The sequence below is a fragment of the Carcharhinus amblyrhynchos genome, chromosome 3, assembly GCF_965287045.1.
Source record: "Carcharhinus amblyrhynchos chromosome 3, sCarAmb.v2.hapA, whole genome shotgun sequence".
NCBI classification, from domain to species: Eukaryota; Metazoa; Chordata; class Chondrichthyes; order Carcharhiniformes; family Carcharhinidae; genus Carcharhinus; species Carcharhinus amblyrhynchos.
Window position 1 is genome coordinate 98,183,259 of NC_137326.1, and position 288,358 is coordinate 98,471,616.

The window sequence follows — 288,358 nt, forward strand, 5'->3', positions numbered from 1 at the left end:
TCTCTGCAACCTAGCAATGACTGTAACACTACATTCTGCTCTCTCCTGTATGTACAGTAGGCTTTGTCTGTAGAGAATCATGGAATCCTACTGTGCAGAAGCATTTACTCTAGCTAGCCCCTCTGACACTAAGGGGCAATTAAGCATGGCCAATGCACCTAACCTGCACATCTTTGGACTGTGGGAGAAAACGGGAGCAGCCAGAGGAAACCCACCCAGACATAAAGAGAATGTGCAAACTGCACACAGTGACCCAAGACAGGATTTGAACCCGAGACCCTGGTGCTGTGAATCAGCAGTGCTAACCACTGCTACCGTGTATATCATGCAAGAAACAATACTTTTCACTGTATATCAATGCATGTGACAATAATAAATCAAAAGGCTCATGGTCCAGCATCAGGGGATGATTCTGCTGAGCAGTTATTATAATTATATGCAAAAGAATGGACATGAGGTACCTGATCATCAGAGACAGGAATGAGTCATACCATTGGTGTGAGGAGAAGATGATTGAAAACTGGTCTTATGATGATATGATTTTCTACTCCTGCTCACCAGGAACAGAAAATCCAGCCAATGTCTCAAATCCAGCCATTCAAAAAGTGGAATTGCCCAAAGACCAAACATTTTTCTCTCTGGTGTTACTCTTGGATCAGAGTAAGTGTGGGAATCAAGAGGCCATTGTCAGGCTGATCCCAGATAACAGAATCAGCACAATCTGTGCACACACGGGTCCTGAGATCTTTGCATTCGCCAGGCTCCTCCATTCTCCAGACACAAAGCAGCCTGTTACAGAGGCGGGAAAATTGCAATAGTGACATTCCCTGCAGATTTCAGGTAAGAGGACCACAAATCACCCGTTTCTCTCCATTCCAGTTAATACAATCAAAGAGACTGCTCTTTTCAAACGAGAATCACTTCACTGTAAGATTAATAGTTTTTTAAAAAAATTTGCACACTCAAATTTTTAATAACCTTTGATGTTTCTGCCATAACGATTGAGAGGACTAGTGAAACGCAAGCACTGCCCACACTGTGACCTGTTTTTATTTTTATAACATTAATGACAAGTACAGAGACACTCTGAATGAAGGAGTTGGTTTCAGAGAAATCCAAAATACATCACCATCTCTGTCCTGAGGTTTCCTGATTTGAGACGTTTTACCCGTATTCTTTAAATGGAGAGAAAATGCAGAATGCTGTGGAACAGAGGGATCTATTTGTCCTTGTGCATGGATCATAAAATTTGCAGGAGCAGCCGGTGATTAGGTAGGCAAATTGAATGTTGGCCTTCATTGCAAAGGGACTGGAATATAAAAGTAAGTAATTGCTTTTACTATTCTGTGCTTTGGTAAGACCACAGCAAAAGTATTGTCACAGTTTTGATTTCCTTATGTAAAGAAGGATGTACCGGCATTGGAAGCAGTTCAGAGAAAGTTCACTAGGCTGATTCCTGGGATGAAAATGATTGGCTTATGCGGAAAGTTTGAGCAGGTTGGACACATTGGAGTTTAGAAGAATGAGAGGTACTGAATCATAAGAGTCTGAGGGGACTTGATAGGATAGATGCTAAGCAGATGTTTATGCTCAAAGGGGGAAATCTAGACACAGTTTAAAAGTATGGGATTTCCAATTTAAGACAGTGATGAAGAGGAATTTCTTGTCTCAGAGAGTCATTAATCTTTGGAACTGTCTTACACAAGAGCAATGGAGGCTGGATTATTGAGTACATTCAAGGCTGAGTTAAGCTTTTCATCCACAAAGCTTAATGGAGGTCAGGCAGGAAAGCGGAACTAAGGCCACAGTCAGATTGGCCATGATCTTCCTGAATGGCAAAGCAGGGTTGAGGGGCTAAATGTCCTACTCATGCTCCTATTCTTTATATTTTTTAATTAACCTTGGTCAATAAGCCTTAATTTAAAAAAAAAATCAGTTTGCAAATTTTCAATTGACTTCACCAACAGGAAGAAAGTTTTGAAATTCCAATATTTTTTGCATTTCTGTCACCACACCTTGGACAGCATGGTAGCACAGTGGTGAGCTGTGCTACTCCACAGCTCTAGGGATCTAGGTTTGATTCCTGGCTCGGGTCACTGTCTGTGTGGTGTTTGCACAATCTCCTCGTGTCTGCATGGGTTTCCTCTGGGTACTCCAGTTTCCTCCCATGGTCCGAAGACGTGCAGGTTAGGTTGATTGGCCATGCTAAGAAATTGCCCCTTAGTTTCCAGGGATGCGTACGTTAGAGGGATGAGTGGGTATGATATGGGGGTAGGGCCTGGGTGGGATTGTGTTTAGTGCAGACTGGCTGGACTGAAGGGCCTCTTTCTGCACTGTAGGGTTCGATGATTCTATGCCCAGGATGAATTCAGTACTCCAGGTGCAGTCCAACCAAAGTTTTGTGAAAATCATATAATCCTTATAGTGCAAAAGGAGGACATCGCCCATCGAGTCCGCACTGATCACATTCCCACCCAGGCTCTAATCCCCGTAACTCCACGTATTTACTCTGCTAATCCCCCTGACACTAAGGGGCAATTTAGCATGGCCAATCAACCTAACCCACACATCACTGGACTGTGAGATGTAGTGTAATTTTCATCCCTTCTGATCCAGCCGCCTTGAGATAATTATTAAAAGATCATTAGGATTTTAACATAATTTTTGTCCCTGTCTACTAATTGTTACTGATTTCTGTACATAAGCATCTCAATCCCTCTCCATTTTTGTAAAGTGTTCTAATATGTCTTTCTTAGGTCCAAAGTGGATGAGTTCACATTTTCCCACATTGAACTCTCTCTGTCATGGTGTTGCCTGCCTTAATCATCTATGTCCCACCAATGTAACAAATGGACCTGCTTATGGGAGGCAAGGTGGATGCTCCATTTTCTGTTTAAAAAAAGTCAAGAAAATTGATAATTGAAGAAAGATTAAATTTAAAGCTAAACTGACATTTTAAGTGAGTCAGTGATTGGTCTGTGTCCAGTCTTTATTCGATCAAGGTTACCATTAAATGTAGGACTTCCAATAGTTTTCAGAACACTATCAGCAGCTAAAGTGTCTAAATCATATCACGGCAAACTGAAAGAAAACTGGTAATTCTGCGCACAATAGTCACTAGCTGGAACCAATATTTCATATTACACAGGCTCCATCTAGTGTCTGTTATATGTAGAATATTTAGGTTTCCTTCATATGCATAAATACTAAAATTACAAAGGTTAAAAATTTTAAAAAGCCCAATAGCAGCCATGGCGATTGTGGTGGATAATTCACTCCTGCCCATTGAAAATAATTCGGGAAGCGAGCAAATGTTGTGCTACCTGCTTATTGCCCCAATAATAGTACATTGAATTACTGTTAATCCTTGCAGTTTCAATGCATCTTCCTTTGTGTTGGATTCCATCAAGCCCATGATGGCGCATTCAATGGATGTGCTTTGCAGAAGACTGCTATCCTGGCAAAACCATGTGCCCACTCTGCCTACTTCTCTACAGGGACAACAAATTCTCCTCTCTTGGCATAAGTTCCTCTGTGATCTCCTGGAAACCTTGATGGACGAAAAAATGCAATGGGTTAAATTTTCAGCCTGGAAGAATCCACCAGCACAAAACACCAAGAATATAGTCACCTTGACACCCATTGACAGCACTTCTTTGTGGCTACAGGCCTGGTTCCAATAGGTATATGATGCTGATGGACACAGCAGCCAAACACAGGATTCCTGGCTGTGTGAAAGTCAAAGTGCCCCTTAAAAAACTAGGTGAGTAAGGGTCATCCATCTGAGCACCCTTCTCTTCCTCCTGTGAACAGTCTGGCTTCTCTGTTTCATTTGCCTTTGATGTTGCAGCCCCAGGGGAACAGTAACTGTAGCCCCCATTACTTGGAAGAAAGTGGTGCCTCTCAAGATGTTTCATAATTATACTAGTTCTTCCAAACAGCCAGCATCATTTTCTCCTGAAAGGAAGAACTTCTCATAATTCCTCCAATAATACTTCTGCTAACTCAATAGCTGAAAATAGATAGTCAAAAGCACCTCACCTGCAACTTGAATGGTGATGCCTTTAAATCCATTTATTTTGGATAGAATAGAAATAGAATCTTTTTTATAGAATCCCCACAGTACAGAAGAAGACCATTTGAGCCTGCGCTGACAACAATCCCTATTCTTGCCCCTATCTTCGCAACTCCCATATTTACCCTATTAGACCCCTGAAACTAAGGAGAAATTTAATATAGCCAATCAACCTAACCCATACATCTTTGGACTGTGAGATGTAGTGTAATTTTCACCTCTTCTGAACCAGCCCCTTGAGATAATTGTTAGATCATTAGGATTTTAACATGATTTTTGTCCCTGTCTACTAGCTTTCACAGATTTCTGTACATAAACATCTTGGGGCAATTTAGCATAGCCAACCCTCACATCTTTGGATTCTGGGAGGAAACGGGAGTGCTTGGAGGAAACACATGTAAACACAGGGAGAATGTGCAAGCTCCACATAGACAGTGACCTGAGGCTAGAATTGAACCCAGGTCCCTGGCACTGTGAAGCAGCAGTGCTAACCACTGCACCACTGTGCTGCCCAGTAGGTTGTTAGCTGTGCCTGTTTAAGAGAAGGTGAACTGAAGTGGTGAGGTCCAAAATTGTTCAGGTGTCAAATCAACATTACACTCTGGTTGTCACAATTTGCGTAATCTGCCTGCTTCCAGCTTATGCACACGATCCTAATGCTAATGTTATCTACAACATGGTGAATGGCACGGGCCACCCTTTTTTATTATTCTTTCACAGGATGTGGCATCACTGGTTATCAGCCAGCATTCATTGCCCATCCCTAATTGCCTATGACAAGGTGATGGTGAAATGCCTTCTTGAACCTCTACAGTCTCTTGGGTGTAGGTGTATCCGGAATGTGTTAGGAAGGGAGGACCAGCATTTCAACTCAGCAACATTGAAGGAATGGCAAAATAGTTCCAAGTCAGGATGTGTGGCTTGGAGGGGAACTTGCATGTGTCTGTTGTCTTCGTCCTACGAGGCTGGAGAGATGGGTTTTTCATCTGCCAGAAACTAGTGGGACTATAGAGCTGAATTTTATGGCCCAAATCTTTGAGGCTCTTAAAACTTCCCAAATGAATTGGTAATATTGGAGTTACCCCATTTCAGTAAAAACTTTAATTTGATTATCAAAGAGAATGAAAAAAACATTCTGACAGACAAGAAAGTTTAGCATTGAAATGTCGCTAAAATATAAAGCAAGTCTTGCTGGGTATCTCATGTTACACTCCCAATCTGTAACTGGTGTTTCCTATAGCTACCAAATATTATATATTATATAAATATATAACAAGTTTCATCTTCGCTCAGCTGGTAGCATTCTTGTCTCCAAACTGAATGTCACCCCATCACATGACATACTGGGAGTACTGCATTTTTGGAAGTGCCACTTCTTGTTAGAGATAATAAAAGCACGTCACTGTCTGCCAGTTCTGGTAGTTCACATGGACATAATACATCGAATCACATTATTTCAAAGAGATTAATGAATACTTGTAATGTTCAAATATTACTTTCCTCGCAAAACCATCACACAACAATGGTCTGATCATTGGTCTTGCTGTTTAAGATTTTGCTGCGTGCAAAGTGGCTGCGATATTTAATGTAATTCAGAGCGAGTTATGTTTCAAGGAATTCAGATAAAGTGCCAAATAAATGCAAGTCTTTCTTTCCTTCCCAGAACTGCCAACACTGGGGTGGGATGATGGGGCGTGTGGCAGGGAGTGAAATTGATGATACCTATTAACCACACAGATTACATCAAAATAGTTGCCATATTAAGCACAAATGCTCGTTACATACAAAGAGTGATATTTGATAAGCAGGCCCTTTGACAATAGGAAGCTCATTGGGCCCAATTCTCTCATCCTGACGTGTATGTTTTTCACAGGACTTTGCACATGTGTTCCTGTGCATCTCCCACAGCCGGAGAGCAGACGCAGTCGGCACCACGCTGGAAAGTGGCGGGAAGAGCAGTAAGTAATTCAAATGTATCTTTAATCCATTTTAAATGTCATTATCGGGCCTGGGACTGAATTCACCAGGCTCAATAGCATCTCCCACCCCACCAGGTGTATGTCACTCTGGTGGGGTTTAGAGTAGCTCCCCACTTGCAGGGAACTAGCAGGAGGCCCCACTGGAGTGAAGTGGGGGGGGTGCAATTGAGGGCCCCCCCCACGGTGTCAGGTGGCAGGGGGATTGTGTCCCATGGGCATGGGCACCCTGGCAGTGCCACCCTGTGCCCCTGGCACTGCCCAAGGTGCAAACTGCCCATGCCCGGGGGCACCTTGGCACTGCCACTGGGCATCGGGCAATGTCAAGGGGGCAGGGTCAGGGGGGTGAGGCCAGGGGTGGGGCCTATTGTGGGCAGGGCCTATCAGTGATCGGTGGGAGAATTAGGCCCATTGGATGGAACTTTACAACTCCTGCCACCAGTGGGATCTTCTGGGAGTAAAACTATAACCAATCACTTGCTATACCAATGTATATCACTGAGTCATTGAACAGTCAGCAGGAATGAGAACGTTGGCTGACTTTTTACTAAAATTATTTTCCCTTCCTTAGTCTGGGATAGATATATGGATAAAAGCAAATTACTGCAGATACTGGAATCTGAAACCAAAAGAGAAAATGCTGGAAAATCTCAGCAGGTCTGGCAGCATCTGTAAGGAGAGAAAAGAGCTGATGTTTTGAGTCCAGATGACCCTTTGGCAAAACTGAAAGGCATAGAAAGTGGGAGATATATATACTGTAGGGGGAGAGAATGAAAGATAAGTCATAGCCACGGAAACCAGGGAAACCAGCTAATAGCTGTCCACAGAGGGAATAAAGTGTGTGAGTGGCCAAACAGCAGAGAAACTAAAAAGATGTTGGGGACGGAGGGGAGGAAAATGAATGGGACAGAAGTAAGATTTAGAAAAGGAGAAGCAAAGGGGGAGAAAACATAAGGGAACGGGTGTAAACTAAGGGAAAAATGTTGGGGGGGGAAATGAAGAAAGTCAATAAAAAAAGGTAGAGAACAGTAAAAAAATTAAATAAAATAGAATGAAAACAAGGCGGTCGTGATGAGGCAGAGCAAATCATCTGAAGTTGTGAAATTCGATGTTGAGACCAGAAGGCTGTTAAGTGCCTAGCTGGAAGATGAGATGCTGTTTCTCCAGTTTGCATTGAGCTTCACTGGAACATTGCAGCAGGCCAAGGACAGACATGTGGGCTTGGGAGCAGGATCGTGTGTTAAAATGGCAAGCAACCGGAAGGTCAGGATCCTAATTGTGCACAGATTGAAGGAGCTCAGCAAAGCGATCACCCAGTCTAAGTTTGGTTTCTCCAATACAGAGGTCACCACATTGGGAGCAATGAATGCAATACATCAAATTGAAAGAAGTGCAAATGAAACGCTGCTTACCATGGAATGAGTGGTTTGGACCTTGGATGGTGAGGATAGAAGAGGTAAAGGGATAGGTGTTACACCTTCTGCAATTGCATGGGAAGGTGCCATGAGTGATGGGAGAGGTGTTGGATATAGTGGAGGAGGGGACTTGGTTATCCCAGAGGGAACAGTCTCTGTGGAATGCTGACAGAGGAAGTGAAGGGAAGATATGTTTGGTGGTGGCATCACGCTGGAGTTGGTGAAAATGGCAGAGGATTATGTTTTGCATGCGGAGGCTGGTGGGGTGAAATGTGAAAAAAAGGAGGACTTTATCTTTGTTTTGGGAGGGAGAGGAGGGGGTGGGGGGTCGTAGCGCGGGAGATGGACTGCACGCTGCTGAGGGCCCTGTCAACAACTATAGATAGGAATCTACAGTTGAGAAAAAAGGAGTACGTATTAGAAGCAGCACTTGGAAGGTGGCGTCATCGGAACAAATGCGACAGAGGCAAAGGAACTGAGAGAAGGGGATGGAATCCTTACAGCATGTAGGGTGTGAAGAACTGTAGTCCAGATAGCTGTGGGAGTCAGTGGACTTGTAGTGGATATTGCCAGATAGACTATTACCAGAAATGGAGACAGAAAGGTCAAGGAAGGGAAGGGAAGTGTCTCAGATGAACCAAGTGAAGGTGATGGAGAGGTGGAAAGTGGAAGCGAAGTTGATGAATTTTTCGAGGTCCGGATGAGAGAATGAAGCGGCACCAAAATAGTCATAATTATATGGAATTGTGGCCTGCATTTGAACAATTGACTTAGCAAAGATCTGTGATCTTTGGGTAAAATTTAATAGCCTTTCTTGAGGTGAGTTTGATGGCAGGGGGCATTAAATCAGAGAACGGGTAGCACCTCTATTGTGATTAAATCTGTGACAGAAAGTTTTATTGACAGCCTTTCCATCTGGCCTGAAAGTGAGACCCTCAAGTAAGTGACCCTTAGTTAGTGCCAACAAAAGGGCCTCATCCTGCCAGTGATAGTATTCACCCAATAGCAGGCTGGAAACCACATAGGGTGCCCAAAAGGCAAGCCCTGTCAGAGTTGTTTGTGGACTTCTGGGATGGGTGGGGGGTTCCTTGTTGCCAAGTACTCAATGCCTGATTGAGGGAGCCAGCATTGAGAAGTGGGTCCACTGAGAAGCAAGCCTCTGTCCTTGCTGTCTCTGATTTGCTAGCAGCTCTCAGGGGTCGGAAATTTAACCCCAGGGTCCTTGACCCTAGGGAAAGCCCATCACTATCTTGTTACATGTTGGACTGACACTTAATTCAGTTGCCATGCTGAATATAGGAGACATGGGACTCTCCTTGGCTCTCCAGCTGATGGGCAGGAACCACTGTTGTCTCACTAAATTACGCTCTTTGTCTTTGATATAATACTACACCATAAACCATAAACATTCACAAAGTTCTAGAGCAAATAGAAAGTTTCACCAAAATGTAATTTTGAGTTTTACACAAATACTTGGTTACAATATGCTCAGGACCGTTAACATTTAAAAGAGAAATCTGAATGTCCAGTGATATAACCAATAGAACTGCACCACAAAATGTAGTAGTTCTAAACAAAATTTTTATTGCATCTAAAACAAATTAAAAAAGCAAATACAATTAAGTTAACACTAGAGCTTATAACCACAAATGCTATGTGCTTAGTTATACTTTTTGTTTCCTACAAGAATGCGTTATATTTCCAATTTATTTAAAGATAAAGTTGCCTTATTCCCAGATGACCACAGGCAGACTGGTGATTTTAATCTGAGGATTACCACACCTCAAGTCAGGGGCAAAGTTGAGAAGATGGGCCTTCATGAATGACCTCAGTTGGTACTTGCTCTGAATACTTCTCAATTGTGGATGCCTCGGTCCCTTGTTCCAGTTGCTGTCTCAAAACTTCCAAGTGAATTCTCTCGGTTTTGCCACAAGACTCTGTGAGGACCACTATAGTTTTTTTTTCCATTAGTTTTAAACTAGGATAAATCTTCCAATTTCTGTTCCATCACAAAATTCAAACTGAGATTAAACCTCACCTGCATTATGTTTAGTGAATAATGAAGCTAGCAGTTTCTCATCTTAAACTGCAGACCTAACTATTCTGGATGGTTTTCTCTCAATGAATTGTGAACTGCACAGGTCTAAACTGCAACTAAAAAACTCTCAGAAAATGTCCAGGTAAAATGAAACAAGAGAATCTCCCTAAGCTCCACCCATTCAAAGAATACCTACAATGCAGAAGGGGGCCATTTGATACATCAAATCTGCACCAACTGTCTGACAGAGCATCCCATCCAGGCCTTATTCTCATAACCCCAAGTACTTAAAGTGCAATTTAGTATGGCCAATCCACCTAACCTGCATATCTTTGGACTGCGGAAGGAAAGCAGAGCACCCAGAGGAAACCTACACAGTCATGGAGAGAATGTGCGAACTCCATATAGACAGGCACTAAAGGCCGGAATCAAACCCAGGTCCTTAGAGCTGTGAGGCAACGGCGCTAGTCACCCATCTCTATGGTGATATGCCACACTCTAGAATGTCTGCAAACAGATCTTTGAGTTAACCATCCTTCATTTAAAATTCCTTCTTTGATCTTAAGGAACAAATGGATCTTACAGCCCTTCAGGGTTTACTGAATGTTTTAAACTAATTTGCCTCAAAAAACAAAAAACATTTCCCTGGATTGCCCATACTGAAAATACTGCGAATGCTGAAAACCTGGGAAGTAAAAGCAGCAAATACTGGAAACACTCAGCAGGTCCAGCAGCATCTTTGGAGAGAGAAATAAAGATAATTTTGCAATTAAAATTGAACAAAGTTAGAAATGTGATAGATTTTGTGCAGATGAAGGAGGGAAGAGTGGGAAGAAGAACACAAGGGAGTGTTTGTGAAAAGGTGGAGATTGAATGACAGTTTCCCAGGACAAGGAAGTAGTCAATATCAGGTAGGGTTACTTCTCTGTCATTTAAGATGATTTTCTGTAGACAAAACTTCCAATGTTCAAATCTTTGCAAGCTGCAGAGGATCAATTTGTCATAGCATATCGTCTCATCAGTATTCTATTTCCAGAAGCACACGTTTCCAGATCCATATGATTAAAAATCAAGTTTCAACTCATACATTTTAAAAGTGTTGTGTAGTTCATGCTTCATGGTGGCAGGAGCTATAATATTCCACGCCAGTTTAAAGAAGCTAATTTAATTAAAGAAACTGATAAATAATCCTGAAATAGATGTCATTCAAACAACCTGCAATGTATTACATTTAAAAGGTCAGGGCCATGTTGACTTAAGAAGTTAAAAGCTAGAAAAGTAAGATAATAAAAAAAAACTACAGATGAAACTGCACAAGGTATAGTAAAATTATAGGTAGTCCCCAACTTTATAATGAATAGCACTTACCATGATAATAAATTGACATCCCATTTTGACTTTACAACATTGGTTTTGACTTTACATGCTGTGCCAGCTCGTTTATGCATGTGCACAGACATTCTGCACCACCCATCTGTAGGGGTCATAGAGTCATAGAGGTTTATAGCATGGAAACAGGCCCTTTGGCCCTTGTCTATGTCGCCTCCTTTTTTTAACCACTAAGCTAGTCCCAATTGCCTGCATTTGACCCATATCCTTCTATACCCATCTTACCCATGTGACTGTCTAAACACTTTTTAAAAGACAAAATTGTACGTGCCTCTGCTACTACTGGCAGCTTGCTCCAGCCACTCACCACCCTCTGAGTGAAACAATTGCCCCTTTGGATCCTTTTGTATCTCCTTCCTCTCACCTTAAAGCTATGCACCCTAGTTTTGGATCCCCCTACTTTGGGAAAAGATATTGACTATCGAACTGATCTCTATGAGATCACCCCTAAGCCTCCAATGCTACAGAGGAAAGAGTTCCAGTTTATCCAGCCTCTCCTTATAATTCAAGCCATCAAGTTCCATTAGCTCCTAGTAAATCTTCTCTGCATTCTTTATAGTTTAATAATATCCTGTCTATAATAGAGACCAGAACTGCAGATATTCCAAGGCCGGCCTTACAAATGTCTTATACAACTTCACAAGATGTCTGGACTCCTGTATTCAATGTTCTGACCAATGAAACCAAGCATGCCGAATGTCTTCTTCACCAATCTGTTCACCTGCGACTCCATTTTCAAGGAGCTATGAACCTTTACCCCTTGATCTCTTTGTTCTATAACTCTCCCCAAGGCCTACCATTAACTGAGTACAACTGGATAGACCAAAATGTCTTCATAAGGATGGAAGTAAGTGGTTTACTCTGATAAATCTTTTTGACAAAACTATCACAATTTTATTGCATTTATATGCTTATGTTGTATTAATATGCTCTCAGACTCACAGGCATTCAAGGTTAAATAGGCAACTGACAGTGATTGAATGGCTTCATTATATCCTTCACAGTAACCAAGGAACTTGTGCTAAGGCATGCAGGTATTAACAATTACCTCAGTGACTGGACAGGAACCAATTGTGTTGTAAGTTAAAGGATTGCCCATACTCATATTTCATGATGCAGCTACCTACAACAAACACATGGGAAACTGTCCAGGGCAAGCCAGCATTACTGTGTGATGAGGACTATGTTGTGTTTAAGTCTTTGAAGAGCTGGTAACCTACGCAATGGTTACAGTATACTGGATACATTTATATGACAGCTGTAGCATCAATGTTAAATGATCTTGCTTTGCATCAATGGTGCAGTTAAAGCGTAAGTGTAGCCTGAAACTCAAGTCAAGAACTAACATGACATCTCAGTTCTCAAATCAGATATTAGCTTTTTTTTAACGTCAGTTTGAGACCCAAACTTCACTTGCCGCTCCACTAGTTTCACATGAAAAATGTGACATAAAATTAGCATAAAATTATTTATTTTCTGGTGCAATCAGCCCTCTCTTGACAACAAAAACAAAATGAAAACCAAACTAATGAAGTAATTGCTATCTTTCAACAGTGCTAATTGTAAAATGTTCACAAATGTGCACAATTTAGTTGTGTTATATAAATTAAGAGTGGCCCATTGTCAATGCAAATCTGTTACCGAAATTAGAAAAAATATGTATTTAAAGCAATTTGCAAGCCAGCACGTGTTTCTCGAAAATCCCAACTACATCAAATGGGAACCATGTTCTTTTTAATTCTTTCGTGGGACATGGGCGTCACTGGCTGGTCAGCATTTATTGCCCAACCCTTGCTGCCCTTGAGAAGGTTGTGGTGAGGTGCCGGCTTGAATCACTGCTGTCCATGTTCTGTGGGTTAACCCATAATGCCGTTAGGAGGGGAATTCCAGGATTTTGACACAGCAACTGCGAAGGAATGGTGATATATTTCCAAGTCAGGATGGTGAGTGACTTGGAGAGGAACTTGCAGATAGTGGTGCTCCCATGTATCTGCTGCCCTTGTCATTCCAGATGGAAATGGCCATGGGTTTGGAAGGCACTGTCTAAGGATCTTTGGTGAATTGCTGCAGTGCAGCTTGTAGATAGTACACACTGCTACTTCTGAGTGTCGGTGGTGGAGGGATTGAATGTTTGTAGATGTGTGCCAATCATGCAAACTGTTTTGTCCTGGGTGGTGTTAAATTTCTTGAGTATTGTTGGAGCTGCATCCAACTAGGCAAGTGTGGAGTATTCCATCATACTCCTGACTTGTGCCTTGTAGATGATGGACAGGCTTTGGGGAGTCAGGAGGTGAGTTACTCGCTGAAGTATTCCTAACCTCTGAATCTTTATCACCGCCTGTCATATTTTGTCATTCTTAAATGTTTTATTTGTTGTCAATATGTACTTTTTAGATACTTTTCCTCTATTATACAATGGTCGTTTAACAATATCAGAAAAATACAATAGGACGGCAGCACAATGGCACAATGGTTAGCACAGATAGGCCTGTGTGAGATGCTCTTTCAGAGAGTCAGTGCAAACTCGTTAGGACGAATGACCTCCTTCTGCACAGTAGGGTCAGGCAGCATTAGTGGAGAGAAAAATAGAATTAATGTTTCAGGTCTGTGAATTTTCTTCAGAACCCCTTGATCTGCTGTTCTAGCTTCATCGAAGATACACCCTCAATATCATGTTCCTCTATGTGCACACTCTCAACCTAGGTCTTAATTAGCCTTAACTCATTCTGTTTCCAAGTTGTCCTTGAAGAAAGTTTCATTTCACCCTCTGCCTCATCTGGATTGTGATGAGCGGTTACATTAGGCTGAATTTTACGTGCCCTGGTGGATGTGCTTCCTATGGGGAGGGCAGATCAAATGGGTGGGCTCATCCCCATAATACAGCAGCCCACAATCGAGTGTTAATTAGCTTGATATCGTAGAACATGGAACGTAGAACATTACAGCACAGTACAGGCCCTTCAGCCCTCGATGTTGCGCCAACCTGTGAAACCAATCTAAAGCCCATCTAACCTACAGATATCATCCATACGTTTATCCAATGACCATTTAATGCCCTTAATGTTAGTGAGTCCACTCCTGTTGCAGGCAGGGCATTCCACGCCCTTACTACTCCTCTGAGTAAAGAACCTACCTCTGACATCTGTCCTATATCTATCACTCCTCAATTTAAAGCTATGTCCCCTCGTGCTAGCCATCGCCATCCGAGGAAAAAGGCTCTCACTGTCCAGTCCACCTAATCCTCTGATCATCTTGTATGCCTCTATTAAGTGACCTCTTAACCTTCTTCTCTCTAATGAAAACAGCCCCAAGTCCCTCAGCTTTTCCTCATAAGAGCTTCCCACCATATCAGGCAACATCTTGGTAAATCTCCTCTGCACCCTTTCCAATGCTTCCACCTCCTTCCTATAATGCAGCGACCAGAACTATAAGCAATACTCCAAGTGCGGTCGCACCAGAGTTTTGTGCAGCTGCAACATTACCTCACGTCTCTGAAACTCAATCCCTTTACCAATAAAAGCTAACACACCATACGCCTTCTTAACAACCCCCTCAATGTGGCTGCCAACTTTCAGGGATCTATGCACATGGACACTGAGATCTCTCTACTCATCCACATTACCAAGTATCTTACCATTAGCCCAGTACTCTGTATTCCTGTTACTCCTTCCAAAGTGAATCACCTCACTCTTTTCCACATTCAAACCCATTGAGCCTAATTATATGATGCCCAGGCCATAATATATTTGATGTGGCCAGCAGGGTGAAAGTGGAAAGCCTGATTTTTAACCTGAAATGGTTTAAGGGTAGCAAGGAAAGGTGGTTGCACTTCGGGGGCTGTCTTTTGCATATCGTGAGGTGGCTCCCTTTAGACTGAACCTCCCCCTTGTGTTTCAACTTGTTCCCTATCTTAATGAGTGATGGAGCTGCTAGTCAACCTGATTGGTTGGCAGCTCCAGAAGGTGGAAGCCCCAATGAGGAGTGAAAGTCTTTCTCAGCCCTTGTTAATGAACCCTGCAGTGTTTTCTGGTGGCTGAGCTGCTCGATGCATTGTTGGTCAGCTTTATATTGATGTGGTTTTTGTGAAGGGGGAATGGCTGGATTATTCTGCCCATTAACTCTGTTTTTGTCTCCACAGATGCTGCCTGACCTCCTGAGAATTCCCAATGTGTCTATTTTCTTTCGTATTTCAACATCTGCAATATTTTGCTCCTGAATGTTCAACAGAGATGTTTTTGATCAGTTACCAATGGCCTAGCACATTTATTTATCCACTGAGTAGGGAAGCGATGCAAACCAGGAAAGTTTCAGTTTCAATCATGTGTCAGTTGATCTTAGGCAGAACAACACTGAGGATGCTATCATTGTTTCAGCACACTTGAGTTAAGGAAGGATTCAAATTTCTGATTTCTATCCGGTGACCACTACTAAAATGTATGCTTTTGTGAACAGATGAGGACAGGATCAGGCTTGCTTGTGAATGTTCCCTGCTGAGGCTCAAGTCTAAATAAAGGCTGCATAGATGAGGCGCTGCAGAATGATCCTCACGTAATTACAACCCCACAGTAAAATCCTGTGTTTGCATTAGTGCCTTTTCCATAGAAAATGTCACAAGGAGAAGACAAACAAAAAGAGGCAGTGAGTGTTTGCATGATGAAGATTAGAAGAAATGGTCAGAAATTTGGTCAAAACAGTGCACTTTGATTACGTTTTTAAAGGATTGCAGGGAGTTGGAAATTGGGAGAAGTTCCAGAAAGTCGGATTGAGTTAGCTGAAAGCTTTGCCACCAATAGTGAAGGACAAAGGGAGGAATGGGTGCACAGGAGGCAAGACTTAAAGAACATAAGAACTAGGAGCAGGAATAGGCCATTTGGTCCTTGCCATTCAATAAGATCATGGCTGATCTTTTCACGGACTCAGCTCCATTTACCCGCCCGCTCACCATAACCCTTAATTCCTTTACTGTTCAAAAATTTATCTTTCCTTGCCTTAAAAACATTCAATGAGGTAGCCTCAACTGCTCAATTGGGCAGGGAATTCCATAGATTCACAACCCTTTGGGTGAACAAGTACCTCCTCAACTCAGTCCTAATTGATGATTACAAGAAGGCATAAGATTGGATAAGATTATGAAAGCTACAAAGGATGAGGCCATGGAAGCAGATGTGAACAAAAGATTATGGAGGGAGTTTACCAATCCCACCCACCACAGGAATCTTAGTGGGTGGGGTGGGGGGTGGGGGCACCATGCAAAGGTCCATTTTTTGGGCTAGAAAATCCCACCCCAGAATTTTGATGAAGTGGGGAAATGGAAGCAAAGTTAGGTCATCAACTGGTCCTTGGTGTCAGATAAGATGTGAGTGGTGGATTTGGCAAGTTTGAAATATATGAAAGATGGACAGTTGGAAGGTAGGCAAATGGGGCATTGAAGAACTTGAGCCTAAAGATGACCCAGCCATGGAGAAGTATTTCGGTGGCGTAGGGTTGGGAATAAATCTTGCTATATCACGAAAATGAAAGCGAGCACCTTTGCTAATCAATAGAATATGAAGTCTGAAGCTCATCTTTGAGTTGAATGGAAGATTGCACGCAACCTCAATATCAAGCTGAGAAAGAGAATCAGTTAGTGTGTGAATAGCACTATCAGCATCAGAGATTTTTGAAAAGGACCAGAAAAATTATTTTTTTTAAACATCTGCTTATGTAATATCAATGAGAGAAACAATTGTAAGTGTAGCTTTTTCACTGAAATTCACAACAACAACTTGTTTTTATACATCACCTTTGCATAAAATGTTCCAATGCACGGCACATGCACATTATAAAGAAAAACTTGGCACTAGGTCACAAAAAGTAATATTAGGACAGACGGTCAAAAGCTGGGTTTTAAGGAACATCTTAAGAGATGAGGGCGAAGAAAAGAGTTTAGTGAGGGAATTCCATTACTTAGGGCCTAGGCAGGTGAAGGTGTGGCTACCAATTGGATGAGCGCAGATGTATCAGAGAGTTAAAGTTAACTTATGAGTCACAAGTAAGGCTTACATTAATACTGCAATGAAGCTACTGTCTAACTCCCTTAGCTGCTACACTCAGGTGTCTATTCAGTTCAATACACCTAACCAGCACATCTTTCAAGCTGTGGGAGGAAACTGGAGCACCCGGAGGAAACCCACGTGGACACGGGGAGAGGTGGAGACTCCACACAGACAGTGATGTAAGATTGGAAGAGGTTACACAGATAGGGTGGTGCATGAAAAAGTTTGAAAGCAAGGCTGAGAAGTTTCGAATTGAGGTATTGCTTAACCAGGATCCAATCTAAATTAGCTAAGAAAGAGGTGATCAGTGAATGGGACCTACTGCCACTAAACATATGGGCAGAAGTGTTTTGGATGACCTCAAATTTACCGATGGTAAAATATGGGAGACTGGCCAGGAATGTGTTGCAATAGTCAAGTCTAGAAGTAACAATGGCATGGATGAAATTTCCTGTAGCTGATGAGCTGGTCTAAAATAGTTATTTATTAATCACAAGTAGACTTACATTAACACTGCAATGAAGTTACTGTAAAAATCCTTAAGTTGCCACAATCCGGTGCCTGTTTGGGTACATTGAGGGAGAATTTAGCATGACCAATTCACATGACCTTCACATCTTTGGACTGTGGGAAGAAATTGGAGCACCTGGAGGAAATCCACACAGACACAGGGAGAATGTGCAAACTCCACACAGTCACTGACCCAAGCTGGGAATTGAACCTGGATCCCTGGCACTGAGAGGCATCAGTGCTAATCATTGTGTGTGACTGGATGATATTACAAAATTTGAAATGCATAGTCTTAATGATGGAGCAAATATGCAGTCAGAAGGTCATCTTGGGGTCAAAATATGACACCAATTTTGCAAACAGTCTCGTTCAACCCTAAGCATTTGCCAGGGAAAGAAATGGAGATGGTAACCAGGGAATGGAATCTGTGGCAGGTACCAAAGACAATGGCTAGATTTCTCTGACCTCACCCGCTGCTGAGATTCTCTGGTCCTGCTGCTGTGAATGGAGGTTCGGCTGAGTGCCAAATTCTCCATTCTCACTGGCAGCGATAGTGGTGAATACAAGGTGGGAGAATCCAGCCTAATGGCTTCAGCCTTCATGATATTTAATAGGAGGAAATTTCTGCACATCCAATAATGGTTATTAGCATGCTGTTTGACAATTTAATGATCTGGAGATGCCGGTGTTGGACTAGGGTAAGCACAATAAGAAGTCTCACAACACCAGGTTAAAGTCCAACAGATTTATTTGGTAGCACAAGCCACAAGCTTTCAGAGCGCTGATGAAGGGGAAGCACTCCAAAAGATTGTGACTTGTGTTACCAAATAAACTTGTTGGACTTTAACCTGATTTTGTGAGACTTCTTACTGACAATTTAACAACAGTGAAGGAGTTGAGAAGTGTGATGTTGAGATAGAACTGGGTGCCATCAGAGTACATGTGGAAACTGATATTGTGTTGTTGGATAACTTGCCAGGTAGCATACTGTGAAAACCAGGAAGGGTCCAAGGATGGGTCAAGGGGTAATGAATTATGTATGAGTAGGAGGAGAAGCCATTTCTGGAGAAGGTTAGATATATAGGGAAGAGGAGTCCCACAAACCAACTGGAAGACAATGAAGAGGTGTTGGAGGAAGATAGGGTGATCAACTGTGTCAAAGACAGCAGAAAGGTTGAGTAGGTTTGTCAGATAGGATGTCATTTGTGACTTTGATAAAAGCCTTTTCACTATTGGAGCAGGAGCAGAAATAAATTGGAGAGATTCAAGCAGAGGTTTCCGAGAAAGATGGACATGGATCTGGGAGATGGCAACACCTTCACGAACTTTGGAGAGGAAATAGAAGTTGAGGCAATAGTTTGCAAGAATGGTGGAATTAAGGGTTGGCTTTGTGCAACTGGGTGATGTACTGCAATTTTAAAGGTATGAGAGCCAGTACCTGAAAAGAGAAAACTAATAATAGTATCAATTAATGTGGGGACCAGCAAGGGAAATTCGGTGGTTAGCATTTTATTGGAGGTAGGGTGGAAGAAGCAGGAGGTGCACCTCATGGACAAGATAGGTTCAGAGTAGAAACCAGGAGAGTAACCAGAGAAAGACTAACATTTAATAATGTTCACCAAAATGTTTCCTGGACTGGCAGGATTGTCATATAAGGAAATATTGGATTGATTAGATTGACTGTGCTGCATTCATTGGAATTCAGAAGAATGAGAGGGGATCTAATTGAAAAATATAAAATTTTTACAGGGCTGTACAGATTGGATGCAGGGATGTTGCTTCCATGAGCTGGAGGTTCTGAAGCGTGGGGAAACAGTCTCAGTATACGGTTAGGTCTTGTAGAACAGAGATGAGAACAAATTTCTTCAGAGTGGTGAACTCATGGAATTCTCTGCCACAGTAGGCTGTGGAGATTAAGTCACTGGATATACTTAAGAAGGAAATAGATAGATTCCTAGACTCTAAATGTGTCAAGGGTTATGCAGAGAGTGCTGGCGCATGGCATTGAGATGATTAATCAGTTACGATCCTGTTGAATGGTGGAGCAGGCTCACAGGACTGAATGGCCTATTTCTCTTACTTGCTATGTTTCTAATAATGGGAAACAAGGTAATGGCAAAAACATTGAAGAGGTATTTTAGGTTGTATTTGTTATAGAAGACTTTAAAAAATCCCAAATATACTTCACAACCAAGACACAACTTGACTCATAAAAATACTAGACAATACAAAGCAAAGGCCAAACTTTCCGGCCATTCATGCCGGCAACTCCAGCAGGTACTGAAAAGTTGGAACCTTGCTTGCTTAAATTCAACTCGAAATTCTCCCAATGGTAGGTTAATGGCAGGTCGGTTCTCCTGCTGTTAGCAGCTTGAGCACCATTTTGCATTCATTTGCATCTCATGCATGCTCATTAAAACAGCTGCTTGCCAAAATCCCCTCAGACTTTTTGATTTTTTTGTTACGTTGACGTCAACCCCATTTGAAAAAAGAGTGATGTGCACAAGGTGAAGCTTAGTTCACTCAAGACTTCAAAATGAGTACAACATACATGGCCTACCTACCATAGTGCTGCACAGCTCCTGTTGTGCTGAATGTTATTCTGCTGGGACAAGCCAATTTTTGTCCTCCATGCCATGCTGTCGGACATATGGATACTTCACTGTAATGGACCGAAGTTCAACTGGGGGTGTGGCATGTGAGCTGAAGGGGAGTTGATGAAGACAAGGGAGGCAATGTGGAAGGAGGGTTGTGCAAGGCATGGGGAGAGGGAAGCGTGAGGGTGCATGATCACAGGCAGAGGTGTGAGAAAGTGAATGGGGATGATGAACAATGGAAGATAGGGAAAAGGCCAAGGGTAGGGAAGCAGGACCCCAACTAGACTGCATGAAATGCTCACAAATAAGGGGTTCAAAGGAATACCACATCATTTAAAGGAAGGTATGCATGCAGACCCCAGATGGGTTGGTGGAAAGCTACATGGAACATGGAGGCCTCATTAATGATGGGCTTGAGGGAAGGGTGGGAATGTCCACCACAACAATGACTGGTTCCAGAATGTCTGCAAGCCTGGTTGCTCTGGGATAAGGGCTAAAAATAGTGTTGATGGTTCCAGTGCATTGCCCTCAGATTCATCTGGAGAGATGTACAACATTGTTCACAGCTCCAGATGCTTCCTTTTAGAGCAGACCACTGGACTTCTGAGATGCAATTCAGATACCTGGACTGCTCAGGTCTAATACGTGCCTAAGAGGGTTTCCTGCATAATCACAGTTTGCTGTGCTCTTCACAACCTGGCTATGCCAAGAGAGTTGCTGTTTGAGTACAAAATGCCATGATGATAGTTTGATAGTGGAAGGAGCTGAGAGAGGACTTATTCTGGCTGAGTGGATGAGATGGTTCCTGCACTGTGTGATACTTTTAGCATGGTTTCCAGTCACACTATCTGTTGGAGAACAGCCTTCCAGGCCAGAGAGATGCGGCTGGTGTGTTTCCTGGAGCCCTCTCTTGTCTAAAGTACACTCTCTGCACCTGAACTCCTTGAATCAAGGCCTCAAGGATATGGTGTTTGAATAACAGACTTCTTCTTGGAGGCTTTTGCCTAGGATTCTGGAAATCCTTCACAGTCTCATGAAGATTAGTGGGCTGGTGATGGTGATATGAGTGTGCTGGATTTAGCGTTCACGTTTGGGTCCTGAACCTTGAAGCCTGCTAGCTGATGGTGACTAGATGAATTAGCTCCCGGCCCTCCAGCTGATTTGGAGAGTTGCTTGCTCATACATTATTAGTGATTAATGAGGCTGCAAGCACAGATTTGGGCACAAGTTCCTGCCATTCCAGCCAACGGGAATAATACCACAGGAACTGTCTACCACTGCATTTAGAAAAAGAAATGAAGGATTTCATTCAAAGAAACAGTCTGCTTCTGATGATCTCAACAACAACAACTCGTATCATATAGCAGCTTTAACATAAAACACCCCAACGCTTCAAGGGAGCATTCGGAGGCAAAAATGGGCACTTGCGTCAATGAAGCTGATATTCAGGCAGATCCATCTAAAAGTTTGGTCAAAGAGATTGGTTTAAGGCGTACTCTTGTGGACAAATATTCTCCAGGAAAATGTGGTCATAATACAGTGGCTGAGTTTGGTGATGCCAAAATTGTAGAGGCCACACTACCCACATTTGTATTACCCCTTGCCTGTGACATCACACAGTTCAGGTTTCACCAAACTCATTAGCAAAGGCTAAAATGTAAGGTGTAACAGCATTTGGTAATTTACAGGCTTAGTGCATTTAAGTGTTAACACAAGCTTCCGAGTGTCTCACTCTACCCTATTCTTGTTTTGTGCAAATTGTACTTGATTTATTAAAATACGCCATGCAATTTCACACAGACTAGAAGTGGATGGTAATGTGTTTTGGTTTCTGACCTCCAAAATGTTTAAAAACTAAACCTTGAAACTACATTTTAACAATTTGTTTAGAGGACATTGCAGGAATATTTGTTAAACATTTCTGGCGGTATTCTAAGTGGTGTAATATGTTAAAGATCAATGTGCAAAAGAATGAAAATTATGTAAATCAACTATCATAAAGGCTGAACCTTCATAATGGAAATGAGTTACTGGATAAAAGGCATATTTAAATGACATTACTGGTGGGGGAGAAGGAACCATATCTATTATCCTCATTGTGCAAGAACTGGGGGTGGTGGTGGATGGGGTTAGGGAGGGTCAGGTGTGGGGATATATCCAGAAGTTGCTGCAGCAGTATGATTAAAAGGATTGCTGCCATCACTGGGCCCTGCTGCACCGTCGATCCCTTAGTCAGAGGGGTCAAGATGGCTGATGAGGATGACGGTACCCTGTTTGGGGTGGCACCATCATCCTCCTCAGTGATTGCTTCAGCCATAGGAATGCAATCCAGCTGGCTGGAGGGGAGCACCATTTGGGCACCTGGCATTCAGTCCAAATATCTCTGCATTAGCAGCGCGACTGAGCAGGTCATGCATACAGAGTGTGGCATGCATTGTGTGCACGCTAGTGCATTGTTCCTGCAGATACTCCTAGCATTGCTGCATATGGCTCTCCATCACATTGGTCACCCTCTCAATAGAGCAGCTCATGTCATAGAGCCATACAGGTTCACAGCATGGACACAGGCCCTTCGGCCCAACTTGTCCATGTCACCTTTTTTTTAACCCCTAAGCTAATCCCAGTTGCCCACATTTGGCCCATATCCCTCTATACCCATTTTGTCCATGTAGCTATCTAAATGTTTTTCAAAAGACAGCATTTTACCCACCTCTGCTACTACCTCTGGCAGCTTGTTCCAGACACTCACCGCCCTCTGTGTGAACAAATTGCCTCTCTGGACACTTTTATATCTCTCCCCTTTCACCTTAAACCTATGGCCTCTAGTTTTAGACTCCCCAACTTTTGGGAAAAGATATTGACTATCTAGCTGATCTATGCCCCTCATTATTTCATAGACCTCTATAAGATCATCTTTCAGCCTCCTGTGCTCCAAAGAAAAAAGTCCCAGTCTACCAAACCTCTCCTTATGACCCAAACCATCAAGTCCCAGTAGCATCCTAGTAAATCTTTTCTGCACTCTTTCTAGTTTAATAATATCCTTTCTATAATAGAGTGACCAGAAATGCAGACAATATTCTAAGTGCGGCCTTACCAATATCTTGTATAACTTCAACAAGACATCCCAGCTCCTGTATTCAATGTTCTGACCAATGAAAACAAGCATGCCAAATGCCTTCTTCACCACTCTGTCCACCTGTGACTCCACTTCCAAGGAGCTATGAACATGTACTCCAAGATCTCTTTGTTCTGTAACTCTTCCCAACGCTCTAGCATTAACACAGTATGTCCTGCCCTGGTTCAAACTACCAAAATGCATCACCTCGCATTGTCTAAATTAAACTCCATCTGCCATTCATTAGCCCTCTGGCCCAATTGATCAAGATCCTGTTGCAGTCTGAGATAACTTTCTTCACTGTCCACTATGCCACCAATCTTGGTGTCATCTGCGAATTTACTTACCATGCCTCCTATATTTTCATCCAAATCATTAATATAAATGACAAATAACAGTGGACCCAGCACTGATCCCTGAGGCACACCACTGGTCACAGGCCTTCAGTTTGAAAAACAACCCTCTACAACCACCCTTTGGCGTCTGTCAAGAGCCCAATTTTGTATCCATTTAGGTGCCTCACTCTGGATCCCATGAGATTTAGCCTTATGCAACAATGTGCTATGTGGTACTTTGTCAAAGGCCTTGTTAAAGTCCATGTAGACAACATCAATGGCGTTGCCCTCATCTACCTTCTTGGTTACCCCTTCAAAAAACTCAATCAAATTTGTGAGACATGATTTTCCAACCACAAAGCCATGCTGACTGTCCCTAATCAGTCCTTGCATCTCTAAATGCCTGTAGATCCTGTCTCTCAAAATACATTCCAACATCTTACCCACCACAGATTTGAGGCTCACTGCCCTGTAGTTCCCAATCTTTTCCCTGCAACCCTTTTAAAACAAAGGCACAACATTTGTCACTCTCCAATTTTCAGGCACCTTACCTGTGACGATCGATGATTCAGATATCTTGACTCAGGGACCAGCATTTTCCTCCTAGCCTCCAATAATGTCCTGGGATACACTTCATCAGGTCCTGGGGATTTATCTATCTTGATGCGTTTTAAGACTTCCAGCACCTCTTTCTCTGTAATATGCACACTCCTCAAGACATCACTATTTATTTCCCCAAGTTTCCTAATATCCATGCCTTTCTCAATAGTAAATACTGATGAGAAATATTCATTTAGAATCTCACCCATCTCTTGTGAATCCGCACATAGATGACCTTGTTGATCCTAAGAGGCCCTACTTTCTCCCTTGTTACTCTTTTGCCCTTTATGTATTTGTAGAAGCTCTTTGGATTCTCCTTTGTCTTATCTGCCAAAACAATCTCATGTCCCCTCCTGGCCCTCCTGATTTCTCTCTTAACTCAACTCATAAAACCCCTGTACTCTTCAAGGTATTCATTTGACCTCAGCTGCCTATGATGTCACATGTCTCTTTCTTCTTCTTGACCAGGGCCTCAATATCCCAAGTCATCTAGGTTCCCTACTTCTGCCAGCCTTGCCCTTCAGGCTAAGAGGAATGTGTTTCCTCTGAACCCTGGTTAACACACGTTTGAAAGCCTTCCACTTATCAGACGTCCCTTTACCTTCCCACAGACTACCCCAATTAACTTTTGAAAGTTCCTGCCTAATACCATCAAAATTGGCCTTGCCCCAATTTAGAATTTTAACTTTTGGGCCAGACCTATCGTTCTCCATAGCTATCTTAAAACTAATAGAAGTATGGTCACTGGTCCCAAAGTGATCCGTCCCTAATACTTCTGCCACCTGCCCTTCCTTATTTCCCAAGAGGAAGCCAAGTTTTGCCCCCTCTCTCGTTGGGCCATCCATATACTGAATGAGAAATTCCACCTTGTGTTCAAAGCCCTGAGCTAGGGTCTTTTATACAAGTTGGATTATCTTCTCAATGCTTTGTTCATTTCGCCACAGTCTCTTGGGGAACTCAGACATGTTGGTACATAACTGCAGGTCTAAGTAAAGCTTTCCATGACTCCCGATGTTCTGCATCTTTGCCCAGCTGAGCAGAATTGTGTCCGTCCTCCAACTTCCAAGGGGAACTGCCCACAGTTGCTTTTCCTCCTGTCAGGACCTCATCGAAGCCCATGAGGTTGGCCTCTTGGAGTATGAACTCCCTGAGTGAGATAATGATTTCCTGCTCCATCTGAACTGGGATCTTATCCACTGTTCCCAGAGGGCTGGTCTGTTAAGCGCCTTCCTGACTTTTGACCAAGAGAAGGCGTTCGACAGGATGGAGCATGAGTATCTGCTTGGAACTCTGCAGGCATTTGGGTTTGGGATGCATTTTGTCAGCTGGATCCGATTACTGTACTCTGCAGTAAAGTGTCTGATTAATGTTAACAGGTCCCTGACGGTACTCCTTTGCTTTGGGAGAGGAGTACGACAGGGTTGCCCCTTGTCCAGCCAACTGTATTTGACTTGCATGGAGCCATTCCTACGCCGTTTGCAGAGGAGTTGTTGGGTTTGGCTCTGCGCGGCCTGGACGTAGGTGTGGTCCTGCTGGCTTACGCCGATGATGTGCTCCTCATGTTCACGGACCCAGCTGACCTGCGGAGGATCCGGGAGTGCCAGGCAGTTAACTCTACCGTGTCCTCTGCCAGGATCAACTGGGCCAAGTGCTCTAGACTCCTGGTCAGTCCGTGGGAGATGGACCCCCTTCCAGAGGAGCTCAGGTCTTTCACCTAGAGCAGGACCAACCTCCTCTTCTTGGGAGTCCAACTCTGCCCAGCCAAGGAATCCTGGCCAGCAAACTAGCAGGAGTTGGAGACCAAAGTCACCACCCACCTGAATCGCTGGACAGGACTGCTCTGGATGCTGTCTTAGAGGGTGCAAGTTCTCATTGTAAACCAGCTGATTGCCTCCAATCTGTGGTACCGGCTAGTCACTTTGACCCCTCCCCCTGGCTTTGTCACCAATATCCAGAAAATCCTCGTGCAGTTCTTCTGGGACAACTGACTGCACTGGGTCTCTGCATCTCCCACTGGGGAAGGCAGTCAAGATCTGGTGTGTCTCTGTACATAGGTGGCAATCATCCATCTCCAGATCCTGCAGCGATACCTTTATGTTGAGCTTCCTCCACAATGGTGTGCCCTGGTGACATATTTCTTCTTCCAGTTGCACGGCCCGAATTATGATGTGCAGCTCTTGCATATAAATCTGGGGCATGTCCTGACCTCCTTGCAGGCGTTGCCCATCTTTTACCAGGACCTCCTCACAGTTTGGAACACAGTCGACTCGCGATGCAGCTCTCCCCCATCAGGAGTAGCAGCTCTCGTGTGAGAGCCACTGCTTAGGAATCCGCTCCTCCAGCCATATAATTTCAGGTGGCTGGTGGAGAGGAGGGCTATGGGCGTCGGGGTAACCAGGATTGGGGAAATGCTGGATGGCGGAGGAATGCGCTGGATGAGCCCCCACATGCTGTCTCAGTGTGCGGGGGTGGCTGTCTGGCACGCGGCCAAAGCCATCCGAGACCTTACGACGGTTGTGCTTGGCCCCGGGTGCACACGCAGTCCCGAGGCGGCGCAGGTGTGCAGTGGGATCCCACCCGAGAATTCCCCTGCTTGGACGGAATTCCACATTGACTCAAACCACCGCCCCCCCCCCCCCCAGGTCAGGTGCTCCACAGCATATGCCGCCTCATGGAAATTTCCTCCATGCCTTTTTCCACTGTATGGAGGTGTTTCCTGTACAGGTTGCTGCTGCACACCTTCTACTACCCTGTCCTCACCCGTCACCCGGATACATCTTGGCAGGCCTTGTTGCCACCGACAACTGTAAAGTTTTTCCATTTCAGGAGCTCCCAAGCTTGTCCCTTCTGTGGCCTTGTGGAATCCGTGGACCATGTCTACGTTTTACGTCTTAGGTTGTACACCCTTTTTGTTTTTCTCAAAAACCTTTTATTGATGTTTCGTTTGCACTTCAGTCCCACGCTCCTGATCTACGGGCACCAGGTGTGGAGAGGGGTGGGTCGGGAGGATGACCTCCTCATGAGCCTGCTCCTGAGCCTGGCGAGGCGCGCCATCAACAGGTCCAGGAAGCAGGCAATTAACGGGATCGTCCATCCTGGTTGTCTGTCCCTCTACGCGGCTATATTTGCAGCCAGGTGTCCCTGGAGAAGGAGCATGCAGTGTTCACGGGCGCAGTTGATGCCTTCCACACCCGTAAGGCACCACAGGGGCTGGGGTGTATTATCGATCCTGATACTCACCTTTTGATTTAATGTTTTAAGTTTGATTTGATTTTTGTTCTGGCTGTTCCCCCTCTTTTTGGGGGGCTGCCCCTTTTATTTTGTCCTTAAGTTAATTTGAGTTAGTTTATTTGGTTGGTATGGAAAGAAATCCCTGATTAAGGTAATGATTGCCTGCTCCATCTGATCCGGGACCTTATCCACCATTCCCAGAGGGCTGGTCTGTTGAGCGCCTTCCTGTCCCTTGACCAGGAGAAGGAGCTCGACTGAGTGGATTACGAGGATCTGCTCGGAACTCTGCAGGCATTTGGTTTGGGACACACTTTGTCGCCTGAATCCAATTACTATACTTTGCCACAGAGTGTCTCATTAAAGTTAACAGATCCCTGATGGCACCTCTTCACTTTGGGAGAGGAGTGCAGCAGGGCTGTCCCTTGTCCGGCCAACTGTATTCAATTTGCGTGGAGCCATTCCTGCACATCTTGTAGAGGAAGTTGTCGAGTTTTGACTTGCGTTGCATCTGAGTGGTCCTGTCGACTTACACTAATGGCGTGCTGCTTATGTTCACAGACCCGGCTGACATGTGGAGGATGCGAGTGTGAGTGCACTCCGCCGTGTTCTCTGCCAGGATCAACTGGGCCAAGTGCTCCAGACTCCTGGTCAGTTGTGACAGATAGACCCCCTCCCAGAGGAGCTCAGGTCTTTCACCTGGAGCAGCCTCCCCTACTTGGGAGTCCATCTTTGCCTGGCTGAGGAATCCTGGCCGGCGAACCGGCAGAAGTTGGAGACCAAAGTCACCGCTTACCTGGGTCACTGCACAGGACTGCTCTGAATGCTGTCTTACAGGGCACGAGTTCTCTTCGTAAACCAGCTGGTTGCCTCCATGCTGTGGTACCGGCTGGTCACTTTAACCCTTCCCCCTGACTTTGTCACAAACATCTAGAGACCCCTTGTCCAGTTCTTCTGGAACAATAGACTGCACTGGGTTCCTGTTGAATTTCTGCATCTCCTGCTCAGGGAGGGCAGTCAGGCACTGTTCCGCCTCCAGACTCTGCAGAGATACCTTTACGTTGAGCCTCCTCCACGATGGTGTGCCCTGGTGACGTATTTCTTCTGCCAGGTGCATGGCCTGAATTATGGTGTGCAGCTCCTGGACATAAATCTGGAGGGTCCTTGGAACACCTTGTAGGTGTTGCCCGTCTTTTACCAGGACCTTCTCAAAGTCTGGAACACGGTTGCCTCACGATGCAGCTCTCCCCCATCAGGAGTAGCGGTTATCGTGTGAGAGCCACCGCTCAGGAATCCGCTCCTCCAGCAGTATAACTTCTGGTGGCTGGTGGAGAGGAAGGCTATGGATGCCAGAGTGACCAGGATCAGGAACGTGCTGGGTAGCGGAGGAATGGGCTGATGACACTCCACAAGTTCGTTGAATGCGTGGGGGTGGGTGTCTGGTGTGCAGACAATGCCTTCCAAGACATTAGAACGGTTGTGCTCGGGCCTGAGGGCACACATGGTCTCGAGGAGGCACAACTGTGCAGTGAGATCCCAGTGGAGCGTACCCTTGCTCAGACAGAATTTCACATTAGCCCCAAGCCTAGACCCTCCCCTTCCCCTACCCACCCTGGGCCAGGTGCCCCAAAGCTTGAGCCACCTTATGGGAGTGCCCTTGTGCCCCTTGTTACTGCGCGGAGGCATTTTCTGTATGGGCTGCTGCTGCACACCTTCTATTACCACTTCCTTGACTGTCACCAAGACACACCGTGGTGGGCCCTTTGCCATTTGGTGGTGGAGGTCTGCAGTGGCGGTTCTTCTATGGAGGGATCCTCAGCCACTGTCTTGAGGACCTGAGGTGGAAGGTGGTGCATAGAGCAGTTCCATACAACAGAAGGTTAAATTGCCCTTCTTGAAACCTTGCGGAGTCCATGACCACATTCAATGTTATAGGCTGCACCCGCTTTTCAATTTCCCCGGAAACCTTTTGTTGATGTTTTGTTTGCACTTCAGTCCCAGCCTCCCGACCTATGGACATCCAGTGCGGAGGGGGACGGGGAAAGAGGAGGACCTCCTCGTGAACCGGCTCCTGGGTCTGGCAAAGCTTGCCATCTACAAATTCAGGCAGTGGGCGACCAAGGGGACCATTCAACCCGACTGTCTACCCCTCTACCGTGGCTATATTCGCAGCTGAATGTCCCTGAAAAGGGAACATATGATGTCTGAGGGTACTGTTAATGTCTGGGAGTGGGGTGCAGTTATTGACCGCTTCAATCACATCTTCGTTTGATGTTTTAAGTTTCTTTTCCACATTGTCTTATGTTTTGGGTGGTTCCCTTCTTTTTTGGGAGTTGCCCCTTTTAATTTGTTCCTTTGTTAATTTGAGTTAGTTTACCTGGTTAGCCAAAAATATTGGTAATGCTTGCCTGCCCAATAAGAGAGTCTGGCCTGAATATAAATGTGAGGTCTATTGGCACTCCTAAGTCTGACTTTGTATCTGAAGCACGTTAGGAGTGGAATAGAGTTTGTAAATAAAGGGAATGTGGTGGAGGGTCACTGGCCCCTGAAGAATTATTTCACTTACCTTCCCCCTGTTCACTTGCACTGTACTCATGATGCAGTGCCATGTAATCAAATGTGAGGATCCATGAAATGACTATACCTGAGTTGCTGGACAATGAGCTTGGAAGGTGTGACTGTGTTTATTCTGATGACAGTGCTTGCCCTGATGTAGGCACAGGAAGTTGATCTTTCTCCTATATGTTAGAACCTTGATATGATCCAGGAGATAGAGTATGATCTTTAGAGTTCAGAAGGCTCCACTTCAAAAGACTAATGTGCTAAAAAAGTACTTTAGAACAGGGTCATCTTCTTCAGTAAAGCTGAATCCTTGGCACACTGTTGGACAGGATGGAGGGTGCTCCATGACATTCATTTAAGAATTGCTGAAGAACCTCCAGGCTGCTGTCAGAGCAGTGAGGAGCAGTCCTGTATGGTTTGCCAAATCTAAGCCTCTCTTCCTCAATTTCCTTTAGCAAATGACACTAATGGCTGCCTTTAATGTGTTTATATGGAGTCCAAACTTAAATCAGTCCCACTTCATTCCTAAATCTGAGGCCATTAATTAGACCCTCAACCCACCTTTCAATCAGTTAGCAGCATTCCTTCACAAAAGTGTGGGGAGGTGGGGCGATCTTATCATTTTGCCCCACCAAAATGGTGGGGAGAGCTGGTAAGATCACAAGAGAGCCAACAAATTGGGTTTGTGTCCAATTTCTTGCCTCTCAAGATCTTACTGGCATCAGATGTCCAGTAAGATCAGCAATGAGCATGAAGCTGATTATATTGGAGGGGGTTGGGGATTGGCCGAGGAGCCCCTTGGTAATGGGGGTGGGGTTCGTGGTTTCAGCCATGAAGGCCAGCTATAGCTAAGGAGAGGTAGTGACAGATTGCTGTGCTCTCGGAGCACAAAAATCTGCACTTGCACAATTGCTGCTTTCAGCTGGCTTTCAGATGATTTAGGCGCTACCCACTCCCCCTGCTGGTGGAATACAAGTTTGTTAAGGCTTCTTTGCCGAAATTTGGAAAGATTTGATTTTTAAGTCACCTAAAAAAACTGAGAATTTCTCCTGTTTTCATGCTTGTTCGAGACTTAGAATTTTTTTGGTAGACTGTGACTACCTGGGACATGGAAAGAGTCCTACTGTCAGTTTCCTGGCCCAGGAAGGAACATCGTGCTCTTTGTGTTTGCATTCAGAGTAGAAAAAGCAAATTATGTACCAGAAATAGAAGGTACCCAAAGGCCCCTTAAGAGTGAGTAAGATAAAATGATAGCAGGAAAGTATTGGAGAAACTTGAAGGACTAAAAGTTGACAAATCACCAATATATGGAGACCTACATCTTTGCTTTATAAAAGACATAGCTGCAGAGAAAGTGAATACACAGGTTTGATTATGATTTTCCAAAATTCCCTGGATTTTATAATGGTCCCAGTGAATTGGGAGTTAGCCAATATAACACTGCTGATATGGCCTGGATGGGAGGAGTGGGTAGTTTGATGATATCTGTTACTCCGTGGGTTGCATTATTAGGTTATAAGTTTGATTCATGCACCAATTCATGCCAATCTTCACTACTGTTATCCAGAATAAAAGAGACTTTACCCAGACGTTTTTCAATAAACAAAACTTATCAGTTTATTATAAAATCAGGTGTTTTTTTAATTGAAAGGTAAAGCCTATTGATGTACAGAATCACACAATAAATACAAATAAAGGAATTCTGCCAAATGTTAATGTTTCAAGGGAAAAAGAAAGATGGTGGAGTTGTTTAAATGGTTATATAGTTGTTCTCTATAATTCTTGAAACAATTGGTGATTCTTGCTCAAGGAACACTTACAGGTTCCACTACGTAGAGTATTTAGGACCATCTTACATTCACCTCCAGCTGTGGATTGGCTCTGGATTGCAAAAAGTTGCTGGCTTCTTTTCAGTTGGTCCTTCTTCCACTCAAAGCAAAACCAAAACAAATTTTTGATGAGTTTTCCAGGATTTTTTTTTCAGAGCCATATACTATAATGTGACCCCTTTTGTACACAGTCCAGCAGGGTCAAGAAATTTCCAGTTCTTGAAAACTGCAGGAGCAGAGAGAGAGCTAAGGTTTTACCTGTTAAAAACCTGTTTAAAATAAGTTTAAAGCACTTAGTTCTTTGTAGAACTGTTTAAAGCATTTATTTATTGTATTTACTGCTTTAAGAATTCTGAGGGAGTGGTTAGCAGGCAGTTGTGGGCCATCAGCTTTAAATATCAACTGACCACACGGTGAAGCCTTCCATTGTTTGTTGGAGCAGACGAGTGAAGGAGCAGAGAGAGAGCTAAGGTTTTACCTGTTAAAAACCTGTTTAAAATAAGTTTAAAGCACTTAGTTCTTTGTAGAACTGTTTAAAGCATTTATTTATTGTATTTACTGCTTTAAGAATTCTGAGGGAGTGGTTAGCAGGCAGTTGTGGGACATCAGCTTTAAATCAGCGCCAGGTTTAAAAGGAGGCCTGGTGTAGACAGCGGGCAGCGGAGTGAGTGGGAAGCAGAGTGAGCTACTAGGGCTTAATATCAAAAAGGGCTGGAGGGAAAAAAGGCCAGGTGAGTTCGTTTGAAAAACAAAAAGAAACAAAAAAAATTTTTTTCAATTCTACTACAGTGAATAATGGAGGGGCATGTGATGTGTGGTTTCTGTATGATGTGGGAACTGGTGGACCCCAGGGTCCATCCCAGTGACCATGTCTGCAGTAAGTGCAGGTTGCTGGAGGAGCTCCAGCTCAGGGTAAATGAGCTGGCCTCTGAGCTACAGACACTGAGGCTCATCAGGGGGAGAGAGGGTGCCATTGTCAATGGGGCGCAAGTGACATCCACCCCCCCTAGACTGGCTAACTCTAAGGGTCAGGGACAAGAGGGGGCTGCTGGGAGGAGGAAGGGGGGTGGGGAGCGGAGGCCTCAGCCTCTTAATCTGCATAACAGGTTTGAGGTTCTTGCTTCCAGTCTGGACGAGAACGAGGCAGGTGAGGTTGGTGAGCAAACTGCACACGGTACAGTGATGCAGCAGGACATAGGCAAAGAGAGGGGGAAAAGGAACGTAGTAGTGATTGGGGATAGTAGGGTGAAGGGTATTGACACTGTCCTTTGTCACAATGACAAAGTGCACAGAAGGGTGTGTTGTCTGCCTGGTGCTCGGGTACGGGATGTCGCAGCTGGGCTGCAGAGGAACCTGGAGTGGGAGGGTGAGAATCCGGTCGTTGTGGTACATGTGGGTGCCGGCGACGTAAGCAAAATGCAGACTGAGGATCTGGGGAGGGAGTATGAAAAGCTGGGAATGGAATTAAAAAGTAGAACCGACAAGGTGGTTATCTCTGGGCTACTGCCTGAACCGTGTGCAGATGGGCGTAGGGTTGACAGGATTAAGGAAGTGAATGGGTGGCTCAGGGATTGGTGTGGGAGGAATGGGTTTGAATTTATGGGGCATTGGCACCAGTATTGGAGTAGGTGGGACCTGTTTGGGCGGGATGGGGTTGGTCTGAACCGTGCTGGGACCAGAGTGCTGGCGAATCGAGTAAAGAGGACTGTAGACAGGGCTTTAAACTAATTAGTGGGGGGGAGGGTGCGAGGGTAGGTGATGTTACGAGGTCTAAAGTTAAGGAGAGGGTACAGGTAAGGGAAGAGGCCGAGGATATCCCAATAATAGAGGGAGTAGGGGGTGTGAGTATAGTTGGTGGCGTTGCGGCAAATAGGGTCCAGGTGAAGGCTGGGATGAAAACGCTTTATCTGAATGCATGAAGCATTCGGAATAAAATGGATGAGCTGGTGGCGCAGATCGACACAAATGGGTACGATCTGGTGGCCATTACAGAGACGTGGCTGCAAGGTGACAGGGACTGGGAGCTGAATGTACAGGGCTATCAAGTGTTTAGGAAGGATAGACAGGAGGGAAAAGGGGGGGTGCGTAGCTCTGCTGATTAAGGATAGCATCACGGTGGTAGCAAGGGATGATATTGGAGCCAAGGAGCAGAGGGTGGAATCGTTGTGGGTGGAGATGAGGAACAGCAAAGGGAGGAAGACGCTGGTGGGTGTCGTCTATAGGCCCCCGAATAATGATCTGGAGGTGGGGCGGGCTGTTAACGCGCAAATAAGTGCAGCGTGCAGGAATGGGACGGCCGTAGTTATGGGGGATTTCAATCTGCATATTGATTGGTCGACCCATGTTGGACGCGGGGGGCTCGAGGAAGAGTTCTTGGAATGCTGCCGGGATAGTTTGCTCGAACAGTGTGTGTTGGAGCCGATGAGGGAGTGAGCTATCTTGGATCTGGTGCTATGTAATGAGGCAGGTAGAATTAGGGACCTTGTGGTGAAGGATCCTCTTGGGGAGAGTGATCATTGTATGGTGGAGTTTCTGGTGCAGATGGAGGAGGAGAAAGTGGGTTCCCGGACACGCGTCCTTTGTTTGAATAGAGTGGAGTACGGTAGGATGAGAGAAGAATTGGCGAATGTGGACTGGGGGAGCGCGTTGGAGGGAGGGTCTGTTGAGGAGCAGTGGAGGATCTTTAAGGAGATCTTTCTTGGTGCTCAGCGGAAATTTATTCCGATGGTCAAAAAGGATATCAGGAGGAGAGGTAATAAGCCGTGGATAACGAAGGAGGTGAAGGAAAGTGTTAAACTAAAAGCGGAGGAATTTAGAGTAGCTAAGAGTAGTGGGCGAGAAGAGGATTGGGAGAGGTTTAAATATCAACAAAGATTGACAAAGAAGTTGATAAAGAAGGGTAGGAGAAACTATGAAGCTGGGCTAGCACTTAATATAAAAAAGGATAGCAAGAGTTTTTATAAATATATAAAAAGGAAGAGGCTGGCTAGGGTGAATGTTGGTCCTTTAGAGGATGAGAAAGGGGACCTAGTGGTAGGGGATGGGGATATGGCTAAGGTATTGAATAACTTTTTTGTTTCTGTCTTCACGGAGGACGTGAATAATTTGCCGGGTGTTAGCGATGGAAAGGTGGTAGGACTGGAGGGTCTCAATGACATTACTGTTACTAGAGAGGCGGTGCTCGACAGACTGGAGGGGCTGATTGTGGACAAGTCCCCAGGACCGGATGGAATGCATCCAAGGGTTCTGAAAGAAATGGCGGAGGTGATAGTGGATGCCTTGGTGGTTATTTTCCAAACGTCGCTGGATTCCGGGGAAGTGCCGGATGATTGGAAAACGGCTAATGTTACGCCGTTGTTTAAGAAGGGTGCCAGGCAAAAGGCGGGGAATTATAGGCCGGTTAGTTTAACGTCTGTTGTAGGTAAAATGTTAGAATCTGTCATTAAGGAGGAAATTGCGAGGCATCTTGAAGGGAATTGCTTGATAGAGCAGACGCAGCACGGTTTCGTTAAAGGGAAGTCGTGTCTGACAAATTTACTGGAGTTCTATGAGGAGGTGTCTAGGGCGGTGGATAAAGGAGAGCTGGTGGATGTGGTCTTTCTAGATTTTCAGAAGGCGTTTGACAAAGTGCCTCACAAGAGATTATTGCAGAAGGTTGAGGGACATGGAGTTGGGGGTAGGGTGTTAGCGTGGATAGAGGATTGGTTGTCAAATAGGAGGCAGAGAGTGAGGGTCAACGGGTGCTATTCGGATTGGCGGATGGCGACTAGTGGAGTGCCCCAGGGGTCGGTGCTGGGGCCTCAGCTTTTTACCATTTATATAGATGATCTGGAGGAGGGAACCGAGTGTAGAGTGTCGAAATTTGCTGATGACACCAAGATTGGAGGAACGGCAAATTGTGCGGAGCGTGTGGAGAGTCTACAGAAGGATCTAGATAGGCTGGGCGAATGGGCCAGGAAATGGCGAATGGAATTTAATGTTGGCAAGTGCGAGGTGGTCCACTTTGGTAGGAAGAATGGTAGGAAGGGCTATTACTTACGAGGCGAAAAACTGCCACAGGCGACTGTGCAGAGGGACCTCGGGGTCCTTGTGCATGAGTCGCAAAAACCCAGCTTGCAGGTGCAGCAGGTGGTCAGGAAGGCAAATGGGATGCTGGCCTTCATAGCGAGGGGGATTGAATATAAAAGTAGGGAGGTCTTGCTGCAGCTGTATAGGGCATTGGTGAGGCCGCAGCTGGAGTACTGTGTGCAGTTTTGGGCGCCGCACCTGCGCAAAGATATTTTGGCCTTGGAGGGAGTGCAGAGGAGGTTTACTAGGCTGATACCGGAGTTGAGGGGGTTGAGCTATGAGGAGAGGCTGAATAAACTGGGCTTGTACTCGTTAGAGTTTAGAAGAATGAGGGGAGATCTCATTGAGACGTATAAGATGATGAATGGGATGGATAGGATAGAGGTGGAAAGACTCTTCCCGCTCAAAAAAGACAGTAGGGCTAGGGGGCGCAGCCTCAAGATAAAAGGGGGGCGGTTTAGAACGGAGTTGAGGAGGAACTTCTTCACTCAAAGGGTGGTGAATCTCTGGAATTCTCTGCCCGTTGAAGTGGTGGAGGCTGCCTCGCTAAATATTTTTAAGACGCGGGTTGATGGGTTTTTGATAGGAGAGGGGATTAAGGGTTATGGGGAGAGGGCGGGAAAGTGGAACTGAGCAGCGACAGATCAGCCATGATCTTATTGAAAGGCGGGGCAGGCTCGAAGGGCTGGATGGCCTACTCCTGCTCCTATTTCTTATGTTCTTATGTTCTTATTTCACAGTAACTTCATTGCAGTGTTAACGTAAGCCTTACTTATGACTAATAAATAAACTTTTCTTTCACTTTAGGAATAGCAATCTGAGTCCTGTTTTAAACGTTTAAGGGAACATGTAATTCAAAACACAAATTCTTACAGAACATAATTAGCTTTTGAAGACGAACCAATTTCTGTGATTAAAATGTTTGTGACGCTTATACTAAAGAAAGTTGGGAACTACAGGTTAGGTAGCCTTAAATTAACCATCAGGAAAATGCTGGAATTTATTATTTTTACAAATGCACCATAGAAAGCATTCTTTCTGGCTGTATCACAGCTTGGTATGGCTCCTGCTCTGCCCAATACCACAAGAAACTACAAAAGTTCATGAAAGCCCAATACATGACGCAATCCAGCCTCCCATCCATTGACTCTGTCTACACTTCCCGCTGTTTTGGGAAAGCAGCCAGCATAATTAAGGACCCCATGCACCCGGGCATTCTCTCTTCCACCTTCGTCCTTTGGGAAAAAGATACAAAAGTCTGAGGTCTCGTAACAACCGACTCAAGAACAGCTTCTTCCCTGCTGCTATCAGACTTTTGAATGGATTTACCCTGCATTAAGTTGATCTTTCTCTACACCCTAGTTATGACTGTAACACTACATTCTGCACTGTCTCATTTTGATCTCTATGAATGGAATGTGTTGTCAGTATAGCACGTAAGAAACAATACTTTTCATTGTATGTTAATACATGTGACAATAATAAATCAAATCAAATCAAACAAGGTGGTAAATAGAACATCATGTGTAGTTATTCTCCCTGGTCACAAGAATAGTCACTGAGAAATCAACTGAGGAGAAATTATATTGCCTAGCGAATGGTAAGAATATGGAACTCAAAATCACCAAGGAAAGTTTAGGCTAATATTGTTGTATTTAAAGGGAAGCTGACTAAGCTTGTGAGGAAAAAGGGAGTTGATGATTATGCTGATATGAGTTAAATGAACAAGAATGAGTGGAGGCTTAGACTGTGAAGGCGGAACTATTTCTGTGCTGTATGTATGTATACTTCTGTTCGCTATAATAACTATAACCCAGGGCTATAGTTAGTTGGTAAATATTAGGAAATAATTGCTTTCTATTAAAATTGAAAGCAAAGACTAAAACAATGGCTGGAACTTTACCACATCACCCACCATGGAATCAGGCTGGGCGAGGGTTGGACAACGGAAATCTTTGCTGACCTGGGGATGGAATTTTCAGACTCGTCCGAGCAAGGCTGTAAAATCCTGCCCACTGCGTCTTGATCAGGGAACTGCTCTGCATTGACAATGCTGCATTAGTCACCTGCACGGCAACTCATGTGTCAGCTACAAGGACATATGAACTGTCTCTCCCAGGCCTGTAATTTGTTCTCCTTCTCCCTGACTATATGCATCAAGAGAACCATGGTCATGGGATAAGGTATTGCACCTCTGCCCTAATCACACTAAATAACACCCCTCTGAAAGTGGTTAGCAAAACCTGTTACCTTGGGCCCATGGTGACAGATAAATCTGTCCCTTGATGCAAAGCTCAAACATAAATAAGGAAAGCAGCTACTACCTTCACCTGGCTCCATGAAGCATGAAATAACAATAAGTTAATGCTTAAGACAAAGCTGATGGTTTAAAGCGTGTGTTCTCAGCACCTTGCTGTGTGACTGTGAAACATGGGAAGCTTGCAAATACCAGGAAAAAACGTTCAATATCTTCCACCTTCACTGTCTGTGACATAATGGACATATCCTGCCAAGCAGAAGTCATGAATATGCAGTCCTGATGAAATTAGAGCCCCCAAAATGTTTTGGCACTAATCGGTGGATCAAGTATTTTCGTAGAATAGAAGACATCACATATCAAAGAACCTTTTGTATGGTGAGGTAGCCAGAGCCAGACAGCCAGTTGGGCCGTCAGTTTCTGTTCCAAGAAAACTTACAAACTTGACATGAAGCCCCTGAATCAATCATAGAATCATAGAACCCTACACTGCAGAAAAAGGCCCTTCAGCCCATCGAGTCTGCACCAAACACAATCCCACCCAGATCCTACCCTTATATCCCTACATATTATATCCACTAATCCCTGTAAATTACACATCCCTGGACACTAAGGGGCAATTTCTTAGCATAGCCAATCAACCTAACCCACACATCTTTGGACTGTGGGAGGAAACTAGAGCACCCAGATGAAACCCACGCAGACACAAGGAGAATGTGCAAACTCCACACAGACAATGACCCGAGCCAGGAATCGAACTCAGGACCCTGGAGTTGTGAATTAGCAGTGCTAACCACTGTGCTACTGTGCCACCCACAACATGAAAAGAAACATTGAGTTTCACACCTGGGAATCACTAGCTTGCAAAAGAAGGAAATGGAAACAGCTCAGCCTTATCTTATATTCATTAAAGTCAAAGTTTATTTATTTATTTATTGGTCACAAGTAGGCTTACATTCGCACTGAAATGAACTTGCTGTGAAAATCTCCTAGTTGCCACCTCCAGCACCTGTCTGGGTACGTTGAGGGAGAATTTAGCATAGCTAATTCACCTAACCCACACATCTTTGGACTGGGAGGAAATATGGGGAGAATGTGCAAACTCCAGTGACCCAAGCTGGAAATCGAACTTGAGCCCTTAGTGCTGTGAGGCAGCAGTGCCAACCACTGTGCCAATGTGCTGCCCTGTTCAATTACATTGAAACAGATGTATTTATTCTGCAGTGGAAAAAAATGTAATGCATCAAAATAGGAATATGGCCTGTTCAGCCTGCTCTGCCATTTAGTGTGACCGTGAGCTTCAACTCCACTTTACCCCCATTCACCATATCCCTTGGAATTCCAGATTCATAGATCTTTATCCTAAGATTATGTCCCCTGTGCTTCGGCACCCTGACCAGTGGAAACAACACCTCATCATGTATGGTTCAAGAACACACCTCACCACCACCTTCTCTAGAGCAATTAGGGATAGACAATAAATGCTGGATTAGACGGCGAAGCCCCTTGAATGAATAAGACATACAGATCACTTCTCATTCTTCTCCAGAACCAGTTTACTGGGCCTCTCTATAAACTAAAAAAGCTGAATCTTTGAAGCATTCCCTTGGTGAATGAATGAATGAATGGATGGGATGATGCTGCTACCCGGCGTTCTGGCAAGCGCATGCGCATACGCTGCCGAGGTCGCTCAGCATCCGGGGACGTGGAGCTGGGGCCCGGGTCACGTGACGCCTGTTATTCCGCCATCTTGTCGCCGAGGAGAGTGGAAGCGCTGAGTGAGTCTGGGACAAACCTTCGTACTCGCCATTTATCGCAGGTAAGGGACTGACACTTGACAGCCCCCTCCCTTCTGAAAGCATTGTTTCCACCATGGGACCCAGCTCCCGGGGCCAACCCGAGCTGCTCCTCCTTCCGCCTCCTCACCTTCCTCCCTCCTCCCTCCCCCTCACCCCGGCCGACCCTGTCCTCACAGCTCAGGGAGGAGGGAGGGAGGAAGGAGGGGAGCCGTCACCAGCAAGCACATGGCGCAGCCCAGCCCGAGAGCCCGACTGCTGAACTGGCCTAGGCCTCTCACCCAAAGGCAGGCTGCGCTCCCACCCCACCGTCGCAACGGTCAAACCCTCACATGAACAGAGCGGCCTCCTAGAGCAGGCTTTAGTAACTGAAGATGCTTGCGGGCAGCAGTGAGCTGTGTTACTGATGCTACCCTGACTCCTCGCCCACTTGCCGTTGGCAATAAATTGAGGCTACAGCTCTGGGCTGGGTTCAATCCCAGTTACTCTCCGAGTTCCAGTGATGTTCGGGATTAATATTTAGTGTTGGGGAAAGTCTTCCAGGTGATGTCCGCCAAGTGCGGTTGTTAGGATTGATATTTCTGCCTTATCAGGAGCGTTTGGGACAACCGTGATCTGTTGTAATTTGAGGGCACGGAATCTATCTGCGTGTTTTAAATTTTCACACTGATCATATGGTTGGTTCCAATGTCTATTTGGAAGATGAGGAAATGGAATTCATAATTTTAAGAGTAACTTCCCGATGTCAAATATGACCTCTTCCGCTTACTAAATTTTCTACATAATCCAAATCAAGTTTTTCATTTTGACATTATTGTTGCGTTTTCACGTTACTCATTTCTCCAAGCACTGATGTCACAATTGTTACCAGTCATCAAATTGTTTGTGTTGATGTAATGGTAATTCCAAGATGCTTATTTAAACTTCTTCAATATGTTGGTGTAATTTCATTGCTGGACTCCTGACGTATTACGTGACATTGGTTTTCAGTAGGTGTCATTAACTGTCTCAGAATGTTGTTGAATGAACTTTAGTTATGTGGATATTTTCACTAAACTTATTTCTATGCGTTGGATGTTTTGAATTACCTGATGGCATGATCTCTGTAGAAGTAGAGCACAAACATTAAACAATTTCATTCCCTTTGTTGCCTGACATGTTTGTGACATGTTTACAGATGCAAATGCTTGAGATTTTGGAAATTGTGCTTATGTGTAAACATGTAAAGCATTGTAACATGTAATTTTCATTAAATTTATGTAGTAAAATGTTTGTTCTTAAAATGGATTTGATTGTTAGCAGTTCTTAAAAGTGATTGTACATTGGCAAAATAATTGTGGAGTGTAACTATGTTGAGACTCCTTTATTGTTTTTTGAAAGTTTATTTTTCTGCTTAGTCCTTACTTTCTAGATGCTTTAACTGAATTTCTCACCCTGACCAGTACTATATATCAGTTAAAATAATGGAATGGTTTTTTATAACAGCTGGTAACTCTTAACTCAAGATTATTTTACTAATGTGTTGTGATTCCTTGTTACTTTGTTTATGTTTTCTTGCAGGCAATCTGGACCTCATCCATTGCTGAAGTTTTAATTGAAATTGTGAATGGGGTAATGGGGCTATGGGCAGCAGAATTCATTCATGATTCTAGTGAAATAGAACTGCATAATTTCACAGGAGGCTCTGTGCTAAATGCATGATTTGAGGCTGCTTTGTATAGCTTTAAAACACACCAGTGTACAAACTCGATGCTATAAAATTTATTTTGATCAATTAAAGAAAGTTTGAATTCATGTAGCACTTCATCACATCCTTGGGACGTCGTAAAGTACTTCAGAGTTAGTGAATTGTTTTGAAATATAGCCATTAATTAATTTTCTGTGCTCTAAAGAATGCAATCACAGCTTCTTTAATCACTCCATATAACTGAAGTCTTTAATTTCTACTATAATTCTAGTGAATCTCTGTTCCCTCCAAGCGTATGATTTACTTGAGTTTGTTAGGACTTGGTTTTTTTTGAGTGAGGTAATCTTGGTTAGTATCAAATTACACTTTAAATTGCATTTCATCTTGCAGTGCCATTAAATCTTTATAAAAGGTTAAACAGCCATTTAAACAATATTCATAAGCATGCAATGTATGGTAATTTCCCTTAAAATCATAACACGTACCTTCATACCTTTCCTCCAATACCCTGTCTGTATTATTTCTTTTCAGAGCCTATGGCTGGAATTTTACCAGCATTCCACTCGAGGCTCATAAGATCATGCCTGAGGCCAACGGAGTATGTCGTTCATGAGATCTGCCCATGCCGATTTCAGGGCAGGCATGCTGGTAAAATCAGGGCCTGTGTGTCATTGGGGATCTGAGATCTACTTTTTGCCTGTTGCAATAGCAGCTTGTATGTCTGTGTATAATTGAATAGCACCCTTAACAAATAAAACATCCCAAGACATTTCACTGGAGCATTATAAAGCAACATTTGACACTTGAGCCAATAAGCTAGTATTAGAGACAGATGACCAAAAGCTTGATTGGATAGATACGTTGTAAACGGTCATGATTTACCAATAGGCAAACCTGTATTCATTTTTCTGTGCCTCACGGTTCTGCACTTCCCTCTTCAGTTGCTTGCAGAAGTCTCCCATTTTAAATTTTAACATGTCTAACGTCATTCTCTTTCTCCCTCTTTATGTATATCCATATAATCTTTCTTCAGTCATATCCTTCAGCAGGTTTTCATATCTTTTAAAATATGGCTAATCCATACATGTTGCCTTTTATTGATATTCACTATTGATCTTTCCTCCTCCACCACCACCATCTGAGAGCTGCGTCATTGATCTCGTGTCCTCTCCGACTGACCTACTCCATCATTCTTCAGAATCACCTTTCACTCTCCATTGTTTAGGTGTCTGCATTTCTCAAAATGTGTTTCAGCCTCAAGACACTCTAATTTACAGTTTGATAATTTTCTTGTGATCTCAACTCATCCTTACACTGAGCTTGTTTGGATAATGCATTATTTGCAGTTGCTCCTTTAGCTCTGATTTCACTGTTTGATCAAATTTGAATCTGGTGTGGTTGGTAATGGGGTGAGACAAAGCTTTCAAATGTCACACTAACAAAGAATGAATGATATTTGTGATATTAATGAGGACCATTTCAGTGTTCTGGCAGGACTAGGAACCTGATTAGAGGAATTAAAGATGTGGAATTGTGGAAAAATTAATCTGGATTCGATAGGTTCCAGCATTTTAACAGGAAAGGGAATTTGACAAATGAATGTTTGCTAGGGAACAGGGTCAAGGATGGGTTTATTTTTTTGAGCAGTGGGTTGATGGTGGGTTTGAAGCAGGAGGGTGGGGAGTTGGTGGAATGCTAATGCAAAAAAAACTTGTGGCTAGAGAACTCTTAATAGTTTTAGTTTAGCTGGGATCTAGAAAAAAATCTTGAGGTCAGCTGTTTGCTGGAAATAGGGTGTTGTGCAAGAGGTGAGCAGAAAGGATAAGTCTGGACAAAGCCAGATGGACAATGAATTATTACAAATTAGAATTTAAAAAAATGCAAGTCATGGCTTAGGTGGGGCAGTAAGGAACATTATGGGAGGCTAGGTGAAAGGAGAAGTGGGAAAGACAACTGAATGGATTGATCTCTCTTTTTCTAACAATTGTCCGTGACATTCTCCCATTTGTAATTGACTTCGTTTCTTCCCTGGATCTTTAACTAGTCTTTCTCGCCATCAGTGCCATAGAATATACGTTTTAATCTATTATAGGCGCCATAAGATGCTTCTTCTGGGTAAAGGCTTGAGTTAATCATCTTTCTTGGACAGCATTGTTGCCTGCACCTAATTTTGAGAAAACAATGGTGAGAGTCAGAATTTTGACCCAATGGCAGTAAAAGAATGAAATAGTTTCAAGTCTGAATGGTATGTGTGGTAGCGCAGTGGTTAGCCCTGCTTCCCCACAGCGCCAGGGATCCAGGTTTGATTCCTGGCTTGAGTCACTGTGGAATTTGCATTTTCTCCTGTGTCTGCGTGGGTTTTCTATGGGTGCTGTTCCTCCACATTCTGAAAGACGTGCTGGTTAGGTGCATTGAGCCAAACAGATTGACCCTGAATGCGGGGACTAGGGGAATTTCATAGTAACTTTATTGCAGTAGTAATGTAAGCCTTACTTGTGACTAATAAATAAACTTTGTCTTGGAGGGGAGGCCTAAGGGTAGTGGTGGTATTCCTACATGTCTGTTGCCCTTGTCCTTTTTGTTGGTAGAGGTAACAAGTTTGGAAGATGGTGTGGGAGGTGTCTTGTCAGGTTGCTATGGTATGTCATGTAGATGATGTGTGCTAGTAGTGGAGGGAATGAATGTTTTAGATGGTGGATAAGGTACCAATGAAGCAAGTTGCTTTGTCCTGGATGATGTTGAACTTTGAGTTGGAGCTGTACTCACCCAGGCAAATTTGGTCGGTCAGGAGAACTCCCACTTTCTGAGAATTCCCACTTGCTCTTGGAAGCACAGTTTTTATTTAGTACTCTTAAGTACATTGGTGAACCCCAGGATGTTGATCATGGGAGAATTCAGCAGTGTTAATATCATTGAAGCCTGGAGACAATAGTTAGATCCTCTCTTGTTGGAAATGGTAATTGCTTTGAAAAATGTGAGAATTTTAAAATTGAGCTGTCACTTAACTGGGAGCCAGTGTAGATCAGTCAACACAGATGGTTGATGAATGGGACTTGATGCATGTAAGGACACAGATGGCAATGTTTTGGATGACCTCAAGTTTACGGAGGTAATGCTGTAGAAGATCAGCTAGGAATAAGTAGAAATAGTCAAGTTCAAAGGTAAGAACTGCTTGAATGAGAGATTTGTAGCTGATAAGTTGAAATAGGGGTAGCCAGTTCATGGTACAGAGGTGGAAACAAATGGTTTTATTGAGGCACAAATTTGTGGACAGAAGCTCATCTTGAGGTCAGATGTAACACCAAGGTTGCAATTGGAATGGTTCAGCCCTAGTTGGCAGGAAGAAGGGTTAATCAAACACAATAATTTTGGTTTCCCAAAGATCTGATCATTGAGTAATGGATGTCAGATGACCTGTCAGATAATTTGGCAACGGTAGAGGAGGCGAGGAGATGTGATGAGATGGAATTAAGTGTTGTAATTGTACGTGGAAACTAAGGCTGTGTTTTTGGATCATGACACCAAGGGCAACATGTACGTGAGAAATAGTAGAGGGCCAAAAATGGATCTTTGGATGCACCAGTGATAATTGTGTAGGAACAGGATGAGAAGCTATGGCATTCTGGCTGCAATTAGAGAAGAATGGTACAGAGTACAATTAGAGAAGCATGGAACAAATTGAGCTCAGTTCCACACAGTTGGACAATGGCAAGGCAGTGGAGGAAGATTGTTCAGTCAACTGCCATAGGCTGTAGGCAGGCCTAGAAGGATGGGGAACAATTATTTGTTTGTCATAGTCTCATAGGAAAATGTCACTTATAATTTCCAGTGTCAGATTGGAAGATTCAAAACACAGCCCCAACAAAGACGGGCACAAATTTACAGGGTGGCAACACATTAAAGGATATTAAAGGGGAAAGAGAGAATGGGAATGAGGTGGTAACTTGCAGTTTCAGTGAGATCAGGGATTGTTTTTTGATGGCATGTTTAAAGGACAAACTTAGACCATCGCAAGAGAATCTCATTCTTCTTGACCTGTTTGCAGTCTTTCAGAGTTGACCATACCATCCTTTCCAATAACCATGCCGCTGTCGCCGCCCCCCGCCCGCCCATTGTTTTTCCAGCTGCTCTAGCACCTCTGGTGTTTCAAGGATCTATCTGTTGTCTTGTCATATTTACTAAGTGAGAGGTGAGATGGGGGTGTGACGTGGCATTGTGTTGGGTGAAAGTGATCTTTGATTTCCAGTCTGATTCTGGAATACTGAGCAATAAGAAGTGGAGTGGATGGTGCTTTCTCTGACCCTGTTAAATCTGGCTGTGTGGGGGTCAAACCAGTTCCATGATCATCTGCTTGAGAGATTTTCATTAGCTTGGATGGTAGTCGTGTTACATTGTGGCATTTTCATGGCTGGATTGCATTTAATGTCACTTAACGTCGGAGACATTTGATTAATGTAAATGAGCATCAAAGTACAAGTCTGCAAGCATTGCCTATCCCCAGTCAAAAAATGAGTATGTGGATCTGTAAGTTTTCACTTTTTGTATTCTAATAGACCTTTGCTTTTCCAGTTTTGTTTTCTCCAATAAAGAACCTTATAGTCTTAGTATTCTCCAATGTATCATAATATTGATATATGGTTTGAATTTGTCTTGTTTCTTATACTGTCACAGATTTCCAGTCAACTATTTGTGTTAATTATATTACCTTCCATTGCTGCAAATTCTTTTCTCAAGTTCCGCTTGGATTTTTCCAGCAGCAGGGAAAGGCCTGTATGAGCCTGCAAAATGAATTTCATGTGATGGTCTGCACCAATAATGAACTTGCTGTTTTCAAGAGGTGGCAAATTAGATGCAACTTGAATTTAATAGCCATCATCCTTTTCTCCTTCAAGATGCTTAAGTCTTGGACAAAACTTTGATCACTTGTTCTAATGTCTCCTTTGATATGGTGTTAGTGTTTATGTGCCTTTGCTCCTGAGAAGCTGCTTGATGCCTTTTATTTTATTCAGGGTGCTACATAAATGAGAGTTGTTTTCTATTCGATTTGTATCCAAAACATCTACGCTTCTGGTCACCTTACTACCGGAAGGACGTGGAGTCTCTGGAAAGGGTGCAGAGGAGGTTTACCAGGATGTTGCCTGGCATGGGGGGACTGGGTTACGAGGAGAGGTTGAAGAAACTGGGACTATTCTCCTTGGAAAGACGGAGATTGAGAGGGGACATGATAGAAGTATGTAAGATACTGAAGGGAATAGATAGAGTTAATAGTGAGAGACTGCTTCCTAGACTGGGTACGAACACGAGAGGTCATCATTTAAGGGTGAGGGGGGAGAGGTATAATTTGGAGGTGAGAAGAAGGTTCTTTACGCAGAGAGTTGTGGGGGTCTGGAACGCGTTACCGAGTAGGGTGGTGGAGGCAGGAACGTTGGACTCGTTTAAGATGCAGTTAGATAGGCACATGAGTGAAACGAGAATGGAGGGAGATGGTAGGGGCTATTAAATAGGGTTAAACCTCAGGAGACACTGGAAAGGCAGGCTGTAAGATTAATATTTTTGTCTTTATTCCACAGGTGGCGGTCCACCTCGTGTCAAACGAGGGGCATGCACATGGCGGGTCGTGTGTGGGCTACTCTTGGAAGTTCCAGGAGTGGCCTAGTACTTCATGTCGGTGTGTGTGCTTGATCCTGGACCGGTAGACGGGCGCCGCAACAGCTCAGTGACTAGCACTGCTGGCTGTGCAGACACATGGATTTGGGCCTGTGTCTGTGGGAGTTTGCGCATTCTCCCTGTGGTTGCGTGGGTTTCCTCCGGGCGCTCCGGTTTCCTCCCACACCCCAAAGATGTGCTCTTAGGCTAATCGGTTTTTACCAAATTGACACTATTTCTTCCCTGAATCTGACTGAGTAGGGTTCCATTCGTAGACATGCAGGGTAGAATAGGTGTAGGGTGATGCGGCGGCGCGGGCTCGTTGGGCCGAAGGGCCTGTTTCCCGTGCTGGGTTGTTCTTTGTTCTTTGCTTGTGGCTTCTCTTATTGACACCGTGATATTCTGACTCCCTGAAGGATCCGTCCTTGTTTTCCACACTCTGCCCCGTCCCATTCCTCATACTACTTTTGTCCTTTGATGTTATTCATTTACATGGGGCCACCTTCCAAGTTTCTGCTATTCCATTCCTTCTGTGCTGTCAAACAACTAGTCTGACATCCGTTTTTGATTGGATGTGACTTTCTCTAGCTCAGCTTTTGGGTGATGGTAGTTATTCTCTTTACCCAATGAAAATTTATCCATTTCTCAGTTACTATCCTGGACAGTTTGTCACCTCAGTATCGTTTTCAAGTTTGGCAGAGCCTCCTTCTATCCTGCAATGGCTGCTCATCTATCATTTGTCTTCTCGAAACTATTGACTTCTGGGCTCATATCACTTCAGTTTTTAAATTAACGTCTTCATGCTTAAATTGCCTCATATTCTTAACCTTCTATTTCTATGTATTCCCCTCCAGAACTCTACTCTTTTTATGCATCCTTTCAGCCTCTCCTTTGGTCAGCAGTATTTCAATCATTTGGCCTGTGCTATTAAATTCTCTTGTGTCAGCTGTGGTTCAGTTGGTAGCACCAAGTTCAAGTCCTGCTCCAAGGCTTGATCACAAACTTTGCACCTGATATTCTCGTACAGTTCTGAGGGAGTGGGCACTATTGGAGATGTTGTCTTTCAGATGGAACATTAAACTGAATCTGCCTGTTTGAGTGGATATAAAAGATTCCATAGTACTATTTTGAAGAAGAACAGGGGAGTTATCTCTCAACCAGCATCATGAAAACAGATTACCTGGCCATTGTTGCATTGCTGTTTGTGGAAGCTTACTGTGTGCTAAGTGGCTGCTGCACTTCCCACGTTACAACAGTGATTACACTTAAAGTATTTCAGTGACTCCTTTCCAGACCTTCAGCTGTTATGAAAAGTAGGATATAAATGCAAATTTTTCTTCATAAACCTCTCCAATGTTCCACCTCTTTCTCATCTTAAGAACCTCTGGAAAAATCATCCCTCAATTGTGGTTTAACGAAGCACTAAAATTTTTAGATAAACACGTGGTGCAAGTTTGATCAATTTAAACTTCCTCCGTATTGTAAATTGGAGACGAGAATGGTATCAGATGCAAGCTCTGTGTTGTAAATTTTTTTAAAAAGTACTGCACTTATTTTCTGGAATTTTCAGGAGCATTCAGCTGTTGTATAAAATGGTATTATTGATCACTAAGTGACGTAACCATGTGCAGCTCTACTTAATTTTATGCAATGTACTTGACCCAGCAAAGTATCTTGGGATAAAAGATGATACCTAGTATATTAGGTTATGCTGGTCAGGAACATTGCTTATCATGATTATATTATTATTTGTAATTGCACAAACCATGTTAAATGCCATCTTGTACAATATAACTTTCTTATATTGGTTTACTTTGCAGGGTTACTTGGATCACTTTGCAGGATATCATTTCAGTAGCAAATGTTTTTTGCCCAGCAAAACTGATTCTTTAATGTGGTGTTGATAAATAAATTAACATTTAATGGGTGTGTAATTATTCTTTAACTCTTGCATTGCAGCAAGATGTTGTTTTCCTTATTATTTCTGTTTGAGCTGACAATTGCTAAATAACATTCATTACACCAAACCATCCCTAACACACAGCCTTGCAATATCCCAAAGTATTTTGGAAACAATTCAATATTTTTGAACGGTGCTCTCTGTTGTAATATAACAACAGTATTTACAGTTGTGGAAATTTGTCAGCATATGCAGGGCTAGTGAAATTGTAGATTCCCTATTAATTCAGTCATGTCGTATTCAAATCAAAATTGTCTCGTAATTTAAGCAATTTTGATGAAACAGCTCAGTAGAATACAACACATTGGCGAAATATTAAAGTTACTATTATAATTTTGATTGAAACTTGAGCAGTATGCAAAGTTGGCTGTTTTCAGTACTCTTAATAGTGTTGACCGTAAATTCAACATAAAATAATCCCAGAGCACTTCATAGGGGATTTATAAAATGAAGTATGACATTCAGCCATACAAGGAAATATTAGTGCAGGTGACCTTTTAAAAGCTTGGTCAAAGAGTTGGCAGGTGTTATAAAGAAGAAATATGGGATGGGGACATAAAGGGTGTAGGGAGGGAATTCTATAGCTGATGTCCTGGCCATCTGAAGGCACCAGTGGTGGAGAGGTTAAGGGAGGTGACAACCTAGTAATATTGCTAGACAATTAATCCACAAACTCAGCTAATGCTCTGGGGACCTGGGTTCAAATTCTGCCACAGCAGATGGTGGAATTTGAATTCAATTTAAAAAAAAATCTGGAGCTAAGAATTTACTGATGACTATGAAACATCGTTGATTGTTGGAAGTACCCACAAGGTTCACCAAGGTCCTTTCGGGAAGGAGACTAGCATCCTTACCGGCTCTGGCCTACATGTGATTCTAGAACCACGGCAATGTGGTTGACTCTGAATTACCTTCCAAGGGCAACTAGGGATGGGCAACAAATGCTGGTCAGTCAGCAATTACCATGTCCTGCAAATGAATTTAAAAAAAGAGATTGAAATCAGGGATGCGAAAGAAGCCAGAATTAGATAGGCACAGATGACTTGGAATGTTGTTGGGCTGGAGGAAGTTATTTAGATAGGAGCAGTGAGATCATGGACAGAGGTGTTAAGCAAATAATAGAATTTTAAAATCAAGACATTGCTTGACTGGGAGGCAATACAGGTCAGTGAACACGAGAATGATAGGCAAATGGGATTTTGTGCGACTTGGGACATGGGGAACAGACTTTTGGATAACCTAAAGTTTACAGAGGCAGTGTGAGATATCAGAAGTGTTTGGAATACTAAGTTCTAGAGATAACAAAGGCCAGAATAAGGGTTTCTGGAGCAGGTGGGGTAATGTCAGGTGATGTTATGGAAATGGAAAAAGGCATGCTTAGTGATGGCACACTTAAGTGGTCAGAAGCTAATCTCAGGCTTAGTACATGTTGCACCTGCCTGATTAATTTTATAATTGTCATGGAGAGGATTCGAGATGGTAGCAAGGTTCAGAGTTTGTTCATTTTAATTGGAAGAAAGTTCCATTGGGATAATAAACATGATTCCTTTGGTCACTGGGCCCATTGGGCCTCTTCCTCAGAGCCAGTTCCATTTCCAGCAAGTGTTGCTCAGCAATCAGGACATAATAACGACAATAATGAATAATAGCTATCTTCTTGATCGGAATATCTTGGACCCAATGAAGTAGGCATTGCTTCGTGTACTTCTGGGGAATGGATCATGTTAAGTATCAGAAGGGGAAGTCTGAGGAAGCAATTATTAGAATATTAAGGTTAGATTTCTTTATTGCAAATGACAAGGAACAAACCAGAATAAAATTATTACATTGGTGGAGGGCTAAGGAAAAGACAGGCGGAAATTTCAGAGATGCTGGCTGTAATCTTCCACACCTAATGTGATAGTAGTGAACAGGACAATTGCAAATGTTCACACCCTTGTTCAAAAGAGGATGCATGGAGAAACCCAGCAACTACAGGTTAATCAGTTTAACTTTGGTGATGGAAAAACTTTTAGAAACTAGATAAATTGACATTAATAATTGTCAGGCAAAACTGTTACATAACGATGGGCTGCCTTTAAAGAAGAGATGGTTTGTGTACATTTGAGGTACATTCCCATTAGTAGGACAAATAAGGCAATCAAAGCCAGATCTCCCTGGATGTTGAAAGCAATGAAGAGTAAAATTTAAGCAGAAAAGGAATGGGGGATATGACACTTATCAAGTTGATATTACAAGTGAATATAGAAAGTTCAGACAGGTGGTGAAAATTAAATTAGAAGCAAAAAGACAATGAGAATAAACTATAACAAGTAACAAAAGGGGGATCCAGAAGTTTGATGGTTAGTAGGAGGAATGGGATTGATTAGGAACCAGGAAAGCAATCTCAGATGGAGGCAGAGGACTTGACTGAGGTGGTAAATGATCACTTTGTGTTTGCCTTTTGCAGCATTGTCTTATCTTCCCTACCTCCTGCTTCACCGCAACTTCCCTGACAAAGTTGCAGTGAAGCAGGAGGTAGATACGTTGTATGGGTTAAATTGATAAAGGTACTGGAAACATGGGCAGTACATCATATACCATAAACATTGGATAAACCACATCCAAAGATGCTGAGGAAAGGAAAGGTGGAAATCGTGGAGGTACTGGCCATAATCTTCCAAACCTAATGTGATAGTAGTGGACTGGACAGTTGCAAATGTTCACACCTTTGTTTGAAAAGAATGCATTGAAAAGCCTAGCAACTGGTCAATCAGTTTAACCTTGGTGATAGGAAAATTTTAAACTATAATCCAGGACAAAATTAACAAGTCGTTTGGACTTTTGTGGATTAATTAAATAAAGCTAGCATTGACCTGTTAAAAACAAATTGTGCTTAAGTAACCTGTTTGGGTTTTTTGATGTGGTAAGAGGATTAAGGTATGTATGACTTACAAAAGATGTTTCGAGTCTTGATGACCCTTCATCAGAGCTCTGACAAAGGGTCATCTAGACTCAATATTGGCTCTATTCTCTCCCCCACAGATGCTGTCAGATCTGCTGATGTTCTATTTTTGTTCCAGCATCTGCAGTATTTTGCTTTTATTTTGTTACGCGGGGAGCTTGGAGAAGCTGGGATTATTCTTGGAGTGATTGAGAGGATATTTGATAAAGATGCTCAAAATGCTGAGAGGCCAAAAATGAATTGGATAAGCACCTAAAGATCAAGAAGTTGCAGGCTTATGGGAAAAGAGTTGGGGAGACAGAGCAGAGAGTAGGACACAGTGATTTGCTCTTGCAGGGAGCTGGCACAAACTTGACAGGCCGAATGGCCTTCTGTAACCATTATATGGTTCTGTGTTTTAAAAGCTCACCTCTGGTGGTTGTAATAGACTGGTTAGCTGCTTTGTTGGCTGTTGATACCTGTATGAAGTCATGACTGCCAGGTACACCCCCCCCCCCCAAGTATTGCACTGAGTTTAAATTATTAAAGTATAAACAGCACGCAAACTGATGCTTGTGTGCTGTTGCACCCGTTACTTTTCTCATCAAGTTTTATTTTGTAGTGCCTCCTCCAGTCAGAAATGTTACTTTCTGTGGTAGAAGTATTAACTCTATTTCGATTAACAATCTTCAGTTGTTAGTGTGAGCTCTGCCTCAGCCAGAATATAGCAGCTGCTTTACAAAATGAAGAGTGCAAATCATTCATGCTTTTTATGCTAGTTCTTTTGATTTATTTATTAGTATCACAAATAGACTTACATGAACACTGCAATGAAGTTACTGTGAAAATCTCCTGGTTGCGGCACTCCAGTGCCTGTTTGGGTACACAGAGGGAGAATTTAGCATAGCCAATACATTTAACCAGCACGTCTCTTGGACTGTGGGAGTAAACCAGAGCAGCCAGAGGAAACCCATGCAGGCGTGGGGAAAAGATACAGACACTGCACAGACCGTGACCCAAGTCAGGAATCAAACCCAATCCCTGGCGCTGTGAGGCAGCACTGCTAACCACTGTGTCGCCCACACCCACGGGCAGTAACGCCATCTCAAACATTTGAAGGATTTTGGAATTTCTACTCACCAGTAACACTCTGCTTCCCCATGTCATACTTTTGTAAACACAGTAAGAAGTCTCACAACACCAGGTTAAAGTCCAACAAGTTTATTTGATAGTAAACCCACAAGCTTTTGAGGTTTGCCCCTTCGTCAGATGAGTGGGGAGTTCTGGTCTCAAACAGAGCATATAAAGGCACACACAGTTTACAGAATACTGATTAGAATGTGAGTCTTTTCAGCTAATCAATTCTTAAAGGTGCAGACAATGTGAGTGGAGATAGCATTAAGCATAGGTCAAAGAGATGTGCATTGTCTCCAGATAGAACAGTAAATGAGATGTTGCAAGTCATGGAGGCTACAGATAGTGCAACATGAACCCAAGATCCTGGTTGAGGCTATCCTCGTGTGTGGAATTTGGCTATCAGTTTCTGCTCAGCGACAGTTCTGACGCACCACAGCGAAAAACTGCACTGACTTCCTCAGAAGACAGACACGGGACATAGTGAACAGAGTACCCTTCATCGTCCAATGCTTTCTCGGAGCGGAGAAGCTACGACATCATCTTCAGAGTTAAGGCCATCCCCACACCCCCACTTCTTGCCTTCAAACAACCACACAACCTCAAAGAGACCATTGTCCTCAGCAAATTACCCAGCCTTCAGGAGAACAGTGACCACGACGTCTCAAACCGGGCCACAGCACCCTCTGCAAGACATGCTGGATCATCGACATGGATGCTATCATCTCGTGAGAACACCATCCACCAGGTACATGGCACATACCCTTGCAACTCGGCCAACATTGTCTACCTGATGTGCTACAAGAAAGGATGTTCCAAGGCGTGGTACATTGGGGAGACCATGCAGACACTACGACAATGGATGAATGAACACTGCTCAACAATCACCAAGCAAGACTGTTCCCTTCCTGTTGGTGAGCACTTCACTGGTCACGGGCGTTCGGTTTCCGATCTTTGGGTAAACGTTCTCCAAGGCGGCCTTCACAACATAAGACAGCGCAGAGTCACTGAGCAGAAACTGATAGCCAAGTTCTGCACACATGAGGATGGCCTCACCCAGGATCTTGGGTTCATGTCACACTATCTGTAACCCCCATGACTTGCCTGGGCTTGCAACATCTCACTTACTGTCCTGTCTGGAGACAATACATATCTCTTTAACCTATGCTTAATGCTATCTCCACTCACATTGTCTGCACCTTTTAAGAATTGATTAGTTGTAAAGACTTGCATTCTAATCAGTATCCTGTAAACTGTGTGTGCCTTTTATATGCTCTGTTTGAGACCAGAATTCTCCACTCACCTGACAAAGGGGCAAACCCGAAAGCTTGTGGGTTTACTATCAAATAAGCTTGTTGGACTTTAGCCTGGTGCCGTGTGACTTCTTACTGTGTTTACCCCAGTCCAACGCCGGCATCTCCACGTTATACTTTTGTTAGCCATGGTGGATTCTCCTGTTCTTTCAGCAAGGAGTCCATGGAAACTGCCTCCTTGCCTTAATCACACTTGATATGGAGTGGTACCCTTCAAGCAGTATAAACAAATGTTTAAATTTTTTCATCAATTGGGGGACATGACAATTATCCTTTGTGGGCTATAGTGTACCATAGTAAGCCATAATACTGTAATCTCACACTTGCCTTTAGTTTGCTAACGAGTATTTTTCATTGATGCTCATCTAAGATGCTGTATGTTTTCCACTACGGTGGGAGAATCTATAGGTGCTTTGCTTGCCCTTGGATTATTCTGTTGAACAGTATTGTGATCAGGCTTTAAGTCCAAAAAGTATTTGTGCAGCAGTGCTGTGCTATGCTATTGTTGAGTCAGATCTCCATTATCGTATTGTAACTGTCCTCATTTGCAAGATCCTTATTTATTTTATTTTTTATGATTTTAAGGTATCCTTTACTTCCGCTCACTAAACTGATAATCCTTATAGTGTACATGCACACTTGCTATCATTTTCTGTATTTGCATGATCGCTCTATGTACAATAACCTATAGTTTGTATATTTTCTTCTGTACCAAATTAACCATTTATGATTCCAGCACATCACGTCTTCCTGGCCATTCTGAGGGTAAAACATGGTGTCCTGCATCCTCTCCATCATTAGAACAATGCCTACCTCAACCTTCTTGTGGAAGTGTTTGTCTCTACATCTGCCTGAGCTCATCAGTTGCTGAGCCCCTGATCCATACCTATGTTATGTCAAACTATTGCAGCCCATTCCTAGCTAATCTCCCACCTTGTACCCTTTGTAAACTTCAACTCATTCAAAGTTCCATTTTTTGTATCCTAACTTGCACCAAGTTCCATTCACCCATTCCCCTCTACTTGTTGACCTATGTTAGCTTCTGGTCTATCAACTTTAAAATTCTCATTCTTGTTTTGAAATTCCTTCATAACCTCACTCCTTCCTATTCCTCCATCTCTGCAACCCTCCAAAATCTCTGCAATCCTCCAGTTCAAGCCTCTGCATTCTCACTTTTCTTCACTTCACTGATGGCTGTATCTTTAACCTGCTCATGCCCTAAACCTTGCATTTTCCTACTTAACACTACTCCTCAGGCCTCCTTTAAGACATTCCTTAAAGCTTACCTCTTTGATCACCTTTCCTAAATAGCTATTTGTGGTTTGAATTTTATTTCATTATTGCTCCTGTGAAACACCAGGTATTTTACTATGTGTTCTACATAAATACAAGTTTTTAAAATTTGCTTGCTCCCACACTCACAACAATACTTAGTTTCTCCATTCAGCCATTTGGCACTGGTTCAGATGGAGCTATCTTCACAGCTTTCCCTTGCCCTAGAATTTAACTGAATTATCAAAGAATGTGACAACCTCCCTCTCTTTTCTAGCTATGGAATAGAATGTTTAACCAGCTTCTCCCTAATTTTTGCAGCAATTTTCTCTGAGAAATTCCAAGTTTGCTGTCACGGAGGTTTTCCTTTTTCCTCCTCAATCATTTTCAAAGCTTCATTCTATTCTTTGCTGTGTCAGTGCTTCCAATAGTAAACCTAGATTTCTGAAACAAGATCAAAATTAATGCACTGTTCCGTGTCTGTGTACCTCTGATCTTTTCAGTTGATGAAGAAACCTCATACTAAGAGCCTGAACTATCTGGTTTAGGCTGAGTTGTTTTATTATGAGAACTATACTTACATGGTATTAAGCTGAATCAAGATTACTTGATGCTAATTGGAATTTAACAGTGTTGTCTTAGTCAAATAAATTGAGATTCTCAATCCATTTAACTGAATCTTTTTGATGAGCTATGTTTCTTGGCATTCACAAAGCCCAGGATGCTCTGGGAGTTTGAGTGAATCATATGGCTTCTCATATTCTTCACATCCTGAAGTTATCTTGAAGCACAAAGCTGTCAGTCAATCCATCCTCAGGTAATAGCGTATGTGATAACTTGTGTTTGTATTAGCACAATTAAAGTCGGAAACTCATCAAAATGCTTCACTGGGTTGGAGTAAGAAAAAATGTTCAAAAATAATGTGCTTTATAAAGGAATTGCAGTTCATGTTTGCAGTTGCTTGATGGGTTGTGTTTGTGACAAAAGTGCTTTCATATTTTTAGTTGTGAACTAGCATCATAGATAAAATTAAACTAAAAGCCAATGAAAATACAGCAAAAATAATTTTTGATTTGCCTCTTAACTCAGTTTTTCTATTAAAATAATTTACTGTGATCTTTTACCTGTGAATTACAGAGAAAGGAAAACAGGAGACATATCTCTAGAAGAGAATAGAGTAGAGATTCTGAAGGAGGTACTAAAGGATTCAGCACATAAACATTAAAGACGGACTGAGCTCCTTTGCACATCTCCAAGAAAAACCAACAAGTGCTTCACTTAAGTTACTTTTTGGTGAGTATAATTGTTCTGTTGTTCCAGAGAGGGTAAATGAGAACTTTGGAGAAGGTTGAGGAGAATTATGCATAAAGAATTATTTTTGGCTCACGCTGGTTCATCCATTTCAAGTTTCCCCTCATCTTGACACCTGGTTTGATGAAAATGAGTCCAGAGCTTGCTTCTTCCCTACTTAATCTAAAAGTCTATTTCAATATTTGCTGTTTGGGGAAGAACTTCCTGATATTGATCCTGGATTTACCTTTTACTATTTTGGATTTTTATTATTCCTCTCCTTGTAATTTAATGTAAAATAATCCGGATGCAACTTTTTCATTTATTAACTAAATACTTAAATAGCATCACTGAGATGCTATCTTTTGATGTTGGACACTTCTAGGTTTCCCCAGGCATTTTTCTCAACTTTGACCTTTAATGCTAGAGATCAACCCTGCAGCTGTTTTCTGCTTTGCCACAAATGCTTGCATAATATTATCTTTTGTTAGGAAATTATTATAGAAGTCATTGGGTTGAAGGAACTTCGATACGATCTATCTGCAGTTTCACTTAGTTTCTGAGGCAGCATACTAAATTAAAAACATTACTAAAATTTGCATCTTTTAGCTGATGTGGGGATGCTGGTGTTGGACTGGGATAAACACAATAAGAAGTCTCACAACCTTCTTACCGTCTTCTAGCTGACCCAGGGAATATTTTGTTAGCAGCCAAGTGTGTTCTTTTGTTGGCTTGATATTTATTAACATACAGAGGAAATTAACTGACTATAGGAATAAGCATAAGTCTTCTTCAAGAGGCTATCAGTCTGTCATGTAGTCAGGGTTTCCCAAACCTTTTGAACCGCAGAATCCCTAGTGACCTTCCAAGTGTGTCAAGGACCCCCAAGCATTCTCATTGTTCGGCAAAATAGGTGTGAACACATCAAAGATAAACAAGACTTTTCTAGCCAAGTCTATCCATATATTAGGAAGAGGCACAGAGTCACAAATACATTCACCAGCTCCGTGGCCCTCTCGCATTACCCCAGTCAAGCCACCCGCCCCCCCCCCCCATGACCTCTTAACCCCTGGAAATAATATCCACTTCAGGAATGGGTATTCTTAAAAAGTTCTCCTTTTTTCAAAAAAAATGACGTCTTTTGTCATTATTAATGGAAGGAGCGATGTTTGAAAGCTGATACTCTTAGGACACAATGCATCTCTCTCTCCCTTCCTTTAAACATAGGGAGGAAAGAAGCAAAAATAGCTGAATCCCATGCCATCCCTATGCTTTCTCTTAATGCTGCATAATTCTGTTACAATGCTAAGAGCCATAGCACTTCTAAGTTATTTTATATTGTAAATATTGTACTGTACTTCTATCAGTATGCTTTTATAAATATTTATTTGTAACAGATGTATTTTAGACAGCCACTCTGTTAATTGAGAGCTGTCATAGTTGTATCATATACTAACTATTTGTTTAACTCTGGCTTTGCAAAAGTTCAGGCCAAACTTGCTAGTTCAAATGTATCTAAGAGCTACTTTTGTTTTGAGATGCAATGAATTATTCCTGAAATACAATGACACATCTATCATCTTGCAAACAAAATTCTATGAATATTAATACTTAACTAATAAAATAATAAAATTTGGTGCATAAATATTTCATTTTGTTCCCTTCACCTATCCCCATATCTTATTTTTTTTGCCTTATTTAGGAATTTATCCACTCCTCTCAAGTGGTTATGGATTGTTCCACTACTGTTTCCATTTGATCATACCATTTCCCAACATCAACTGTGAAATAAAATTTTTCAATTCAGAATCATAAAACACCTTTTAGAATCTTTGGGGAGGAGTATTAGCCAGGATACCTGGTGACATTTCCTGCACTTTAAGTAGTGCCTTAATGATTTTATCCACCTGAACTGCCAAAGCCGGCAAAGGATTTAACGTTTCAAAAACACCAACCACTTCCAAAAACACTACCAACCAGAATTTTTCCTTATGATATTGTGCTGTAGACAAATTGGATTTGTGCAATTTTCTGACCCAGAAGCAAAAGTACTTTCAGCCAAACAGTGGGCTTTTTTTAAAAATAATTGTTAATTTTTTTTTACCAGTGAATTGGGAGGAAAATAAGAAGAAAAATGGCAGCTGAAACACAGACCCTTAACTTTGGACCTGAGTGGTGAGAAATCTCCAATTATTTTATCAATGTCTTTTGAGTTTTTTTAATACCTACTGAAAATGTAGGTGTTAGCCAGGTGCATGTCAGTCGCAAAACAGAGTTTCTTTTTGTGATGAAAAAGAGTCTTATTTATTCAAAATGCAACATCTAATTTGTTCAGATTGACAGTGTTGATGGAATTTGAGGATTTAATGTTTTGAGATTGTCTACCCTTTAGAGAGCATCTGAGTGACTGGGTTTCACTGGCCAAGCAGTGGAATCAAAAGTCCAAGAATGTCTATTATTTTGGAGGTGTAGAAGCAAAATAACTTTGTAGATTCTCTAGAAAGAACAACATCATGCTTAAGTTCTGCTCATCCAATTTACTGATGGGTTCAATATTTCACATCATGCTTTTTTTTTGAAAAATTGACTTTCAAAGTGATATAACTTACGCTGTAATGCCAGGCCTGTAATTAGCATTGTACTAACTTACCACTGTAACTGATCAACCTGAAACTGACAGTGTGACTAAGCTGAGTGGGTGCCCTTTGATGCTCAAGATGATCATCAGTGGCTAGGAGTTTGATGTCGCTCTCTGGTAGTCTAATAGACCTGTCATTTTATAACACCATAATAAAGTTAATCTCGTCAGTTCCCTTTTGGTCTTCTACCCAGCCCCTTATTCCGTGCTTCCATCATCATATGTCATGGGTATTTTCCAAACTTTGTAAACTTTTCCAAGACCTTTTGGAACATGGGCTTTTTAAATATCCTTTCAGTTTATATAGTCAGAAAAGCATGGCCTTGATTATTTGCATAATCAGCATTAACTGGGCACTAATGTCATTTCATAAGTCCAGCGTGTTAGCAAGTACAACTCAAAAAATCAATACCTGTTAAAAAGGTATTTAAACATTTTGATCCAAAAAGGGATGCAGCATTAATTGTTGCTATGCAGCTGAAACGGTAAACTTCAGTTTAGCAAAGACATGATAGAAGATTTTAGAACACAACTTATGCTGAAGAGTAAAGCAAGCTTTAGATTTGTGCAACGCTGAAAGCGTCAGCCCTTCAAAAAGCAATAGCTTATGTTCATCAATTCCAATGACAGAAATTAGCTAGTTATTAGTTTGTCATGTCTGACAAATTTATTGGAGTTCTATGAGGATGTGCCTAGGGCGGTGGATAGAGGAGAGCCGGTGGATGTGGTCTTTGTTGATTTTCAGAGAGTGTTTGACAAGGTACCTCACAAGAGGTTATTGCAGAAGGTAAGGGGGCATGGAGTTGGGGGTAGGGTGTTAGCGTGGATAGAGGATTGGTTGTCAAATAGGAGGCAGAGAGTGGGGGTTAATGGGTGCTATTCGGATTGGCGGTTGGTGACTAGTGGAGTGCCCCAGGGGTCGGTGCTGGGGCCTCAGCTATTTACCATTTATATAGATGATCTGGAGGAGGGAACCGAGTGTATGGTGTCGAAATTTGCTGATGACACCAGGATTGGTGGAACGGCAAATTGCGTGGAGGGTGTGGAGAGTCTGCAGAAGGATCTAGATAGGCTGGGTGAATGGGCCAGGAACTGGCAAATGGAATTTAATGTTGGCAAGTGCAAGGTGGTCCACTTTGGTAGGAATAATGGTAAGAAGGACTATTACTTACGTGGCGAAAAACTGCAGCAGGTGATAGTGCAGAGGGACCTCGGGGTCCTTGTGCATGCATCGCAAAAGCCCAGCCTGCAGGTGCAGCAGGTGGTTAGGAAGGCTAATGGGATGCTGGCCTTCATAGCGAGGGGGATTGAATATAAAAGTAGGGAGGTCTTGCTGCAGCTGTATAGGGCATTGGTGAGGCCGCAGCTGGAGTACTGTGTGCAGTTTTGGTCGCCGCACTTACGCAAAGATATTTTGGCCTTGGAGGGAGTGCAGAGGAGGTTTACTAGGCTGATGCCGGAGTTGAGGGGGTTGAGCTATGAGGAGAGGCTGAATAAACTGGGCTTGTACTCGTTAGAGTTTAGAAGAATGAGGGGAGATCTCATTGAGACGTATAAGATGATGAATGGGATGGATAGGATAGAGGTGGAGAGACTCTTCCCGCTGAGAAAGGACAGTAGGACTAGGGGGCACAGCCTCAAGATAAAGGGGGGGCGGTTTAGAACGGAGTTGAGGAGGAATTTCTTCACTCAAAGGGTGGTGAATCTCTGGAATTCTCTGCCCGTTGAAGTGGTGGAGGCTGCCTCGCTCAATATTTTTAAGACGCGGGTTGATGGGTTTTTGATAAGCGAGGGGATTAAGGGTTATGGGGAGAGGGTGGGAATGTGGAACTGAGCCACGACAGATCAGCCATGATCTTATTGAATGGCGGGGCAGGCTCGAAGGGCTAGATGGCCTACTCCTGCTCCTATTTCTTATGTTCTTATTCATACATTGAGTGAGTGCGGAAGAAATGCAAAGTATCTTGCATTATTTTAGTTTAGCTCATGCCTTTAAATTGGGCATGAGATAAATTCAGTGATTCCTAATTCCTAATGTGCTTAATAGTCAGTTTTAATTGTGGCTCGCCTTGCCATTGTGACTCACTTTCTATCCAGTGGCTGTGATTTGCATTACTCCAGACATGCAAAGAATGCAATGTAGTTATGTTTTTGCTTTGTTTGTAACTTGATAAAGAACTTGAAAATGTTTCACATTTTGTCCACTTGGATATGCTATGAAAGAGATTTTAACTGGGGATTTCAATTCTATTGATTTTGTAGTTAGCAATGACTTGAGGGCTCTTGATACTGACCCCTACCATCGAGAGATATAGCATTTTCAGTGGTGAGAGACTTGCTCTTACTATGCAAATTAATTTGTAGCGTTCTTTTATGGAGCTTCTCAAGTGTAAAGCTACAGTTATGTCATCAGGTGGCAACTGGGAAATGAAAAGCGTTAAAATCAAATCATTTTTAAAGATGAAACGAATTAAAGATTGAGGTGAAGCGAAAATATTTTTTTAAAAGTTAGATTTAATGGAGACGTTTAACAATTCTACAAATAGAAAATTATCTCTTTAGGGCCAGATTGTTCAGCAATAATTATTGCTCAGATTGCTATTAAAAGTCCAGTTATACCTGATTTAAAAAAAATATTTTTTGGTACGTGAGCATTACTGACAAGACCATTTGTTGCTCATCCCCAGTTCCTCTTGTGAACTGCTGCCAATCCATCTGGTGTATGTGTACCTACTGTGCTGTACGGAAGGGAATGCCAAGATTTGATCCAGTGATAGTGAAAGAAAGGTGATACAATTCCAAGTCGAGATGATGTGTAGCTTGGAGGGGAATATCAGGTGGTAGAGTTGGCATGCATCTGCTGCCCTTTATCTTTCTAGGTACTAGAGGTTTTAGTTTTGGACGGAACTGTGATCTGTGGTTGCAGTGAATCTTGTGTATGGTGTACATAGCTGCCATTGTCTGGTTGTGGAAAGGGTGAAAGTTTAAAATGGTAGATGGTGTGCCAATTATATCAGCACACCATCTACCATTAACCATAGTCTTCAGAATTCCCTATTCACACATATATAAGCAGATAAGGACTGGTACTTTGCTTTTTGAAAAGGAATTTGTGTGCAAATTGTGGTTAATTAGCTTGATGGGAATGAGAAGGCTGATCTGGATAATGCTGTTGATGTGGTGTATGTGGACTGCCAAAAGATATTTGATAAAGTGCTGCACAAAGGACTTGTGTGTGAAGTTATAAAAGGGACAGTGGCAATATGGAAAAATTGGTGCGAGTGGTGGTTAATGGATGTATTTCAGACTCCAGTGAATGTTTGTCATGTGAACAGTTTTGGTTCCTTATCTAAAGAAAGATAAACTGGCATTGGAGGCATTCTAGAAAAGGTTCACTTGGTTGACCCTAGTAATGGAGGAATTTTCTTATGAGGAGAGGTTCAGTTGGCTGGGCCTGTACTTATTGCAGTTTAGAAAAATGAGAGGTGACTTCATTGAGACATATAGTATTTGCACGGGGCTTGACATGGTAGACACTGAGAGGTTGTCTCCCCTTGTGGGAGAATCCAGGTTCAGAGTGCATAATCTGAGTAAGAAGTCACCTATTTAGGACAGAGACTGCTCTGAGAGCAGTAAATCTATGGAATTCTTTACTGCAGGAAGCTGCAGAGGTGGGTTGTTAGGTATGTTCAAGGCTGACATAGACATATTTTTAATAAATAAGAGGGGTTATGGGGATAAGGCAGGAAAGTAAAGATTATCTGCCCAGTAATGTTCTCATTGAATGTGGAGCAGACGTGATGGGCCAAATGGCCTACTTCTGCTCCTATGTCTTATGGTCGAATGGAGTTTCCAAACAGTTTGTTTTGGGACTCCTGCTTTTCTTGATTTAATGACCAAGACTTTGATGTAAAGGACACATTTTGAATTTGTAATGATACAAAACTTGGAAGCATTGTGAACTGTGAGGAAGACATTGTCGAACTTCAAAAGGAAAAAGAGAGGTTGATGGAATCCACAGACAAGAAACAAATGAAATGTAATATAGAGATATGTGAAGTGATTCATTTTGACAGAATGCAGAGAGATGATGTATAATAAAGGATAAAATTCTAAAGGGGGTGCAGGAACAGAGGAACTTGGGTATATATGTACATAAATCATTGAATGTGGCAAGACAGGTTAGGGCACAGAGCATACAAGCCAGGAGTTATGTCAGACTTGTGCAGAACATGGCTTCTGCCTTAATTGGAGTACTGTGCCCAATTTTGGGCATCATGTCTCAGGAAAGATGTGACGCCATTAGAGTGGCATTAATGCAGAAAAGGTTCAGGATAATGGTCCCAGGGATGAGGAACTTCAATTATACGAACAAATTCAAGAAGTTGGAAGCATTTTCCTTGGAGAAGAGAAGGTTGAGAGGATAGAGATGTTCAAAGTCATGAGTGATCTGGACAGAGTAGGTAGTGAAAAATTGTTCCTATTGGTGGAAGTATCAAGCACAACAGGACACAAATTTATGGTACAGCCAAAAGAAGCAGCAAATGAGCTAAATGTTTTTCATACAGAGTTATTAGAATCTGGAATCTATTTGAGAGCATGGTGGAGGGAGGCTCAATTGAGACTTTGAAGAGTGAATTGGATTGTTACCTTAGAAAGAAGAATGTGCAGAGCTATGGGGAGAAAGTGGTGAATTGCCTTAGGTGAATGCTGCTGAAAGCTGACGTGGACACACCGGACTGAATGACCTGTGCTGCAACTATTCTGTGATTTGTATAGCAAAATATAGGAAGTTCTCACATGTCAACTAATTTGCTTTTAGTTGTATGTGTGTATGGGGAGGTTCCAATCAGTGTATGAAGAATGTTCATGGATCATAGAAAACTTTCAGTGGGTAGTAAATGATTCTTTTGAGTTGTAATTAATTGTGTAAATCTTGAATTTGTAGATATCTTTAGACTGCAGTGACAAAATATTTACTTCTCTGGTGTCATGCAATTTCAGTCAAAGACTATACATTATTGTGAGTTAAAATTTTAATATTGCATTGTGACCAAATCAGGGATGTTAAAGAATGTTCTCTTTTCTTGCAGGCTCCGTGCATTGTCAAGTGGTGGGAGTATTACCTCACCTCCTCTCTCGCCAGCATTGCCAAAGTATAAGTTAGCGGATTACCGTTATGGAAGAGAAGAAATGCTAGCACTTTATGTAAAGGATCTCAAGGTATATCTTGGCAAGATCTAGGAGATTGCATGGTGGCTGTTAGGATTGAAATAATTGAACAGATCCTTCTGATAGAATTGATTGGAAACATTCCCAATTATTTTTGTGACTTGAGAATTTTGGTGACTCTGCATTTAATGGCAGCCCAGAAATGAGAATATGATCAGGGAGCAGACGTAGGCCATTTAGTCCCTCAAATCTGCTCTGCTGATGGCTGATCTGATCGTATCTCAAATCTGCATCCTGCCTACTTCTGATAACCTATCGCTGCCTTGCAAACCAAAAATCTATCCACCCCTACCTTCTGCTTCCACTGCCTTTTCAGGAAGAGTTTGAAAGATTCTCGAACCTCTGAGAGAAATAAATGTCACCTCATCTCCATTTTAAATGAGCGACCTCATTTTTAAACGGTGACACAGGTTCTAGATTCTTCCACAAGAGGAAAATCCTCTCCACATCCACCCTGTCAAGACCCCTCAGGATTTTATTTGTTTTAATTAAGTTGACTCTTATTCCCTTAAACTCCAGCAAGACTAGCCTAACCTGTCCAACCTTCCCTTATAAGGCATCCCCACCCGCCCCAACTATTAGTCTTTAAACAGTTTCCAATGCTTATACATCCATCCTGAAATAAGCTGTCCAGCATTGTACACAATACTCCAGATGCGATTTCACTAGTGCTCACTATAATTGAAGCATAACCTGCCTACTTTTGTACTCTGTTTCCCTCAGGATAAATGATAACATTCTGTTAGCTTTCCTAATTATTTGCTATAACTGCATATTAACCTTGTGTGATTCATGCACAAAAACATCCAGGTCTCTCTGCATCAGAGTTTTGAAATCACTCATCATTTAGAAAATATGCTTCCCTTTTATTCTCGTGTCAAAATTGACCATTTCACACTTTCTCAGTTGTACTCCGTTTGCCAGATTTTTGCTCACTGTTAATCTGTGGTTTTTTGTAGTTTCCTTATGTCCTCTTTACAACTTATTTTTCTACTTTACTCTGTGTTAGCAGCAAATTTGGCAACCACCCCATCCAACTCATTTATATGAATTGTAGTCAGTTGAGGTACCAACACAGATACCTGTGGCACACCATTTGTTTAACCAGCTAAGCTTCTGTTCATGCCAATATGTCACCACTATACCATGGACTATTTTTCCGCAGTGACCTTTGATGTGGTACTTTATCAAATGCCCTTTGGAAATTTAAGTATAGTGCATTCGTCGGTTCCTTTTTATCCACAGCATATGATACTTCCTCAAAGAACTTAGTAAGTTAGCTGAGTGTAATTTTCCTCTCATAAAACCTTGTTGACTTTGCCTGATAACTTTGAGCTGAATCAGGTTCCCTGCTATTGCTTGTTTAATATTAGCTTCCAACATTTTCCCTACTGCAGATATTAAGCTAACTAACCTGCAGGTTCCTCCTTTCCATTTCCCTCCTAGGGGAATCTAGGGAGTTTTGGAAAATTGCGACCATTGTATCTACTGTGTCACCAGCCACTTTTTTAAGGTGCTGGGATGAAGTCCATCTGGCCCAGGGATTTGTCAGCGCTCAGCTCAAAACAGTTTACTTAGTACTATTTTCCTGTGTTAGTCCCTCCCTTCCACTTCCTGATTTATAGCTGTTGGGATGCTATGTGTATCCTTCATAGTGAAGGCTGATGCAAAATACCTGTTCCAATCATCTATGTTAGAGACTAGATCAGAAACCCCAAAGTATGTTATGAAGTTAGACTAGACACCGACTATTATTAGATTTTGGCATTAGTGTGAGGCTAAGGTGTTTCACTCCTTCAGTGATACAGAGCTTTTAGTTTTATCTTCCTTTTATAAGCTGTAGTCTCATCTGTTGACTTACTGTTAGACTTGTACTCAATTCCTTCCTGTCATGGTCTGTTCATCATTTCCCATAATAATGTCTTTCTCTTTTGCCTTGTCTCTGCTGTTTGATTTTTCACATCTTCCCAAGTTTGATCCCTTGCCCCCACTACTTGGCTAAAAACTCTCTCTACTTCAGGGCACGCAACTCAGCCATTTGGACTCATGCTCTTCGCTGTAGAGAATAATGTCAATCCCTCTGACTATACTGTCTCCTACTGCCATTACGTTTTGAGCAACTCCTCCCATTCAAACGAGTGGCTTCCTGTACCACATTGCCGTGGCCAGTTAGTTCATCCACTTTGTGGCCTCTACTTGCATCCAGATAAGCTTTAAAAAAAACCTCAAGCTCATTGGGTAATTGCAAAGATTGAAGCTTTTGCATTCCTGTCCTCTGTGTCCTCTTAACTGCCTCACTTGTTGTCCCTGACTACTGACCAAATCAGAAGACCCTAACCTAAAGGGTGTGACTGCCTCCCCTCCTTGATGTGCCACATTGTCTGCAACTCTGTCTCTAGCTCAATAACTCTGAGCAAAAGTTCCTGCAGATGCAAAATACTTGTTGCAGATGTGCTTGCCCTGGGTCACACCAGTATCCACATTCAGTATTCAAACTCCCACATTCTGTAAACACAACACATCACCAACTCTGCTTTCTGCAATGTATGTTAATTAGTAATTGCTAATTAATTTATAATTAAGCATACACCTCCCAATGAGTTTAGGCATTGCCAGTTAGCTTTACAATACTTATAAAAAATGCAGTACTTAGAATTCTGATAAAGCTTACAGTTCTAATAATACCTGTTACTAATTTACCTGCTCCTTCTGCTGCACCAACATAGCAATCAAATACTGGAGGCTGAAAAAGAATAGAAGAAAAATAGCAACTCTCATGTGCCCTTCACTGAACTCCCCAGACAGCGCACTTCTTGCAATAAACTTTACCTTTTCTCTAATGTGCTGAATTCCCACTTTTAACCAGATTCCCAAATGTACTCTAGTCAGTCTCATTCAGACCAAAGTGTCCCCTCACTGACCACGCTCCACGTTACTGAGGAGAAATTACAATACTGTGGAATATCTGATCATATGTTCTTCAGGAGGAGTATTTTGCTTCCCTTTTGGCCCCTTGAAAAGGATGAGAATTAAGTAATTGCTTTGAATATAAATAATAAAGAGGGTGCTAGTGTTTTTGCTTAAAACTGCAAGAAAGAAAATTGAAGAATTCTTGACCTCTTTGATACAAGTTGGCTAACAATATTAGACCAGATTTGTGCTGTAGGTTCATATATTTGGAAAAGGTAAGATCCCAAAGTCTAAATCAGGGCCAAAGCCTAAATTCTCTCTTCCTCCTCTCATCCCCCACACCCCCCAGATTCCATTTTTGCAGTAAATTTACATGTGTTCCAGGATCCACTTATCTGGTGAGTCATTTAAGAATTTTGATTAGATATGGAATAATGAACTTGTTCACTGGTTGCATTCTTCCCATGCTGCTAGTTGATTGGTAAAAACAATTACAAAGATGTTTAGTTTTTTTAAAAAAGTTTTATGAATGTTTTATATACAAAAGACATGTAGAATAATACTAAATCACTGCTAAAATAGAGAAATTTGATTGCAAATGTTTTGTGTCTCTGCCAGTTAGCTTCACTTTTTAAAATCTATGCGTTGATACACAATAAGTAGATGTATTCGCTCAAATCTTTTGTTTTGTCTGCAATCCTTTGTATGTGACAGAAATTTCGGAGTACTGTTACTATTCCACTCTGACTACTTGAATTCTATTCTGTAATTTAGATTCCAGTCGATCTAACTGATAAGGAGTTTCTTCCCATTTTACAAGAGGAACCCCTGCCACCTTTAGCACTCGTACCTTTTACAGAAGAAGAGCAGGTGAGTGACTATAATGGTGTAATAAATAGATATTCTTGTTTTGAAGGGAAGGGACTGTTGTTGCTTATATATTCTCTCATTCAACTTGGGAGTCTTTCAAACACTTTATACTGTTCATAGAACTTGTAAGGACATTTAATTTACCAGATCCATTATTATTCCACATTTATCTGGGTTATGTTAATCACACAAATATTAAGTAACCCGTTGGATCTGTTTATATAAGTGAACAGAATAGAGGAAAGAAATGATGAGCACAAAGCTGCATATAGCAATATTGCATATTGAAATCTGGCAGACCTACTTATAGCAAAGAAGTAAATCTTTTCTAGGATATGTCTTCACTATTCTTTTATGGTTATTTCAACTCAAATAGAATCATAGAATCTTACAGTGCAGAAGGAGTCCATTTGGCCATTCAAGTCTTCACTGACCACAATCCCACCTAGGTCCTATCCCCATAACCCCATGCACCCTAGCTAGTCCCCTTGACACTAAGGGACAATTTAGCATGCCCAATCCATCTAACTTGCACATCTTTGGACAGTGGGGGAGCACCCAGAGGAAACTGTGCAGACACTGCTAGAATGTACAGTGATTCAAGCCAGGAATCGAACCTGGGTCTGTGGCGCTGTGAGGCAGCAGTGCTAACCAATGTGCCAGTGTAACCAAGTAACTTGGCAGAAATCAGAATCTATAAATTTATTTCCTATCTAACCATAATCACTGTTTGAATGTTATATTTAACATCTATTTGTAACCTTGTCAAAATAAAATTTGTGCACATTTTACAGTGAATTGTATCCCATTCCTCTGTAAAAGTGCTCAGAATTAGCATCCAGAATTAATCTATGTTTGTTAAATGCAATTTGAGAGAAAAAAAGATTTCTTGGGAGTTACCTCAGATTTATTTCGCCTGGATGAATTATAGCTTTAGGCTGGTGGTTGTATCACTTACCAGAATTAAAATCTGCTCTTTAGTAATGAATGAATGTGAATGACTGTGTTGCTACTCATAAGACTCGGAAAAAGTAATTAAACCTTGGCAGTTTTTTGGATGGTAGTTTCTATATGTAAATTATTTTTGAGATTGCTGTGTCATTAATTGGTTTACTTTTATTCTTTGTTTAAACCCATCAGAGAAATTTTTCAATGTCTGTGAATAGTACAGCAGTCCTAAGGTTAATGGGACGAGGTGGAGGAACGGTGGTTGGAGTGCCAAGAGGTCGAAGTTCCTCAAGAGGTCGAGGTAAGCTTATGTTTAAAGTTCTCCATGTTTAGGTGTGTCACTTGATGGACTTAACAATTTAAAGAGATCAGTGCCAGTGTGTAATAATAAAAGGAGAAAGTGCTGACAATCTTTAACCGGGCCATAGCATCTGTGGGAGGAGAAACAGGGTTAATATTTTGAGTTGGCTATGAATCATTAGAACTGTAAGATTCACATTCAGTTTGAAGCATTAACTCTCCACATTTGCTGTCATTGATTATTTCCAACACTTTAGATGCTGGAAATCTGAAATATAAAAACAGTATTTTGCTTTAATTTAATTGCTTTAGAGCGTAGTAATAATCTCAGTAAGAAAGGAAATGACCACGTGTATTTCCATTAAAAGTCTTTGGGAGTAATGTAAAACTTTTTTTGTTTTTCTACTTTGATACCCAGTATTGACATCAAGTACTCCCAGGTCAGGTACAGCATGGGCCAGATGCAAAGTAAAGGACCATGTTCAACATTTTTATGGGCCAGGACTATAAGAGGTAGACATATTTTATTTCCTGCTGAGTGGAATATGGTATTTATTCAAAATGTGAATAAGCAGCCAAATCTGGGCTACTTTGCTATGAATTTCTAATAGTGTAAACATTGACGTGAGAAAGCACATGGAATTCAATAGCAGCCTTCAAAAGAGAACTTATTAAAAATGTTGCAGGGAGATGGCGAGAAAGTGGTGAGGCCATACCTAGAATACTTCGTACAGTTTTGTCTCCTTATGTGAAAAACATATATTTATATTAGAAGCAGTTCAGAAATGGTTCACCTTGATTGAGATGAGCAAGAAACATTAAACAAACTGGGCCTATATGCATTGGAATTTAGAAGAATCATATTAAAACACAAGATCCTGAAGGGATTGGTAGGCTAGATTCTTGGAAACTGTTTCCATTCATGGGGAGGCAGAACTTGGAGCCACAATTTAAGAATAAGAGGTCTCTCTTTTAAAACTGGGGTGAGAATTTATTTTCTGAGGGTTTTAGCACATGTAATTTTCTTCCCCAGAATGCAGAGGAGACTCAGTCATTGCATTTATTCAATCCGAGGTTGAGACAGATTTTTGATAAAGGAAGTCAAGGAAGCCGGATTTGCCATACCGCCAAATTTCAGTAGAACACAAGTACCATGAACAGTTCATGCTACACCACTGTATCATTACCAATCTTAAATATTTGGTTTTCATATTTGGCCTTCACATTTACTGAAAGGATAGCCACCCTAATTGGACAAAGTGTTTTACACTGTAAGCAACTTTTCTTCCTTAAATTGGAAGCGTCAACTGGTCTTGTATACTTGTACAGCTGTATTTATAGTGTTGTACCTATTATTGAAAACTGAGGCTGAACCAGATTATTTGCAACTTTGTTGTTGTTTATGACCCTAAGATGAACTTCTGACCATAACCACGCCATTACTAAGACCACTTATTTCCACCTGTGGGATATTGCCCAACTGAGTCCTGGCGTGGATCATCTGCTGCTGAGGAGGTCATCCATACCTTTTTTGCCTTCAGACTTGACTGTTTCAATGCATTCCTGGCTGGCCTCCCAAATTCTATCCTTTAATATAAGCTCAAGCAAAATTCTGCCCATGGTGTAACTCTTACCAAGAGCCCCATCAGTTGTAAACTTGCTGACCTACATTGGCTTTTGGTTAAGCAACATTTTGATTTAAAAATAAATGTTCCCCACTATCTGTGTAACCACCTCCAGCCCATTACCTTTGAGATATCAGCTTTCTTCTAATTCTAATCCCTTGCACATCCTTGATTTTAATCAGTCGATGATTGGTGGCTGTGCCTTCAGCTGCCAAGGCCTTAAGCTCAGAATCATATAATCCCTGTCATGCAGAAGGAGGCTGTTCAGCCCATTGAGTCTGCACGGATTCTGTGACAGCGTGTCTAACCCAAGCCCTATCCCCATAACCCAGCACATTTACCATAGCTAATCCATGTAGCTTTTAATTCATTCATGGGACATGGGCATCACTGGCTGGCTGGCCAGCAATTATCACAACTTTGGATTGTGGGAGAAAACCAGAGTACCTGGAGGAAACTCTTCAGACATTGGGTTTGCAAACCCCACACAGTCGCTTAAGGCTGGAATTGAACCCAGGTCCCTGGCCCTGTAAGGCAGCAGTACAAACCACTGGGCCACAATGCCACCTCTCAGGACTGTTCTACACATCTTTCTTTTTAAAATGCTTATGTAAACTTGCTTTTTTGACCAGTTTTGGGTCTTCTGTCCTAATGTCATTCTGTGTAGCTCATTGTCAGTTTTTTATCATGCTCCTCTGAGGTTCTTTGGTCTGCTTTTATTACATTAAAGGATTGTATAAGTTATAGTGTTGATTCTCTTTAATCCATGTCAACAAAGGATATGTCTTATTTTGGTACGATAGTTCTTGCTGCCATTAATCTTATTCATTGTTAATTTAGTGCTGCTTCTGAATTTCTTTTTATTCATTCATGAGATATGGGTATTGTTGCCTAGGCCACATTTATTGCCCATCCCAAACAGTCCTTATTTAGAGGGCATTTCTAAGAGTCAACTACAACGCTGTGGTCATGGAGTCACATGTAGGCCAGACCAGATAAGGACAGTAATGAGCCAGATGGGTTTTTACAACAATCATCAATGATTTCATGGCCATCATCTTTAGACTTTGTAATCCCAGATTTGCCATTTGCTGTGGTGGGATTCAAAATACTATCCTCTTAGAAAACATGACTCACAAAATGAAACCTGGGCCCCAGAACATTGCCTAAGATCTTTAGAATACCAGCCCAGTGACAGTACCACTTGGTAGAAAGCTCTGGTTGCCATCAGATATTTTCAGTTTCACATTGCATGCTATCTGAATGTTTTAAAGGGGTTATGAGTGAAGTGCTGTTTAAAAAAAAAATTCAGTAGTTTCCAATATTTACCTCAGCAAAATACATTCTGGGTCCATAGGCTTCCCTCTCATTACTGCATTTAATTTTGCATCACCATTTAATGTCCCCAACTTCACTGCATGAGGAAACATCTCTATATCAAATTTATCAATTCAGACACAACCAGGGTACTCTAAGTTGAATGTATGCATATCTGCCACTCACCTTTTTTTTTCCATATACTCTAAAATAGCTCATCTCTGTCTTGTCTATAAAATTGTAAGAAGAAGAGGAAGCAGGGGAGTACGAGGATTGAGCGGCTTAGACTGATTTTTAATTAATATTGCTGAGCTTTGAGCAGGCAACTTTAGTTTTTATGATTGCTGCTAAGCTGACTTTATGGTCTGTTAAGTGTTGCATTTTATTTTCCACATTTTCTCTGATCAGTGCATGCTATTTTACTATTCTTACCCTTAGTGTTACAACTGAATCATCTTTTCAGCAGCATATTATTTTCATTAACAGTTTTGCACTGTCCCCTCATATCAGACTGCTTGTACTGCAAGGTTGGTTCCATAATCTTACTCATCCTTTTCTATCAAAACCAAAATGCAAGGTTAGGCCTGATTACTTGTGGTATCCTAAGGTACCTTGGTTGTAACTGAATTGGTAAATTTGATATAGAGATGTTCCCTCATGCAGCGAAGTTGGGAACATTAAGGGTGATAGAATTAAATGCAGTATTGAGAAGAAAGTCTATGGATAAATGAGTGACAACCAGTGAAGATGGTGATGTTCAGCAATCTTTGTCAAAGCCAAAACTAAAATGCAAGGTTAGGCCAGATTATTTGTGGTATCCTAGGGTACCTTGATTGTATCTGAATCGATAAACTTGATATAAAGATGTTTCTTCATGCAGTAGAAGCTCAGGACGTTAAGGGTGATGCAAGGTTAAATGCAGTAATGAGGAAAGCTTTGACAAAGGGTTATCTAGACTCGGGGTTTTGCCGTTAACTTCTAATATAAACAAGTGAAGAGGGGCAGCACAGTGGCATAGTGAGTAGCACTGCTGCCTCAGCGCCAGAGACGCACGTTCAATTCCAGCCTTGGTTCACTGTCTGTGTGGAGTTTGCATATTTTCCCCTTGTCTGTGTGGGTTTTCTCCAAGTGGTCCAGTTTCCTCCCACAGTCCAAAGATGTGTGGGTTAGGTTAATTGACTATGCTAAATTGACCCTAGTGTCAAGGGATTAGCAGGGTAAATATGTGGAGTTATGGGAATAGGGCCTGGGTGGGATTGTGGTCGGTGCAGACGAATAGCCTCCTGCACTGTAGTGATTCCATGTTTCTAAGAAGTTACTCAATTAAACACATACCTACACCAGCTGTTAATTTAATGTTATTACAATGAGACTGCTGTTTGAGGGTTATTCCTGCCTAGTTAATGCTCTGTAACTGCAAAGCTGTAAAACATCTTTTTATTGAGGTCTTCCAGCTCATTGAGGTTAATCCACATCCAATAAACTACTTTGAAAACTCTGCTCACCTACTGACAGCTGTGACAAATTGCATTGCAACAGCTGTGATGTCCTACAACATCCTAAAACAATCAGAACATTCTAAATCAAGCAACCCAAAGTGTCCTTCAAACAAAATCAATTTACCCAATTTCCCATGTCAATGCATATTTTAAAAAAATGATGTGCACTTTGGCAACAACTAATTTGTTATTCCTTGGGCCATTCCCTAGCTATCTGTCGAATTTCATTGAAATCTGTCCACCTCTACTTTTCAAATGATTTCATAATCACTGCAGTCTTATGACATTACAGCACTGATTCTCTAGCTTGCTTATGAGAGTTATATTCTCATAATTTGGCATCTTGTAAGTACAGTCAGTAAGCAGCAGAGTAGTCAATGCTCTGAGGACCTCTAGTGGTCTATATAACCTAGAAAATAAACAGAGGGGAAGAAAATGTTCTAGGAAGCATTTCTAGATAAAATGTCCCAGTGTATTTATTGTTTTTTTTAACATCGTGATTGCAGGTGCAAAAAGGATTTTTATGTTTCCGACTTGATTAATCTTTCTGTAGAATGTGGGCCTTGATGAAAGGCTCAACTGAAATTCTCTTTTATCTCCATTGGGTTCTTTTACCTGTTGTATCACTGGCCAAAACTAGAGTGTTGCTTTTTGTATGGAACCTTTTATGTGAATTGGTGAAATTGGCCCATAAGAATCATAGACTATGTCCTACTGCCTTCCATTTTTTAATAATATTGGTAGAAATAGTTTATGAAATGCTTTGTCTAGCTGGCAGACTGAGGATGCTCGGGTCAAGTTCAGACAATCTGTTAGGCTGACACTGACCCCTTGGACTTGGCCAAACTTTAATTTGAAAGCATCTACAAAATGAATACTAATCAATAAATATATTTTTACCAAAATACCCTTAAAAACTTAGTCTGATGGAGCTAGTCTCCAGTTCAATTGCTTTGTCTAATAAGCAAGATTTTATCCTTTCTGAACTGATAATGGTCATTGGCTCCTTCCTTTTGTCGTTATAGTTTACGACAACAGTATAAAGCTTTGACTTGAATAGTCTAGATAGTACAAAGGTGTGTGGGTTAGGTTGATTGGCCATGCTAAAATTGCCCCATGGTGTCCTGAGATGTGTAGGTTAAAGGGATTAGTAGGTAAATGTGTCGGGCTATGGGGGTAGGGCCTGGGTGGGATTGTGGTTGGTGCAGACTCAATGGGCCAAATGGCCTCTGTCTGCACTATAGGGTTTCTGTGATTTCTATGATGACCCTAACAGGTTTTATCTACTGCATGTAGGAATCAAATATGCATAAATAATACAGGCTAATCGCATGTACTGTCCATTCTGAACCTCTGCATTGCAAGTACACATGAAATTGATGGAATAGCAGTGAATTCTGCAAAACTTGTGGCAAGGAAGAGCTTGGGAGCATCCTTTCACTAAAAGATGGCAATGTGCATGCACCATTGTATTGTAAACTTTTTTCCCATGGACAATTTTTAAAAAGATGTAGCTTTGACTCCAGACTTGTTCTTGGGCTAAATATTTGGAGCTGTCCAGAGGTAACAAAGTCAAAGGAGGCTAAGAAGCTATTAAACTTCACTTTTAATTCTCCAGAACAATTTAAATGTATTCAAGCTGTTAATGGAGAATTGTTGTGATAGTGTACTTGTGGGTACATTTTGAACGCTTTGATTTTTCTGGTTGACTCTGCTTTACTTGAAATTAGATTATTTGAGAGTTAAGAATCTTTTTGTCTTTTTTATTCTATAGGTGAGACATATTATCAGGGTCTGGAACACTAATTTTAACTTTGCATAGCATCAACAGAAACAACTCAAATTTATCTGGAAAGAGAATCTCAAAGTACTTCATTTGTTGCTGGCTGTTGGGAATGTATGACAAGTCAGAAAGTGATACTTCAAGAAGTGAAGGGACCAAAATATCATTTCAGAAAAATCATTTGTAGGCATAAAGGGGTGTCTGGAGTAAGAGAGCATAAGGTTTTCTGGCTATAGGAGCTCAAGTGAGTTGAAAGACAAGAAGAATTTATGGATCACGATGAAGGTTTTAAACTAAGGAGTTGGGCTAGTTCAGTGAAGAATGATGGATAAATAAGACTGGACTGGTAATGAGTGACTCCATATTGGTTGAAGGGACAAGTCTAAGGTAGTTTTTTGTGTTTTAGTTATTGTGTGTTATCCCCTCTCTTGCTGCAGTGTTATTAGAGGATGGAACTCAAAAATACACAAGTAATGGTTTTACTCAGACTTTATATAGATGCACCAAAAACATTTGAACTTTTATATTCAATGTCTTGTGATAAAATTACATTCCATTGGCATTTAAATGGCCATGTCCACTTTAGAGACTGCTCTGAACATGCACCCCAGATCCTGCTTTTCCACAGCACACATTCTTGCCCCATTATTTTTCTAGGCAAAACATTTACGATGCTTCTTCATTGTAAACTGTAAACTTGGGCATCATTCCCGCTAGCCCTATATCCAGTAATTGATTTATGCAGTGGACATACGCATGCCAAAACCCCATGGGGTATCAGAAACTACTTGAAAATCTCCTTTATTTGACTGTGCTTTCTCTTGAGAACAGGTGATTAATAACAGTGGGAGTAATAGAAGTTCAAAATGGGTTTGGGAGCAAAAGCAGGTGAGAACAGTTTGAAAAATCAATAGTAACAGATACTGCTGAAAAAAGACATGTCCAAGCCTTTTGTCTTGCATTGATCAGGACACTTCTGAAACATACCAGTATAAGGAGAAAGCAACAATTTATACTGTGTGCGAGAAGAATGCTAATTGGTTGGCGAGTGGACTCTGACTGATCGAGGCTTTGTCATGGAAAATACATCTGTTGATGGTGCCTTGCAGAAAACTGCCAAACATTATTTAAAATTTAACCAGGCAGCGTGGGCACTGCCCTGGGGTATGAACTGTGAATGGCTGTCACTTATTTTGTTTAGCTGAAACAGATGCAATTGGTGTATGCATGTCTGCAAAAAACAGGGTCCTGTGTATTAATATATATACATTCTCATACACAAGACATGTCACGCTGTCAGCTCGACTGACAATCTTAATCTGGTTGTTAGCATAATTCTTCATGCATTGAGGATGGTTTAGCAAATGTTTAACCTTGGAATCATATGTAATGTTGGATGCTGTGTTTTGAGTTCGCCAAGCATGGGCAAGTTGGGTACTGTCTATCCCTTACTCATTGCCTGTTGCAAACAGTAGCTGGGATATGCTGTTTGATATGGTCTACGTACCCAGTATCAAATTCATATATCACATTAAAGTAAAATTTATTAGTCACAAATAAGGCTTACATTAACACTGCTATGAAGTTACTATGAAATTCCCCTAGTCACCAGAGTCCGGTGCCTGTTCAGGTCAATACACCTTACCACACTTCTTTCAGAATGTGGGAGGAAACCCACACAGACACGGGGAGAACTTGCAAACTCCACACAGTGACTCAAGCTGGGAATGTAACCTGGGTCCCTGGCGCTGTGAAGCAGCAGTGCTAAACACTGTGCTACCATGCTGCCCGTTACTCACTTGCATGAGGGAGTATGTCTTTTTGTCTCGTCTGCAGTGTCCTGTTAATGCTGAATGCCATCCTGCTGCATAGTAGCAACATGAAACAGCCAGCTTCACCTGTTTCTCAAATTGTTGAAATACTTTGCCCTTCCAGGATGATCTGAAGTAATCTGGGCAGTTTTCAGGGCCAAAACTTCATGATCCTTGCATTTTTCTGATATGTGGATATGTCTGCTACATTTTAGTCTGCAGCTGCATATAATAATTTCCTTGCTTGTCTTAATGGGCTTAAATTCACATTTGAAATGGAGCAGTCAAATAAACTCCCCTTGGGACCCCCGTCAGATTTCTCATGGCTTACCTTTTTCTATACATTATAAGAATTGTCTCATCATCAACTTCTAGGGTGCAAATCATTTATTCACGTGCCTACTTAATGTTGAAATAGGATGCTACAAAGGCATCCTGCAGCATAATGGCTACCCTGATCAAATTGTTTCTCGTTGTGTATCATGCAAATTCATGATTGGGCCTAAGGCCATTGGCTTTGGCCTTGAAAAGTGCCAGTCAATTTCTGATTACCCTGGAAGGGCAAAGTATCTAAAATTTGAGCAACAGGTGAAGCTAGCTTTTTAATGTTGCTACTATGCAGTAGCAACACGTGTGGCATTCAGCAATTAACAGGGTTCTGCAGTCAAGCCAAAAGGGTGTTCTGCCTATCTCACAAATGAATAATGTGGTATATGAATTTTGGTGGCAACTGATGCTGGGTATGTAGTACGCAAGTCCCAAAGACTGGCTGATTGTATCAAATAACATGTCCCAGCCTTTGCTCACAATAGACAAGGGGCAGACCATACCCAAGCAACCCATGCTTGAAGAACTCAAAACATAGTATCTGATAATATGTGATTCTGTAATTGAACATCATTTGCTAAACAATCCTCTTCTTTCTCTTTTTTCCCTCCATCTGAGCTGGATTCAATTCCTGGTTCCATGTTGAGAAATTTCTTGTTTTGTGTAGAATTATTCTTCGTAGATATATCTGCCCTTACTCAGTAATAATTCTACAAAGACCTTTATTTTGGGAATTGACATTGGAGGTTGAAATATAGCATATTTAAATCTATTGTGGGGGGGGGAAAACCAAAAGGAAACTTGGTATAAATGCTTACCTTTATACCTCAATTGTTTTTTACATTTTCCCTCAGGTCGAGGGCGAGGTGAAGGTGGTTTTTACCAAAGAAGTTTTGACGAAGGTGAAGGAGGTTTTGGTCGAGGAGTTCGAGAAATGCACAGATCACAAAGTTGGGAAGAAAGGTGAGTTGATGAGGAAAGCATTACTAGTAGTCTGGTTCTGATTCAATTAATTTTCTCAGATTAAGATTTTCGGCAATACCAGTGAACATAAAATAGTTGGCTATCTTCAGCTTTTCTCTGGACTTTGATGCAATCTGTTCCATTATTTTGATAGGTAGGACTGCCTTGTCTTAGTTCTACTTTTACATATCTGTCATTAACTAGAGCATCGCTAACAATGATTTATTTCCCACCCTATACTGTTACTTTGGGAGTCACCCAGAGATCTATTTTATCATTTCAAGACAAAGGGCTAGCCTCCACATGTATGTTGATTCCAAATTCCACTGCCTTAATACCTCTTTCAAAGTACATGTCTGATATTTGGTCTCCGAACTATAATTTCCCCCAGCCTAACAGCAGAAAGCTAAACCCCATCAACTTGCTTTTGCTGTATCCTGCCAATAACTATCTGATTCCACCAAACTAACTTCAGCGCCTTGTTCAACAGTGAGCTGAATTTTTGACCCAGTATTCTCTTAAGACCTTCTATTTCAATCTTTAGACCTTATAACTTTGCTTGCTTTGGCCCTAAGGTTGACCCATCTGCTGCTGAAATCTTCAGCTGTGTCTTTGCCACCTTAGGCTCAGTATTTTCAGTTCTCTCCTATCTAGCCTTCAATTTTCCATCCTATGTAAAGCTTCATGTTTTGTATAACTTTGCATGCATTCTATCCTGCACCGATTCTCGTTTACTCTTTGCTATTATCCTCACTGATCTAGGTTGGGCCCTGGTCCTCAATGCCTCAAATTTTAAAATTAGCATTCTATTGCTGCAGTCCATCTATGAACTTGAATCGCTCCATGCTAGCCCTACCAAAATCCTTGTTCAACTCTTAATTCCTCTGATATGGGCATTATGTGGGCCACCCCATAATTTTGTCACATCATCATGTCTATCTTATGCTCAGGAATGCTATCCCTAAAACCACACTTTCTCCTCTTTTGTTTCAAAGCATCCTTAACACTAAGGATAAGGGCACCTTTCTTACTTTTTTGTCCTTTGGGTTTGATGTGTGATTTTTCCCATTTATTAATGAAGCAGTTTGGAATGTTCTCTACTTTTTAACAGTTTACATTTATATGATATCTTTCTTGCTCTTTTATTTCCTAATATTTATGTTGTAGATTAACTATTTTCATTGCAACAGTATATTTATCACAATAGCAATTTAGCATAGTAGATGCAGAAAATAGATGCTCCCCAAAATGCTCCTGGAAAACTATCCTTATTTAATCTATTGCTCAAATTGTGTACATTCCATCCTGTCAGAATATACTGCTGGTGTATTTTTTAAGTTTGCAGTCAGCGTTAAGCATTATTACTCAAGGAAATGCTAAGTGGAATCTGTGCTGCAGATCTACCCTGAACTACTAAGTCCAACATTGTGGTTTATTGGAATCTTAATTTTGAATCTTAGTCATACAACACACACAGGGCATCTGGCCTATTGTGCTTGTGCTGTCTCTTTGAAAGAGTGATCCAATTAGCTTCACTCCCCTGCTGTTAGTCACGAGGTAAAACAAATACTTCAACTTTACTAGTTACATAAGGTCATATCTTGTAGATTATGGCAGAATATATTTGAACTTTATTGGTAGGTGATAATTTCTCAAGAGGGATGAGAACATTTCCTTCAGAACATTATCTCTTGCATCTAAACAGCATACAGTTTTAAGAGCTTAATGACTGCATGGTGAAAGGATGACTATGTCAGCTTGTAGTGTGCAGTTAGTGACTTTAAAAGGCTGTAGTTTTGAACTTGGGATGTACAGCCTTATTTACTTTAGTAGGGTATGTAATGCTTATGGTACAGTGATGATGGTCATATCGTCTCAGTCGAGCCTAGGGAATCGTGAAATGTTTTAACAAAAATTTAGAAGGAAGCGGTCTAATCGGATTAGTAGAATAAATTGATATTTACATCCTTGGCCAAATTGTACTTCCTACTTGCTCCCTGCAGCTCCAAATCTACACTGTTCGAGCTTTGAACTTGCACTGTAGGATGTTTCCGAGCCAAAACTGCTTGTTACAGCACTTCAGGAATCATAGTGTTGTGACTCTTGATTTGGTAGAATGCTTGTGCGAATTTTAACTCTTAAAAGAAAACTCTTTAGTAACACATTTCCTTTGACATAATTTAATTGACAAACCAGGCCAAAAGGTAGATGAGAATGCACATACATCAGTTTTATATTAATAATAATTAATAAATGTCACCATATTTTTGTTTAATTGTAACATAGACAAAATAAATGTATATCCAAATTCCGTAAAATAATTTAAATAAAAAGTTGTGGAATTCATAACCACTATTGAGGATAGTGGTTTATTTGTAACATGAGACACAGGATAACTGACAGGTTTAATGTCACATGATTTATTTTCTCTTAATCTTAAAGCTCCAGCATACATCCTGTAATCTTGAGTACTTAGTGAAGTTTGTGTGGGTGTGTTTTGCTGCCATTCAGATCTGCAGGTACCTTGAATTCAGTAACAATGTTAAACTTATTTCCAACAGATTTATGCTGAACTTAACTTTTAAAAAAAATGCTTTAGGGAATAGTGAATGGATTTGAAAATTTTCCCATTGAAGTTATTTATGAAGGGTTTATTTTGGTGAGTTAAATTATTTTTATTTAGTTTTAGTTTGAACTGGAAGATTTGCTCCCTTACCATGAAATGTTTTTTCTAAATTTAAGCCTAGAGAAGCACATTAAAAATAGTGCAACAACATACAGTCCCTCGGTCGGTACATTATAACTAGTTATTCCTTTTAAATGTCTGAACTTGTGAAATGGCAACATAAAAGTTCTTAGGACTGATGCTGCAACTGATACACATACCATAAATTCTTTTTGCATATTGAGAAGGTGATCTTTATATTGTAAAGGTTATCAATTTACAGCATTTGATTAAAACTGTTACGTAAGAGCATTTTGCACATTGCAATAATGATTACACTCCAAAAGGCACATTATTAGCTGTGAAAATCTTGAAAGACTCTAAGGGTTTGAGAAGAACTGAAGAGCTGCAAGTTTGTTCTTTCTTTGTTTCCACTCTATTGTTACATAATTCTATTTTGAAAAAATATATATATTCTGTTTTAACTTCAAAGTATTGCATTATATCTGTATTCCGTTTTGGGAGGTCGATTTTAAAAGATGAATAACCAATAGAGTTCTGTTGACATTGTTGCTACAGCAGAATAAAAAAAGTTATGTAATTCCGGACCTATCTGTACATTAAGAATGGATCGTGCCTAGTTCGCATTCATCGTATCAGCATTGTCTATCACAGAAATCAATTGTATCACATTTTGCACAGTTGCTTTACATTCCCAAAAAACATTCAGAAAATTTAATTCACTTTTTTGTAAAGTGACTTTATTGATGTTTTTTTCATCAATTCTCATTAAACAGTATGTTTGCCAATTTCCTACTAACAATGCCATAAGCGATAGACCAGGAAGTCAAGAAAAGCAAAACTACATATTTTGATTTCAAGAAAAACATCCGTAATAATAATGATGATGTTGATTACAAAAGAACTTTGATTTCAGGAGTAGAAATTTGGATCCTTGGAACATTCTTGTACCTATGGCATAGATTTCATCCTCCTCTAGGAGGATTTCAGATACACGTAAAGTGAAGTAGTTTTGGTTTAATTAAAAACATTCCTTTGACCAGTTGCCTAATTTGATTTTAATGTTGATTAACCTCTTGTTACGCTCACACTGTGGTTCTTAACTAGAAGAAAATTCAAGTTGTTTTTACTTTTAATAGGGGAGAACGGCGGTTTGAAAAACCAGGGCGGAAAGACCCAGGTCAGTTCAATACTGAAGTGTGAATTGATGTACTATATTGAATTGTACCAGTAGGATGTATACTGTCCTCACATACATAAATCATTTTGAGGTTTTAAAACTTGACCGAACGAAAGGGTGCTCTCTTCACTCGGAACCTGGGTTGAAATTCAATAAGATTACAAGGTGAACTAAGGTTTGGATTTTGAATTTATCTAATTAATTACATTTCAGCCGAATGGAATTTTCACAATGGAAATTGGAGTATTTGGCTGGGATTGACTTCTGTTTTTATTTGTTCAGGGCATGTAGATGTTACTGGCAAGGCCAGCATTTATTACCCATCTCAGCTGTCCTTGATGGCTGTGTTCATCTGTATTTTAAATCACTGCAGCCCATGTGATGCAGGTGCACCCATAGTGTTGTTAGATCAGGAGGTACAAGATTGTAGTCTTGCGACAACAAAAGAGTAGCGATTATATTTCCATATCAGATGTGTTGCCAGGACTTCATATCTACTGCTTTTGTCCATCTAGGAAGTGGAGTTCTATGTGTTTGGGAAGTGCTGTTGAAGAAGCATTGGCAAGTTGTGTATTTTGCAGATGCCACACACTGCAGCCACGGTGCACAAATAGTGATGGGAGTGAATATTTAAGGTAGTGGTTGGAGTGCCAATCAAATGGGCTGCAATGTTTTGATTACCTTTAGTATTGGAGCTGAATTCAGCCCAGGCAAGTTAGGAGTATCCCTTCACACTCCTGACTTATGCCTTGATGAAAAGGTTCTGGGGTGTCAAGAGGCGAGTGACTGGCTGCAAAATACCCAGCTTCTGCTTTGCTGTCCTAAACCACTTCTGGTCAATCTTACTTTAACTTTGTCCCCCACGTTGATGTTGAGGATTTGGCGATGGTAATATCAAAGCAAAATATCAAAAAATTGTGAATAGATTCTCTAGTTGGAGATGATCATTGCCCAATGCTTGGTTTTTTTGGGGGGGGGGGGGGGGGCGGGGGAGCGGAGGGGAGGAATGTTGCACATCAGTTAACAGCTGAAGCCTAAAACATGTCCAGTTCTCTCTGTGAATGGACACAGACTGCTTCAGTATCAGAGGCATTTGTGAATAGTACTGAACACTGTGTAATCACCAGTAAACATGTTTGCCTCTAACCTTATGTTGGAAGGAGGGTTATTGATGAAGCAACTGAAGTTGGTTGGGCTAAGATGCCCAGATAAACTTGTCATGGTATGTTCTGGAATTTGAATTTGTTGGCCTGCAACAACCCTAGCCATCTTCCTTTATTGCTGGGTACGACTTTTCTCATGATTTGAATTGACTTCAGTGTTGCTTGGGCTCCTTGATCCACACTTGGTTAAGTGGCGCCTTGAGTAGAGATTAGTCAGTTTCACTTTACTCGTAGAATTCATTCCTTGTCTGTGTTTGGACTAAGGGTATAATGAGATCTGGAGCTGGGTGGTGTTAGGGTGCAAGTTAAACCGATTTTTGGTGAGTAATGGTTGCTTGCTAATTCTGTCAACAACTAACATATGTACTAATTTTTTTGTTGTGCACAATTGACTTATTTAAGTATGTGGTGACTTATGTGCTGCTTGTTTAGCAGCTTTCAGTTTGCTGCACGACGAAAGAGCTTGCAGCAAATGCTACCTCCATCGCTATGATGATTGAGAATAGAGTAATGGGGATGGTAATTGGCTGGATTGGCTTTGTTTTGCTTTTTGTGACCATGACATGCGTGTCTGGGCAATTTCCCTCTTTCCGATAGATGCTGGTGTTGTAGCTTAACTATAACAGCTTGGATGAGTAATGGCTAGTTCTGAAGAACAAGCCTGATAGATTATGAGAGAGAGGCATGGACAGAGTGGATAATCAGAAGCTTTTTCCCAGGGTGGAAGAGCTGGTTACTAGGGGGCATAGGTTTAAGGTGCAAGAGGCAAAGTTTAAAGGAGATGTATGAGGCAGATTTTTTACACAGAGAATAGTGGGTGTCTGGAACTCATTCACAGGGGAGATAGTGAAAGTGGATGAGGTGGTGACCTTTAAGGGATGCCTTGACAAGTACATGAATAGACTGGAAATAGAGGGATATGGTCCCCGGAAGGGTAGGAAGTTTTAGTTCAGTCAGGCAGCATGATTGGTGCAGGCTTGGAGGACCGAAGGGCCTGTGCCTGTGCTATAATTTTCTTTGTCCTTTGTTCTACAACCAGGATGTTGTGGGGTTATAGCCTGTGGTGTATTCAGTGGTCCACTTAGCTATTTCCTTATAGACAAATAGAGTGAATTGAATTTGCTGACGACCTACTTCTGTTATGGGAGGAACTTCAGGAGGAGACCAAGGTGGATTATCCACTCAACACTTCTAGTTGAGATGGTTGCAATGCCTTCAGCATTTATTTTTTGCACTTGTGTTTGGTTCTGCTGTTGTTGAGGATGGGAATATTCATGGACCCCTCTCCCACTTCCATTAGCTGTTCAATTATCCACCCTTCACAATTGGATGTGTCAAGACTGCAGAACTTTGATCTAATTTGTTGCTTGGAGGATTACTCACTTTTGTTTCTGGCATGCTCCTTCCATTGGTTATCATATATGTAATCCCATTTTGTAGTTTGTCCAGGTTAGCACCTCCTTTTTAAAAGTGCTTGGTGCGGGACCTGGAATGCCCTCTATACTCACTGAAGTAAGATTGGTCCTATGGCTTGATGGTAATGGTTAAGTGAAGGATGTACCCGATCATGAAGATGCAGATTGTGGTAGGATAGAATTCTGCTGCTTTAAAATCTCAGTTTTGGGGTGCTGGATCTGTTCTGAATCTGATTTTAGCATAGTTGTCGTGCCACACAAGACTGTCAGTGTTGTTCTCTGAGGACAGGGGCTTGTCTTCCTAAGGAATTCTGGTTGTCATTCCATCCAATACTATCATGGAGTAATGTATCTGGGATGAGTTGAATTTGTGGGCAAGATTGCTTTATGTTGGTACTCTGGTCATCTACTGTAGCCTGAAGTTGGTTGGGCTAGGATGCCCAGATAAACTTCTCATGGTATGTTCTGGAATTTGAAATTGGAATCAGGAAGTTCAAGACTGGGCCGACTCGGTCAGTTTTGGTGATGAGTGAGTGTTGCCTTATCCAGATTATGTTTGGCATCCTTGGTCCCTCAGTCCTTGTTCCAAATGGTTCTTGCCATAGAGGAGTAATGAATCATCAGCTGACATAACCAGATGATTTTCTTGTACTCGGGATTCTAGAGCACCTCCCTTTTGACTCTATACTATTGTGCCATCACTTATAGTGTATATATCCTACTGGTGAGACAGGACATACACAGATGGTAATGAAGAGCCTGGAATATAGGCAAAAAGATGTGTGCGTGTATGTATGACTGTAAGGCTGTTACTTGACTAGTCTATAGGACAGCTGTCCCAATTTTGGCACATCTTCGCATGTAAGTGAGTTGGGTTTTCAGAGTTGGTTGTACACTTTTCCTGTTCCAGTCTGGTGCCTAGGCTAGTGTGATTTTGAAATCCAATTCCTTCCTTCGAGCAAAGTGGATTTTTATGACAGTTTGGTAGTTTCATGATTACTATTATTATGCTTGCATTTTAATCCAGATTTATTTAATTTTAATTTAAATTCCTGAGCTATTGTAGTGGGATTCAAACCAATGTTTCAGGATCATTTTAATAAAAACAGAATGCTTAGATCTGACCTCATCTGCAAAGAGAGAAACAGAATTCATACTTCAGATCTGTGACTTTTCATCCTATTTAAAGGTGACAGGACTGAAACATTAATTCTGTGTTTCTCTCCACAGATGCTGCCAGATGTGCTGACTGTTTGCAGCAGTTTTCTATCTTTATTTCAGATTTCCATCTGTATAATACTTTGCTTTTGTCTCAGGATCATTAGTTCAGTAGCTTAATCACTTATTGGTACCCCTTATGAAACGTGAACAATTTCAGTGATACAAAGATCTACACTTGTGCTCAATGAGGTGTGAAAAATACAAATATGTTCTTTTCTCTGAGTACTGATATTTATATTGACAAGAAGAGCATTTTCAATGAAAATGTTACATTTGACTGATTGGAATTTCCCAGTTAAATATTTCAGATTTTTAGTGATAATGTTCAAAGTATAATCATCCTTTTTAATTATCTTGCTAATGTCTTCTCCTGTAAGAGTGGATTGCATCTGAACACACATTTGTTACAACAACTTTAAAAAAATCACCAGTTTTTCAGATAAGCTTTCATGTCTCCTCCAAGGTTGTGTCGTCTTTTAATTAATAATTTTCAGCCTGGGGAAGTGGAGGAGGCTCTCTCTTTCTTTGTGTTGAGGGAGGCCAAGCTTTTGTTTCCTCTGTTCCGTCTCCCTAAAATGTGTAAACGTGAGTGCTAGAAACCCAAGGGTGAAGTAACAACTCCTGATCCTTTGTTTATATACAGTAAGAAGTCAAATAAGCTTTCTAAATACTTGCAGTATTGCAAAGCATTTCAGAAATAGTCCTGTGCACATCTCCTTCATCTTGCAGTGAAATAATGTATTACTCTAGAAAATCAAATCATTGAAGTAGAAAGTTAATGTCTGTGTCCTTTTCATTTAAGGTTTGAGTCATCCCAAGGACCAGCATTCCAGCCTGGGTGCTCCAAATGATTTTCTCTCATCCTCTGGGTTCATTTTAAAATCAGGTATGTGAGGAATCTATTTGCATATTTAATACAATAGATTTCAAAACTAATGTTTCACCTATGTAATTTAAAGATGTTGCAGTTCAAGAAACTTTCTTGTTAAGGAAGCTGGAAACTGTCCACGTGTTTGTGTTTATAAGCGATGTCTTATGGTCAAGTTCCAGTAGGTTTTATTCAAAGTTGCAAGTAACTTGTTCTCAGACTATTTATATACATTTTTAATAGATATATTTAACAGATGTAACATTTGCTCATGCAGAAAGTAGCTAAAGACAGAATAACAGGTTTAAAAGTAATACACAAGCTCAAAAATGTTTCAGTAGTTTCAAATATGCTTTGTCTTTCTCAAAAATGATGCAGACATGAAATCAGAGTAGAAGTAGACCATTTGGCTCTTTGTAGCTGCTCTGCCATTCAGTAAAATCATGGCTGATCGGTTTGTGTTTGAAGTTGCCTCTGAGGGGAAAAAAAATTCTTGTTCCCTGTTCTATAAGGGTGACCTTTTAAACAGTGCTGTCTTGTCCTGTACTCACCCACAAGAGGAAACATCTTTTCCACATCTACTGTGTCAAGACCTTTCTAGATCTTTTAGAATGTTTGCAATTTTCCCTTTTATTTTGTTCTGGTTTTAAGCAACTTTCACAAAATTTTAATGTTTGGTCTCTAGTTAGCCTGTTGAGTGTGAATTCACATTCTGAGAGATTGTCATTTGCATGTTTCATGCTTTCTACTTTCTGACGCTAAAGTTGCAACATGCAGAATTTTTTAGTTATTCTGGTTCAGACGTGATAGTTACAGCAAATAACAAGTGCACTCAGTTTCTGGATTTATTTCTCAGCTTTATTAAATTCAGTCAAATTATATCAACACATGCAACTTGAACTTATATGCGACTGTGCATTGCTTGGCTCTGTAAATGGGTAGTTGGTAAGAAAGAAACCAAGTCTTTACTACTTTCAGAGCTTTACTCTAATTCACATAAAACTCCATCCCAAACAACACCTGTTTCCTCTATGCACCCTGTGACGTGTTGAACCATGTAATCGCTAACATAATCGCTTGATTATTATCTATTTCCTATCCTAATGAGTGCTAACAGTGAATTGAATAAAAGTTAATGCAGGCTAAATACCTATAAACACTTGTAATTATCAACCTCCTGTTGAATATTGTGCCCTAGCCACTGACCAAGTCACTCCACAAGCTTTCTTTAAAACAATACCTTATACCTCAGTTCTGGGAAGGACAGACTTTCTTCCGGCAATGACTTAGAGTCCAGTAGTATTTGTTTTAAGCTGATACCCCTATCTCTCTCAGCCTTTTGAAAAAGCCTATCCTTCAGTGTTAATCTTTTTTAAACTTCCTTCAGTCAGTTTCTATCAGTTGGGGTGTTTGAAAATGTACCTTACCCTTGGAAACCCAGCTGGACTTGGCTGTTTGGGATTCTACCAAAAGAGCTTGCCTTTTATTTAAAGTGGTCAAAACTCAATAATCATCAAGGACTGATAACTCATTTAAAACACATGTTTTTTCTTTGAATGTCATAGCTTTGTTCACTTTGATAGGACTGTCAGGGAAAACACCATTTACAGAATACTGAACTTTAGCAAGTTCTAACATAAGCTGAACTTTCCTTGGCTCCGAGTGTTCTTTGATAATTTAGTCAACATTTAGCATGAAGCTAATTTTTAGTAATGCTACTATTGTTTTAGTTTCACAAGTGTTTGCTTTTTTTTAAACCGAGACACTTCTAAACTCTGTCCTCAGTCAGCCCTCTGCCGTTTGTTTTACAATTATTGCTTTTTCTTTTAATTGTACCAGGTCAGTCAGTGAGATTATTTTTGATCAATTTCTAAAACAGTATCTACTTATCGGTATTTGCGGTATTCTGGAAGACACTACTTATTTATGTATTTAGCATAAAGCAACAGCAAGTGAATACACTGGAGTATAACCTCAAATATTCACAATAAGCGACACCAATTCTAAAATATCATGATGCATATGCAAGTTCAAGAAACAGATAAAGCGCGGACTTAAAAGATTCTCCAGCTCTCCCTTCAACTGTGTCATCTTGTAGATGGGATTTAACTATTATTTCTTCTTGGCCTTCGATTTGTCCTAAATTGAAGCCCTCTGACTTCAATTTTGATCTTTTATAACCATTACCTGTGAGTGCAGATCTCTCGTGATTTTCCACATGGAATACATGAATGCCTTGGTGACTTTTTTTAAACAAGAACAAATTTGTCTCACTGCTGACTACACTCTTTCATGTTTTGGTGTTTCTCAAGTAACTGAACATGTCCAAGTTCCATTCTTAAGTAAAGGTTCGCATACATTTTAGTTACTTCAGTACATAACAAATCACATCTGCATACTCGCACTGGTTTCCCAGAATCATGCCCATACAAAGCACCCTTAGACTTTAGATAGACACTCAACCCCGTGATCTTTTGATAAAGATTTTGCACATGACTTCTGTATGGTTCTGATGTCTTGAGGTGTGGCCAGGGTACCATCAAATGTAGTTATCTTAATTTCATAGCTTTCTCTCAGAGATGTTTGTATCTTTGCCTTTTAGTTTTGTTGTGTCATCTACACCTTTTTTGACCAGAATATACATACCAGCTTGGTATATTCTAATGAGCAATGCCCCTGATGATTTTTTTGAATTTCCATTTGGTCGTTTTTTTTTCGGTCTCTGCCTCTCATCCTCACTCCATTTTAAATTATGCACATCCTTTTTGTTGCTGTTCTAGCACATTTGTGAGCCCTGGAGCTACCTTTATTGTCCAATACAAAATTTTTATACAATTAAATTACAAATCAAACATTCCCACTTGATTTTAGGAATTAGCACATTGGTCTGTTCTTTATTTTAGGGTGACCACTCTTAGAAATACGCTGTTAGGTTGTGTTTGACATTTTTATAATTTCATAATTATTTGAAATTCAAATAAAGCAGAGTTGTTGGGCTGATAAAATTTATGAATCCCTGAAAATGAACTTTATTTTGATGATGACCATCTTTTCAGTGTCTTTCCTTTCTTATAAACAAAATTTAATTGGCCCCCTGTGGCAAGTAAATTTCAGTTTTGAACGTTTGAAATGGCAACTCTTTTCAGTTTAGTTTATCAATTCTAATCTTGGAAGCTGTGCTTCCCCAGCTTGGTGATTTTGTATGATGTTTTACATTCGGGACAAAGGTGTTTGTAATTTGCTTATTTGTAACTTCTATATCTTCCCTTCTCAAATACTTTGGCTCAGAAGGTTAGAAATGGTCTGAATGGGTTAAGGCCAAGTCTTTAATTGGCCAAGTCATCATCTAGTGACATTTGATATCTGCACATCTTAAATGCTGAAAGCTGCAACTTAGCTTGCTTTGTCCTCAGAAACCATCGTCATTTTTTTTCCAGAAATAACAAAGAATCCATTGTGTCTGTTCAGGAGCTCAATAGTTAATTTGTCTAAACATATGTTAATTTAGACCCTTGACATTTAATAATGCCAAAAATATACATTTTGTGCTTAGCAATGCTAAAGTTATGTGGTAAATTTAAGTGGGGGGAAAAGCACTCATTAGCAGAAAGGGTTAATTCCCCTGCTTGTTTTCAAGAGGGCAGGGCAAAATATTTTAAAATGCACACAATTGCGTCCTGCGGTAAGATTAGTCCAATATCATTCTAAACTGTTTCGGTATTTTAAGTTTGCACAAGTTTTTTAATCCTTCATAATTAAAATGACAAAAATCATTGACATTATTAATTTTCAAAAGAAAGCATTCTCATCATTCAGAATAGCATTCACTTGTTTCTAAACTACTTTTATTTTTTTGTAGGCAGTTTACAACTTTGGTATGATCAAAATAATAAAACAGAATCATTTCAAATTACCCAATGCCAAGTCATATAATTTAAACATTTAAAATTCAAAATTGCCAGCTTTATATATGAATGTCTTAAGTGTGGCTCTAAATACCTCCCCCACACTTCAACATAACTAGAATTTCAACTTGAAAGGTTAGTTGACCAAACTAACTCCAATTCAATTCAGACCAGTACTTAAACACAGAGTAGCGTGAGCTTTAAAAAGAAAAGATAAATTGGCATTTTTCTTCTTCGGATGCCTTCCAAATGACGAATAAAACTAAAGAAAACTAAAACTAAAAAAAGTTTGCGTTCATTGTTAAATAAAACCGTCACCATTCTTATACTAAAGGATTAAAGAAGGCAGAGCTTTCCACACCTTGTAAAACATTCACACCAACTTCATAAAGCACTAATATTCTAGTGTTGGTTTGTTAACAGTACAGTCAGAATCTTTCCCATATGCTCTTTGCTTATCCTTTTCTCCCTTGAACCAATTTTCAATTTCTAATGTTTACTACTTAACCTTATTTGGATAAACATTCAGTAAAGCATGTCTTTAATTTGTCTGCAAAAAAAGAAGCAATAGCCATTTTTAAAAAGTCGAGTACAGTTTAAAAAAAAGTTTAAGTTAGATTTCTGCCAGGCATCATCATTTAGATTGAAGCTCATGGTTTATAAATTGAATTTGGTGCCTTTCAAGGCACAGAACAAAATTTTAAACAGGTAATGGAACTTCTATGCTTCCAATATCAAAGGCAAGACTGCAAATGGTCACCAGTTTCTAGATCTGCAGAGAAAGATGCATAGCGCTGGCAAAAAGATTGACTTTCATTCACAGGCCAGAAAATTTGCATTCTGGAAAAAAAAGTACTGTTACTCTTCTCTCACCTATTTCAAATTTTGGGAGCTTTTTAACCACTTTTTCATGCGAGTTTAGTTATTGCTGGGTGGACTCCTTTCTGATCCTTTACTTCATTCTCCTCCTTCAGTTGCCTAAGTGACTTTATAAGTCAAGGTGGCCAACTGTTGTCTACTGGATTTCCATAGCAGTGAAAAATAATATTGCTAATTCGTCCTCCCTCTGTGGATCACAAATTCTGCGGCCTGCTTTTCTTTTTCCTCCTCCCTCCTTCCACAAAACTAAAGAGGTCTACATAAACACCACTTTCCTCCACGAATTCTAATCCTGAATGTACCCCGTTTCCTTAATATGCTGTATGTTGCAAGTGTGGTGTTTTCCTGTGGATCTGGAAAATTGATAGAGTGTAACTATTGACATTCAGAACACTCCGATGTTTGCTGAGTAACTATGTTTCTTTTTCTCCACTATAATATTTGTACATAGTCTATTGTACTCATCTGAATTGACACAGGTTCTAGGTATGGCCCCTTTCAGCTTAATTTCAGAGGGCACCGTCTCCCTTGGAGGCATAGACCTGACGCCGGCAAATGTTTTCATGCTGGCACAATTTCATAAATTGTTAATGTTTCTGGAAACTAGGGAGGCTTGAGTCAGCTGTCTCCCATTAGTTACCATTCTTTTAGTCACATATAACCATCTTTAACTGCATTCAGAGTAATTGTATTTTCAAGAGTGTATAATGCTTGAGGCATCCAAATTGCTTTCATAAACCATAAACAAGCCTTAGAAATTGATGAAAAATGAAAACCTGCAAGTTCCAAGATATATTTACGCTCTTTCTAACAGACTACAGCAATTTAGGTTTTCCACTGTAGGAAATATAAAAATAAATCACTCCTCAATTTTATTGTTTGGGATCATGGTATTGTAGTTTATTTCTACCTGCATATTGAGTTAATTAGCCTAGTGTTTCACTGTAAGGCAATTAATATTTTGAGATCTGTTAATGTGTGAAATATTAGTATGCTTTGAGGAATGTAGATGCACAAATTGGAGGAACACCTTTCTAAATGTGGCAACATCTTATCCCAATTCCTACTTTCTGATTGGCAGAAATGTTTGTATATTTTATCTTCATCGAGAGGGATAACGATGTAGAAGAACTAAATTATTTTTCTATTTCCTATACATTGTGTGTTGACATCAGATATTCTCTAACTAGATTCATCACTGGCTATATGCTGAGTAAAAGTAGATGCTATGTGGAAGGGCAGGAAAATTGAGTTAGAATACATACTTCTAGTTGAAGGGCAAGCATAGGCATAAATATCCTGTGTACTGCTATTTCTGTAAAACTCGCAGCCCTCTCACAACCTCAGCAAAGCAATCCCGATTGCACTTACATGCTTTTTAATTTCTACACATGTGAAGGACTTGAAATTTATATTTTTAGATATTGAATTGGAAATGACTAAACATTTATCTTAATGACATTACAGAAAATAATCTTTCATTTGTCCTCTTCTCTCTACTCAGCCAAATTCTGGACTTCATTTGAGTTACAGACCTCCATTAAAGGGGCGAGAAATTAAAGCAGTTGTATCTTTTTTTTACTTTTTATTTTAACTTTTAACAGACTAAGTTTCCATTGGTAAATATCAACTGTTTAGTCAGTGTTGAAGACCAAGGAGCTGTAGCCAGAGTATTGAAGGCAAAAAGAATTGTAACGCATTTAAAATTTCTGAATCAGCTATACAGTACAATTCAGCCATATTTTCTTGTACTTGCAAGGTGGTCTATTGATATTTAATTTCAGTGTCAGAAATGAAAAATCAAATCATTGTGTGGTTTTTGACAATTTAGCTGTGATTTTCACATGGCTGGTGCAATAAATTGGTTGTACCAAAGTTTAGAACTTGAAATATAGCAAGTAATAGTTTTTATGCCTATTAGAAATAATTCTAATTATTTGGACATTGTGTACCATTATTCCTAATTTTTTTTCTTTCACATTGTTAAACTAACTTTGTTAACTGCCACTCATCCCAGACCTCTGCAGTTCCACAAACATACATGCATAATAAAGCTCCACTGTACTGGCAAACCAGATCTTGAAAATAGATTGCAGAAATAGTACTGGCTGAAATAAACTGTGTAAAGATTGACCATTGCATTTCAAGATTGCTTAGTTGCAAACTTCATCCAACATACTATTTTCTATTTAGGTGGTGATCAAATGATCATCTTATCCTACTGTTAATGACTGACCTCAAAGACCCAGATCCTTGGTTACATTTTAGGACTATAACTTACGGCAGTTGATTTTTAAAAATAAAATATTCAAACCATTTTCAGCTTACAGATCTTAAACTGCTTTTCCTAACAATGGCAGCAGTTTTGTCATTGGGTATTTCCTGGTGGCCCTTTAAAAGTTAGTAATTATTCAGACAGCACTGTCTCTGAATAATATAGTGTCAGTATGATCACCGTTGATGCTGACAACAAAATCATTCTGCTTAGCATCCTTTGGATGAAGAAGCACAGGGAATCCAGGAACTGTCTTGTCAAAGTTTTCCATGGTAATTTTGTAGTAACCTTTGGAAGTGCAGCTTATTACAGAGGCAAACTGTTGACTGAGTTGAATTTCCTCAGCAATATAGGAGGTTCTCTTTTGGCAAGTCTCTCCTGTATCTTCCTGTTCTGCTGTCAAGAAAATTACTATCTCATAGTAGGCTGGCATCTTTCCTTGAATCAGTGGATAAAGAGGGCTGTTTTGATTGATGGTGTGGCAGAACATAAGTGGAAAGACAAGGTATGGACTCTCGTTTGAGTTCATGTTGTCGACGTGAAAGTCGAGGTTTGTCTGATGAAGGTGTTGGTTTTTGTACTCTTGGTATAGAATGGCAGTTACTTTAACGCGTGTTAATGGACTTTGTCTGATGTTGGCTACTCTAAACATCAAACAAGGCTCCCCTTCACGGTTTCCAACAGTAGCAAAGTAACTGAATTTAATTGCAGTTGCTCTAAGCTTTGGTCTGGCAATCTTTGCCACAAAGGCACCTGTAAAAAAAAAAATTAACTTTAATAAGTAAACTTTCTGGAAAAATTATTTCTACTATGAGACACTAGCATATTATTAGTGCTAACGTATATCGTACATTATGACCCCAGAATCAAATCCTCATCCCTTTGTAAGCAATTTAATGAATGTCCCAAGCCATTGTCTTAATATAAAGTGACTGTGCAATCAATAACTTTCATGCTATTTAAAAAGATCAGATATATATACATGAAGGCATTGTAAAGATATTTTTTCATTGTTTGAAGCTACAGTATTTAATAAGCCGTTACATGCCCTGACTGCATATCCACAATTCTTTAAAATGGTTTAGTAGTTGCAGATAATTCAGTCATTCAGACCTTCAAAATCTGCTGAGATTATATAATAAAATTCAGAGAAGCATTTCTCTTGAATTATATTCTTTTAAAGAATAATTACCTGTAATTAAAGCTTCCACCATGAGTCCTAGCAGCATCTGGATTGCAAGAAGTGCAATGGCAGCTGGACAGTCACCATCAGGGTACATGGTTCCATAACCAATTGTAAGCTGAGTTTCCAGGGAGAATGAGAAGGCTGCTGTGAAGCTGTCGATATATTTCACACAGATGGTGTGGTTTTCTGGAGGGTTGTTATGATCGAGCAGATCTAAATCACCATTTGTATATGCCAATAAGTACCAAAAGCAGGCAAAGAAGAGCCAATGAGCAACAAAAGCTCCTGAAAACGTCAGTAACATCCAGCGCCATCTCATTTCCACTAAGATTGACCAGATATCTTTTAGGTGTACAATGCTTTTTCCGCTGAGGGACTCCATCTTGAGATTGCTGTGCCCATTCTTAGTGATGATTCTTTTGTACCGAAATGCTACAAGTGGCGCAGTGACTTTTTCGTCACTATCATTGAAAACCATGTCCATTATTTTGCTCTCCTGGATTAGCTGTAGAACATATTGTCAGAATGTTAGTATTTGCAACTACTGGGAGTTCAATTATCATCTCATTATCTATATTTGTCTTTTTAGCAATTACTTGTGTTGTGGATTTGCAGGATTACTTATTTACCTATTTACTTATTAACTTATTTACTTATTAACCTTTTTTCTATACTACATAAGCAGTTCCATCCTAATGAATAGATTTCATGCACTCTTTCAGTTCAATTCATCTGGTTATTTGATGGGGCATGGGCTTGTGTTTCCCTGAAATTCTTATTGCAGTATTTTGAGAGTGCGCATTTGGAAGTGAATTTATAAAAAAAAATTAATTTTCTTCTTTGAAATTTTGAAGTGGTTAGGAAGGATCCTCGTTGTCAAGTTTTCAGATCGTGTATTTTTTTCAAATTTTTATTGATCCTTTTTGTATACATTAGCTTGATGTTAAATTCTATATCTCAAAGGACAGAGTGGTGTGATAGTAGTTCAATGTCAGATATGGATGGTATATCAAAATTTAAATAAACAGTGATAAATGAAAATTTATTATATAGCCCCTCAGTTTGCCAAATTGCCCCTTGATGTCAGAGGACTAGCTAGAGTAAATGTTTGGGGTTATGGGTATTGGGATTGTTCAGTGCAGACTCGATGGGCCGAATGGCCTCCTTCAGCACTGAAGGGCTTCTAAATGTCATGTGGTAAGGATCTGATTTGAAAAGCATTTTAATTCTGTGTAAATGTAACAAACATGTTCACTGAGCATTTTTTGCTTTATTAACATCAGTTTCATTGAGTAGTAGTCTAAGACTTGACTAGTGGAAGTTTCCTTAACCTGCTAGCCTTGGTTTTTATTCACTAAAGTAGTTGCAGTGGGCAAACTTGATTGGTTTGTGCCTTGCTGAAGTTATATTAATGGTCAATTTCAGAATTATGTTCTCTTTGTTGATTTATTTGGAATAAAGTTTTCTCCAATATTCAGGTTTAAACATCCACAGTGTTTCTTGGATCTTTAATAATTCTGTTCTTTTTAATATCAAATGTATTGATGCAGCTATAGTGCAAATAGTAGTTTAGAAGGCTCCATGTGCTTCAAATTAGAGAAATGCTGCAGATACAATGAACTTTTTAATTCTAGTTACGGAACTCTACATAGAGCTGTTTGATCTAAACATAAGAACATAAGAAATAGGAGCAGGAGTAGGCCATCTAGCCCTTCGAGCCTGCCCCGCCATTCAATAAGATCAATGTCCTGAGTTTGTGTGGATTGCCTGTAGTTATATAGCCTGTGCTGAGATTGGCAAGACTGAGTATGAATCTTTTAGATAATATTGAATTTTTTTCCCCTTCAATTTGGAGGCGTTCATGGAAAGTTCTTTTCAATTTAGGTTCCTGATTTATATTGCAAAGTTTTTAGGTTAGCTTAATAAAATTGACATTGATTTTCTTTGATTCTTTAAAATAGATCCTACTGAAGAAAAAGATATATTTTGCAATTATAAGTTTGTTGGCAACAGTATATTGTAGAATTGTGGCTTGAATGTTGATTTGTACTTAAATCATGTTCAATTCATTGTAGTATATTGAATATAAACTGAAAGATCAATTGTTATCCAAAATGAAAATTTCCATGTTTACTTTGTGAAACATAAGACCTTGACTTTGAGTAATGAGGCACATACAGTTTGCGACTACTTGATACACCAAATGCAGTTTTAAATTTCAGCTGAATAGTTTTTTTGAGTTTTATGATAAGATGTGTTTTATGTAAAACTGTATCACCTAGTGTCATGATACAGATATGAATTAAATTGACTTTAAAAGTTGAATTTAACTTGTTAACATTTATATGTAATAAATTGATCTTCCAGGGACTTTGAATAGGGGTGCAAGCGAATTTACTGTTTCAAAATTAAAGTTTTTTTCCCCTGAATTAAAGCCAGAAGTTTGTTTCGAAAGATACTAAGATTGTGCTTGTTTCTTGCTTAACATTAAATGTTAATATAGCTTTAAAGTTGAATTATTGATGCTTAAGTTTGCATTTAAGTCTTGTGCATTGAATGTAACCTTAACCTTAAGTATCAGAAAATGATTGTGTAAACATGATCTCTTAAAGTTAGTGATTTACACAAGCAAATTATTGTTTGATGTGTGTCATCTAGTTTTATAAGATGAAGTATACTTCAATAAGCTAACATTTCATAAAATCAGGTACTTACCGAAATATGGAAGTTTTACAGATTTCTTCTTGCTTGCAAATTTCATTTGCAGTTTTACAAATGAACGCAAATCTGTTTATTGCGGTGGACACAAGATAAGACTTGTGTTTGCACTGTTATGTTGATCTTCATTATACAGTTACATGGGTTAGGAATGTGAGTATATAGAATATGAGCTATTGTTTCGTTTTAGCCCTAATAAGGTTAGGCATTTTGCCTACAGGTGGCCAATTAAATGGATTGAAATGGTGAGACTTCTTATGTTCTATTTATGATGTTAGGTAGCTCAGGTAAATGTTTAGTACGGAAGTGAATTAAGCTTCTACCCCACCCCCTCCCCAACAAAGCAGCTTTAGTGAAATGGGTTCCTATCAGAACTGAATTTTATTTGCATCAAATATACATCAGAGGTTTGTTTTAAAGGTTACTTAAAATTGTAATTTTTACTTTATAAATAAATGTTTATCTGGATTTAAATATCAATTCTTGATTCTTCATATTTGTAAATCTGAAGAAAATGTCTCAAAAATTGGTCATTTTATAAAGATTTATATTAAAGTTAGGTATTTATGTGTGCACGTTATTAAGTCTGGTCATTCATGACATGCAGTCTTCTAAAATGAAATATAGTTTAACAAATTTAACAAATTAACATTTCACAATATTAGGTACTTACCAAAATATGGAAGTTTTACAAGTATGTTACTGCTTGTAAATCTGGCTTGCCGCTTGATTGATGAATGCAAAAATATTAAGGCAGTGAACACTGAAGATGAGGCTTGTGTGTGCAGTCTTACATGGTACTCTTTTATAGAGTTACATGGGTTATGTACTATATAATCAGCTGCTTCTTTTTAGAACTAATAAAGCCAGCCATTTTGCCAACATGTGGCCAATTAAAAGGGCTGAAATTGAGAGACTTGTCAGGTTGTATTTATGTCGTTAGGTGACTCAGGTTAATATTTATTGGAGAATTACTGTATGTCAAATTTCCTCCTCCACTACCCCTCTGAAAGCAATGTAGGATCCTCATTACTTTTGGTAAAACAGTTCTCATCAGAGGCAGGTCACCTTTTCCAGTTTCTGCTAGCATTTGTTGTAATCACTTAGCTTGTTAAATAACATTAAGATGAATGGCATATCTGAAGTTCAAGCAAAATGTTGTTAAACTTTGATCATTGTGGCATTCAGCTTCTCACACAAGTTAATTCAAAGGAACGCTGTCAAACTTAAATCTCTCCTGACCTTATTATTGAACTGTACCTCCCTCTCTGCAATTGCAGAGCAATATCGATAGCTTTTGAGAAATTAGAAACTTGGATGCTTTGTTCCACTAACAGGAATAGGTGTCGTGTGTGAATGATCAGTGAAGGGAGGGAAAAATGTACATGCAATAAATAAGCTATGCAGGTATCTATATAACCATTGTTAAGTTAAACAGTGAAAATTAATTAAATTCTCGAATGTAGAATATTGTATAGCCTACGGTAGTGAATTGTATTACACTTAACTATTAAATTGAATCTAATCTCAAATTCATAATCTGAAATTGGGCCAGAGTTGCAGCAATTAACTGTTGCCATACTGTCTGATCTTGGCTCCCTCTGGGCTATGTCACTAGAGATGGGCTGGCCATCTTCATACCTGTATGTACTACAAAGGCAGGAGGGCTTTGCACTTGATCTGTGAATGCCCTGAAGATTACCAGCCCATCTCCAATGACACAGCCCAGAGGGAGCTATGACCAGACAGCATGGTGACAGTTAATTGCTGCAACTTTGGCCCTATTAGTGCTGAGATTAGATCCATTTTAATAGTTGAGAATAGTAATTCTTTCAGTTAGCTATACAGTACTTTAGAGGCAATAATTTTAATTAGTTAACTGTTCAGTTAACAATGGTTATGTAGATCTGTATAACTTACTTATTGCATGTGCATTTTTGCCCTGCATTGCTGACCACTTACGTGTCACACCTTGATTAAGAAAGCACATCTGCTTTTTGTTGCTTTTATTGTCCCTTTGGGACAGTTTTCCTGCTTGTATGGTCACAACGAAGGGAAAGGTGAAGTAGTGTAGGAGTTACACTCATAGCGTAGTGGTCGTACAAAACTCTTAAGGACTTGACCCTGCTACTTTCTTTATCCTGTCCTGGTGAAGCTGTTCAGCTCAAAACTTTGATCAAAGCTTCAGAGTGCTGATTATGATGGCTTAGACCCTACAATCACAATGCATAGTGAGTGCTTAAATGTTCACTGCTGTTGAGTGTTGCAGTGGCATCGGAGGTTCCAGAGTGCCAATTTATACCTGACCCCAGAAAATCTAAACTTCAGAAATGGTTCCATAGGGTTGATTGTCCTCCAGGAAGCAGTAAAGGCAAATTTGGGAAGTTTGTCCTATAACACTGGTATACTTTTGGCTGTTCCCTCGTGTACAATTTAAAATGGGAGTGGGGTCAGTAGCATATGCTCCCTCTGGCGAGAACGTCTGGGTGAATTCACTGCCGTTCTCCCACTTGGAGAGGATACAGTTAACTAAAATATTATTTTCCTAGTTGCAAGATTTAGGGACTTAGCTGGCCAGTGGGCTAACTGACAGATGAAAATTAAAAATTCAGGAATTTTACTTGCCCCTTTTTAAATGTGGCTGACATATTGAGATTCAATTTCTAATGAATAACTTTCAAATTTGGTACCTACATGTTTGGAATGTTGGGTGCAGCACATGAGGTAACTTGCATTAGATGTTTGAACAGTGTCTGCTTGGTGCATTAGCTGTGAGGAGCTGGAATTCACACTTGGAATGTGTAGAGTATTTATATAATTTAGATAGAGAGGACCTGCACTTTATAGTGCTTTTCATAACCTCTGAACATTGCAAAGCGCTTTCTAACCAGCACTTTTCAAATCTATTCCATTTTTGGACTGCAAGGACCATGGCATTCAGTTTGTGCCTAACGAGCTACCACAAATAACAACGACATAAATAACTAATTCAGATTACTTTTTAATACACATGACACAAAATAGGAATGATAGTTTTATGTGTGTCAAGCTTTTATTTCATGATAGCCTCTTGACTTTTACCTGCTGCAGGTGTTTAAGTTTAAACTACTAAGTTTATCCCTTTGCCAAACAAGGATGCTACATTGCCAGTTTGCCAGTTCTTTGCAATTTACACATCCAGGTATATTTGTGCTCCTAGGCTCTGCAATGGCACCTCTGACATTCCAAGATCAACGCCATCAGAGTTGGGTGCCATTTTTGCTCTTGTGCTTGACCAACTTTTTAAGTGCAACTTTACCTATTTTCATGCTATATGCTTGCCCACCTTCCCCTTGCATTAGTTCATTCCCATTGTTGCATTCTTCTGTGAGAGTGGAGGCCTACAACTTAGTCTCGTTATTGGTTGAAATATGGTATCAGTGAAGTACGTGGGTCCTTTTCATAGCTCAAAGTTGAGAAGATGTTAGATTAGCAGGGACATGGATCAGCCTTGAAAGTAACCTTTCATTGGGGCAGTAACCTTGATCGGCTGCACAAGACATATGGAGTAGTTATTAAATTTCACAATCAGGTGGAAAGATGGAATTAATAGATAAGCTGCATTTGGAATCAAACTGCTGTTTATTTTTCTCTGTGGCCAGAGGAAATCTAGTGGCGTTTATAATGTGTAGGCTGATCTACAATGCCAACTTTGCCATACATTCAAAATTAAAATCTATCACTTACATTTAGTGGCATTGCCTAGGACAGCACATTTGCTTTTTGTTGATTTTATTGTTCCTACGGGAATAGTTCCAGTATTTCACTGAAGTCCACTATTTCCTTGCTCTGCACAGCCAAAGCAAAAGTGAGAGGACAAAATAAGGAATAGCCGTTCAAAATTTTGACCCTGCTTTTGTTTCTGTCTTGCTCTAAGGAACCTGTTCAGCCAGAAACTTTGATCAGAATTGCACGTGCAAATTGGTGCTGCATAAACACGATGCATGCAATCCTCCTACTTTGAAACTACAACAAAAAAAATGAAATACTCGCCCAAGCAGTAAGGCTGAAAGACTTGGCTAGGCATTGGATTACATAATTTGATGAGTGTTCAGAATTCTGGTGACTTCTTGTGTAGCTGACAGGTTGTGATTCAATCTTTAGCCAATTAACTTTCAAATTTGGCACTTGCATGTTTGGGATTTTAGGGAACTAACTTGCATTGCAGCTTTGAACAATACCTGCCATTCAACTTGGGGAGATTTAAAACTGTTTAATTAGCCAATGATTCTTCTGATCCTAATTTGTTTAGATAAGATATTAAAAAGTCAGTAAAGTGTGTCTTCATTCAAAAAATGTTCGCTACTTCACCTAAAGTTGAGTGATGCATGTCACGGCTGCGATAACAAATATTTCAGTTTAGGATTAATTGGTCAAAAGATGCTGTAAAATCTATGCTGAATTTGTGTGCAAGTTTGTGTTCAACCAAAAACACATGCTTACTTGACTAAAACATAGTGCAGAAGCCTATAGTAAGACTACAATGTTTATTTTCTGTCACTGTCTAAGCATTCACTGATAATTTGGGTTCTTGACCCTTGCACTTAAATTCTCATTGCCAGCATTTGGTCAGAAATCAGTGTTTGAGTTAACGTATCTGGTCCAAAGGAATTTGGACTCAAAGTTAACTCTGTTTTTCTCCACAGATGCTGCCAGATCTGCTTAGTATTTCCAGCATCTGCAGTATTTTGCTTTAATTTTAGCTAATCTTGGTTGCCACAAAAATTGTAAGAGCATGCTTTAAAGACTAACAAAAGCAGCATTCTCTTCATGTCAGCTTTTCTTTAAATGTAGTGGTTTTGATAAATGCAATAAATTAGTTTACAGTAGCAGGACAAAAATGTTCATTAATTAGATATATTTCTACTGTTTTCAAAATATTTTTCTGACACAAAGTTGTTGATGCCACCACAAGTGAAATTTGGCACTTGAGTGAACAGGGCAACCAACAAAGTATTTCCACAATCAATTAGATTTAAGGATTTGGAAACGGGTACAGAAAGGACTGAGGAGAAAGATGAATTCAACATCAGATCAAACATACCGGCAAAATAAAGTAGGAAAAAATTGGATTAAGGAAAAAAATTAAATGTTAAATACGACTTATCTCCATGAAAAATTCAAAGCTTGAAGGGGTGAGACCCCACACAATAGTTAAGAAAACAGAAATAATTAACATGGCATTAAAATGTCTAACTTGATTTTCTGGGGCAAGATTAATGGGCAAATACAGCGGGCTCATTAAAAAGGAGGCAGGCTGAGGATGCTGTTTTCGGAACAGCATGACACAAGCGGCAAATGTTGGATATTGATATTTAACTGTGCATCTGCTTGCTTTAAGTTGGACTATTTATTCCAACTAACGGTGCCCATTAACTTTGTTTTGGCAGCAAATTCTGATTGTGTGTGGTGTTTCCTTTTAAAATTTTTGTTAAATATAGGAATCTCAAAAAAAACTCTTTATTTCACCGGCATCCTGCAGTAGCACGCTCTCACCAACTTTTACAAATGCACCATAGAAAGCATTCTTACTGGTTGTATCGCAGCTTGTATGGTTTCTGCTCAGCCCAAGACTGCAGGGAATGACAATGTCGTGAATGTAGCCCAAACCATCACACAAACCAGCCTCCTATCCATTGACTCTGTCTACACTTATTGCTGCCTTGGCAAAGCAGCCAGTATAATTAAGGACCCCACACACCCAGGACATTGTCTCTTCCATCTTCTTCCATTGGGAAAAAGATAACAAAAGTCTGAGGTCATGTACCAATCAATTCAAGAACAGCTTCTTCCCTGCTGCTGTCAGACTTTCAGATGGCCTTACCTTGCATTATGTTGATCTTTCTTTACACCCTAGCTATGACTATAACACTACATTCTGCACTCTTTCTTTCCTTCTCTATGAATAGTATGCTTTGTCTATATAACGCAAGAAACACTACTTTTCACTATGTTAATACATGTGACAATAATAAATCAATAATGGAGTTGTTGGCCAATCATGGTAATTAATTTGTATCATTTCGACTACAACAGATTCAAAATCATTAGATCTTCCAAGCAGGCTATGCTTCATCACTGTTTCCCATAATATTATTTGAAATTAATCTAATTTTCATTTTAATCAATCAGTGCTAACGGCTTCCACCTTAGAAAACCGTTTCATTGACTGGCCCCACACTATTATTTTATGTGGATTTATTTTGAATTGAGTTGCAATTCAGGCTGTGTCGAGTCTGAACACTCTACTGCTCTAGACCAGATAAAATAGCGCATCATGATCCATGTTATGTAGTTGCTGTAAAAACGCTAAAAAGAACAATAAATCATATCCCAATCCTTTTCCAATCAGAACATACTAATTGCACAGTCTCCTACAATCCAATTCCTTAATTCTCTTGGTCTTTCAATGGCTGTATTATCCTTTTTGTACCATAGAATCCTACAGTGCAGGAGAAGGCCATTCGGCCCATTGAATCTGCACTCACCATAATCCCATCCAGATCTTAAATTGACCCAGAAGGGTCAATTTAGCATGGCTAATCCACCTAACCCACACATCTTTGGACCATGGGAGAAAACCAGAGCACCCAGAGGAAACCCATGCAGACATGGGGAGAATGTGCAAATCCCACACAGACAGTGACCTAACCTGGGAATTGAACCTGGGTCCCTGGCACTGTGAGGCAGCAGTGCCAACAACTGTGCCAACCTGTTGTCAGTATACACTGACAACAAGAAATTTTTGATAAAACGTTGAGGCATATGGGAAAAAGTGGTTCACTGAAAATAAAGCATTTGTGGATACTAAACCAGAAGATCTTTTGATCTGGTCTCCATTCCTGACCTTGGGGTGCATGCACATCAATAACTTTAAAATATTGTTATGACAATCAAACTCCATTTAATAATAAATCTGGGAGTGAGTTGAAGTAAAAAAGTAAAGTTTATTTATTAGTCAAAAGTAAGGCTTATATTAACACTGCAATGAAGTTATTGTGAAATTCCCCTAGTCCGGCACCTGTTTGGGTCATTGCACCTAAGCAGCACGTCTTTCAGATGTTCAACAGAAAGCTGACTGTCATTTCTTCAGCTACCTGCTGAGCCAGACTGAGAGGCTGTGGGCACTTAATCTTGTCTAGTGGACATTACAGGTAACAAAGTATTGTAATTGGTGAACAGTATTTGTTATCAAGTCACCTATTAATCATTGATTTGCATTAACCACTTAAATCCCAATTTGGTTTGGGTGTTCTAAATTAATTATGTGGAGAGCTATAGTCTTGCACATTGTTGGCCGGTTTCTATCAATTTTCTATCAGTTTGAATAGCATATCTTAGAACTTTGCTTGCCTGTGATATTTCCCTCATGGTTGGTTCACCAATTCCCACTCCTTGTTCAGGATCACGTAAGATATGTCTGGTTGAGGGAATTCCCTTCTGGAACTTTCCCACAGTGAGTTAATGAATGTCCTTTGCAGGGGAGAAAGTAAAAACAGTATTTTTTTTGGTAAAGCATCCAGGAATGTTTGGATTTGGATAATGGATAAGTTTTATTGTTGTGGTTTAGGATCTTTTTGTATGCTTTAATTGGAATATCTTAATTAACCCATGAAATAAAACTCAACACCACTTAAAATTCAAAAGAACATAAGAAATTCAAGGAAATGGTGATTACTGTATAGCCATTTGAGCCTACTCTGTCATTCTGTACAATCACAGCTGCTTTTGCCTCCCCTCTCTCACTTGCTCACAAATCTGAGAGATCAGATATCTACATTCAATGATGGAACATTCTTAATCCACTGGTAGAGAATTCCAAAGATTCACTACTTTCTGCGTGAAGAGATTTAAGGACGGCTCACTAGTTAGCCCTGCAGTCTACCAGTGCCAGGGACCCAGGTTCCATTCTGGCCTTGAGTGTCAATGTGAGTTTGCATGTTCACTCTGTGTCTGCGTGGGTTTCCTCTGGGTGGTCGGGTTTCCTCCTGCAGTCCCAAGATATCCAAGTTAGTGGGATTAGTGGGGTAAATGCATGGTGTTAAGGAAATAAGGTGGGGGTGGGCCTGGGTAAGATGGTCTGTCAGAGAGTTTGTGTAGACTTGATGGGCTGTATGTCTTCCTTCTGCCCTGTAGGGGTTCTGTGATTTCTCAATCTCAGCCCTAAGCAGGCTACCCCTTCTCTTGGTCTTCATATTCTAGATTCCTTACCCAGGGAAAATAACAGCTCTGTCACTGCCCTGTCAGAGTATGGTACACTATCTTTTTCGTCCCATTGGAAAGTTCATGGCAGACACTGATGGCTACAGTGAAGAAAACTGGTCAAAAATAAGATTCATTTCTTGAAATTAATAATCTGTTAGATTGTATGCAGCATAAGCAGTCGGTAGAAATAGCAAACTTTGGGTTTCCTCCGGGAGCTCTTGTTTCCTCCCACAGTCCAAGGATGTGCAGGATAGTTGGATTGGTCATGCTAAATTGCCTCTTAGTGTCAGGGGAACTAGCTAGGATAAATGCATCAGGTTAAAGGGATAGAGTCTGGGTGGGATTGTGGTTGGTGCGGACGCGATGGGCCGAACGGCCTCTTTCTGCACTGTCGGATTCTATGATTCTATGATTCATGCTTTTTGTATTTAGGGAGACCGACTTTTGAAGAATTGGGATCATCAACAAGAAAGCATGAATTCACCCGTTCAGAGAGTGAAAACTGGCGAGTCTGCAGAGATGAGCAGAATGGTGAGGACGATGATGGAGGTTGGCGTTTAGCAGGTCCTCGTCGAGAAGGGGACAGATGGCAACCTCATAGTCCAGGTATGGGAGCTGAATACATTTTTGGCCAACTAATGCTAAAATGCTTGGCATCTGTCATGCTGTACTTCATGTATTAACATACAGCATGCACAGTAGGACTCTGACTTTATTCCAATCAGGGGTTGTTGGTGAAATAGCTGCATTGTAGAAACCTCTCAACATAAGGATGAAATAATAAATTTAAAGGTAATATTTTAAAATGTTCAGTACAATGTTGTAGCTTGAGATATGTCAGGTGTTGAGGCTACTTTATAATTTGAAATGCTAGATAATGAATGTGATAAATTCACTTGAAAATAGATGGAAATAGCCAATTTATCCAAATGATATATATTATACTAAAGTTAAATTTACCAATCCTTGCCAATCAGATTATTCTGTTAGATATCATCTTCCTGTGGAATATAAGGTCATTTTAATTATTTTATTTCCACTAGATTTCTGTGCATGATGATTTAATGTTTAGTCTTACTTCCAATGTAGTGGTTCCAGGTTAGCAATGCAATGTACCATTCAGAGTCACAATACTTAATTGGAGTTACTCTCTAGATGCTGTGATGTCACATTGCATGTTAGCTAGTAGAACTGAGTGATGTACAGTGTTGTCCTGCAGTATTCAGTTATGGCTAATTCTGCATGCAGTTGCTCTCTTTTACCACTTGATGGCTCTGCACCTATTCCTTTGTTATTGTGTTATTTGGAATTCAGGTTTACCAGCCCTTCTGGTTGCATGTCTTTTTGTGAATCATAGCCTATTTTTACCTGTTCTACTTGTGAACTCCTGCAACTCAGAGACCTTGGTTACTTGGCTGTGAAGCTATGGAAGCATTGGCCCATTTGCCAAGCATGGATGGTGGAACCTACAGTAAACCAAAGGAAGTGGGTGACTTGTTCCTGTGTGAATTGGCAACCAGGTGCCCTATTTAGATGATCTGTGGATCATGGAGCATCAGCCTAACTGTGGGGAGTGGTATGTTGTTTTAGTTTTCCCAACTAAGAAATCTCATTGCTTTGGATTGAATATTGTTTCTGCTGTAATTGGCAGCAGCAATAGATTACTGATCACAGGTTATTTTAATGCCTCCTCGCACATCCATACAATGTTTGCTGGCTCCCTTCTCTTTCCTTGGTGCTGAAAATCTTTTCACTGAGCTCCTCACCCTCTCACCCCCATCCCCTCAAATCTAAGATGCTTCTGCCACCTTTTAGTCACCTTGTCTCATCCAGTAGCCCCTTCTGTGCTTCTGGAGTCCTCTGCAATCTTGATTCCTTTATTTCTCTACACTCAAATCTGGTTAACTTGAATACTATGCTTGGTTTTGACTCCCTGGCCCAATGTTTCACTTAGCCTAGGAAAATATGAGTTATGTCTGTTTCTGGCTTCTGAAACCTGAACCTTCCTCTATGCATTCCCGCCATATTTCAGTCTTGGAGAGATATGGCTGGTGAGGGTTTGGGTTTTGTGAAGAGTAATGCCATGCAAAAAGAGTGTACAAAAGGGGCTGGCTTGGTTGTATTCCTGGCTTAGTTTTGAAAACTCATCAAATTCGCACGCACAATTGGTAACCTATAAGTAGGTTTGATTTATTTGAAGGATACAACGAATATGTAAAATTACAGGATAGCTCATTGGACAGGTCTGTGGTATGGATTCAGCAAGCAACAGCTTCACCCTCTCCATTTGACTACCGGTCACTTGCTGCTTCAAATCCTGTTCCCGCGATGTGTGCATCATTTGCATATTCTCTTACTGATACCGCAACATTCCCCCCTTCTCCCCGCACCCCCCCACCCCCAAGCTAGCATTGCATACATTAAGACATGTGGAAAACTATTTACATGGAAGATAGATCCAAGAGTTTGCATAAAGTATAGGTGGTTTACTAATCCTCTCAGATCTCAGGATGGTATAACTTGTCTGATATGTGAATCATCACTGGTATTCTGGACTCATGGGTGCATTGGCAAGCTGTGTATTATCAGAATGGTGAACGAGAATGACTGCATGAAAACAATTTCACTTTCCGAGTTCATCTTTGACTCTGCTGTAGACACGGTTGGAGTGCTGGGTGTTATACAACTAGCAGTTCCCTTCCTTGGTTTTTGTTTCTCCTTAAGGTTTCCCTATTTGGTACTGCGCCTCATCAGATCTAGTCTCACTGCAAGCCTTGCTTACGCAGTAGCCAGCTTCCGTGCTCTTATGTATGACCCAAACCTTCAGTTTTACATGCAGAGTGGACAGTTCCACACCCATGTGTTGGTTGTGTGCTGTCTTCACTCTTCCTTGTTTTTTTAAGAAGTTCCTTTTGCACTCTGAGAATTTGGACAACTGTTGGCTTGGCAAGGTTGCCCTAATCTACTTAGCAAATGTGAATTCCGCTAGTGATGGTAAACCCATGTCCAAAGCTGTCATCCTCATGTGTAACATAGAGATCTTGTTTTGTTTCTCTGCACTTCACGATTAATGCCTCAATAGTGCAAAGCATGCTCTCAACGTGACTGTTGGATGTGAGATAGTGTGGCAAGACTGACATATGATTTGTGCCCCATTTAGCACCCAACCCTTAAAGGTCTACCAGTATATTGAAGCCCATTGTTTGATATGATCTCTCCAGGCATACCAAACTCAATATTGCGTCAGCCATGGCCAAACTCGAGGTATCCTTCAGCTATATGATGATTGGAATCTTGGAAAAATAATTGGTCGTTCGGAGAAAGTTGTTGCCATGGGCAGTGAGTAAATTTGTTGCGAGTTTGAGCCAAGGCTGTGATGGAACTTGGTGTGGGTGTGGTGATTCATTTTATTGGTGTGGTGGTGCCTCTAATATGCTTCACATATTGTCACTCCCTTCTCAATATCATTGATGCCTGGCCAATACAGAATTTCCTTTGCTTGGTGTCTCATTTACTTTATTCCCCTGGTGAAACTGATGATATGTTCTAGTGAAAACTCCTGCTTTTCTTTGGAAATCATGCCACTTTGAAATATCTCATTCATCTCTGTACAGCCAAAAACATCTTGGGGCAACTGGCACTTTTTACACTGTATAAGGCCAGCCAGCTCCAAAAACCTTCCACAATGACTTCAATGATGGATCACTTGCTATTTTATATTTGTGTTGACCAAAACTCATCAGATTTACATTGAATGCATCCTCTACTTTGATTGCTACATTATCTGCTTACAGGTCTAGCAAAACATTCACAGTTTTTCTTTTGGATTTGGTAACCAGCACATTTTGCTATATATCTTGTAACAGAGTTAGGGTTTATATTCCTGTACTTTAATCAGACATCTCTGTAGTCTGGGTGGGGCACTCATCAGTGGCTTGTGACAAGTCATCACCAATGGTTTGTGGTCAGTTTCCATAATAAGTAGTTTACCAAATAGATACATGTCTGGTGAATAGGCAGATGTTACACATCCCCTAAGTTTGCGTGGCCAGAATGGATCCCAGAACTGGAATATATAGAATCGAAGCAATTAATCTATCCACAGACGAGTCCTTCACAATGAGCGGCTGCTATTATTGAGTGTAAACTTTGGCCATACTCTTGGTTTTGCCTATTACCACAACATCATTGGAAATGTATATATATCCAGAAACATTCTATAGTTCTATCCATATGCTGCTGAAACAGACCCTGACTTGGAAAAACAGGAAAGTAATCTCTGGTGGAAGGATGTTCCAGATGGTGGCCTGAAAGCATAGATTTCTTAAGATTATTCTGGCAAATGAACCACCAGTATCCATAGATAAAAGCAAAATGCTGCAGATGCTGGAATCTGAAACAAAAACAGAAATGCTAGAAAACCTCAGCATCTATGGAGAGAGAATAGTGTCAATGTTTTGAGTCAGAATTACTCTTCAGAGCTCTGCAGGTGTTGTCCCAGCCACAGTGGCTTCATCTTTGCTGTTATATTTTAGTAGTGTATCAGTAAAGTTTATTTATTAGTCACAAGTAGGCTTACATTAACATTGCAATGAAGTTACTGTGAAAATCCCCTAGTCGCCACACTTCAGCACCTGTTCAGTTACACTGAGGGAGAATTTAGCATGGCCAATGCCCTAACCACCACGTCTTTCAAACTTTGGGAGGAAACCAAAGCATCTGGAGGAAACCTATGTTAACATGGGGAGAATGTGCTGACTCTGCAGAGTGACCCAAGCCCAGAATTGAACCCGGGCTGCTGGTGCTGTAAGGCAGCAGTGCTAACTACTACTATGCCACTGTGCTGCCCTTCTGTGACTGTGACTTTTTTTTCTTTTAAAAGGTCTTTTTGGAAGACTTTGATTGTTATTAAAATAATGACTGGCTCCATTATCCATCCAGACAGCTTAGTCCTTGCTCTTATCATGGAACCTGTTGACAAACTGATCAATTGATTCTTGTGGTGGTTTTCTGTAAACCATCAGCTCCAGTCAATGTATTCTGAAGTTCACCTTTATATGAAGTTACTCTTCCAGCATGTTTTCCCACAGCTTAACAGCATTGTCATTCTCCATAGAGAGGCCCCAAGTATTCACTGTATTTGTAATGGCTTTCTTTACTTTCACCGCTTTTTTATCCGGTTCTGTAACAGATAAATCTACAAAGCATAATCCCATCCCTTGTTTAAAAAGTTTGAATAGGATTTCTGTTGCCTTCCACCTCATGTTGGGGAATTTAGTGGTCATCCTTTTAAAGTTCCCCATCTTTTACAGAACCCCACAACTTATGGCTTTACTCTGTCGAGATTCAGCAGCGCAGCTGCTTTTTAAATAATTTTTTGGCTGCTGTTCAGGTTTTTACTTTACTAAATCCAATGGTGCTATTCTCCCATTTTGTGTTTTTTTGGCTTATGCATTGCAGTATAACTCAACAGATAGATCTGCTGAAGGAATTGAGCACCCTCCATTACTCAACAAAAGCTGCAACACCTTCACTATCTGTTGGTCACATTCCATTTGACATCGGTTCCTTGATGTGCATTATTTGTATATTCTCCTAAAGTGATATCTAAATAGGTAGAAGGCCTGCCTGGTTCTCGGGGACAGCAGCTCAACTTCCAGCATCATTCTTGTGTCCCATAGACCTCACCCACCACCCACTCTGTATACATCCATGCCCCTTTCCATAACTACTCAGAGTATCTACTACGGGCAAACCTTTGGATATCTTTGAAACAGACACTTAAAAAAATTAACAATATAGTGGAGTTGTCATTCAAATACCCTTCATATTGAAAAAACTCATTCATAAAAGTCATTCAAAAAATTAAAGCCATATGGTCATTCTGTTGTTTTAAAAAAAGTCACCCATCACATCAAAGATATTCCTTTTATAATATCTTAAGAACTGTCAACAAAAATGTGAATGTTTTTAGCAAATGAACCTAGAGTGTTGAAACTCAGCCAACCATTCATAATGAACTCGAGTATGATAAAAATCCTTGAAAATGTGAAATGTAGAGTCTATTAGAAAAACATTTTATTGAAAAGTAATCATGGTAGCCAGCGCCGAATTTTAATAATATTTAAGTCTGAAACTGAAGAAATGAATGACCTTTTTTCCTGCAACTAGAGCAGATATCTTATCAATTCGAAGTGATCTAGCAGCTGTTAGTTTTTTCCCCCCTTAAATGCAAGCTGCTGAAGGTTTTTCAATTCGAGTCAGCTCTGGTATTTCAGTCACTTCAGATCATCACACCAGAGACTCCAAGCAATATTTTCTTCAGTTTTGAACGTACAGAAGCACTTACCGAATGAGAAAATTACTCCGATACATCTCAACACTTAATTACATTGACCAGCACTGTTTTTGTCTTTGCAGGACAAGCCCTTTAATCATTGTAGTTAAAACATTTAATGCAGTTGAAATATTGCAACACAAACTACAATATATGGTCTTTTTAGCACTTATCTATCAGAATGTTCCTGACTCCTCAGCAGTACAAACTCTGTAACAAAGTTTTGTTTTTAGACCTTCCAAAACTCACACCATGTAAAATAGGTTGAATGTGTGGGGAGGGAGGATATTCAGATTTCCTCTCAGGTTTATAATGATGACCCTGACCTAAGGAGAGGTGTTGGTGAGCTCAAGAAAGCACATCAAATTAAATTAGAGCAAAAAACTCCAAGTTTTGTGTCATCACGCCCCCAGCCCTATCCCATTCCCACATCACCAGACAAAAATTCAGCCCCATTAGCAATGCCACAGGCAGTTGGCTAATAGAAAAATCATGCTGTGTGGATTTATGTAGCATAATTTACTCCTATATATCCAGTGTAGATTTGTCATTTATATACAGAGAATACTGGTGATCCCTCAGACAGAATTTTATAAACACCAGCCCAAAGGTTAAAAAAGTAACTACCATATTGGAGCATGATTTGTTGCTTTGGTTACATTTATAATGAGGTATGAAGGGAGGAACAGTTAGAAGCCTCAGAACACCAGGCTAAAGTCCAATAGGTTTATGTGGAATCCTAAGCTTCAGGTGAGCAGCACTCCAAAAGTTTGTGATTCTAAATAAACCTGTTGAACTTTAACCTGTATGGTGAGACTTCTTACTGTGCCCACCCCAGTCCAATGGCTTCGTTTCCACATCATAAAGGGAGGAAAAAAGAGGGAAAATAGTTGCACTTTGGGCAGCTTTTACTTAAAGATACCTGAATAGACATTGTGAGTATTGAAAGTTCTGACCTGTTCCTTGCTTGAGTTATGCCATGCATTTGAACAGTTGTCATATCCAGAGCAGGCACTTCTAAAGGAACGTTGGAAAGAAAAACATTTGTAAAGGTATAAAATGCTAAGGCAGAGAAATGGGTAAAGCATTGTCAATTACAATTGCCATAATGCTTATAATCAACTAGGCGTTTCAGGATAATGATCACAAATAGGAGCTAAGGTCAAGTTCTCATTCCTAATTGGTACGCTCAGGCTGATGGTGTATCTACCCTGTTGAACAAGTTCACTACACAAAGGGCAGTGAACCGAGGCCTTTTTTGGTCATGTTTAACGTTCCTTACTATTAATAGCATTGTTGCTGTTGAGCATTTACATGATTTTTAGTGTTACTTAGTGTACAAACTTTTTCCAAACGTTTTAACGTGGGTCACGTTCTACAGGTTGGAGAGAAGCCACAGAACGCAGAAGACGGTTTGATTTTGATTACCGAGATCGAGATGATGAACGAGCTTACAGACGTGTGCGCTCTGGTAGTGGCAGTATGGATGATGAAAAGGACAGCTTGCCAGAATGGTGTCTGGAGGATGCAGAGGAGGAGATGGGAACGTTTGATTCTTCTGGAGCATTTATGTCCTTGAAGGTTGGGTAATTGTAATTTCTTAGATCTCTCTTAATTTGTGTAAGTCACTTTGTGAGGGAATTTGTCTAATGGTAGGTAACTTAATTTAACCATGTGTTTTCAAATCTACATTTAATATTAACAGTGGCATCAGTTTCTATCTGAAACAATAGTGATTGACACCTCTCACCTTGATAATGAGTCCAAATCCTGCCCACACAAATGAAGTTGGAAATAGTCTTGGGTAAGCTTGCAGTGTGTACGGTAAAATGCTTTGATTTGATGGAAGTTCAGAAGGATCAATAAAACGACCAGTTGCAAAACAAAAGGTGTATATATAGTGTAATAATGTTAAGATTTTTGAGTCTGGAGCTGAGGGATGTTACCTGGTCAATGTTTGTTTAAAAAAGGATATGAATGATGTTAAGATGCCATCGCTGATTGGGAATATTTGTGACTGAGGCTGGAACATCTTTATTGTAATGGAGTTGGTTTGTTGAAATACTGCATAATTACTAATGGCTTTAAATATGTGCTTATGGTATAGAAAGAAACAACTAATATGTTTTCTGACCTCCAGGTTTGTCAAAGTGCCTCACAGTCAAATGAGTGCTTGTGATCTGTAGTTACTGTATATTACAGGAAAATATGATGGCCAGTTTATGCACAGCAAAGTCAATGAAAAAGCCACAAAATTAAACCACTGGATATTCGGGTTTTAGCTATGTTGGTTGAGAATAAATGTTTGCCAGAACACCAGAACAATCCAGTTCTTGAAACAAGTACTATAGGATTTTTTTTACATCTGCTTGAATGAGAAGACAGGCCTTTGGGTGCACAACACTTTCTTAGTAATAGATTGAGGTGTCATTCGCGATTGACTTCTCAAGTGAAATGGGCTTGAAACCACAATCTTCTGATTATTGTGAGAGCACTGTTACTGAACCAGTGTTGTTGAAGGTAGAGTTTATGAATCCTCATGACCTTTTACTCATTCATTGCATGCCCTCTTGTCGCATCTCCCACTGACCTCCACCAGCCTCCAAAACCAAACCCACCCCCTCTGAATTTTTATTCATTCTGGGGATGTTTGCACCATTACAAAGCTGACATTTACTACCTATCCCTGGTTGTTGGGGAGGTGGCAGTGGACTATCTTCTTGAACCATTGAAAACAATGGATAAAAGCATGTTTCAGAAGACAACTAAGTTATAAAAACATAGAACAAGAAGCTGATTGTGGTCCAATTGGGTGAAATTAAAGAAAAAGAGGGAAATTGCTCTCAATTAAAGAGACAGCTGCAAGAACCAGATTTCAAATTGGTGAGGTGAGAAGCCAGAATTAAAAGGTAAATCAAAAGTTTGGTGACATCTTAATACTGCTCGTGAAGCAGTCATGTTCTGTTGACATGGCTGGGTATCTCAAAGATTGTGTGGAAGCTTGAATGCACAAGACAATCAAGACAGAGGAATAATGAAATAAATGATTGAAACCCTGGATGTGGATCCTTGGTGAAGGCACCTGAGAGGAAATGTTGTTTGGGAGAAAATTCTAAAGTCTATTTTTTCGAGATTAGAGTTTGAATCCACAGAAGTTGAATTGGATGGCATATGTCACTTGGTTTCAGAATGTGGTGTATCTGACAACAGTTGGCCTTTTGGTTTACAGGAACTGTTTACATAGTCAGAACATTATTATATAAGATATGTTATGTAACTGGTGTTTTCCTTAAAAGTCTTTCTGTATATAGATGAAGGAGTAATGTATTACAGTCACTTTTTTTAGATTTAATAAATGGTTTATTCTTTTGTTAAAAGTTAATTGGCAGTCCTATGACTGTTCATCTACATCTCTTTAAAAAAAAACAAAACTATGGTCTATCGAGCCAGGTTACATTCTTAGACTTAATTGTCCAGCAGTAACATCAATTGGAATCGTGATAGCGGTTTGAATGTAAGGCAGTTTCAGATGGAAGGTAAAAGTCAGCTACCAAGGTGTGGAACTGAAATTGCATAAAGGCCATGTTGGGTAAGGATGACAAGTTTTATTTCCTCAAGGCCATTGGTGAACCAGTTAGATCTTTACAACAATCTACTCATTTCTTAAAGTTGGGTTGGCAGGGTTTAGAATTGGATGGGAGACTTCTATTTTCCCTTGAGTCGTGAAATGGGATCTTTTATTCACCTGTGGAGATGGATGAGACCTCTATTTAACATCTCATTCAAAAATGGCACTTGAACTTGCTCAAATGTCATCCTAAATTATGTGCCATAGTCTAGACAAAGAATTGAACCCCTAAATCCCTTACTTTGAAAAATTGTGCTACAGCTGAAGTAAGGCTGACCCCTAAAGCGAGAATATGCATGTCAGAGGAATTGTATAATACTCCGCATTTTTTTGAATCTTTGCCCATCACCTAGAGGTTCCTGTCCAAGTCATTCATCATCTTGATTTGCAAATAGATAGCAGTTCGTTCACTGGAATCCTGGAATCGCTTTCCCAACAGCTGTGTGTGTACCTACCGCACCTTAGGAACTGCAGAGGTTCAAGAAGGCAGCTCGCCATCATCTTAAGGGCAGCTAAGGATGGGCAATAAATGCTGGTCTAGTCAGTGATGCCACATCCCATAAATGAATTTCTTAAATATACAATTCTGTCAAAGTTTAAATCTCTTACCTAACTATGCATCTTGTTTTTGATGCTGTTTATAGAAAGCTCCCAAGGAGCCTATTCCAGAGGAACAGGAATTGGATTTTAAACAGATGGAGGATGGAGAGGAGAGATCAAATTCAGAGGACAGTGAGAAAGAAGAAGCCAAGGAGCCTGATAAGAAAACCAAGAACGAGGCTGTTGAAGGTTTTTAATCAGTCATTCTTCATCGAAAAATATTCTGAAGTTATAAATGCAAATTTCTCACCTCTGAGCTCCAGGTTTTATCAGACATGGTTACAAAGTACATACAGTACACAAGCAGGCTATTTGGCCAACCAGTCCATCCTGGCATTTATTCTCCACTTTAATCCCCTGTCTTTCCTTATCTTTATACGTGAAATTCTAATATTCCTTGTCTATCTAGCCTTCCCTTATGTGTGCCTGGACAGTGATATTTGTCTCAACTATTTCCTGCAGTAACCAGTTCCACATTCTTGATACTCTATGGATAGAATTCCCTATGTGATTTATTGGTGACCATCTTGTATAGTGGACTCTCATTTTGCTTTTCTGCAAAAGTGGAACCATTGTACTTAATTGTTTGAACTTCTTAATACTTCTAAAGACTTCTATTAGGTTACCCCTCAGTCCCCTTGTTTCAACAGAAGAGAGAGCCACCCTATTCAGTGTCTTCTGGTATAGATTTGCATAACAGGTACCATCTCTACAAACCTTTTTTGTACCCTCTCCAGTGTTTCCATATCCTTTCTACAATATAGTAACCAGAACTGACACTGTATATTAGGTAGTCTAGTCAAGGTTCAAAACAAGTTTAGTGTAGCCTTTCTACTTCGATTTCTATCTTTGAAAATAAATCATCATAGTTGTTCAGCATTTTTCAGTGGCCTTACTAACTTGCCTTACTGCTTTGTGAACTATCTGTTTTGGCTGAAATTCCTTTGTTCCTGTGAATCACTTGGATTCCTATTTTCCAAATAAATCATGACCTCCTTCTTTTTCCTATCAAAATTCCTAAGTGTATTGAAATTAATTTGCTATTTATATTCACATTCAGAAAGTTTATTGTCAGTTTTTTCTTGGACAGGCATAACAGACACATCTAAAGGAATCATAGAAATATAGAACCCTATCAGTGCAGAAGGAGACCATTTGGCCCATTGAGTCTGCACCACATCCCAACTAGGTCCTATCCCTTTAACCCCATGCATTTACCCTAGCTAGTCTCCCTGACACTAAGGGGCAATCTAGTATGCCCAATCCACCTAGTGTGGGTGGAAACCACAGCAACCAGAGGAAACCCACGCAGACATAGGGAGAATGTGCAAGCTGGGAATTGAACTGGGTCCTTGCTGCTGTGAGGCAGCAGTGCTAACCATTGTGCCACCATGCTGTCCTACTGTAATGCCTTCAACTGTGGCATGGTAGGAAGGACATGGTTTATTCTTGTCAGTTACCCACAAGTTTGTTTTCCAGTTTAACTTGTTTATTTGACACGTTTTCCTGTTATGTTTTCTGCTTTCTTTGAATCCCTCTCGCGAAGGCATTGAATTCTTGCTGAGATAGTTGTAGAAGTGCCTTCGCGCAGAAGTGACCTTTGCATGACCAGCAAGGCCAATTTGACCCTTAAGCAGGATCTACACATGCATGCTTCCAGTGTGGGTCTCTTGGGTACTGAGGCCAATTTGTCTGCACTTCTGCCTAATGTAAGTGAACTTGGCCCAGATTACATGGGCCCTCTCATATCTATGTGCCCATGCAAGCCATTGAATATTTTTTTCTGATTTATTAGAGAAATCTGTGATGAATTGATCTCACATTGAGCTGCAGTGTGAAAGCTTTTGACTATGCACTTTGTTCTAATTCCCCAGTGAAAGATGAAAATATTAAGGTCCATTCATCTTGCTTTGTCTAATGCACTTTCTAGAAGTTGGCTAAGGCTACATTAGATAAACCTTAAATCAATCAGCTTAAAAATACATGGGGCAGAAAGGGGGGAAGAAGAACCATGCATATTTGTTCTACTTGAATTTAATTACTTGCTAAATTTAGTCACAGTGTAAGATTATCTATTACTTGTTATGCATTGATCAATATTTTATCATATTACAGAAACAAATAAAACAGAAGAATCCAAAGATGTTTCCTGTACAAATTCATCACTGCCTCCTTCAGAGCCTCAGATATCAATGATTTCCAGCCCATCTAACAAGGAAGAAAGCATATCAGAAAAAACTGACAAAACTGAGGATGCACAACAGAGACCTGCCAGGGAAGGTATGAATTTATTTACAATATCCAACTGACTAAAGCTGTTGAAGCATTAGAGCCTATGTAAAGTATGGCATTCATCCCACTATTCTATCTTTGAAAGAGAGTACCATAAGAAAACATATTTGAAATAATCCTTTTTCCCCACCATCTCATTTAATAATGTTTATTATCGTTTATTTATTAGTCACTAGTAGGCTTACAGTGACACTGCAATGAAGTTACTGTGAAAATCCCCTAGTCACCATATTCCGGTGCCTGTTCGGGTACACTGAGGGAGAATTTAGCACGGCCAATGCACCTAACTAGCACATCTTTTGGATTGTGGGAGGAAACCAAAGCACCCAGAGGAAAAAAAACCATGCAGACAGAAGAGAACATGCAGACTCTGCACGGATAGTGATCCAAGTGGGAATCAAACTTGTGTCCCCGTGAGGCAGCATTGCTAATCACTGTGCCTCCCCAAAATGTGTGAGGGCCCATTCCTCATTGGTATTAATCATTGGCATTAATTGAAGTACTACATTGGAGACCTGTCCTAATAGGAAGAAACATCCTCAATCTTTTTTGAGTCAGTTATTATCAATCTGGATAGGAATTGATTTAAAAATCTGGGATATAAATAGAAAAACAGTAATGCCATAGATAATACATATACACTCACACAGATCAGAAATGAGAATAGTCCAAAATTAAATATCCAAATATATACAAATCAGTCGTTGATTTGTCAGTGAAGAATAGATAGTGGAATGTTGCGGATGTTGCTATCTGTGATTCCATTGACGCTGGCTTCAAGTGAATGAATTGGTTTTGAGATTTGTGTTCTGCAATTTGGCTGAGAAGCAGTCCTGTTTCCTTTTTAGACAGTTTGTCGTTACCTGTAAAACCTTTGCAGAGGTTTGCTGTGTCTTTCCTCCTGTGTCAACCCAAGGAACTGGTCATCTGGCATTAATCAACCATGATTATTCAGCTGGCTTTTATCCTAAATCCCTGGAAGATGAAAATCCATAAACCGGCCTGGGATGTAGCCCTCACAATATTCTTCCTGCTGAGATGATAAACATCCATTATCTCCGCAGGAGATGACAGTTTCTGTATGTTTTTTGTGCTGTTGATACCTTATCTGGAAAATGGGCATGATTCCATCGTCTTTCTCTTAGCATCACCCACTAGCAATTCAACCAGTGACTGAATTTACATCCATTTTCCTTCCATCACCACGGTAATCTATCATTCTATATATTTATCTGTATCATCCTATCTGTGTAATGGAAAAGGCTTTACATTCGCTGAAGCTATTACTGGCTATGACTCACACAAGAAATTTCTAGCTTTCAGAAAACCACAGCAACCTCGTGACCTCTAAAGAGGTGCTAATGCTCCCTGTGGCTGCAAAAATCAAATTCCAAGGAAATGCAAAATGGCCCCATTACATTTCTGAGAAGCCCTGGCCAATGGGGCTGATATCTCTGTGAGGACAAAGGAATCTCTGGTGAATTTATTCACCGGAGATTCTCTGGTGAATTTATTAATGGATGAAATGTTAACCATCTCGATAGTCCAGATCAAGGACATATATCCTTTTTTGAAACTAAGGGAAAGAAGTGGGCATTATATTACGTGCATCCCTGAAGCTCCTAGAACCTGTAATGTTGCCTTATGAAGTTAAAGGAGGCAGTCTGCTATCTTCATTCAACAAAAGAGCAGCAGAATCAGGCTGTGTCCAGATTTAAATCGCTTGGCACTTAAAAAAAAGCTTATTTTTTAGTCATTAACACTTTACATCAACACTGCAATGAAGTTACTGTGAAATTCCCCTAGTTGCCACATTCCAACTAACCAGCACATCTTTCAGACAGTGGGAGGAAACCAGAGCACCCAGAGGAAACCCAGGCAGACACAGTGAGAACGTTCAAAAATGTGCAGGTTAGGTGGATTGGCCATGATAAATTACCTCTTAGTGTCCAAAGATGTCTAAGTTAGGTGATTTAGCCATGGTTAGTGTGCAGGATTACAGGGATAGGATGAGGGCTAGACCTGGATAAGCTGCTGTTTTGCAGAGTCGATGCAGATTCTCTCCTGATGGGCTGAATGGCCTCCTTCTGAACTGCAGGCATTCTGTGACACTGTATCAGTGTCTACTACAAGAATAATACATCTCCATATGCTTCTGCCATCATGGAAGTCAGTGCTATTTGAAAAGTGGACTCCCCTGTATCAACTTCAGTCTGCTCATCTCTCTGAATGGATATACTGTTAGAGTTTGATTCTGGACTCAGGAACTACGTGAAACTGTTCTTTTTTTGTCTGTGGTCTTTGCCCTGTACCTCTTTCTTTCTCTTATCCCTTTTATTGTGTAATTGCAATGAATGGGGGAAGTTACGAGTTTCTATTTTCAAAATAGAGTAAAATTGGAGGCTTAGTTTATTTTAATTGTCTTGAGGCTTTCTTCACTATAAAACTGAGGGATGGGGAAATCAAAAGCAAAAAAAACTTTCTATTTACAGATAGATGAAAGGGGAAATCTGAACTGTTTTAAACTCCCTCCTGTCTGTAACAGTGAATTCCTACTTTGCATTTCATACCTTGGTGCAAGACTATCTACTTGAAGAATGAATTATTTCCAGTTAAACCTTTTATTTATCTCCAACAGCTTTCATAGATACATAGAAAGTTATACACATATTGTAGTTGTAATCAGCCACTGGGATATTTTGTAATTTCAAATTTAGAACATTTTATATTTACCAAGGGATGAAATGCCCTTGTTTGAATTTAGTAACTTTGGCACGGACAGTCTATATTTAAATAAACTTACTTTTGTGTTCCAGTGGCAGATACCTCACCCTCTTCTCATCAAAGATCTTCAGTTCCCTCTATTAACAGCACTACTACTAATGCTGCTACAGCTTCAGCATCTCCCTTGTCTACAGTTTCAGCAGTTGCAAAGCGGAGCATACCTCAGGATAATGATGATGATGAAGGGCTGAAGCACCTTGAACAGGCATGTAATGGGAACAGTTAATTGTGAAATCACTCACACCACTCCTGCAATCATGAATCAAAATCATTGTCCAAAATTGAATTATTTTCTCCTGTAGATCTCATATTGAAAATGAGCAGAATTCATCTAGTTCTCAGAATGGTAGAAATGTATATATTTAAATAAATAAAATGTATATATTTTTATATAATGTATTTATGTAGGTAAATACAAAGTGATGCATTTTGCTGATCTAATGCAGGGGGGAGCTATACAATAAATGGCGGAACTATCAGGAGTTTAGAGACACAGACGGATCTGGGTGTGCAAAGTCCCCAGATCCTCAAAGGTGGCAGTGGTGGTGGAGAAGGCATATGACATGCTTGCCTTTATTGGATGGGGCATTGAGTATAAAAGTTGGCATGTGATGTTGCAGTTATATAGAACATTGTTAGGCCACATCTGGAATACTGCATCCAGTTCTGGTCGTCACACTACCAGAAGGACGTGGAGGCTTTGGAGAGAGTGCAGAAAAGCTTTACCAGGATGTTGCCTGGTATGGAGGGTATTAGCTATGAGGTGAGATTGAGTAAACTAGGGCTGATCTCCCTGGAAAGACGGAGGTTGAGGGGTGACCTAATAGAAGTTTATAAAATTATGAAGGGCATAGATAGGGCGAACATTTGGTAGCTTTTTCCCAGGTCAGAAATGACAAACACAAGGGGTCACAGGTTCAAGGCGGGGCAAGGTTCAATACAGATATGCGGGGGACATATTTTACACACAGGATGGTGGGGCCTGGAATGCAGTACCAAGTAAGGTGGTTGAGGCAGACATGCTAGGATCATTTAAGACTTATCTAGATAGCCACATGAAAGACTGGAATAAAGGGATACAAACGGATGGTCTAGTTAGGAACGCATGATTGGTGCAGGCTTTGAGGGCCGAAGAGCTTGTTCCTGTGCTGTTTTGTTCTTTGTATCATCTTTACATATTGCAGCAGCATCTATAATATACCTTGTGTAGCAGCTTTGAACTACACAAAAAGTTCTACCATGAAATAAGTAATTAGTGATTGGTTTAACAGTTAAAAGTGGAAAACCAAATGCTGCATGCGAGGAAAAAAATTGGAAATGTTCAGCAGGTCAAGTAGCATTTCATCAGAACTATATGGGTATATGAGGGCTTTTGGGACAATGTAGTACAAATGGTCCAGATCTGAACAAGCAAAGGTATGCATGCTTATTTAGGAGATTGAAACTGAATCTTCTCAGTAAAGGTCAATTAATGAGGATAAAATCTTTCCCAATCAGGAAGCTGAGAAGATGGTAGCATCTTTGCAGGATAATGCCTTGGATGATGAAAGACTGACAGCGCAAATTCAGGATAAACGAACTAAAGCTTCTACCTTGCCACTGTCGCATGATGCTGCGATGAAATGGTTTTATAAAGATCCACAAGGAGAAATACAAGGTATACACATTGGGATCACAGAAGTTTGCAATGTGCCAGATTGAAGTCTGGCATAACTTGAATTTCCCTACTTCATTTACAATTTTAGTGCTTTTACTGCTACTTTTACTACTGTTTAAAATCAGCGAGGAGGGAATCAGGAGATTCACTGCTTCAAATCGCAAAAAGGGAATTGGGAACTTCACTGTTTAAAATCAGCGAGGAGGGTGCAGGGAAATTCACTGTTTAAAATCAGTGAGGAGGGAGCCACGAGCTTCATTGTGTAAAATCAGCGAGGAGGGAGCCGGGAGCTTCATTGTGTAAAATCAGCAAGAAGGGCATTTCTGATGCTGAAGAAATTGAGTGAAAAGGCAACTGACAGCACAGGATACTAGTAAGTTGATTGGCTGGTAAGTGTTTGGTATAAAGGACCATATATTTATTAATAGCTAGCATAAGACTTCAGTGTTAAGGTAGATCAATAAATAAAACAGATTTTAAAATATAATATAAAACTTCAAATAACTATCTAAAACACATACCTGCTTATTAAGAATTGTATAACTTTTAGTAATAAGTGTTATTAGCATTAAATAAGCACATTAATATAATATAAATAGAAATTATGTTAAGTTAATGAAGAAAGTAATTACATTGAATTAAGTAACGTAACAATGGCAGGACAAGTGTTTTGCTGCAGCTGTGGAATGTGGGAGTTTTTGGATGAAAAGGCAATCCAGGACAAACTGATCTGCAGAAGGTATAAGCAACTAGAGGAATTGTTCAGGATTATCGATCTGGAAGTCGAACAGGAGAGAAATATCTGGGTTCTTGTTTCAGGAGACAGTCACACCCCTTAGGATAGGGTTGTCTGTTTTGGTCAGCGGTGAAGAACAGGAGGATGTGACTGTGAGTGAGGCAGCTAAAGGGACGGAACAGATCAAAGTGGAGGGGCTCTAACTTTGCAGTTGTCAAATAGGTTTGAGGTGCTTGCAACCTCTGGATGAAAAAAATCCATCACCACAGTGCACTCAGATAAATTCAAGGTAATCAGCCAGAGTCAAGATTGTTTTGTGAAAGGGAAATCATATTTCCAACTGATTGGAGTTCTTTGAAGAATTTACATATGGTTTGGATAAAGGGGGCAGTAATGGATGTACTGTACTTAGATTTCCAGGAGTCATTTGATTTGTTATTGTCACATGTATTAATATACAGTGAAAAGTATTGTTTCTTGCGCTAGACAGACAAAGCACACCATATATAGAGAAGAAAAGGAGTGCAGAATGTGGTGTTACAGTCATAGTTAGGGTGTAAAGAAGGATCAGCTTATTGCGAGGTAGGTCCATTTAAAAGAATGATGCTAATAGGGAAGAAGTTCTTGGTCAGTTGGTATGCATCCTCAGACTTTAGCATCTTTTTCCCAACAGAAGAAGGTGGAAGAGGGTATATCTGGGGTGCATGCGGTCATTGATTATGCTGGTTGCTTTTCCAAGGCAACGGGAACTGCAAATAGAGGCAAAGAAAGGGAGCTGGTTTGCACGATGGACTGGGCTTCTTCCATGACCATTTGTAGTCTTTTGTGGTGTTGGACAAAGCAGGAGCAATACCAAGTTGTGATACAACCAGAAAGATGCTTTCTATGGTGCCTCTGTAAAAGTTGGAAAGGTACTACATCTAAGGGTGTTGCGAAAAATGGAAGGAGGTAATAGATTGCCACAAATAGAAGGTAAGCTAGCTAATAGGAACAGTAGGCATGAGTGTGTCTCTTAAGAAATTATACGTGTTTTTTTAATCCAATATGAATTAAGTAGGGACAATTAGTTGTTTTCCTTAAAATATTTAATAATGGAATGATTTTCTGAAATTAATACCTTTTTGGAAAACAATGCAAAAAATTATAAAGGCGTAGTTCACACTATTTCAGATGTCTGTACTTCGACTTTTTTAAAAACCCCACACAAGTTTAACATGAAGGAAAATTTTTGTGTTTGCCTTTACTTCAAGTGATTTTGAGATATTTGATTTGGTTGATCTGGCAGTTAAAGAAAAGATATCCCTTGGTACTGCTACCTGGTACTGATGTATCCTGGAGAATGTACATGTTCAGAGTGCATTATCCAGATTCAGCTCACAGCGTCACGACTCTGGCCAAGGAAACAAGGTTAAGACCGTGGATTTTTGCAGAAGGCTGAGCCCTTCACTCAAACAGTGGCTTAACAGACAAAAGGCATTGCCATGGATTAATCTGTTATTGTGATATGGGGTTTTTATTATTTAAACCATGACTTTGTACATTAGAGATGGGCTTATTGAGGGAATGTAGGGGCAAGCCACTGTGAAAAAAATTAGTAAAGCATTTTGAGAGAGCTGTGCAACCCAGTGACTGAATTATGCAGAGTAAAGAGTTTTTAAAAGGACTGAAGCCTTCCAAAAAAATCCAGTGCTTTGAGATGATGGGGAAAGGTGAGTTGAAGCACACAATTAATATTGCAAGGATTTCACCATTGAAGGTGCATGGAGAGGAAGAATGTGTAAAGCAACATTTTTACCTTGGGAAAGAAAAAACCTGAAAGAAATTATGGTTAATAGTAGAGCAAAGCCTGGTTAAGGAAATGAAGTATTAGTATAACAGTCCCATAATTATAATTCCTAATAATTTTGTTAAGTCATTTTAAGTGAATTGGCTTTCCACTGCTTCCCAAGGGGGTCTCCTAAGATACTGCTCTCTTTTGTATGGTAAATTAAACTGGTAAACTATCATGGCTGAATTAAGTTAGAGCAAGCCATGTCATGCAGTAGAATTTTTTTACAGCAGGAGAAAGTTGCAAGAGGGGTGGAACATTCCTCTTTGCCCAATTGTTTATAGTAAAATCATTTGATTGAAGTATCTAGGCTAATTGGACAATCTTGTTGGCAAATGATTGTTAATTTGAATTAGCTCTCGTAAAATATCAAAAAACTGTTTGTAACAACAAAGGGAGGATTGAGTTAAGAGAAAAATTATTTGTTGGATAACCAACCTTTTCTTGTATCCATTCCAGGAGAGCAAGGAGATATCAGAGCTCCCCAGGTATTGAATTTGAATTCCAAAAATTCTGTGCCTCCAAATTATCAAATGGTGTATATGACTTATTCTTAGCATCCATTCTGAGGTTTTGGCATGTGATGGTTTTCAACTGCAGTGCAGTGTTAATGCGGCATATCTTGGGTATTGGCTCAACTCAGAAGTGCAGTATGAAAAAGACAGTTATTTTCTTTATAGGAAGATCACCTAGAAGAGGTTCATGTGCACCAGTAACAACAAAAGTTAACTACACGATAAAATAATAGATCGCAAAGACCCAACAAAAGTAAACCTTGAGGCCTACAGATGATTTACATTGAGAATTAGGAATTGCAGAGAAGAATTTCTGACTCTAAAGTCAACAGCCCACTAAAATGTAACTGATCACACCTGAGTGCCATATTCAGCAATGCACTTGAGTATATGCACTTGGTTCTTACAACATGTATGTAGAGCTTTTCCTTTCCCAACTTCATAATGATCTGACTTTTCTAACTTAATATTGATAAAAATAAAGTTATTGTTTTGCATCTACAGTTCTCTAAACTGTGCACAAGTGCTGTTATGCTGCATTCTGTTTATAAGCAGTGCTCTTTAAGACACTGTCAGAAATTAAAAGGTGCTGCTCACAACAAAGAAGACTTAGAGCAATCATTGTGCTCGCCCTTGAATAGACTGTTAATTTTGCTTGTATCAGTGAGTTTGATTTTTAAGTAAAGAAAGGAGCACTTGGAAGAACATGTCTCGCTTTATCACAAATAATAAGCTGTTATAAAAATCAAAATAATTTTACCTTTTGCTGCTGAATTTGAACAGCGCCATGTCCTCATCTGTTCTGGAACTGGAAACTAAATTGTTCTTTTAAAAAGCTTTAGCTGGTTAGGTTATTTTGACCTGTATAATACCACCGTGACATGTCTCACACAAACTTGTCACTGCTGGGAGCAGTTAAGAGATCAGCATGTCAATAAAATATACTGAGTGTAGATGTTTTGGTAAATAGTGGAACACCTCTATTCTACAAATTAGTAGTAATTTGTTCAAGTCACACAACTTTGATAACCAAAGTGTTGTAAATTGATCTTTCACACCTTAGAGATGGTGTGAATGTCATTGAAGTGAAGCTAATGAAATTTCTATCGCAAATTCTAAATGGCATTCAGCTTTCCTAATAAAAATATATTGAATCATTCTTTCAATTCAGCAGACTGTCCACTCTCACTGGAAATTTTTTTTCTACATTTCCAATGGATTGCTAAAATGAGGAAGTGATAAGTCAGGCTGATGATTCATTTTAATTCAATTCATTAATGTTGCAGTAACAAAAATCTAGGCTTTTCAGAGTTTATATTCAACATATGTAGTTGTATATCATATACAGCAATGAACAATGTGTTGAATTTTATTCCTCTTTTAACTTTATCTAAGTTTAATTTTTGTTGTCAAATGAAGACTGATAGGTGATCAAAGTGGCCAGAAACTGATATGTGGTTAACTATTTAAAATCCAATCATACTAGCATTCACCGGTTAAACAATCACAGGTGGGAAATTTTACAGTCTATTGTGCTGCTGGCAATCTTGGTGCTTAATCGTCTTTGTCGTGCAACCTGTCTCTCCCATTTGTATTCATAATCATCACCTGCCTCCCTGAGAAAATGTCCTTGATTGGTTGATCCACCCCAAACAGTCCCATTTCCAACTTCTGAAAAGTCCTTGAATATATCATTGATTTCCAAATTTGTATTTCTTTGGACATTCCCTGTTTAAATTTGTCTGTCCTCATTTTTGCCCGTTCTGAGCATCAAAACTGTAGTATGTAACCTTTGTGACTGTATACTTCATTCTTATTTGCAGATTTTGATGGATTGCCACATTTCTCTCCATTGATCTGACTAAATATCTAGTTCCTTAGAACTCTCTTCATAGTACCATTTTCATCCAGATGAAATTAACCTACATATCAGAAACAGTAGTTTCTCTTTCCCTGAGTTGATCTCGCATAACCCTTTCCTCATCTACAAGAATATATATGATACTATTGAGCTTTACATCCCTAACATTACTTTTTAAGTCTTAATTTATTTCCATGCTTTCAGATGTTCTGGCTGACATCAAGTTTTGGATGATTCATAAACTCTGTCAGCACAGTATTGTTCAAATCAAAGCAATCACATCAGCCACTGGCTCACACACCAGTTCCTAACCACCAATTCTATGCTCTCCCTTGATCATTCAGGCATAATCCGACCTATTGTCTTGAGATATGTTTGATCTGAACTTGGTTTTCGATATCATATTCAGTCCAATCCCTCGTTCCATTCCTGCTATTCTCCCCATGCAAAAAATTATCCTGTAAACTTGGTGCATCAACTGCTGACATTGTCATTCATGTGACAATCACCTCCAGACTTGATTATTCCCATTGCTCTCCTTGCTGGCCTTCCATCCTCTACACTAATCTTTTAAATTATACTTCGTATGTACTAAATTGCTGTTACTTATCCTAGAATCCCTACAGTGCAGAAGGAGGCCAATTGATCCATCGAGTCTGCACCAACCACAATCCCACCCAGCACACTCCCCCGGACACTAAGTGGCAATTTAGCATGGTCAGTCAACCTAACCTGCACAACTTTGGAGTGTGGGAGGAAACCCCTGCAGACACGGGGAGGATGTGCAAACTCCACAGAGTCAGTTACCCAAGCTTGGAATTGAACCCTGGTCCCTGGCGCTGTGATGCAGCAGTGCTAACAACTGTGCCGTCATGCTGCCCACTTATTATCTCCATCCTTTCAAAACATTTAAATTTATTCTCCATGGCTTGGTCAACCCTACCTTGTGTGTCTTTTTTCCAGTCCTGGTTTCCTCCCAAAAGTGATGTTTCTCCTGAATCTATGTGCTGTGCTTCTTGTCCTACCATTGATGACTGTGGATTTACCTGTCCTGTTCTTTGAAACTCCCACTGGAACCTACATCTCTCCACTTTCCCTCCATCTTTCCACTTTCCCTCCATCTTTCCACTTTCCCTCCATCTCTCCACTTTCCCTCCATCTCTCCACTTTCCCTCCATCTCTCCACTTTCCCTCCATCTCTCCACTTTCCCTCCATCTCGCCACTTTCCCTCCATCTCGCCACTTTCCCTCCATCTCGCCACTTTCCCTCCATCTCGCCACTTTCCCTCCATCTCGCCACTTTCCCTCCATCTCGCCACTTTCCCTCCATCTCGCCACTTTCCCTCCATCTCGCCACTTTCCCTCCATCTCGCCACTTTCCCTCCATCTCGCCACTTTCCCTCCATCTCGCCACTTTCCCTCCATCTCGCCACTTTCCCTCCATCTCGCCACTTTCCCTCCATCTCGCCACTTTCCCTCCATCTCGCCACTTTCCCTCCATCTCGCCACTTTCCCTCCATCTCGCCACTTTCCCTCCATCTCGCCACTTTCCCTCCATCTCGCCACTTTCCCTCCATCTCGCCACTTTCCCTCCATCTCGCCACTTTCCCTCCATCTCGCCACTTTCCCTCCATCTCGCCACTTTCCCTCCATCTCGCCACTTTCCCTCCATCTCGCCACTTTCCCTCCATCTCGCCACTTTCCCTCCATCTCGCCACTTTCCCTCCATCTCGCCACTTTCCCTCCATCTCGCCACTTTCCCTCCATCTCGCCACTTTCCCTCCATCTCGCCACTTTCCCTCCATCTCGCCACTTTCCCTCCATCTCGCCACTTTCCCTCCATCTCGCCACTTTCCCTCCATCTCGCCACTTTCCCTCCATCTCGCCACTTTCCCTCCATCTCGCCACTTTCCCTCCATCTCGCCACTTTCCCTCCATCTCGCCACTTTCCCTCCATCTCGCCACTTTCCCTCCATCTCGCCACTTTCCCTCCATCTCGCCACTTTCCCTCCATCTCGCCACTTTCCCTCCATCTCGCCACTTTCCCTCCATCTCGCCACTTTCCCTCCATCTCGCCACTTTCCCTCCATCTCGCCACTTTCCCTCCATCTCGCCACTTTCCCTCCATCTCGCCACTTTCCCTCCATCTCGCCACTTTCCCTCCATCTCGCCACTTTCCCTCCATCTCGCCACTTTCCCTCCATCTCGCCACTTTCCCTCCATCTCGCCACTTTCCCTCCATCTCGCCACTTTCCCTCCATCTCGCCACTTTCCCTCCATCTCGCCACTTTCCCTCCATCTCGCCACTTTCCCTCCATCTCGCCACTTTCCCTCCATCTCGCCACTGACAAAACCTTTGGTTATTTCGCCAATCTTAAGTTTCTGGCACAGTGTTTGTTTTCATTGCGCTCACTTGTGAAGTGCTATGGGATATTTCTCATCTTAAAGATACTATATAAACGTCGTCTTTAGTTTATGGTGCAAGAGGTTTAGCAGGCTCCGCAAAATTGATGTATTCTTTTGTTGTCTTTGTTACACACTTTTTATGTAGTGAGGGAAGCTGATTACTTCGAACTAATTCAATTGTATTATCCTTTCACTTTAAACATGCTTACTCTTCAGTGTTTCCAACATTGTGTTAATCTGCTTTTCTCTGGAAGGATATTCCCCAGTACATCGCTGCCTGTAAAGCGTTTGTGCAAAATACTGTATTATCTTTATTACTCAGATTATTTTTCTATTCATAAATATTTATAAATTCATTTGAGGGATAAGCATTGATGATAAGACCAGCTATTTTACCCATCACTAATTACCTTTTGAGGTTGTGACATTCTGCAGTCCATTTGGTGTAGGTAAGTCCAAAGTGCTGTTAGGGAGTAAGTTTTAGAATTTTGACCCAGTGACATTGAAGGAGGAGTGATGTAGTTCAAATAAGGATAGTATCTGCCTAGGTGGAGAATGTGCAGGTGGTAGTATTCCCATGGATTTGTGGCCCTTGTCTTATTAGATTTAGAAGATGCTGTCAAGAAGAGCATTGGTGAGTTTCTGCAGTGTATCGTCTCTGTGGTACACACACATGTTACTGTTCACTGGTGGTAGGGAGAATAAATGTCTAATGTTGTGGATGGATATTGATCAATTTGGCTGCTTTGTCCTGAATGGTATCACACTCGGGTGGTTTTGAAACTGCACTCATCCCAACAAGTGGCAAGTATTCTATCACACTACCTTTGTAGAGGGCAGACCTTGCTGAATTAGAAGTTGAGTTGCTCACCACACAATTCCCAATCTTTGACCTGCACTTGTAGCTGCAGTATTTATATGGCTGGTCTCATCAGGTTTCTGGTCAATTATAATTCCCAGATGTTAATGTTGGGGGATCCAGTGACGATCATCGTCATAAAGTGATAGTTAGATTCTTTCTTGGAGATGTTCATTGCTTGGCCCAAGTTGCTGTCCAGGCCTTGCTGCATGCAGACATGGGCTACTTCAGATTCTGAGGAGTTGCAAATCGTATTGAAAACTGCAATTGGTGAACATTTCACTTCTGACCTTATGATGGAGGGAAGATCATTAAAGCAGTTGAAAATGCTTAGGCTACGTACTCTGACAAATTCTTGTCTCAGCCTATCTATGGCTGGAAACCTCATCACCACCATGCCTTTGTCTCTTTTGGACTCAGCTAAGCCATTGCACTTCTGGCCAATTCACCTTCCTGTGCCATTTGTAATAGAATTTCGCTCTTGTCCTAATCCATTCATTGCTTTTGACATCAGGTTCCCCAAGGACTCCAATTTAAAATTCTCATCCTCCTATTCAAACTCTTTCACTGGTTGCGCTTTTTTGACCAATAAATTATCTAAAGTTGATTACCAATAAGCAAAAAGAAATAATTTGTATTTAGCATCTGTCATAACCTAAACATTCCTGGGTGCATCACTGTTGTAATGTGGGGGAGGAGCCCTTGTTCTCTGTGGGTTGCTTTCTCCCCACATTTACCCATATTATTCCTGGATTTCTTGTTTTGCTGAACAGGAAGAAGGTTTAGTCTTCCCTCTTTGAGTTGACCAATTGCACTTCCCATCTAACTTTTCACTGCCCTTCTTGGAGTGAGTTCTGCCAGTCAGCTTTCTCTTGAGCTTGTACGGAAACAAAATACTGCAGACGCTAGAAATCTAAACACAAAATAAATGCTGGAAATACTCAAGCCAGGCAACATTTGGGGAGTGAAAACCAGCATTGAGGTTAATGACTTTCCCATTAAACTTGCTTGAACGTAGCATTGCCAGTTCTGAATGTTATCCTGCAAGCGTTCAGATATATTGGTGAGCTGGTTACTGTCTCAAACCAATATGAATAGCGTATTTAATTACTAATTTGTTTCCTTTTGGGAAAATTCACTAGCCCACCTGGTCTCCCTTTGTGTGAGCTGTTTCCGTTTTTTTATTGAAAATGATAAATCTTTGGTAATTAATCCTGAAAAATCTAGATTTAGTTTTATATCAGAACTATATTATAACTTCAGCCAAAGATCTTTCAAGGCCAAAAAGCCAGACTATGTGAGAAACCACCTATCAAAATTCTAGCCCAGTGCGTTGTAAATTAGATGCCAAACAATGTAGTCATGTAACAAAGATAAGAGTTTTATCAAAGTGCAACTGAGAATTAAGCCACATAGTTGTGAACTATTATAGATATGCGGTTAATGTCTGCCTCAGTCTTTTTATTCTGTATTTATTTTTCCATTAGAATTGTATATTTTAAAATTTATAGATATGCAGGTTAATCTAACTGGAAAATACCAATTTATAAGTTTTAGCTGTGGGTGCTAATACTTAAGTCATTTAACTGAAAAGCAATAGCTTTTTGAAAAAGTATATGGACTTGCATTTATGTTGCACCTTTTCATAATTTTGTAGTGCTTTGAAACATCTTGAAGGCAATAAGTCTGTCATTTTTGGATTCCAGCTCTTGCCACAATGGCTAATATCTAATGTAACTCCTATAAATTCTTAATCTCTGAATTTTTGTGGCACTGAAGTCTTGGGCCACTTTTTGTGATTGCATTAATGCTTGTGTGGTAATCATAACTGTATAAACAGCATCTCCAAATCTTCCAGGAATAATTCTGAATAATCAGGTAAGTACGTTAGAAGTCTGAAGTCTCACCTAATTTAAAGCAGAATTTTTGGGAAAATTATGCTCTTTTCATAAATGCTGTTGAAAACACAGACTGCATAATATAGCTACTGTGTGACTTTCCTAAATATCTTATTTTCATATTGCAGTACTACTTTTATTTCAAAAGGCAGCATTGTCATCTGTTGGTACAAGATCTCTTGTGGATGACTTGGACCTTTTTATTGGTAGAACGTGAGGCAATGTACTGGTCAAACCTTTTAGTAGTAGATTATTTTAAATATGTATTCATTTATTCACACACTCCAGGGCCTTTCACTAACCAAGAAATGGCAGAATGGTTCCAGGCAGGCTACTTCACCATGTCTTTATTCGTAAAGAGAGGCTGTGATGAGGGCTTCCAGCCTTTGGGAGAGGTCATTAAGATGTGGGGCAGGGTACCTTTTGCTCCAGGACCCTCTCCTCCTCCATTGCTGGTAAGAACATTTACATAAGCTCCAATGAGAAATGCATAAGTAATCATTTACGATAATACATGTGCATGATAAGAGTGTTTTATGAGGCAAACTAAAATTGAATTGGAATAGAAGTATTGTTTGGCTCTAACTTTGAATTTGCAAAGCACATGTTGGCAAATGTGTTCTCCATAGGATAACATTTTGTAAGGATGTTAATATTTGATTTTTGCTCAATTATTTTCATTTTTACCCAGCATGTAAGAAGCCCAACAAAAGAGGATCTAGTATTGAGGAATGAAGCAAAGCAGATAAGTAAACCCAGGGAGACATGGGCAGTGGCAATCACAGTACTGTAAGATATAAGATGAAAATAGGAAAGGACAAAAATGAGATGAACAAAGTAAAAAATCGGGGATAGAAACTGCTTTTGTGAAGATGAGATGGAACTTGAAAGATGAACTGGAAAATAGTATTTGTAGACTAGAGGAGCAGGAGTGGGAAATATTTTAAATGGTGATCCTAGAATACAAGAAAAAATCCCGCTATAAATCAAGGGTAAACTAGTCAATGCCAAAACATCATGGATGAATAAAGAGGTACGGTCTGAAGGAAAATGGCACACATTAAGCTCATAAATGAAAGAGATGATGACGAAAGAGAACATGAAAGTGTTAGGAAAGAGGTAAAGAAAAAGTTAACACAATAAGGAACTGTAAATTAAATTATCAAGGAATGTAAAAAGAAGTAAGCAGTCTGCAGCCACTAAAATAAACAGGTTAGGGTGACCAAACATGATAACTTAGTTAATGACAGGAATGACAGAAATGTTCTACTTTACTTCATTATTTCCCAGGGAAATTAACAAATGACATTTGATGAAGAAAAAAATGACATTTAAGATAGAGGGGGTGCTAATGAATAAACTAATCAAATTTAGGATGCACACTCTGGTCAGAATGGATTGCATGCTCTTATCAAAAGAAATTTTGGAAAGAGGTATATGCTGTTGTATATAAAAATTCAGTAGAAAAGGAAATAGTTTCAGCGATTGATAAACAGATAATCTTATACATATATTTGAAAAGAAAGATAGAATAAGTCTAGGGACTTGTAGACTAGCTGATTTAACGCTGTTGGTGGGAAAAATGGTAATTTTACTAAAATATGCAATAAAAACATTGAAAAACCAAAAATACAAGCCCATGCAGTCAGTATAAAGGCCATGATTCAAAAACTTATTGAATTCTTTGAAGAAGCAACAGAGTATACTAGGGTAATGGTGATGGCATAGATGTAAGATATTTGGATTTTCAACAGTGCTTTGCTAAAGTAAAACATAGTAAACATGCAATTACAGCTCGAGAGGTAGCACAATGGATAGTAAGCGTGCGACAGAAAGGAAAATTGAAGTTGACTGGCAAAAGGAGGAAAATGCTGTTCCACAAAGCTAGGTGCTGGAATTGATTTCGGATTCCAATTTCAAAATGTTCAGATCGTGGGGTAATGTTAATACTACAAAACCAAAGCACAATACCAGAAAACAGTGGTAAACGTAAAACATGGTCATGTAATTAGCAAATTAATCTCTGATATTTTGGTAGGAAGAGCACAGATTACATAATGCTTGGACAACAATCTAAATGGGGTAGCAAAAAAAAGGATCTGGGGTACAGGTGCACAAATCAATAAAAATATCAACACATATCAGAAACATAGCAACGAGGAGCAGGGTGGGCCTTTGAACTTGCTCCACCATTCAGTATGATCATGGTGATTGTCTGTCTCAATGTCATATTCCTGCTTTCTCTCCATAGCCCTTGATGCCATTAAAATCTAAACAAAAAGCTATCTCTTTCATAAATACATTAAATGACTTGGTCATCACAGCCTCCTGTAGTAGGAATTCTACAGGTTCATTGCCCTTTGAGTGAATAAATATTTCATTATTTCAGTCCTAAATGGTCTATCCCATATCCCGAGACTCTGTCCCTGGTTCAAGATTCTCCTACTGTTTAGTCTGTCTAGCCCTGTTAGAATTTTTTATATTTCAGTCAGATCTTCTTTTGTCCTAAATTCCAGTCAAACTAATCTCCTCATAGGACAGTCCTGCCAACCCCTAAGACAAGTTATGAAGACATCAGCCGTATAATTTCTTTTGTCACTTAACTTGCTAAATGACCTACTCAAAACCATTTAATTTTTACACTTTGAAACGCTTTGCATCTCTCTGCATCCTCTCAACCAGCACAAAAAAAAACTGAAATTGGAGAAATTTTAAAAAGAAACAAAAAAAATTGCATAAATGAACCCCATTTAAAGGGATCAGTGATTTAAGAGGGGGAAAAAGGTGTAGTGAACCTCCTTTGCCATTAAGATCATTTTGTTAAAAATGTAAACCAAGCTCCAGGGTTCACTTCTGTACGAATAAGAATATAAACAGTGAATATGTTAAGCTCATATTGAATCTTGCTGTATTATTCTGGTCTCTTTCTTGCAAAAGGATTTAGAGGAACTAGAGAAGGGGCAAAAAGATTGATAAGGATACTGCGAAAATTGAGAGGATTTACTTGAGGAAGGCTGGATAGACTGGGGATTCTTTTCTGTAGAAAAGAAAATGCTGAGGGATGACCTCGTAGAAGTCTTTAAAGTTTTATGAGATCGTTGACAGGGGTAGATACAGAGAAAGTGCTTCCAGTTGTTTGATCTGATTTACTTTGTCACATGTATTAGTATACTGTGAAAAATATTGTTTCTTGTGCACTATACAGACGGAGCGTACCATTCATAGAAAAGGAAACAAGAGAGTGTGGAATGTAGAGTTACAGTCATAGCTAGGGTGTAGAGAAGGATCAACTTAATGCAAGGTAGGTCCATTCAAAAGTCTGATGGCAGCAGGGAAGAAACTGTTCTTGAGACAGTTGGTACATAACCTCAGACTTTTGTACCTTTATCCCGACGGTAGAAGGTGAAAGAGAGAATGTCCAGGGTGTGCAGGGTTCTCAATTACGCTGGCTGCTTTGCCGAGGCAGTGGCAAGTGCAGACCGAGTCAATGGATGGGAGGCTGGTTTGCATGATGGATTGGGTTACATTCATGACCTTTTGTAGTTTCTTGTGGTCTCGGGCAGAGGAGGACCATACCAAGCTATGATACAAACACAAAGAATGCTTTCTATGATCCATCTGTAAAGGTAGCTGACATGCCAAATTTCCTTAGTCTTCTGAAAAAGTAGAGGCTTTGGTGGGCTTTCTTAACTATAGTGTTGGTATGGGGGGACCAGGACAGGTTGGTGATCTGGACACTTAAAAACTTAAAGCTCGCGACTGTTTCTACATCGTCCCCGGTGATGTAGACAGGGGCGTGTCCTCCACTACACTTACTGAAGCCTATGACAATCGCCTTCATTTTGTTGACTTTGAGGGAGAGATTATTGTCACCACGCTAGTTCACCAGATTCTCTATCTCATTCCTGTCTCTGTCTTGTCATTTTTTGAGATCCGACCCACTATGGTAGTGTCATCAGCAAACTTGAAAATCAAGTTGGAGGAGAATGTGGCCACACAGTCATAGGTGTATAAGGAATATAGTAGGGGGTTGAGAACACAGCCTTGTGAGGCACTGGTGTTGAGGGTGGTGTTGCCTATCCTTACTGATTGTGGTCTGTTGGTTAGGAAGCTCAGGATCCAGTCACAGAGAGAAAAACCTAGGTCTAGACCATGGAGTTTAGAGGTGAGGTTAGTAGGAATAATGGTGTTGAAGGTTGAGCTGTAGTAATAAATAGGAGCCTGACATAGGTGTCTTTGTTGTCTAGATGTTCCAGGGTTGAGTGCAGGGTCAGGGAGATGGTGTCTGCTATGGACCTGTTGCAGTAAGACAGAAGAACGGGGAATATGCTGAACAGGTAATCACCAATAAATCCAATAGATAATACAGAAAACTTCATTCAAAGAATGATAAAAATGTGGAATTGTTACCACAGCCAGTTGAGGTGAGTAGCAGAGATACATTTAAAAGCAAGCTGGATAAGTATAAAAGAGGAGTGACCGGAGGAGGGAAAAATAAATGCTGGCATAAACCAATTCAGCACCTGGCTTATTTCTTTGCTGTAGACTCTGTAACTGAGCATTTTTCATTTAAAAATAGACACTTTTGAAGAGAAATGAATTGAAGAGCATGCATACCAGGGTCTGGTGATTAATAGAAAATTACTATGTCTTTGAACAACCTGATTAAGATTGGGTTTTTTCTTCATCAACCACTGATTCCCATCCCATTTTGGGATTTATTTATGCAACTTCTTTGTTTCTTTTTAAAATTAAAATTTCTCCAATTTCAGTTGTTCTTTTCTGTGCTAGTAGAGAGGATGCAGAGTGAGATGCTTGACGTGCAAAGAATAGAAAAATGTAAAAATAAATGGTATTGAGCAGATCATCATTTAGCAAGTTAATTGACAAAATACATTAAACGGCTGTTCTCCTCACAACATGTTAAAATTGTTTTCTGCTGGTTCAGTGAAGAAAATGACATGATGTTTAAATATTTTTAAATGGCTTCAGGATAAAAATACACTATAAATCATTAATTTTATAGTAGTTAATAGGTTTGCTGCTCTTCTAGATTTTGAAGAACTTGGAGTTCTGGTTTAAATACCTTGCTCAAGCTGCAAGCCTTGATTATTCCTTCCTCTGCTTTGGCTAATTCAGTTCAGCATTTCACATCATTAAACTTGGAAAGCTGTTTTCAGTTAAATTACTTGAGCAAAATTACTTGAGTCTTCTGGAAAATTCATGTAAACAGCAAGACTGTATGCTTAGTTTTGTTAAGAAAATTCCAGAGCAACAACTTACTTTTATATCACATCTTAATGACAGGTGACCTAATAATCAAGGTCTTTAAAATTATGAAGGGGCTTTGATCTGGCGGATGCTGAGAAGATGCTCTCCATTGTGGGGAGACCAGGACTAAGGGCCATACATGAAAGATGGTCTATAAATTCAGTAGGGATTTTAGGAGAAACTTCATTGTCCAAAGAAGGTACTTTGCAGGTGTGTTATTGAACAGACTCTAACACTAAATCATATGAAGCAATATTAATGCAAGTGGCCAAATACTTGATCAAAGAGGTAAGTTTTAAGGAGTGCCTTAAAGGTGGAGAATTATGAGTGGGACTTCCTGAATTTAGGTCATATAACTTTAGTATACATTATAAGTGTATGTAAAATGTAATATTTTGGTGTAATTTGAAAGAACTTGAGTAATGTTGTGATTAAAGGTCCACTCTAGTCATCGAAAACCCTCAGCAATTCACCCTAATTCACTTCATTCAGCCATAATGACATTAGTGAAATCCTGTTTTGAGGAAGCAAAAGATGACATTTAAAAGCAAAAGTTAAAAAAAGCACATGGTGTTGCTTTATGATTGGCATTATAAATTTGAATGTGTCATACTAGACAACTTCTCAAATTCAGTAACGTTATCCATGTCCTGTGAACATCCCAGATGTCTTTTTTTTAAATGATTTAATTCTATTGTCTATCGGTGTGCGTTTAATATAACTTTGGGTTGTAACAGTAACACCTTCTTTGATTTGATCCAGACGTTTGTATCTGTTGTATATTGATTTTCTCAAATCTTTGAGTTATTTTATTTCACAACTGAATATAAACCACAGCTATGAACTATTCCACTTGATTCAATCATAGAAAATGGAAGCTGTGGGTTCTCTTAGTTGACTTGAGTGGGAGGCCTACCATGTTAATAAGAGCAAATGTTGACTGCCTTCCACTAAAGGACACAAACCATCACTTGTAACTGAATTTGGGTGAAAAGGGTTGACAGTAGCAATGAGTGTAAATGATTCCGAAAATATTAGAACTCTTTCATTGGTTCCAGTAATAAGGTGAGGGCACCCTATACACAGCTTAGTCATGCACTGATCTGCAACTCCCAGATATGTAAAGGTAAATTCTTGGAAGTCAAGTTTAACTTGTATGTATTTTGTATGTATTGTACAGCTTTAATTTTGTATGTATTGGCCTGGATTTTACAGTCAGCGGCGAAGTGACAGTGCTCACTGTTGATTTCAGGGAAAGCTGTTTAACCAAATCAACTGAGCTCTGTCACATAGATTTCACATTTCTTGATCATTTCATTCTTGCACAAACTTTAGGGACTCTGCTGTCCAGCAACAGGAATGACATTAAACTAGCTAAGATATCAGTTAGTTTGAAGAATTCTCTCAGACAACAAATGAGGAAATAAAAAATGATTATTCTTTGCATTTTAATCATTTACAGGAAATGAAATATAGATTGGGGCATGCACATGGAATTAAGGTAGAAGCTAAAATATAAACTTTAAAATCAAGTTATTTAAAAATCTTTTGAATTTAATTGTCGCAATGTAGAAATTTGACATTCTGCAAATATGAAATAAGATATTCAGGGCAGAGAGGTTATTCAGAAGTAATTCTGAGATAGCACTTTGCTTAAAAATCCAATTACACATCTTTCAACACGGTGTAATTTTTTTCCAAGTCTTTAGCAGTGAGACTTGCAATGTTTAAAGGTGGAAGTTCATGCCAGTTCACTGACTTCTGGATGGCTTCTAACTGCATGGGAAGCAACAGCGTATCCTGTGGAATCACAACAATTTCAGGATAGTCAGAAGTCTCAGAACACCAGGTTAAAGTCCAACAGGTTTATTTGATAGTAAACACCACAAGTTTTTGGAATGCTGTTCTTTGTCACTCTCCACTTACCTGATGAAGGAACAATGTTCCGAAAGCTTGTGGCGTTTACTATCAAATAAACCTGTTGGACTTTAACCTGGTGTTGTGAGACTTCTTACTGTATTTACCCCAGTCCAACGTCGGCATCTCCACAATTTCAGGCAGCCGTTTAATTTTCATGGCCTACGTTGCATGTCTAATTTTGAAAAAACAGGTCAAACATTGCTGCAGCCATGCACCCATGGAATAGAACATATTTTAAATACAGCTGCATAGTATGGTGCCCATATATGAAGACTTCCAGAGTCAATGAAGCTAAGGGTAAGTTGTATGTGGTTAAATTTTACATTCAAGATCAGGTTGTTGAATTAATGAAAAATGAACCAAAGGGAAAATATGTGGATAAAATACTTGACTTTCTTAAAAGGATAGTTGCACATCAGTCAAAGTTGCTGTAATTCAGCTTAAATGATTCGTGAAAAGATATAATGTTAGGATTGGTACAGTAAGTCAATGTGGTATTTCAAAAATATAGACTTTACATTTTTAGTACAGCTCGGATGGTTTATCATATCAATAATGTTTTGTACTGTTATTGGGATGAGAAAGTAAATTTACTTCCAGTTATGATTACAAAATTCTCCAAATCAAATTTTTTGTACTTGATGAAAAATATTTTGTTGCTTTCTTTGCTTCGCCTCTGCACATATTTTATTCTCATCTGTTTTGTTTTCAGGGTGACCTGGATCAGGAAAGATTGAAAAGGCAGCAGGAACTGGCTACTTTGAATTTATATCAAATGCAGCAGATACAGTGTCAGCAGCTTCTGCAGGCGCAGCTTATGACCAGGTAGTTCTTAGAACAATAAATCATAAAGGCTTTTTTTATTGTTTTGTGGGATTCTGGGAAGACCAGAAATTTGTTGCCCATCCCTTTATTGTCCTTGAGAAAGTCATGATCAGCTGCTGCCTTGAACCACTGAGGTCTATCTGATGCCGACAAATTCATTGTGTTGTTAGGAAGAGAGTTCCAAGATTTCAACCCTGCAACGGTGAATGATTGGCAATATACAGGTTGAGACCTTTCTGGAATTTGGCAGAATTCTGATTTTTGGATTATGGAATCCAGCTCTCTAAATTTTGATCCAACTTCCACCTCCTTTCAGCTACCTCTCCAACCCTGGCAAAGCATGGAGAAGGCTCTACCACGAGGGTACACACTACTTCTGACTGCTTGGCAGAGCTTCTGCGTTTGATGGTGAAACCAGAGTTTAGCGGGGGATATGCCTGGTGCTGCTTTCAACATGCCTCCTGCACAATTGAATCCGGATTGATCCCTTAACTTGTTGGTATATGTTAGGTGAGGGATATGTTAGGCCATAAAGTTGAAGATTATGTTCGAATACGATTCTGCTCCTGCGGATGGCCCACAGCACCTCATTGTGTCCAGTTTTGGCAGTGCTGAAATTTTCCTGTTTAGCATGTGGCGTTGCCATTCAACATGATGGAGAGCGTGCTCAGTGCGAGGATAAGATTTGAAGGAGAATGGTGGTCAGTCCTACCTATATTATAGATGATGCATCAGTGACAGCTAAACCGTTAAGGGTATTGTCGTGTCAGTTTTTCCTCTTGTTTGTTTCCTCACGCACGCTGCTGCAAACTCTTTCTGGCAGATATGCCCTTCAGGGCTCAGTCAATACTGGTATTACCAAGCCACTTTTAGTGAAATCCCCCACCCAGAGGGCACCTGTGCCCTTGCCACCATCAGTGCTTCTCCAAAGTGGTGTTCAATACACAAGAGTGCTGATTCAGCAACAAAGGAAGGGTGGTAAGTGATAATCAATAGCATTGGTCATGTATGGCTTGATGCCATGAGATCTCATGGGGTCTGGATTCAATGTTGAGGACTCCCAAGACCAACTCCATGTGATGAATACCACTGCACTAATGCCTGTGCTGGGTCCATCAATTTTCCTTTTTGACTTTACTGTAGTGACTTGGCACAACTAAATGGCTTGATAGTCCATTTCAGAGGGAAGGTAAAAATCAGCTACATTGCTGTGGGCCCAAAGTCACATGTAGGTCAGATCAGATAAGAATGGCAGAGTTCCTTTCCTAAAGGACACTAGTGAATCAGATGGGCTTTAATGACAATTACAAAAGCTCCATGGCAGCATTACTGAGACTAGCTTTCAATTCCAGATATTGTTTTAGTAATCAGTTGAATTTATTAATTGAATTTAGGATTATTTGGTGAGATTTGAATACACCAGGCATTAGCCAGGACACTGAATTACTCGTCCAGTGATATTACAAGTACATCACCATTTCCCCATTTTTGAATTTATTGAGGTTAGTATGGAAATACTAAAATAATGAGGCATTTTATACAGGAGTGATTTGACAAGATTTGTATATCCACGTGCCTTATCTGTTCAGATTGTCTCTAATGTGGATGTAGCCTCTTATTTTTAATTTTATCCAATTGTAGTTAAAATTTAGGAGGAACAATACTGAAGATTAAGAATTTGTGAGAAGCATTGTAAGTTCTGCTGCATAGGTTTTTATATTTTAACAAAAAGTTAAAGTACATTGGCTGTGGTTGAATAACATAGTTTTTAATTGCTATGTAGAGTTTTGCTCAATTGCCTCCAAAGATCAAGAAGAAATGTCAGAAATATAGCTCCCATGAAGCTTTCCACAATTTAATTTTGGAGCAAATTAAATAAATAACGCACAGTTTCTGACAGATTTGTATGTGGCCAGTTGAAAACAGCTGTCCCGATATTCTAACTGGTCTTCATTTATTCATTCCAATTTTTAAAAAACTAATAAGGTTTGTAAGTCAAATATATCCTAAAGTACAGAAAGAATAGGTAATAGGGGTGGGATGGGGTATGATGAAGAAAGAATATATAACTGGCTCCTGCTTTTATGACGAATGGTATACACAAATTTATGAAAATGAACTGGGCTTGTTAAACTTCACAATCAATGCTAATACGAATAAGGGAAATAAGTGCTATATAATTGTTTTTTGGCCCTTAAAATGAGTTACTATTTCTGAGATTGTGCTATTAAGAAACATGATAAGTAAATGGGCTATGAAATCTACTTTTTCAATTTCAGGACTAAAATTTAACCTTATGAAAAATATGTGACAACCCAGTAGTTTGTTGCACTACAAGTTAACATTCAGTGCTTAAGATTTGTACTTCTTTCTAAGGCAACAGTACGCACAAGCAATAGCACACCAACAAAAGGCAGCTATGGGAGCCATAACATCACAGCAGCAGCAGCAACAGCAGCAGCAACTGGCTGTCATACTTGAACAATTCCAAGCCTTAAAGTTAAGGTAACAATTTGTGGGATTTAGTACATTTGAGGGGAGAGAGTAGTTTTTTCATACACATTTTTAGGAATGGCAACAGTACTACAAAACATATTGCTTATGCAATATGATTGAAATGAGTGATCTGAGCATGCTGTAGAATCCAAAAAGCTGGGCTTCTAGATATCACGCAAATGATTGTGACTTATAGTCCATGTTTACATCCTATTATCTTGTGTTCTCCAATTATTTTCTGTATCTGTACCAGTTTTATTTTGATTTTTAATTGGTTATTCTCCATATACCACTGGTAAAAGAAGAAAATTACAAAATTGGAGGGATATCTCTTTGGGAGTTGAGGAAAATATAATTGGCTTCAGCAGTTCCTAGCTATGGAAAATACATTAGGGCAGGGTTCTTACTCCTGATTTCTGCTAAAAGGTTTTTACTCAATGTGCAGTGATGGTCAGGATTGGACTCTGATTTGATGTCAGAAGTTGAATAGCTTTCTTTATGATGAATATTCATGTAATTGCCATACCTGAAGATAAGTGGTAAATGTAGCAATGTACCTGGCAAGAAACCAATGTCTTCAAGGGAGAATATTGGGATGAAAGGAAAGGGTTGGTGCCTTCTACCAGTAAGTGGCAATTTGGAGAGAAAGAAAATTTATTTTGTTTTGTATCAAGGTGATGTAGGTGAATCTTTCAGATGCAAAATAAATTATTTTGTCAATGCCATTGGGAGCACTGAATGCCAATCAATTAATTTTGATGCAACTCCAAGATACTGTCTCAATTTTGCCACAAGATGGACACTTGTTTATTATCCCAGTGATGCTGGCTCTGATTTCTTTGTCATTAAGCTTTGCCTGTTCAAATTATGAATTGTTTTCTTGATTGCTCAATTGTCTAGTTTTATTGTTTCATTTCTTTGAGAAATAATTGTTCAGGATAGAATTAATAGTCACATGGAAAAATTTGGGATCATAGAATCCTTATATTGCAGAAGAGGCCATTCGGGCATCAATTTTGCACTAACTCTCTGGCAGAGTACCTTACCCAGGCCCTCCTTCCCCACACATTTCCCATGGTTAATCTATCTAACCTACACATCTTGGGACACTGAAGGGAAATTTAATTTGGCCAATCCACCAAATCTGCACATCTTTGGGCTGATTAGTAAGAGCCAGCTGAGGGAAGATTGTGTTTAACTTGCATGATGGAGTTTTTTTGAAGAGGTGACAGAGGATTGATGAGAGCAATGTGTTGATATGTACATGGACTTCCAAAAGGCATTCAATACAGTGGAGAAAAAAAAGGGACTGTAGCAATGTGGATAAAATAATTGGCAGAGTAAGAGAGAGTAATGGTTAATGGATGTTCCTTCGACAAGAAGAATGTTTGTAGTAGGTTCCCTGTGGGTCAGTATTGGGAACCTTGATCTTCCTGATATAAATGATTTAAACCTTTGTGTTAAGGGATAATTTTGAAGTTTGCTGATGATTTAAAGCTCGGAAACACTGTAAAGATTGATAAGAGCAATGTAGAACTTCATAGGAGCAAAACATGTTGGTGGAGTGGACAGTTAGGTGGCAGATGTTCATTATAGAGAAGTGTGAGGTGACTCTTGATAGGAGGAACATGGAGACGTAATATAAAATAGTGGGGTAAAACAATAAAGGCTGTGCGTATCTGTATAAATTGTTAAAGATGACCAGACAGGCTTTATTAGTGGTGGCATTGAGTACCAGGCGGGTATGCTGAATATAAGATGTTGGTAATTTTTCAGCTGGAGTATTGAGTGCAGTTCTGGATGCCATACTTTAGGAAGGATGGTTAACACACACAAAAGGTCTACAAGTGTGGTTCCAGAAATGAGAAACTTCAATTATGAAGAAAAATTGGAGAGATTGGGACTTCTCCTTGGAGAGGAGATGGCTAAGAGGAGATGTGATCAAGGGGTTCAAAATCATGAGGGGATTGGACAGAGTGATGGGGAAAAACTGTTCTCAAAGAAAATTTTTGTGACATTTAAACACTCTTATCAGAATGCAGGTGCTATAGCCGTAAAAAGGGTGTATGGTTGTCCTTCCTTGATGTTCCATTTCAGGCTTGTTCTGCATTTCTGGAGATATTGGATCATCATCAGCCAGAAATATGGGAGTGCCAGTGTGGCAGAGGAAAGTAGGATTAGAGTAGCAATCCAACAAACTCCTTGGAAGATTCAGGCTTATATGTTGTGTTGTTTAAATTACTGAACATTGATGAATTGTTGGCCAACACGTATCATCATTCATCTGTTTGTACTTTGTTATGAAAAAGATTTCACTGTTTTTAATGGTAACATTCAAAATTATCTTCATGGAATGATTTTTAATCCTGTATCAAAAATTGTCAATTCAATATTTACTCCATAGCTAGTAAAAATAAACACCTTATCTACACTCAGATCCTCGGAGCAAAGCCTGATGCCTCCAGTAACAAGGCCCATGACTGTGTCTGACAGTAACTCAATTTGGGAATTGCAAGCTGCAGCGTCTCAGCCCTCGGGTAAATATGAACAAGCATGTTACCTTAGTGCCTTCAAAGAATAATTTGGCAATGGTTAAAATTAAACCATTCAGTCACAGTGTACATCTTGATTCTGACCTCTGGGGTTATTGTGTAAAATAATTTAACTATAGGAGACAGTTATAACCTATGACGCATGAATGAAGGGAAAGAGCAATACACAGTTGATTGATATGCGTGTAACATACTTTTGACTCCGTTGGAAGTTTAACTAATTAATGAGATTTTATTTCTAATTTGAGTTCCCATTAGTCACAATCTAAGATGTGCCTAAACCAATGATATTGCATCTCTTTGATTTTCAATTTGCCAATCTCTTCTATTTAATGTCTTAGATTAACTGCTATGGCATTGAAACTGAACAAATCCTTCCTCCTGAAGGATACATATACTTTAAATCTGTATTTGTCCCTCCTAATTACTTAGGCCAGCCTCTATCATAAACTCTGTACCCCTGCTACTCCAATCATGACTGTTCCAATACCCGCTGTTACCCCCCCACTCGCACACTACCACTCTCCATTTTCTGTAAGCCTGAGTGATCAAAAAAGCTGTTGCTTGTTTTCTTTTCCAAACCAAACTCTGGGCTTTAGACTACTTGTGCATTAAATGCCTCTAAGGTTAACATATTAAACTAGTAGCTGGTCACAACTTCAGTTGGTCACAAACCTGTCTCATCCTTCAATTCCCTCATTTGTTCCTAATTATGTACAGATGGAAACATTCTGGCACAAATCCTTGACATTGCATTAAATGTGAGTTTATACTTTGATTGTGGAATAAGAGCCATGATCCCATTAGTAGCAATGATGGTTGCATAGCATTGAGTTCAGGTAAGGATACTTTGGTTTCCTTGAACCATCTTCATTGGTGGATGACTGACGGAAGAACCCCATCCAGTGAAAATAGTGTGTGCAGAAAGTAGTGTATGTGAATACTTGGTTACCCAACTAAAATGTTATGAGGCTAGTGATATAAAATCAAGTTTATTTCAACCTTGAATTGTCCCAAGACAGAAGTTTGTAGGTTCGAGCCCCAGTTGTGATACTTGAGCACATAATCCTAACGGACACTTTATTAAGGAAACTTTGCAATATGAGATGTTATCTGTTACATGAGATGCCATGCTGACATCCTGTGTGCACCCACAGGTGTACCTAACAAATCCCATAACATCTTTCCAAACAGAGCAAGGACTTTTTTTCTCCAGATTATCCCTCAGCCAACATCTCTTGAAACAGATTTTGTTGTCATCTAGTTTCTGGTATTTTCCTCTACATAAATTGGTTGCTGTGTTTCCTGTATTGGAACAGCAACCCAAATATTTCACATAATTGGTTCTAAAGGGATTTAGAAATATAAATGAAAGTACTTTAGCTTTTGTTTCAAAGGAGTTTCTTGGGTTATGATTTGGAAGGCCTCCAAATGCACCTCTGGGACATCTATTTTGTTTCGATTGCCTCCCAAGACAAAAAGATGTCTAGTATAGAAATAAACATGTACTATATTCCTGAACCAAGAAACCCATGTTATAAGACTGACAGAAAATGCTGGAGAAATTCAGCAGTTTCAGCATTTTTTATGGGTGTGTTTCGAAAGTGAGTCAGATTTGGAAATCATGCTTTGGTCCATAGATATGGTATGCAGTGATTGTGAATTTTGTAAACGTTGCAATTTATGAAGGACTTGGTAAACGTTGGTGCAAATTTGTTAACCCAACCATGGAGCTATTTTAACAATCAATGGCAGAGTCGGGAGTGATGAATATACCATATGACCATATCAGCTTGGGTGCATCTTCTATACCTAATTGTTCCTTATTCCCTTTATCCCCTTTTACACTGAGGTTTTTTGGTTTTACGTACTTTATTTTCTCTGTGTGGCTGACTAAGGAGTTTAGAATTAGTGCCCACATAATTGTCCTGAAAAGGGCATCATAATATCTGGTTTTCCGAAGGCTTCTCATGAGTAACAACATTAGCACTTGTGTATCTCAGAAATTTAGAAAAAGACAAAAACCAGGAGGATACACTTGTTTTTTGTTACCTGGTGGAAAAGCCTCCAGCCTGTTTAAAGGAATAGCTTTAGAGTTCCAGAAGTTAAATGGTGTCGTTTCTGAAGCTTAGTATGACACAGCCATATTTATAGCATTGTTGACACTCAGTGGTAATGCACGTTACCCCAGAATCTGTGAAACCTAGGCTGTACTCTATGTTGAGTGGAAGATGCAAATCAGTCTGAATGAAAAAGACATTTGAGTGGAGATCTTTCAGCCTTTTTGAATCTCTTTGCCCAAGTGTTATTTGTTCCCAAAATTCCATATTTGCAATGTTAATTGTGGAAACTGCTTATGGCACCTACTTCTGCTTAATTTAATCTGCAGTTTTCTGTGGGATTAATTATTTTGACTTTTCTTTCCAATCTACACATGGCTGTTGAAAGAAATGGTTAGCGTTTATAATGTAATTATTTTTCTTTTCATCATTTTCCCTCAGGTTGGGATGGTGGTAGTGTGTGGGACTTGCCAGTTGATTCTCCAGTTCCAGGTGCTTCTGTTGATCAAATCCAGCAGATGGAGAGAGGAAAAGCTGCCAAGGTAATAAAAAGCCAAATTTGCACAGAATCTTTTTGGATATCACTTGATAACAAGTTAGTAATCTGGAATTAACTTCTTTAACTGTAAAGTCCGCACTTAGTTGTCGCTGGGACTGAGCATAAAGCTGGTGGAGCAGCCAGAACAACCCCTTTGATTTCAATTTTGTACCACTGGGAAAAGAGTTTGACTTCTGTATATTTGCATTTTATGCTACAGAGTATTATGGTAGTATGGCACAAAGGTATTTTAATTCTTAAACATAAGCAGCAGGTCTCAACCAAAGCTGTCCACTTATCCTTCCATGATGTTCAGTGGAAATTTCATATAACTGAATTACATACAACATTTCTGGATAATATTTAAATCGATGTGGGCACAGAGGCCCAATTTGAGCAATGATATTCGCTACCTATCTCAAAAGAAAGCTGACTACAGACCTTTCCCAATGTTAATTTGAACCTGGTTAAAAAGTCAAGGGATCGCAAATCACCAATCTCCAGTGATATCATTAAGCAGAGTAAGCAACCAGTCACTAGTTTCAGTAAGTAAAATGAATTGATTATACTTAATTTATAAACTTTACAGAGGATGAAGTAAAGATTGGGATAAATGCATTAGTTGAAATATCATAAACTTTTTTTAAAAAATGAATAAACTATGGAAAATATTGTTGCTCATGTGATATTCATTTTCCATTGCCAGAGAGATTGTTCAGCAGCAGTTATTGCTTAGTATACTGTTTAAATACACAGTTACATAATTTTTTATGTACTCATACTGGCATAATTTTTTCAGTAGAGTGGTATTATAACAGCGGTATCCTAGCATCAAAGAGAAGTTCTTGTAGTGCACTAATTTCTAAATTTGCTGTCTGCAGGGACATCTGTAGTGTGCTGTAGAGGAACACCCTCTTCATCATAGGGTCAGAAGTGGGGTTGTTCAGCCCCCTTCACAACCCTTCAGGTGCAGTCTGTGTCTGTAAGCAGTAAGACCTGAACAACATTCAGGCTTGGACTGAAAAATGGCAAATAGATTTGCACTACACAAGTGCCAGGCAGTGACCATCTCCAACAAGAGAGAACCTAACTATCACCTTATGATTTTCAGTGGTATTACCATTGCTTAATAACTCTTGACCAGTAACTGAACTGATCCAAGTTGGGAATTCTGCAGTGAGTAACTTGCCTCCTAACACAGTAAAGCCTATGAGGCTCAAGCCAGGAGTGTGAGAATACTCTCAGACTGCCTGGATGAGTGTAATTTCAACAAACCTTAAAGAAGCCTGGTGCCATCCAGGACAAAACAACCCGCTTGATTACCTTCAATATTTACTTCCTACACCACTGACACAACAGTGTGCATCACCTACAAGTTGCACTGCAGTAATGAAGGCATGCAGCACTGTCTTTCAAATGGAATTTTATCTCGCCTCTCAATTGTATGTAAAATCCAATCATGATTGATCATCAGCCTTAGCCCCACTTTCCTGCATGTTCCCCATATCCTTCGATTCCCTCCGAGAACAAAGATCTGTCTGTCTGAGCCTTAAATATATTCAGTAATGGAGTATTCAGTAGGGTAAACAATTCCACAGCTTCACACATTTCTGAATGAAGAAATTTCATGTCAGTCTTGCATGATTGATCCTTTCTCCTGAGACTATAACCACCATCTTCCATATTCTAGGAGAAACAACATGTCCATCCTGTTAGCCCCTTGAAAATCCTGTACGTTTCAATAAAATCGCCCCTCGTATTTTTGAAGACCAGTGAATATAACATAATTTGCTCAGCCTTTTATAGATCAACTCTCTCATCCCAGGGACCAGTCTAGTCAATCTTCAATGTACTGCCACCATTTGCAACTGTATCTTACCTTTTTTATGGATACCAAAATTGCAAGCAAGCAGTACTCCAGGTGTGGTTTTCATTGAAGCCCTATACAATTGTAGCAAGACTTCCTTATTCTTGTATTCTGGTGCCCTTGCAATTAAAGGCCAATATGCCTCTTAACCTCCCTATTTGCTTGATGTACTTGCATACTAACTTTGTGTTCCTGGCAGATAGATTATCTGGTCTTTTCCCTATTTCCTCTATCCCTCTTTTCTAGCAAAGTGAAATTCCAGTTGTTAATTTCCTATCTGCTGGAACTGTTGAAGGTATTTTGGAAAGTCATAACCAGTGCATCCGCTACATCTTTTAGAATCCTGGGTGCAAGCCACTAAATAATGGACTTCTGACAGATTTTAGTCCTTTACGTTTCTCCGCAACATTTTTTATGTTGATATTTATTATCTTAGTTTCCTCACTCTTTTTTAACTTGGTGTTATTCTCTATTTCTGGTAAGTAACATGTCCTGTACTGTGAAGGCAAACGTAAAATATTTGTTCAGTGTTTTTTTGCCATTTCCTAATTCCCCACGATGATCTATCGAGTCTGTACTTCTCAGGAACCAGCATTTACTTTAGCAACTCTCTTTCTCACGTACCTGTAAAAGGTCTTGGAATCTATTTTTATATTCCTAGCTGGTTCACTCTAATATTCTATTTTCTCCTGTTGTCAACCTTTCTGTGGCCTTTTGCTGGTTTCTAAACACTTCCAATCCTCTGATTTGCTGCTACTCGTTCCAACATGTTAACCCACTTTTAATCCATATTATTACCTGCCTCAGTAAGCAAGATGGATCTTTTTTGCTGAGGCTTTGCTTTTTAATCGGGATGTATTTTGTTGAACATTTTGAATTGTTTCTTTCAATATTGCTTGCCATTTATTTGTTGCCATTACTTCTGGTCTTTTTAACCAATCAGCCTTGGCCAACTCATTCTTATATAAGTGGCTTTATTTAAGTTTAAGATCCTTGTTTAGAACTGAAATATTCCACTTTCAAACTTAAGTTAAACTTCAGCTAAACATAAGTCAGGCTTAATAAAATACAGCATAGAAACAGGCCATTCAGCCCCTCATGTTTATGCTCAAAATGAGCCTTTAATACCACACTGTCATCTTGCATAAAAATGGAAGAGGATCTGCAATGGCATGAGACAGGTGAGACATCATGCCAGATGACAGTAGTGCACTTGGTTTAAGGCAGTTTTTACATTTCAAATTGGAAATGAACTCCAGGAAATTTGGGTGCAAGTTCCTGTTGGTGAGTGGAAATTGGCATAGATTTTGCTGTAATTTTAACCTAAGTTAGTTAGAGCAAGGAAATTCCAACCATTATCTGATCATTTGTTGCTATTTGGGGGATCTGTGCGAAAATGGATTGCCATGTTCACTGATATCATAAAAACGATGACAATGTTTAAGAAAATTAATTCGATGTGAAATTTGTTGGGCTATTCAGAATGTGAAAGGCACTTGTATAAATGCATGTTTTTTTTCTTATCTGCTTTCAGTAATTTTCTGACGCTACTGTAATGATCTAATTTAGTCTGGTGAAAAATATAGTTTGTTTAATATGCATAATGAATGATGGAGCAGACTTGATGGGCCAAATGGTCTAATTCTGCTCTGACATCTTCGGTTTTCATGCCCTATCATGGAACACGTCAGTAATGCACTAGAAGTTACTTTGTTTATTGGCACTGAAACTGTTTGTAAGACTATAGAACTGGGTTTTTGGTACTCTATACCTGGTTCGTAGGTTACATATGCAATCTTCCCAATAATATTTTTAAAATTCTATTAATCCGTGTACTGCTGGTAACTTTCTGTAATTGATGTTTTTGTGCTTAGCTTGAACAAGAAAAAAGAGATGCAGAAATTAGGGCTAAAAGGGAAGAGGAGGAAAGAAAACGACAAGAGGAAATCCGTCGCCATCAGGAAGAGCTTTTACGAAGGCAAGAGGAAGAGAAGAAACGAAAGGAGGAAGAAGAGCTTGTGAGGAGGAAACAGGTATGCTTAGGAACAGAATTTAGAAATAAAAGGATTCAGAGGGACATTCCTTTCTCTCAAAGGGTGATGTGTGTCTGGAACAAGCTGCCAGCAGAGGCAGGTCTAGTTCTGTCTTTTAAAAAGCACTTGGACAGTTACATGGGTAAGATTGGTACAGACAGATATGGGCCAATGTGGGCAATTGGGATCAGCTTAATTGTAAAAACTGGGAGGCTTGGACAAGTTGTGCTGAAGGGCCTGTTTCCATGCTGTAAAATTCTATGACTCTGTGGCTTAGAGTGGGACCTGAATATTGAAGGGTTATATGACTTTGAGGTAGGATGGCAAATTGAGAAAAAAGTGGAGTCATAATGGTTTGTAGCATGGAAACAGGCCCTTTGGCCCAATTGGTCCATGCCACCCTGTTTTTTTTAAAACCCCTAACCTAATCCCAGTTGCCTGCATTTGGCCCATATCCTTCTATACCCATCGTATTCATGTCACCATCTAAATGCTTTTTAAAAGATAAAATTATATCTGCCTCTACTACTACCTCTGGCAGCTTGTTCCAGACACACTATCCTCTGAAAAAATTGCCCTTCTGGACACTTTTATATCTCCCCTCTCACCTTAAACCTATGCCCTCTAGTTTTAGACTCCCCTATCTTTGGGAAAAGATATTGATTATCTACCTTGTCTACGCCCCTCGTTATTTTATAGACCTCTATAAGGTCACCCCTCAGCCCCCTACAGTCCAATGAAAAATGTCCCAGTCTATTCTCAATCCATCGAGTCCCAGTAGCATCCTAGTAAATCTTTTTTGCACTCTTTCTAGTTTAATAATATCCTTTCTATAATAGGGGGACCAGAATTGCACACAGTATTCCAAGTGTTAATTAGTTAATGACCTCCGTAGTGAAGGTGCCCCAAGGTAGCAGTGATCATAATGTGATTGAATTTTACATTGTTTAAGGAAAAGAGTGGTGTAAAAGATGTACTTTAAACTTAAAGAAAGACAATTATGAGGGCATGAAAGCAATAGTGAAAGTGTACTGGCTATCTAGGTTAAGGGATAGGTCAATAGTGTTGCATGGCTAACATTTAAGAGGATATCTCAGAATGTATGCAATAGATGCATTCCAATGAGAGAGAGAAATTCCATGGGGTGGACCCACCATCTGTGGTTAACTAACAAAGTTAAAGATAGTAAGGAAAACCATATAATTGTGCTAAAATGGGCAGTAGGTCAGATGATTGGGCAGAATATAAAAAACAGCAAAAGGGACTGAAAGATTAATATGGAGAGAAAAGGCAGTTGATGTATTAGTTTTAATGTTACAGAAATTAACTACATGAGGGGAAGGTTCCCATTAGATGAGAAAATAACTAATGTAACTCTTTTGCTTAAAAAGGGAGGAAGATAAAGCAGGTCAATTAGCTGAACATCTGTCTTGGGAAAATATTAGAAGCTAATATTAAAAATGTTATAACAGTACCTTATATAAGTTCAAGGAAATCAGAGTCATGGTTTTGTAAAATGGATATCATGTTTAACCAATTTATTGGAGTTCTTTCAAGAACTAACAGGTATTGTGGATAAAGGTGAACTGGTAGATGTACTATGCTTATATTTCCAGAAGGCATTTGAAGGTGCTTCATTAAAGGTTATTGCTAAAAATAAAACTCATGGTGTGGGAGGTAACATATTGGCATGGATAGAAAATTGGCAAGCTAGAGTAGGTATAGATAGATCATTTTCTGTTTGGTAGGAAGTGGTGAGTGGTGTGCCACAGGTATCAATGCTGGGGCCTCAACTCTACAATTTATTGAAATATTCTAGATGAAGGGGTCAATGCTATGATTCCTCAGTTTGCTAATGAACAAGGACATAAACAGGATATAGACAAGTTAGATGCATAGACAAAGATCTGGAAAGTAGAATATAATGTGGGAAAATATAAGGTGGTCCGTTCTGGCAGAACAAATAAAAGAAACGGTATCCAAATAATGAGAGATTGCAGAGCTTTCAGACATAGAGGGATTCAAGTGTCCTGGTGCATGAATTACATAAGGGTGGAATACAGAAGCAGCATGTTATTAGCAAAACTAGTAAAATATTATCATTTATTGCAAGAGAAATTGAATACAAGAGTAGGGAGGTTATGCTTCACTTAAATGGGGCATTGGTGGGACCGCATCTAGAGTACTGTATGCTGCATTTCTTTCTTATGTAAGAAAAGATGTAAATGCAGATCAGAGAAGGCTTATTAGACTAATATGTGGAATGCATGGGTTGTTTTATGAGGAGAGAAGGGGCAGGCTAGGTTTCCAACACTGAAGTTCAGAAGTGTAAGAGGCCATTTAATTGAAACATGCAGGATCCTGAGGAGTCTTGACAGGGTGGATGCTGAAAGGATGTTCCTTGTGGATGAATCTTGAACCAGGGCTGCTGCTTTAAAAATAAGGGGTTGCTTATTTAAGATTGATGAGGAATTCTTTTTTCTCTAAGGGTTTTGGGACTTCGTAATTATCCTCCTCAAAAATTGAGGAAGAGCCTTTGAATATCTATAAAACAGAAGTAGATAGATTCTTGATCAGCAAGGGCTGAAAGTATATCTGGTTGGCCAACTCCTCCTAGATTCTATGTTTTTTCAGGCAGGAAGGTGAAGGTTAGGTTAAAATTGGATCAGCCGTCATGTTAGAAGATGGTGCAGGCTCGAGGGACCAAGTGGCCTACTCCTAGACTGTATGTCATATATTTCCTTCCTGGCTGCCAATCAATTGTGATTGGAGTGGTCACTGTTGGTGGGTTGGCAGAAGAATGGTGAGAGGGAATGAAGAGAGGAATGGTGTCCGGATGAATTACAGATTGCGGGGAGGATGAGATTACAGCAGAATATTTGAGTCGGAGGAAAGCAATCATCTTCTTGGACCACAAGTAGCACTAGCTAAGCGTTTACCTGCTAGAGCCACCATCTTCCATTTTCCTTTTGAGCCCTGGGAAACCAAACCATGGACCTTTTAAATTTAAAGGGCTTACAATATCTGAGAACCAAAGTCTCATTATCATATAGATATGACTTAACTGTTTCCTGTGAGTGGGCTACTCCAATGCTCCTTGAGCCTTAGTGAATAAATCAATGTAGGCATATTCTTAGGGCCAGTTTTCACATTTTGTTATCTTCAATGACCCCCACCCCTCTCCTGTCTTGGCGGTTTGAGACAAAGGTCGTTGAAATTACACTTGTTCTTTTGAACAGCAATTCAATTGTAAAATTCACCCCCGATAGCTGAAGTAAACTTGGAGCAAGCATATCAGTAGTAACAACTTGTCAGTTACTTGATACCTAGCAAGATTCTATAAACCTTTTGTGCAATCCAGCCAGTAACAATGTTGAGAGTTGCTTGACCTAAATTACTGTTTGGTTGCTTTCTGTTATGCAACATGTGTATGAAACAAACATAAGTAAGAAGCACCAGGAACATTCAACAAGTCAGTTAGCAGTTGAGGAGAATAGATTAGTTAATAGTGTTTATGGGTCAACCCGCTTGCTTGCTTCTCTTGGACTTCTGGGCTGCTTGAACATATTCAGCTTTACCAGTATTTTTTCCTTTTTTTCCTTCCTCCTTCATTACAGCTTTAATGGTTTTCATGTTCTGTTTAACTAAAATGTGAAATCTGCCAAATAGTTCTTGCCATCCAACATCTCGTTGGTAGTTCAGGGTGTATGTCATGTATTTTCATAAACTGCAGTTGATTAGCTTAGGATGTGGTCAGGTTGAAGGAGTTTCTCGTGAGAGAAGAGTACTACAGGTCTCTATTATGAATTACAAATCATAGCTCCTTAGCTTGTTTGGCTAAAAGGTAGGACAGTAGACGAGCAGTGGCAGTTGCTTCAGGAGATATTTAATTTCTCCCAACTAAACTATATATCAGAGAGGAAGGAAGATTGTGTAAGAGGGGAAAAAACATCCACAGCTAAGCAAGGTAGTCAAAGACAGCATTAAGACAAATTCTAAGGTGTACTATATTGCAAAGACCAGGCTGGAAGATTTGGAAACTTCTAAAGGTCAACAAAGAGTTACAAGAACAAAGGTAAATTATGAAAGAAAACTAGCACAAAATATTATAAAGCATAGCAAAAACTTCTAAGTATACGAAAGGGAAGAGAGTAGTTAAAGTGAATGTTAGTTCTTTGCAGGATGAACCAGGGAGTTAATAGCGATGAACGCAGAAATGGCGAAGAAGCTAAATCAATATTTTGCCTCAGTTTTCACAGTGGAGACACTAGTAGCATTCCAATAATGACAGGTAATACAGACATAATAGAAAGGAAGGAAAATGCAGCAACCATCATCAATAGGGCAAATAGTACTCAACAAACTATTGGTATTGAAGGCAGGCAAGTCCCTACATCTTGGGTATTAAAGGAAATAGCAGAGAAGATAATGGATCCATTGGTTATAATGTTCAAAAATTCCCTGGGTGTGGGAAAAGTTCCAGTTGATTGGAAAATTGCTAATCCCTTATTCAAAAAAGAGAGGGAGGCAGCAAGTAGGAAACTATGAACCAGTTAGTTTAACATCTGTTGTTGGGAAATTAGAATCTGTTATGAAGTACATTTGGAAAATCAAAACACAATCATCAGAGTCATCATGGTTTTAAGAAGGGTAAATCATGTTTGACTAATACGTTAAAGTTCTTTGACGATGTACAAGCCAATGAATAATGGGGATACTGTAGATGTAGTATATCTGGACTTCATGAAGGCATTTGATAAGGTGCTGCACAGAAGGTTAATACACGAAGTAAGATCACATGGGGTTAGGCATAATTTTATTTGTTTCGATAGAAGACTGGCTAACAGACAGAATAATGTGGAGATGCCAGTGTTTGACTGGGGTAAATACAGTAAGAAGTCTCACAACACCTGGTTAAAGTCCAACAGGTTTATTTGGTAGCAAACGCCACTAGCTTTCGGAGTGCTGTTCCTTATGTGCCCTGTCTTATACGCCCTGTTTGTGAACAGAACTCCCGCTTATCTGACAAAGAAGCAGCGCTCTGAAAGCTAGTGGCATTTGCTACCAAATAAACCTGTTAGACTTTAACCTGGTGTTGTGAGACTTCTAACTGACAGAAGGCAGAGTCAGGATAAATGGATCTTTTTCTGGTTGGCAAGCTGTAGCTAGTGGGGTTGCTACAGGGCTTGAGACTCATGGATACAAGGATAGAAGTTACTATTGCCAGATTTACAGATGACATGAAAATGGGTGGGATAATAAGTTGCAATGAGGAAGTAAGAAATTTACAAATGGATATAGATAGGTTAGGTGAGTGGACCAAAATGTGGTAGATGGAGTTTAATGTGGATAAGCATGAGATTATAGAAAAATGGAAAGGAAACTTATCTAAATGGAGAGGGACTTTGGGATGCTTTGCTACACAGAGATCTGAGTGTCCTCGTGCATGAGTTGCATAAAACTGGCATGCAGCTACAGCAGGCATTAAGGAATGGAAGTTTGGCAATTATAGCTAAAGGAATAAAGTATAAAAGTAAGAACGTGTTGCTGCAACTATGCAAGGCATTGGTGAGGTTGCACCTGGAGTACTGTGTACAATTTTGGCCCCCATATTTGAGGAAGGATGTAGTGTCATTAGAGACAGTTCAGAGGTCGTTAGCTAGGTTGATTCCAGAGATGAGGGATTTGCCTTCTGGAAAGGGGTTAAGCAGTTTATGTCTATACTCTCTGGGGTTTAGAAAAATGAAGGGAAATCTAATTGAGTTATATAAGATGATAAGATATTTGCAAAGTAGACTTAGAGCAGAGATGCTTCCTCTTGTGATGCAATCTAGAATAAGGGGGTCGTAGTTTTACAATAAGGGGTAGAAGATTTAAAAGAGCTGAGGAGAAACGACTTCTATCAAAGGATCATGAGTCTGTGGAATTCACTGTCCCATCATGCAGTGGATGCCAGGACATTGAATAAATTTAAGGAGGAGAGAGACAAATTTTTAGTTTATGGGCTGAGAGTAATGGAAGATGGTCAAGTTGCGTTCAGGCTGAGATAAGATTAGCCATAATCCAATTGAATGGCGGAGCAGGTTCAAGGACCTGAATTGCCATTCCTATTCCTTGTTCTTACGTTTGTTTAATGTTTCACCTCTGCAGGTATTCTCCGGATGAATCTTTTTGTGAGATGCAGGAAGGGCATGGCTGCTTAGTACATTAATTTTGAATTCTGATTTTTCTTTAGACAGTTATTGCTAAGAAAAGCTTCTTCCCTCAAATTTATGTTTGGTGATTTTTGAATGGATGTTTGGTTTTGTTTGCTTGCTCTAGGAAGAAGCACTGCAACGCCAAAGAGAGCATGAAGCAGCACTCTGCCGGCAAAGAGAAGAGGAGGAGCGACAACAAAAGGAAGAAGCCCGTCGGCATGAAGAAAGGCGGAGAGAAGAGGAAGAAAGGCGCCAAAGGGAAGAATTCCTTCGAAAACAGGTATGAGAATAAAATTGGCAAAAAGAATTGACTTAACTGAAAGAAGCTAATCACGTGTTAAATATTTTTATAAGAACTTAGTGGAATAATTTTTGTTGCTTTTTCTTCCAACGTGAGACCATTTCACTTTTCAGTTCACTGAAATATTTGCTGATGATTTGAAAATACATGTATTTAGAAAAGTTTGATGTAAACAATTACAACAAAGCCTAGCTAATTTTGCAGCTGGCAGAGTTCTGAAATTGAGTTAGATACCTTGTTGGATCATCTAACTATTCCTGTAATAATAGAACAAGTATTTATTAAATCATGGTGTATTCATTTTTTTAAATGTTTGAATAATTAACGTTATTCTTGAAGTTCCCCTCCAAGTCACTCATTACTTTGACTTGGATATATATCACCATTCTCTCTCTGTTGGTGGGTTAAAATCCTTGAAGTCCATCCCTTCCCAGCGCTGTGGATGTACTGACAACATAGGATTGCAGCTGTTCACAAAGCCAGCTCATGACCACGTTCCCAAGGACTGTTAAGAGTGGGCATTAAACGCTGGCCTAGCCAGCAATGCCCAGATCCTGTAAATTAATAGAAACAAAACCTTGCATTTCTATGCAAGCCCTTGGGATGTCTTAAAGCACATTACGATTAAAGACGTCCTTTTAAACTGTGGACGCTTGCAGTGTAGGGAAACGTGGTGACCAGTTTGAACACAGCAGAATTCCTACATCCAGCAATGAGACATTTGACCAGATCATCTATTTTAATAATGCTGTTTGAGGGATAAAACTGGCCAGGATACTGAAAATGCCCCATATATCTTTTTTGGATACTGTCATGGATTCTTTGATGCTCAACTGAGAAGACAGGTTTAAAGTTCTATCTGAAAGGTAGTGCCTATGTAGTGTAGCACTCCCTCAGTGCTGTACTGAATTGTGCTTTAACTAAAACTAAACTCTGATTTCTGATTCAAAGAGAGTGCTATCTTTGAGCAAAGGCTGACACCTAATTGTGTAGAATGTTACTTTTGCTAATATAGGTAAAAAAAACTTTGGTAAAAAAACTCTGTTTTCAAATTTGTTTTAATAATTACTCTCATTGGAAGCCAAGTTACAACTGCTGCGCACGTACATGAGTGTGACCTGGATCCAACTGGCCTCTGAAATTTTAATTGGGTTTGAATGCTGCAAAATTAGCATGCCAAGACTAACTCATTTTTTGCCATATTATTACTGTTATTGTTAGTTTTCCATGCACACATGTTCTTATATTGCCAGGCTTACAATTTAAATTTAGCTTCCACATTTTGCTGGTCTTAAAGGAAGAAGAGCGCCGACGTAAAGATGAAGAGGCAGCACGGTGGTTAATGGAGGAGGAAGAAGCCCGGAGACGAATAGAAGAAGATAATCGGCTACGAATGGAGGAGGAGAATCGACTTCGGTTAGAAGAAGAGGAACAAAAACGAAAAGATTTGGAACGCCATAAAGAACTGCAGAAGCAAGAGGCAATGAGACAAAGACAACAGCAGCAGGAGGCACTAAGACGTTTACAGCAACAGCAGCAGCAACAGCAGCTGGCCCAGATGAAAGTAAGACTTAGAAGGGTGCATTGTATGCTTGAGTTTTTTGGGAACAGGGATCAAAAAACATACAAATTGCGAATCAGGGTGGAAATTAGTGACCACCAGATTAAGTCAATGTCATTGATAATATACGAACAACGCTAAATAGTTTTGAGAGATGCTGCTTAAACACACAAAAAAAATTTGCATGTTGCATTGATTGGAAAAAAGTACAGTAATTGCAATATTAATTATCTCAGAGGTACAATAATAGAAAATTAACCAACCTTCTGCCCAGGTCATTGTGATGCATCTGTCATTTTCTCCCTTTTTGCTGTATCTCTTTGATTATGCTGTTGTCCCTCTACAGTCAAGACCTTAACCATTGGCAAAGCTACATCCAACTTTTTTTTTTAATGCTGTCTTTCGCTGACACTCATCTTGTCCAACTGCACATCTTTCTGACTGTCCTGGAAAAAATCTCAATTCGTATTATTTGCAACTGTATTTACAAACTCCTGGTTAATAGCTTTTCACCTTCTGATTGTCATAACTGCAGCTGTCAATAACTGTTCCCTCATCTTTACCTTTTGATGCGTTTGACACCAGTAAAACCATTAATTTGGTCTTTACCCAGGATGTTTGCTCCATCTATGGGATGCAGTCTTGAGCATATTTGGTGCACAACTGGTTCAGCCATCTGTCCCCAGATATCTACCTCCCTTCCCCCCTCCTCACCAAATGGCTGCAGTAGTTCAAGAAGGTGGCTCACCACCATCTTCTAAAGGGCAATTAGGGGTGCAAATAAAGTTTAGCCTTTCTAGTGACGCTCATCTCATGAAAGGAAAGAAACATCATTGCTTTAACTCTGAACATCTGTCTCTGTTGGGTAAAGTAATACCTCCAAGCCAGAAGACCCACCTCCTCTTGTTTATTTAACACAATTCCCACTAAAGTTCCTGACTGTCCACATTCCCATCTGGGCCTCTTTGTTAACTGTAAGTGTAAATAGTTCTCCCTCCTCAGGTAATGTCACCATTATTTTCAAGATCATTGTTCAAAACCTTTGCCATTGACCCTCCCTCTCAGCTATCTCCCCGTTTTCAATCTCCAATTTCTTTCCAAAATTTTTTAACGTGCCATCTCCCATATCTGTGTTCTTTTTCATTGCAACTCTGTCCCCAATCTTTCTATTCCAGCAATAGTACCGAAAGAACTCAAAGCAAAATCATGCACTGCATCCTTGGAGTTTGACCATGGTAAATCAGCCCCCTTTTGACCTCTGTGCGATCTTTGACGTGGTTGACCAGTCCATTCTCCCTTAATACCCTTCCACCATTATCCAAGTGTCCCAGACTGTTTGCAATCTAGGTATTTTCTTCAAACCTAGCTAACCCATCTCTTTCTACTGCAGCAACCCTTATTCATGCTTTTGTCTTTCCATACTCCATTATTTCAGTGTTTTCCTGATCAACCACCTCACCTCTACCTTCAGTAAGCCTTATGTCTTCCAAAACTGTATTGGTGACACCCTATCGAGCACCAGTGCTGCACATCCACATTTTCATCTTTGCTGAGTTGCATTGTTCCTGGTCCCCTAACACCTCCATTGTGAAAATCTAAACCTTGTACTAAAATTTCTCTGGCCTTGCTCCTCATTGTCTCTAACATCCACTTACCCTAGATTTTCTTCTTACGGTCTGCATTTTTATTTAAAAATTAAACTTCTTTGATTGACTTGCCTCCCTCCTTCCCTTTACCCAAAATTGGCAACAGTGACTCCAAACACTGCAATTCTCGACCAAAATCCCTGTATTTTTACTTTTCTTCTCTCAACCCAGTGAAAATGCAACGGTACCCTCTATGCAGTGCTTCAGAAAATATTGCATGGAAAGTGTTGACAGCACTTTTTATGAAGGAAATATGAACTTGGATTAATTTTGAAAATAAGCAGCTATTAGCTTACTTAACAGAATGTTGTTGATAGCCCAGTTGACTTGGTGTCGCTTGAAAGCAACATTGCTGCTGCTTTGAGTGTAGTTTGCTCAGTATTATCAGTTATGTAATTTCTTCATTTTGATAAGGTAAATGATGTAACAGCGCTCTCTGTGAGGAAATATTTGGACCTTTAACCCTCTGTTAGATAATTGATTTTAAAGGGTAGTAAGAAATTACTTGTGAAATTCTAAATAGTGTTAAATTTAAATGTGTTTTAATTTTAGTACATTTTCTATGCCACATGTGGGAAAGCTGGGATGGTTTGGGGGCGTGGGGGGTGGTATTTTAAGTGTTTGTTGGATTCCTTTGCTTTTATCTTTTACAATTTTTAGAACCAAAAAGAAAGACACCTAATCTTATCTGACCAATCCAGTATCTTCCAAGTGATTACTCCATATCCAGTGTTCTGCCAAAATGTTGTTTGTTGCTGTAAAGCATCAATTCTCTCCAACTTTACTTCACAAGTGGCTGTTCATAGTCTTTGTCCTTACAAATTTAGCCCAATGTGTGAATTGGTCTTTTGAATTTCTGTTCCCAAAAATTGCTCTGTTAATGTATAAAATCTGTTTGTAAATGTGTAAGGTGCTTCCAACTCTGTGCAATATAAAAGACAATATTTCCCAGACCATTTTTTGTAGTTATGCTATTTGCCTTTTTTGACAGCCCATAATCTTTGCTCTCAAGAAAGCAGTCACAGCATAGTTCTATCATGAATTAAACTCAATACCTTTCTCTTCGACCGAATAAGACAACGTAGATAAATTAGATATGTAACTGTCTCATCTTAATTTTTATATCTGCATATGAACTTTTTATCCTTTCCTGACTTGCATGCCTCAAATCAAATTAATCACATTATTTGGACCTGACATCGCCAGAATTATATAATTTTTAATCCTCAGGTAAATTATATATGAAAACTGTGTAATAACAATGTTACAGCGTAACCCTGATTATCTAACGTAATGAAGCAGCTCGTTCTCTTCCTCTTCTTTTTTTTTCTCTCTCTCTCTCCCCCCCCCACCCCTGCCCTTCGCTTTCCCCATCATAATTTCACACATCTTCTGTGTCCTGCTGCCAGGTATTATTATAATAGCATTAGGCTGTCAATGCCAGACTATTTAAAGTACTACTTTAAATGGCAGCCCTTCTTGAAGGAGTGAAGAGACCAGCTGAGATATGATAAAAGTATTGGGATCATCCTGACTTTCTCTGGTCCCCCATTATCTCAACATTTCTCAGGTGGTGAAGAGTGTAGATTTTAGGATTTTACCTCCGTGTTCTCCATAGTGCAATTTGAATAATGAAATCAAATTTGCAGAATAATGAAATTAAGTTCATAGGATATTGAGCCTATGATGTTAATCTGACTGATTATTTGATATTTCAGATTTGTTTTCCGTTTTCTCTCCAAACCACTGTTTAAGACTTTCTGGCATTGTCACAGGCTACAATTTACTTGCCCTCTTGATTTTGTTTAATCTAATTATGCATTTTAATGGATAAAATGATGAACGCTACTAGATGATTTTATTTATTGAATACAATTAGGAAGTTAACTTTGAAATCAAAATTATTGACTCTGCTAACTGTAACTTTTATTCAGTTTTAATTTAATCTTAATTTAGTCGAAATTTTCCTCAGCTTCCTTCTTCTTCAACATGGGGGCAGCAGTCATCTTCAGTTTCATCACAAACCCAAGGTACACTATCGCTAGCTGAAATACAGAAATTGGAAGAGGAAAGAGAACGACAGCTACGGGAAGAGGTAATGCAGAATATTTAAAGATGAATATTGAAGCATGATCTAAATCTTTACGTCACTAACAGATTTTGAGATTCAATACTTCCCTCCCTGTGTTCTATGACGCATCAATTGCTTTTCAGCATTGTTTACCTATGTCTGGAAACTCAATCACTTCTCTTTACCATCTCAAAGTTGCAAAAAATATTTTTATTTCTTTGACTAGTTTGTTTGTTTTCTTTTAAATAGCGACTGAGTAATGGAAGAAAGTGCAATTCTGTATCTGTTGCATCCTTTGATTCCTGTGCTGTCATACTGCCTGTTAAACACCCAATGAGATAATTTCCTTCAGCTGAACATTAAGAAGACAGGAGCCATCCTTTTTAGCCTCCACCAAAAACTCTACTCCATTGTCACTGATTTCATTGTCATTCAATCACCAACCCGCCTCCCTCTCACCTGCCAGCTGCTTTTTCAGTCCAAACTAGACCATGTGAAACTTTGGCATTCTATTCACCACATTGTTGAGCTTCAAATTCAACATCCTATTCATCATCAAAACCATTTGCTTCCACCACCATAGCATTCCCTGCTTATGTTCCCACCTTCCCAGCACTGCAAATAAAAGCTTCATCCAAGCTTTTGTCAACTTTTAATTTCTCCCTTGTGTTGCTTACTAAACTGTATTTCTCCACTCTAAATTTTAACTTGCTCAACATCTTGGGTTACCCATGCATTGAACAAAAATGCATGCTTAAGACCTTCAGTGGGAATGGGGCTAAAGATAGAAATAGAGACAATCACTGCTGGACTATGTGAATTTACTGCACTAGTTATCACTTAATCAAAACTAAGATGTGATAGGGCAATCTGTAGATAACTTTACATGTTGATTTTGGAGTGTGATGCAAAGATAGGGAAAATAATTAATTTAGTAACATTCCTGTCTACTTCTAGATGAACACAAATTTGCCTTTGTACTTGACAAAACCTCAGAATTGTCACAGCACTGAGGGAAGCCGTTTGACTTGTTGTGTCAGCACCAACTGTCCACAGGAGCAATTTCCCTAGTGTCACTTGTCCACCTCCTTGTAGTCCTGCACATTCCTCCTCCTTCAGATAACCAATTCTTTGTTGAATGTCTCAATTGAATCTGCTTCCATCACACTGTAAGGAGTGCATTCCAGATCGTAACCATTCACTGTTTAACAAGTTTTCCTTCTTGTTGCTTATGGTATATTTTGCCAATTACCTTAAATCTGTGCCTGCTCGTTCTTGATCCTTCCACCAGTGGGAACATTTTAATTCTCTTTGTCTGGATCTTGCTTGATTTTGAATACCTCTATTGAATCTCCTCCTAATCTCCTCTTTCAGTTCCAATTTATCTGAGCTATCGATAAAACTAAAGTTCCTCATCCCTGGGATTATTCTACTGATTTTTTTTTTGGGTGCAGTCTCTCATCCCGTCACGATTTCTAAAGTGTGGCACCGAGAATTGGAAACAACAGATGAGGCTGAACCCATGTTTTCTATTCTTGTAAATATTTTAGCCAGATATTTTCCTTTGTCACTAGCAACGAAGGCAGCAGCAGGAATTGATGAAAGTCCTGCAACAACAAAACCAGCAGCAAAAACTGACAGGGTGGGGCAATATTCCCAAAGCTTCGGTTACTACCAAATCACTTCTGGAGATCCAGCAAGAGGAATTCAGGCAAATGCAGAAACAACATGAGAACAAGGCACAAACAAGAACAGTAAGTATTCTAAACATCTAATTGTTGTGTAGATAACTTTACATATGTTTACTCTAAATGGTTCATGTCAGAATGTGTGATACCACGTGTTGCAAGCTAACCTTTTTCTTAAAAAAAACTTTGACTATCTAATTACAATAAGGTCACAAGATTTTCTAAATCACAACCTGAGGTTAGATGGGTTGAATATTTCAAAAGTAATGAAATGATGTTTGAAAAATTTGAGTTCTCGTCATTTACTGGAAATGAAGCTTTCAACTAAAATGTATGCAATATTTCTAACTTAGTTAAGACATAATCACTTTTGAATGTTTATAACACTATTCAATAGCACTATTCTTTGTACTGTTGAACCTACAAAGCAGTAAAAGTCACCTGCACTGCTAACTTCATAAACTTTTGCTGAACTAGAATAAATAAAAATAAAACTCTTATTGGCCACGTATCACAATTTATAACATAGAATTGATTCAGATGAAAATTTGTTTTAATTGTGCAGAACTTGTATGTTTGGATTCTTTTTGTAATTTTATTTTTAGATTACTGTGTTGTTTGACAAAAATGCACAATAGGACACTTGAAGTTCATTTCCCACAACCTTAATTTGACTATGATGAACCAATAGCTAGAACATTTATTGAGTCATTATAAAAAGTAGAGTAGCATTCATCTGATCTTTGATGACCTTGTTCCTTGCCATTGAGAAATGTCTGGCTTATGCTTAACTGTGACACTGTTGATATTCAGAACCTCAAATGATAGGAACAAATCTGTCTTGCAGCTGTATAGCACAGCATGTGACTTCTGTAAATCATTGCCACTAGATCACCAAATGTAAAATAAATAAACAACCACTTTATAACCTAAGTGCTAAGATTTCCCCAGTGAGATAAGACATTTATTCTCATACTCATCAGATTGTAGACAGTCACTGCCCAGATGGTTGAGCGCGTGTTACTTTAAGTCATTCAATTTTGTATGCACGTTGTATGAGAATTTTAAATTATAGAATTCTACTAGCAGATACTTCAGTTATTTTCTCACTGTTAAGCTATCTCTTGTTCCAAAATTTACCAACGGAATTGTAATTGCTGGTGGTCAATAATTAAAAGAAGAGTTTAAATATAACAGAGTCTTTTGAATAACAAATACCCAACCAGAAACAGTAATCTAATCCAAATCGATCATTTAAAAAAAAAATGGTTTGACATTTGTAAAAGAAAAATTAAAAAAAACAGGAAATGGGGCTAATTAGATATATTCATTCTGGGTTGTCAAAGTCTTATCATTCTGTACCATTTACACACCCTGTAAATGCTTTAGCTTATGTTGCTTAAATGCTTTTGCAGCTCTATGACTCTGCTATATTAGGTGCTATAGTTGTCAAACCATCTATTTTGAAAGCTAGTCAATTGGTTAGCTTTGTTACCTTTTGTGATGAGGATAGAAATTGTGACAACAGAAAATTTCAATCCATAATTTCATACTCAGTTGATCTACGTCTCTAAAAGGTAGTTTTCAATATCAATTATGAACATTTCCTCACTAAATTTAAAATCTTTAACAGTCAAGCATGCTTTCATTATTTTATTTGAATTGCAACTGTTATCACAATAGCTGGTGCAAAAATGTGGGAAGATTACAGTGTTTGAGCTGTTGAAAAATCTTTTCTATTGTCTCTAATTTAACTTCATTCCACGAGAAATGAATGAATGTGAACCATTTCTTTATTTCTTGAGAAGTGAAATGATTTTAACCAATCCTCCTTCCCTGTCTCCAGCACAACTGGGGAAAACAAACTGTGTTTTAAATTCACCCTATGGTTCCTGTTAAGTGCAATGAAATGATTATATTAATTTAAAATAATTTGATTGGATGGGGGTGGAGTGGATGGCTGTTTGATTGTATGGTGTAATCTTGGTGAAAAAAGTGTATATGGCTGCTGATACTTCTGTAGTTTCTGCTGAAATTACAGCAGGAGATTGAACAAGTGACACTGATATTCTGTCCTATTGTTTTCATTCAGTTTATAGTATTCAAGGTGAGTTAAAACTCTTGTGCTTAATTGTTTAAAATAAATTTTCTGATTGTGTGGATTTGTCTTTTATATCTTCCCTCACCTCCAAAATTATAAGTCAGCAGCAGTGAAGCTTAATCTGTCTGGCAATCATGAGGAGTCATCATTCAAGAATACCACAGCAATGAAAAGAGAGGAACCATCAGCTAAGAGAATAGGATCAGAGAGAAACCAGGTAGATTATTTAGCTTAAGGGAAGCTATGCTACTTCAACATGTTGTCCATTCTCCGTAATAGATTTTATATGTTATTACGTAGAGTATGGAGCTGTGGGGTAAAAGAAATGTGCAAGAAAACCTGTTTCACTGTTGAGTAGTCCTGGGAAGAGCTGACATGGAAATTAAGGGCCACGTTCTAATTGTAGTACTATCGCAGCAGCGATCGTAAAGGATTGAGCAATATGCATGTTCTTTACACTGTGGTTATAAAGATAAGAACTTGGAAAATAGAAGCAGGAGTATACTATACAGCTTCTTGCACCTGCTCCACCATTCAGTCTGATCGTGGTTGATCTCCTGCCTAAACTGCATCTTGCATGCGCACTGATTATCTGAGAGACCAAAACTCTGTACATCTCAAACCATAAATGTACTCAACAATGAAGTAGCCACAACTTCTGGAGTAGACTATTCCAAAGATTCATAGCTCTTTAACTATCAACATTTTTCCTTCCCTCCCCCATCAACTTAGGAACCTTAACAGATAATTTTTTATTGTACTGCCTCCAATGCAAATTTTCCTTTCATAAAAATAGTGGCCAAAAGTACCTGCAGTACACCAGGCATATTTTCACTTAAGTCTGCCCAATGGTAGCAAGACTTCCCTGTTCTTCACTACGGTCCTCTTGCAGCAAAGGCTACGTTGACATTCAGTGACAGTTACCATCGCTGCATCCCTGACTTTCTATCCTGGGAAAAGTCTGACATCACCAAGTTTTAGTCCAACCGATTTATTTGATAGTAAACTCACAAGCTTTCGAGGGGACTGCCTCTTCGTCAGGTGAATGGAGAGTTCTGGCCTCAGGCAGAGCATATAAAGCACAGACAGTTTAGAGATTACTGATTAGAATGCGAATCTTTACACCTAACCTGCTGTTCAAGTCTTAAAGTGGCCGACAATGTGTGTGGAAGGAGCACTGATCACAGGTTAAAGAGATGTGTATTGTCCCCAGACAGCACAGTGAGTGAGGTTTTGCAAACCCAGGCAAGTCACGGGGGTTACAGATAGTGCGACATGAACCCAAGATCCCTGTTGAGACCGTCCTCGTGTGTGTGGAACTTGGCTATCAGTCTCTGCTCAGCGACTCTGCGCTGTCGTGTGTCGTGAAGGCCGCCTTGGAGAACGCTGGACTAAAACCTGGTGTTGTCAGACTTTTTACTGTGTTTACCCCAGTCCAACGCCGGCACATCCACATCATTTCTATCCTGGGGCAGGCTGACAAAAACCTGAACTGGACCAGCCATATAAATATTGTAGCTACGAGAGTAAGTCAGACTGGAAATTCTGTGGAGGGAGACTTTCCCCTGAGATCTCAAAGTCTACGCACCATTTACAAGGCATGCAGCAAAAGTGTGATGGAATACTGCCCGCTTGTCTAGATCAGTGCTGCTTCAACAACTCTCCGTTCAGGGGAAATAGCCAGCAGCCTATTCACCACTTCATCATCACTGCATCACCACCAACGTACAGCTAATATGTGCTATATGCAAGAGGTTATTCGTGAAGGCCCGTCTTCTCAACCTTGCCTGAAGAATGGTGATCCTCAGGTTAAATAGAAACTTAGAACATTACAGCACAGTACAGGCCCTTGAGCCCTCAATGTTGTGCTGAGCTATGTCCAGACCCAAGATCAACCTATTCCACTCGCTATCATTCTGGTGTGCTTCATGTGCCTATCCACTAACTGCTTAAAAGTTCCTAAAGTGTCCGACTCCACCATCACAGCAGGCAGTGTATTCCACACCCCAACCACACTCTGAGTGAAGAATCTACCTTGGACATCTCTCCTATATCTTCCTCCATGAACCTTACAGTTATGCCCCCTAGTAACAGCTACATCCACCCAAGGAAATAGTCTCTGCACATCCACTCTATCTATCCCTCATCATTCATAAACCTCTATTAAGTCACCTCTCATCCTCCTCTGCTCTAAAAGAAAAGCCCCAGCTCCCTCAACCGTTCCTCATAAGACATACCCTTCAAACCAGGCAGCAACCTGGTAAATCTCCCCTGCACTCTCTCCAATGCTTCCACATACTTTTTATAGTGAGATGACCAGAACTGCGCACAATATTCCAAATGTGGTCTCACCAAGGTCCGCATAACCCCATGGCTCTTAGACTCAAACTCCCCCTTTAATAAACGCTGATACGCTATAAGCCTTCTTCACAGCTCTATCCACTTGGGTGACAACCTTCAGAGATCTGTGGATATGAACCCCAAGATCTCTCTGTTCCTCCACATTTCTCAGAACCCTGCCATTAATCCTGTAAACCGCATTCAAGTTTGTCCTACCAAAATGAATCACCTCGCACTTAACTCCTCAGAGCAACTCCATCAGTTGCTTCTCTTCTCTCTGCCGACACGTGCACGCACACATACACACACCCCCCAACTCAGTCTTCTTTCACAACACATTCCAAACGTGTGGTCTGTGCCACTTAGAAGGGCAAGGGCAGCAGATACATGGGAACGTTACCACCTGCAAGTTCCCCTCCAAGCCATGTACCATCCTGACTTAAATTTCTTTTCAGGCTGGGATTTACAAATCAGTTAACAAATTTAGGATTATTTTCAATCCTTTGAAGGAACTTAGGCTGTTACATGAAGAATTTCACGGTAACCTCATTGCAGTGTTAAGTAAGCCTTACTTGTGACTAATAAATAAACTTTAAAACTGTTTCAAAGGATATCCATAATTAATTTCCCAAATCCAGTGGCTTCTGGATTATAAAACAATATTTCCAGTTCCTTCCTTCCTTCCTTAGCCAATATTCCTAGATAAAGCAAATCCTGTTGTAGTGTCAGGATGAATAATTGGATGCTGATTATTTTGATAGAAAACTGGAAGTACCTGAGATTTGGGAATTGTTTACAATGTTGTCTAGCAGTGAGGGTCAGCAAGGAAATATTCGTGGTCAGTATTCAATTGAACAGTGGATCCAGAATAGGGGTTGGATCTGGGGACAAAATGAGCTTGGTAAGACAATGAAAGGAGGCTGGAGAGAAATGTGACAGTTGCCTTCTTTGACCCAATAATAATTATAATCCCTGGTGGTTAACGTGTTGCTGTCAGGCTGAATTAATCCCTGGATCAGAATAGGCTGTTCAATTAATATACCTGTTGCTAAGTGAAACAGTACATATTACTTTACCATCCAATATCAATTGCATGTCTGTTAGTGAATGTCTCAAATGTGTGTGAAGGACTACATTGTCCTAGTGGCTCATTTTAACAACAAGCTAAATTAATAATTGTGAAAGCAAAATTCTGCGGATGCTGGAAATATGAAACAAAAGAAAAAATCTGGATTGTATTTAGTGCAAATCACCTTCAATGTATATCACCAAAACCAGTGAAGTGAGGGGAAAAAAACTGTTCCAAAAAAAAATCAACAGATGTACTCATTGTCGCCAGTGCAAAAGAATGAGAGCTCATTTAAAGCAATTATTGAAAAAGGTGACTGATACTCCCTGGGTAGAAACTGGAACTGTAGAAAATCATTAGTGCAGATTATATTCTTGCTGAACCTGCTTGGCATTACATTGTGTTTTCTTTCTATTTATGTATATGTCTGTGCACTGTTATGAAATTTGGCCATGGTGTGGTTACTATGAAATTTGGCAACATTTCATTTTACACTTTTGTTGCAAAATAATTTAACAAGCTTTCCAACAATTTGTGGGACATAATATAAAAAAATGTATTAATTGATGTGTTTCTTGTCACCCCATATGGGCACTAAGGGATAAATGCAGGTTCCTCCCATGTCTAAAACTCAATTCTTCCCCCTCTCCTTCCTCCCTTCAAAGATGGGGTAGTTATATCCCTTTTTGGGTATATAGAATTGAAATAGAGGCCAGAAAGGGGAATGCAGTTGGATGAAGTTAGATAAAATCATTCCCATCCCTTTTAGTGGAAGTAGGAAAAGTTCTAGTGAACTAGCTTTCTTCTCCCTTCCAAATCCTGTAGTTCCTCAGTTCTGAGGATGTGCTCCAAGTTTGGAGGAGTGGTGGCAAAGATTCTCGCTAATCATGTACCATAATTCCTCTCGAGGAGGGTGGTACGTTGAACCTTCCCTCTGTTTCACCGTGTAATTTGTCTTAAGGTTTTTGAAATGTCAGTGAGGGAGGCGTTGTATCAAGATCAAAACATCCCTTCCAACCAGAGATGAAAATTCTTCATGGTTGATTGGAATAAAGTCATTCTGCCCTGATTGGTTTCAAAGTTTCTCACAGTTACAGGGGCATGGAGTCTGGTGCTGTGAAGGGTTAGGTTAATCTGCAGCTCTCTTCACTCAATGGAATCCTGAAATTGGTTGTAGCAAGTTTTAGCAGCAATAATTACTTTGGCCAGTTAAATGATGGTGATGCTGTATCTTCAGCCTATGATTAATTCATGTCAGCATTTTCCTTTTGGTTTGTATTATGAGTTATGTTAGCCTGTTTGAACTACTGGACATAAAGATAACTTTTTCTGAAAAAAGTTTGATGTTGAGCGTAGCATATTAAACAAGGTAATACTTGTATCAGACTTGTGGAAGTAGGTTTCTTGCTATCATGTAAATTGTATGACACTCCATCGATATCAGCTTATTTTGTGTGAAAAGTTGAGTTTTCATGACCCATGCCCATTTTTTAAAAGTTTAAATAAGTTATCAATGTCAATTGGTGTGACATAAACTGTTTGTAATGTTAATTGATTGTATGCAACATGATTTTTACTAGCCTGTTAAAGTTACCAGACTGAAAACTTTTTCTTAAAAAAAAGTCTATGTTGAATGTGCCATTTAATGAGGCTTCAGACACCAAACTGCATTGACTGTTGTGTTTTGCAATATAATTTTTAAAGGTATTTTGCATTTGATATTATTTGATATTTTGTGCTTGTTTTATTTAGCATTCCAGTTTGCCAGTTAGCACTACTTCTGTATGGGGCTCAGTAAACACCAGTCCTACCAACCAGTGGGGAACAGACATAAGCAGTGTCTGGGGTGCTCCAGATAACAAGAACACAAATGTGGGCTTCTGGGATGAGGCTGTGAAAGAAGTGGGGCCCCCAGCAAGAAACCAGACCTCCAAAAGTAACAAAAACAATTCTAATCCTGGGTAAGAGATCAAATTATTTTAATCTCAAGATAATTCCTGATAATAATATTGTACTGTAACATAATTTGAATACTGAAAAAGTCTTTCAGATAGAGTTGTTTTCAGAAAACAAAATCCACTCCAACTTGTGCAAAAAACAGATAACATTTTGTAAAATCTTGCAGAGAGGAATAGCTTTCCATGGGCTTGAGCTAGCAGTCACAAAGTGGGCTTTGGGACTTTTTTTTATTTTAACTTAATATTGGAAGTCAGTCAGCAACATTAGTGTACACACACTAATAATTTACCTCAATCTAGTCGGGTGCTTTTAAATTTTTATTCCATTTTTAAAGTTGCAAAGCCAGAATAGTCCAGGCAGACCCAAGTCCAATCCTTGCTTCCTCCAAAAACCAAATTCAAATTGAATCCAATTCATGGAACCGACAAAAGAGACAAACAAGTTCCAAGCTGACACGATAAGGCATTGCACCCAATTTCGGGCTTAGGAAGTTTGTAATAGGAGTCCATTTAAAAACTCTGTTGCTGTTGGTAGAAGGGTCACAAGTCTTTTTCTTGTGGTACTCAGTATTGTTTCTCTAACACTGTATTTCCTTTTGCCAAAAAGACCGAATATGGGCACAGGACCTTCATATTGTTTTTTTAAATTGCAACTGGTGAGCCATGAGTTACTTCAAACATATTTTTCATGGGGGTAACAAACAAGAAGGGGTGTACTATAAACTTTCTATGTGCTAACTCAAAAAGCTCCCCTGGCTGCGTTTTAAGAATTCAGCCTTTCTAAGCCTTTCACGCTTTGCTCATCCCAATTAATATTGTGGAAATTGAAATCCCCTGCTGTTACCCAATTGTTTTTACGTTTGAGATTTGCCTACATATTTGCTCATCTATCTCTCCCTGACTGTTTTGGGGATTTATTGTACATTCCCAGTAATGTGATTACCTCCTTTGTGTTTTTAGGTGAAACCCATATGGCTTCAATTGAGGAGCCTGCCAAGATATCACCCTCCTCACTGCAGTAATTGACTCCTTGATCAATATTGCGACACTACCTCCTCTTAGGGGAGGCAATGGTATTATCACTAGACTGTTGATCCTGAAACTCAGCTAATGTTCTGGGGATGAATCCTGCCACAGCAGATGGTGGAATTTGAGTTCAGTAAATAATAGCTGGAATTAAGAATCTACTGATGACCATGAAACCATTGGCAATTGTCAGAAAAAAAACACCTGGTTCACTAATATCCTTTAGGAAAGGAAATCTGCCATCCTTACCTGGTCTGGCCTACATGCAACTTCAGACCCATAGAAATATGATTGCCTTTCAACTGCCTGTGGGCAACTCGGAATGGGCAATAAATGCTGGCCAGCCAGTGACACTTATGTCCCATGAATGAATTTAAAAAAACCTCCTTCATTTCATTTAACGATTTCATACCTTGGAATGAAGCTGCCAGTTCTGCTCCTTTCTAATCCATCTGTCTCTGGTGGTAATAAAATCATTGTCAACTCTTGGCTACCAAAACTTGCATGGAAACAACAGAAGCACTTCATTAATGCCATTTTTAATATTCCATTGCTGTTAAAGCAGTCGATTGGACATCCCCACCCCCTGAAGAAAACCACAACTACTGTTTAAAATAGTCAATATTTGACGGAGATGGGGGCTAATAAAGTACATTGTGTGGGCAATCCACCTCCTTCCTGTCCACCTCTGACCTGGGAGGGGGAGATGTCAAGCCACTCACTCACCATGGGCCAGTTGAGGTCCTTAAGCTTCCACTAAATGATCACTTATGGACCTCATTTCGCCTTTGCTGCTATGTTACCCACAGCAGGCGGGCTTCCATGCCAGGTGGGTAGCCCAGCAGATTTAGCTGTGTGGACTAATGTCAGGCAAGGCGGGGATGGGTTGTCCTCTTTTTGCAGGTCCCCTGTGCTTATTAGGGACATCCTCATTTCCACCCAAGGTCGTGTTCTCCTTTAACCCTCCCACCAGCATCTGAAATCCAATTCCCCTCCCCCTCTCGCTTTTTCTCACTGGGGTGTGCCAGCCAAGCCCTGCCCTATATCGTTGATTAACTTTGAATTAACTAAAGGCACTGTAATCCCTGCAGTGACCACAGCTGGAACTTAGTGCTGCTAGGATTACCAAGCTGCTGAGCAGCACAAAACAGAACTTGCACCCAGATGGGGGTGAAAATCTCGATCTCGGGCAGTTAACATTGTTTCCAGCATAAAGTGCTATGAGGCAGCCGGCTTTTTGGTGAGCACGTTACCTACTGACTTTTTTGGTTGGGGTCAGGAAATATGGTGCCCTGTAAAATCCAGCCCATAATTTCTTAGCGCAAAATTTAATACAAACCAAAATGGTCCTCTTTCAGAAAGTCGCATGGAGTTCAGAACAAAGCAAATAAAAAGGCTGAAGAGGAAGAAAAGCTTATGAAGTTGTTTCAGGGTGTGAACAAGGCACATGATGGGTTTACCTTATGGTGTGAACAGATGTTACATGTTCTCAACACAGCCAACAATTTGGATGGTAAGAAACAGTTTGCATAAATAACTTTTGCACTTCTTAAACATTGAAATTGTTTTTGTAACCTGGAAATGTGGAGTCTCTAGTACACAAACTTATATTGTAAAATAGCTTAATGACAGCCGTGTGGTAGAAGCACCAAAGGTAACTGCCCTTCTCTATGGAACAGTTGAAAAGTTCTATTATTGTCCAAATAGGCAATAACGTTATCATATTTGAAAATCTGTTACATCTATGCAGCAACCATCTAGTATTTTGTCAGGATGTTTTCACTTTCTCTTTCTGTCTAATGACTTGAGCAACTCTGAGTAAAATTTAATTGTGCACTGTACAATTCCTTATTTACTACTCTGCACCTCCACAGCTGAAGCAATTTCAAGAATTGCAAACTCTGTCTTTGTGCGTAAAGCCACAAGCACTAATGGTAAAGTTATCAATTGAAGTTATATTCTTCCCTTATAAACACTAAGTCAAAAAATAATTATAAAGGTACAATCTAGATGTGGTACATGGAGTGCGTGACTAACTATTAGAAACTGCTTTCTGGGACAGACCTGTTATTTTCTGTATTCTTGAATCCTTTGAGTTAGGCATACACTTACTTAATATAACAGCTCATCTTTCTTGGAACAAAAATTAAGAGCTGATAGGTTAACTGCTTTACAGTTTTGGATTGTTAATCTAATTCCTGTTCCCTTATTTCTGACAGTTTTCAAATCTAGATATTGTCCCTCTGTTTTCAAAGACCATTTGAACGTTTGAAGTATAGCTATTTGTCAGTATATTTAAATATTGCCCAAAATAATTCTTGAGCATCAGAAAAGAATTGATGCTGAATATGTTGAACCTAAAGATTATTAAAAATAATATGGAGCCTCCTCTTCTGCCAAAAGATGATCAAGATAGAATATAGGTCCCTTAAAGATTTCAAGATGGTATTGTTGATACAGTATTTGTGCAGAAATAAACTCCCATTTTGTCTGAAGGCCAACTGAAAATTTGATGCTTTTGTTCCTTAGTCCCTACATTTGTCTCATTTTTGAAAGAAGTTGACTCTCCTTATGAAGTCCATGACTATGTCAGAGCTTACCTTGGTGACACCCCAGAAACAAAGGAATTTGCAAAACAGTTTCTAGAACGACGTGCCAAACAGAGAGCCAATCAGCAGCGCCAACAACAGCAACAGCAGCACATACAACCGCAACAGGTTAGTGTTTAAAGGATTCAATTTCCGGCTTGGGTCACTATCTGTGTGGGGGTCTGCACATCTTCCCAGTGTATGCATGGGTTTCCTCCCGGTGCTCCGGTTTCCTCCCGCAGTCCAAAAGTCGTGTTGGTTAGGTGCATTAGCCATGCTAAATTCTACCTCAGTGAACCCGACTAGGTGATTTTCACAACTTCGTTGCAGTGTTAATGTAAGCCTATTTGTGACAATAATAAATACACTAAAATATTGAATTTAAAATTGTATGGGTTATTATGACTACATAGAAGTCTACTTTTCAGTATTATGTAACACCCTACTAAGGCAACCGGCACAGATATAGGCACAGCATTCATTGCTATTTGAACATTGTACTGTGATGGGGCTTTAATTATACATGCATGATACCTCGCCTTCACTACCATCAGTCCTTGTGTATTTCTTGTGACTTGTGACTATAGACTTGTGTATATCTCCTGTACAACTGCCAAAGTCACATGTCATTCAAATTGGCTGGGCTACATTACTTATCACCAGGTTTTGTTAATCTTGGCCAAAACCAGCTCACTAGTTCCAGGATTATGCTGAGGACCAATAGTAATCTTAAGCTCCTCACTCTTCACCTTAACTAAGAAGAACTGCAAATTCATGACCTCTATTTTGTTATAGAAGTCCATCCGTTAATTTTCCATGGTTTTTTTTCTCTCTCAATCTTGTTGTATCTATCTATCCCTCTCAACTCAGAGTCATAGAGGGTTTACAGCATGGAAACATGCCCTTTGGCCCTTCTTTTAATCGCTAAGCTAGTTCCAATTGCCCACTTTTGGCCCATATCCCTCTATACCCATCTTACCCATGTAACTAAACGCTTTTTAAAAGATAAGATTGTACCCGCCTCTACTACCACCTCTGGCAGCTTGTTCCAGACACCCTCCATCCTCTGTGTGAAAAAAATTGCCCCTCTGGACCCTTTTCTATCTCTCCCCACTCACCTTAAACCTATGTGCTCTAGCTTTAGACTCCCTACCTTTCGGAAAAGCTGTTGACTAAATAGCTCATCAATGCCCCTCATTATTTTATAGATATCTGTAAGATCACCCCAAGCCTCCTGTGCTCCAGAGGAAAAATGTCCCCATTTATCTAACATCTCTTTATAATTCAAACCATTAGGTCCTAGTAGCATCCCAGAATATCTTTTCTGCACCCTTTCTAGTTTAATAATATCATTTATATAACAGAGTGACCAGAATTGCACACAGTATTCCAGGTGTGGCCTTATCTTGTACAACTTCAACAAGACATCCCAACTCCTGTATTCAATATTCTAACCAATGAAACCAAGCATGCCGAATGTCGTCTTCACCGCTATGTCTATCTGTGACTCCACTTTCTAGGAGCTATGAACCTGTACCCCTAGATCTCTTTGTTTTATAACTCTCCCCAACGCCCTACCATTAACTGAGTAACTCTTGCTATGGTTCAGTCTACCAAAATGCATCACCTCGCTTTTATCTAAATTAAACTCCATCTGCCGTTCGTCAGCCCACTGGCCCAATTGATCAAGATCACATTCCAATCCTAGATATCCTTTCTTTCCTCTCTCTAACAGCTGATGTTTTCTAACAGCATACAATGCAATTACTCTACAGTACCTTCCTCAAATGTAAATGGTTGGTTGATAGCACAGACCTTTAGTACTGCTGAAAGAAAGAGATGTGCTGTCAGAATGTTTTTGTTTTGCACTCATCAGGACAGACGAAAGAAAGTCAAATTTTAAAGGGAGCAAGAATTTACACTGCATGGGAAAGTTGACTCTGAGACACATTGCCATGGTGAATATACCAGGGAGCAATTGTCATCCATGATTTAGTATGTTCAAAAAAGGTGCAATATCTGGACATATTCTTTTTACCGGCAGATTTCTGCTTATGACGATATGTAACTTTTAGGAAGTGTAAGTGAACTATGTTGCAAGCCTGACTTGATTATCTTAAATCGGTTGTTAGTGTAATACTTAGCACACTTAATGGAATTCTTAGTGCACATATTTAGATTCACTAACAGAATTTTGCCATTACACTAAAAAAAATCTTTCATGCAACTGAGTAATGTAGTATGTCAATTTCAGTACTGGTGTGATGCCAGGTACATGGGTTTTATATCCCTGCGATAGGTGGATCGTATCAAACTGTATGTCCTTTTGGTTGTTTTCAATAGGTAAATTATTGATTGTACTCAACCAACCTGTGTTTGAAAGTATACAAATCTAAAGTTAGCTGTGATTCCGTGATTGCGCATCACTTGCTGAACAGTCCCAAGTGTGCTAGGGATTACACTGACGACCAATTTAAGAATATATGTATGTTCGTGCAGAGACCTGGCCTCTGCAGGCAAATGGAATATATCCTGATATTGTACCTTTTTCGAATAAACAAAAGCATGGGGGCAATAACTCCCTGCTGCAATTGCCATGGCAATGTCTTAACCACGATAAGAAGTCTGACAACACCAGGTTTAAGTCCAACCAATTTATTTGATAGTAAACTCACAAGCTGTGTTCACCCCAGTCCAATGCCAGCATCTCCACACAATGTCTTAACCAGTCAGAGTTAACTTGCCAACCATCCAGTACCTATTGAGTCAGAGTTTTACAGCATGGAAACAGGCCCTTTGGCCTAACTTGTCCATGCTGCCACTGCTCATTGTCTACCCCTTTTTTCATGCAGTATAAATTGCTGTTCCCTTTGAAATTTGATATTCTTGCATCTGTCCTGATGAATGTAAGACAAAAAATTTCAGCAGCATTTTTTTCAGCAATTCCTCAAATAGCTTCAGCTATGTACTTGTTTGATCACACCATTTTCCACCAATATCTCACCACCTTTGTCCAACATGGTGGAACTCGTCAATGTTTTGCAACCAGAGTATCTTCAACAATGGGATCTTCTTGTCCCCATATTCTTATCTCTAGAGTTATCCAAGGAGCTACCCTTGGCTTTTCTGCTCTTTCTCATGCATATGTTGTCCGTTGGTGACATCTGCTGCAGATCTATGATCAGCTTCCACCCGTATTCCTGTATTAGACAAGCATAAATTTCCTCCAGTTAAATATTGAGAAGACTGAAGCCATTGCTTTTGATCCCTTTTCCAAACGCTATGTCCTAACTACTGACTGCATGACTCACTATGGCAACAGTCTGAGATTAAGCCAGTCTGTTTGCAGTGTTGGTGATGCATTCAATCCCAAGATGAACATCTAACCTTATTTATGCCATCACTTAGGAATCCCTAGTTCTATTTCTAACATCAGCCGACTTCATCCTCTTCTCAGTTAATGTTGCTAAAACCTTCATTTATGCCTTTGTTACCTTTATACTTGACTATTCCAACGCATTCCTAGTTGGTCTTCATTCTCAATCTTCAGTTTATTCACACTTACTATCTGTATCATCATCTGTATTCCCTTTCAGCAGCATTCCTGTCCTTTTTAATGTAGCTTGGCTCCCATAGAACATTATAGCAAAGTACAGGCCCTTCGGCCCTCAATGTTGTGCCGAGCTATGTTCGATCCCGAGATCAAACTATCCTTTCCCTATAATTCTGGAATGCTCCGTGTGCCTATCCAATAACCGCTTGAAAGTTCAGTGTCTGACTTCACTATCACAGCAGGCAGTCTATTCCCCACCCCAGCCACTCTCTGGGTGAAGAATCTACCTCGGACATCCCTCCTATATCTCCCACCATGAACCTTTGTAGTTATGCCCCCTAGTAATAACTACATCCACTCGAGGAAATAGTCTCTGCACGTCCACTGTATCAATCCCTCTCATCATCTTATAAATCTCTATTAAGTCGCCTCTCATCCTGCTCCGCTCCAAAGAGAAAAGCCCTAGCTCTCTCAGCCTTTCCTCCAAACCAGGCAGCATCCTGGTAAATCTCCTCTGCACTCTCTCCAATGCTTCCACATCCTCCTCATGATGAGGTGAACAGAACTGAACACAATATTCCAAATGTGGTCTCGCCAATGTCCGATATAGTTGCAGCATAACCCCACAGCTCTTAAACTCAAACCCCCTGTTAAAAAACGCTAACATACTATAAGCCTTCTTCACGGCTGTGTCCCCTTGAGTGGCAACCTTCAGAGATTTGTGGATATGAACCCCAAGATCTCTCTGTTCCTCCACATTCCTTAGAACCCTGCCATTGACCCTGTAATCCGCATTCAAGTTTGTCCTACCAATTTTAATAATCTCTCACTTATCAGGGAACTCCATTCCCAGTTCCCCCAAAATTATCACTTGTTGTTTGTGGGAGCTTGATGTGTACAATTTGGCTGTTGTGTTACCAACAAACTGGCAGTGACTACTTCAAAAGTACTTAATTAACTGTAAAAAATTTTGAGATGTCCCAGAATCATGAAAAGCTATATGATAAATACATGTTGTACTTTGTTTCTTCTCTTGAGGTTGATAAAACTAAATTTTCATTATAGTAACTTCTCAGGATTTTATTGTTTGTAGTGTAAAATAATAGTTGATTGTAAAATTAACAAAATACCACTAACTGCAAGCATAATTTTACGAGTTAAAACATTTTGTCAGAAGTGTCTCTTTCCTCCTTTTCACTGCAGTCAGCATTTATTTTGGCAGCAGTGAAAAAAAATTCTCTTTAATACTGTTAAACCTGTAATTTTCCACTTGTTAATGTCTTCAGATAGAAAAGAATGGAAGCAGAAGGTTGGTTAAAAAGAAATTGTGAACTTTTTGAAATAGAAAATAAGTTCCAAAAATCAAACCACACTCCTCAAAGGGGAAAATAATAAAGAAATCAAATGTGTCATTGCTAATAACTATCAATAACTTGTTACTGTCTAAAATCAGTTTTCATATTTATTGTGATGTTGGCATGTTTGTATGCTTTAGGATTCAACATGGACAGTAAATCAAACAGGTCTTCAGTCCATATACCCATCAAATCATAGCAGAAATCAGCAGTCTAACTTTGAATCTGTCCAGTCTGGGAAAAGGAAGAAAAAACAGAAGATGATACGTGCTGATCCCAGCATTTTAGGTTTGTGTGCAGTTTTCAGTCATATTAGAAACTAAATTCACAGATAATATTCTGGTATATTTAGCTTACAAATTTTTCATGATATCTAGATCTGAGCAGAGTATCTTGACTCATAAGCCAATGGTTGCTCGATGGTACTTTCTTTGAATCAGCTGTTACTGAAGTTGCTTCTTTGCACCATTTTCAATTGTGAAGTGAGAGGTGCAGAGTATGGAAAAGGCTTCAATAGCCAGAAAATAACATGTATTTCATTCTGATCTGCCACAGATACGTCTTGAATTTTTGAACTAACTTTACCCTGAATGCATTGGCATTTTAAATGATGAGATCTGAAGTTCATAACTCTGCATTTGAATGATAGATTGGCCCAGAATTTAACAAATGAACCAAGTAACATCACCATTTCAATAAGCACAAATTTAATTTATGGATTTTTTTAATTCATTCATGGAACACTGGCTGACCAGCATTAATTGCCCATCCTTCCTTAGTTGCCCTTGAAACTGAGTGGCTTGCTGGGCCATTTCAGAGGTCAGTTGAGAGTAAACCACATTGCCGTGGCTTTGGAGTTGCATGTAGGCGAGATCAAGTAAGGACAGGAGATTTCCTTCCCTGAAGGACCTTAGTGAACTAGATAGGTTTCTCTGACAAGTGACAAGGGTTTTATGGTCATTAGTAAATTCTTAATTCCAAGTTTTTTTATTGAATTCAAATTCCCCCATCTACCATGGCAGGATTTGAATCCGGATCCCCAGAACATTAGCTGAGTTTCTGGACTAATAGTCTGTGAATAACAGCAGTAGGCCATCACTTCCTCTCTGCTTGTCAACTTCAGCCTTTACGTTGTTCTTAATTGCACAAAGCATATGCTAACTTACAGCACATACTGAATCACTCATATTCCACAACACCGTTCACGATAGATCAGACCACTTGTTTGACTCATGAATTGTACCTGGAAAAATAGAGTTAGTAATGGGGGCTGGGGTTATTTCTGCTCTTTCCGGTGATCCTGCGAGCCACTACTGTGGAAGGTGGCATGTCATTACTGACTAAGCAGTTAAAGCTTACCAGATTCCCACTTGTACTGTACAGTTTAAACTGATGAAACTTCAGCAGTGATCTTATTAACCAACCAATATCTGAATACTCTAAACTTGAGCCGGTGGTGTGTACAGTATCTGTATCGGGTGAAAGTGTGATAGCCGTACTGGGCAGACAAACACTCTTAAATGTTTTGGTAGCTTCGTCTCCATCTGCCAGGTGCCTTGCCGATCCAAACAAAAGTGAGATGTCATTGAGTACCTTTACAATCCCATCTGATGTTACTACTGGACCCAGTCAGGACTCAGAACAGGAGCTGGCTCAGTTTATTGTAACTTTGTTAGAAACATGAATGAACAGAGTCACAAGACCACCGATAAACTTCCAAGAACTAATAAAATGTTTATTAAACAGTGAAAGATTAGCTATAAATGCGCTACGCCAAAAGTGTATGCAAATTTATAAGGATTACACAATTTACCTTGTATTCTAATGTTCTCAGTAAGAACACAATCCATTTTAAACCAATAGGTGAAATGTGGTTTGAAGCCCCACATTCAGAAACCAAGTGACAGATGCCAACCAGTGCAACTTCTGTGGATTTTTCATTCACTCACCCCACCCTGTCCTCCAGATGCTTGTACCTGAGAGTCTAGAACATAGAACATTACAGCGCAGAACAGGCCCTTCGGCCCACGATGTTGCGCCGACCAGCTTTTAAAAAAAAAACAACACTAACCCACTGATCTAAACCAATCCCATTTCGTCCATAAACCTATCCACAGATCTCTTAAATGCCCCCAAACTAGGCGCATTTACAACTGCAGCTGGCAGGGCATTCCAGTCCCTCACCACCCTCTGGGTAAAGAACCTACCCCTGACATCAGTCCTATAACTACCCCCCCTTAATTTAAAGTCGTGCCCCCTCGTGCTAGCTTTCTCCATCCTAGGAAAAAGGCTATCACTATCTACCCTGTCTAAACCTCTAATCATCTTATATGTTTCAATAAGGTCCCCTCTTAGCCGCCTTCTTTCCAGCGAAAACAACCCCAAATCTCTCAGTCTCTCCTCATAGGATCTCCCCTCCATACCAGGCAACATCCTGGTAAACCTCCTCTGCACCCTCTCCAAAGCCTCTACATCCTTCCTGTAATGTGGGGACCAGAACTGCACACAATGCTCCAAGTGCGGCCGCACCAGAGTTGTGTACAGTTGCATCATGACGCTGCGACTCCTAAATTCAATCCCCCTACCAATAAACGCCAAGACACCGTATGCCTTCTTAACAACCTTATCTACTTGATTCCCAACTTTCAGGGATCTATGTACACATACACCTAGATCCCTCTGCTCCTCCACACTATTCAAAGTCCTCCCGTTAGCCCTATACTCAACACATCTGTTATTCCTACCGAAATGAATTACCTCACACTTCTCCACATTAAACTCCATCCGCCACCTCGCGGCCCAGCTCTGCAACCTTTCTAAGTCACCCTGCAAACTATGACACCCTTCCTCACAATCTACCACACCTCCGACTTTGGTGTCATCAGCAAACTTACTAATCCACCCAACTATACCCTCATCCAGATCATTAATAAAAATTACAAACAGCAGTGGCCCCAAAACAGATCCCTGAGGCACACCACTCGTAACCGAACTCCATGACGAATATTTACCATCAACCACCACCCTCTGTCTCCTATCTGCTAGCCAATTCCTGATCCAATTACCTAGATCACCCCCAATCCCATACATCTGCATTTTCTGCAGAAGCCTACCATGAAGTCTACCAGAAGTCTACTGTTCTCACTGGAACTTTGGCGTTCACAAGGGGGTTTCCAAACTCCACACTCAGAGAGCACACTTGGAATCATTCTCACGGACGCCTACAATTAGGATTCATTAGGATTTCAGCCTTTCCTCCTTGTATTCCTCTGCCGTGGAATTCCATGTGTGTTCAAACTTCCATACAATCTTTCAGGTGGGCCACTGTGGGCGGCACAGTGGTTAGCACTGCTGCTTCACAGCTCCAGAGACCTGTGTTCGATTGTCAGCTTGGGTCACTGTCTGTTTGGAGTTTGCACATTCTCCTCGTGTCAGCATGGGTTCCCTCTGGGTGCTTCGGTTTTCTCCCACAGTCCAAAGATGTGCGGGTTAGGTTGATTGGCCATACTAAAAATTGCCCTAGGTGTCCTGAGATACATAGGTTAGAGGGATTAGTGGGTGGATATGGGGGGTAGGGCTGGGTGGGATTGTGGTCGGTGCAGAATCAATGGGCCAAATGGCCTCTTTCTGTACTGTAGGGTTTCTATGATTCTATGAAGTACCCAGTCACACCAACAGAACACCACTGTTTCATAGACTATTAAGGTGACACCAACCTACTTCAGATGTATTTTAAAAATCTTGATATTTATATTATTACAGATGAAGAATTTAAATAATCTTTTGTCTTGGGGATTTAACTGTGGCTGTTAATGATGATGCATAGAACAGGCTCCAAATATCCTGGAATAATGCTCAGCATCTTTTTATTAAAGTTGCCCTAAGGGTAATCACTGAATTAGGTTGGGTTTAGTTCAAACAGCAGGAATGACAAGTTTTTAAAAAACAGTTAAATGCCAGAATATATTTGCTAGTTTGATACAATGTCAAGATAAATAATCTATTGCCACATTTTCCACCCCCCACAGGTTTTTCTGTAAATGCTTCATCGGAGCGCCTGAACATGGGCGAAATTGAGACGCTTGACGACTACTGAACACAAGCAAACTCTTGGTTTATTTAAAAAAAAAAGTTGTTAATCATGAATTCTGAATGCACCAACCAATATCAGTTAATTAAAAAAAAAACAAATCTATCACCTTGAGTTCATGTCTGTCTTTGGTACTTCAACACACTTGTTACTCATGGCCCCTTCATTACATTAGTGCAATCATGTTTCAAGCACAAAGCAGTCACTTCAAAGGCCTTTGCACCAAACTGCATGTTTTCAAGCATAGAATCACGTTTTCCACAGTGTAATATTAATGGTGCAGTTAAACATAGTACCTGTGTTCTGTAAACACTTGACTCCTTATCACTTTATTGTTGGATTTTATTCAGAATACATGATTAACTGGTCTATTCAATGTTGATTACATTAGCATCCACTATTTGAACATTACAGAACCATTGTGTCAGTAATGTTAATAAGCTAATTCTATGATACACTTGTGTTGAAGTGCTTGCTTTAGTACTGAGGTGTATTAAAGGTGGTTTGGATATTGTAAGGATCCGTTCTGTTTCTGCAAGGAATGCCACCTATTCTGCCTAGCCCACTTTAAAGAGATTGTAGACTATGTTTTTGGCCTTGTACAGTCTTTTGAAATTAATATATTTGCAATATTAATACACTCTAGCTGTCTCAAAATATGCATTTATAAACAATGAAAAAGTTGGTTGAAATCTTTCTGGGAGTCCAGAAATCCGGGTATTCTTGTTATACAGTTGCTGCATGAAGGCTGCAATGTGTAACTAGAGACATTTAAGAAATTTTAGTTTACAGTACTGTTAAACATGCATGTGCAGGCCAATGCCCAAAAAGGAGTTTTCTCCCTTAAGAGGGCTGTACCCACTTCTGATTCAGGTTATAGTTTAAAATTGTTCAAAATCAAATCTTTGACAGCATCTTGGCCGAATCAAAGTCAGTTTTACAACATAAAGATGGCTATGGAAATAATGCTGCAACTACTGTGTGCCACCACTTATAGTGCAACATTGAATTTGCAGCTTACTTACTGTATTTAGGTGTACAGAAGATTCCCTTTGAAAGGGAACTTGGGTAATTGACCCTTTGGTGACTGAAGGACTCTTTTAGTTTCTGAGAAACATGTTTTGAATCACTTTTTTTTAAAAATAAGATTCTGTAAAAACATAATGGTAAATATTAGACTGAGAAGAGTTATATACACAGAACATGTCTCTAGAGTACATTCTGAATTAAAGAAAATGCAGTGGATCCTACGTATTGTCACTGCTTTCTTCATGTCACTTTTCTAAAGCCAGTGTTTTGAACGATTTTCCAATTCTGTTCAAATTAATTAATTTTGGATTTATGTTTATTTTTAAAGAATCATTTACAGCACTCCTTCCCCTTCTGCCCCATAGGGGCATGGATAAAATTGGCAACTTAAGTATGGTGAGAGGGCGAAATGGACTAAAGGTACAAGTTTAGTTCCACCATCCTGGCACTACATGTTAGAGCTCCACCACATGACACTTCCTGTTGTCCTTTATTATCTTTATGCACCTGTACACTTTATGAATATTTACTTGTCCCAGGCAGATGCAAGCGTTTGCAGCTGATGGGTGAAAGGAAACCTATTTAAGATCTCCTCAAATGCCACAGTTGGTCCTTACCTTTATTAGGATGTTTTCTATTTCTGTCAATATCAGCTTGATGATTACAGTCATTTATTTACTTTGTTAATAAAGTGACTGTAATAGGAACCCTCTGCTTTCACATTGAGATGATATTTCAATTGTCCCACTGTTGTGAAGGGTCCCCAGTTGTTTTGCCATATTGGAGTGCGCACTAATTGTCTTTACTTTGCATCCTATTTCATCTCCTTAAATGCATGATTTATTTAAAAATTGAAACCTGAAAACATTGAAAAATATTCTGTACAATAAAATTTGTATGCAGGTTTTGAAACTATTCTGTGATATCTACATTACTGGCATCCATCTGCACACCACAGTATGGCACCTGCAGTGTCCAAGTATTTATGTTTAATTTTTTTGCACTATTGGATCAATGCAACTGAGATAATGCAAAAATTATTTTGCATAAACAGTTGAACTAGATGTATCCTGATCCCCCTTGTGAATCCTTAATGTGAGAATACAATGATGTCATAGTAATGCATTCTATTGGATTAAACTATAATCAATATTTGGGGGGTATGGTGGTGGGGAATATTAAAGCATACATATTTCTCACTGCACAGAAAGCTAATCCTGAAGGTGGTCAAGTATAAATACATCATGTATCGAGGACTGGGAGGTATACTTATTGGAGAAAAGGAAGAGTCACTTTGGAGATGAGTTACCCTGAAGCATTTATCTTTAAAAAATGTTACTGGAATACTAACGCTTTGTAATTCATTTATGAAGTGGACTAGTCATGTGTTATTTGTAATAGAGTTGCACTATGGCAAGGAAAGGATGACTGCAATTCCTATCTGATTTATTTCCAATTTATTATTCCTCTTATGGCAAATGAAGATGTGCAATTGTAGTCGAATGTGTAAATGCTAATATTCCCAAACTTACTGCTTTAACCAAGTACAATGTTGAAAGGTTGTTAGTGCCACTGTTGCCACATATTGAAGGTTATTTTATCATCTTCTGATAAAAGTAAATCTGATCCATCTACAGAATTGAATGTATGAAATTTCACATTGAATAGTAAAATTTAATACCAAATGCCAGTTGTACACAGGTCTTTGTATTTCCAAAAGCAATTTACTGTGTTCAGTGCTTTGTTACATTTCAGTGTGAAAGGAAGTATGTAAATGCTATTCCAATCCAAGCAGTTCCTTATAAACAAATATCAGTAGCGAATTTTACCAGATTAATTGGATTCCTGCTGGCTTTTTTTTGTTCCAATTGAATCACTTTTAGTTATTTTGGTTCAGACAATCAAATTAATTTCTATTCTTTTCAGAGGTTAAATCAGTTTTTAAAGATCAGGATTTACCTACACTGTAACTGGTTTGAAAATAGTCCTTCACAAACAATCATTTTAAAAGTGATTTGACTTTTCACAAATTTGTGGTATAGGTTAAGCCAAAGCCATTCTGTCTGAAAGAGCGCAGACTTGTTTTTCAGATGTACAGTTAAATTATGAGTTGTACATAGTTGAACCAGGAATACTGGTTGGGATTGAGTTTCTTGTACAGCTGATATACAAGTGGGAGGGGTGAGTGTGAAAGAAGATCAGGCTTTCAAACGATCTCATCAGTGTGAAAATTTAAATATATAATTTGTACCATATCAGAGAAGATCACTCATTTCCTCAAGACAAACTGTGTATAAAGGAGTCTGAAGAGATCATTTTTCTTTTCCTGTTCTCGGGTATTTTGTTCACAAATAGTGAATTTACAATCGTAGATTGGTATTTTCATTAAAATGTAAATAAGTTACAAGAAAAAATAAAATAATTCCAAGTACAGTGTGTCACTCTTTAATTTGACATATCATTGATTTTTTGTTGTGTTGGTGTTACTATCTTATGCTATTATAACCAGTTTTCTCCTCCTCTCAATCATCTTGTGCAATAAAACATTCCTGAAAGAGCCTTTGAAGATGTGCAAGGATTGGTAGAATAATTATCCCCATTCATAAGTTTCTGCTCTTTGGAACAGCAGTTGGGTAGTAGTTTGAAACAGGTCAGCTCCCATCTTCTGACTAGATGGATTTTTCACGTAAACTTCTTGTCTCCTGAAAAGAGGCATGTCACATTTAAACATTTGTGTAATTGAAGTCATCTGTCACACTAGACGTATCAACTAAGTGCCAGTTGGAGTAGTCACATTTGTTAGTTGAATTCTGGTTTCTGAAAACTTTGAAAGACTTCAAATAGTCATCATAAGGTTCCTGTTTTAACAGCACATTCTAATCAAGGTCATGGAAGTTTACTGCATGGAAACAGGCCCTTCGGCCCAACTTGTCCATGCTGGCCTTTTTTTAAAACCCCTAAGCTAGTCCCAATTGCCTGCATTTGGCCCATATCCCTCTATACCCATCTTACCCATGTAACTGACTAAATACATTTTAAAAGAAAATTGTACCTGCCTCTATTACTACCTCTGGCAGCTTGTTCTAGACACTCACCACCCTCTGTGAAAGAATTGCCCCTCTGGATCCTTTTATATCTCACCTTAAACCCATGCCCTCTAGTTTTAGACTTCCCTCCCCTTGGGAAAAGATATTAACCATCTAATTGATCTAAGCCCCTCAGGTGCAGTAAGAAGTCGCAACACAGGTTAAAATCCAACAGGCTTGTTTAGAATCATGAGCTTTTGGAGCACTGCTGCTTCATCAGGTGCAGAATGGAAGACCTTAAGGTGCACCTCGCGTAGGTGCTGTAAACACTTGGCCCAACACTACATGGTCCCTGGGCAATCTGAAATAATTGGCAAGCAACCCAGGAAAAGCCAATGTTATGAAAAAATTATTGATTAGCTTTTACAAAACTTGTCAATTAATTGGTTCAATTCATTCTGTCAGGTTGCACTCAACATATCTCATTCAGTCAAAGGAATCAAACATTTAAATTTGGATTGCAGGCTAATTGTAGAATGAAATTTTGGCTAAATGGTTGAGACTATTTAAGTCTTTGCCTGTATATTCTCATACATAAGAGAGCTTTTGTGGCATGAATCTACACCAAGTACAAGATAATCCTTACCGTGTATGAATGTATAAATTGAATTCCCTTGTTGAAATCTACACAAGGCATCAAAAAGTATTACAGTACCCAGACTATAATAGAGTTGGATGATTCCGGTTAGAGTGGTAGAATTTGTTGATGTAAAGGCTCCAACTTCAGAACAGCTTTCAGTCTTTATTTGAATGCATGTATTGGAGCAGTAAAAGCTGTTGCCACGTTGGTTTCTAGTGCTTTCAACAGCTGCAATGCATTGGTTACAGTCGGGCTCAGATCAATGAGCTCCAAACTCTAAGTACTTGTTTCCTGCATAGTTTGTCTTGATCCACGTTGAATTACACTAGGATACACCCTAACCGGTTTTCAGTGGGATGTTGAATAAGTGTTCCTATTGAATAATTTTTAATTAGTCATTGGTTACCTTCTCACCATCGTGGAGCAGCTAATTCAGTAATTTTACTGTATTCTTTCCAAATTAACACTTGCTATCAGCCATCAGAAATCGATTCATTCACTTTGAGTTAAACACATTGGAAAAAGCACATGTAAATACAAATTAGGTAATGAAGTTGGAAGCCACCAGGAAGGAGAAGAATTGGAAGTACCTATCCATTATTGGGTTACAGTTAATTCTGTGAAGTATCACCTGTCTTTTCATGAAACTGCACTTGGACTCCATCCTTGCCTTGGTTTCCTGGTATTTACTCTTTATAAGCACTTTGGAATAGTTTTCATTACTGGTGCCATTTAGATCAACATTTTTGCTATGTTCCCAGCTCTGATGAAGAGTCATCTAGGCTCAAAACATTGGCTCTATTTTCTCCCCACAGATGCTGTCCAGCTGAGATTTTCCAGCATTATTTTTGTTTCAGATTCCAGTATTTGCAGTATTTTGCTTTTGTCTGTTTGAAATTTGTTAATTTCTTGTTCACCTTCTTACCACTTTCTATTTTCAGTGTAACAGCACTTGGGTGATTGTCTCTATTTCGCAAGTATTTGTCTTGTGTTGAAATGTCCTTCATCCACAACCAAATTTAGCAATGCACTATTCCCTGTTGGGCATGTAACATATCAATTTGATAAACTTTTGAATGCATTTGTTTTAACTCAGAACAGAAGAAGTATCATAACTCTCCTGCCTCTTTTAGAGTTGTAGAGTCATTGGCAGAACAGGAGATCAAGTGGGTCATTTTAAATTTCTTACCCACATTCTACAGATTATCAACATATTATCAGGTCCCCCATTATGAACTCTCAGAGCAGCAACACTTAGGTTCTGTGGTTGTGATCAGATTCTTAATTAAGAATCAACTGAATTAATAAATAAATTGGGCTGAGAAGTGTCAAGTAACATTTGCACCAGAAGAAATGACTATCTCCCCTTGAAACTCAATGGCATTAACATTGCTGAATCTCCTAATATCTGGGGATTACTAATAACAGGAAACAACTGACCGTATGAATATTATGGTTATAGGAGCAGATCAAAGGCTATGAACTCTGTGGTGAAGAACTTGCCTCCTAACTCCCCAGAGCTGGTCCATCATCTACAGAGCACAAGTCAAGAGTGTAGTAGAATACACTCCATTTGCTTGGATGAGAGCAACTCCAACAATACTCAAGAAGCACAATGCAGTCCAGGACAAAGCAGCTCATTTGATCAGTACCCCATCTACCATCTTTAACATTCACTCCCTTTGCCACAAAAGCATGGTGACTATAGTGTACACCGTGTACGTGATACCACCTCAATGCAGAGGTCCCTTTAGTAGCACCTCCCAAACCTGCAACCTCTGTCAGCTAGAATTCACATGCAGCAGGTGCAAAGGAATGCCAACCCTGCAAGTTTGCGTTCTCGTGCCTTCCCCCACCCCCACCCCCAAACACTATCCTGGCTTGGAACTATATTTCTGTTCCTTTTCTCACTAGAATTCCCTTCCTGATAGCACTGCGTGTGTACCTGGACCAGATAGAATGCAGTGGTTCAAAAAGATGACTCACCACCACTAACTCAAGGATAATTAAAAATGAGCAACAAATGAATATTTTTTAAAAAAACACCCTCCGTTTTTATTTCCATTTCCCGTCTCTTAGGTACTTTAAGACTATGAATATTTAATTTTCATTTAACCCAGTTGAGGCCATATTTTTGTCAATGTTCAATCGTATCCCTCTGTTCCAAAATTAAAATAGCTGTTATTTTGCACATTGGCATTTGTGTACTGAAAACCTAATCCAATCATATTTTACTTTATTTTCAACTTCCCCTCAATCTGATTTTTAATCATTTTGCTTAACCTCTTCTAAAGTATATCTTGCTACACTTGCATCTCCTGAGCATTACTATTAGAGATTGCTTTGTTCATTCATTATGCTTATTGATTCATTTTCAATATTTCCTGTAATATTTTCATTCCACCACTTGTGCCAATTAGTCAAAATTCACAGTCTCATCCTTTTGTTATTAATGTCAAATCTGTTCTTGTAAAACATATCACTTGTACAAAGTCATCGTGTGTTTGGTCAACTTTGGACTCCTGACACCATATATTCAACTGCATATTTAACTGTCTAATTATTTGAGATTGTTAACAAATGTCTGTATACACAGAATGGGGGTAATGTTGTGATGTTCATTGGTAATTGTTTTGGGAGTTTGGAGGTGGAGAATAAGTTTCATAGAATCCCTACAATGCACAAGGAGGCCATTCAGCACATCATGTCTGCACCGACCACAATCCCACTCAGGCCCTATCCCCATAGCCCCATGCATTTACCCTATCTAGCCCCTACACTCCTCCCTCTCCAATACTAAGGGGCAATTTAGCATAGCCAATCCACCTAACCAGCACACCTTTGGACTGTGGGAGGAAACCCATGCAGACACAGGCAGAATATGCAAACTCCACACAGACAGTGCCCCAAGCAGGGAAATGAACCTGGGTCCCTGGTGCTGTGAAGCAGCAGTGTTAACCACTGCGCCACTGTACCAACCTGGTAGCAGTACCAGAGCTAGGATGCCATAGTGGGATTTTCATATTCACTTTGACAAGTGCTTCTCTAAGAATTTATACGAGGACCTTGGATTTTCACAATGTGTGATAACACAAAGAAGCTTTTGTTTGTTATTCATTCATGGGATGTGAGATCACTGGCTAGGCCAACATTTAAATGCCCATCCTTAACTTCACTTGAGAAGGTGGTGGTGAGCTGTCTTCTTGAACTATTGCAGTTCATGAGGTGCAAGTACACCCAGGGTGCTATTCAGGAAGGAGTTCCAGGATTCCAACCGGGTGACAGTGAAGGAGCAGCAATATATTTCCAAGTCAGGATGGAGGCTGGCTTGAAGGGGAAGATATGGGTTATTCAGTTCAGACTTAGCTTAAGCAAGTCAACATGGATACAGCCCAAGCCCTGATTTGACATATGCACGTCAGAACTCCACAGAAAAGCTTTAGAATATCCCGTTGTACTGTTATATCAGTCCTAGCATTTAGGTGTTAAAGCAAACATTGTCAGCTCTACAGCTATTCATGCACTAAATAGCAGACTGGAACATTGAGTGCTAAATTTTCATCATTGGCTTCAGCAATGAGAAACATTTTAGTTTGTTTTAGACTATATTTGTAAGTTACTAAGGTTATATCAAAACTCAACAATTTGATTGTTGAAAAGTAAATACTGTCTAGTATTTAAAGTTTGATCCTTCATCACAATCTTCTAAGAATATAACATATTCCATTGTAGTTGGTTTTACAGCTGTTACAAATGTGAGGCTTTATAAAATGATTGAAGTCTCTTATAATTCATCATAAAGTATAGTGGAGAGGGCTTTAACCATCTAAATAGATCTGGCTGGCAATAAACCCATTTGATCTGGTTGCAATGGGTCAGTAGCCCATGTCAAACCCTATGGAAGGCAATTAGCCATTTTTTAATACTTGAGACAAAAGAGAAGGCAGCTGGCCTTACTATGGCCAGACCTACTGACTCGGAGACCCTGGACAAAAAGAGAAATTTCCAGAAAAAGAAACCAGAAAAACTGACATGAACAGCAGAGGAATATTTTTCTATTTGCCACCAGGCGAGACGCTGGTGGAGCTGTTCTCTGATTGAAGAAACGAGATATATAGAGATTTAAGAATACTGGAAACTCACTTTATTTAGCTGGGAGAAGAAATCACCGGAATGGGCCTTGTTACTGAAAAATATTTCAGGGATTCTCAGAAGAATGAGGGAAACAACTTTCAATCAATGCTGGATGTTTATGAGTCAGCAAAACAGGGAGAAGTGGGTCTATAGGAAGCTGAGAGTAACTTTGGACTAGTTCCTATGAAGATGACAATTATGCAGAGAGTGCAATACAATGTATAAATGCAGCATAGGGTTTTTGACCATCTTAGGAAATTAAGGGGGATATCTTTTTTTTACAGTTTTATGTATCAGTTGACTACTAATAATGTTTAGTTGATGTTGATTTTAGTGTGATTGTTGCAGTAAAGGTCTTAAAACGTATCATCTTGTTTGATCCTTTGAACTGGTTATTGGGACTTCAAATCTCTTTTAAAAAGTTAGCTATCTTTATGGGAAGCATAACAATGTTCATTCACAGCAGTTCAAGAAAGATGCTCCTTTAACTTAAGCAGAAGCATTAAAATTGGAAGTGCTGAGATTACTTCTCCCTTGTACTATCTTTCAAAGTTCCCAATTTTCTGAAAGTATTGATGTTCTTGCTTCTCCCCTTTTGCCATTTGTACTTATTTCACAAAGTGACTTAGAACTTCAAGATCAAAGCTGTGTTGTATTTATTATCGTACTCATGAAGTGTCTTATTTCATCAGTAAGTTAAGCACATAATTGGATCTCTGTTGGCAGTATTAGGATTGTAAGCCTCAGGTGATAGGTTGCTTTTTGCATTTTAAAGGTAATATTAATCTCACTGCTTTACGATCCAGAGTCTCATTATAATGCAGGCAAATGACAATTTATATAACATTAAGCTGCAGCAGAGGTGGAGTAAATTGCGGGTCACTTATTTGACATGTTCATGTAACAATTCCATTACATGGTTCCTTGATTGTTAAGTTGAACCGGAGCTTTCTCCCAGAGAAGTTATTTATTTTTGGGGGGTTGGGGGATAAAATACTACAAAGCAATATTTATGTCAGTGTTATCATCAATTAAAATGAAGAAAGTTCTAAAACATTTTCAGCAACCACGCTTTTAATGAAGGCTTCACAGAAAGATTAAGATTCAAGTTCAAGTCACCAGACCTGATTCTAGGGCTCAAGGCAACACTGCTGAGTGGACCACAAATTTTGAAACTGAAAATTGAAGCAGGCTACTGGTGGAAGTCTCTCTGGTTTTCAGGGTTAAGTGCGCATGCCAACGGGAATAGGAGAGGTGTTTCCCGCTGACCCTGGCAGGCTCTGCCAGTTGGGATTCGCCCACATGAAAGATGCAAATGAGCCTATCTCGTGAAACCCGTCAACCAGCCTGGCTGTTTCAGGATTAGTGCACCATTTTTAAAGGGCGCCCGTTCGCCACGGTCAGAACCCCTCCCCACGCACCCCTCCTCTGCCCGACTAGGACAGCTGTACATAAATTGAGAGATGTTCACACATCATAGTACCATTTTAGTGCTATTTCAGTCTGGGAGGTAAAAACAAAGCCTGGAGTTTCAGATTTGTTTATAGTGTTTGGAAGAGATTTAGTTCCTAGCCTTAGGGTTGAGTGTTTTTGGTCTCAACTTGCTGGCATGATTAAGTCTCCAGTGAAACAAAAATCTAATCTAACATTTAGGGTTCGCTTTTCACATTCTCATTTTGGTGCCTGCCGGATTACTGTTTAAAATTTGACTTTCAAAATTCCTTCATTCCTTTCAATTCTAAGAAAGGAAGAGAGAAGGAATAAACTGATGGTTATATTAACATAGAGGGCTGGATTCGCCAGCCTTGGCAGATGGCCAGGGGTGTCTTGATGGCCCGCCAAATGAGGCATTGACCAGATATTGGGATTCCAGACGGGCATCAAGCCAATCAAGATTTTGCCGACCTACCCTGCTGGCCCAATCAGATCGCAACTTGCATTTAATATGCAAACCCGCTAATTGTAGTGGCAGGGACTATTATACCGTGGGCACTGCCAAGGCATGTCCTAAATGGGGACTAAGTGGGGGTATGAGAGGGAGGGTGGCTGAGGTGGTGATCTGAGGAGTGGTTCGGGTCGCCCATATATTTGTATGTTTTTTCTATTCCTTTGAGGGACATGGGTGTCGCTGGCTGGGCAGCATTTATTGCCCATCCCTAGTGGCCCTTGATTAATACAACTGAGGGCTTGCTAGGCCATTTCAGAGGGCAGTTGAGAGTCAACTATATTGCTGTGGCTCTCAAGTCAAATGTAGGCTAGACCGGGTAAAGACAGCACCTTTCCCTCTCTAAAGGACATTACTGAACCTGATGAGATTTTCCGACGATCGACAATAGTTTCATGGTCACCAGTAGATTCTTAATTCCAGATGTTTTTTATTGAATTCAGATTCCACCATCTGCCATGGTGGGAATTGAACTGAGGTCCCCAGAGCATTAGGTGAGTTTCTGGATTAATCGTTTAGTGATAATACACTCGGCCATCGACTGGGAAGGAGGGAAGAGGAGTGGGGGCGGGGGAATGACCCATTAATTGAATGGTAGGGGAGAGGATGCTGAGAGGTTGGAGATTTTCCCTGGACCCTCAGGGTCCAGCACGCTAGGCCCTGGTTGGTCACTACGAGTACCAAAGTTCACCCGGTGCATTTCCCACTGGGGGGGCCAGGTGCATGGCAGGGGCCTAGTAAATGGGCTGTCAAACCAATATTAATCAGTTTGCTACCTGTTATGGGCTGGCAGGGTGATCGGGTAAATCCCAATCGAGCTCCCACCAAAAGCAGGTTTATCATTTCTGAAAATGTGAAAAGCAAACCCTAAATGTTAGATTAGATTTTTGTTTCCCCTGAGAATCATGTCAGCCATTTGAGACCAAAAACACACAACCCTAAGGCTAGGAACTAAATCGCTTCCAAACAGCATAAATAAGACTGTAACGCCAGGCTTAATTTTTAGCTCCAGACAAAAATAGCACTAAAATAGCATCGTGATGTGTGAACATCTCTCAATTTATGAATAACTGTATGTCAGTAAAGGTTTCAAAATAATCTCTGTGTATACAAGCTCTTAATAGAGCCTTTCCAATGCACAGCATAGATTATATAAACACTGCGCCTTCTCCATATTTTTTAGGTAACAGCCTTTAAATTTCAATTATAGGCGGGGTTATTGGAAAACTTGAAAGAAGAAGCTCATGCTAAATGGGGAGCATTCTGGATGCTAAGAAAAAGGAAATTATAGAAAGAGCAGTTTCATTGTAAAAGTACTTCTGCCAGTTGCATATTGATCTGAGGGTATAGGGACAGGGCATTACTGCTGAGAAAGGCGAGTGACCTGACTACTTACTATAGATTACAAAGTTAATATGTACAGAAACATTTTAAAGTAAAATAGTCAACAATTTATAATTCAGTGTTATCCTACAGAAAATTTCAGCTACACAGCAGAGGATACGATATGAGGGCTTTGTTAGGAAATTGGCCAAATTGCATACTATAATTTCCTTTCACTTCATATATCAACATATTTGTCTGGTATGTGGGAGGTAGGTGTTGGCTCCAGCTAGGCCGACAGGGTTAGATGCTCACTGCTCTGTTTGGTGCAGTGGAGAAAGCCTCCCTTGTGTGAATTCAGAAGTAAGCGTCTCCCAGACCATTTTTTCCCCTTTCCAGACCACACAAGGCATCAGAGAGTTTCAGTCTCAGAAACAAAATGGCTCAGTGCAGACGTTGGATCCTGCTTTCATGGACAATTTTAGGGACTGCCATTCTTATCGCACTAACAGGTAGGATTACTATTCCATTTCTGAAACTTCATTCATCCTGGAGAGTTAACTTACTTTATAGAGTCGCCATCTTCACTCTTTCTTTACATGCAATGGTGCCTTGATCAGTGTTGATACATTATCTGCTCTAATATGTGTATTCTTGTGATCAAAGTATGTGTTTCATTTAATAGTCAAAGTTATACCATTGTGTATGAGGGTGCAAAAATAAAAAACATTTCTCAGGCAATGGAAATCTTGCTGCAGGAGCTATTATTAAAATCCAGAGATTGAGCTAAACTGGGGCTGGCTTTCAAGCAGACGGGTTTAGGGGCTGTGCATATATTTAGCTGTTTGTACAGCTAATATGTTAGTCTCACATTGTCTTGTTGAATGAGATGTAAAGGCTTTAGCAGTGTACGAAATCAAAACTGCTACCATATAAACTTTCTGCCCCAGAAACAGATTTTTATATTTATGGAATGTCAAATTTCTCAAATCCACGCTAAAACTTCCACAGCTAGAAATTTTAAAGTTAACTCTTTTAAAATGATTTAACAACTTCCAGTGAAACATTTAAATCTGAAATATGGCTGTGAATTTCCCACTAGTTTTAAGGTTAACATTTGCCAGAAGTTTAAGTTTATTTATTAGTGTCATAAGAAGGCTTACATTAACACTGCAACAAAGTTACTGTGAAAATCCCCTAGTCGCCAAACTCCTGTACTAGTACTCTGAGGGAGAATTTAGCATGGCCGATACACCTAACGATCATATCTTTCGGACTGTAGGAGAAAATCCATGCAAACATGGGGAAAACGTGCAGACTTTGCACAGACAGTGAGCCAAGCCAGGAATTGAACCAGGACTCCTGGTACTGTGAGGCAGCACTGCTAACCACTGTGCTGCATCCATGTGCATGTGTGTGTGGGGGAATAAATTTTGTCGGAATCTGTACAGGGAAAGTGTTTACGGCTTTCAATATGCTGGATACCAGGAATTTCACAGTAACTTCATTACAGTGTTAATGTAAGCCTTACTTGTGAGTAATAAATAAACTTTACTCTAAGTTATTTGAGATTTTATAGTCTTCTTTTAAATGTGCCTAATTGCTCTTACTTAAGTTTCTTCAAATGAATGCAGAGGATAAACCAAAGCTGCAAACTTAAATACGGACTTGAATCAGTCTGAGGAAATGTTCAGCCAGTTGCACAACAATTTGGATTTTTTTCAAACTCTCCTGAATTAAACTTTCTCACTCAACCTTTTAATGTAAGCCAAGGAAATGATGGCCAAAGGGGAGCAGAATGCAGCTTTGGTATATGTGAGGAAGAGGTGAAATTAGTCAACTGCTGCAGGAAACCACCAGGATGGAATATGAGAATTGAAGATGGAGGGACAAGTAGGGTGAAGCTTGTGATTTGTCCATCCTCTGCAATGATGTAATTGATGGAGTAAAACAAACCTGAATTTTCACACTCTCATAAATGAGGTGCATCCTCTTCCAATATGAGTGATACATGCAATATGGTTTTCAATTGCTGCCATTTTCGAAACCTTCACCCAGGGATTAATGTAACTTTTTTAACGCTGAACTCGGAAAAAAACCCAACTCATCATTTTATGTGAAAAGTACTCTGCTCTATCCTGGTCTGTGAGCAGTCAATATGTAATGCCCAAATTCAGTCTGTTTTAGCCTGGGCCATTAGCAGGGTTTGGAGAAGCAGTTTATAGAATCATAGTATAGAATTATGTAGCACAGAATAAGGCCAGTCTGCCCATGCTTTGAAAGAACTAACCATCAGTCCCACATTACCTTGTTGAATGAGATGGAAAGGTTTTAGCAGTGTACTAAGTCAAAACTGCTACTGTATAAACTTTCTGTCCCAGAAAGCAGAATTTTATATTTTTGGAATGTCAAATTTCTCAAATTCACGCTAAAAATTTCAAGGATTTTTGAATTTTTCTTTTAGTGGATTTAAAATATTTTAGCTTCTACTTTAATTCCAAGTGAGTGTCCCAGGCTCTATTTCAGCTTCTGTGAAATAGTGAAAAATGAAAAATTAAACCTGCTTGCTATTTTCTGGTTTTCTGTCTGAGAGATCTTTAGTGTGATCCTGTGTTTAGCTTGCTTGAAGATGTCACTGTTGTTGGATATCGGATATCTGCCACTGTTGATGTCAGAAGGAAATTAACAAAAAAGGAGAAATCCGTGATGCAGAGCTTACTAGGTCTTTGTGGGAAGCGTTCCTTTGAGGTCAGCATTGGGCATCATCACTTCACCACTGGCCGGAAAATCTGAACCGTTAATAATATTTGATCACTGTTTTCCAATTGCTCTCCCACCGTGACACGCTTTATTTTTCTCACCTCATTCCAATAAAGTTGGATCCAGCACAGCTTCCTCTCAATGGGCTGTAAACTGATCAAGAAATACATTTCATGTGTGCCTCTCCCTTTGTCATTTACGCTGTTAACACATTCCCAGTATTTATGCCCATGCACTCTAACCCTTCTTAATCTGCCTTAACATTTATTCCACTATCTGATCCATTTTATTTCTGAATACTCTTTATTCTAATAGTATTGTCTCTCCCAGCCCTACTGCAACTTGTATCGCTCCTCTAAGCTTACCCCATCAAATTTCAACCTTGTGGGGAGAAAATAATTGTTCTCAGTTACTGAAGATATGTTATAAAAGCATTGAATCCTTATAGTGCAGCAGGAGGTCATTCAGCCCATTAAGTCTCCAGTGACCCTCTGAAAGAGCACTTCACCTAGGCCCACTTCCCCACGTTATCCCTGTGACCGCACACATGGATCATGGCCAATCCACCTAAATTCTATGTCTTTAGATGAAAGAAGTGGGACCATCTGGAGGAAATGCATGCAGACATGGGCAGAACATGCAAAATTGCCTCTTAGTGTCCAAAGATGTGCAGGTTGGGTGGATTTGCTGTGGTAAGTGTGTGGGGTTAAGGGGATAAGGCGGGGGCGGGGGGGCAGATCTGGTTGGAATGCTCTTTTGGAGAGTCAGTACAGACTTATTGGGCCGAACGGCCTCCTCCTGCACTGTAGGGATTCTAGAGGTTAGTTATTTCAGCTGTGCCATTTCTTATTCATGTCAGTGCCAATTGACATTGGTCAAACTAGGTGAAAAACAAATAGACATCTGTTAATGTTTTTGCAGAATACGACTGTTCTGCTTCAAGTCATTGAACAGCTATAAGTAGCTACAAGTTGCTGTCAGGCAATTTCAGACTATTCTGATTCCTTTAGTTTGGATAGAAGCACTACAATATTCTAATACAATGTTATCTTTTAAAGCAGTCAACTTGATGAGCAAAATGGACATTTAGAGAATTGATTTGAAACTGCCAATGATGTGGGAATTGCATGTTTTTCACTGTGAACTTTCTATTTTTCATTCCACTGTGGGATACATTCCGAGAATCATTAAGTTCTGTTGGAAAACCATTACAATCCTGTAACCGTTCAATTTGCCAGCACATGGATAACAATCATTTGGATGTTTGATGTATCATGTCTGTTATACAGATGAAACAACCAATGCTGTTGTATTTGTAAATCAGACATGGTTACATGGTTGTTTTAGAGGGAGCATTGGGCAGAGAGAAAGAAACTACAGCCAGGCAAGTGTAAGTGACTAATATACTAGGCTTTAAAACCTGCTCCCATTTGGTTTCAGACAACAGTTGCTGGAATTGGAGGATCTTTGCCCAGAGCCACTGGGTTTATACAAGCTGGGAATTAATTTTTACTCCATTATTAAAGTTACAAGGCCAATGCTCAGAATGGACCCGGCAGACCCAAATCCATCTCTTTGTTTGCTCCAAGAAACAATTAAAATTTCAACTGAATTCAATTCATGGTCCCCACAAGAGAGACAAACAAGATCCAAGCTGACAAGATGAGGCGTTGCACCTGATCTTGGGCTTGATCTGAAATTTAATCTTAACCCCCGTTGATGAGGTGTTTAGCAGTCCTGGAGTCTATCAGGCTTTCTGGTTGCTGCCACATTTCTCAGCTCTGGAAGTCTTCTGTTTGCCAGAGTTTCCTCTGCTATTTACTGCAAGGATTTACACTTCAACTTTCCATCCATATTTGTATTCACCTCCTATTTTATTGCACAATCATCACTTCTGTCATTTAATCATCCCTGCCCTCAAACCCTACACTTGGTTATTCCTTTTGTTTTGTTGTCTCTCTCTGCAGTTAAGTATCCCCAATGTTTTCTGTTTTTGTTTTAGTTCTGTTCCCTTTGCTGTTGATTCATTCTTGCTGAGAAGTTACACTTGCCTGACATCTTCCAGTTCTACTGAAAGATCACTGAAAAGTTAACTCTATTTCTTTCTCCACAGATGCTGCCTGGCCTGTTAGGTACTTCCAGCATCTGCAGTTTTTTGTTTGTTTTTGTGACCAATACATTGACAGGTTAATCTGCAGCATAGTGTTTCTGGCAAAGGGTTGTCACAAACAATGCGAATGGAATTTACTGGCATTAGCCTTTAGAAAGTTGGAGTGGTATGTTTGCCCTAAAAGATGCATAGCAGTCATGTCTTTATGTTATTCAAAGCTAATCATGAATGCAGCCGATGGCGCATGGTTTCATTTAGATTGCAGTTATACCGCTGCTTTCACATCTGTGTGAAATGCTTTTGGGGCACAGGAAAGCGAATGTGGTCACAAAAGTGACCCTCACCCGATGGCTGAACACGTGGAAGCCAAGCAGCATCTGACACATGCATATAAATCCAGCCCAGTTTAAAGACATCCAGTAGCCCGACAGCCTAGATGCAGGAAGGATGTTTCTGATGGTGGGCAAGTCCAGAACCAGGGGTCACAGCCTAAGGATATAAGGTAAACATTTTAGGACTGAGATGAGGAGAAATTTCTTCACCCAGAGAATGTGAGCCTGTGGAATTCTCTACCACAGAAAGCAGTTGAGTCCAAAACGTTGCATGTTTTCAAGGAGGAGTTAGATGTTTCTCTTGGGGCAAAAAGGATCAAAGGGTATGAGGGGGAAGGTGGAATCAGGCTATTAAGTTAGATGATTGGCTACGATCGTAATGAATGGCAAAGCAGTTTGAAGGGCAACTGGCCTATTCCTGCTCCTATTTTTGTCCAGATTGATTTACTAAGAGGATTTTCCAATGGAAAGGTCTTGAATGGGACTTGCAAATTTCAGAAAGCAGTTGTTAGGTGTGTAACCTTCCTTGGCTTTAATCAGAATGTGGGCAGCATAGTGGCACAGTGGTTAGCACTGCTGCCTCACAGCACCTGGGACTCGGGTTCGATTCCCAGCTTGGGTCACTGTCTTTGGGGAGTCTACACGTTCGCCCTATGTCTGCGTGGGTTTCCTCCATATGCTCTGGTTTCCTCCCACAATCCAAAAGATGTGCTGGTTAAGTGCATTGGCCATGCTAAATTCTCAATCTATGTATTCGGACAGGCGTATAGGGGGTTTTCACAGTAACCCCATTGCAGTGTTAATTTAAACCTGCTTGTGACACCAATCAATAAACCTTAAACTTGTTACCAAATTCTCAGGTCATCAGAGTTTTTATTATCATTGTGTTAAAAAGTTTAATGCACACATGCTTCTCAAAACGGTTGAATTGCTAACTTTTCCATGTCAAAGCTCAAAGAATGGTCACTTGTGCCAGATACCAGAGGGGCTGCCAGTACCCGTGCAACCCATTTTTCAATTTGAACTATCAATTTCAGGAGAGGAGGGAAAAGATTGATGGGACAATGGAAGATCTCTTTCCAGTGAAGACACAAATTTAAAAATACCAAAGCAAAACGTTTTCACACTTCCAAAATCCTGCAGTGTTTAAAGGAAGGGAACCTGTTTTTCAGTTACATGAACTGCAGTTACACAGTGCAGCCGTCAATCGTTTGCCCACTTAGACATTTTAGTACAAGCTTGACAAATAGGAATGGAGTGGGCCAACCCTTCTCTGATATATAATGTGGAGTCCAGCGACAATGATTGTATAAGCATCAGATTTCTGGTGCAAGGACAGTCTGTAGAATTGGAAAATTTGAAGTTTGGTAGAATATTTTATTCAAAGATTTTGTTGTTGCTCACGAGGTTCAAATGCCTGGTTTAAACACAGTGCCTGATATTTGCAGGCCAGTAAGAGGTGAACTTTGTGGGATATCGAGGTTATTGGGAGTCAGTGTCGGTGAAACTTTTGCTTCTTGGTCTTTTGACTAAGATCAAGTGTCAGATGAAGCCCAAGATCAGGTACAATGCCTTTTCTTGTCAGTTGGATGTTTTATGTCTCTTTTGTGGGGACCATGAATTGGATTCAATTTGAAGTTCAATTGGTTTTTGGAACAAGCAAAGACTGGATTCGGGTCTGTTTGGTCCATTCTGAGCATTGGTTTTGTAACTTTAAGAATGGAGTAAAAAATAAAGAATTACTTCCTGTAGGGTCAAGTAAAATAGTCCTGTATAACGTGCATGGACTTTCTGGGATGAGGTGGATTGTTGAAGGATGGGATATTTGGGTATACTGAATACATAGGGAAGAGGAAGACACATTACAGTAGATTTCCAGCACCAGGTTTAATGTGCAATTTACTCAGACTAGCGCATATCCTAAGTATATTTTCTTTTGGAAAGTGTATATAAGTGTTGGCTGTTTTTTGCTAGTTTTAGGGTTCTCAGTTCCAGACGTCCCATGCTACACCGAGTTCAAGAGCAGCAGAACTGAGCCTCTGTTTTTCAGTTCTGTAATCTGATGGCTACTGTGTGAGTGTGAAATATGTTGAGGTTTGAAGCCTGCACCGAGGAATCTCGCCTCAAGACGTTAGTCAACCTTTGCCAGGAACTTGGACAGACCTGCTTTTATCGCTGAGGCTTTCATTCTGGGTCGAGCAGCTGGACTGAATAAACAGATCAACAATTTGGTTTAAACTCCTGTTCTATAAATATGAAGGAAAAACTGATAGCGTGCCAGGTAGCATGCAATTATTTTGTCCATTTCTAATTTGCTAACTTCCCCCTGTGACTCTCACTTATTACCCTTGTGCACAGAGTGGTCCCTCCTGGGAAAGGCACATGAGAAAGATTAGTGTTGAGAGAGTGAAGTTAATTTACTGTGAATGTTTTCTTTTGTCTGCACAAGTTAATAAGCAAATGTTCTCAAGTTGGTATTTTCTCAGATATTTTTCGGGATGTCAAAATTCATTTTTTCCCACTTTGCCCATCGATTCTGGAAATAATTCTATCCGAAACATGCTCTATTCGGAACTGAATGAGTAGCCATTTCTAACCCCTCCCCCCCACCCAAATTTGCCTCTGCATATGCTGGCAGTTCAATTTGTATAACAGTGGCAGTTTTCTGCAATACGCTCATCCTCCATCCTATTAATAGATAGGCGGCACGGTAGCACACTGGTTAGCACTGCTGCTTCACAGCTCCGGGGTCCTGAGTTTGATTCTCGACTCAGGTCACTGTCTGTGTGGAGTTTGCACATTCTCCTCGTGTCTGCATGGGTTTCCTCCCACAGTCCAAAGATGTGCGGGTTAGGTTGATTGGCCATGCTAAGAAATTGCCCCTTAGTGTCCAGGGACGCGTAGGTTAGAGCGATTAGTGGGTATAGTATGTAGGGATATGGAGATAGGGCCTGGGTGGGATTGTGTTTGGTGCAGACTCGATGGGCCGAAGGGCCTCTTTCTGCACTGTAGGGTTCTATGATTCTATGATAGATTTGGCTTTAGTGAGCTGAATGTATGGTGCTAGCATTAGCTTTAGGGTCAATAAAGGGAAAGTCACCATAGTCCCAGATGACAATAGGCTGCTCTCCCCTTTGACAGAATTTAACATGAGGATTGCCAAACTTCAGGAAAGTGCAAGGTTGAGAAGGCAGGACCTTCATGAATAACGTCAGCCGATACAGGGTGAATGATTGCCTGCTGAATACCAGTGCTTGGTTTGATTGTTCTGGCTTTCTTGATCAAACCTTTGGTAAAAGCTATCTCTTCAACAGCATTGTTTCGCCAACCACTGCTCCCCATTCCTCCTCCCCCCCACTCCACCCCCTAGCCCAGAATCTGGTAAGATTAATGTCCTGCAGCCCAGTGACTGATCAGAATTAGGTTCTCCTGTGCTAATCGGAATGACCTCTTGTGTCACAGAGCCAGGTCACTGTTTTCTTTCAGCCAATTCTTTATTCACCTCAGTTTTCTACTTCTGAAGCTCTACTGGCTGCTATTAATGGGTTATTTTTATACAGGCAATCTCCCTAACCATTCTTTTGCCAATGTCAGTCCTGTCACTGAGGGTAAGTCACCTCATCAGATCACGTGACAGCAGTCAAGATGATGACATCACTTAGCTTTACTTTGGGAAGATTTTGTAGTTGAACTAACATCTGGGGGAAAAACAGTCATGATGTGGAGATGCCGGCATTGGGAAAAACAGTCCACATTTTTCTCAGTTTTTTCAAAGAAAGGTTTCTCTATTCATGAATGGAGGAATACTTTTTTTGCCAGCCCGTCCTGCACATAGAGAGCCTTACCAGTCAGCAACAGTTGTTATGTCTTCTGGTTCCCAGAAATTTAAAGTAATCACTATTAGCCACATCCTGGGGCTGACATCAAAGGTATATTTTTCAGATCTCACCATGTGCTGTGGAATGATACATTGTTAGGTCAGTACACATGTAGTGCAGTCAGAAGTGATGTGGCCACTGAATGTTTGGGTATATGTACATTGAACAATATAGTTCCTAACTCTTTTTGAATAATAGAATCATATAACATCTCTTTCTTTAAAAAAAGATAATGGGTACAATTCTCCTGGCCCGCTTGAGTAGTGCAGTGGGCCCGAGATATCAGTGGGGGGCCTGTAGTGGGACTTGCAACCGGCGTCCATCCAATTGCGACTCTCCCAAGCCATTTTTATTAAATGTAATAAGCCCTGCAACAGAAATCAGCTCGAGGCTGATTACCATATTGAAATTCACATTTCCATGTTATTAGCGAGCCCGGAACAGTATCCTCCAAGCTCACTAATGTCTCCCAGCCCATTGGGAGAGCTTCCCACCAGCAGGGATTAAAGCTGGTCCCCATCAACGGGGACCAGGCATGATCACCCTGTTGTTGTGGACAGAGGCCTTTGAGGCCTACCTGAGAAGTCAAAGGCAGGGGGTGACCATTAGGCAGTGCTGGCCTGGCATTCGGAGCCTGACAATACCTGGCAGTGTCAGCCTGGCACCCTGGCACAGGGCATCAGGCAGTGCCAAGGGAATGGGGCCTACTAGGAGGGTGGGCTGATCGGTGTTGATTGCAGGTGGATCCGCTGTATACTCTGCATTAGGGGTCAATGGGATTGGAAGGTAGGAGGTGATTGAGGCTAGCCATGGGAAGGGGAAGGGGGTGGTTCAAGCTGGCTACAGGGAGGGATGGGTCAGGTTGGCCATGGATGGGGTGGGGGTGGGGATCGAACTGGATATGGGGGTGGCGGATCACGGACGCTGGCGACTGGGAGGAGATCTCTGAAGCCAGTGACTGGGGGTACGGGGAGTGGCGGTTGGGAAGCCAGCAATTGGGTTCTGGGAAACAATCAGGAGGTCACTGTTTGGAAGGATAGCAAGGTGGGGTAGGAGGGGGCCAGTGCTCGTGCACAGATCTCCCTACTGACGGATCAATGCATGTGCAGTGGCCTGCTCAATGCACTGATGCCGGCCTCTGGGGTGGGTTCAGTCTCCACCCTACCCTTATCAGCTTGAATTCCCTGGCGGACTCTGTGATGCACAGAATCCTGGAGATCCATTTCACTCAGTTCCTTAAAAAATAGGCAAGAGAAACACCTGCATCCCCCTGCATTCCCACCCATTAGGCACTTAAGTTTGTTTTGGGAGAATTGCCCTCAATATCTCCAAATATGACTATTCTAATCATTAATTTTGATTTTTGTATAATATCTACACTAATGAAGATTAACAATCAACTTTTATATTTAAACTGAATATCTTAAGATTCCTTTATAGCTTGTTTTTCTCTCAAGAACAAGACACTGCTTAGCTGGGAGAAAGAATGTTGTGCCTACATCACGTGGATTCATTGCTGTCAATGATGAGTTGGCGCACATTGTAGCGATGGCTTGGATGTTGTCCCGGTGTTGTAGGAGTAGTGTTTGGTGCTGCTGACATTGTATTAATGATATTGACATTGTGCCTCTTGTCGGTGATACTGTTGATATAGTTTTGCTTGTTAGTGACATTGCTGGTGTTGCTGATGCCTTTTCTTTTTTACCAGCTAGGGTGTAGGCCCAAACTGGACTCTGTTTCTTCTCATCTGCTAATATATTTTGTTCTTGGTGATGTAAATGTCTGCTTCACCAACAACTTTTGCTGGGTTTTAGGCTCTCGGGATTGGACCCTGTACGTATCCAGTTTGAGAACTGAGGAAAGGATTGTTGAAATGTTGACTATTTTTTACCTCATGCATCAGTGAACTATTGTCATACTTCTTCGTGGTCATTTGGTGGATGCATTGTGCTTGGCAAAGTTGTCTTGTACTTCACAGGATCATAGAATTGTTACAGTGCAGAAGGAGGCCTTTTGATCCATTATGTCTTCACTGGCACTCCAAATGAACATCATGGTTTAGTGCCATTCCCTTGCCTTTTCCCCAAACCCTTGCGCATTGTTTCTATTCAAATAATCAGCTATTGCTCTCTTGAATGCCTCCATTGAAGTGCATTCACCACACTCTCCTCGATGGTGCATTTCAGACCTGAACCACTCGTGGTGTGAAAATGTTTCTTCACATATCAAATTTCCTTCTTTTGCAAATCACTTAAATCTATATGGTCTCATTCTCAATCTTTTTACAGTGGGAACAGTTTGTCCCTATCTGTTCTATCCAGCCTCCTCAGGATTTTGAACATCTCTATCAAACGTCTTCTTTGCCTTCTTCAGTCTGAGGAGAGCAGTCTTAATCCCTCTGATCTATCCTCATAACTGCAGTTTCTCATACCTGGAACCATTCTTGTAAACATCTTCTGCAATCTCTCCAATGTCATATCCTTGCTATAGTGTGGAACCCAGATCTGTACACAATCGCTTTGTGTTGCTGAGTTCCTCTGTGGTGATTTTATGCCTTGAGAGATGTAATTTGGAGTGACAATAAGGCAAGCTTTGGGGTTTCCTTTGTCTCTTGGCATGTCATGAGATTTCTCTTAATTATCTGAAGGTGCTGTTCTATAAAACTGTGCCCACTTCATTAATGTGGTGGTTAGTAGATATTGAAACCATATCGTTCAGCAAATCCTTAAAGCCTCTTAAGGATACAAAGGGCCACAAAAGCTACTTAAAGGGAGGCAGGTCATTGAGTGTCTTTAAGACAGAGATAGATAGGTTCTTGCTTAATAAGGGGGCCAGGGGTTATGGGGAAAAGGCAGGAGAACAGGGATGAGAAAAATATCAGCCATGATTGAATGGCAGAGCAGACTTGATGGACCAAGTGGCTTAATTCTGTTCCTATGTCTTATGACCTTATGGTCTTATTATGAAAGGGGACTTGCAAGTGACATCAAAATCAATTAGAAGACATTCTATAGTTACATAAAGGGAAAGAGAGTGATCAAGAGCAGTGTTGGTCCACTAAAGACTGAAAGTGGGGATATTATCAATGACTATGGGGAAACGTCAGACAAGTTGAATAACTATTTTGCCTCAGTATTTAGTGTAGAAAAGGAGGATAGCTTGCATGAAATCTCAATGTAAGTAATAGTGAATCGAGGACCGGGATCAAATACAATTGACATCAATAAAACATTGATAATGAGGAAATTAATGCAACTAAAGAGCAACAAATCTCCAGGACCTGACAGTTTCCACTGTGGATGTTAAAGGAAGCACATTGTCAATACCGTAACTAAAATCTTTCAGAGTTCCCTACATTCAGGAGTTGCCCCTCTAGATTGGAAAATTGCTCATGTCATTCCACTTTTTAAGAAGGGTGAAAGAGAAAAACTGGGAATTACAGACCAGTCAGCCTAACATCAGCGGTGGGGTAATTGTTGGAGTCTATAATCAAGGGTAGGGAAACTGAACACCTCAAACATTTTCAGTTGGTCAGATAGAGTCAGCATGGATTCACGACAGGTAGGTCATGCCTACCAAAATTTATTGAATTTTTCAAGAGGTCACCGAGGTTTTGGACAGGGGAATGTCAATGGATGTAGTTTATATGAACTTCAAGAAGGTATTTGATAAAGTCCCTCTTAAGGCACTGTTAAGTAAGGTTGGAGATAAAGGCAAAGTACTGCAGATGCTGGAATCTGAAACAAAAACCGAAAATGCTGGAGAAACTCAATAGATCTGACACCATCTGTGGAGAGAGAATAGAGCTAACATTTCGAGTCAGGATGACCCTTCGTTAGGTGATGATTTCTGATCAAGGGTCATCCTGACTTGAAATTTTGGTTTTATTCTCTCTCCACATGTGCTGTCAGACCTGCTGAGTTTCTCAGGCATTTTCTGTTTTTGTGAAGAAGCCCATGGAATTGAGGGCAAAGTACTGACATGGTTGGGAAATCGGTTGACTGGCAGGTGGCAGGAAGTAGGGATAATATCCAGGTACTCAAGTTGGTGGGATGTGACCAGTGGTGTCCCACAAGGATCTGCATTGAGGCCTCAATTATTAACATTATTTATTAATGACTTACATAATGGCATAGAAAGTCATGTATCTAAATTTGCCAATGACACAAAGTTAGGCAGCATTGTGGATTGTGTATCTGATAGCATAAAATTACAAAGGGATATTGATAGAATAAGTAAATGGGCAAAACTGTGGCAGGCAGATTTTAATTAAGCAATACGAAGTTATCGATTTTGGACAGAAAAAGAATAGATCAGAGTACTTTCTAGATGGTATGAGGTTAAATACAATAGCTGTCCAAAGAGACTTGAGGGTCCAGAAGCATAAATTTTTAAAATACCACAAACAGGTACAGAAAATAATCAAGAAGACTACTGGAATGTTGGTCTCTATATCTAGAGGATGGAGTATCAGGGTATAGAGGTTATGTTGCAGCTATACAAAACCCTGGTTTGTGAGCAGATTTGGGCATCACACCTTAGGAAAGAGATATTGTCCTTGGAGGGACTGCGACATAGATGTATGAGAACAATGCCTGGATTTCAGCCTATTATTATTCTTATCATAGAATTCCTATAGTGTAGAAGATGCCATTCGGCCCATCAAGCCTGCACCAACTCTCTGACAGAATTATTTACCCAGGCCCTCTTCCCCATCCTATCCCTACAACCCCACACATTGACCATGGCTAATCCATCTAATTTACATATCTTGGAACTAAGGGGCAATTTAGCATGGCAAATCCACCTAACCTGCACATCTTTGGACTGGGAGGAAACTGGAGACCCAAGGAAACCCATGCAGAGACGGGGAGAACGTGTGGACCTCGCACAGACAGTCACCCGAGGTCAGAATTAAACCTAGGTCCCTGGAGCTGTGCTAACCGCTGTGCCACCGTGCTGCTCTATGTTCCTTCGGCTGCAGGAGGGAAGGTGGGTGCAGTCAGCATGGTACACTCACTGGTTTCTGCACATCAGCTCCATTCCTAAACCAAGCTTGCCTCCAAATTTCTCACACTGCTCCCGTTATTCTGGTCTTCCTGTTGGGTCTTGCGGGTTTGTACAATCCCTGCTGTCTATGAGGAAGATGATTGATTTTATGATATAGCATTGTCAGCAGGTGGCACTATTTCACTATTAAGAGCCTGAAAATGTGCCTCACTCAATTTCCAGCATTCAGAATGCTCATACATCTATGACTAATGTTTCATCTTAAAGAAATCAAATAGAAGAGAATGGAGGTGCTCTAGACAGTAATTTGTTGTGGTTGATGTGTAACAGCTGTTTGTAATATATTTAGCTCTGAAGACAACCAATGTCACGTAATCTGCATAATCAGGCCTGAAAAACTGAATTATCAGGCTGGTATTGCACACACCAGAAACTGCTTGGCTTCTGTACTATAGTGATTAATACACTCACCTTACACTTGAACGGGGCAGCAAGGGTGGCACGGTGGCTGGCACTGCTGCCTCACAGCACCAGGGACCGGGGTTTGACTCCTGCCTTGGGTCACTGTGTGGAGTTTGCATATTGTCTGCATGGGTTTCCTGTGGGTGCTGCGGTTGTTGGTCATGCTAAATTGACCCTTAGTGTCAGAGGGATCAGTGGAATAAATCTGCAGGGTTATGGGAATTGTTGTTAGTGCATGTTCGATGGGCTGAATGGACTCCTTCTGTACTGTAAGTATTTTATGATTCTATGATAGAAGATTTATTTATGATAGACACATGTAGAAAATGATACTTTGGCTGTAATGTGAGCATGTGAAAGATTCAACCAGTACCTAATAATAAAGCCAAAACAGAAAATGCTGGACAATCTCAGCAGGTCAAAGCTTTGACAAAGGGTCACCTGAACTGGAAGAGTCAGCTCTTTTCTCTCCTTACAGATGCTGCCAGACCTGCTGAGATTTTCCAGCATTTTCTCTTTTGGTATCAGATTCCAGCATCTGCAGTAATTTGCTTTTACCTAATTGGGAAGATTTTCCATACTGAGTCCAGCTCGCAAAAAGCCATCACAGCATTGTTAAAATTGAAAATGTCATTGAATTGGCACCACAAATATAGAGACAAGACAAGCTTGTTTGCAAGGAAAGAACTGGACAATGTCTGAGTGTTAATGGCTAATTTAAGTATCAGGATTGCCTGAAACAGTTCAGGGCTTCCATGAGATCTGCATGTCTACGTACACATTGTTATGGAGTCTGTGAAAATCACGTACAGAAAATAAAGATTGATCTCAACATAATGTCGTATGTATCCAATTAGGGAATATTATATGAGGAGCTGGCTAGAAACCTACTGAAGTCTGTTTTATCTCCCCTAGTGTGAACTATGTAAATCGTTATTGAATTGAGTGAATTGCATCCGAAGTTAGTGAAATCACTCGGTTACGAATCATTTCAAATCCTTTCATCTTCCTGATTGAAAGTAATGGAATTTCAGGGCACAGGTAAAAGAACAAGGGCGTCGAATTACCTGGAAAACTCTTCCCAAGAACCAGCACAGGCACAATAAGCTAAATGTCCTCCGTATGTGCTGAATGGGCGACTTGTAAAGACCTGTTAACGTGATAACGTCATACACCAAGCCCAGTGTCCCGTTTCTCATGTACAGTTTGTTGGTCGACTGGAGGTGGCATTGGAAAAAGTTTATTTTTTAAAAAAGCAATTCTCGTACATGTTGACATACATTAGAATCATAGTATACTGTGAATGTTGTACACATGGTGCAGTAAGAAGTCTCACAACATAAGGTTAAAATCCAACAGGTTTGTTTGGAATCACGAGCTTTTGGAGTGCTGCCCCATTATCAGGTGAATGTTGGATCGGGAGCGGCATTCCGAAAGCTCATGATTCCAAATAAACCTGTTGGATTTTAACCTGGTGTTGTGAGACTTCTTATTGGCACCACCCCAGTCTAACACCAGCATGTACACACGCAACATTGAGGTTGTGAAGTGAGCTGCACTGACAGAGTAAGATTGTGACCTGAGAATGAAACTAATGAGAGCAGAATTCCAAATTGCCTGACCTGAAAAATAAAAGAAATTGAATGAGATGGTCCCAGTTGTGGACTAAATATTGGTCCCTACCCCCAGTGATGATTTACAAGGAGGTTACCAGAGATGAGCAGATGGAACGACAAGGAATGATTGAGTAGCTTTAGAATCAAAAATAAGAATTTAAGGGACCTAATAGAGACCTTTAAAACTATGAAAGGATTGACTGGGCTGGATTCAGTAACATTTCTGTGGCTGTGTTTAAATTGGCTACCCAGCTACATCATGCTGCCTTTGAAAATAATTCATGGAGTCAGTCCATGAACTTCATTTAAACATTACCCCTGAATATGTTAAACCAAGAGGGAAAATACGAATTTTAATTTACCACACAGTGTAATGCAGAGAGATTAACCCTCTTAATGCATAAATGACTTCTTTTCAACGTTGCTTCTTACTTACGAAAGCCACTCCTTTTAGCAGCAAATACTTCCGACCGAGGAAAAAGTGACTGCTGCTTTTGAATTAATGGAAAGTGTGAAAGATAAGTTTGTTTTGCAGTGACATTTTAAAATGGATGGTAGCTGGCACTTTTCAATACAGTCAGGTAAAGCTTTGAGACTGAACGGTATGGCAGCTTTAAAATGAATTTTCAAAAAGACTGTGTGTTTGCAGGCCTGGCTTCTGAAGTACAGGGATCTCTTGTTCTGGCACCTCCTAGCGAAGCTCTGGAGATATCCTCTGGAGGCGGTGCGGTTGAGACTGTGACTCCCGGAAACACTGTAGAGGACAGTTCAATGACTTCAGATTATGGATATTTTCCTGATGACTCGGAACCTGTGGAGAAAGGTAAAATGAGAAATCACAGTTCGAATTCTGAAAAAAATCGGTTAGTAACTGTAACTTGTGTTTGTCATAATGTCACTCTGCTTCAGAACACATATTGAGTACATGGCTACACCAATGTGGCAGCAGGATATGAACTGATATCCAATAATGTGTCCCCTGTGAATTTCAAATCCTGTGGCTACAAAAACATCAGAACGTAGCGAGGTACATCTACCAGTTTATTTGTTATATTACATAACTGAAGAAGATTATGTTGATTCTTGTCCCGATATAGAGTTCATTCCTGGATCCAATCAGCAAATAGTTTATTTATAAAAATATTCTGACACCAGCTCCAGTGTTTATTATTTGGACAAGAGTTTGATTTTTCAGTCTCACACATTCACTGGCACTCAGTTCTCCCGTTAAACTCTATCTCCTGGCCAAAAATTCCATCTCCCTTCCTGACCACTACATCAAGTTGAACCATAATGTTCACAACCATGGCACCGTATTTGAACTTGAGTTAAGCATCTCATTCCTATCATCTCCATCCCAAAGACTGGCTGCTTTTAAGTCTGTTGCATTGCCCTCTTCACCTCTGACTCAGCCCATCCTTTGCTGAAACTTTCCTCCAAACTTCTCCTCTGGAGTTGACTATTGCAGTATTTTCCTTCATCCAAACTGATCTGCATTGACCCCCCACCATCCAAAGCCTCTAGATTAAAACTTTAATCTTCATGTTTCAATCTCTTAAGGATTTGTAACTACTCTGACCTGCTCTCCCCATCCGTTTCCTCCTCCTGTTCTACAACCATTGGCAGTCATTCCCATAGTGTTGTGTGCACAATTCTCACCAAGTGATTTAGTTGCCATTTTGAGGATCCCATTGATGAGATTTAAATGTCAAATTATGTGCAGTTTAAATCTGAAGAACCCTAAATGTAAGTGATTACTGAGGAGCTGGTTTAAACTGCTGCCAGAACTGCTGAGATTTTCCAACATTTTCTCTTTTGTGTTTAAACTGCTAGATCCTTTATTATTTGGATTCGATTGTTTCTAACCCTTTGATCTTTCAGGATGTAGAAACAGCATATTTGTAACTTCCTGTGCTCTTGTGTGGCAAGTAGTCAATTTCATTTTCCATTTTGATAATTCAGTATCAACATTGAGCCCTTTCAGCTCAGCTTTAGATAGCTCCATGCTAAATAAAGATCTGTATGTTTAATTTAATAATATGGTTTGACTTCAGCCTCAGAAACAAACACACAACAGTTTTAGTGTGATTATGTTTTCCTCATTTTACTGCACACACTACTTATTGACAATTTAGTGCTCAATTAGGGATCGATCATATAGCCTGTCACATACCAACCAACACAAGAACAGCTTCCCTGCTGCCATTAGATTTTTGAATTGCATTAAGTTGATCTTTCTCTACACCCTAGCCATGGCTGTAACACTACATTCTGCACTCGCTCATTTCCTTCTCTATCAATGGTATGCTTTGTCTATATAGCGCACAGGAAACAATACTTTTCACTGTATACTAATACATGTGACAATAATAAATCAAATCAAATCATAAACACTGGTCTAGCCAATGACACCCACAATGCTGTGAAAGGGTTTTAAAAAATGCTGTCGTCTTTTACCCAGGAAGAACTGGATGGAAATTTTCTAAACCCCTTTTTGTGTAGGAAACTTTTTACACTCTGTGCAGTTTGTAAACTCAGATCTCAGAGATCAAAATCTAACCACTGCAGTGATCAGCTCTGCAATTATTAACAAGGATTTAAATAAGCCTTTCTGCCCGTTGGCTAGTGCCAGTTTCAGAGGCAGACTCTGTTGTTTAAAACTGTCAGTTCTATGGAAATTTACAAGGGGCAATTTTACAAATTTGCAGATTGTAAATTAGATAAATTAGTACATGTTAATTAGACAAATTAGTACTTACTTGCCGTCAAAACAACATTGAGATTAATAGTCCTCACATTTAGTTCTACACAAATGCTGCAGCAACTGTGAGTGAAGGCAGATGTCTGCTTAGACATGGGAGTATAAAAGTTATTGTCTGAGATATGTGCTGTTGTACAACTAGTTTGGCAAAAATACCATCTTGCTGTTGACCTCGCCATTAAAAAAAGGAATTGAAGCTCTTAAACTTTTCTGATAGGTATGAACGAAATCACAGCAAGTGTTGTCCATTTCAGCCTAAGTACTCTTTCAATGATGTGATGTGCTAATTACTGCCAAACAAGCTCCCTGGTAAAGAAAATTATTAGTTACAAGTATGAAGTCTCACTTCTTAAAATAATATTCATTCTTGGGATGGGGGGGGCGGGCACTGGCTAGGCCAGTGTTTATTAACTAATCGGCCTTGAGAAGATGGTGGTGAGCTGCTTTCTTGAACAGCTGCAGTTTGTACAGTATAGGTACATCCATAGTGCCGTTAGGGAGCGAGTTCCATGTTTGTAGTTTTGTAGATTGTAATTGTAGATTTTAAAAAGTAAATAGTCTTTTGTTTTACATTCCTGTCTTCTTTGTCTTACAATCCAATGTTTCTCTCCCCACCTCTTATTTCTCTCTCACTACCTGATTTGACATTTTTTTAGAACCATAGAAAATTACAGCTCAGAAACAGGCCTTTTGGCCCTTCTTGGCTGTGCCGAACCATTTTTTGCCTAAACCCAATGACCTGAACTTGGACCATCTCCCTCCACACCCCTCTCATCCATGAACCCATCCAAGTTTTTCTTAAATGTTAAAAGTGAACTTGCATTTACCACTTTTTCTGGCAATAGAACCGCAGAAAATATTAATTTAGACTTCCTTTTTAGTCCTTGCGCAATTAATTTCACAGTCCAAAAATCTGATAGATTGGAGAGATACATAGTTGCTTACTCAATTTCTGTTCCTAAGATGATATCAGCCCTCACTATCAGCAGCTTATCACACAAAATATTTTAAAAAGCTAAACATGAAATGGAAGGACTAATGGCAGTTCCTCTGACAGTAGGTCATGTCGTAATATTTTAAGAACATAAGAACATAAGAAATAGGAACAGGAGTAGACCATCCAGCCCTTCGAGCCTGCCCCGCCATTCAGTAAGATCATGGCTGATCTGTCGTGGCTCAGTTCCACATTCCCGCCCTCTCCACATAACCCTTAATCCCCTCTCTTATCAAAAACCCATCAACCCGCGTCTTAAAAATATTGAGCGAGGCAGCCTCCACCACTTCAATGGGCAAAGAATTCCAGAGATTCACCACCCTTTGAGTGAAGAAGTTCCTCCTCAACTCCGTTCTAAACCGCCCCCCCTTTATCTTGAGGCTGTGCCCCCTAGTCCTACTGTCCTTTCTGAGCGGGAAGAGTCTCTCCACCTCTATCCTATCCATCCCATTCATCATCTTATATGTCTCAATGAGATCTCCCCTCATTCTTCTAAACGCTAACGAGTACAAGCCTAGTTTATTCAGCCTCTCCTCATAGCTCAACCCCTTCAACTCCGGCATCAGCCTAGTAAACCTCCTCTGCACTCCCTCCAAGGCCAAAATATCCTTGCGTAAGTACGGCGCCCAAAGCTGGACACAGTACTCCAGCTGCGGCCTCACCAATGCCCTATACAGCTGCAGCAAGACGTCCCTACTTTTATATTCAATCCCCCTCGCTATGAAGGCCAGCATCCCATACGCCTTCCTGACCACCTGCTGCACCTGCAGGCTGGGTTTTTGCAACTCATGCACAAGGACCCCAAGGTCCCTTTGCACCATCGCCTGCTGCAGTTTTTCACCACGTAAGTAATAATCCTTCCTACCATTATTCCTACCAAAGTGGACCACCTCGCACTTGCCAACATTAAATTCCATTTGCCAGTTCCTGGCCCATTCGCCCAGCCTATCTAGATCCTTCTGTAGACTCTCCACACCCTCCGTGCAATTTGCCGTTCCACCAATCTTGGTGTCATCAGCAAATTTCGACACCACACACTCGGTTCCCTCCTCCAGATCATCTATATAAATGGTAAATAGCTGAGGCCCCAGCACCGACCCCTGGGGCACTCCACTAGTCACCATCCGCCAATCCAAATAGCACCCATTGACCCCCACTCTCTGCCTCCTTTTTGACAACCAATCCTCTATCCACGCTAACACCCTACCCCCAACTCCATGTTCCCTGACCTTCTGCAATAACCTCTTGTGAGGTACCTTGTCGAACGCCTTCTGAAAATCCAGAAAGACCACATCCACCGGCTCTCCTCTATCCACTGCCCTAGACACATCCTCATAGAACTCCAGTAAATTTGTCAGATACGACTTCCCCTTAACGAAACCGTGCTGCGTCTGCTCTATCAAGCAGTTCCCCTCAAGATGCCTCGCTATTTCCTCCCTGATGACGGATTCTAACATTTTACCTACAACAGACGTTAAACTAACCGGCTTATAATTCCCTGCCTTTTGCCTGGCACCCTTCTTAAACAACGGCGTAACATTAGCCGTTTTCCAATCATCCGGCACTTCCCCGGAATCCAGCGACGTTTGGAAAATAACCACCATTTTCTTGAGTATAAGCCAAGGCCCTTCTGAAGACAAAATGAAGTTTGAAATTGCACTTAGTCCCAAATGCAGGAATAAGTCTTATAAACTTTTGGCTGAAAAAAATTGATCTTTGTCTTTCATGAGTAATAAACTACTTGAATATCTAACAGATCGCTTGATGTAGTTATGGCATTAATGCGATTATTATGGGAGAATGTCCTTCTGTAGCTTCATTACAAAGTGGTCTGCAAAGCTGTTACTATTTGGTTACAAATATGCATAATAATAATCAAAATGGCATACTCTACATGTTCCTTTTGGGGAATGTCATTGTCAAAATGATGCACATGTCTGTTGCTCGACTTCCCTAAAAGGGGAACGTATGAGGAATGGTCGAGGACTCTTGGTCCGTATTCATTGAGAGTTTAGAAGGATGAGGGCGATGTTATTGAAACTTACAGGATGCAGCGAGGCCTGCATAGAGTGGATGTGGAGAGGATGTTTCCACTAGCAGGAAAAACTAGAACCAGAGGGCACAATCTCACACTAAAGGGATGACCCTTTAAAACAGGGATGAGGAGGAATTTCTTCAGCCAGAGAGTGGCAAATCTGTGGAACTCTTTGCTGCAAAAGGCTTTGGAGGCCGGTTATTGAGTGTCTTTAAGACAGAGATAGATAAGTTCTTGATTGATAAGGGGATCAGGGGTTATGGGGAAGAGGCAGGAGAATGGGGATGAGAAAAAAAATCAGCCATGATTGAATGGCAGAGCAGACTCGATGGGCTGAGTGGCCTAATTCTGCTCCTATGTCTTATAGATAAAATATGGCAACACAGTTTCCCCAAAAAAGACAGCTTGAAGTTGCCATCATTATGAAGATTTAAGACATTTTATCAGTTGGAATTGTGATTTTTCTCAGGCCAATTTCCTTTAGGAGTACCATGCAGAATGGAAGAAAATAATCTGTCTAAATGGTCTTGCTCAAATCTTGCATCTCACTGACTGATTACAAAGTGGTATTAACATGTACATGGCTCAGGCCAACAAGGTGATACAGAATGAAACAGATTGCAACATGATAATGGACATAAAGTGAACAAAAGGAATAAAAATGTCAAGGCTGCTCAAAGAATGAATGCAATAATGCTCAAAGTCCAGTAGCTTTTCAAGATGATTGTTCTGGATGTCAGGTGAGGCCCACGCCCTCATTCAGAGTGAGAAAGTCATAGGTTCAAGCCCTGCTTTAGGGACCTGAACACTAAAACTGATCTGATGCTGTGACACAGAACGGAAAGAGTGCCACATTGTCAGAAGAGCTATCTTTCTGGTGAGCAATAAAGCCTCGCTGCCCTCTCAGATGGCACAACATTTTAGACCATAACAGCATAAGACATAGGAGCAGAATTAGGCCACTCAGCCCATCGAGTCTGCTCTGCTGTTCAATCATGGCTGATTTTTTTCTCATCCCCATTCTCTTGTCTTTTCCCCAGAACCTCTGGTCCCCTTATTAATCAAGAACTTATCTAACTCTGCCTTAAAGACACTCAATAACCTGGCCTCCACAGCCTTCTGCAGCAAAGAGTTCACAGTTTTACCTCTTTCTGGCTGAAGAAATTCCTCCTCATCTCTGTTTTAAAGGACCGTCTTTTTAGCCTGAGGTTGTGTCCTCTGATTCTAGTTTTTCCCCTACTGGCAGAAACATCCTCTCCACATCCACTTTATCCAGGTCCCTCCTCATTCTCCTAAACACTAACAAGTACAGACCCAGTGTCTTCAACCATTCCTTGTACAGCAAGCTTTTAATTCTAGGGATCATTCTTGTGAACCTCCTCTGGACCCTTTCCAAGGCCAGTATATCCTTCCTTAGATACTGCTCATGATACTCCAAATAGGGTCTGACCAGAACCTTATATAGATGCACATTCCTGCTGTTGTATTCTAGCCCTCACGATTTTGAAGAAAAGCAGCAGAATTAACCGGAGTAACACCACCAATATTCTATCCCAACACCTGCAATTGAAATATATAACCATTATCATGTTGCTGTTTGTTCAAGTTTGCTGTGCACAAATTAGCTACCACTTCATAGAACTCCTTAAATGCAGAAGGAGGCCATTTGGCCCATCCAGCCTGCATCCACATTGCCGCAGTGTCTAAATTTCAAAAGTAGTCCATTGTCTGTAAAGCACTTGAGGGGATGAGAGTGGAAGCAGCGCCACGTAAATGCATGCACCTTCTTTTGGGCTGATGCATTGATTTTTGTTTTGCAGGATCACTGGGACCTGGAGCAATATCTGCCATCGTAATTGCTGCGGTTCTTGGAGTGTCTGTGTTATTCAGCCTGGTCATAATCACCGTGAGAAAGCTGTCGACATCTTAGACATAATAAACCATTATACAGAGACACTGCTTTACTTACTGGCCTTTAATTCTCGTTTTACTACCTGAAATAACCCAATTGTTTTCAGAATATATTGCTTTATAATGATATTTACACCGATTATAATGAGCAGAAAGTTGCGCGCATTATGAGACTTTGATACACAAAGGATCAACAGGTATGCAGGAAGCACAGTGTGTTACCGAATACAAATGTTTGTGTTTGTTGTCAGATTAATGTTTGGTTTGTTTTCAGGCTTGTTAATGTTCATTTCCTTTTCTGGCTGAGCCTTTGTTGCACAATAACAGCTCCAGGGAATTAAGGATTTTATTATTGTTTTCAGCCTGTTAGTCTCGCTTCCACAGACTTGTGTATTTAATTTATATTAGGTGTCTGCTATTCAATCCACCAGTATTGGAGTGAAAGCCTTCACGCATAAAAGCTTCCTTGTCATCTGAATGATCTGCCTTTCCCCATTGCATCCCCCGCCCCGACTCCACTCCCAATAAGATATGGTAATATAAAAGGGAGTTTCAGCATACTCCGAGCAGGGTAGCACAATCATTCACTTGAGGTAGCATTGTTGAAGGAGACATTGGGCCGTGTGGAAGTAATTTAGTAATTTGATGCAACCTTTCGATATCAGTGGTGTGTCGAAAATTATCTCGTATTTGTGACTCTTCCTGTGGTGAAACCCTGATGTCTGATAGACTGGGGTGGAAAAAGATCTTTGGGATGATCTGATGTAATTCGCTGCAATATCGGAAGGTGGACCAATGTACAAGGCTTTATCCACTTCCTGCTGAGCAAGTCCACCGTTCCCATTGATAAAGTTGGAATAGGTTTATTGTCAGAGGAATTTAGAAGAAAGATAGGAGGATGACTTTCTATAAAGTAGAGGAAGTAAATGCCATAGCCTTTCTCTGTCCTGGACATGTGGCTTTCCAGCTCCGCGCTGACAATTTGATGGTACACACACTTAACTCCACTGGTTACGTTGGCCACGATTGGAGCGGGAGGAGCTGAAGGAGGACATTTCCACATATTTTATTTTCCCCTTATTAACCATTTCTTTGCGTTTTTGCCACTCAGAAGGAATGGCTGGGGCGTGTTGGGGCGGGGGAATGCTGGGGATAACAAATGTATTGAGGATGCTTCAGTCATCTCGAGTGTGAGGCAAGTTCAAAAATCTTTTCCTGCTTGTCATTTTTGTATGTTTGTGAATATTGTTCCATATAAAATGCAAGTGAACAGTAAAGGGGCTGCTTTTACACACAAGTAATAGTGTGATCTACTTTATAATTGGCTGTTTTATACAGAGGTTGACCTGTTATCACACATGATAATAAATGTTGATGAATGTGAATTATTTTCTGTGCAACAGCAAATTTGCAGTGTCGACTTTTTTGAGGGAGTTGTTTCAAAGCCGGATGGGTAGATTAAACAGAGGTGTAATTTCACTCATGTTATCAGTACATCGCATTCATCTTCCTTTTCAAGTAACCACACATAGAAGAAGTGCGTACTTCTTGATGCATCCCTTCCTTCTGTAATATTCAAGCTTTCAAAACAACCTTGTGCTATCGTCTCACTCAATCCAGATTTAGCTCCATTCATTTTCTCTACTCCTATCATTGCTGGTGGTGATCTGCACCTTGGGACTTGGTGTCAAGGCCCAAGTGTCTGAGTGATATTTTTGCAAAATAAAGCGAGTTACGCCATCGCATTGAGTAATCTGATATTGAATTACTATCAAGCCAGTTTGCATATTCCTGTCTAATTGAAAATGTCTACTGTCCAGAGGTGGAAACTCACTCAATTAAATGTTTCAGTTTTCTAATGAAATTATATCTTTCTTGCAAAACTGTTAATTTGCTGATGAAGGAATTCTTTACAGAAACTGCTGAGATTCAGACAGCATCTCTATCAGGACATCCCCAGACATGATGTACAGACATTGCCCTGCTGTTGCATTTCTAAAATTAAATCTAACTCATCTTACAGACAGCTGTTAGACCATAAGAATCTTAACTCCCAAAGAAATCTTTGGTGTTGAAATTGTGTGTTGTGACCTGTTGCTGGTCTGAAATATCTTCCAATTCTGCCCTGGCTTCTTTAACCTTCTTTATCCTTGATCCCCTTTAGCCCTAGCATCCCCAATTGGCTTCAGATCCAGGTCACTACCCCACCTCCTTCTCCACCACCAGTCTCCCCAGTCTTTTGTGGGTTCTGACCTACAACTTTCCTCACTAACCACAAACTCCCTCCTTTACTACCCTTCCTATCAGTTTGCAACTCAGTTCCAATCTTCCAGTGCCACTAACCCCCTCCTTACACCCACTCCCCTCCCCCCAGCCTTCTCCAGATCTTCTCCAAACCCTTGTTCCAATCAAGTGCTGAAAATGACTTACCCAACAGCTAGTCAGCTGGCTGGTTGGATACAGTTGGAAAATGGAGATGCCTGTTGCACAAATGAGTAATGTGATATATGAATTTCAGTACTGGTGTGATGTCACGTACAAAGGCAGTACAACCTAACAACTGGTGAATGTACTAAACAGCACATCCCTTCAGCGCTTCACGGCAGGCAGAGTACTGATTGCACTCAACCAGTTTGGAACATAATGTCTAAGATAAGATGCAATTCTGCAATTGGACAGCACCTACTGTATGATCCCAAGTTTGCTAAGAATTAAAATAACTAATTTAAAATGATCAGTTGGGGTCATAATATAGTTCACTTTTGCTTGCTAGCAGTTATATATTTTTATATGCAGAGACCTCTGTGGGCAAATGAAATACGTTCAGGCAGCGCGCCCTTCCTGAATTAAACAAAAGCGTGAGGGACAATTGTTTCCATATGTATTCTCCGTGACAATGCCTTGACCAATCAGAGTCAACTTACCAACTGATCAGTACTCTTTTCTCATGCAGTATAAATTAATGCTCCCTTTGAAATTTGACATTCTTGCATCTGTCCTGGTGAGTGCAAGATAAAAAAACTTTGAGTCTCTTTTTTCAGCAATACACAAGCTCTGTCCCATCAAGAGTCTAATTGTTTCAATTAAGTTAAATTTAACTCAAAAGGGACAAACTCCAAGAGCCTAGGTGAATATGTAAGTTTGTTACATACTCTTCATGCCATGAATCAGCTTTTCATTGAATAAGTTTAATCCATTTAACAAATCTGAATTGCTGTTTTAAAGCATTTCAAAAGAATTTCATGGAAATGCATCAATTAAATGCTTTTATCAATAATACGCAAAAAGTTATAATACATTTCATGACTGCAGGACATCTGAAAATGCTTCCGAACCAATGAGATATGTTTTGGAATTTCACCGCTTTGTTTCTAGGAAAGTGTGACAGCCAATTTGTACACATCAAAGTCCCACAAACCATATTAAGATAAGTGACCAGACAATCTGTTCTGGTTATGTTGGTTGAAGAATAAATGTTGTCTATGACACTGGACTACCCTATCTCTTTCAATGTTACTAATAGTTTTGCACTCACCTGAGAGATCAGACAGGGCCTTGGTTTAATGTCCTTTATGAAAGATAGCAGGTGGGATTCTCTGATCTTGTTCAGTCCACTACTGCTGCCAGCGAAAACACAGAATTTGGCACTCAGCCAAAACACCATTCATTGCAGAGGGACCAGAGAATCCCAGCCGCAGGCGAGGTTGGAGATTTCCAGCTGCCAATGCAGTACTTGATCAATCCTGCGCTGAAGCATCAGCTAGGATTATGGGCAAGATTCTCCAGTCACACTCGCTTCAAAACTGGAAAATCCTGCCTGAGGTCAACGGACTTTTCCGGTCTGCCCCTTGCCCTCAATGATTCCCATGGTGGGCGGAATGGGAAAACTTGCCCCTATGTGCTCAAGTATCTACAGTGCGGCTCGAACCTTTGACTTTCTGACTCTGGGGTGTGAGACTGTTACTCCTCCAAGGCAAGGCTCATAGTGCAACATTTTAATACCATCTCCAACTCTGTTCCCAACCCTGGTAAGCCACGCAAGTGAAGTAGCTGAAGCATACTCTGCCCAACTAGACGGTGCAGTACATGCCCTCTTATATAGTCACCCCGAGTGGATGACGTATTATGACCATTTCCCCCTTTTTGCTTATAGGAAATAAATACAGTTTTACTTTCTCCCACCAGAATACTTGTTGCATTCTTCCTTTTGAGGTCAAGGTACAAATTATACAATAGGGATTAATAAAACACTGATGTGAGTTCTTTATTTGAAGATGTGATTATATAGAGACAATGTTACCTGGGAGAATCATAGAATCCCTACATGCAGAAGAAGCCATTCAGCCCATCTAGTCTGTACCGATTCACTGACAGAATATCTTATCCAGTCCCTCTCCCCCCACATGTAATCCCATACATTTACCATAGCTAATCCACTTAATCTATGCATTTTGGGACACTAATGGGCAATTTAGTCTGGCCAATCCACCTAACCTGCATATTTTAGGATTGTGGGTGGAAATTGGAGCACCCGGAGGAAACCCACACAGACACGGGGAGAATGTGAAAACTCCACACAGACAGTCACACAAGGCCAGAATTGAACCCAGGTCCCTGGAATAGTGAGGCAACAATGCTAATTACTGTGCCATCATCCTACATATGCATATTTGATTCTTACAGTTACTATATATACTGAGTTACATATAGACGTAGGACAATGGGCTCAAGTACCCATTCACCCCCTCAAACTTGCTCTGCCATTTAATAAGATCATGGCTGATCTGACATTAACAGTAAATGTATATCCCACTTTCCTCCGATAACTTGTCACCCCTTGTTTACTGAGAATCTATCCACTTTTGGCTTAAAAATATTGAAGTGTTCAGTGTCACATTCTGCCTCGCTGGTAGCGATCAAAAGTAGTTTAAGGTACATTTCCTTAAAGGCATAGTACAACATGTTGCAATAATGCTAACCTTGAATTCATAGTAATTCACCTTAATGAACTCAAAAGTATTCCAGAAGTTAATAACAAGAAGGTAAAGAAATGGTATCAGACCATACTTGCATTATCACACACATCAACAACATTCACTGAAGGCAAATATCCTGATATGAGCTAATGTGTAAGTTGTGATACCTAAGAACTAACCCAAGTATTGTGTTTGCTAACAACCATAAAATGATGTTTTTAACTGCGTTCAGCTCCATTAGGAATTCTTGGATATCACAGAATTTAACCTTAAGCAAACACAACCACAAAATATTGACAGATGTACTTTCTTCTTGCAGTCTTTGTTCAATTTAGATCAACGACTACTTTGTGCAAGACTTTAAATAGCAACATTTCATACTAATCATATCAAATTCTCTTTTAGTCTGTACTTCAAGAAAAATAAAGAAATTATGGATCAAATAAGAAGAATGAAATCTTCTGAACAATCCAAACAATCTTCAATTCCAGTGACCTACCAGGAAGCTTTTAACAAAACAAACTTTATTTAAGAAACAGTTAGAATATAACAAAAGGAATTAACATAACTTTTACCAAATAAAATACTTAAACATGACAAAGTATAATTCTTAATTGCTAGCTATCTCTATTGTTCCAATATAGCAATATCCCCATATACACATAAATTCCTTCTTTAGAAGCACATAGCTCAAAGATGCTTATGTAGGTACTAGATTCCTGGCCTTTTAACACTTCTGGAGAGTGATCCAGACTTGCTTTCTAATTCACATGCAGCAATTTCCAGAGAAAGTTCCATTACCAAACAGTAGAATCTCTGAGAAAAAGATTTATTTCTTAGCAGATTCCAGTCTCCACTTCAGACAGAGCAAGAGATACAGAGAAAGATCTTTCTAAAGATCCCAGATTGCTCTGATTTCTCTGTGAAAGCCTAGCCCCACCCTGTAATATGACCCTACTTGTCAATCAATCTAATCAAGCCCCACTCTGAAATATCCTGGGGAAAACATAAAATAACCAAACTCTGCATTGGTTCAGATTAAAATAAACATTGCAGCCATTAAGATTAATTATGCTGTTGCAGAAACAAGACAGTGCTGCTGGATCCAGACAAAATGACTCTCATGAAATAGAAGAGTCTGGCAAACAGATTCAGCACTGAAATGTGACTACAACACATTCCTGAAAGGCACAGTATCATCAGACATGTGCCTTCTCTTGCAGGCTGAGCATCAGAACAGGCTGGACCATCCTCATGCCACGTAGAACCTCTGGACTCTAGCAGTTCGAAGGGGGGCCTCTCCAACATCACTGCTGTTACTCACACTCGCATAGGACCTCACCAGTTGCACACTGTAAAGTTACCATTACTCCCAGAGGTGCACTGAAACCTAACACTGGAAGTGGAACAATAGCAACAGGTACCAGGGCAATAACAAATGCTACTTAAACAAGACTCTCCACTGAGGCAACATTACCCAAACAAACAGCCAGTGGCAATGGGAAAAGACTGGCACACTGTAATGAACATGTATGTAATGCATTTGCAGAGACCGACTAGAAAAACAGTTTATTAATGCATGACAACAGTTGCTGTGTAGTGGGCTACTTGGCTACATGGGTGGCACAGTAGCACAGCGGTTAGCACTGCTGCTTCGCGGCTCCAGGTACCTGGGTTCAATTCCTAGCTTGGGTCACTGTCTGTGTGGAGCTTGCACATTCTCCTTGTGCCTGCATGGGTTTCCTCCGGGTGCTCTGGTTTCCTCCCACAGTCCAAAGATGTGCAGGTTAGGTTGATTGGCCATGCTAAACTTGCCCTTAGTGTCCTGAGATGCTAGGTTAGAGGGATTAGTGGGTAAAATATGTAGGGATAGCGAGGTAAGGCCTGGGTGGGAGTGTAGTCAGTGCAGACTCGATGGGCCGAAGGGCCTCTTTCTGCACTGTAGGGTCCTATTGTTCTATGGGTAATTTACGGTTACACATGATCGTGCATGTAAAGTTGTGAGTTGGTCATTAAGGAAAAGGAATTTTTGGGTTTTGAATTGCAATCATTACTACATGTGCTATCTGACTTCCCATAGTCGTGAGCACTCCTGCTCCCCCCACCCTCACCGTGTTCACTCCAGTCCAACACCAGCATCTCCACATCAACGAGTGCAGGTCAGCAGGATGGTGGAGGGACAGCAGCAATCGAGGTAGGTTGGGGGTGTGCTGTGCTGAGGGGGGCCCTGCCTCCCGGGGGGGGGGGAGCGGTCTGATCACGGGGAGGAGGGGAGTGGGGGGCTGCCTCCTGGGGGGGGGGTGTCTGACCATGGGGGGTGGCAGTCTGCCGGGGGGGGCTTGCCTCCCGGAGGGGATTGATCATGGGGGTGGGGGCCTGCCTCCCGGTGGGGGAGGGGGTTCTGCCGGGGGAGGGGGGCGGGGGGGGGGTTGCTGGTGGGGGTCTGCCTCCCGGGGGTTGGGGGGGGAGGGGGTCTGCTTCCTGGGGGTGGAGGTCTGCCTCCCAGGGGTTCGGATCGTGGGGGGACGGGTCTGCCGGGATGGTTAGTGTGGGGTTTGCGAAGGATGTTCGAGGAGGATGGGCTTTGGAGGTTCCCCTGCAGAATAGGAATCCACTTCGGATTTTTATTCTGCAGGTTGGTAACAGCACGGATCCAGAAAGGATCCGAAGACGGTAAAATGGGATTTGGCGGTAGAGTTGGGCGCGTGGTTCGTTAAGTCGATTGAAATACGTGCTAATGCATTTAAATCGTCGGGCCGCCCGATTGGGGTGCAGACCGGATCCAAGCCCAAATCGGGTGTCGGCAAAGGCGCGATCTGCTCAGTGTTGGGTGCAGATCACGTCACAGGCCCGATGCCCGAATTTATTGCGATTTTGCGCCCGAAAACGGGCCCAATGCATCTGACAATAAAGCACCTTGCTCAGTTGAAGCAAACTGCCCAAGTACAGGCAGCAGTGATGAAAGGGTGACCTGAAACCAGAGAATAAGAGATTATTGGACATACGGAGATGAAGTGATTTCCCAGGATGGGATCTAGTACAAAGTAACTAGATCATCATTCCTAAGGAGATGAGAGAAGATATACGAAAGTGCATGTATTCAAGCCAGCAAGGAATCGAGTTTAGTCTGAGGAAGGTAAGAGAGGTGCTATACGGGCCAACCATGTGCAATGAGGTTAAGAACCATAGCAGCTAGTGCAGTGCTTGTAATGAACATCAAACTTAGCAAGTTAAAGAGCTGCCCATGACTAATGAAGTTTGGACTAGACCTCTTTAATCTCTTTAGAACAGAGTATCTTTGTCGCCGTTGACTACTATTCAGACGATTTGGGTGTTAGGAAAGTTGACTTCAATGACTACCAGTGACACTGTGGAAAGCCTGCATGCACACTTCAGTTGCCTCAGCATTCTTGACATTGTGGTGCGCTAAATGGCCCTCAGTCCCTTAGAGGATGAGAAGGGGGACTTAGTGGTAGGGGATGGGGAAATGGCTGAGGTCTTGAATAACTTTTTTGTTTCAGTCTTCACGGAGGAGGACGTGAATAATTTGCCGGATGTTAGAGATGGAAAGGTGGTAGGACAGGAGGGTCTCGATGACATTACTGTTACTAGAGAGGCGGTGCTCGACAGACTGGAGAGGCTGATTGTGGACAAGTCCCCAGGACCGGATGGAATGCATCCGAGGGTTCTGAAAGAAACGGCGGAGGTGATAGTGGATGCCTTGGTGGTTATTTTCCAGACGTCGCTGGATTCCGGGGAAGTGCCGGAAGATTGGAAAACGCCGTTGTTTAAGAAAGGTTCTAGGCAAAAGGCGGGGAATTATAGGCCTGTTAGTTTAACGTCTGTTGTAGGTAAAATGTTAGAATCCGTCATCAAGGAGGAAATAGCGAGGCATCTTGAGGGGAACTGCTTGATAGAGCAGACGCAGCACGGTTTCGTTAAAGGGAAGTCATGTCTGACAAATTTACTGGAGTTCTATGAGGATGTGTCTAGGGCGGTGGATAGAGGAGAGCCGGTGGATGTGGTCTTTCTGGATTTTCAGAAGGCATTTGACAAGGTACCTCACAAGAGGTTATTGCAGAAGGTAAGGGGGCATGGAGTTGGGGGTAGGGTGTTAGCGTGGATAGAGGACTGGTTGTCAAATAGGAGGCAGAGAGTGGGGGTCAATGGGTGCTATTCGGATTGGCGGATGGTGACTAGTGGAGTGCCCCAGGGGTCGGTGCTGGGGCCTCAGCTATTTACCATTTATATAGATGATCTGGAGGAGGGAACCGAGTGTAGGGTGTCGAAATTTGCTGATGACACCAAAATTGGTGGAAAGGCAAATTGTGCGGAGGGTGGGGAGAGTCTACAGAAGGATCTAGATAGGCTGGGCGAATGGGCCAGGAAATGGCAAATGGAATTTAATGTTGGCAAGTGCGAGGTGGTCCACTTTGGTAGGAATAATGGTAGGAAGGATTATTACTTACGTGGAGAAAAACTGCAGCAGGCGACGGTGCAGAGGGACCTCGGGGTCCTTGTGCATGAGTCACAAAAACCCAGCCTGCAGGTGCAGCAGGTGGTCAGGAAGGCGAATGGGATGCTGGCCTTCATCGCGAGGGGGATTGAATATAAAAGTAGGGAGGTCTTGCTGCGGCTGTATAGGGCATTGGTGAGGCCGCAGCTGGAGTACTGTGTGCAGTTTTGGGCGCTGTACTTACGCAAGGATAATTTGGCCTTGGAGGGAGTGCAGAGGAGGTTTACTAGGCTGATGCCGGAGTTGAAGGGGTTGAGCTATGAGGAGAGGCTGAATAAATTAGGCTTGTACTCGTTAGAGTTTAGAAGAATGAGGGGAGATCTCATTGAGACGTATAAGATGATGAATGGGATGGATAGGATAGAGGTGGAGAGACTCTTCCCGCTCAGAAAAGATAGTAGGACTAGGGGGCACAGCCTCAAGATAAAGGGGGGGCGGTTTAGAACAGAGTTGAGGAGGAACTTCTTCACTCAAAGGGTGGTGAATCTCTGGAATTCTCTGCCCGTTGAAGTGGTGGAGGCTACCTCGCTGAATATTTTTAAGACGCGGGTTGATGGGTTTTTGATAAGAGAGGGGATTAAGGGTTATGGGGAGAGGGCGGGAATGTGGAACTGAGCCAAGACAGATCAGCCATGATCTTATTGAATGGCGGGGCAGGCTCGAAGGGCTAGTTGGCCTACTCCTGCTCCTATTTCTTATGTTCTTATGTTATGTTCTTATGTTCACCAGTGAAGAGTTCAGGCATTCCATGAATGATTGGCAAATTCAGAACTACACACCATTGCCACATTATCTCTGGCCAAATTGAAGGTCTGAAGCAGTGGTAAAAATTGCCAAAGGAATCATCAAAAATTGAATAGATCCAGCACAGCAATGTACAAGCTGGCCTAAAAGTGGAGAAACACATCGACTGAAGGCATAGATAACAGTCCAATCACTAATATCATGTTAATTATGAATTATCATGTTAATATCATGAAATTACTCTTCCAATAAAATTATAAAAAAGCTATCAAAAATCTACTGAAGCCAGACATAGTAACAAGAATGAGTGACAAAACTTAATTGAAATGACAGAATACAAAATTTCACTTTGATAAAGTGGCCAACTCATTGCCAGAGTTAAGAGTCAGCGAGCTGGTCAGAGTGTAAACACTGAAGAACTCAACCCAATGGGGCAACTTGGCAACTGTGTAAAGCAGTTGTCGCCTCAATTGTACACAGGAAACGTGAACAGCCAGATATTTGGTTGCAACCCAGACACATTTGACCAAAGAAGCTGTTCCTTCACAGCAGACAACTGATGAGGAAGAGTTAGTTCACCAACTGAATGGAATGATCAGTAACTGGATACTTAGAAAATGGTGATAGGATTGGGCAAAGTCAACAGTGATTTATGAAAGGGAAATCATGTTTGACAAACTTGTTAGAGACTTTTTTTGAGTATGTAACTAGCAAAATGCATGGAGGGGAACCAGCCATTCCAGATGTCAACAATTCCCCCAACAAATCAACAGGTCAGCAGCAACACGCACCATGGCAATAACATACCATACAGAGGCAACGATGTCCCAGGACCCAGCAGATAACAAATGAACAGCTAACAGTGAGCAGCATGCATGCCATTGGAAGACCTGAAGGCTTTAAAGATTAACTAAGTTTGCTGCCAATGGTGTGTATGTGCTGTGAGTGTGTTACTCCATGGCATCATTGTGAACGACAGGCTGGGCAGTGACCAGGACCAAAGGTGGCATGGCCTAAATCATCCTAGCACTGTTTTAGTCATTGGTGTCCCTTTATCCATCCTCAACATGCCCTTAATGTCTCCATAGTGTTATCACAACTGTTCCAAGTCTTCTATGCAGAAAAATAACCTAAACTTAATGGTATGAATGTGTATGTGGATGAGCACTTGAAATGTCATGACATATAAGGCTATGGCCAAGTGCTGGAAAGTGGGATTGATGTAGATTTGGTGTAGTTTTGTCAGTACAGACTCAATGGGCTATAGGGCCTCTTTCGTACTGCATGACAGAATTCAACCAATTTGCAGAGGAAACAATAATGAGGAAGGAAGTTGTCTGAAGATGTTGATAACCCAGATACCTCTGTGGTGGTTTTCAAATGGGAGGAGTGCTCTGCACAAAATGCATCCTCTGCTCAGATGTGTAAAGTGGTTGCAGTGTTGGCAGTTTACTATCAGCTGCAGCAACTGGTGAAAAGACAAACAGAAATCCCACTGTACACCAGCTCCTTGATGGAACCATTAATACTACATTGTTCCACTGTATCTCTGAGGAGGATCGTGCAAGTGTATACTGATGTCACAGCGTATGTGACATCATTGACACACGTGCAGAGAGATACTGACAGGCTGCACTGGGCACAATGGAGCGACATCATTGGTTTCCCGTGCATGTGCAGAGTAGTACATATGGTGGCAATCTTGCTTGGCCATTTTATGTTGGCAGGAGACACAGTGTTAATGTGCGCAATGCATGTGTAGAGGCAGACTAGAATGAAGCTTTCTGTTCATTGTAATGACTTTTTAAATCAATCATATATGTGGGTGACTTGCTATTTGCAAATGATAGTTTTATGAAAAGGGAGATGTTTGGAGAAATGCCATTGTGTCCTGTTGTATGTTTTGTAATGTGGTATGCCATATTCCACATGGAACACAAATCACCCAACATCCAGAATTTCCATCTCATAATTACTTTTGTTTTACACTCTAAGTTAACCTGCCAGCTATTAATTGATACAACCATTGATAGAAATTGGCCAGAATATACTGCACCCCTTGTGAAGCTGCGGGGTGGGGTGTTCCAAGGTGAGGCAGGGTGTGGGTGGCATGTGATCAGGCGGGAAGTCTTTCCTTGTCCGATTTAGTGCGGGGTGAGGAAAACCTCCCAGCCTTAAGATCAACTGAGACCCTTAAATGGCAACTTAAGGATCACATCCAGTTATGTCCGGGGCCTGCTATGTGAGGTCTCTTCCATCTGGGCAGCCCATTTTCAATGTTGAGTTCTGCTGAAGGCAAGGGCTATCCTTGGATGAAGTCTCCAGCTATCCTAAGCACTAACCCTCCCCTTTCTCCCTCTCATTGGGGTTTCCTGCCTGGTCCCAGCAAGCTGGCCCCACTAGCTTTAATCCTGAGACTCCATTACTGATCCCTTGACTTGGCTCCACTGCAGTACGAGCTGTGGCCTCTGCTCCTGGTGGTGTTTCCAGTGCTGGAAAGACTCTGGCCTTTGGTTGTGTTCTAAGATTTCTGGGGGAAATTTCTCTCACAGGAGCCTAGAGCATGATGACAGGAGGGTAAGTGCCTGATCGGGATTTATTCTAATCATGCCTCCTGCAAATGGCCACAGTGAGGTTGCTACATTTTCCAATCGGTGGATGGCCCCCACCAGGACCATTAGATTCTGCCCATGATATGAAGCAGCACTTTTTCAAGTACAACTGTGTAAGTGCATGGTTCCTGTACACAGGTGCAGCCCGATATATTTGCAGGAAGGAAATGCTCGTGAATTTACCATTTATATCTATAGATAGTACGTTTCACACAGTTAGCTCGAGGAGTTGCTTCAAGGTAAAAAGTGCAAAGCTTTGGTGAGACTATAGCTGAAGTACTGTGAATAATTTTGGTCTCCATACCTCAGGAGGTATATATTTGTCTTAGAGGGGGAAATGTTTCACTAGATGGATTCCTTGAGATGGTTGTCTCAATCATAGAAACCCTACAGTGCAAAAGGAGACCATTCAGCTTATCAAGTCTGTGCTGACAGCAATCCCAGCTACACCCTATCCTCATATATTTATCCCACTAATCTATGCATCCTGGAACAGTAAGGGGCAATTTAGCATAGCCAATCAACCTAATCCACACATCTTGGGACTGTGGGAGGAAACCGGAGCACTTGAGGCTGGCCATATGAGGGGCGGAGACTGTGGCTGGCCCGAGGGATGTCAGGTAGGTCAGTGATCGGAGGGGAGGGAGTTGTGAAGGCTGATGATCGGTCAGGGTTAATATTGGAAGGCCATCGATCGGGAGGCTGGAATGTGCATGTGCTGATCCCCCCACTGACAGATTGGTGCATGCACAATAGCCTGCTCAGCACTATGCTCTCAGATGGGATGAGACCTTCCCATTTCTGGTGTAAATCTCTCTGAGGCACTCATGCACAGAATGCTGGAGATTCATTCAGGTAAGTATGTCCAAAAAGTGAGTGGGGAAAGCTCCCGTCTTCTCTCACATTGGGCACTTAGTGCTTTTTTGGGAAAAATCCAACTGTAGTCTTGCTCTGCTAGTCTTATTAATGCTACATCTAAACAGGTTACAGAGTAGGCACACTGCCCCTACTTATGGTGTTCCAATCTCGTAAGAGGGAGTCTAACACTTGACTGATGTCAGTGACACATTATCTTCTATGTCATACCTGAGCATATCCCATCATACCCTTATTTCTACACCTCCCCCGAGCTTACTGTCCAATCTGTAAGCACAGCCTTTACCTGTTGACATTAAACTTATAAAGCTCCTCTTTAGCAACTACAGATTCTATGCCGCTCCAGCTCATATTCTTCCCTTCTCCAACTCACAGCCCTGAGGGATTCAATCTCCCACAAAATTCTTAGGGAAGATATATTGGAGATGTGGGTTTTCTTCTGGATCTGGGAGGACATCATCATCATCAGCAGAACAGGATAACAGTTTAGCAGCAGAGTGTAGGTTTCAGGATTACTAAACTGCAAGGACAATGAGGGGGCTTGGGTTGGAATAGGTTAAATGAATGGGCAAAGATCTGGCAAATGGAGTAAAGAGTTGGAAAATGTGAAAGGGTCCATTTAGGCAGGAAAAATGAAAAAGATGCATATATCTAAATGGTGAGAGACTGTACAGCTCTGAGATACAGAAACACTTGGGTGTCCTCGTGCATGAATAGCAGCAGGTTAGTATGCAGGTACAACAAGCTATTAGGAAAGCTAATAGAATGTTAATGTTTATTGGGAAGGGAATTGAATCTGCAAGTAGGGAGGTTATGCTTCAGTTTTACAGAACATTAGTGAGACCACATCTGGAGTACTGTGTACAGGATTGGTAGGTTGTCTTCTGAGGAAAAGTTGGATAGGCTAAGTTTGTAACTACTGGAGTAAGAGGCGAATTGATTGAAACAGATAAGATCCTGAGAGGTCTTAGCAGCATGGATGTGGAGGGGGTGTTCCCTCCTGTGGGAGAATCTAGAACCAGGGGTTACTGTTTAAAAATAAAGGATTGCCCATTTAAAACAGAGGTGAGGACAACCTTTTTCTCTCCAGAGCTAGGTGTCAGAACAAAAGCCTCGGCAGAATCTTTAGCACTTCAAAAACTGCAAAATCCAGTACTGCAATCTTGTCCCATCTTAATCATCTGTGGGAAGTTCATCTCATTGCAGAAAACAGGACTAACTTGTTTCCCCAACTTCCGCTGTTTTTCTCATTGCCGAGAATGGAGCAACTTACACAGCGAGTCTTTGGAACTCTCTTCCTAAGAAGGTGGTGGAAGCAAAGTCTTTGAATATTTTCCAGACAGAGGTAGATAGTTTCTTGATAAGTAAAAGGATGAAAGGTTAATTGGGGTAGGTGGTAAAATGGACTTGAGATTGCAATCAGATCAGACATGATCTTGATGAATAGTGGAGCAGGCTCGAGGGGTTGAGTGGCCTTTTCCTGCTCCTAATTCATAGCTCATAGTTCAAATGAACTTTTCAACAAAAGTCTGATTTGAGGAGAAGACTGAAGAGCATCGGGCTTTGGAGACTCTGGGGCTAGAAGAGAAGAACTCAGGACACTCTGAGGAACTTGCTGTCCCTATGGGCGGCATGGTGGCACAGTGGTTAGCACTGCTGCTTCACAGCTCCAGGGACCTGCGTTCGATTCCCAGCTCGGGTCACTGTCTGTGTGGAGTTTGCACATTCTCCTTGTGTCTGTGTGGGTTTCCTCCAGGTGCTCCGGTTTCCTCCCACAGTCCAAAGATGTGCAGGTTAGGTTGATTGGTCATGCTAAAATTGCCCCTTAGTGTCCTGGGATGTGTAAGTTAGAGGGATTAGCTGGTATATGTATGGGGATAGAGCCTGGGTGGGATTGTGGTCGATGCAGACTCGATGGGCCAAAGGGCCTCTCTCTGAACTGTAGGGTTCTATGGTTCCTTGAAGCTCACAGAGGAAGAACCCTCATAGGATGAATGATCTGCAACTCCAATGACGAATGCCACAGCCAGATCTTTCACTGCTATAGTGAAGACTGAAAAGTCATTCCATTTCTGAGATTTGAATTAACTTGAAGGTGGAGAAAGGTACCAAATTTCTACATGTTTTTCTCAAGATAAATAGAAAAGCTGATTTCCCAATGATTTTTTTTAGGACTGTTTCTGTAGGCGTATTCTCTGTGTGAGATTGCTCTACACTGCACAATGGGAAGAACTGAGAAAGATGTGGAAACAAAATAGTCCCACTTTCTGCAATGGGACAAACTTCCTACAGACAATTAAGATGAGGGACAAGATTGCTATGCTGGATTCTGCAGCTTCAGAAGTGCTAAGAATTCTGCCAAGGGGTCTATGCTGTGGCTCTGGCAGGAAGACTTTGAGCTGGAACTAAAGTATGGGTGTCAATTAGCTTTCATCCCTGGGAGGTATCAGCTTGCTAGTAGTGTTATCATCTCTGGACTCTGACATGAACTCTGACAAGCCATTCCCTCTGAAAAACTCTTCATGGACAATAATAACTAGACTAGAAAATACACTGGTGGGTTCAGCGCAATAAAGATCTAAATGTTGCTTAGCCTTTAGAAATACAGCTGATTCCAAAGAGACAACATATTTTGTCACATGTATTAGTATACAGTGAAAAATATTGCACGCTATACAGACAAAGCATATCATTCATGGAGAAGGAAATGGGAGAGGGCAGAATGTAGTATTACAGTAATGGCTAGGATGTAGAGAAAGATCAACTTAATGTGAGGTAAGTCCATTTGAAAGTCTGACAGCAGCAGGGAAGAAGCTATCTTCAGTCATAGAATCATTGAAACCCTACAGTGCAGAAAGAGGCCATTTGGCCCATTGAGTCCACACTGACCACAATCCCACCCAGGCCCCACCCCATATCCCTACACATTTACCCACTAATCCCTCTAATCTATACATCTCAGGACACTAAGAGGCAATTTTAGCATGGCCAATCAATCTAACCCACACATCTTTGGACTGTGGGAGGAAACCGGAGCACCCAGAGGAAACCCATGCTTACACGGGGAGAATGTTCGGACTCCACACAGACATTGACCCAAGCCAGGAATCGAACCCAAGTCCCTGGAACTGTGAAACAACAGTGCTCACCACTTTGCTACCATGCTGCCCTGTTGGTCAGTTGGTATGTGACCTCAGACTTTTGTATCTTTTTCCCAATGAAAGAAGGTGGAAGAGAATATGTCTAGGTTGCGTGGGGTCTTTAATTATGCTGGCTGCTTTTCCAAAGAAGCGGGAAGTGTGGACAGACTCAATGGATGGGAGGCTGGTTTGCGTGATGGATTGGACTTTGTGCGTGAACCTTTGTTTTTTGCGGTCTTGAACAGAGCAGAAGCCAAACCAAGCTACGATACAACCAGAAAAAATGCTTTCTATGGTACATCTGTAAATGTTGGTGAGGGTCATAAGAACATAAGAAATAGGAGCAGGAGTAGGCCAACTAGCCCTTCGAGCCTGCCCCGCCATTCAATAACATCATGGCTGATCTGTCGTGGCTCAGTTCCACATTCCCGCCCTCTCCCCATAACCCTTAATCCCCTCTCTTATCAAAAACCCATCAACCCGCGAGTTAAAAATATTTAGCGAGGTAGCCTCCACCACTTCAACGGGCAGAGAATTCCAGAGATTCACCACCCTTTGAGTGAAGAAGTTCCTCCTCAACTCCGTTCTAAACCGCCCCCCCCCCCATTATCTTGAGGCTGTGCCCCCTAGTCCTACTATCCTTTCTGAGCAGGAAGAGTCTTTCCACCTCTATCCTATCCATCCCATTCATCATCTTATATGTCTCAATGAGATCTCCCTTCATTCTTCTAAACTCTAACGAGTACAAGCCTAATTTATTCAGCCTCTCCTCATAGCTCAATCCCCTCAACTCCGGCATCAGCCTAGTAAACCTCCTCTGCACTCCCTCCAAGGCCAAAATATCCTTGCGTAAGTACGGCGCCCAAAACTGCACACAGTACTCCAGCTGCGGCCTCACCAATGCCCTATACAGCCGCAGCAAGACCTCCCTACTTTTATATTCAATCCCCCTCGCGATGAACATTGTGGACATGCCAAATTTCCTTAGATTCTTGAGAAGGTAGAACTGCTGGTGGGTTTTTTTTTAACTATATTGTCAGCATGAAGAGACTAAGACAGGTTGTTGGTGATCTGGATACTTAGAAACTTGAAGCTCCCGACCATTTCCACTTTGTCTCCATGATGAATACAGTGCAATGTCCTCCACTGCGCTTCCTGAAGTCGATGACTATCTCCTTTATTTTGTTGACATTGAGGGAGAGATTATTGTCTTTGCATCAGTTCACCAGATTCTCTGTCTCATTCCTGTACTCTGCCTCATCATTGTTTGAGATCTGACCTACGGCGGTGATGTCATCAGCAAACTTGAAAATCGAATTGGTGCACCAATCGCCGTTGAGGACTGCAGCTTCAGCAGATGACTCAGTGCGGCAATGGCTCCCTCCTCATCCCTTGTTTCTGAGAAGAGCCAATATCAGGTCCAGCAGGTCTTCAATGGATGGTCACCATCTGCTGCCATGCCTTTTGCATCCTCCACTTCTGGCCTTACCTCCTGAAGAACTGAAAGGTTCATAACTTCGATCTATGTCCAAGATCTAGGTGGATGGTGCCCCTGTGAAAAAAGAAACTTGCTATTAAGTGCTTAAAATTCCTCAGCTTCTGAAGACTGAACATTCAGTGCTTCTAAATAAAAGATTGAAGATTGTTCCATGAAGGATAGTGAGTCATCAAAGTGGTCAGCATCTTCTAAGATTCTCTACGATCCCTAGAAGTATGCCAACATTGCCACCCAGTAAAGGTGCACAACGACTGAGAACATAGAAAGAATCAATGACATTTTCACTTACAGTGAAGAGGAGCATTAATCCTGCTTTTAATTGAAAGGTTTATGCTGCCTGGACCTTGTAATTTGATGTCTGATGGATGAAGGAGGTTTATTGGCTGAAATGTTCCATATATCTTTTTGTCTCCTTACTTAGTTTAGGTTTAATTTTGGAAAATTTATTTTCCAGGATGTGGCCGTTGCTGGCTAGGCAAACGTTTCTTCCCCATCCCTCGTTGCCCTTCAGAAGGTGGTGGTGAGCTGACTTCTTGAACCACTGCAGTCCTTGAAGTACAAGTTCACCGGCTATTAGGGAAGGAATTCCAGGATTTTGACCCACGAACGGCAGTATATTTCCAAGGCAAGATGGTAAGTGACTTGGGTGGGAACCTCTAAGTGGTGGTGTTCCCAGGCATCTGCAGCTCTTGTCTTTCTAGATGATAGTAATCCTGGGCTTGGAAGGTACTGCCTAAGAAACCTTGGTGAGTTCTTGCAGTGCATCTTGTAGATGGTACACAAGGCTGTGACTGTCCATCAGTGGCAGAGGGATTGAATGTTTGTGGAAGGGGTACCAATCAAATAGGCTGCTTTATCATGGATGGTGTTGAGCTTCTTGAGTGTTGTTGGAGTTGCACTCATGCAGGCAAGTGGAGAGTATTCACTTCAAGATGGTGGACAGGCTTTAGGGAATCAGGAGGTGACTTACTGTCTGTAGGATTCTTAACCTTTGACCTGCTCTTGTAGTCACATATTTATATGGCTATTCCAATTCAGCTTCTGGTCAATGGTAACCCCTGGGATGTTGCTAGTTGAGGAGTCGGTGATTATAATGCCATTGAAAGTCAAGGGGCAATGTTTAGATTCTCTCTTATTGGACATGATCATTACCTGGCATTTGTGTGGTGTGAATGTTAATTTCCAGTTATCAGCCCAAGCCTGGATATTGTCCACATCTTGCTGCATTTGGACATGAACTGCTTCAATATCTGAGGAGTCATGAAAGATGTTGAACATCGTACAGTCATCAGCAAATATTCCCACTTCTGACTATATGATGGAAGGAAGGTCATTGATGAAGCAGCTGAAGGTGGCTGGGCCTTGGACACACTTCTAATCTGTAAGAACGTATGTGCATGTGTTTTACCATTTCTCCTTGCCTTCTAGTCGTTAAAAAACATCACTTAAACTTTAACTCAAGTAAGCTTAATTGGTTTCTTTCAAAATATAATTATTGGGTCTGAGAAAAGATATCCATGAATAGGGATTCTTTTTCGATTAAATCTTGTTGCTACCAATGAAGGGGGTTGAATTAAGTCAAGGAGCTTGTTTCAACTTTCTCCATTTGGGTTTTGTTGTGCATCCCAGTCAGACATCGACAAATTTGACCTGGAACAATAACTTTAGGGGACCTCACCTGAGGGGTGGTCATAACACATGTCAGGCCAGCCATCAGGTAGAAGGTACTGTTAAAAGCAAAATACTGCAGATGCTGGAATCTGAAACAAAAGCAGAAAATGCTGGAAAATGTCAGCAAGTTTGACAGGATCTGTGGGGAGAGAATAGAGCCAATGTTTGGAGTCTAGAGGACCGTTTGTTAGAGTTGGCTCAGACAAGGTCCTGGTAAGATTGTTTGAGTTTGGGTGAACTTAACTAATATAAGCCAACCTTGCTGCAAAGTCTGTGCAGGAGCAGAGATTAAATGGTTGTTTTTGAATGGTGTGGCAGAACTCCACAGACAGAGAAACCCATTACAGCTGCTTACTATCCCTGCAGGATGTCAGAGGGAGATGAAAGCACTGCAGACTAGACTAGAGAAGAGTTCATCCAGTAAGAGCTCTTAAGAAAAGGCTACAAAAAAGTTTTTGTTTACTGCTTAATTTTTCTTTTGGAGTTCCATTTTGAACTAAAATCATTGCTTTGTTGGCAAACTTTAACTGAAGCATGGGAAAACAGGAACAGAGCTCAACTGTGCCACCATTGGAGTAAGTAACAGTTAAGGTGGCGGCAACTTAAAGTACTGCAACTCAGGAAGCAAAGTCAAGTTTCAAATGGCAGTAAAAAAAAGTTTAAGTAGCTGTCCCATTCTGGAAGGTCCTGGTTCTACAAAAGTTCTGCGAAAAGCCACAGGATGACCAGAAAATATTCAACACTCAATTGGAACGCAGAAAACTCTGTACATGAGTTTACTTTGTTCAGAGCTATGTTTTCTGAGCCTCAATACTTCCAAAGAAGCTAAACAAGCCTCTAAAATTAAAATTACACGAGGCAATGAAGGTTTCACAGACTGAACAGTCTGTCAGAAATCCAGATTTTAAAAAATGCAGATAAAATATGGTAAACCATTGAAGACTAATTGCAAATGAAGCTCAACTTACAAATAGACCATCTGGAATTTTAGGCAATAACTGATGGAGACTATTTATCAGTTTATAATTAGATGCAGAGGAAAAGGCCATGCTTACGACTTTATAGAGTTAGAGCTAGACAACAGAATATTCAAGATTGTGATAGCAATTGCACCAATGGATGCATTCCAAAACCACCTCTGAAGTAATGAGGCCATGCTACTGGGTGGACAGAGTCAACAGGTTATGTATAATCTGTCCCCCAGTTGCACAGTGGCGAACACAGGCAAGTCTAGTAAGCAATGCAAGCAGTGTGGTCTCATACATGCACCAAGAAATTGCTCACCACAGTGCGTGTAACGCATGATGGGGAACCAATGGTGTAGTGGTATTGCCTGGCTTACATGTGACTCCAGACCCATAGCAATTTGGTTGATTCTTAACTGCCCTCTGAAATGGCCATGCAAGCCTCTCTTTTTATGGACAGGCAATAAATGCTGGCCCAGCCAGTGATGCCCACATCCCACAAATGAATAAAAGAAAATGTGGCACCAGAGGACACTTGTTTCTGCCAATTCAGAAAGCAAAGGCTGGAACAAGTGGCTTGACGTCATGAGAAGCTTCACCCAGAGACCAGACAGATGCAGCGTCCAATCAAGCAGGAGAATATAATAAACATCATCCAAGTAAGATCCAGGAAACATTTAGCTAAGCTACATGGTGAGATAATGAGGATAACCAGACCATTGATGCACAAACTGAGCAGACATTCAGAATGATGAGCATCAAAGAATGTATTGGCATTGTTCACCAACAGAAGTCTTTGCCACCATTGAGTAAATATGCCTATTTAGATGCAGGGGCAGTACAAACTGTATGCAAAACTAGATAACAGTGCAGGTGAAAACACAATTCCACTTTACACCCAAAATATGTGAAGCACAGATGTGGCAACCAACCGCTACCAAATTCACCATGAATAATTTCTCAGGGATTCTGGCTGGAATTCTCCCATCCCACTTGCCACGGGAATTGTAGCTGGTGGGGAGAAAACCATGCAAAGGTCCACGGACCTCGGGCAGGATTCTCTGGTTTTGAGGCACGTGTAACCAGAGAATCCCACCCTCTTTCTCTGGAATCCATTACACTCAAGGCAATGATTAGGACCACAGACCTTCACTGGAAACCCCATGCTTACACTAGAAGAAGACCACCTTGCACTGCAATGCAGATCAGCACTGGACAGGCTATAGGGCACAGTTAGAACTGAATATATATACTCATTCTGAACTTGTACCTTCATCATGCTGCATTACTAATGTGAAATTGCTATTCAGCAAATAAGTGCGGACAACCTTTCCTTAGCATCATTCATTGAGTACAAGATGAATTAATCAAAATTAGTGAAGATGAAAGATGCCCAGGTGGTGTGTGGGTATTGAATTACTGAACCTGAACATTAGACAAAAGGTTTGAGTACAATAACCAACTGATGGCACGTGGAATCTAGCAGAAATCATTAGCATATGCCCAGAGCCAGGATCACATTAAGAATGAACACCCGACAGCATGAGACGCAACAAAACAAATGCCAACTCAGAGAAATACGGCAATCTGTGACACAGAGCCGTCCTATTGTGAATAGAACACAATCTAAGATGCAACACACAAAGCACTCCCAAACAGCAATCTGAAAATGCATGGCAGCCTCCAGCCAAGCTCATTGTAACTTTGTCTGGATGGATAAGAAACTGCCAAAAAGCTTGAGATTTGTGAAATAATTGCTATGTATAATGCTATATTCAGGCAAAGTGAGCGGACTTTCAGGCTGCATTTGCCTCAAAACTGGAAAACCCCACCTGAGGCCAACAAACCTTTGTGTGGCCCTATCCCGCCTGGTACAATTCCTGTGTCAGGCGGGACGGGACAATTCTGCCTGTTGTTTTATTTTGCTGTCATGGAAATAGTTTGATCCTTCGAGGGTAAATGCTTAATAAGTAAAGGAGCCTGTTGTAAAATGGTGTACATATAGCTTTAACTGCTGTCAATTATTACCACCGAAACAGGATGTGATGCAATCGCCCCATACTCAACCCAATTTAAAGCAGCAGTAGTCATGGTGAGGCATGTATGCCCATCCTCCCAGCTAACATTATTCTTCTCTATAAATAAAAACACAGATTATTGTTTTACCAATCTTTGTCAGAAATGTTTACACCAGATAGATGGGGATATGGCAGATGGAATTTAATCCAGATAAATGCGAGGTGATGCATTTTGGAAGAAATAATGTAGGGGGGGGAGTTATACGATAAATGGTAGGACTATTAAGAGTATAGAAACACAGAGGGACCTGGGGGTGCAAGTACACAAGTCCTTGAAGATGGCAGTACAGGTGGAGAAGGTGGTATGCTAGCCTTTATAGGAGGGGGTATACTGTATAAAAGCTGGCGTCTAATGTTGCAGTTGTATAGAACGTTGGTTTGACCGCATTTGGAGTACTGCATCCAGTTCTGGTTGCCTTACTACCGGAAGGACGTGGAGACCCTGGAGAGAGTGCAGAGGAGGTTTACCAGGATGCTCCCTGGTATGGAAGGACTGAGCTATGAGGAGAGATTGGGCAAATTGGGGCTGTTCTCCTTAGAAAGACGGAGAATGAGGGGAGATCTAATAGAGTTGTATAAGATTATGAAGGGTATAGATAGAATGAACAGTGGTAAGCTTTTTCCTAGGTTGGATACAAAAATTATGAGGGGCCACGGGCTTAGGGTGAGGGGGGGCGAGGTATAATTCGGATGTTAGAGGGAGGTTTTTCACACAGAGGGTTGTGGGGGCCTGGAATGCACTGCCAAGTAGGGTGGTGGAGGCAGGCACGCTAGAGTTGTTTAATGTTTACTTAGATAGGCACATGAGTGGACTAGAGATGGAGGGATACAGGAGACTGTTTTAAATAAAGATCAAGAGCCTTGGGACGTCCCTGGGAATCAATAGATTCCTATGGACCTTCCAACATATTTTATGGCTCACTTGTCTTACTTCTGAGCTTCTGGGGATTCCATGAATGTCTGTAATAAGCTGTGCATGTTTACTGATGTCTTTTCTTTTAATCCACAGGTGATTCGGTCCGCCTTGTTGTCCAACAAGGGGCATACACGCGGTGGGTCGTGTGAGGGCTGCTCTTGGATGTTGCTTTGAGAGTTGCCCAGTGCTTCCCGTCGTTAGTGTATGCTTAAACTGGACCAACTGATGGGCAACATGACAGCTCAGTGACTATCACAGTTTGCTGTGCAGTTACATGGATTTGGGCCAGTGTCTGTGGGAGTTTGCACATTCTCTCCGTGCTTGCGTGGGTTTTCTCCGGGTGCTCCGGTTTCCTCCCACATCCTAAAAAACGTGCTCTTAGGCTGATTGGTGTTAACAAATTGTCCCTAAATTAGTCTTCCCTCAATCTTTCCCAATAGGCGTAGACAAAGGTCATAGGTAGAAGAGGGCACTCACAATGTTAAAATGGCGGCGCGGGCTCCTTGGGCCGTTGATCTTAAAGGTGCCATTGAGCACCCAGTGAACTGGGAGATCTGCTACCACCCTCTGCACCCATCTCATGGATATCAGGTACCCCCTCCCCTTGCCACCACCAATTGTCCCCTCTGCCGGTCTACATCCCCCAACCCTACCCATGGACATCAGTACCCCCCTTTACACCCTTTCGCCAATCACCCCCTGTGCCTGTTTATCCTCAACTCCCTCAGATGGACATCAAGAGCCTCCTTGTCAATCACCTCTGTGTCAGTCTCTCACCCCTCCAGAAGCCCAATGGATATCATCAATCTCCCACACCCTCGCCAATCCCTCCAATATACAGAGTTCCCTTCCTTCCTCCCCAATCGCTTCTCCCTGCAGAGTTCTCTCCCCCCCTCCCCAATCGCTTTTCCCTGCAGATTCCCTCCCCCCTCCCCAATCGCTTTTCCCTGCAGATTCCCTCCCCCCTCCCCAATCGCTTTTCCCTGCAGATTCCCTCCCCCCTCCCCAATCGCTTTTCCCTGCAGATTCCCTCCCCCCCTCCCCAATCGCTTCTCCCTGCAGAGTTCTCTCCCTCCCTCCCCAATCACTTCTCCCTGCAGAGTTCTCTCCCTCCCTCCCCAATCACTTCTCCCTGCAGAGTTCTCTCCCTCCCTCCCCAATCGCTTCTCCCTGCAGAGTTTCCTCCCTCCATTATCACTTCTCCTGCAGATTCCCTTCCCTCCCTCCCAACTGCTTCTCCCTGCGGCATTCTCTCCCTCCCCAGTCGCTCCACCCTGCACAGTTCCCTCCCTCCCTCCCCAAATGCCACTCCTGGAGCTTTCCCTCCCTACCTCCCCAATCGCCACTCCTGCAGAGTTCCCTCCCTCCCTCCCCAATTACTTCTCCCTGCAGAGTTCCCTCCTCCCACAATTGCCACCTTTTCAGAGATGGTGGCTGTTTCACTGTATTGTGTTTTGTTTGTTTGTTCCTATCTCTTTTTGAAAGTTAACAAAAAAAATTTAAAAGAAGTTTGTTCTGATGGTTTGTCTTGGTTTCTGAATGAAAATGAGACCACGACCTCTACATGTTGTTTTGCCATACTTTTTATTCTGAATTCTCATCAGTGAAGAGAGAAGGGAAACAAATGTACCTTGAAGTAGTCAATAAAATAATCAATATACAATAGCATTATGCATCAACGACTGAGGCATATTTAGAGCCTTTATAGCACCACAGTATCGAGTGAAAGGGATGAAATATGATAGTACCAAGACTTAGGTCTATATTCTGTAAAGCGAGTGTCTAGGAAAATATTGGAAGGTTCATTCAAAGCTAAAGCTTAGGAAATGTAACTAAAGCTGCCTCAGCTGATCCTGGGCATATCACACAGTGAGTCAGAGCAAGCAAAAAGACCCCTTTGATTGTATTCTTTGCCATCCTTCCTGAACAATGTTCTGAGATGCTAATGGGAAGCGACACAACACCTCGTCCTCGTTTTCATGTGTCTGGTACCGAACCCAGTCACATTAGCTTACCAGCAGCATTTAAATGGAAGAGAACCTTCAGCTGAAATTAAATATTTTTAAGCAGATCAATTTTGTAGCATTGACAAAACAATAAACTCAGCTTCTAAAACTATTCTTGATCCATTCTTCTTCTGTGGAACGTGAGTTTATACACGCTTGATCACTTTGCCTTTAATTATTGCTTCATCTCCAACTCCCTTTTCCGCTCAAGTTCTTGAATATGGTGCCCCCTTCCCAAATCTCTGCAAAGAATTTCTGCAACTTTTTGCTTTAATTTCTTGAGTTGGATTTCTACCTCACAACTGCACTGAACAGGCCCTAGGCAAAATGACAAAATGTCATCCTCTGTGACTGCAACAATGCGCTAAAACTTTTCATTCTATGTTTTCTCATGGAATCATACAGTGCAGAAGGAGGTCATTTGGCCCATTGAGTCTGCATCGACCACAATCCCAACCAGGCTCTATCCCCCAACATTAAGGGGCAATTTAGCATGGCCAATCCAACTAAACTGCACATCTTTGGACTGTGGGAGGAAACTAGAGCACCTGGAGGAAACCCACACAGATAGAGGGAGAATGTGCAAACTCCACACAGACAGTGACCCAAGCCAGGAATTGAACCCAGGTCCCTGATGCTGTATGGCAGCATTGCTGACCATTGTGCCACCGTGCTGCCCACTCTGCATTTTTAAAATTCCATTTGATCTCTCTTTCATCCAGAAAACCATGTAATCCTCCTCGCTAGCCTCTGCTTTGATATTCACCTCTGTTGGACTGGCCTTACATGATCCCACCCTTACTTATGCAAAGATAAAAGCAAAATACTGCAGGAATCTGAAATAAAAACAGAAAATGCAGAAAATCTTAGCAAATCTGACAGCATCTGTGGGGAGAGAATAGAACCAACGTTTCAAGTCTAGCTGACCCTTCACTAATCCAAACTTGACCACAGAAGCTCCTTCACTGGTTTACCCCCGAACCCTCTGAAAATGGGTCATTTAGACTCAAAATGTTGGGTCTATTCTCTCCCATAGATGCCGCTGAGATTTTCCAGCATTTTCTGTGTTTGTTTCAGATTCCAGCACGCACGGTATTTTGCTTTTTCCTAACTTGTCACTACCTCCCTCAATTCCTCAACTATCTCTATGTGGTCACACTTCATGTCTATCACCCAGCCTTAGACCAACAGCAATTTCCACCATTTAAAAATGGTAAGAGCAACGTTGTTTCTTTTGTCTCCCTTTTCCTATGGGGGCTCCCTCTCCAACTGTTGTCTCAGGCTAACCCAGATAATTGTCAACATAAGTTTCCTATTCATCTCTAAGTTGAGTTTGTAATTCCTCTCGATCATCAAGATTTTCTGTTACAACATTGTCCATTTTGACACATGCCCATCTGTTTCTGAAACTCAGCCATACTTCCATTACCTTCAGAATTGATCAATCCAATGCTTTCCTGGCCAGCCTCCCACCTTCCAAAACTCTGCTAGTCTTGTCCTGACACACAATTCAGATCATGCATCATTTCTGCCATTAGTATCTGTCATTAGCTCCTGGTCCACTAATGTCTCAAATATAAAATTCTCATTTCCATCTTCCATTCACTTATTATTTTGGCTTATCTTTGACTGCAATTCTCTCTACAACCCTACAAGAACTCTGAGTATCTCCAATTCTGGAAAATAACTACATTCACTTCTTTTCTTCCTTTGACTTGTCTGTTTACCTCCTCCTTCTCCTTGTAAGCCTACGTGTGGCACTAATAAATAAGTTTAAACATTCAATACATTGAAGCACACTCTGGACTATTTCAGCCAGAGAATTGACTTCCAACTTTCCCTTAAGTGCTTGACATTTCAGGCAGCCACGCTAATTGTACTTTATAAAATTAGCATGATTAAGAACAAATTAACACTTCATTCGGTAGTTAATTTTTGTCATTGGTGAATCATGAATTATCAGATTGTAAGTCAGTGTCAATAGGAAGATTTGAGAATAGCTGAGAACATGCATAGCATTAAAATGTCGCTGAGTTTTGCAAAATAAGTTAAATACAAGCACAAAATAATTACGTTGCTTAGCATGTATTTCCAGGGCCCATGCTATAATGCATTATGTACATCAGCAATTAAATGCTAGCGAGTATGTTCATCCAATAATCGTATCTTCACAGTGTGAAAACACGACGGTTTGATTGTTATCAGAGTCCTTTTGGAAAAGTTCACTTGCTTCAACAGTAACAAGATAAAAGCAAAATCCATCAAGGCAGCAGTTGATATTGGCTAAACACTTTGCCGCTTCGCTGATGGTACACATCAGCTTCAGCGTACTGCAATCAGCTTCTAGATACGTCATTACAACATGAATAAAAGTTATTGTGTTGAAAGGCAGAAAACAAACAACAAAGACAACTGCATTTGCCGTAATAATTCGTAGACTTCTCCTTGTGTTAAACTCTCCTACATTTGACCTATTTCTTTGCTGAAGTATTTGGACAATTTGAGATGAGCAAAAAGTCACAATGATCAGTGGAATAAGTAGAAATACTATCAAAGTCGGAACAGTATAAGATATTGATTTCTCGTTAAATGTCGTTGAGAAGCAGACTATGCTTGAGTTTGTTACATTGAATGTACTGTAAAATATAGTTAAAAAACTAATGTTCCACAAACTTGTAAAAATCCAGATGACTGCAGATGTCCCTGCTGCTTTCATTGGTGACCTCAATGTCTTTGCCTTGAATGGGTATTTTATTGCAATGTACCTATCCAAACTAATGCAAGTAATAATTAATACACTCATGCATATATTAACTCTATGCAGGATTATAAGAAGCATACATGGAATCTTATTAAACCATTTGTAATGAAAACTGTAAATTTTGAAAGGCAAAATAAGAAGCACCATGAGGTCAGAAATAGCTAGGCTTGTCATGTAAATGGTGGTTTCTGTCCATTTTCTTAATTTCCAGCAGAATGAATGCAAGGCCAGTGCATTGAATATTAATCCAACGATGATAGTAGGAATGTAGAGGATGACCTGTAAAATGTTGATGCCATTATTCACCTCACAGCTGCAGTTCATATTTGTGCACTGTTCTGTTTCAAAAGAAAATGTAAATAAATACATTTTATTAAATCCACGCAGCCAGTATAGCAAGGGAAACTGCATTCACTTTTAGTTCATTAAGGAAGATGCACTTTATAGAGAACATGCTACATTAAATATAAATGAAAGTATGCTAGCGTGCTGTTGTATTGCTCATTCAAATCTACAAAACCAATCCTTTCTAAATAAACTAAAATTTGCCTACAACATTGAAATGTGAAAACTGATATTGGGAACCAACAACTTGAAAATCAGATAGTAATTTGAAGCTGAAGCCACTTCGAGTTGGTTAACTCCTACTGTTTGGGTTCACACAGAGTGCAGTTAAATCTCAGGATTACAGAATTGTGAGTGTCTACGCTGCTGACCAAAGGAGCAACCTACCCAATGCCACTCTCTCTTCCCCCCAGGACATTACACATTGTTCCTTTTCAGATCTTCTTCTTGAATAGTTCGATTGAACCTACCTCCACCACAGTCTCACAGACAGTGTATTCCACTTCCTAACCACTCGCTGTGAATAGGGTGGCACGGTGGCACAGTGGTTAGCACTGCTGCCCCGCAGTGCCAAGGACCTGTGTTCAATTTGCAGATTGGACCACTATCTGTGCAGAGTCTGCATGTTCTCCCTGTGTTTGTTCTCTGTGCCTGTGTGGGTTCCTTCCAGGTGCTGAGATTTCCTCCCACAGTCCTAAAGATGTGCTGATTAAGTGCATTGGCCATGATAAATTGTTCCTGTGTTCTTGATGCTTCAACCAATGGGAACAGATTTTTCTCTATCTACTCTGTCCAAACCCTTCAAGATTTTGAGTGCTGCTATCAAATCTCATCACAGCCTTTTCTTCTCCAAGGAAGAGTCCCAACCTTTCTAATCTATCTAAGTAACTGAATTTCCTCATCCCAGGAACCATTGTCATGTTGGGAAGGGAGCGCGGGAGTATAAAAAGGCCACAGTAGACAGCGGGCAGTGTCGGGAGCGGGCAGCAGTGTGAGTTGGGAGCAGAGTGAGAGCTGTAAGGGCTTTGGCTCACTGGGCTTAGGTGAGAGCAGGCTTAGGCAAGGTGTGTTACTGGTTCCGTCTTTCTTCTTTTCCATTTTTGTGTTCATAATTCCAAAGGTGGTCAGGTAAATGGCAAGGTCTATGGGGAGACACTTCAGCTGCATTAGGTGTCATATGTGGGAGTTCCTGGAGACAACACGTCTCCCGAAAGTCCACACCTGCATCAAGTGTTTGGAGCTGCAGCGTCTGAGGGCCCGGGTCAGGCAGTTAGAGCTGCGTCTTGAGGATGTATTTTTAGCCAGGGAGAACAAGGAAATAATGGATAGGATCCACAGTGAAGTGGAGATCCCAGAGCCTAGTGGGGGGGACAGGTGGGTTACCATTAGGAAGGGGAAAAAGAAGAGGAGTCATGGTCCAAAGACTACCCCAGCGGTAGTCCCCCAAATTATCAAGGGTAGGGCAACAACTGGGGTGAAAAGGGTAAGAGAGGAGGACCAGAATGCCTCAGAGGGAAGGAAGGGGGCTAGAAGTGAGATAGTGGTGGGGGATGGGAGGGTTAAAGGAATAGATAGGCGGTTCTGTGGACAAAAGCGAGACTCCAGGATGGTAGTCTGCCTCCCTGGAGCAGGGGTACAGGATGTTTTCGGGAGGGTAGAGGGAATTTTGAAGGGCGAAGGGACCCAGGCTGATGTAATTGTATATACAGGAGAGAAGGACGTAGGAAGGAAGAGCAGGGGGGATATATGTAGGTAGTTCAGGGAGTTGGGGGCCAGGCTGAAGAGCAGGGCCTCCAGGGTGGCAATCTCTGGGCTGCTACCAGTGCCTAGTAACAGTGAAGCTAGGAATAATGAGATCCTACAGCCTGAATGTGTGGCTGACAGATTGGTGCAAGACAGAGGGTTTTACATTTGTAGATCATTGGGAAGCATTTATGAGAGAAGGGCACCTGCATAGGAGAGATGAGGAACATTTAAATGGGAAGGGCACGAATATGTTAGCTGGGAGGTTAGCTGGGGTGTTTCGGCAGGGTTTAAACTAATATGGAGGGGGGGGTGGGGATGAGACCGATAGCTCAGTAGGCACTGGGATTGGGAACGAGTTGGGTGACAGGGTAAGTTTGGATAAAAGGAAAATCATCCAGGAGAAGGAGGATCCGAGTGAGCCTGGAGGTCTGGAGTGAGTCTGTTTTAATGCGAGGAGCGTAACGGGTAAAATGGATGAACTTAAGGCCTTAATGTTCACAGGGAATTTAGATGAGTTGGCAGTGACGGAGACGTGGTTAAAGGAAGGGCAGGACTGGCAGCTAAATATTCCTGGGTATAAGTGTTTTAGGCGTGACAGAGGAGGGTCGAAAAGAGGTGGGGGAGTGTCATTGTTAGTGAGGGAGCACATCACAGTGGTGCAGAGGGAGGATAATATTAGAGGAGTTAGGAATTGAGTCGCTGTAGGTGGAGTTGAGGAATAGGAAGGGAGCAATTACTATGCTAGAGGTGTACTACAGGCCACCCAACTGCCCACGGGCAGTGGAAGAAGGCATATGTAAAGACATTTTGGATAGGTGCAGAAAGAATAGGGTTGTTGTAGTGGGAGATTTTAATCTCCCTGGGGTGGATTGGAAGGTGCCTAGGGATGGGGGTCCAGATGGGGAGGAATTTGTAAAATGTGTACAGGAAGGGTCCTTGGAGCAGTATGTAGCTAGCCCGACTAGAGAGTGGGCTATACTGGATTTAGTTCTGGGTAATGAGCCAGGTCAGGTGGTTGAGGTTGCAGTAGGTGAACATGTGGCTAACTGTGACCACAATTCTGTCTACTTTAGGATACTAATGGAAAAAGATGAGTGCTGTCCTAAGGGGAGGGTGCTAAATTGGGGGAAGGCTAGCTACAGCCAGTTAGGCAGGAACTTATGGTAGGTTGGTTGAAAAGTTTAAGGCTCATGGAATACAAGGACTGGTATCTAGATGGATTGATAACTGGCTTGGTAATAGGAGACAGAGAGTAGTAGTGGAAGGGTCTTTTTCTAGCTGGAGGTCTGTCACTAGTGGTGTGTCACAGGGCTCAGCACTGGGACCTCTTCTATTTGTAATATACATAAATGGCTTGGAGGAGGGCGTACGTGGTGTGATCAGCAAGTTTGCAGATGACACAAAGATGGCTGGACTTGCGGACAGTGAGGAGCAGTGTCTGGCAATACAGCAGGATGTAGATAGGCTGGTAAATTGGGCAGGTAAATGGCAGATGGAATTTAATCCTGATAAATGAGAAGTGATGCATTTTGGAAGAAATAATGTAGGGGGGAGTTATATGATAAAGGGTAGACCTATTAAGAGTATAGAAATGCAGAGGGACCTGGGGGTGCAAGTGCACAAGTCTTTGAAGGTGGCAGTACAGGTAGAGAAGGTTGCGAAGAAAGCTTATGGTATGCTAGCCTTTATAGGAAGGGGTATAGTGTACAAGAGCTGGCATCTAATGTTGCAGTTGTATAGAACGCTGGCTAGACCGCATTTGGAGTGCTGCATCCAGTTCTGGTCGCCTTACTACTGGAAGGACGTGGAGACGCTGGAGAGAGTGCAGAGGAGGTTTACCAGGATGCTGCCTGGTATGGAAGGACTGGGTTATGAGGAAAGATTGGGCAAATTGGGGCTGTTTTCCTTAGAAAGACGGAGAATGAGGGGAGATCTAATAGAGGTATATAAGATTATGAAGGCTATTGACAGAGTAAACAGTGGTAAGCTTTTTCCTAGATTGGAAACAAATATTATGAGGGGCCACGGGCTTAGGGTGAGGGGGGGGGCGAGGTATAATTCGGATGTTAGAGGGAGGTTTTTCACATAGAGAGTTGTGGGGTTATGGAATGCACTGCCAAGTAAGGTGGTGGAAGCAGGCGCGCTGGAGTTGTTTAAGGTGTACTTAGATAGACACATGAGCAGAATAGAGATGGAGGGATATAGGAGACTGTTTTAAATAAGGATCAAGAGCCTTGGGACGTTCCTGTGAATCAATTGGTTCCTATGGACTTTCCAATGTATTTTTCTGGCTCACTTGTTTTACTTTAGAGGTTCTGGGGAGTCCCTTGAATGTTTGCATAAGATGTGCATATTATTGATGTTTTTCTCTTTTAATCCACAGGTGCTTCGGTCCGCCTTGTTGTCAAACAAAGGGCATACACATGGTGGGTCGTGAGAGGGCTGCTCTTGGATGTTTCGAGAGTAGCCTAGTGCTTCACGTCATTAGTGTATACTTAAACTGGACCAGCTGATGGGCAACACGGCAGCTCAGTGACTATCACTGTTTGCTGTGCAGATACATGGATTTGGGCCAGTATCTGTGGGAGTTTGTGCATTCTCCCTGTGCTTGCGTGGGTTTTCTCCGGGTGCTCCGGTTTCCTCCCACATCCCAAAGATGTGCTCTTAGGCTGATTGGTGTAACAAGTTGCCCCTAAATTAATCCCCTCAATCTGGTTTCCAATGTGGAGTGCCATAAGCGTAGACAAGGGTCATGGGTGGAAGAGGGAACTCACAATGTTAAAATGGCAGCGCGGGCTCATTGGGCCGAAGGGCCTGTTTCCCGTGCTGTGTTGTTCTTTGTTCTTTGAATATATGCATATACAAACATGTAAGTATATATGTATACATGCATGTTTGTATATGTGTGCAAATGAATGTGTATAGATTTGCATGTTTGTATATGTATTTGTATTTGTTTATGTGTGTATATTTGCATGTAACTATATGCATATTTGTATGTGTGTGGTTATTTGTTTGTGTTTGCGTGTGTGTATTTATAAGGACACACAAAATAAGAGCTTTATGATCTTGTTCCATATTCAATGAAATTTTATGACTGATATGAAGCCAAGGAGAGGTGATGATCTCGTGTTATTATCACTAGATGCTTAATCTGAAACTCAGCTAATGTTCTGGGGACTCAGGTTCAAATCCTGCCATGGCAGGTGGTAAATTTTGAATTCAATAAAATAAATCTGGAGTTAAGAATCTACCAATGTTGAAAAAATCCCTTTAACGTTCTTTAGGAAAATAAAACTGCCATCCTTACTAGTCAGGCCAACATGTAAGGTTGAGAGGGGTAAGGTGATGGATAACCTCAACTAGTATGGAAATTGAAATTATGTTGTTGGCGGCCCTCCACATCATGAGCTAGCTGTCCAACAAATTGAATGAACCAATCCATGGCATGTAGAAGGAGTTCATTCAAAATTACGCGTTGCCAAATATGTTAAGACAATTGGCAAAAGAACCAGAGGGGAGAAAAGATGAAATATTTTATGCAATGATCTGTTATGATCTGAAAGTGATGTCTGAAATGATAAGAAAGCAGAACCAAAGGTGTGAGTATCAGGTTAATTGGCCAAGGTAAATTGCCTCTTAGTGTCAGGAGGATTAGCAAAGTAAGTAGGTGGGGTTATAGGGGTAGGGCCTGGGTGGGATTGCTGTCAGTGTAGGCTCGACAGGCTGAATGGTCTCACTTTACACTATAGGATTCTGTGTAGTCACAACCATCACATGGATATTGAACATATAATTGAAAAGGGAAAACGATGTAGGGCCGTAAACAAGAGTGGAACTCACTGGATTGCTCTTTCAAAGAGTCAGTACACATAATGAACAATAGGCCTCCTTCTGTGTTGGATGATTCTCTGTTATCCCATCTGTCTCAAATTGTCTCCTGTAAAGGGATCTGTCCAAACCTCTACAAAGATATTGTGAACTGTAGCTTTATCTGTTGAGTGAAAAAGCTCCAACCTTGGAATTGGAGTCATCCCGATCAATACTCAGATGAAGTGGAGACAGATGGCCAGCAAAAGATTGGAATGGACGAGAGGGACATAAAGCAGAAAAAGGATAGAGTTTTGACTAAGGCCATTGAAGTTTCTTGCCCTCTCCACCTGATCCACTGAACCTTTTCTGTGTACCTGTTCCATCACTCTTTCCTCTTACACTCTTTGTCTCATTCAAAATGATATTGTCCTTGTCCAACCTTGCACCAACCCCTGATCATTCATCAATTTATCCTCAGTACATAACTTTGACAAAAAATGTTTTTGTTTAAGTGGCAGAAACATATCCGTTCCCCTTGATTAACCTAACCATTCCTCCTTGCCCAAGGGATTAATGGTTCTTGGACCTATGTCACCAAAAATTGAAAATACTATTCTGGTATTTAAATCAGCGATGGACAAGCAAAGTTGGTGAGTAGCCCTCATTCATCTCAGTGGGCTGCAAGGTTGAAATTGGTAATGTGCACTATCACAATCCCATGAATAATATTAAATATGTTTAATACACACTGAATATTTCATAATGAGTTACAGAAAATGCCATATCATTCATATAATAATAGAACTTTTATCAACTTCAAATGGGAGAAATATTTCACTCACCTTACATATTACAATTTACTGAGCTTGTCAAAACTAGTACCAGCTACAACTAAATGTTATACATTTTTTAATTACTCAGATATGTGCTTTAGGTATTTATTTTTATTTATTTATGTAGTTGGAGTCATAGAGGTCTACAGCACAGAAAAGGCCCTTGAGCCCATTGTGTCTGTGTTGGTCAAAGACAAACCAGCCAACAATTCTAATCCCATTTCCAGGACTTGGCCCATAGCCTTGTATGCCTTAGCATTGCAAATGTACATCTAAATACTTCTTAAATCTTATGAGAGTCTGCTTCCACCACCCTTTCAGGCAGTGAGTTATGCCCCTTATAATTTTATACATCTCAATCATGTTCCCCCTCAGTCTCCTCTGCTCCAAGGAAAACAATCCCAGTCTATCCTCTTCATAACTAAAACTCTCCAGCCCAGGCAACATTTTTGAAAGTCTCCTTCATTTATTTTTATTAATAAACTCTACTGCTCCTATAATTACCACTGCTGTTACGAAAAAACTATGAAGAAAATCTTACAATTACTGAAAAATTGTAGAAGTATTAAAAGATAAATGAGGAAAACAAATAAATTATTCACTACTAATTGCTCTACTTTCAGCCTCTCTCTTTCCCATGCCCTTTTGTACTGGGGTCCACTCGCAGTCTTGTTCTTTCCTGCACTCTTTTATCTCCAGACTCTGTTCCTGTTCTCGTTCTTTTTTGGATTATCTGAACTTCCTGGCTCCGTGCTCTCTCTCTCTCTGTCGCAAACTCTGTGCTCACTCTATCAACAAAACATCTCGTGGATGTTTCAGACCCGTGATGAACCACAAGGTCTCATGTTCAGATGTTTCAGACAGTACATTCAGACCCCCAATGAGCCACAGGGTGTCCATCGTTGATTTAAATCTTCACCTCTCACTGTAATTTCCGCAGCTCAAACTCTCTGCTCCTCTGATTGCAGTCTCTTGTAAAACCCCCATCCACCAGCCCCCTAACCACATTGCCACCTGGGCTTTCAGCCACTTAATATCCTCCCTCTGGAATTCCTTCCCCAAACTCCTCCGTCTTTCAAAATCCTCCTTAAAACTCATTTCTTAAACCAAGCTTTTGGTTAGCATTTGGTCCTCCTCAACTTTCCTTCTTTGGCCCAGTGTTCATTTTTATTTAAGCCTCTGTGCATCACTCTGCTAAAGATAAGAAATAAGTGTAATGCTTTGTTACTGATCAGTTATTCACACATGATATCACCAAGTGGCAGCTTGAAAATGAAGAAATATTGCTGAAATTATAAGGAGAAGCAAATGGATGTAATATGTTTGGACTATCAGAAGGCATCCAAAAAGGTGCTGAACTAAAGATCATTAAACGACACTTGCACTGGGCTAATAATATTAGCAAGAATTGAGGATTAGTTAATGGACAGAAAAATAGCAGAAATAAGGTAGTCAGTATTGAGATGGCAAGTGGTAACTGATGGAACTAATGGAATGCACAAGGAATCAGTGTTGGGGCTTCAACTATTTAAAAGCTACATCAATAACTTAGTTGAGGGGACTGAGAGTAATATATTTAATTTTGCTGATGCTGTAAAGATAAACGATTCAAAGTGTTTGCAAAGGAATATACGCCAGTTAAGCGACTAGGCAAGAAAGTAGCAGATCGAGTTTATTTTCTATATTCATATATGGAATGTTGATATTGCTGACAAGACCTGTATTTATTGCCTATCTCAAATTGCCCTTGAGAAAGTGTTGGTAAATTGCTTTATTAATTGATTGCACTCCATGAAGTGTAGGTATATTCACAGCACTGTGTGGCAGGGAGTTTTAGCACTTGACCAATTGAAAATGGATTAATGGGGCAGTAATTGGCTGGTTTGATCTGTCGTTTTTTTGTGGATAGGATATACTTGAGCAATTTTCAACTTTGTCAGATAGATGCCAGTGTTGTAACTGTGCTGAAACATCTCAACTAGGGGCTCAAGTCTTTGGTACTACCACTAGCATGCTGTGAGAGTCTATAGCTTTTACTGTATCCAGTGCCTTCAGTCATGTCTTAATATGTGGACTGAATTAAACTGACTGAAGATACTTCGGACTCCAGGTGATATCTGAGATGGATATCTTAGCAGCACATTTTAAACCCATGTCCACCACCATCCAGAAGAACAAAGTTACCAGATATTTGGGAACACCACCACCTGGAAGTTTCCTTCCAAGCCACTCACCATCCTGACTTGGAAATATATTGCTATTCCTTCACTGTTACTGGGTCAAAATCCTGGAATGTCCTCCCTACATTGTGTTATGTGGTTGAGGATTTCAAATGAGATCCTCAGACTATGCAGGTGATACAATAGCGGTTTTACCAATGATATGCAATTCATAAGGTTATGTTTAAACCTCTGAACTTTCAGCTTGATTTTTTTTGTCGAAGGCCAGCATAATAACATTGGGCTGAATGGCCTATTTCTGTGCTTTAACCATTCTGTGATTTTTTTTAGTGTATGTCTTGTGCTCTGATACCTCTGTAAAAAATTAATAATGGGCTTTTACCTTTCAAGAAAATCTGGAAATCCTCCTTGGTTTGGGTTTCTGTTTTGCCGGCTGAAATAAATGGATCCAAATGAAAAGATTGTAAATCATCTTTCTACTATTTGCAAATACATGATCCTATAATTTTCATAGGATGAGAGTGGGGGAGTGACAGGTGAATGGGGGTGTTATCCTAACATCCTGCTGCAACTTTGGTGAAAGAATCGTAGAGTCATAGAATCCCTACAATGCAGAAAGAGGCCATTTGGCTCATTGAGTCTGCACCAACAACAATGCCACTTGGGCCCTATCCCCGTAACTCCATATATTTACCCCACTAATCCTTCTAACCTCTGCATCCTGGGACACTAAGGGACAAGGTAGTATAGTCAATACATCTAACCCGCACATCTTTGAAAGATCAGTGGTAATTTTGTAATATATGATTCCAACAATCTTTTGCCAAAGCTAAGATGGGACACGCTCATTAAATTTTATCACTTAATATTAAACTACAATGCATATAGTAAAACCTATCACCAAGTTTAAAGATCTCCAAAACCCAACTGCTTTGAGACACATACAAGTAGAATTTCTGTTTGCTTGATATGCAGCGCACACTATTCTCCTGCCAGCACACACCTCAATTCTTGGAGAATAAGAAACAATCTGGACAAAGTGCAGGCACAAATTCAGTTTAGAGAGCATGAAATGGTAGCCATTGCCATGAAATGGCTTCAAATATATCAGAAAGAATATGGAGGAGGAGGAGTGGCATTTGTGATTAAGAATTAAATTGCTTTTATGATTGGAGGGGAAATAACAAGAGGCAAGCAGGCAGCATAGTTTTTATAGGTGATAGCAAAACAGTGGTGGGAGTCGTGTCCAGGTTCCCTGGTAGTAAACATTAAGGATCAGAATGTTTTAATGTATGTGGCGATGGCAGAGTGGTTTAAAGAAATATTTTAACTTCAATATAGATTGGATTAGGTGAGCTCAAGTCAGAAAGGTAAATTTATTGAGTGCACTCAGGAAAGCTTTCTGAAAAAGCAACAAAAGAGCAGACCATATTAAGGTTTTATAATGAGAACAAAGACTAAGAAAATTACAGCAGAGGAACAGGCCCTTCAGCCCTCCAAGCCTGTACCAACCATGCTGCCCGACTGAACTGAAACCCCCTACCCTTCCGGGACCATATCCCTCTATTCCCATCCTGTTCATGTACTTGTCAAGATGCCCCTTAAAACTCACTACCGTATCCGCTTCCACTACCTCTCCCGGCAACGAGTTCCAGGCACCCACCATTCTCTGTGTAAAAAAGTAAGCCAGGTATAGTTAACAGCCTAATGCTGCATGGACATTATCTATTAGTAATTTATTAAAATTAAAATCAACAAAGAACAACATAGCACAGGAGACAGGCCCTTCGACCCTACAAGCCGCGCCACCCATTTTAACACTCAGTGAGTGCCTCATTCCAATCCTTCTTCTACCTACAACTTTTGTCCACGCCTCTTGGACTCCACAATAAAAGGGTGCAAATTTAGAGAATTATATGTGTGCCAGATTAAGGGAGGTCTAATTTAGGGACAATTTGTTAACACCAATCAGCCTAAAAGCACGTTTTTGGGGTGTGGGAGGAAACCGGAGCATCCGGAGAAAACCCACGCAAGCATAGGGAGGATGTGCAAACTCCCACAGACACCGACCCAAGTCGGAGATCTGACCCGGGTCCCTGTAACTGCACAGCAAACAGTGATAGTCACTGAGCTGTCGTGTTGCCCATCAGTTGGTCCAGTTTAAGCGTACACTAACGACATGAAGCACTAGGCAACTCTCAAAGCAATATCTAAGAGCAGCCCTCGCACGACCCACCGTGTGTATGCCCCTTGTTGGCCAGCAAGGCAGACCGAATCACCTGTGGATGTAAAAAAAAGAGACATCAATAAACATACACAGCTTATACAGACATTCACAGAAGATCCCCAGAAGCTCAAACGTAAGAGACAGGTGAGCCATAAAATATGTTGTACGGCCCATAGGAATCTATTGATTCCCAGGAATGTTCTGAGGCTCTTGACCCTTAACTAGAACATTCTTTTGTATCCCTCCATCTCTAGTCTACTCATGTGCCTATCTAGGTAAGCCTTAAACAACTCTAGCGTGCCTGCCTCCACCTCCCTACTTGGCAGTGCATTCCAGGCCCCCACAACCCTGTGTGAAAAACCTCCCACTAACATCTGAATTACACCTCGCCCCCCCTCACCCTAAGCCCGTGGCCCCTCGTGATTTTCGTATCCAATCTGGGAAAAAGCTTCCCACAGTTCACTCTATCTATACCCTTCATAATCTTATACACACCTATTAGGTCTCCCCTCATTCTCCGTCTTTCCAGGGAGAACAGCCCCAATTTGCCCAATCTCTCCTCGTAGCTCAGTCCTTCCGTACCAGGCAGCATCCTGGTAAACCTCCTCTGCACTCTCTCCAGGGTCTCCATGTCCTTCCGGTATTAAGGCGACCAGAACTGGACGCAGTACTCCAAATGTGGTCTAACCAACGTTCTACACAATTGCAACATTAGACGCCAGTTTTTATACTCTATACCCCGTCCTATAAAGGCAAGCAAACCATATGCCTTCTTCACCACCTTCTCCACCTGTACTGCCACCTTCAAGGACTTGTGAACTTGCACACCTAGGTCCCTCTGTGTTTCTATACTCTTAATAGTCCTACCATTTATTGTATAACTCCCCCCTATATTATTTCTTCCAAAATGCATCACCTCGCATTTATCTGGATTAAATTCCATCTGCCATTTCTCTGTCCAATTTACTAGCCTATCTATATCCTGCTGTATTGTCTGACACTGTTCTTCACTATCAGCAAGTCCAGCCATCTTTGTGTCATCTGCAAACTTGCTGATCACACCAGTTACTCCCTCTTCCAAATCATTTATATATATTACAAATAGCAGAGTTCCCAGTACGGAGCCCTGCAGCACACCACTAGCCACAGACCTCCAGCTAGAAAAAGACCCTTGCACTGCTACCCTCTGTCTCCTGTTGCCAAGCCAGTTCTCAATCCATCTAGCCACCTGTTCTTGTATACCATGAGCCTTAACCTTTTTCACCAACCTGCCAAGAGGGACTTTCTCAAACGCCTTACTGAAATCCATATAGACGACATCCACGGCTCGTCCTTCGTCAACTGTTTTTGTCACCTCCTCAAAAAATTCTACCAGATTCGTAAGGCACGACCTCCGCTTTACAAAGCCATGTTGCCAGACACTAATCAGATTGCTATGCTCTAAATGTGTATACATCCTATCTCTAAAAATCCTCTCTAACAACTTCCCTACCACTGACGTCAAGCTCACTGGCCTATAATTACCAGGGTTATCCCTACTACCCTTTTTAAACAACGGTACCACATTTGCTATTCTCCAGTCCTCTGGGACCTCACCTGTGTCCAAAGAAGGGACAAAGATTTCCGTCAGAGGCCCAGCAATTTCACCTCTCGTCTCCCTGAGCAGCCTAGGATAAATGCCATCAGGCCCCGGAGATTTATCTGTTTTAATATTACCTAAAGACTCTAACACTTCCTCCCTTGTAATGGAGATTTTCTCCAACGGCTTGACAATTCCCTCCAAGATACTTCCAGACAACTAGTCCCTCTCCTTTGTGAATACTGACGCAAAATATTCATTCAGGATCTCCCCCATTCCCTTGGGCTCTAAACATAGTTCCTCCCCTTTGCCCCTAAGAGGACCGATTTTTTTCTCTAAAAAAAGAGGAAGAGGAACATGAAACAACAAAATTCTCTGTTTTCGGAAGGCCAACTCAATGTCACAAGAAGGGATAGAACATGGTAAACTAGAAAATCTTTTAAGAGATAAAATAACAATGAGATATGTTCAGAAATCATTTAATGTGTTATAGAAATAAAAACATAAAATGCTGGAAATACTCAGCCATTCAGACATCATTTGTGGAGAGAAAAACAGAGTTAACGGGCCCTATTTTACGATTTTGATTCTAAGTGCTGGGTGAACTTGAAACTAGGAGTGTTTCAGATCCGACTTTTAGACCCGTTCCTAGGCGCCGCCACATGCACTCTTCCTGAAAAAGTATCAGCCAGTCTGAATCGTATTGCACAAGCCTGTGCAAGGGACTTAACACGGCGGAAATCCTGCAGCTCCGATCTGTGCCTCCAACTGCGCTTGCACAGAAAAGAATACTGCTCCCTGCCACATCGCTCTCAGGCCAGATAATGCCTCCCCCTGGTCCCCACAGATATTGTCCTACCCCTACAACATTACTAAACCCCTTGCCCCGCACCCCCCTCCCCACAGCCCCACCACCCAGACTGATTGCAGACCCCTCGCGGGCCTCTCCCTCCCCCCACTGACTTCAGGCAGGGTGGCAGCGGACCCTTCCTTCCCCCCCATTGATCACATGCAGGGTGGCAGCGGACCCCTCCTTCCCCCCCATTGATCACATGCAGGGTGGCAGCGGACCCCTCCTTCCCCCCCATTGATCACATGCAGGGTGGCAGCGGAACCCCCTTCCCCTCCACTGACCTCAGGCAAAGTGGCAGCAGAATCTCCTTTCCCCCCACTGAACTCAGGCAGGGTGGCAACCATTCAGATGGCTGAGTCTCCCACACTCAGTGCATACAGAGTGCACGGGTGTGAATCCCATTAGAAATCAGTGGGCTGGGCCTATTCCCACCGGAGAGGCCGGCAGCATAGTGCTAAGCAGTCACTGTGCATGCACCAGTCTGTCAGTACTCAGATAGATGCATGCCCCTCACTACTGGTCTCCGGATCACTGGTCAGCCCTGTGACCCTGCATCGCTGGCTGTGCGACTCCTGCTCCTTCTGATTATTGGCTCCCCAGATGTGTCAGGACCAGCCCTGAGCCCCTCCGGTGCCTCAACCTCGCCCCCCCCGCCCCTCAATCCCCGGCAGTCCCAATCTCCCGGTCTCCTCCCCACCCCAATCCAGCAGCCCCCTCCCCCTCTCTCCCAATTGCTGGCCTCCCTCCCTCTGTCACTGCCAAATGCAGAGCGGCAGTGCGACTACCCCCTCTCCCCCCACCCACACCCATCTCCTGGACAGTGGTGATGATGGGGAGGCGGGGTGGGGGGAGACACCACACTAATGGGCCTGGAGATTTCAGTCCCGAGCCCGCTAATGATTGAAATACTCATGAACTCATTTATACAGCTGGTGCTGATTTCTGGGGGGGAGCTAATGGTGCTGGAAATCCAGCGGTCGGAGACTGGTGGAGGTTGTGGCGCCTAGTAGAATGTCTGCTAAATGGCCTCTGCTTCAGTCTTCTGGCTTGCAACATTGCTAAAGCAGTGCAGCTGGCTGGGAGAATCACCCCCAACATTACAGGTTTATGACCTCTCAACACTTGTGTGGGTGCCAACATGTCAGCTCATCAGCAATGGTGAGGCTGGAAGCTAAGGAGAGCAAAGTTATTTGGAAACTCCATCCTCAGGTGAAGGGCATGGAAGAGAAACCTGTTCAACATGTGCTGTGGCACTCTAACTGTGGGCATCGATGGGGTTAGTTGTGCGGCTGTACCTGTTGAGTTGTCACTGCACAAATCACCAGCCTCCTCAGTCGGGAGACATCCCATAGAACCCGCACCAGCACAGTGCATCTTCACATTGTCTACTAGCACAGCCCTACCTTGTTGGAATCATAATCTAGCTTTGTGTGATGAAGTCTGAGCAAGCTGGGGGAGCAAAGAGTCAGAGACAGCACTGTGCAGTACCCTTTGGAGGACCAAGGACAAACACAGTGGCACAGTGATTAGCACTGCTGCCTCACAGCGCCAGGGACCCAGCTTTCTGGTTCGATTCACAGCTTAGGTCACTGTCTGTGCCTACACGTTCTTCCCGTGTCTGTGTGGGTTTTGTCCAGATGCTCTGGTTTCCTCCCACAGTCCTAAAGATTACTGGTTGAGTGCATTGGCCATGCTAAATTGTCCCTCACTGTACCCATGCAGGTGCCAGAGTGTGGCAGTTAGGGGGTATTCACAGTAACTTCATTGCAGTGTTAATGTAGGTCTACTTGTGACACTAATAAATAAACTTTAAAACTTTAAAAAGGCATAGCCATGCTCTGCAGGACCAAGATGCTGTGCCTGAGACTCTGGAACATCAGAGGCAGAAAAGTTCCCAAGTGTTAGATATCCCTGAGGCTTTGTGGGACAATCCATATAGCACATGTACTCTGTCAGAGCCAACCTGAATGCATGGGCTTCTCCTTTTAGAGTGTGGTCATGCTCTTGCAGAGCCAAATGCGACACTACTCTGTGTGGAGGCAGGAGCAGAGTGCTGTCATGAATAGAAAGTGTCACGTGGAATGGGGGCATTGATGGTGCAGAGATGCAGGGAGTGGATTCCAGCTGCCTTACAGCCTCTGGCCTTGTCCAGCATGCAGGGGGACCATGAAGAGGCGAGGGCAGCTGAAGGTGCTGCTAAGGGAGGCTAATCCTCAGGGGGCATTATCATCACCACTTGCCTCCTAAACTCTTTAGTTCCTTGCGTATTTTGCTCTCTCCAAATTAATTACCTCACGTTTCTCAGGATGGATTTCCACTTGCCGCTTTTTTCTCTATCTGACCATCACTGATATCCTCTTAAGTTTACGATCAACCACATGGTCAATTTTTGGATCACTTATAAACTTCCTCACCGACATCCTGCATTTAAGTCTAATTATGGACATATCATGAAAAGTAAGGGTCCTCATAACGAACCAGAGGGCACAACCTCAGGCTAAAGGGACGATAAAGGGGGAGCAAAGAGTCAGTCTCCTGAAGCTCTGGCATAATGGAGAAAAAAAACACTCAAAACAGTCTCCCAGTCACAAAATCCCTTGTTGACCATTGTCCTTAGCTTCCTGCTGCTGAACCAGTTTTGGATATAACATGGATCCAATGGCCTTTTATTTTTCTGTCCAGCCTGCCATGGATCTTTGTCTAAATCCTTCGTAAAATCAATGTAGTTGACATCAAATTTCTACTTACATTGAATCTATATTTTACCACTTCAAAAATCGCAACCATGTTAGTCAGCCATGACTATCCCTTAACAAATCCATGTTGAGTGTCCTTGATTAATGTGAGCATTTCTGAATGCCAATTTATACCATCCATCAAAATCTTTGCAATAATTTTCCCACAATTACTCAGTCTAACTCTTTCTCCCGACTTAAATAATGTTACTTTAGCAATCCTCCAGCTCTCTGGCACCATGTCTGTATGTGGATGTGCCGGCGTTAGACTGAGTTTACTATCAAATAAATCGGTTGGACTAAAACCTGGTGTTGTCAGACTTTTTACCATGTCTGTAGCCAGACACATTTGGTAAATGGAAGTTAAAGTCTTAATTGTAGAAACCTGCCATGTTCCCCACTCATTTCCCTTCCTATCTTTCCTAAATCTCCCATAAATTCATTCTTGGCTGTTTCCTCTTCCTCAGTGGAGTAGTAAACCCCCTTGTTTTGAAACTGAGCACATTCTTGGGAGTGCCGATAAGAATTTTAGTCTGTATCTAGCATTTTGGATCTGAGAGTCCTTGGTGCTGGCACTATGTTCCTGAAATTGAAAATGTTTCACTGTCCAGTACTAAGATCCCTCACCTTAAATAAGAATATCAAATACAATTTTAACAAATTGTACTTCCTCAATCTCTTACACCAGAAACTTGTTTCAAGTTCCATGATGAAATAAGACTATAAGACCATAAGGCATAGAATTAGGCCACTCAGCCCATCGAGTCTGCTCCACCATTCAATTATGGCTGATATTTTTCTCATCCCCATTCTCCTACCTTTTCCCCATAACCCCTGATCTCCTTATTAATGAAGATTAGTATCTATCTATCTATCTATCTATCTATCTATCTATCTATCTATCTATCTATTCTGCCTTAAAGACATTCAATGACCTGGACTCCATAGCCTTCTGCGGCAAAGAGTTTTACAGATTCACCACTCTCTGGATGAAGAAACCCCTCCTCATCTCTGTTTTAAAGGATCGTCCCTTTAGCCTGAGGTTGTGCCCTCTGGTTCTAGTTTTTTCTACATGAACCCATGTTGACTCAGTCCTATTTTATCATGCACTTCCAAGTAGTCCACAATCTCACCTTAAAAATGGACTCTAAAATCTTGTCAATGATGGAAGTCAGGCTAACCGATGTATAATTTCTCGTCTGCTACCTCTCTCCCTTTTTAAACAGCAATGTTACATTAGTGACTTACCAGTCCTCTAGGACTGTCCCTGCCTCCACTGATTCCTGAAAGATCACCACCATTGCCTTCACAATTTCCTCAGCTTTCTCTTTCATAACCCTGGGGTGTTGTCCATCTGGTCCAGGTAATTTATCCACCTTCTGACCTTTCAGTTTCCCCAAAACCTTCTCCTTAGTAATAGCCACTACACTCACCTGTGCCCCCTGACTCTCCTGAAGCTCTGGCATTCCATTGGTGTCTTCCACCATGAAGACTGGTGCAAAGTAACAATTCAGTTCCTCTGCCATTTCTTTGTTTCCTATTATTACTTCTCCAGCCTCATTTTCCAGTTGTCCAATGTCTATTTTTGCCTCTCTCTTACCATTTATATATTGAGAAAGGTTCTTCCTATCTTCCTCTATATTACTAGCTAGCTTACACTCATACTTCATCTCCTCCTCCCTTATTGCTTTTTTAGTTGTCCTCTGTTCACTTTTAAAGGCTTCCCAATCCTCTGGCTTCCCATTAATCCTTGCTACTTTGTATGCTTTATCTTTTGCTTTTATGCTGTCTTTGACTTCCCTCATCAGCCATGGATGCCTTGTCCTCCCCTTAGCATATTTCCTCCTCTTTGGGATGAATTTCTGTTGTGTCTCCTGAATAACCTCCAAAAGCTCCTGCCATTGCTGTTTCACTGTCTTCCCTGCTAGGTTCCAATCAACTCTGGCCAGCTTCTCCCTCATGTCTTTGCAGTTACCTTTATTTAATTGTAATACCATTACATCTGATTCTAGCTTCTCTGCAGGGTAAATTCTATCACATTGTGGTCACTGCTCCCTAAGGGTTCCTTCCCTTTAAGTTTCTTAATCAAGTCTGCCTCATTACACATCACCAAATCCAGAATTGCCTGTTCCCTAGTAGGCTCTGATACAAGATGCTCCAAAAAACCATTTCTTTGACATTCCACAAATTCCCTTTCTTGGGATCCAGTCCACCTGCATATTGAAATCCCCCATAATTATTGTAATATTGCCTTTTTTATATGCCTTTTCTATCTCTGGATTTATTTTCTGCCCCACATCCTGACTATTGCTTGGGGGCCGATACATAACTCCTATCAGAGTCTTTTTACCTCTGTGATTCTTCAGCTCTACCCACAGAGATTCTGTGCTTTATGATCTTACATCATTTCTTGCTATCGATTTAATTTCACTCCTTACTAACAATGCAATCCTGCCACCTTTGCCCATCTGCCTGTCTTTCCGAAAGGACACATATCCTTGGATATTCAGATCCCAGCCCTGATCCCCTTGCAGCCACATCTCTGGGACACCCACAACATCATACCGGCTTCCAAAGGCTTCCCAATCCCTTGGTTTCCTACTAGTCCTCACCCCTTTGTATGCTTTTTCTTTTGCTTTTATACTGTCTTTGGCTTCCCTTGTCAGCCATGGATGCCTTGTCCTCCCCTTAGCATGTTTCTTCCTCTTTGGGATGAATTTCTGTTGTGCCTCCTGAATAACCTCCGAGTGGGAAACCAGAGGATTGGGAAGCCAACGTAACAGAAATGTAACATAAAATCCAAGACAACATTTCAGTACAATAGTGAGGGAATACTATACACTTAAGCTGAAACATCTGTGAAAAGTTTCATTGTGGTATTCAAATTATGAAGCTTTTCCAATGTGCTGATCCCTATTCCTCTCTCAATCAACCAACAAATCATCTTTTTAAGGAATATTTACTGATTGCCATGCCTTAGAAGTTTGGAGTTTAGAAGGATGAGGGGGTATCTTATCGAGACGTATAAGATAATGAAAGGGATGGATAGGGTAGAGGTAGAGAGATTCTTCCCGCTTAGAAAGGATAGCAGGACTAGAGGCACAGCCTCAAGATAAGTGGGGTGCAGTTTAGATCAGAGTTGAGGAGGAACTTCTTCACTCAAAGGGTGGTGAATCTCTGGAATTCTCTGCCCGTTGAAGTGGTGGAGGCTACTTCGCGAACTATATTTAAGTCATGGGTAGATAGGTTTTTGACAGACAAAGGAATTAAGGGTTATGGGGAGAGAGTGGGAAAGTGGAACTGATCCACTTCAGATCAGCCATGATCTTATTGAATGGCGGGGCAGGCTCGAAGGGCTAGATGGCCTACTCCTGCTCCTATTTCTTAACAATAATGATTCAATTTCTAAAATAATTGTTAAGTCCTATGGTGCATCCTAAGGGTGGGATAAGGTGCTGCATGTATGCAAGTCCTCGAATCCTTATAATGCAGAAGGAAGCCATTAGGTCCATCGAGTTTGCACCGATTACAATCCCACCCAGGTCCTATCCCTGTAACCTCATGCACTTATCCTAGCTAGTCCTCCCGTCACTTAGGGGCAATTTATCATGGCCAATCCACCTAACCTGCACACCTTTGGAGTGTGGGAGGAAACCGGAGCACTTGGAACAAACCAACGCAGACACAAGCGGAACATGCAGACTCCAAACAGGCAGTGACCTGTGGCTGCAATTGAACCTAGGTCTCTGGTGCTGTGAGGCAGCAGTGCTAACCTCTGTGCCACCGCGCTGCCCCTAAGTGTTGACAAGTATTAACTGTATACACTTACAAATTGGTATTTCATCGACAAAAATTCAGGTCTAATAATTACTTGATCTTTTTATAAACAGCATTAGAGAGTTTCGAGCTTCTATACTCCAGAAAACATATCTTCTTAAAATATATTCAAAAGTTGCTTACCAGTAAGCAAGAGAATTCCTTTAGCAGTGATATGAATGATAATCCTTTTTTAATTAACGATTATTGGTGGACTTAGAAATGTCGATGTGCTGCTATAGAGTGAATCAATTGTCAATGTCCGTAGGAGCATTGATACAGGAAATGTAAACCACATGCCTTATCTATGCTGAAGTACCAATAGTTTTGAATTTATAAATGCTCCACTGACCTTTATTCAAAGGGCTGTCAGTTTATGATTCACACCAGGATTTGCATATTAATCTAGATATCTTATAGTAATGAGAGAAAGCATAGTTGGTGATTCTGTTTCTCTAATATGACTTGAATCTGAGGGATTGGCAGCAATATTTAAGCACAGAAGTATCAAACATTACCAGGCTCTGGAAGAGCTCACAGCGATTGCAGAGATAAAGAATTAGTGACACCACTAGCTAAGCAATTTCAAAACAGCTAAAACATTGACATGCATAGAGCAATGTGAGTAATTATCCTAGTATGCCCTTGTGATGACTTCAACCAGACTAATGACGTTGATTCGCTAGAGTATGAACTACCTGATGAATCTTCACCTGGTGGGCAGGGGGCCAGGGAAGGAGGAGGACCTCCTCTTGAACCTGCGCCTGGACCTAGCGAAACGAGCCATCAATAGGTCCAGACAGCGGGCGATCGAGGGTGTGGTCCATCCTGACTGTCTGCCTGTCTATCACGGAGATGGAGCATGCGGTGCCCATGGGCACAGTTGACACCTTCCGCAGGGGCTGGGGTATATTATAAACCCCAATAATCACATTTAGATTTAATATTTTAAGTTTCTTTTCGTGATTGACTTTTGTTTCAGGCTGTTCCCCTTCCTTTTGGGATGCTGCCCCTTTTAAATTGTCCCTAAGTTAATTTGAGTTAGTTTATTTGTTTGGTATTCAAAAGAGATACCTGATGAGTCTTCACCTCGTGGAGAGGGAGACAGGGAAGGAGGAGGACCTCCTCGTGAAGCTGCTCCTGGGCGTAGCGAGGTGAGCCATCAATAGGTCCAGGTAGTGGGCGATCGAGGGGCGCCAGCTACCCTGACTGTCTGCCCCTCTACCATGGCTATATTCATGACCAGGTGCCCCTAGAAAGGGAGCATGCAGTGCCCAGGAGCACAGTTGATGCCTTCCATGAAGGACTTGGGACTTCTTAGGACTAGGGGGCACAGCCTCAAGATAAAGGGGGGGCGGTTTAGAATGGAGTTGAGGAAGAACTTCTTCACTCAAAGGGTGGTGAATCTCTGGAATTCTCTGCCCGTTGAAGTGGTGGAGGCTGCCTCGCTAAATATTTTTAAGATGCGGGTTGATGGGTTTTTGATAAGCGAGGGGATTAAGGGTTATGGGGAGAGGGCGGGAAAGTGGAACTGAGCCACGACAGATCAGCCATGATCTTATTGAATGGCGGGGCAGGCTCGAAGGGCTAGATGGCCTACTCCTGCTCCTATTTCTTATGCTCTTATGCCCGCTGGGCTCTGCAGGGACTAGGGTGTATTATTGACCCTGATAATCACGTTTTGATTTAATGTTTTAAGTTTCCTTTCTGCTTTGTCTTTTATTTTGGGCAGTTCCTCTTCCTTTTAGGGAGCTGTCCTTTTTGAGTTGTCCCTGAATTAATTTGGTTTTGTTTATTTGGCTGGTACATGAAAAGAAGTTCCTGATGAATCTTAATTGATAGTTAAATCAGGGAGTCTCATACTCCCTATTTAAAGCAGGTGTGTCAGATACCCAGGCTGCATTTAGCAGGAAGCAACTGGAGAACTGGCTGTGTACAGATGTATGGTGTAAATAAAGTAATTTGGTGACAGGATTTTCACCTCCATGGAGTTATTACAACCCTGTAGGCAAAAATAAAGGCACTTACCCAGTAATAACCTGCTCACTGATGCTCAGTTTGGGTTCTGCCTGGGTCTTCCAGCTGCTGACCTTTTCACAGTCTTGATTCAAACATGGACAATAGAACTGAACACAAGAGGTGAGGTGAGAGTGACTGCCCTTGACATCAAAGCAGCATTTGACCGAATATGGCATCAAGGAGCCCTAGCAAAATTGAAATCGTTGGGAATAGGGAGAAACCTTTCCATTGTTTCGAGTTCTATCTGGCAAAAAGGAAGAAGGTTGAGATTGTTCGAGGTCAATCATCTCAACCTAGGACATCACTGCAGGAATTCCATAGGAGTGTCCTTAGACAAAATCATCTTCAGCTCTTCCATCAATGATCTTCCTTGCATCATGAAGTCAGAAATGGAAATGTTCACTGATGGTTACACAATTATCAGCAGCATTTGCAATTCCTCAGATTCTGAAGCAGACTGTGTGAATATGCAACATAATCTGGCCAACATCCAAGCATGGGGTGATAAGTGGCAAATCCTTTTTGTGCCACCCAAGTGCCAGGCAATGATTATCTCCAACAAGAGAGAATCTAACCACATCCCTTATTGATGTTCAATGGCATTATCATTGCTGAAGCCCTCACTATCAATGCTTTGGGGATTTCCATTTACCAGACACTGGCACCAGACTCAAGTCAGGAGTGTGATGCAAAGCTCTCTGCTTACCTGGATGAGTGCAGCTCCAACAACACTCAAGAAACTTGGCACCTCCAGGACAAAGCAGCCCACTTGATTAGTATTCAGTACATCAACTTAAACATTAATTCCCTTCACCACTGACACAGCAGTGCGTACCATCTACAAAATGCATTAGTTTCAACAGAACCTTCCAAACCTATCATCTCTACCATGGGAAAGGATGAGAAAAACAGATTCAAGGCAACACCACCACCTGCACCTGCAAGTTCTCCTCTGTTAGAGTTCTTTGAGGAAGTGACAAGGGAATTAAATAAAGGAGAACCTTTTAATCGTTTATTTAGATTTCCAGAAGGCCTTTGGCAAGGTGCTGCGTAAGCGACTGTTAAATAAGTTAAGAGTCCATGGTGTTAAGGGTAAGATCCTGGCATGGATAGAGGATTGACTGACTGGCAGAAAGCAGAGAGTGGGGTCTTTTTCAGGGTGGCAGCCGGTGATTAGTGGTGTGCCTCAGGGGTCAGTGCTGGCACCACAACCTTTCACAATATACATTAATGATTTGGAAGAAGGAACTGAAGGCACTGTTGCTAAGTTTGCAGATGATACAAAGATATGTAGAGGGACAAGTAGTATTGAGGAAGGGTGGGGGAAGCAGAAGGACTTGGACAGGTTAGGAGAATGGGCAAAGAAGTGGCAGATGGAATACAATGTGGAAAAGTGTGAGGTTATGAACTTTGGAAGGAAGAATGGCGCATAGACTATTTTCTAAATGGGGAAATGCTTAGGAAGTCAGAGGAACAAAGGGACTTGGGAGTCTTTGGTCAGGAATATCTTAAGGTTAACATGCATGTTCAGTCAGCAGTTAGAAAGGCAAATGCAATATTAGCATTCATGTTGAGTGGGCTAGGATACAAAGGCAGGAATGTACTTCTGAGGCAGTATAAGGCTCTGGTCAGACAAATTTGGAGTATTGTGAGCAGTTTTAGGCCCCACATTGAAGGAAGGATGTGCTGGTCTTGGTAAGGGTCCAGAGGAGGTTCACAAGAATGATCCCTGGAATGGAGAGCTTGTCATATGAAGAATGGTTGAGGCCTCTGGGTCTGTATACGTTGGAGTTGAGAAGGATGAGGAGAGATCTTATTGAAACTTACAGGATCCTGCGAGGCCCTGATAGAGTGGACATGGAGAGAATGTTTCCAGTAGTAGGACAAACTGGAACCAGAGGGCACAACCTCAGGTTAGAGGGAGGATCTTTTAAAACAGAGATGAGGAGGAATTTCTTCAACCTAAGAGCGGTGATTTTCTGGAACGTTTTGCCACAGAAGGCTGTGGAGACCAGGTCATTGAGTGTCTTTAAGACAGAGATAGATATGTTCTTGATTAATAAGGGGATCAGGAGTTATGGGGAAAAGATAGGAGAATGGGGATGAGAAAAGTATCAGTCATGATTGAATGGCAGAGCAGACTCAATGGACCGAGTGGCCTAATTTTGCTCCTATGTCTTATGGTCTTACGATTCTCCAAGTTAAACATCACACTGACATGGAACAATATTGCCATTCCTTCATTGTTGCTGGGACAAAATCTTTGAACTCTGACTAAAAGTCAGACTTTTAGCCTTTTGGGGAATCAAGGGAAAAGGGATCAGTCAGCAAATGTGAATTTGAGCCATAGTCATATCGAATGGCAGGACAGGCTCAGTGGACTATAGGGTTTACTGCTGCTCCTATTTCTTGTTTTCTAATGTTATTGTACAATAGAACAGCTCCTTATGCTCATGAATGTAATTCTTCCAAGAGTGATATTTCTCAATTTAGAAATGTTTGTGTTTAGATGACAGGAAGTTATAGAAAGATTGCAGGGGCGGAGGCATCTTAATGATAAAAGGCATTGGAGATACAGATCTGATTTTGCATCTGTGAGTGAGCTTTGAGCAAGGTAAAATCTTGCCTGTGTGTGACAAGGGTATTTTTAGAGGCACGGGAGTCAGCAAAGAGATGACGTGAAATTTCAGGGAAATGCAGTGATTAGGAGGGAGATTTTGAGACATTAAATAGGCAGGATGGAAGGCGATAGATGTTTTTTATTAAGGCAATGATTTTCTGCAGGATCATGAGAAAAGAGCAGTAGAATAGGGCCAATGGGATAGCTCTTTCAAAAAGCTAGCACAGGCACGATGTACCAAATGTGCTCTTCATGTGCTGTATAACTCTATGATTTGAACATTGAAAAACTACGCTTGTAATTTTTCATTTGAACAAGACAATTATATAGCAATGTGATCAGATTTTTCATTGCATTGATGCATCAGATATCACTGACTGCATTTATTATACAAGCTTAGCCCAGTTTGTGCCCCCCCCCCCACCCCCCAATCTTGTCTCTGAATCAGAAACTCTGGCTCTTGGGCCTCACATGAGGTTTTTCAATATAACTTAAAGTGACACTCCAATTTAGTACTGATGGAAGACCTGGTAACACTTGGGATTTTTCCCAGCATTTCCTTTCAGTTTAATACTGAAGCTATAAACAGACAGTGAATCCTCTGTTAGAGTTGTCATTGTCTCTCTTCCTGCATGTAATTGGTGTACCAGGCAGACTTTCATCTGTTTCCATAACCAGTTTTTTCCTGGCAGAGGTCACTAGCCTGTTATAATTTGAGTATGGTTGACTTGGAGTCTTTCCCACTCTTATCACTTGCCATTGACAAGTGTGTCGGAAGGATTTTGAAGATTGATGCTCAGTTTCCTTGGCCACATTATGAATGCACCTTCGTTGGTCATCAAGTCCTGGGCTGGGACTCAAACGCAGAGATTCTTGCTTAGAGACAGGGACACTACGTATGGTGTAACAAGATGTTATAGAGGATAGAATGGGCTGTTGTTTAAAAAATAATTCCAAATTAGGTAAGAATGGAACCAAGCAAGAACATTTCCAACACGTTGACTAATAGCAGAGGGCCATTGAGTGGTAGGTCATGATTTTGTCAAGGAGGATAGGATGTCATAGCAGGGCCAGTGGAATTGTGTGACACATTCACCATCACAATTTTAAATATCTGCTTATAGGGTCATCTCAATATGTTCACAAAGGTGAAAATCTGACGGAAGAAATTGAGGTAGAGAGTTATGGGAAAGTTGGGCATGGAATTTGTTGGGCATCCAATTTGAGATTGGATATTGGGTGGTGCTTTGCAAATACATAGGATCCAAGGGTAGTTTTGTTGATGAAGGGGATGATGGTGGTGCTTTTAAAAGGAAGAGGGTACAGTAATTAAAGAAAGGGAAGCAGACTCATCAAACAATGAAGTTTGCACATGATGGATGTGTCGCATTTTAAACACTTTTGAAAAAAGTCCCTCACTATAACTAAAGTGGGATATACCCCATCAGTGCTTTTGTATGGAATTAGAGTTGCTGTACTTAGAGAAGGAGTAACAGAGGAAAGGAGTCAGAGGAGAATGTTGTAGGGGATTTTAGATTGATAAATTATGAAGGGAGTCTAAAGAAAAACATTAAGGAGGAGACATCATCCAAGCTATTAATGATGAAGTAATTAATAATGAGAACATAGGTCCTTCAGGTTTGTAGAGGGTAGATTGTAGTAAGAATGAGGACATTTGAACAAAAATATGATCATGCTTCTTGGAAATTAGGGCAAACTAATATAAAAATTATTAGAAATTGTTAGGAAATTATAGCCTCAAAAAATCATACTATGTTGCTGCTGAATACAAGAAGAGGAAATGACTTTAACAAATTCAGTTGTGGAGTGTAGTGCTATAGATAGCAGCTATTTTCATTGATTTCACTGAAGGCATGTGCCTTCTTGGAACGAAATTTTATTGTTCTAAATTCAAAAGAAACGAGTAAGACATTTTCTTAATTGAGACTTTAAGAGAGCAAAGTAAGTTCACTTCCAGTAAAAGTTTGTTATATACAATAGAACAGGTAACAGACCTTGTGGTTACAAATATAATCCTTCCAATCTTCCAAAAGCTACCTCTGCTTTTGGGAAGCACAGGTGGAGTGAGCTGAGGTGGTTGGCCCAGCAAATCCTGCCCTTGGGCCTGAATTTGGCTCTGTGTCATTGAATGGGGTTTGACTGAGTTAGAATCTTGCCAATTAGTTGCCTTGCACTTGGCTTGAAAAGTCAGGAACATGCCTGCTCCTGCTTTGCCAGGTCACCATGCAATTATTCTACGGACATCAGGCATAGTAAGACTTCCACCCTGCATCTGTGAGAAGGCCCTATCTCCTAGAGCTGCTAACCATCAGAGGACCCACAGCTCTGTCATCCTGCTGTTGTCACCAAGAACATCGGAAGCTGTTGGGATGACAGGCACTTCCGGAGAAAGCGATGGCATGGACTCATATTTATCGGTAAGTTGGGGCCTTGCCGGCGTTAACTTGGCTGTCCCCAGCAAGGGGTTGGAGGCTGAGTCTATCAATGTGGTGGGAGGAGTAGTGGAATGTGGGGTGTGGAGGACTATCTTGAACACAGAGGTGCCTGAACAGGAGGGAAGCCCCCCTCTCCCACAAAATGATCACTATGTTTAAATGGACAGCCTCACCAAATGGTGATCATTGAATCATGCCAGCCCTTCATCCATCTCCCACTTGCCGTCTCCCCTTTTTGATCTGTTGGAACCTTTCGACATCTCACCAGACCCAGGCCATTCTCCAATCTCATCTCTGCTCTGTCTGTTTGTAAAATACTTCCTCTTCAAAATGATGCTGGCCAATCCTGCATTTATTGTCCATTCCTACTTGCCTTTCAGAATATGGAGATGCTGGAGTTGGACTGGGGTGGGTGCAATAAGAAGTCTCACAACACCAGGTTAAAGTCCAACAGGTTTATTTGGTACCACAAGCTTTCAGAGCGCTGCGAAAGCTCAATCTACCAGATAAACCTGTTGGACTTTAAAAACTGGTATTGTGAGACTACTCACTGTGTTTTTCAGAAGGTAGTGGTGACCTGCCTTCTTGAACAGCTGCAGTCACTGAGGTGTAGGTACATCCACAGTGTCGTTCGGGAGGGAATTCCAGGATTTTGACCCAGCGATATATTTCCAAGTCAGGATGGTGAGTGATTTTGAAGAGTCACTCCAGACTTCTGTCTTGTAGATGGTGGACAGGCTTTGGGGAGTCAGGAAGGATGAGTTATTCTCTGCAGGATTCCTAGCCTCTGTCCTGCTCTGTTGGCTGCAGTATTTATATGGTTAGTCCAGTTCAGTTCCTGGTCAATGGTAACCCACCCCCAGCATGCTAATAACGGGGCGGTTAGTTGATGTTAATACTATTGACTATCAAAGGGTGTTATTAGATTTTCTCTTGTTGGAGATGGTCATTGCCTGGCACTTGTGTGGTATGAACGTTATTTGCTACTTGCCAACCCAACCCAGTTTTATCCAGGTCTTGCTGCATTTGGACATCAACTGCTTCTCTAACCGTGGATTTGTGAATGGTAGTGAACATTATGCAGTCATCAGCAAACATCCCCACTTCTGACCTTACGTTGGAAGGAAGGTCACTGATGTAGTATTTGCAGACAGTTGGGCCTAGGACACTATCCTGAGGACATCCTGCCATGATCTCCTGGAGCTGAGATTATTCACCTTTAATCACTACAGTCAACCTTCTTTGTGCTAGGTGTGACTCCAAGGTTTCTCCCTGATTCCCATTGAGTCTAGTTTTGTTAGGCCCCCTTGATGTCATACTAGTGATACCTCAACAGACTTCGAGTTAGAGTGGATTCCATGGGTTTCCTGGACACTGTCAGTGCAAGTACACAGTAGCATTAGAGGGATTGTTTCAATCTTAGCGAAATATGCCAAGAAATATTCAAGACTCACAGCTGCTTTCTTACTTGCTCATGGTAAAAGTACCTTTTCCTACATTTTGCAAATTCTCTGAATCAAAGCAGGTTGGATGGTGCTCACTGTGCGTTAGAGTAGAGCTCCAATGACAACCAAGATGACTATCAAAAGCACTATGGGTGGTTTCAGACCTATAACTGCACAGGAAAAGCAGTGGGGCAGTGGAGGGGGCAGGGGGTGTGGGGAGGAGGGACCAGCAGGAACAGGCTAACAAAAAGGTGAGAACAGAGGACTGCAGCTACAAGGACTTGCACTCATTCAATAAACAGTTCCTTATGCTGTGTAATCACAACAGACAGGGAGCATCATCTACAGTCAAAGGTTCAGTTTGCTTGACACTTTGGGGACACTAATGTGTCAGGAAATGCAGAAACATGTTAGATGCTAGAAGCCACAGTTTCTTGGACAAGGAAGGCCTGCTCCCTGCTGGGACTGGTGCCCCCATTTGCCAGTGGTTGTGAAAGTTGACACTCCCCTCAATATTTTTGCCTCTGCAGCCTTCCATAGCTCCACTCCATGATCTCCCAGTCAGTTGCCGGGCAATGATGGGATGTTTGCCAGGGCTGCCAGCTATGTCAACTTTGCTAATGGAAGTCAGAATAGACATCTACTCAGTTTTCCCTTTGGTTCAGGGCTCCATTGACTGCAGATACATGTGACAATGTTGGTTACTTCATTCAACCAGATGCATTTGTCAACTGCAAGGACTTCCAATCAATCAATAAGCAGTTCTTATGCTGTGCAACAACAAGAAGATCCTTATGTGGATGTATACAAGATTTCCGAGAGCTATCGTGACACTATTGTCCCATGGCGTCAAAATTCCTTGACTTTTTCAGAGTTGGAAGCAGATTAAAGTTTGAGTGTTGGGCGATAAGGGATACTGACTGCACACTTGGCCCACTGAGAAGCACTACAATGAATGGTAAATGACTACCTGATGCCTGTTTTAAGGAAGTATTGAACATCCTTAAGATATGCTTCAGCTATCGAGACAGATCTGGAGATGGAGGCACCCTTTAGGAGGCACTAGTCATCAGCTCCAGAATGATCATAGCATGGCATTGCAGAACAATAAGGATTGGAGAAAGAGCAAGGCAAAAGGTCAGATCCTCCCTGAATGATTTGGAGGTATAGGGGGAGGAAGAAGAAGAAGAGCAGGACAAGCGGGAGAGTGATGAGGGCAATTCATTTCCAGTTGCTCACAGTGTTGTCAGGGATTGCTCTCATTAATGTAATGTTCACTTAAGTTGGTGACAAACCTATTTCTTGAGCTAAGCGTGGAACAGAAACTTATCGGAAATTCACATGCATCCTTATACAGCTACCTGCCCACGCTCTTCCTTTCTCACATTTTTGTGTAATCTTTGTGGCTTTATCAGGGGCACCCTTTGTGGTTTTGGAGCCTGTCAAAGACTGGTCCACCCACACTTCTGCAGTGCCTGATCTAATCTTTGGAAAATGATTAAAGGTACTGAAATGGGTGGCGCGTATGGGCAAGTGTATTGTGTGGAAAGTGCAAACTTATGATTTTGGACAAAAATCAGATTTATGCTATGATCTGGTTAAGGAACAGTAGCTTTTCTTTAAAGTTGATGATATTTTAAACCTAATTTACTTGCTAAGAGAGAGTAAAGCCATGGGTTTCTGCAAGTACAATGGCAGCATTAATTTCAGGAATAAAAATGAGTACATTGATAATTAAGTCTCTAAATCTCCAGAGGGAAGAAGGATAATATCTTGGAATCATTAAATAAAATTTTGCACAAACAATATTTTCAAATATTGTTCATTTTTCTCTAGGGTAATCTTTGCATTTGTATTCATTGTATTTATGATTTAAAAAATTACAATAACATTGAATAGCACCTTTTTTTATTGATTCCATTTTTTTCACAATTATTACAAAGCTGTTCAATCTTATTTAGTCATTAAGTAGTTCATCCAAGTGACAAAACTTGTACAAAGCTGTCATCGATGAAATTGTCGAATTGGCTGACAGGGTTGATAACTGTGAGAGGGTGAGTGTCATTTAATGATCACTCAATCCTCACAAGATGAACTGTTTACCAGATAAGGTACCTCACTTACAATTTAATCTGACAGTAAACATGTGAAAACATGGTGGGCGATTCTCCCAAAATGCTGAATTGGTAAGAAAACTGCTGTAAATCCCGACTGTTTTGTCAGTGCAGCTTCTCACCTGAATCTCCCCATTCTGTGACCAATGCAGAGGTCACAATCGTGAATATCATTAAAAGCCCAGGGGCATGGGACCTATTCGTGCCAGAGTCTGACAGTTCTGGACCTCTGCACATGCGAGGTGATCCTGATCTGTCAGTCTCCCCGCTCGCTGGCCAGCCTAGGACCATTGCAGTGCTGCATCTTCAGCCCCACCTCACAGCACGATAATGGCCCCCACAACAATTCCCAGGCCAGCCCTGACCTTCCCAACCCAGAGTGCGCCAATGTGCAACCCACACCCCCACACCCCAGCAGCGGCGATCCCTCAACCCCCCTCACACTGGCAGAACCCCCCCCACTTCTTCTGCTGACCCCCCTAGGGTCAGACCAGCCCCCGAGAGGCAGGCCTATCCCGGCAGACCACCTCTCCCAGCCCGCCCCAATCGCTGCCCTCCCTCAACCCAGAACTCTGTCTGCAGAGTGGCAGCGGGAACCACCCAACTTGCCAGTCACCCCAGGCCCTGCCCACAATAGGCCCTGCTCCCTTGGTACTGCTCGATGCCTGGTGAGCAGTGCCAAGCTGCCCCTTGGGCATGGGTACTTTGCTCCATGGGCAGTGTCAGGGCACAGGCACACACTGCCAGGGTCACCCTGCCCAGGGGGCATCACCCCCCCATTGCCCTGGGGGCCCTGACTGCACCCCCCCCCCACCCCGCCTCATTCTGGAGGGATCTCCTGCTAGTTCCCCAGACATGGGGAGCTAGTCTGAACCCCACTGGAATGAAGTACTCCTGGAGGGGTGGAAGATTCAATCAGTTCCTGAAAAGTCCCGAAAATGAATTAATCAACATATTTAAAATATAATCAAAAAAGATTTAAATTACTTACATGCCTTTCTGCCGGTTTCCAGCGTAGTCTGACTGGCATACTGTTCGCCAGTATGGGAGATGCGCATGCATTCCTTGTGCGTGTGCAAATCCCTGTTCAAGACTGGCGACATGCATTTCCCACCACGACCCGCCAGAAAAGTTGTGGGTTGTGATGGAAGAAGAGGGAGGAAATTGCAGGTCTCCTAGCCGAGATATTTGAATCATTGATAGTCACAGGTGAGGTGCCTGAAGATTGGAGAGTGGCAAATGTTATGCTTTTGTTTAAAAAGGGTTGCAGGGAAAAGCCTGGGAACTACAGGCCAGTGAGCCTCACGTCTGTGGTGGGTAAATTGCTGGAAGGTATTTTGAGAGACAGAATCTACAGGCATTTAGAGAGGCAAGGACTGATTAGGAATAGTCAGCATGGCTTTGTGAATGGAAAATCATGTTTCACAAATTTAATTGTGTTGAAGGTAGATCAGGGCAGTGTAGTGAGGCCTTTGACAAGGTACCACATGGTAGATTGTTGCATAAGGTTAAATTTCACGGGATCCAGGGTGAGGTATCTAAATGGACACAAAATTGGCTTCATGCCAGAAGCCAGAGGGTCATTGGAGAAGGTTGTTTTTCAAACTGGAGGCCTGTGACCAGTGCTGTTCCTCAGGGATCAATGCTGGGTCCACTGTTATTTGTCATTTATACCAATGATTTGGATGAGAATATAGGAGGCGTGGTTAGTAAGATTGCCGATGATACCAAGATTGGTGGCATAGTGGAGTGAAGAAAATTATCTCCGTTTGCAACAGAATCTTGATCAATTGGGTCTGTAGGCTGACGAGTGGCAGATGGAGTTTAATTTAGATAAATGCAAGGTGATGCATTTTGGTAGATTGAACCAGGGCAGGACTTACTCAGTAATGGTAGGGCACTGGGGAGAGTTACAGAACAAAGAGATCTAGGGATACACATTCATAGCTCCTTGAAAGTGGAGTCACAGGTGGACAGAGTGGTGAAGAAGGCATTCAGCATGCTTGGTTACATCGGTCAGAACATTGAATACAGGAGTTGGGAGGTCTTGGTGAAATTGTACAAGACATCGGTAAGGCCAGACTTGGAATACTGTGTGCAATTCTGATCACCCTATTATAGAAAGGATATTATTAAACTAGAAATAGTGCAGAAAAGATTTACTAGGATACCCAGACTTGATGGTTTGAGTTATAAGGAGAAGCTGGATAGACTGGAACTTTTTTCTCTGGAGTGCAGAAGGCTGAGGGGTGATCTTATAGAGGTCTATAAAATAGTGAGGGCATAGGCCAGCTTGAAAGTCAATACCTTTTCCCAAAGATAGGGGAGTCTAAAACTAAAGGTCATGGGTTTAAGATGAGAGGGGAGAGATACAAAAGTGTCCAGAGGGGCAACTTTTTCACACAGAGGGTGGTAAATGTCTGGAACAAGCTGCCAGAGGTACTAGTAGAGGCGGGTACAATTTTGTCTTTTAAAAAGCATTTAGGCAGTTACATGGGTAAGATGGATATAGACGGATATGGGCCAAATGCAGGCAATTGGGATTAGCTTCAAGGTTTAAAAAAAAGGGCAGCATGGACAAATTGGGCTGAGGGGCCTGTTTCCATGCTGTAAACCTCTGTGACTCTATGACTCTAATTGTGGCTAATGATTACTTATTGGATTCTTAAATTTCAACTACTCAATCAAAGAGTGAGAATCCAAATTCTAATTGAATGCTTGGTTATTCAGAATCCAAGTCGGGAGTCTAATTCAGCGAGGGTGTTAACACTGTGGAGCACAGGACAGACTCACTAAACAAGACTAAAAGAGGCTAGGTGACCAGAAGAACTGAAACTAATAAATTTCCATCATCAATTGAACCTAATTGGCTAACCAATAGTTTCACTGGCAATTGGTTTGAGAGGACCAAATTACTTTGGCAGGAGGGTTAACTCAGTCTTCTTTTGTAATTCTTTTGTGGGATTTGGGTGTCACTGGCTGGCCATTATTTATTACCCAACCCCAATTATCCTTGAAGTGAATGACTTATTAGGCCATTTCAGTGTCTAGCACATCGCTATGACTTTGGAGTTACCTAGAGATCTGACCAGAAGAGGATAGCAGATTTTCCTTCCCTGAAAGACATTATTGACCCAGATGGACTTTTATGACAATTGACAATGGTTTCATGGTTATCATTAGAAATTGTGACTCTGAATTTAAATTTCGCCTTCTGCCTTGATGGGATTCAAACCTGGGTCCCCAGAGCATTCTCCTTGGTCTATGGATTACTGGTCCAGTGACAATACCACTACGCGATTGCCACCCACTGGCTGTCAAGATATAGTTAAAAGTAACACTGGAACAGGTGGAATAAAGGCACATATATCCATTTTGGACAAAGCAGTATTAGAAATGATTTATTGACTACAATTTGCTTAAGGTGTTATTGTTATAAAATTGAATATGCACCAACGTCATGCTTTTAATTATGGAATCGAAACTCGATATAGGCATGTGAGCAAGAATGAACTTATAGCATGGGCTTAAATTCTAAGAGGTTAAGAGTAAAGGCTTTTAGGTTTGAGCATTTGTGGGAAGTTAGGCCAGAATTCACCAGATTTTTATGCCACCGCTGTCAGTGAGAATGGAGAATTTGGCACTAAGCCAACACTCCATTCATTGCAGCGGGACTGGAGAATCTCAGCTACGGGCCAGGTCAAAGAATTCTGGTCTAAATTTTGTGAAAAGAGTGCACACAATAAAGGCTCAAAATGATATCAGGTGTGAAATACTTCCACAGAAACACAGTGAATCACTTTTAAGGGTAAGACTGTATGTCATATTACATCTTACAAATCAGAATTGAAAAACAATTAAATGCAGTACTGTATTTGTGCAAGAAAGTAGCAGCAGCTTGGGCAAACTCATTGCTCAATGGTTATTGCAAAAAAAAGTAGGGAAATGACAAGTTTGCTTATATTCTAAAACATTAAAGGGTCAAATTAGCATAGTGGCACAGTGGTCAGTATCAACGACCAAGATTCAATTCCTGGCTTGGATCACTGTCTGTGTGGAGTTTGCATGTTCTCCCTGTGTCTGCATGGGTTTTCTCCTGGTGCTCCAGTTTCCTCCCACAGTCTGAAAGACGTGCTGGTTAATGCATTGACTCGAATAGTGTGGCGACTAGGGGAATTTCACAGTAACTTCATAGCAGTGTTAATGTAAACCTTACTTGTGATTAATAATTAAACTTTATTTAAAGATTCCAGTTTTTGTGGAAATGTAGGTGGCTTACCAACACAAAATATTTTAGCAGGTTAGATATATCCTCAGGTTGCTGGCAACTAATTTTGCATTTAGTGTTTTCAAAATTTACTACCCCTTATGGAAAATACATATTATTATGGATAGCATTTGTCATTCTTCGGGTCCTGAACTGTGCAGTAGGGAATGGGTTAATGAACTTTGTAATACTTGAAAATTGGTAAAAAAGTATTGTAAGATTTGTTTTTGACTTGTTTTCGTATGTCCTAGACAAAGAGACTGCAGCTGTCCTTGCTGTTGTGCACAAGTTTATGATAGCCTGTTCAGAAATGTAGCTGACCTAGCTTGTATCTGTTTGTGTCTTCAATATTATGGACTTCTGCCTAACATAGTGAAGCTTGTATGCCATAAATGTATTCATATATATTCACTATGTACTGCTCATGTGTCCTGTACCAGCATATTTTATGCTATACAACCTATGAATGTAAAATTGTTTTGCCGGCCTGTATGTTAGCTAAGGACTAATCACACCACTGACAATTGTGGCCTTGAGATAACCATGAAGAAACGCTGGGACAGCCATGTTCCCACGATGAAGGACAAGTCACAGCCTGGGAACCCGCTGAGAATGAGAAGATGTGTATATGACTGGGGGGGTATAAATATGTGCTCTTAAGTTGTGTTTGGAGAGAAGCCTGGGGAACCGCTGTTAGGTACCAGGTATACCTCCCAAAAGCTTCTGAATAAACTTGCTATACTTTGACTCACAACTGTCCCAGAGCTATCTTTTACCTACAACAATTGGTGCCGAAACCCGGGATCTGTTTACGAGTCCGGTTGAATGGCCACAACCAGAGCTTTGGAATAGATCACCGAACTTAAGGGAGTGGGTCAAAGCACAGTAGGTGCTCATCTGTGATGAAAGAGTGTGAGAGTGCGTGAGAGGTCTGAACTGAACACGTACGAACAAGGAGGCATCTGTCTTTACACCCAGCCTTAGACCGGTTGTTAAGAGGGGTAGCTCCCCCCCATGCGAAGGTCAGGATTTTGAAATAGGTGTGAAGGCTGGAGAAAGATGCCT

At 40.9% G+C, this 288,358-nt stretch overlaps 4 protein-coding genes across 4 annotated transcripts; 2 read left to right on the forward strand and 2 right to left on the reverse strand.

Annotated features, from left to right (window-relative positions):
• Positions 1 to 39,771: 39,771 nt before the first annotated feature.
• gigyf2 (GRB10 interacting GYF protein 2) lies at positions 39,772 to 188,746 on the forward strand. The gene is made up of 31 exons (XM_080185567.1): positions 39,772 to 39,848; positions 56,898 to 57,053; positions 59,158 to 59,225; positions 64,782 to 64,911; positions 68,605 to 68,700; positions 69,841 to 69,949; positions 79,165 to 79,273; positions 83,099 to 83,139; positions 87,741 to 87,824; positions 107,446 to 107,619; positions 114,732 to 114,931; positions 117,623 to 117,767; positions 119,694 to 119,858; positions 122,687 to 122,859; positions 124,152 to 124,311; positions 134,703 to 134,869; positions 142,318 to 142,430; positions 144,807 to 144,935; positions 147,363 to 147,463; positions 149,980 to 150,080; positions 153,818 to 153,976; positions 160,298 to 160,453; positions 161,772 to 162,038; positions 165,654 to 165,776; positions 167,327 to 167,506; positions 169,642 to 169,758; positions 174,703 to 174,911; positions 177,293 to 177,447; positions 178,464 to 178,651; positions 183,571 to 183,718; positions 187,459 to 188,746. The coding sequence occupies exons 3-31, from the start codon at positions 59,185 to 59,187 to the stop codon at positions 187,524 to 187,526; spliced, it is 4,008 nt and encodes a 1,335-aa protein (XP_080041693.1). The 5' UTR covers positions 39,772 to 39,848; positions 56,898 to 57,053; positions 59,158 to 59,184; the 3' UTR covers positions 187,527 to 188,746.
• On the reverse strand, positions 95,002 to 96,535 carry kcnj13 (potassium inwardly rectifying channel subfamily J member 13). Its single transcript, XM_080185566.1, has 2 exons — positions 96,058 to 96,535; positions 95,002 to 95,618 (listed from the first exon to the last, which is right to left on the reverse strand). The coding sequence occupies exons 1-2, from the start codon at positions 96,533 to 96,535 to the stop codon at positions 95,002 to 95,004; spliced, it is 1,095 nt and encodes a 364-aa protein (XP_080041692.1).
• Positions 188,747 to 200,056: 11,310 nt separating the features above from the next.
• snorc (secondary ossification center associated regulator of chondrocyte maturation) lies at positions 200,057 to 223,505 on the forward strand. The gene is made up of 3 exons (XM_080186432.1): positions 200,057 to 200,129; positions 216,435 to 216,608; positions 223,396 to 223,505. The coding sequence occupies exons 1-3, from the start codon at positions 200,057 to 200,059 to the stop codon at positions 223,503 to 223,505; spliced, it is 357 nt and encodes a 118-aa protein (XP_080042558.1).
• A 27,886-nt stretch (positions 223,506 to 251,391) lies between these two features.
• On the reverse strand, positions 251,392 to 261,581 carry LOC145341468 (G-protein coupled receptor 35-like). Its single transcript, XM_080186434.1, has 2 exons — positions 261,545 to 261,581; positions 251,392 to 252,583 (listed from the first exon to the last, which is right to left on the reverse strand). The coding sequence occupies exon 2, from the start codon at positions 252,567 to 252,569 to the stop codon at positions 251,634 to 251,636; it is 936 nt and encodes a 311-aa protein (XP_080042560.1). The 5' UTR covers positions 252,570 to 252,583; positions 261,545 to 261,581; the 3' UTR covers positions 251,392 to 251,633.
• Positions 261,582 to 288,358: the final 26,777 nt, after the last annotated feature.

Coding starts and splice junctions, on each gene's coding strand:
- gigyf2 (XM_080185567.1), top strand. CDS start 59,185: ATGGCAGCTGAAACACAGACCCTTAACTTTGGACCTGAGTG. Junction 68,701..69,840: donor CTTTTACAGAAGAAGAGCAG/GTGAGTGACTAT, acceptor TAAACCCATCAG/AGAAATTTTTCAATGTCTGT. Junction 122,860..124,151: donor GGCTGAAGCACCTTGAACAG/GCATGTAATGGG, acceptor TTTCCCAATCAG/GAAGCTGAGAAGATGGTAGC.
- kcnj13 (XM_080185566.1), bottom strand. CDS start 96,535: ATGGACATGGTTTTCAATGATAGTGACGAAAAAGTCACTGCGCCACTT. Junction 95,619..96,057: donor GGTGGAAGCTTTAATTACAG/GTAATTATTCTT, acceptor TTTTTTTTACAG/GTGCCTTTGTGGCAAAGATT.
- snorc (XM_080186432.1), top strand. CDS start 200,057: ATGGCTCAGTGCAGACGTTGGATCCTGCTTTCATGGACAATTTTAGGG. Junction 200,130..216,434: donor CATTCTTATCGCACTAACAG/GTAGGATTACTA, acceptor GTGTGTTTGCAG/GCCTGGCTTCTGAAGTACAG. Junction 216,609..223,395: donor CTCGGAACCTGTGGAGAAAG/GTAAAATGAGAA, acceptor TTTGTTTTGCAG/GATCACTGGGACCTGGAGCA.
- LOC145341468 (XM_080186434.1), bottom strand. CDS start 252,569: ATGAACTGCAGCTGTGAGGTGAATAATGGCATCAACATTTTACAGGTC.